This window comes from Delphinus delphis, chromosome 10, assembly GCF_949987515.2.
Source record: "Delphinus delphis chromosome 10, mDelDel1.2, whole genome shotgun sequence".
Classification (NCBI taxonomy): domain Eukaryota; kingdom Metazoa; phylum Chordata; class Mammalia; order Artiodactyla; family Delphinidae; genus Delphinus; species Delphinus delphis.
Window position 1 is genome coordinate 98718445 of NC_082692.2, and position 256970 is coordinate 98975414.

General features: G+C 41.8%; 2 protein-coding genes across 2 annotated transcripts; one reads left to right on the top strand and one right to left on the bottom strand.

Annotated features, from left to right (window-relative positions):
• The first annotated feature begins 37144 nt into the window (after window positions 1-37144).
• SYN2 (synapsin II) lies at window positions 37145-190178 on the top strand. The gene is made up of 13 exons (XM_060023073.1): window positions 37145-37658; window positions 144554-144611; window positions 145886-145977; window positions 148192-148348; window positions 153078-153167; window positions 163007-163069; window positions 163677-163819; window positions 168005-168079; window positions 168509-168611; window positions 169780-169929; window positions 182807-182867; window positions 186480-186711; window positions 189279-190178. The coding sequence occupies exons 1-13, from the start codon at window positions 37270-37272 to the stop codon at window positions 189412-189414; spliced, it is 1749 nt and encodes a 582-aa protein (XP_059879056.1). The 5' UTR covers window positions 37145-37269; the 3' UTR covers window positions 189415-190178.
• Window positions 153043-160956, bottom strand: TIMP4 (TIMP metallopeptidase inhibitor 4). The gene is made up of 5 exons (XM_060023074.1): window positions 160726-160956; window positions 159434-159531; window positions 158907-159021; window positions 156198-156322; window positions 153043-155540 (listed from the first exon to the last, which is right to left on the bottom strand). Exons 1-5 carry the CDS (start codon window positions 160862-160864, stop codon window positions 155343-155345), a joined length of 675 nt encoding a protein of 224 aa, XP_059879057.1. The 5' UTR covers window positions 160865-160956; the 3' UTR covers window positions 153043-155342.
• Window positions 190179-256970: the final 66792 nt, after the last annotated feature.

Here is a 256970-nt window from a genome sequence, read left to right on the forward strand (position 1 = left end):
TGTTATTGAGCTGCATGAGCTGCTTGTAAATTTTGGAAATTAATCCTCTGTCAGTTGCTTCATTTACAAATATTTTCTCCCATTCTGAGGGTTGTCTTTTGGTCTTGTTTATGGTTTCCTTTGCTGTGCAAAAGCTTTGAAGTTTCATTAGGTCCCATTTGTTTATTTTTGTTTCTATTTCCATTTCTCTAGGAGGTGGGTCAAAAAGGATCTTGCTGTGATTTATGTCATAGAGTATTCTGCCTATGTTTTCCTCTAAGAATTTGATAGTTTCTCGCCTTACATTTAGGTCTTTAATCCATTTTCAGCTTATTTTTGTGTATGGTGTTAGGGAGTGATCTAATCTCATACTTTTACATGTACCTGTCCAGTTTTCCCAGCACCACTTATTGAACAGGCTGTCCTTTCTCCACTGTACATTCCTGCCTCCTTTATCAAAGATAAGGTGACCATATGTGCGTGGGTTTATCTCTGGGCTTTCTATCCTGTTCCATTGATCTATCTTTCTGTTTTTGTGCCAGTACCATAGTGTCTTGATTACTGTAGCTTTGTAGTATAGTCTGAAGTCAGGGAGCCTGATTCCTCCAGCTCTGTTTTTCGTTCTCAAGATTGCTTTGGCTATTCGGGGTCTTTTGTGTTTCCATACAAATTGTGAAATTTTTTGTTCTAGTTCTGTGAAAAATGCCAGTGGTAGTTTCATAGGGATTGCATTGAATCTGTAGATTGCTTTGGGTAGTAGAGTCATTTTCACAATGGTGATTCTTCCAATCCAAGAACATGGCATATCTCTCCATCTAGTTGTACCATCTTTAATTTCTTTCATCAGTGTTTTATAATTTTCTGCATACAGGTCTTTTGTCTCCTTAGGTAGGTTTATTCCTAGATATTTTATTCTTTTTGTTGCAATGGTAAATGAGAGTGTTTTCTTGATTTCACTTTCAGACTTTTCATCATTAGTGTATAGGAATGCCAGAGATTTCTGTGCATTAATTTTGTATCCTGCTACTTTAGCAAATTCATGATTAGCTCTAGTAGTTTTCTGGTAGCATCTTTAGGATTCTTTATGTATGGTATCATGTCATCTGCAAACAGTGACAGCTTTACTTCTTCTTTTCCAATTTGGATTCCTTTTATTTCCTTTTCTTCTCTGATTGCTGTGGCTAAAACTTCCAAAACTATGTTGAATAAGAGTGGTGAGAGTGGGCAACCTTGTCTTGTTCCTGATCTTAGTGGAAATGCTTTCAGTTTTTCACCATTGAGGACGATGTTGGCTGTGGGTTTGTCATTCATATATGGTCTTTAAGATAAAACGCTGGGTTTGGGGCTGTGCCTTGGTCTGCCCTCCACTGCCGCCTAGGGGTGGGGAGGGGAAGTGCTGCCTCTCCTGCCTGGTGGTAGCTTCTGGAGAAGACGGTGGATTGCATAGTGTCACCTCTAGAGGGAGCTCAAGCTTGTCTTCCCCGACTCCGAAACTGGGTCTGGATGGAGATGAGAAGATAAAGTGAATCAAAACACAGACCTTGGAGTGAGACAGACCTCCTTTGACTCCAAGCTCTATCACTCACAGCTCCGTGACTTTGCTCAGTCACTCTCTCTCTGAGTTTCATCCTCTGTTAAAATGGGGATAAAATAATGGCTATTTCATACGGGTGTTTTGAATTGAGACAGCAAAAATAACCACCTAAAATAAGGTCTGATCCATTGCAGGTGCTCCACAGATGGCATCTCTAGATTCAAAGCATGTGATTAGTACATACTGCTAGGGGGGTGTAAAGAGATCATTAAAAGCACTGGTTGCAGGGAAAACATCCTTAGATTTTTCTTTCCTTGAAATTTCAGGATTGCACTTCTCTCTCCTATTTTCAGTGAATCCAGGGCTGGGCTGTCTCCTCTGCAGGCAAACTCTGGCCCCTTGGAAGACCTATCCATGTTGGAGAGAGTGGCAAAGAGGGGTGGAGTGGATGACTCAGGACAGCAGCTCTGCACAGAGTCAGATGATCCAGGATCAGAGCGTGGGGCGGGAAAAAGAGAACCAGGGATAGCAGAGTTTTCCTTTTGCACACTCAGTCTGATTTTGGGAGTAGGTGAAAGAGAAGGAGTCTGGGATTGCAGTCAAGAACGAATGTTGTGATCAGTTAGCAGTGTTTGCTGTAGTTGTGGGATAGGAGACTGAGGGCACTTATCCACCTATTTGCCCCTCAGGGGTCTGACAAGTGCTATTCAATCACAGACCAAGGACCAGGGCTGATCTGTGGGCTGTTTGAAACTGGTCAGCAACAAGGTAAGAACTGAAATTGAGAGTAAGTGTTCAAAAAAACTTCGTAGCAATTTGGCAGGGTAATTTTATCAAATCTATTGAATTTATTGAACCTAATAATAAAACAGGCTTTTACTTGCATTTTTTTCCTTACTTTTTTTCTAGTAGTTCACTTTTATTGTATTTTATAAAATTATCTATCCATGACAGATTGGAGGAAGTGGTCCTTCACCAAGGAGACTTTGAGAAGCACTTGCTGAGAGCTTCAGGAAAAAAGGGGGAAAAGAGGTCCTTTCTGTTCCACGCTTATTAGAATAGGAGAAAAGAAGGTAACGAGGAGCAGGTACTGCTGAGATTTCCACAGCTGTCCCTCAGGAACCTGTAGTGGTAAGCAGCTGGTGGAGAGTTCAGAAGTTTGCGGTCTTGGCTGCCTTTGCCTAAGAGAATGATCCAGAAACCGAATGCTCCCATCTGCTGTTTTGCCTTTTGTCCTCCCAAAGGTTGATTGCTTTTGGGAAAACTGAGGCAGCTCAACAAATACGACATAAGTTCTCACAAAAAGTTTTCAAGGTGGAATTGTTGGAGTGCATACGGGCTCCCGTGGAGACTCTGGGAAGAGCATGCACACATGCGAGGGTCTTTGCAGCCCACTTGCGTGGCTGGTCCAGGGATGCATGTATGTCGGGCGAATGACACGGTGCACGTGCAGAGGCTGCCTACTGGCTCAGTCCTGCATCCTTAGAGCTAAGGGTACGTTTACCACCTCTGTTCAACCTAACTGTAGATTTGGGCAATCCGATTTCTGTAGCAGCTGACCACTGTAGGGAATGACAATTCCCAGGAAATCATTTATATGGAAATCATGAAATAAGAAGCCTCTGGTAGGGGAAGGCAGAGAAAAGCCGAAGGCTTAGCAGAGAATTGTAATCATGTAGGCAGCTGATGCACAGGAAGGATGGGTGGGCAGATGACAGCCCTGCCCCTCACCCGGGAGCTCTTTCAACTCACCCAGAAGCAAGAGAATCTTCCCTGCAGCCGAGGCTTTGCACAGTGGCTCCAGAGGCTCCAGTCTCAACGGGTGTGGGACCAGTATTGTAGAGGCCACCTGTTGTGATCCGGAGCCTGGAAGAGAGTCAGATAGATCTGGGTCCAAACCCTGATCACTGCTTACTAACTGTGCCATCTTGACAGTGCCTCACCTTTGAGCCGCACAGTTTCCGCATCTTTAATGTGGGATGGTATTGGAATCCTCTTAGGGTACTCGTGGTCTAAGCCGACAAACACTGAGGGACAGATACTGAGGGCTCACGGGGCATTCCCTGAGCACAGGGGTCCCTAACCCTCAGGCTGCGGATGGGTAACGGTCCACGGCTTCTTAGGAAGCTGGCCGCTCAGCAGGAAGTAAGTGGCGGGCCACTGAGCAAAGCTTCATCTGCCACTCCCCATCTCTTGTATTACCACCTGAACCTTCCCCCCTACCCCGTGGAAAAATTGTCTTCCATGCAACTGGTCCCTGGTGCCAGAGACCGGCACCAGGGACCAGTTGGGGACTGCTGCCCTAGCACATTCTCATCGGTGGGCTCTGAAGAGCTGAGCTGGGTCGAATGTGAGAGGCCATTTGGTCCAGCTAGCTCTCTTATGTTTTCAGGGGGGCACCGAGGCCCAGAGAGGGGCTTGGACTTGCCTGAGACTAATTTGCCAATTACTACCAGGATTGGGTCCAGACCCAGGTTTTTTGACTTGCCAGCTTGCTAAAAAAAAATTCAAAACTGCTTTGTCATCCATGTTCAAAAGTGCTCCAAAGCCAAAAGGGTTTCCTAGTTTTTAGCTTACTTATGTGAGTAGCCCGGGTTCCAGCTCAAGCCTGAGTGGGGATTCATGTCAGAATCCTGGCTCACTGGAAGGCCAGTGCCTCCTGGGAAAGAGGTCATCCTAAGGGGAGAGGGCGCCTAGCATAAGGAGCTTGGCTGGCCAGCAAATTCCGATCTTCAGATGGGGCCATGTGCACGCATGGTGGTTCCCACTTGGCTTTGGCTCAGACACCTGTGTCGAGGTCCTTGCAAAGGAGAGGATTGTAAGTAATCTGTTTTACTAACAATTCTATAACGTTTTCAGCGTGATCCGCACTGATCTGTGACACTTCAAACAGAGGGTAGCAGGAAAGGAGGTGAGAAGCATTCGCTCCACTTGGCTGCTACACACAGGGCAGCTTGACCACCTGGAGGCTTCAGTTGTGGGAGGAGATGGTGTTGTGCAGAAGAGGGGAGATAGGGAGAGAGAGCAGGTGGAAGCCTGTTAGGGTGGAGATGAGTCTATTCAGGTTGTAGTGGACGCGGCTCGTTGTCTATCCAAAACCGTTTCCTCTTTCCAGATGAATTAACATCTCGTTCAAAGAGGCAATGAATCTGGCCCAGATGATGGATTTCTAATAAGTCCATACCCCACTTTCCCAGGTTCCCTTGAAGTTAAGGAATGACCATGTGCCCTAGTTCTGGTCAATGCACCCTAAGGGGCAATCCGCTCTGGATACTTCTGAGAACGTATTCAGGATATAAACATGAGGTGCCCTGGTCCCTTTCCTTTTACTTCCTGCCGGGAATGTGATTTGATGGCTGGAGCTGCAGCAGCCATTTATTTAGACTCTCCATAAATGGTTGAGGCAAAACAAAGGAAAACAAAACACTCTCCTATTTGCTTATACCACAAAGGTCAGGTTTTCTGTCCTTTGGGACAAAAAGCATTCCTAACTTGATAAGTGAACACAAGAAAAGAATACCTGCTGTGGGTTCCCAGGAATGTTTAACTTGAGAGGAAAGCAGGTTCTACAGAGAGCTCTGTTGTTCTGCATGGCGATTTGGGTTCTAGCAGAGTACTTAGGTAATGAGCTCTGAAGGAAGAAAGATAAATAAGAGCCATAGTTATTGGAAAGGAAGCAGCAAAAATGTGATCATTTGTAGATATAATTGTGTATGTGAAAAATTCTAAAGAATCTACACAAAATGATTAAATTAATAAGTGAATTTAGCAAGGTCACTGGATACAAGGTCAATGTACAAAAATCATTTTATTTCTAAATGCTAGCAACAAACAAATCAAAAAGGAAAGAATTTTAAATCTATATATAATGGCATGAAAGACGTCAAATACCTAGGAATAAATTGAATGAAAGATATATAATACCTTAAGCCCTACAAAACATTATTGAGAGAAAGAACATCTTAAAAAAATGAAGGGATATTTCATTCAAAAGACTCTCTACTGTGAAGATGACAATTGTCACCACATTTATTCATAATTTTAATGCAATCCCAACGACAAACAAACAAAATCCCAACACGTATTTTGGTAGAGATTGACAAGCTTGGCAAAGAGCTAATAGCCAAAACAATTTTGAAGAAGAATAAAGCTGTCTTAATTATTATAGCTTTGTGTTACTATCAGATGTGAAGATGCAACAAAAAACTATAGTAATTAGGACAGTGTGGTATTGGCCCAAGGAAAGACAGAGTGACAGAATGGGATAGAGAGGCAATTGTGAATTTCACAATTATGAAGAATAAAAGAAGATAAACACGAAAAGTTACATATTGTATACTTAGATTTATATAAAGTTCAAAACAGGCAAAGTGATTCATGGTATTAAATCAGGATAGTAGTTACCTTGAGGTGGCAGGAAGGGATTGGAACTGAGCAGGAAGTCACTTGGGTATGATCATATTCTGTTTGTTGATCTCTGTTATCCTTCTATAAAATGTTCACAATTTAAAATATTAACGAAGGCCTTCCCTGGTGGCACAGTGGTTGGGAGTCCGCCTGCCAATGCAGGGGACACGGGTTTGTGCCCCGGTCCGGGAGGATCCCACATGCCGCGGAGCGGCTGGGCCGGTGAGCCACGGCCGCTGAGCCTGCACGTCCGGAGCCTGTGCTCCGCAGCGGGAGAGGCCACAACAGTGAGAGGCCCGCGTACCGCAAAAAAAAAAAAAAAAAAAAAAAAATATTAACAAGTGTGGGCTCAGAAATCAGACTGGTTGGCTCTTATTGTCTGTGTCCTTGGAGAAGATACTAATGTCTGTGTCTCAGTTTCTTCACGTGTAAGTTGGAATGAAAAATGGCAAATCAGTTAAGACCCATAAACCCTTCAAAACCGTCTCTGGCAAATGGTAAGTACTCTATCAATACTGGGTACTTTATTCCAATAATAATGATAGTGGAACCCAAGCCTGCCGACAGCTAGGGAAAGAACTGGTGAAGGATCTGTGTTTGGGTTTTGTAGCCAAAATGATAGAAAGTCAAGATGGTCCCTCAAATTATTTGCTTGCGTGCTTGCTGGCTAAATAGTTTCCAAACCAACTTGAATCCGAGCCAACAAAAGAGCTTGAAATCCACCATGGAGTCCATTTATTCCCTAGCTTGTTAGCTAGCTCTGCACTTTGAAGAGGTTTCCTCATTAGCGTGCAAGTTAAAAAAAAAAGAAAGAAAGAAAAAGAAAAAAAGGATTCAGATCCTTTGTTCGCTAATTTGTCAGCTAGCTAAAAGCCTACAATTGAAGACTGCTCCCAGCTTTTTGCTTACACTTGCCCTCCCAAGGCGTTCCTGGTTGTGAGTCGCCAAAGGGCCTGATTCCTGGTGATTCTAGGTCTTTGCTTGCAGACAGGCTGGAAAGCCCTCACCTTGCCTTTCTCCTGGCCATCTGCCTATAACCCTGGTCTCTAATGGAAGGAAAGCTTTTGTCCCCCTGTGAAAGGGTTTTCAGGCTTCAGAGATCAGATAGGGGGGTAGATAATGCTGTATCCTGGAATCACCTTGGTAGAGGACAGAACACCATGGTATGCCCTGCGGTGGAGAGCATAAAATAAGAACCAGCAACGATGCTGCTCTTTAGAACAAAAATCTGCCAGCTGGTTCAAAACATCTCTGGATCCCTTTTTTTTTTTTTAAAGACAGGAAATTAAATGACCACACCTGTAGTTGTTTCTGCATGAAGCCTTTAGAACAGAGGGCTTGTCTTTCCAGATCCCTGGGGCAAATTAAAACAGCAGAAAGCTCTGATGAAAAACTAAAGACAAGGACTCAGAACAACCTCACTCGCTCTGTTACTGGCGCCCTGCAAAGCCGAGTATATTCATCCCTCCTTTGGGGCCCTGCAGGATCGCGGAGCCAGTCCCTTTCCTCGCTGGAGAGCAGGCATTTGGAGAGATGGATATGGGTACGAGGAACAGCTGGGCTCTGTGTCTCCATGGCTTAGTGGAGGTGAATAATTATTACCATGCAGAGTCAGAGAAAGAATATTTCTTTCTTTGTTTAAAGGCCAAAGTAGACAGTGATCTATGAGGTCCAGCTATACAGGGTGAGAAGGAAAATAGAAAGTGGGTAAGAGCTAGGGTGTGGTTTAAACCTTCAGACCACAGCTCTGTCACTTACTAGCTGTGTGAACTTGGGGCTTGTGAACTTGAATCTCCTTGCATATTCAGAGGGTCCAAGAGTACCTATCTGATAGCACGGTGGTGAGGATTAAATGAGATAATGCGTGGAGAGTACCTAGCCTAGAGTCTGGCGCACGGCGGGCCCTCGATAAATGATAGCTTTTATTTGTTATTATTCATGTCAAGTGGTACCACTCATGGCTTCTGAAATTAGTCAGTCTCTTTTGACATCCCTTCTCTATTTGAGTCTTCCAAATGAATTTTGTGGTTGGAATATTTGTCTGTCTCCAGTGGTCTGGCGTTCTAGTTAATCAGGCCATGGACATCTGTCCCTTGGAGATGTTTTGCTGGGATAATTGGTAAGAAATTGAGTTAGGGGCTGCTGCCCTTTTCTCAAGGCTGACAGATCGTGACTCCCATTTCGGCGCCAGGGCAGCCTGGCTTTTGTCTCCATCTTCAAAAAGCTGTCAGTGTGGGTGTGAGGTGAGCTCAGGCCTCAGCAGCTGCTCACGACACTTGGAGGGTTGCCAGCAAGAGAGGGGGTGGCCCACGCCCACGTTTGTCTGCCCGCAGCTGGGAGACTCAAGGCAGGGAGCTCGTGCCTAGACTGTAGGCTGCTCGCACCACTGGCCTGGCCCACTTGGTGCTGACCAATTACAGATTCTGACCCCAGCCTTATGCTACCTTTTTGTGCCATATTTCTAGGGTCCCCCCTATAATAATAATATTAGTAATAATATCAGTTACCATTTTGTATACTCTTCTCACAAGATACTTAGCTTGCATTTGCAGCAACATGGATGGATATCATATGACATCACTTATATGTGGAATCTAAAATAGGACACAAATGAACTTATCTACGAAACAGAAACAGACTCACAGACGTAGAGAACAGACCTGTGGTTGCCAAGGGAGAGGGGGGTGGGGGACGGAAGGACTGGGATACAAACTAGCATATATACGATGGGATTAGCAGATACAAACTAGTATATATAGGATGGATAAACAACAAGGTCCTGCTGTAGAGCACAGGGAAGTATATTCAATATCCTGTGATAAACCATAATGGAAAAGAATATAAAAAAGAATGCATATATGTATAACTGAATCACTTTGCTGTATAGCAGAAATTAACAACGTTGTAAATCAACAACACTTCAATCTTAAAAAAGAAAAAAAATGGCTTGGCCATTTGTTAGCTCTGTGAACTCAAACTATATGACTTACCTGAACCAGTGGTTCTCAAACTTTGCTGTAGAGTAGAATCATCTGGGGAGGTTTTAAAACTTCCAATGCCCAGGCCACACCCCCACTAATTACATCAGAGTCTATGGGGGCAGGACTCGGGCATCAGCATTTTTAGTTGACACCAAAGAACAGCTGCCTGAGGACCAGTGAGCTCACTCTCCAGGCTCGCCCTATCCACTCAGTGCGGTCCTCAGGCTGCGGTGCGGACAGCCCCTGGGCACTTGCTAGCACTCCTGGACCCCAGGCCCCAACCCAGGCCTACTGAATAAGAATCCCCGGGTGATTCTCCTGCCCATTAAAATGCTCAGAAGATGCACTGATCCAAAACTCGCTTTTCTTATCAGTAAAGTAATAGTAACACCCACTGTGTTTCTCAAACTTACCTGCTCACAAGAGTCCTCAGAACACCTGATGAAAATGCAGAATCATTAGGCCTTACCTCAGTGCCACTGGATCAGAATGTCCAGGGCGAGAGTTTGTGAATCTATAATTATACCATGTTCCCTCCCGGTGATTCTTATAACCAGGCACGTTTGGGAAACACTGAGTTTTTGGTTTTTTTAAATTTATTTTTGGCTGCGTCGGGTCTCGATTGTGGCACGCAGGCTCTTCACCGTGGCATGCGAGCTTCACTCTAGTTGTGGCGCGTGGGCTTAGCTGCTCCGCAGCATGTGGAATCTTAGTTCCCCAGCCAGGGATCGAACCGCGTCCCCTGCATTGGAAGGCAGACTGTTAACCACTGGACCACCAGGGAAGTCCCAAGGGAAACACTGAGCTCTAATCCTCAAGGGATTATCGTCAGGATTAAGTGAGAAAATAAAGTTCTTTTTGTTATTGTCATACATCGAGGGTAACTATTATGTGACACGATACTAGCTGTTCTGTGCAAACTCTGAATGAGTGTCTACATTTTACAGAGAAAGAAACAGTTATACTTTTCAGCTATTATGAAAAATTTGTTTCTTGCTTGGTCAAAGTTCACTGGCACCCCCCTCCAGCCCCTAGGTCAGCGTCTTGCACGTGACCTAGGCTGCTTCAGTTTTGTGGCTTCACCATCTCAACCCAAGACCTCTGCATTGACCAGGGTGTGGGCGGAGAGAAGCAAAGAGAACTCACATCAGCTCTTGGGTGCCTAGCCCTGGAAGTGACATATGTCACCTCTGCTGAAGCCTGCCGGCCAGAACTAGCCACGTGGCCCCATATAGTTGCAAGAGTGTAGTCTCCCTGTGCACCCAGAAAGAGGAAAAGGAAAACCAGAACCTGGTGAGCACAAGTAATGTCTATCCCAGGCAGGCTAATAATTTGGTATCCCTTCAAACCATTATTCTTCAAACATTTGCTAAAAGGGTATTTAGAGAAGAGGCTGAATGTTGTTGCGTGTTAAGAATGAAAACAAATGAGTCCTCTTGGCAGTATTTAGTCTCTCTGTTGTCTAAGCAAAACAGCTCTCGATTCAAACTCACATCTCCATTCAGCGGCACAAAGGCCAGAATTAATCTGAACCTCCTTCCTAAAAGGTGAGTTAGGGACCCATAATTATTGGACCATGTTTCTTAGGTGTCTTATCATGTGTCTAAGTGGTTCATCAGAGAATCGTTCCCAACCACTCACAATACTCTCCTTGGAAGGAATTCTAAGGATGGAGCAGTAGAGACGGTTAACTGCCTACCCAACATCCAGTCTCCTTTTCTTCTTTCTGAAGATAGGATATCAGTGAGAGCGAGCTACTTATCCAGTTACAATTTTCCTTCTTTTCCTTAATAACAGGACTCTGTTGGGAGTAACAATGTGCCCACATGAAAAACTATTTCTCAGTCTCCCCTGAAGATAAGAATGGTCAGATGACGGTACTGAAGTGGGACTTCAAGGAAAGCTCTTTCCAGGATGCTGACTGTGCTGAGTCAACAAGGTTACCTCTTATAATCTTACCCTTTCCTACTACTTGGAGTATAGATGTGATGGCTAGAAATGCAGCATCACTCTTGTCACCATGAGGTGATTTTGATGATGGAAGCCATTAGACTTCCATCTGAGCTATCACAACTGCCCTAAACTTGATGACTGAGCTATCGCAACTGCCCTGAACTACCCATTTCCAGACTTCTTTTATGTAAGAGAAAGAGAAGAGAAAATAAAAATGTGTTTAAGCCAGTGGAGTTGGGTCTCTGATATAGCTGGTGTTATAGTCTGTCCTCAGCTCCAGGCTTGTCACAGGGGAAAAGAGGTGGAGAAGGAGAAGTAGAGATAAAAGGTGGCAAGAATGGATAAAGAGGAGACAGGGACCTGTATCCTAGGAACACAAGGGAAGCGTTGGATTGTGAAGGGAAGGGGAAGCAATGGGGGAGGGGAGGAAATTAGAGATGATGGATGTAGGCTGGTTAGGGGTTAGAAGTGCTGATTCAGGCTCAGACAGTGCTGAGGTTAAATCCTGTCTTCATTTATTACTACCTCATGACCTTGGGCTCATAGTAGGTGTTCAATATGATATAATAATAGCATTAACAGTAGAGTTATGTAACACATTTGATCTGATATGTCAGGCTCTCTTCTAGGTGCTTTACATATTTTAACTCCTTGAATCCTCACAACAACCCTGAAAGGTAAATGCTATTATTATCCCCATTTTCTAAATGAGCAAACTGTGGCACAGAGACTGTAAGTCACTTGACCCAGGTCACAGCTGATAAGTGTGAGAGCCATGATTTCAACCATCTCTGCTCAAAACTATGTGCTACTAAGAATTCCTCCACTCAGCAAACTGAGTGGGTCCTCAGAGTCGACTCCTAAATCCTCTTGCTTTAATCCTAAGTGACACATACAAGTGACTGCTCTGTTGACAGACAGCAGAGTTGATGACCTTCTGCTCTGGCATATGCTTGCCCTAGTTCATAATAATGCAGGATTATAGGCTGAGATTTCAGATGTTGTTGAGCTTCCATATTATGACTATAATGACTAATATTGGCATTAATTGAGCATGTACTAAGTGTCTGATACCACCCAAGAAGCTTTCACTTATGTTGTTACGTAGAATTCACAAATTAGTCCTATGAGACAAGTAGTACTATTTCATTTAGCAGATGAAGAATTGGGGACCCAGAGAGCTAAGCAACTTGCTCAAGTTGGGTAGTTAATTGGGGGAACAGCGACTCAGACTCAGGAGTAGCTGAAGGCCCAGCTAGCACACTTCCACTGGGGGACACTCTGCTGGGGGTGACAGGTGGGAAAGGCTGGGCGGAGAGTGTGAGGAAGGAGGGCTGAGGACAGAGGAGGCAGGAGGAGGTGAAGAGGCTCGGACGGTCAGGAAGGGCCTGACGGGACGTTGCTTGAAACATGGGGAATGGGCCTTCTGTGCTGTGCTTCACTAATCTCCACTCGCCTCTCTCTCAGCGTAACTGCAACTGTGAAGTTTCATTTCTAAGCTTCTTGATCTTTAGCAGCAAGTTGGTGTAGAGAAAAATCAGAGGATTTGGAGGATGGATACCTGCTTGCTTTCTTCAGTGTTATCAATCATCTGCTATGTGTCCTTGGAAGTCATTTCACTTCTGATCTTCACTTTTTCCTGAAACAAGGGTAAGATTATCCAGGGCAAGGTGTTGGGAGGATCAAATGAGGCAATGTATTTGGTTTCTAAGCATTGTCTATTTGTTTAATTAAATATTGCACTTATTGGGACTTGCCTGGTGGTGCATTGGTTAAGAATCCGCCTGCCAATGCAGGAGACACGGGTTCGGTTCGATACCTGGTCCGGGAAGATCCCACACACCGCGGAGCAACTAAGCCCGCTAAGCCACCACTCCTGAGCCTGCTCGCCTAGAGCCCGTGCTCTGCGACAAGAAGCCACCGCAATGAGAAGCCCGTGCACTGCAACGAAGAGTAGCCCCCGTTCGCCGCAACTAGAGAAAGCCCACGTGCAGCAACAAAGACCCAGCACAGCCAAAAATAAAATTTAAATTTAAAAAAATTCTCATTCTTTTAAAAAATAATAATAAATAAATATTGCACTTATTATAAATGTAATATTTGTCAATAGTGGAAAAATTAGGAGACACAGAGAAGCAAGAAGAAAAAAGACTGTAGCTATCCCTTGTGGTAGGCACCATCGGCTGGCTAAACCCATGCCAACCGGTCCCTGGGGTCTTCCCAGCTTCCCTTGCAGCTGGGATGGCCATGTGACCCATTTCTGGTCAATGAGATAGAAGTGGAAGGCTTTGGCTTTTCTGGCTCAGAGGAACAGATGGAGCTCGTGCCATCCCTTCTCCCTTTTGAATGTGGGATGTAACGTGTGGTGTTGCAACCATCTTGAGACCATGGAGGAAGGCTGAGGGAACAGTACGGATGCTGACCCTGACAGTGTTGGGCTGCTGGGCCAACGCCAGCAGCTATCCACCTCCATACTTCTTATCTTGTGAGAAGAATAAACCCTTGTTATTTTAAGCCACTGTTAGTTGGGTTTTCTGTAACTTCCATCATAACTATTACATTAATGTACTCTCATCATCCAGGGATCATAAATGATGACATCTCAGTTTGCATCTTTTCAGATCTTTCCCGATGAATATGCAGCAGGAAAATAATTTGAGACATTAAGATGTTTCCTCCTAACACATGCTACCTTGTACCTTGTGTTCTACACCCACCATTTGGGCATTTTTCAGGCACTACCCATGAGGGACAATAAAGTGTTTACAAAAACAAAAAGCCAAATTCTTGGCGACCCCTAGGGTGACTTGAAAACTTACAGCAGGCACAAAATTTGGAAGCCAGAGTACTTTTGGGTCACAAGAGCCAGGATTTTGAGGGAAAACAAAAAGTTTATCTTCAGATTTGCAATAGCCTGACTTAGTATATAAAAGAGCAAACCTGGGAGCCTCAGAGCACTGTGTTTGGAAGATAAGCCCCAGAATGAAGAAGAATGCATGTCTGAAGAAAGAGATAAGAGTTGGAATATCTGGAGAGAACAGGGAACATTGGAAGGATGAGATCAGAGCTGACACCTTACCTCGGTGCTGAGAAGGGGCTCAGAGTTCCGCCCCACACCTGAGACTGGGAGAGGGCCTTAGGGATCCTAAATAAGTTTAGTGAGAACAGGAAAACAGGAGGCACTTGAGCCTCTCTTCCCAGGATGTAAGTCCATTAAAGTCCATGTCAAGCTTGGTACCTTGAGGGGCAAAGCAGCCATTGCTTGGGTGGGGGTGGTGAGGCTGAGGGCACCATTTCAGATGTGGGAAAGAATCTAAGAATGGTCCCCATGGACCCCTGTGAAGGGCACTAAACGGGCTGAGAATAAATTGGGACCAGGTAGACCAGGAGTGCATAGATTTCTCAACTAACAGTCAGGACAAGACCAGAGACATTAGTAGCAGATGCCAGAGCTTCATGATGGGGACCAGAAAAGATGAACTGCAGAGGCCAAGGGAAGAACAGAGGGTAGCATAGGACCAGATGCCACTTCTCTGGATTCCAGGACAATGCATCTGTCCATGGAAGAACTAGAGGAGCAGGAGAGGAGGGAGAAATGGGAAGGATCTTGAACTGACCATCTTAATCAGGAAGTGTCTGAGTTACTTTGAATTGCAAGATTAAGTTTTCTGTAATCAGCAAGAATGTGGGATAGTAGGCAAAGCTAAGTTTACAGAAATAAAGTCTGTGGGGTTTTTTTGGGGGGTGTGGCTCCCAAGTATGTATTCGGTAAATTTCAGCTCACCACCATGCATACATACATTTATAATATATATGCAGTTTTTTCCAATGTGGAAGAGTATTGAACATGCTGTTTTGTCAATTTCTGTTCCTCCAATAGATTGTGAACATTTTTCCATGTCTACAAATATTAATTTGAAATAGTGATACTTAAACTTTTTTTCTGAAAGCTTTGAGAATCTGAAAATAATGATGTACCAAGAAAAATGCATATATGCATCCACACATAATGTCTGTATGTATCTAGGGGCACCTGTTTAAGAACACAAGTTGAAGAATCTCTTGCCTGCAATATAATTTTCAATAACTGAATAGTATACATTATATAGCCACCCTGCGTTATGTTTCATCAACTTCCTATTGTTGCACATTGAGACTCCAGTTTTCCTCTATTATAGATGATCTTTATGATAAATTCCTAGAAGTAGAATTTCTAGTTATGTTAGGAATGTTTCCACTGTAGGTAACAGAATAGTCAAATGACAATGGTTTGTTTTTCTCCCATTATAAAAGATTCAGAGGAAGCAGCCTGGTGCAGACTCAATAATGCCATCGAGGACCCATACTTTTGCTCTATTTCTGCTCTGCTCTGCTTAGCTTTTTGTCTTGTCACCTCATGGTTACAAAATGGCTGCTGCAGTACCATTATTACGTCCCTGTTTAAGACAGGATGGAGAGGGGCAAAGGCAATACTTTTTATCAGGAAAGCCGACTTTTGCTTAAGTCTCAATAGCCAGCACTAGATCACATGTCTGTAGGTCTCTAAGGGAGGCTGAAAAAGTAAATATTCCAATTTTCCAGATGTTTTAGTGGAGGCAGTTAAGGGAAAAGAGTGTTGATGGTTAGTTTTAAGTTAATCAGCATGCCACGCAGGGCCAAAGTTTCTGAATATTTTAAAGGAGTTGATCTACAGAGGCAACATACTTGAAAGGGTTTTATAAACCAACCAAATATTCTGTACAAATATGAGCTGTCTAATTTATTAGAAGTGGTGCTGTGTTGTCTTAGAGGATTGAATATGTAGTATTATTGCTAATCTCCGGGCAGCTGCCTTGCTAATTGGCCACCTCTGTTCAGAAATACGTTGTTAAAAAGCTCTTTTGTTTTTGGAAAGAGCCTTTCCATACCCAGTGACAAAATTACTTGTTTAGACCCTGTTTTGATGCTTCAGTCACCTCCTACTGGGATGTCAGGGAAACAACGTTAGGCATGGGGTCCAAAGACCTGAGTTTATTTCTTAGCTCTGCCATCTGACCACAAGGAAGACATTTCTCCAAGGCCTTGGATTCCTTACTTGTAGGATGTGAGTAATAATTTTTACTCTACAGCATTGCTAGAGGGGCAAGATGAGGTTTTCGGTGAGGAAGTGCTGTGAAGTGGAATATAAATTTTGGTTATCTTTGCTGTTTAGCCCTCATTCTTATGGGCCATTTTCAGACCTGTTGAATCAAGGCCAAAGCCTGTGGTTTGCTGATAAACAAACTCTCCAAGGGGAAAAAAATTAACTTGATTTTTAGTGTTTGGTGATATCCATGGTATAAATACTCTCACCATGGCCAATTTCAAACTATCAGTGGTTTAAAACCAGCTGCAAAATTCCCAGTTATTTAACAAATCCTCTTGTCAGCTGGTACAGGCCAGCTTCAGCACGCAGCTGACCCAGAGCACAGAATCAGCCACCTTGTAGCCAGATGTGCTGGCAGGGCCAGAGTCAGCATCTGGATCCACCTGGCAGGTGTAGTTACCAGTCAGCTCTCATTTTATCTCTCCCCATCTCCAATAGCTCTTTTCACACATACCCCTGGATTTGTGAAAGGTGTCCGTAAACTCCAGAGCGAGTCTACATGCAAGTTGTCTGATGAATTGATTTCGAGTAGTGAATAGTTCTAAGCCCCCAAAGAAAGGATCAGAGTTACACATGGAAAGAAGTTACTGAGAACTAATCCTGTACGTGCCATTTATTTGGTTGACAAGTGACAGAACCCCAAGTCAAACTGATTTAAGAAATGAGGAAAGTTTATCGGCTCACATCAACATGAGGTTCAGGGTTGCTGGCCTCCGGCAAGGCTAAATCCAGGTGCTCAAACAATGTCACCAGGATCTCAGACAGGCTTTCCCCAGGTGGTGGCAAAACAGTCATTAGAAGTTTTAGTTTAGCAATCCTGGTGAAAAGAGCACTTCTTTCCTGACAGAACCTGTCAAACTCCCAGGAATTGCTGATTTGCCCAGTTGGGGTCATGTACTAGTTGCCGCGTCAGCCACAGTTAACCAGAGAAGGTAGAACTCTCCATGGCAGGCCTGAGTCATGGGCTCATTCCTGGAGCTGGAGATGTGGTCTGCTGGTCTAAACCACATGGGCTGGGAATGTTGGAGGGTGTGCTTCCCCAAAAGAACCGTGGAATTCTGTTACCAGAAGAAGCAGGATCTGTGCTTGGCAGATCAAAACAGCAAACGTCCACTACAAATCTTATGTGCTTCCTGTTCTCCTGGGGAGATCTGTGTGGCATGAAAGACAGAATTTCCAAATATAGCTCAGATCTTCCTGGGCTCCATCAGCCTGTGCTTCCCAAGGAGGTCGTATTAACATTAATACTCAAATTTTTTCATTTTGAAAAACTGCTTTTAAAGGCAGCCTCTATGATGTTTCTGAAAGTCCCTCTGGGGTATATACACGTGGCCTCACAAATCCATCTGGGCTATGCTCCAGCAAAGCTGCCCAGCCAGTGCCCCACTGTTCACTGCTATACTCCAGGGCCATAAGGATGAACGGGTGTGGACCCTGCTCCCCGAGCCCCAACCCAGGGAGGAGTTGAGGTGAATAAGCACTGTACAGGGAACAAGTACTATAGACAAGGTATTTTACCTGTCTTTTCTCCTTTAATCCTCTCCCCTACCCTTTGAGGTATGTATTACAACCTGCCCTTGAGGATAAAAATGGTGGCTAAAAGCTACGTCCAGACTAACTCAGCTAGTAAGAGGGGGAGGTGGGATTGGATGATCAGGTCTTTTGATTTTAAGTCTTGCGGTCTTTCTCATTTTCCTATTTATTTCTGGCCAGAATCAAATCTAACTCAATTGGATATCACCTCCAACCCTAAAACATTGCTTCCCTCACAAGAGATGCTCAATTAAAGTTGAATGAATATAATAACCTGTACTTGTTCCTCAGAGGTCACTGGTCTGATGGGGTGAGTTCATTGGTGTAGGGCACGGTTACGGGCTGAGTTGTATCCTCCAAAATTCACGTGTTGAAGTCCTGGCTCCCAGCCCTCAGAAACTGACTGTATTTGGAGATATGATCTTTCAAGAGGTAATTAAATTAAAATCAGGTCGTATGGGTGGGCCCTAGTCCAACGTGACTGGTGTCCTTATAAGACGGGATTAGGATCCAGACATGCACAGAGGGAAGACCAGGTGAGGACAAAGGGAGAAGACAGGCATCTACAAGCCAAGTGGAGAGCCTTCAGGAGAAACCAACCCTTCAGACGCCTTGATCTTGCACTTCTAGCCTCTAGAATTATCAGAAAATACATTTCCATTGTTTAAGGCACCCAGTCTATTGTACTTAGTTATGGCAGCCTAGCAAACTAATACAGCCAGGAATATCTTTGAAGAAGAGAAGTCAGAACTAAACACTCTTGAGATGGGAAATTGTCTAGGTAATAATACATGCACGTGCAAAAGGCATAAATTCTCCCTCCTGCCTCTGCCCCTCCCCCAACCCACCTGGTTTCCCTCCTGGGAGGTGAATGGTTACCAATCTCTCATGTTTCCTCCCAGAGTTACTCATTCTTTCTCCCTTCGCAAACAGACACAACTGTATATCTAAATAATTTTTCTCACCTTATACACGCTGTTCTGCACCTTGTTTTTTTGTTTAATTAAACATTCTAAAGATCCTGCAAGAATGACTTTAACAAAGCATGTTTGGAAAGTCAGAGAAATACCCTGATGAATCACCAGCGTGATTAAAAACTAAAAGCGATGCATTAAAACAGCTTTGCCACCCTGTCAGATATTTTAAGCCCGCTGCCTTCTGCGGAGCAGGGAGACAGGCCCCAGAAGCCTCTGAGGGGGCACTGACTGAATCATTAGCAGCTGGAGAGGAGCCTGGCTGCTCAGGAGGGCAAACCTTTGGTTTCTCGCCCCTGCCTTAGGCCTCCTCTCTGCCCTTCTCTCCCCCATACACAAAGTAGGTCAGCTTGAGAGATGCTTCCCTGAGCAGGTGGGAGAATGTCTGTGCTGAGTGGGAGGCCAGAGCTCTGGGCCCATATTGGGATGCCATCTGTAATTGTAGACACTCAGAGCTGCGAGAGATCTTAAAGATCTAATTCCTTCAGTTTACACATGGGGAAGCTGAGCCCAGAGCAAGAAAAAAAAAAAAAAAGGAACTTTGCTAATTGCTAAGGTCACTAGCTAGGTGGGGACAGAGCAAGAGACAGAATGTCAATGTCCTCCCTCTGACACCAGTGCTCTCTTCATGTTGCCACAATGTCCTGTTGGATCTGTAATCTTTGTCTGGATGTCCAGATTTTACTGTATCTTCTTTGTCATGCCCTATCTCCCCTCTGCCATTAAAAATAAGAGACCAGGGAATTCCCTGGTGGTCCGGTGGCTGGGACTCCGCGCTTACACAGTCTAGGGCCCAGGTTCGATCCCTGGTCGGGGAACTAAGGTCCCACAAGTCTCACAGCCAAAAAGAAAAAGAGACCAGATCCTGAAGCCAGACTGCTTGAGTTTCAATACCGGTTCCAATCACTAGCTGGGTGATATGGGGCAAGTTAATTAGCGTTTTTTTGTGCCTCAATTTCTTCTTGTATCAGATGGAGATTATCAGAGTATCTACCCCTGAGGGTTGTTGACAGGGTGGCCTTGTCGCATGGCTCCCAGAAGCACCATTCACAGCTCAGTCCATAATGTAGATGATATATGAGTGGTACTACCTGGAGTTGTGCAGTGCACAGACTGGGAGGTAGTACACAGGAAGTGGCAGTGATGAGTTAAATGAAATTGTGCTTGTCATTCCTTTAGCATACTAAAAGAAAATTAAATGTTGGCTATTATTACCATCATTGTCATTTTTATTGTCATCATGAAGAACCAATTGTCTTGTCTTTAGAAGCAGAAAGGAATGGGAGAACTGAGGAGAAAAGTCATATTTTCATGTTTCATTTCTATTATGAAGGTAATAGGCATTCGGAACAGAAAACCTGGAAAACACATATAAAAACAAACCAAACAGACTTCCCTGGTGGTGCAGTGGTTAAGAATCCACCTGCCAATGCAGGGGACACAGGTTCAATCCCTGGTCCTGGAAGATCCCACATGCCGCTGAGCAACTAAGCCCATGCGCCACAACTACTGAGCCTGCACTCTAGAGCCCATGAGCCACAACTACTGGAGCCCACATGCCTAGAGCCCGTGCTCTGCAACAAGAGTAGCCACCGCAATAAGCCCGTGCGCCAAAACGAAGAGTAGCCTCCCCTCGCCGCAACTAGAGAAAGCCCGCATGCAGCAACGAAGACCCAACGCAGCCAAACATAAATAAATAAAATAAATTAATTAAAAAAACAAACAAACCAAACAACAAAAATAAAATAATTCCACCAACCAGAAATAACCTCTTTTGACATATGGTGTATGTTCCAGATTGTTTTTTTCCCACCTGTTTTTCACTTACCGATACATTGAGGGAACACTTTCCCATGGCAATAAATGTTCATCTACAATGTCAGCTTCAATGACAGGACAACCTAGCGGTTAAGAACATGGACTCTGGATCTAGGTGGCCTGTGTTCAAATGTCAGCTCTATCACTTACTAGCTCTGTGACTTTGGGCAAGATAATTAACCTCTCTGTGCTTGAGTTTTTCCATCTGTAAAGTGCAGTTAATAATAATATCCACCTTGTGCAGAGTGTTTGTCATATTATTATTTTTAGATCAGTCCATTTTGTGAAAATACTGTAATTTGCAAAGCTGGTCCCCCATTGTTGGCCTTTTAGATGATTTCCAATTTTTCCCTGTCATAGATAATGTGGCCACAATGTTCACAACCATGTATCTTTGGGCATATCTCTGGTTATTTTATTAAATTCCTAGAAATGGATTTGCCGATGCATAGAGGATATACTTGCCAAATTATCCAGAGTTTGTACCAGTTTACATTCTGGCAGCATTGGAAGGATTGAAGAGCAGCGTGAGTCTCTGGGGTCCTGGAAACAAAACGGGGGACTCTGGGGACGCAACTTAGGACTAGGACATGTACTTTAGCTGTCAGTAGACCCATGAAGCTCCCTGGAGATGCCATGTCTGCCCGTGCAGCCTGATACCATGTTTCCCACCTTCATGATTATTTTCCATATCAAAGAACCATATATATCATAATGTTTAATATCAAAAAAGACTTACTTAAAAAATACGTTTACTTTAAAAGAGAACTTTAAATCATGACTATCAATGTAAAACCAGAATCACTCAAGTAGAAAGAAAGTAACTATAAAAATAAATATGACAGAAGCAAAATATTACTAAATTGTAGCTAGACGCTGTTGCCTGGAAAGGCTCTGAGCTACAGGCCCTGTACTTTACTTTGTTGGAGGGGGATTAGCAAATTAGTAGGAGCCAGAGGGGTGTTAAGATTTACTAACACCAAGCTGACACTTTCTCTTTGGTATAGTCAGAAGGATCAAAGGAGCGTTGAAAAGTGATTTTAGTGGGAGTGGAGGGGGACGTGTGATCTTATGTTGAAGGACCTGTGAATTTACCTCCTAAAATTGCCCTATAACCATTTTCTTCAGTTTAGGAAACAGGAGCCAGAATTGCCTCACTGAGGGCCAGCTTCCCAGGTGTGAAAGAACTCTTACTGCACGTGTCCATGTAATCTTCTCAATAACCCCATCAACAGGGTGCTATAAGTAATTATCACCTCCATTTTACAGTGGATGAAACTGATGCATAGGATGGTTAATAACATGTCCACGATCGCTATAGTTAATCGACAGTAAGGCTGGAATTTGGAGCTCAGGTGTTTTGGCTCCAGAGTTTAAACTCCTAAATAATATTTTATACTGGCAATGGATGGTCCTATGACTAGTTATCAGCTGCATCCCTGGTTGCATCTCATTCTCAGAGCTGAAAAGGTATATTTAGACGATGGGACTCACCTTGGACTCCTTTAACCCTGTTTGTAACTGGCTTCTCACTCTGCTAGATTGACCCTGCTTTGACCTTGATTTAACCTTGACCTTTCTTTGTTACCTGGACTGGTGACTGAGACTCTGCAACCTTCTGCTGGCACTGATGGCTGTAGGCCTTCTTGCACCAGGAGTGCTTGGGTCTACCAGTGAGTATTACATTGGCACGAGCTTTGTGGGGACTACAGTGCAGAGGTGAGTGAGTTTGCCAAGGCTTGCAGAGTGAGTTACTGGCAAAGTCTGGACTAGAACCCAGATCTGCTGAGTCCTGCTTGGTCCACCACATCCTGCAACTTTCTTAATTACATAAACAATTTGTCTTCATAACAACCGTCTTACTTGCTTTTCCCAGCAATCTTGAGAGACAGGTAGGTATTGTTGTGAATGATTCACAAATGAGAAAGCTGAGGCTGTGCCCACGTCACATAGCTAATAAGTGGCAGAGCCCGTTCCGTACCTCAGAGGAAATTCTGCTGGAAAGGGGCGTGATTAGGACTAGAACACAGTCCTGTCCGGCTTTAAGTCCAGATCTCTTTCTACAAAATACCCCGTATCCATTTCTGCCTCTTCAGTTTCCCAGGTCCTCTCTCTCATTTCCTAAGACTTTTTTTTTTTTTTTGCGGTACGCGGGCCTCTCACTGTTGTGGCCTCTCCTGTTGCAGAGCACAGGCTCGGGACGCGCAGGCTCAACAGCCATGGCTCACGGGCCCAGCCGCTCTGCGGCATTTTCCCGGACTGGGGCACGAACTCGTGTCCCCTGTATCAGCAGGTGGACTCCCAACCACTGTGCCACCAGGGAAGCCCTCCTAAGACTTTTAATTCTGTCTCTTTTCTCATTGGGATGGTGGTGCTGAGTATGGGTGATTCATACTGAAGTGTGAATGACTATACCTAGGGTCAGATGTTTCTCCGTCTGGGTGTGTCTGCACTTAGAGAGATTGCTCTCAACTGCAGCTGAGGGTTCATTCCTATATTTGTAATCTATTGCTATATAAAAAATTACCCTAAGGCCTGGTGGCTTGATGAAACACCAATCATTTATCATCTCTCGTAAGCTCTGTGAGTCAGGAACCCAGACAGGGCAGAACGGTGAAGTCTCGACTGTTCCACAATGTCTTGGTCCTCTGCTGCAGGACTCAAAGGCAGGGGCAGAAGGAAGACTCATTCACTCACACGCCTGGTGGCTGGGGCCGGCTGTCAGCTGGAACACCCCCTCATGGCCTCTCCATCTGGCCTGAACTTCCTCTCAACATGGTAACTGAGTTCCCGGGGCACATAACCCAAAAGAGAGTCAGACAGAACTCACTGCCTTTTATGATCTAGTCTTGGAGTTCGTGCAGTGTCACTTCTGCCTCATCCCACTGGCTGAGGCAGTGCCAAAGGTCTACCCACTTCTCGATGCAGGAATGTCAGTGTCACATTATAAGAAGAACACGTGGGATGGACGTGTACTGGTGTAGCTGTCTTTGGGAAATACCATCTGGCACAACTTTCTAACAGTGGGATCTCACACACAGGTCAGGTAGGTTTGTGGGAACAGATCTTGGGTGTGGGCTTGGGGGAGGGTCCTCTCCTTGTGGCTCCCATCAGATCCCATTGTTCCCTGGGGTCTCTTTGCTCTAGCTTCCTGCATGTGTAATTCTGCTTTCCTCTGCTCTACCTTTACACTGCAGTTAGTTTGTGATCCATTTTTCTCAAAAGGTTCAGACAGCCCTCACGACTGATAGGCAGGGGCATGATCTTGCCTGACAAGAGGACCTGACATTGAAAATAAATAGGAATAAAAAATGCTGATCTGCTTCTGTGCCATTGGATGAAGCCCAGGCCAACAATGAATAGAAAGTTTCCTGCTTTGGAGCAGGCCTTCCCTGGTCCCCAAGGAGGAATTTAAAGACTGAAGATGGACTGAGCTCCAGGTAAGGGATTGTGTGAATTGCAGGGCGGGGGTTATCAAGATCTGTCCCGCAAAGTGGTGGCAGTTCCAGAATTCCTATATTGGCAGGGGGGTGCTTTATGGACAGCAAACCTGGTTAGCAGAAGGGATTGGAAATTCCACTGGCATAACATTTTATGTATATTTGAGAAAGCGTTAGTTGTCTATTTCAAAGATTTGCGGAGGGGAGCTGTCTTAGTTTGGATTTGACCACAAGCAGACCCTAAGATAAAGATTCAAGAATGGAGAAATGTGGGCTTCTCTGGTGGCGCAGTGGTTAAGAATACGCCTGCCAATGCAGGGGACACGGGTTCAAGCCCTGGTCCGGGAAGATCCCACGTGCCGCGGAGCAACGAAGCCCGTGCACCACAACTACTGAGCCTGCGCTCTAAAGCCCGGGAGCTACAACTCCTGAAGCCCTTGCACCTAGAGCCCGCGCTCGGCAACAAGAGAAGCCACCGCAATGAGAAGCCCGCGCACCACAACGAAGAGTAGTCCCCGCTCGCCGCACCTAGAGAAAGCCTGCACGCAGCAACGAAGACCCAACGCAGCCAATAATAATAAATAAAATAAATAAATTTATTAAAAAAAACTGGTTCTAGAACAAGAAATTTCAGATAAAGTAGACTTTAGAACAAGAAATACTTATAAGGGATAAAAAGGGGCATAATAATAAAAGGGTCAATTCATCAAGAAGGCAACAATCCTAAAGATGTATGCACTTAAAATAGAGCTTCAAGATATGTGAAACAAAAACTCACAGAACTGAAGTCAGTTACAATTCCAGCTGGAGATCTCAACACTCCTCTTTCAGTAGCAGAAAAAATAGGACCCTAGAAAACAGTAAAGTTACAGAATACATAAACAAACCTGAACTCAGCCACTAAGCTGTCACACCCACTCTCTTCTAGCACACGCAAGGTGCCCTTCATGCACTTACTGTATATCAGACATTGCCCTAAGCATTTTTTGTGCATATCCTCTTTGAACCTCAGAAAATCTACGATTGTTCCCTTTTCACAGATGAGAAAATTGATGGTCATAGAATGAAGTTAATTGCCAAAGTCACACAGCTAGGACAAAACAGTTCTGGAACTTGAACACCAAAGCTTGTGTGATTGAGCACCCCACTATACTCCCCCACCCTTGCTTCTAGTTTTAAAGTCCTCAGTTATCAACCTTGTTACTTGTTTTCCCACGTATGCCTTTGATGTCCACAGTGGTGCTTTCAGCTAGTACCAAGAATCTTATTATTATTTTAAAATAATTTTTGTTTGCTCTTTTTTTTTTTTTTGAGCTTGGGTGCTTTAAAAAAAACAAAACTGGGTAATATAGCCAAACGGTACAAAATTTAGAGGTACGAAAGAGCATCCAGGTATTTCCCTGTTACCCAGTCTCTTATTATGATGAAGCTTAGAAGTCATTTGTATTTTCTTTCTTTCATGTCTGTTACCTATTTTCCTATAGAATTATTGGATTTTTTTTTCCTTATTGATACATAGAAGCTTTTAATATATTAAGGGAATTAGTCCTATGCCTGTGGTATGAATTGTTAATATTTTCCCAGTTTGTCTTTTGCCTTTTGAAAATGCAAAGGTTTTTTCCATGGAGAAACATTATGGCAGTTGAATTTGTCAATTTTTATATTTTATGAGTGGGATATGTCATTCTTAGACAGCTATTAATTACCCCAAGTTTATAAAACAAAGTTCCCTACTTTTTCTTCTATTAATGTTATGGGTTTTTGCTGTACATTTTTTGCTGTAATGAGTGAGATATGGCTCCAATTTAAGTTTTTCCCATAATAGCAAACCAGTCATTCCAACAATATTTATTGGATAATCTTGTTCCTCGCTGATTTGAAATGCCGCATTTATTCTATATTAGATCTCTTGACATATTTAGGTTTATTTCTGAGCTTTATGTTATTGATCTATTTGTCTTTCCATGCCCAAGTACCACACTGTTTAAATTACTGCAGCTTAATACCATGTTTTAATATCTGGGAGAGTCAGTCCCTCTCTTTCTGCTCTTCCTTTTCAGAATTCACCTAGCTATTCCTGATTGTTTATTTTTCCATGTGAATTTCAGAACCCATTTGTCTAGTTCGCTCCCCACCCCTGCCACCCCAAAATCTGTTGGTATTTTTTCTATTGGAATTGCATTAAATTTACAGATTAATTTAAGGAGAAATGACATCTTTAGGAGTTGAGTCTTCCTACCCAAGAAAAAGATATACCTTTCTTTTTTTAAGTGTTCTTTGATGTCCCTCAGTAATGTTAATTTTTTTCAAATAGAATTTGCATACATCTTGTTAGGTTTACTGATGGATAATGTATCTTTTTTATTGCTATTATAAATATTTTTTCCCTTCCCTCATATTTCCTAACTGGATATTGTTTTGGCAACAGTTGTAACAACAATACTTCCAACAATATTCCAACATTGTTGGAATAACTGACAACAATACTCCACTCTGGCAGTATTGCCTCAAGTTGTCTTGGGAAACTCCACATCTGACTTGACTTGGGTTCCAGTTGCTGCCATCAGCCTGCAGGCAAGACCCAGACCCCTTGGGATAAAGATGGAGTCTGAGGGTTCTAGCAGGAGGAGTGCCCTATCCATACAGCTAAGCACCTCTAGGATGGGTGCCATGTATACTAAAATAGGTTGATGATGTTATGCATGCCATAAACAACTACAAATCTGTATGAATCCAATGCCTTTTTGTCCTCTATGAGGTGTCCGTCTACACCAGGGCAGAAGATGGCAAAGTAAAGCTTATGTTGCTTCAGTCTGAGACTCTTTGGATAAACTTATCTTTGGTGTCCTGACAGTTGATCAACTTGAGGAAACTGAGGCAGCATTCAGTATTATACTTTTCTTTCTTTTTTTTTTTTTGCGGTATGCGGGCCTCTCACTGTTGTGGCCTCTCCCATTGCGGAGCACAGACTCCGGACACGCAGGCTCAGCGGCCATGGCTCACGGGCCCAGCCACTCCGCGGCATGTGGGATCCTCCCGGACCGGGGCACAGACCCGTGTCCCCTGCATCGGCAGGCGGACTCTCAACCACTGCGCCACCAGGGAAGCCCTAGTATTATACTTTTTAAGATGAGACTCCATTTTTTTCTCAAATCACAAAAGGCGATAGGGTGTCAGGCGTCCTCCCAGAGAAACTGAATCTTGGGCTGGTATTGGAACTCGTCAATATTCGTTAGCATTCTTGACCATCACTAATATTTAATGAGCACCTATTATCTATGTGCCATCTTGTGCTGGGCGTTGAGTACACAGAAATGAATAAAGTCACAAATCCTGCCCTAGAGGAGCCATCCAGTGGGGAAGATAGGCAGAAAATCACTATAATGAATAAGGACAAATATTCAATAGACTTGTGTTCAACATGCCATGGGAATGCAGAGGAGGAGGCTCTGGAATTTATTTGGGATTAGAGGTATTGGCTTTTGAGCTAGGCCTTAAAAGATAAGGAGTAGTTAGCTAGTTTGGCAAGAGTAGCAGATGGTACTAGTGCCCTGTAAGGCTCTACTTGATGGTGGGATGGGCCTGGCTCTTGCACAGGGCAGGATGCCAGGGTGTCGGGGAGGGGTGGTGGTGGTAGTTAATGCTCCCAGGAGCAGTCCTCAACCAATCTGGAATGGAATTTGGTGGAGAAATGCCCTAGTTTCTCACCCACTGAGTGGGACAGCTCCGAGATGTGTTCTACAATATCTACCAGGGTTGCTCAGTGGGATTGGGCCCCAGCTGCTCAAAGGGATAACTTGCTTCCTAATGCACATTTTCCTGGCTTCCTTCCCTTCCTGGGTCCCGCTTGTCCATGTTCCCACTTGTGCTTCCTAGGTCACCTCTTAAGCAAACTATTTGTGCTCAAATCCTAGTCTCAGGGTCTGCCTCTGGGAAACTGACCCCACACAGCGAAGCATGGGCAGAGTGCATTCCTGGAAGAGGAAACAGCATGAGAAAGGCCCAGAGGTATGACAGAGCATGCCTTGTTTGGGGACCAGAAAGAAGTTGAATATGGCTGCAGAGCCATTCAAGGAAGACCAGGAGATGAGCTAGTCAGGTGGTGTGGAGAATCACGGATATCACGTGGCTTCCCCCTTGGTGGAGAAAGGGGTGTGGGATTAGAATGGAATTTTTTAGAAGTCTCCCCTGCCCATCTGGTGGTGGGCAGGGGAACTGTCTGGGGAGCAGGGAGGAAGAAGATCCCTCCTCTCCTCTCCTCTCCTCTCCCCTCCCTGATGCTTTTGCCCGAGGGTTGGGGCTCCCAGCTCCCGCTCTGGGGCTCAGCACACTCCACTCTAGCCAGCCAACACGGGCGAGCCTCCAGCCTTCCGGCTGAGACGGTAGATGCCTCCCCCGCCCGCCGGGCTGAGCGGTCGCCAGGGCTGCAGCTGCCGGGACCAGAGGTGGGCGGGGCGCGGGGCGCGGCCCGCAGCCCGCACGCGCCATTACCGGGCCTGGGATGGCAGTCCGTCCCCAGCGGCGGCACAGACGGAATTTTCCTTTCCGCAGCTGCGCCTTCCCACCGGCTCCACTCTCAATGTGGGGCTCGTCCGAGGCCTCCTACTCCGGCGGTCCTTGATATTCTCATCCAGTTGTTGGCTCCCGTCAATGGAGGAATCGGGATGCGTTCTCAGAGGAGGCTGTGGGGGACCAGGTGCCTTTCCTGTCTGCCTGGATATAGAGACGAGGCGTTTTGGGGTAGCAGATTGTCATAAGCAGTCCTGTGCCTTGTTTTCTTTTCCTTCTGTCTTTCCTTTTATTCTTTCCTTTTTCTTTCTTTTTCCCTTCCTTTCTCCTGCCAGGCCCTGGACTAGGCATTCGGGATTCAGAAATGACTCAGTTGAAATTCCTGCCCTCAGAAAGATCCCAGTCTAAAGAGGGAAACAGAGCACGATGACCCAATAATTACAGCACTATGATTGAGTTATTTATGTATTTCAAATACTTGTTGAATGAAGAAAGAAAGAAAAAATGAATGAATGTTAGGGCATGGAGACAGGAGTTGCAGTCAGGGAGGGCTTCACAGAGATGGTGGTGCCTGAGCTCATCGGGAAGGGCTGGTTATAGTCACTAGCACCATGCTAGGCAGGCCCTTTCTGCGAGAATCCTCGTGACAACACTATGACGTAGACAGCCCTACTTTACGGAGGAAGAAAACCTCAGAGAGATTGGATAAATTGTCTGAGATCATAAAACTGCAAGTGGTACAGACAGGATTCCAAAAGAGCTCTGTCTATTGCAGAGCCTGTGGTTGTTCCACCATGCCACGCTAGAAGGCGTGGGGAAGGGTATCCCAAGCAGACAGAACGGCTTGAGCAAAGGCTTGGGGGCACACTAGGGATGACACGGGGCTGATTTTCTGGAACCCACGGCTGCCACGCTCTCTAAACTCTAGCACTTTCCAAAGCACTCACTATGGCTTGTGAGAAAAGCAAGTGGCAAGTGAGTGTTCAACACTTCCTCCTAGAGCTGGAAATTACAGTTTGCATCTCAGCTCTTCTATGACAGGCTGTATGATCTTGCGAAAGTCCCTTCCCCTCTCTGAGCCTCTGTTTCCTCATTTGTTTAAATGAGCATGTGATTCCTACCTTGTAGAGCTGTTATAAGAATTCAAGGCAACGTGTGAAGCGTTGAATTACAATCAATCTGTTCAAGGTGCCTTTAGGACACCCAGGGCTGGCTTTTGCTGGAGGGGTTGGCTGAATCACCAGGCAAAGGGACTTTTAGATAATTGGATGGGGGATGCCTTCCATTTTCCGAGAAATGAGGGTGCTGGCAGACAGCCTACTGCTAGTCTGCTTCAAATGGACCAGATGCTATTTTGGAGATGAGAAAAGACAGTGGCAGTGTAGGGAGAAGATAAAAACCAAGAAATAGTAGTACTGACCCACTCCTGATCAGGAACAGAAGACAGGCAAGCCAGCCAGGTGTCTTCAGCCCTCGAGAGGGCCTCTAGTGCTGGCAGAGTCCTGAAGATGTGCAGAGTGAAGGGGAGGGGTTGGAGAGAGAGTACTGATGGGCTTTCAGGCTGAATCACACTCATTAAAACGACAGTCAAGTGTTTGACCTTGGATTATGACTCTATTTTTCTCCAATCCCTGGAGCTGGCTGTTTTCAAGAGAAGAAGTGGAGCCGTCTGCTCAGAGCTGGCCCTGGCACCGAGGAACCTTTCCCTGGGGGACAGCCACGCAGGAACTCATACAATGTGTTGGAGGTGGGCAAGGTTCTTCTCAATGTACGGATATTTACGTTAAGGAGTAATGCCATCAATACCTCATGCCATTTCACCAAAAGAGAAGATGTTTTTTTCTTTTTAACCCAGATCCTCAGGTTCTCAGCAGAGATATTATAACCATACCATCTAAATAAAATCTTCACATAGAGTCTGAGTCTATGAATCTCATCCTGACCTCTTCAGAAAATGGGAGACTCAAAAAAAATTGACTGCAGAATATTACATAGCTCTTGAGCTATTAAGTGGTGAGCCAGGGATTCAAATATTAGTCTGTCTGCAAATCAGAACATAAGTTTCATTACATTTCTTTTTTAAAAATAATTGCTATCATGGATATGCGCTTACCATGTGCCAGACACTGTACTGGGCAGTATTTTTACATGATCTCAATATTCTTCAATAACTCTGCAAAGAATGATTAACCCCACTTTACAGATAAATAAACTGAGTCTCATTAATGAAATTGCATGAGGCTGCCTTGCTAATAGGTGGCTGAAGCAGAGGATAAACCTGCATGGGTCTGACACTAAAGATCTAATTGATCCACAGTCTGGGAGTGGTCAGCAGGATGGGGAGTCAAGGGCCGCTCACTTTCTGTAAACAGCTAATTTACTGGCATCTTGTAAATATCTCTTTCTACCACCTGGAAGGCACCTCCCTGAAGAGGAACTGTACCAGAGGTAGAAGGAAGGGGTTGCCTTCTGCACCGACTTGTACGGAGAGCTCAGCTCCTTCCCTGCAGTGGGATTAAATGCTAAGTGGAAGGGATGCTCTTTTATTTATCCATGAAGTGGTGTGCAGATGCTGCTAAAAAGCAACCTCTGATGAATCCTCTGAGCTTCCCAGGCAGGGAAACCCACTCTGTGCTGCTCCTGCGCACATGACAGAAATGTTCCTCTATCACCATGGCAACAGCCAATACACCAGCATCCCACAAGAGGCCAGAGCTGCTCTGTGGGGAGCTGTGGTCCAAGCTTGGTGGGAGTAGGAGTGGGGTGCATGGGGGAGGGGTGTCTCATCAGCTAGATTCTTCTTGCTTGAGGCTAGCTTGTTGCTGGGGCAGGAATGTTTATACGGGATTCCAAGCCTCCTGTGTCTGAAGGAATCTGGGCAAAGGGAGATGGCAGGAAAGCTTGAGGAGGGCCCAGGGGGCATATTACATTTTCCATGGCTTCCAATAAATGTGTTTATTAGGCAAGTTGCTGATGGATGGCACCTTTCTAAGGGGGCTGTCAGTACACCCTAGTGCAGAATTTCATGGGCTTTGCAGACAACGAGACCTGACTTCTAGCTCTGTAACTTTTTGGTTCAAAGATCTCATGTTAGTTGCTGTACCCTCTCTGAAGTCTAATTGCTTCATTGGTAAAAGGGGGATATTTAACACCTCCCTTGTGGGAGATTAAATGACATGACACATGGACAGTTTCTGGCAACTGGTCAGCATCTAATCAGTTGTAGTTATTATGATGTCCCCAATACTGTCAGAGAAGTGGAGACTTGGCAAGGGGACCATCTCTGACTCCCTTAAGTCAGGGGTATTGGAATTAGAAGTCATGCCACCTGTGTTTCTTCTGGGCGCCCCGGCTTCTCTCTCTTCCTAAAGCCGTCTCAGCGTTCAGTGTTTGCCCCTGTGTTCCCTGGCTCAGCCCGGTGACGTCAGGTGCTTATTTCTCCCTGCGGGGCCCTACCCAGAGAATCCCACAACACCAGACCTTGAGGATCGCCCAGCTTAGCTCCCTCTCCCTCATCTTCCAAGCCAGGAAATGGAAGCCTGGAGACAGAAGTGAAGTGTCTTTTCAAGGTCATCCAGAAAGGTAGAAGCCAATAGTTGAAGTGGTTGTTGCATTTATTTTGGGCAGGTATGACTAAGCCTGGGAGTAGCGGCAGAGGTCGACCTCGTGCCTTCTATGAATTCTCTTGGGTGTGTAACGTGGGGATACACATGTATGAGGAGAGTCCTTTTTTTATTTAGTTGTGCTACTGGCAAGTTCTGTGATTCCCCTGGCATCAGAAATATTAATAGCTAACATTTGCACAGTGCTTTATGGCTGATAAAATACACTCATATACTTGATCTTATTTAGCTCTTGAAATAGTCCTTCGAGGTCGTTATGATAATTATCGCCATTCTTTTACAGATCAGGAAACTGAGGCTGAACGTGACTTGTTCAGAGCGACACAGTTACCACTAGGCAGATTTAGGAGTTGAACTTATATTTGTGTGATTCGTAAGTATAGCAAAGTGGCCCAGCTGATGTGCCACATTCGGAGAATTCAAAGCTCAGGACATAGCCGTCTTCTGTGCAGAGTGGAGGAGGAGGGCATCCCCAGGGCTGACGGTCACGAAGGCCCACCTGAATAGAGATGGCAAACCCTCAATTCAACCGGGTTCTCCAAACGGCAGGTAACAAGATAGTATGGGAGCAATAATGATGCCTCTTCCAGGAAAGCTTTGTCGCCTTCAAAGTGTTGTCATATTATCTCATGAGAGGCCCGAGGAAGACCTAATACCCCCAGTTTACATAAGAGGCCCAGGGAGCCGAGCAACTTGTTGAAAATCTGCAAAGCCAACGAGTAATGGAGCCAGGACAAGAACCCACAGTTCCTCAATCCCAAACGCTTTCTACTTCTTTTTAGGGCAGCTGGGTCTGAAGGGGGTCCCTGATCCTGAGGCATGAGCAAGGGCCAAGGTTGGCATGTTCCAGCAAACTTCCTTGTTTGGGAGGAACCAAGACAGTGTGCCGAGGTTCCCCTTTAAGCTTTGTGTTTGAGCTCTGCCTGCAAAAGGCACTTCAATTGCTCCTCCGACCTGTACCCAGCCTGGCTCCCTGTGAGCCTTCTCTGCCGCACTGTTGCTCAAGGGGAAGAGAGAAATCAGAGGGGCGCGGTAAAGCATTTAAATTGGTTCCCAAGTTTAGCAGGATTCTTTCATCTGCAGTCGCCAGGTGGTTACTTGTGTTTACAATTCAGTGGGAAGATAAAGATTACACAAGGAAGGACCTCAAAGAGTCCCAGGCTTCCAGAACTGGAAGAGACTTCCGAGATTCTGATAGTCAGAATCAGAATAGTCCGTCAGGGCTTAGTCAGTCACTGAATGATTAGCACAGGGAGATCAGCTCCGTGCTTTGTGACCACCTAGACAGGGGGGATAGGGAGGGTGGGAGGGAGATATGAGAGGGAGGGGATATGGGGATATATATATATATATATATATATATATATATATATATATAGCTGATTCATTTTGTTATATAGCAGAAACTAAGACACAGTTGTAAAGCAATTATACTCCAATAAAGATGTTAGGAAAAAAAGAAAGAAAGAAAGATGGGAGAGATCCCCCGTCCCCACTTCTTCACTGATTGTTCTGGGAGAAATGCCTTCTACCTGGAGATGGGGAATGGCTGGTTGGTCTCAGAGGGAGATAGGTAGAAAAGGCCCTAACTGCACCAGAATTTTATATTTTATAGCATTTCCCAATCCTGCTCCCTCTTCAATTCCAGAGAAAAGGCAGGATATAAGATAAATGAAGAGGGCTATATTCTCCCTGCATCTGGAACCTAGATCCACAGGTAAGGATACGGGAAAGATTTTCATTACAGCTCATTGAAAACCCAAGCCCATTTATAATACAGTGTCTTTGCATGCTAAAGACACTTCCTGGCAAGGACTCAGTGGAACACGGAGGATATTGTTTTAATCGGCTGTGATTTACATTTGTGCCAACTAACGAAAATCTTCTGATTATATTGAGCTGATTAATAACCACCCATGCCCAATCATAAGAAAATATTCTGTTCTTCCATAAGAGTAATATTCTTATTAAAACCTACCAGAAAATAGTTATAAATTAGTGGAATATTTGATAAATATTTTTAATGGTCTTGTGGGCCTCCATTGTATCAGTGAAGGAATCTATAGGTAAGCAGTTCTCTGGGAACGTTCTGATCTACCACCCAAGACTGGGATACTTCCTGTGTGTTGAATGTTACATCAGGCTTTGCAGATCATGGTGAGAGAAGCAGCAGACAGAATTCCTCACTGTGAGGTGCTTGCCATCTAAAACTATAGCTGGACAGACACCAACAAAATAAACACACACACAAGTACAGCCTCTCGGAACCCCTCTTACAAATATTTGAGTGCATTCTACATGCCAGGTGCTATTCTAAGGCTTAAGGAGTATAGTGATAATACAGGGAGGGTCTTTGCTTTCAAGGAATAGATCTATACCTTCTTATGACTTATCCAATCCAGCTTCCCTGACTTTGCTCTTGCCATCTCCTCCGTCTTGACTGTCTCCCCTACGCTGTCCTGGTTTTCTGAATTCCACCCATTTTACACGGCCTGGGCTCTACTGCTCCTGTGAACTCTCCTCCTACCCCAGAGATCTCTTCTTCCTCTGCCTCCTTTAATCCTCACTGCCTGCTCCACTTTCTGGTCACACACAGGCGCTCTGCCATTGCTAATTATGTGTTCACGTGTTTCTGAGTTGTCTTCTTATGGGCAGAACTTGGATTTTCTTCATCTTGAATCTCCTTTACCCTCCAGTGCCTAGCATGATGCCTTGTGTGTATTAGGTACTCAAGACATGTTTGTTAATTGGTTGATTTTTAAATATTATACGTGCTCTACAAGCTTAATGGTTAGGGGGGAATTAGTGAAATATATATAAAAAAAGACAACCCACTCATTCAAAAAACTTAAGGTGATACAGTGTCTGAAATCCCATCAGTAGAGATTCATGCCTTTGGAAAAGATTCCTCTCATTTTCTAAAAAATACTCAGTTTAATACATCAAACTGAGTTTATTTACTTATTAGTGACATCAGTTTTATTCTCCAATAAACACAAGAACTGAGTTGGGTAAGAGTAGAGCTGGATTCTTAAACAGCAGAGTCCTTGCTATGTATCAGGCACTGTGCTTGGTGTTGGGGTCCAAAGATGACTGAGACACAACCCCATCATTGAAAAGCTTATATTCTAGTCACCAGAATATTTTATTATCATTTCTTCAGGGGCTATGACGAAACCAAGCACAGACATTGAAACAGCCCACCCTGGAGGATTGAGGGGAGGCTTCCTGGAGCAGTCATCAAGGAACATTCCTGCAGGCCTTCTCTGTCTGACTGCTTTCCCTCTTCTCTGATTGTAAACCGTTTCAGATGCCTCAAGACCCATCTCAAATATCACATCTTCTGAGAAGGTATCCCTAAGCCTCACAGGCAGAATGAATCCCTCGCTCTCTGGTGCTCCTAAAACACCTCGCCCATCTTATTGTGGTGATTGTTTCTTTGTCTGTCCTCCCTACTTTCCCCCTCTAGCCCACATAGACGGTGAACTAGCAAACAAGGGACACTTTCCATTCATGTCAGTCTATCCAGCTCTAACCATGCCTGGCACATGGGAGATGGGAGGACCACTGTATAACTATAGTTGACCGAAGACCTCTTGGACATCACTGGGTCTCTGGCTCAGGGCTGGTTTGTGCATCTCCAGTGCCCAAGCTGAGTGCCAGCTGGGACGTAGGAAGCAAGAACTGCCTGCCAACATTAGTGACAAGCTGCTCATTGATTCCATTCAGCCCAATAAATACTTACTGAGAACTAGTTCCAATAAGAATAAGAATCTTGGGCTTCCCTGGTGGCGCAGTGGTTGAGAGTCCGCCTGCCGATGCAGGGGACACGGGTTCGTGCCCCGGTCCGGGAAGATCCCACGTGCCACGGAGCGGCTGGGCCCGTGAGCCATGGCCGCTGGGCCTGCGCGTCCGGAGCTTGTGCTCTGCAACGGGAGAGGCCACAACAGTGAGAGGCCCGCGTACGGCAAAAAAAAAAAAAAAAAAAAGTATAAGAATCTTGCCACCACTACTAGAATGCCTACTGTTTGCCAGGCGCTTTACATACATGCTCTCACTTACTCTGTGTAACGACTTTGAAAAGTGTTATCTCCTTTCACTGGCTCAGGAAAAGAGGCTCAGAGGGCTGATTTGCCCAAGGTCACGTATCACGCAGAGTGGTCTGAATGTAAGGTATATCTGCTGAGTCCTGCTGCAATTCAACATAGGGATTAAAAGTATACCTCCTGAGAGGTGAAAACAAAGGTTCATGGGGCATACGAGATTCAGGGAGTGCCCATGGGAAGGTGGTAATCAGAAAGCCTTCATGGAGGTCGAGGCAGATCTGGCCAATGAACGAACTGGAAAAAACAAACAGAAAGATCTTAAAGAGGTGACCTTCTCGTTACTACATAGGATACACCAATGCCTGTAAGCAAGAACGCAGAAGGGGTGGCAGAGCCTTAGGTATCCCACTCAGGGGTCCTGCATCAGGGGATTTCCAGACTTACACATGTTTCCTCTCTCTTGTGCAAGAGATGGGGGAGAGGAGTAGGTGCTCTGAGGTGAGCCATCCCTAAGGTTCAGGTGCTGAAAGCGCATCCCACACATCCTTCCAAGACAGGTGGAGAGGGTCTGCGTCCCACCCCCTTTCTCCCCAAAGTAGAGGAGACGACCCTTCGCTTCCCCACTAGGTCTTGTCTTGTCACCTTAGGGTAGGGGGGGATGTCTTTTTCTCCCAGCATTGAGGAAGGGATAGTTCTTTTTCATCTCACTATAGGGTGTGTGTGTGTTTGTGTGTGTGTGTGTGTGTGTGTGTGTGTGTGTGCATGTTCGCGCGCGCGAGGGGAATGGCTTCGTTCACACCTCAGGGTGGGGAGGTTGACACCTTTCTTTCCTTCAAAGGGAGTGGGGACAGTTTCCCGGACACGGTTCTTTTCTCTCCCAGTCAAAAAGATGGTAGGGGCTCTGAGCTCTCTTGTCCCTATTCTTGGGGAGCAGGACTAGCTTCCACGCCCTCCCCAGAGAGCCACGCTCAGGTCTCAGGAGGCCTGGTCCTCCCCAGACCGCGTGTCCCCAGCCCCCGAAGGCCCGCTGCTCACAGCCGGCTGCACAGGCTGCGAGTCTGGGGCGGCGCCGGCTCTGCGGCGCGGGGCGGGGCAACATGTGCCCCCGCCCCCGGCTCCGCCCTCTCCCTGGCGCTGAGCCTCGCACCTCCCCGCCCGCCCGGCCCAGTTGGCCGCGGCTGTCTGCGTGGCTTGCGCGCCTCGGACCGAGCCTTTACCGCTTCAGCCGCTTCAGCCGCTTCAGCCGCCTCAGCCGCCTCAGCCACCTCAGCCCCCGCCGCCGCTTCCGTCTCGCCCTCCACGCCTCCCGGCTCCGCCGCCCCGGGCGCCCTCAGCCCTTCAAGCCAGATGATGAACTTCCTGCGGCGCCGACTGTCCGACAGCAGCTTCATCGCCAACCTGCCCAATGGCTACATGACTGACCTGCAGCGGCCGGAGCCCCAGCAGCCGCCGCCGCCGCCGCCCCCCGGCCCGGGCGCGGCCTCGGCCTCGTCTGCGCCCCCGGTCGCCTCGCCGGGCCCCGAGCGGAGGCCGCCGCCCGCCCCGGCGCCCGCGCCGCAGCCCGCGCCGCAGCCGGCCCCGGCGCCGTCGGTGGGCAGCAGCTTCTTCAGCTCGCTCTCCCAGGCGGTGAAGCAAACGGCAGCCTCGGCCGGGCTGGTGGACGCGCCCGCGCCCGCGCCCGCCGCCCCCAGGAAGGCCAAGGTGCTGCTGGTCGTCGACGAGCCGCACACCGACTGGTAGGTGCCCGGCCGGCGCCGCCCGGGGCTCGGGGCCGCTCCGAGGATGCTCCGGCTCCCAGGGAGGTGTCAGAGCAACGAAAAGGAGGGTCTGGGGTCCCGCCGCGAGGAGAGGGGGTCCAGCGAGCGTGTGTGTGTCGAGGGCGGGGGGAGGCACTGGTCAGCCTGGAAAGGTGAAGCCTGTGGTAAAATAGTCCCTCAGTTGACTCAAATCCTCCCAACACACAAATGCTGGAGCTACTTTATCCAACAGGGAAGAGTCTTAAGAAATAGAGTTTTTTTTTTTTTTTGAGGGAGGGGTGGAGGGAACAGACTTTTCTGCCTCAATACATCAAAGCTGACGTGAAAAGGGTCCCAGATCCCCCGAGGGACGTGAAGGCCAACAAGAAAGGTTCTGCCTTATGGGCCCCGGGGCGAATCAGGAATGGAAATGGGTAGTTGGGGGCGGGGAAGCGAGAGGGCGAGGGGGTATTTTTTCACCTGGTCCGATTAAGGCTGGTGGGAGCCAGGTGTACATGGACTTGTTCCCGTGCAGCGTGGTGAACTCGTTTAAGAATAATACAATTCTTGTATCTTCTGCAGCCCCAAATATTCTTGTATTTTCCCAAATCTCCAATTTGTGGATTAAAAAAATATTTTGGGGGGTGGGTATGTGTTTTGGGGTGGAAGTGATGTTACTTTTTCCAGCTGGAAGGATGATGACCGAGGTATTCTGTATCATTAAATATTCTGGATCATTAAAGGGACGCAAATAAAGAGATGTGCCTTAATGCAGAAGATGGGAAACTTAAAAATTTCTTTTTTGTTGTTTTAAGGGATATTCCAAATTGGAATGCTGAAGGCTGAGGGAATATGTGACCTCTGGTCGATAAAAGCATGAATGAGGTCTGTTTAAGACAAATTAGTTAAAAGAGGCTCTGTTTTATGGAGGAGGAAGTTGACCCAGGGGATGGTTAGGGTGGGAGGTGATAGTGGAATTGACTGGTGAAGGGCTTGAAGAAGGGAAGAGGTGAGGAAAAGGGGTTGCTTTTTCTTCTGGAACATGGCAAGATTTTTTTTGTTTTTTGGGTTTTTTTCTCCTTTCCTCACAAGAGTTGGGGTTGGAGACTAGACCTAAGTCTTTCCTCCCAAGAGGGAGGCACAGAGGGACCACAGAGCTATTTATCTCTATTTCCTCTTCTGGCTGCTTCCCTGGTTTTCTCTATCATTTTCTCACTGGGAGACCCAGACGGAGAGAGTGCTGGCGTGGCTGTGATAAAAGTGAAATGTAGATGTGGAGATGCCCTCCTGCTGACTTGTGTAGTTGGCTTTTTCTTAGGACAGCAGAGTAGAAAACCTGAAGTGACCTTTGTAAGGAAATGACACAGACACACACAAGAGTGTACTGGGGAAGGTAAGAGAGTATATGATGGTGCCATTGGCAGTCCCCTAGGAGAATTACTCTAACTCAGTTCAAATCAACAAGTGCTTATTAAATGGGAAGGGAAGGTAGCTAAGCTTTATTGAGCATCTGTTATATGCCAAACCCTGTACTAGGTGCACTAATATATATCTTATTGAATTTTCACCACCAAACTGAGTCTTAGAGAAAGTAAGTAATGTGTTCACAGTCAAATGGTAGAACCAGAATTTGAACTTAGGCCTACTTGACTCCACTTTTGCCACTCCATTATATTATTATGTGTATATATATATATATATATAATATGTTATATCATTATTATTATTATATTATTAGCAATATTAATAATTGGCCCCCTCTAGGGGCTAGGCAGTGTATGGGCCTTACAGAGAACTCACTCAAATTTGGGAGACAAAATGAAAACATGAAACAGTTAACAAAAAGGAATCTAGAATAATTAGTTGAGACTGGTGTTTCAGGCTTTCAGTAAATGGTGTGATTAGAGTTATTGAGAGTAAGGGTCAGAGTTATTGGAGAAAGCTTCACAAAGGATGAGTCTTGAAGAAAGACCAGGAAAAGGAGGGGAGAAATGAGAATGAAATTGGTGCTTCATTTTTTTATGCAAGAATCTTGACCCTCCTGTACGTGGTCCTGATCTCCTTTCCTGTTGAAGGCATTTGTTTTGGGTGTAATTACTAGTTAGGTACCCGCAGGTAGGAAGACACTCATTTGTATGGGTATGTGTTTATAACTGCTTCTGTGGCTTGGGACTTGAAACTCTCCTTGGATAGTATTATTCTCTAGGAAGACTGCCTGCCTGGCACGAACCACAGAACTTGCCTTGCCCAGGAGACTAGACTTCGGATGGAAGAAATAGAAGCCACTTTACTGTAGGCTGACTCCCAACTGTTTTCTGATTTTCTCTAAAGTAATAACATTGATTTATTAAAACTCATAAACCCAGTTTGAGTCTAGTGCTTGACAGCAGTTCTGTGCTTCTGTGTTTCTGTGCTTAATGGCAGTTCTCAGAATTTTGCAGAGTCTGTCTTCTTTTAAGGTGTCTGTATTTGTTAAAAACATCGCAGTTAAGTATTGGTGAGTGGCTTTATTGAAAGGTCTCTATGAGTTAAGGCGCAGATGCCTGTTTATGACAAGCTCAGTGACTTAAAAAGGTGCTTTTTGCTCTAAAGACTGATTTTAATAGATTTGTCTCACAGTTTTACCTACCTAGATAGTATTCTGTGAGCAGGTGTCATACATGCCTGATATTATTTTCCTGGTGCTTGCATAGGAAGTCAGAGTATAGCCTCCGAGTAAAATTTGAGAATATTGGTCCCATTCGAATTATGGAATGCTAAAATACGGAGGGTTATAACAAGTATTTAAATAATTGGAGATTTAAAGGAGGGCTTAAAATAGGCAGCGTCTTAGAGCAGCCTTGATACACAGCAGATTCTTTTGAATTTCTGTAGTGTAATTGTGGGCAATGGAATCTGGGGATCATATCACTGACCAGGTTGATGGGAAAATCGGAGGATGTTCCTCTCTTTCTTTTGCTTGAAATGTGTTTTCATTGGTTGCCTGAGCTCTTTAGGTTAATTGCACATTTGCACATTAACGGATCACTGAAAAATATTTCTGTTCCACTAAAACGTGATGTCAAGCTCATTATATACCTTTTTAGTTAATTATTACTAATATATATATATATATATGCCTGAAAATGCATGTCTTCTTTCAAGGTTCGTACCTAAATTAGAAGTGCAGTTAATATTGCATTTTAACGATGTTTGTGCTTAAACAAGGAACAAGCGTCCATTTGCATATGTTGTTTTTTCTGTGTTTTACCTTCTCACTGGTTATGAGGTAAGTTTTCTCTCAGATTCTCCCCTGCCTCTGTTCCAGTGATTCCAATTCCAGTGATCAAGTGAGCTTTTTCAACCTCGAATGTCTCAATGTTTGAATTTGAAAATCGGTATAACAGGCATTCTAGAGATTATCTAGAGTATCTAGAGATTGCAGATTTGATAAGTCCACAGATGTTTATTGCACACCTCTGTATAGAGTATATATGCTAAGAAAAATGAGACATAGTATCTCTCTTCTAAGATCTTTCCATCTGGCTGGATAGACAAGATAAATACATTTAAAAAAAAGTTTACTAAAAACTTCCCTTTGTATTTGAACTATGGTCCTTGGATCAGCAGAATAGGCATCAACCAGGAGCTTTTTGAACTGCAGATTATCGGGTCCCACCTGATGCCTACTGAATCACACTTTGCATTTGAATAAGATCTCCAGGTGATTCACATGCATATTAAATTTAAGATGCACTGAACTAAAGGGTATGTGATTAGTGCTAAAGATGTGGCAACAACACCAAGTACTATCACTTTTTGAGCAACTGCTATATGTCACATGTGATACCGAGTTCTTTGGAAATATCATTTAATCCCTACCACAACAATGTATTGTACTGTAGACGTTTAAAAGAGGGAGAGATGGATGTGGGCTAGAATGGGAAGGGAATGCTTCATGGAAATAGTGAGATTTGAACTGAGCCTTGAAGAATTTAAATCAAAAGAGATAGGTTGGCTCAGTCCAGACAGTGGATGGTATAAGGAAAGTGCACTGGTAGAAGAGAGGGAGACAACCAAGAGACTCGGTTGATGCATTATCTGGGAAGTGCTGGTTCCCATTCTTTTCTGGTCAGTCTTTGGGCATTTCATTAAGAATAGGGGAAGCGCAGAAGTCTGGACCAGTGCTTGTGTGTAGTTCTAGAAAAGTATTTGAATTGAAACTTGGGGGGAAAGCTCCAGTGAGGTTTGAGGCTTCTCTCTGCCAAATATTTTATCTACATGTCCTGTTTCTAACACAAACATACTGATTACATTGAATTTCATTGTTCATAGCAACAGTAGCTTATAGCTTAGAATTCTAGGTTATTAGAGCTGGAAGATAATCCGGGTTACTTTATAAATGGGGGAAATTTTTTAAATAAATTTATTTTTTTGGCTGCGTTGGGCGTTCATTGCTGCGCGCGGGCTTTCTCTAGTTGCGGTGAGCGGGGGCTACTCTTCATTTCGGTGCACGGACTTCTCATTGCGGTGGCTTCTCATGTTGTGGAGCACAGGCTGTAGGTGTGCGGGCTTCAGTAGTTGTGGCACACAGGCTCAGTAGTTGTGGTGCAGGGGCTTAGTTGCTCCGCAGCATGTGCGATCTTCCAGGATCAGGGCTTGAACCCGTGTCCCCTACATTGGCAGGTGGATTCTTAATGACTGTGCCAGCAGGGAAGTCCCATAAATGGGGGAAATCTTGTTCTGAAGAAGCAAAGTGGCTTGTTCAAATTTATTCAGAACTAGGATCTAGAATTTCAGTCTTCCTTCTAAGCCCAGAGAAATGGAACAATTTGCCCAAGGTCAAATAAGAAGTTAGTGAGAGAATGGAAACCAGAATTCGCGTCTTCTGACTCTTAAGTTACTCTATGAGTAGATTCTTTAAATTTTACCTTTTTTCTCCTTGAAAATTCTGTTTTTGTCTGCTGCTTTTTTTTTTTTTTTTGCTGTACGCGGGCCTCCCACCGTTGTGGCCTCTCCCGTTGCGGAGCACAGGCTCTGGACGCACAGGCTCAGTGGCCATGGCTCACAGGCCCAGCCGCTCCGTGGCATGTGGGATTTTCCCGGACTGGGGCACGAACCCGTGTCCCCTGTATCGGCAGGCGGACTCTCAACCACTGCGCCACCAGGGAAGCCCGTGTCTGCTGCTTTTAAAGAGCCACTGTGGAGTTGTAAGTGCTTAAAAAAGAACCACATGAGCATATTGCACTATATCCCCACTAGCAGTTTCACTGTCTTATTTGTGTTATTGTTGTTTCAGCAAAGGTCATTGTAAAATGGTTGAAGGAGACTCTTAATTAGAGACCTAGTCATCAAACTCCAACGATATAATAAAGTTAGTAGGACTGCGCTACTATGATGACCTTGCTTTCAGGGACCCATTTTTACCTTAGTGTCCCTGTCTGCCTAAGATTGTTTACTGTCTTTCTGTACCCAAGTTGAGGTCTATGGTAACATTAGCCTTTTCAATATCTTGCTAAGCAAAATGTAATGGAGGCCTAATTAGCAAGTTTTCCAGAATTGCCTACTTTCCCTCATATTTACAAAACAGTTTTAACGGGGATATGTTCAGTGCAGTGGAGCATCTAAACACAAGCCAGGTGCTGGGGATATAAGGTTAAGTTGGGCATAGGCCTTGTCCCCTGGGATCTTCCAGTCGAGTAGGGGAGACGACAGACGTTTAAATAGGATTTTAGTACACTATGGTAATTAGTATGCATAGGATGCTGTGGGAGCAGAGAGGAATGAAGATGTTGTGGTTAGAAATGTTTGTACCATTAAAAATGTGCCACTGTGTATTCTTTGATAAACCATTTTGCCTCTTTGGAGTTTGATTTTCTAAACTCTGTCAAATGAGAGGATTGAAACATTCTCTCAGATCCTTTACAGCACTACATTATTTCCATGTTACAGTTTTTGTGCCATTTTCTTTCAAAAGCTTTAGCTCTATGATTTATTCTATGTGGTAATGCTTGTAAATCTTTGGAAGGGGAGGCATAGGTCAGTACATGGCTAAACATGTCCTTGGATGAAAAGCTCATCTTCGAGTACTCTCCATTCAGTACCCCTTTCTTACAGTGTTGCTACCATGTGGTATCCTGAAAAAAAGGGGCTAATCCTATAATGCCCACTGTGTATGTTTCCTACTCAGTCATGGGAATTGTGGACTTGTGGTTGAATTCCTGTCTCCCTGATAGCTCTAAGAACTTTTGTATACATATGTTGAAGTGTTGGCTAACAGCATTTATTTCCTGATCCCTGCCGTGTGCACTGTGTTGTACAGTTTGCACAACATATTCATACCCAATGTCTCATTTTATCTTCATAATGATGAACAAACAGACTCATAAAAGTAGTCGCTTTCCAAATATTAAATAGCTATTAAGCTCTCCAGCTTGCCCTTTTCTGATGTGCATGAACACCCCACGCTTGCTCTTCCTTCCTTTCTGGAGAACAGCTATTGTGCTCTCTGCTTCTTCCCCTCTCTCAGCCTAGGCGCTAAGATGTCTTTTGTTTACTGGAGCCTTTCTCAGATTTTAGAATCTGTTCTTTCCTTTTTCTTTCTGTCTAGGACCATTCTTCCATTCCATTCCTCCCAAGCACAGCTTTAATCCCTTTCCAGGATATATACCTCTCATCTATTTCTCCGCTCAAGGGGTCTAACAACTTTATGCGGTAACTTTAGCCCGATTTAATCCTACAAAAAGAGGCTTGGGCTTTGTGGGGGGGAAATTGAAGTCCCCTTTCTCTATTGTGGACTTGAATCCTTAGAGGGCCCTAATATTACAATAGCACAGCTGAAGACTGTTTTCTTTTACACTTCCAGGTTTCAGTGATATAGAATGAGTTTTTTGTTGTTCTTGTTGGACCCTGTGATGTGACTCAGGGACACATATGGATATAATTCCCTCTGCAGTCCCTGTCACCCCCTGAGGAATAGCCAATGATGAGAATTTAAGTTCTAGAGAGTCCTATGTTTACTAACATTTTGACTGCGGGGCAAAAGGGTAGCAGTGAAAGATTGATCTGCTAATCAGTTAGCAAAGAGCTAATAACTCCAGTGTGTTAGTTTCCATGAAGGCTACAAAGTAAGTGAAATACTTGGAATCAGACAATTATATAATACATGCTTTCACTTTTGAGAACTTGTAGGGAATCTCAAGGAAGACAAAATTAGCATTATCTAGTGGAAAGAGCATCGCAAACATTTAAAATATCTGGGTCAAGCCTCTACTCTGCCGTGTAACTTTGTGTCACCATAGGCAGTTTAACACTTTAAGCCTCTTTTTCTCTTTCAAAAATTAGGGATTTGAGCTAAATCATTTATCTTCAGAGTCCTTTAGAAACCACTTTAGAAGTCAAGTGATTTGTAAAGGTTAGATCGTTTGACGGTATAAAGACTTGTTCAGAGAAGGAAGAAATCACTGTGGGCTGGTGAAGTCAGAAAATATTTCACAGAAGGGGCTAGGTCTGAGCTAGGCTTTCAAGGCTGAGTGAGATTTAGATTGGTGAGGAAGGAGAGAGGCATTTCAGTTAAAAGGAAGAGAAAGAGCAAAATCATAAACAACAGTGAGTAAAATGTGTGCAAGGGAGCTTTAGGCTAGTCAGCACACAGGTTTCAGGGCAGGGAAAAGAGGGAGAGAGGTTTGGATAAGCGGGGTGGGAGAAATGATGGCAATAATATCTAATGTGTCGAGTATACAATGTGCTAGGTAGGTGTTCTAAGTAGATGTATTAACTGATTTACTAAGTTATGAAATAGATTACTGTTATTAACCAAATTTTGCAAATGAAGAAACGCATAGCGAATTCAGGATGTGAATCCAGGTAGTGCAGCTCCGAGACCACGCTCTTATCCACCATGCTCTATAATCACTAGGTAACAGTGTTCCAAATTTCTCCTTGCCACTTAACACCTTGGTGTTTCTTTTCCTCAGCGACACAGACACCTGTTTTACCTCGAGCAGTTTCTTGTTTTTTGTGAACTTGTTTCTTCCTCTATAAAGAGGAGATAAAGTATTTCTCATTCTTATGAGAATCAATTGACATAAACTCTCAAAATGCCTAATGTGACTGGGACCTGGGAAATGTTCAATAAAAGTTCCACCATGACAAGCAGATTTTCATAGCAACTTTGAGGCAACAGCTTACCATGTGAGTCTTTATAGGAGCCTTCAAGTCAAGTAAAGTCATTTGTAGGCAGGTTTCTGTGACACTAAAAGTAATTTTGAAAAATAGGGCAAAGCCTAAATGAATATTCCTTCATTTTGGTTTTGGAGTAGTTTGTTGCACATAGTTTAGAAAACAATGATTACTAATGTTTTGAAACAGTCTTGGGGGAAGATGTTTTTGAGATGGCTTATTTGTAGAAACTGTATACTTTGAGCACTGTCACATCCATTGTCTCATTTAATCCTCCATACGACAGTATTTGTGGGGCAGTAATTAATGTTATTTTCATTTACATATGAAGGAATTAAGATGGGGAGGTTACCCAAGGTCACATACTCAGGAAGTGACAGAGTTAGGACTCCCACCCAGGTCTCTGCCTTTGGATCTTCTGTATTTTGCTGTGGGCTTCCTAGGCTGAGTTGCAGGTGCCATAGAGCTAGATGGTGAGCTAATTTAGTTGGAAGCTTGTATTAAGTGAACAATAATGTTAGTTCTTCCAGCCATTTATTAAACTTTGTTTTCCATGGGTGTTTAGTTTAATGATTTCCCTTTAGTGCTACCTTGGGATTCTCTTGCAGAAACTGCTAGATTTGACACAAAAAGCCAGTGAACAGAGCCATGGAAGGTGGTCACAGGAAGGATGGGACTGGTATTTATCTTCTCTGGCAAGACTGGAACCAGAAGACCTCAAGAAACATCGTGGTGTTTTGGACAGCACAGGAGATTTGGAGTCAGAAGGTCTGGGTTTAATTCAGCCATAGCAAGCTTCTGTTCTTCCCTGAATCTCAGTTTCCTCATCCTTAAAGTTGGAGTAATAAAAGCTGCCCTACTTTCTTCATAGGATTGTTGTGAGGTCAGATTGCAAACTGTAACATACACAACAGATTTAAATATATATGGACTGAAACTGTAGCAACAGGTGGGACTGAGAGTAGATATGAGGAAGAATTCCCCACTTAATTTCCTCTTAAGTTTTGTCATGGGCAGTTTTTCTAGTTAATTAGGAGTAGAAATTTGGGGGAGACAACAGGTTTTTCCCTAGTATCAGGGCTGCTGATTCTAGTTAGAACTGTGGAACTGGTTAATTTTGTTTTTTCACTTTTCTGTGTCTTCTCCCCCCACTGATGCCTTTCACTCTGTGTCCATGGACTCCTGTGACCTGGGACCCATTCCAGAGGTGAACATATTTTCTAAAACAAAATTGGGACATGAGGTCTTGTTTTTCAGTGTAAGAAATAGTCTGAGAGATTTTTAGATGCTGCAATATGGGAATTGGGGGGAAATTTTAGTGGTTGGTGGTTGGAACCTTCTTGAAATCCAGAGGTTCCTGGGAATTGGCCAGATTGTTGTTGGCATCCTTATTTCCTAGCTTTTTATTTTCATCAGGCTGAGTTAATCTTTACTCAGTGTGAGTTGTTAATGGCTGTTGGCAATCCCTTTTCACAGGTTTTTGCATTTTCATAGAAGAAGCTGGAAAACAGAAAATCTTCTCTGACCCTAAGTAATGAATAGTACAGTTTTAGCATTAAGATTGGGGGAAAAAGAGAATCATTCTTTATTGCCCCACACCCACATGAAAAGTCTACTCTTTAAAAGAAAAAACTTGGCAAAGAGGGATGAGATTGGTTTTCCTGTAGCCACCAGATGACTTACTTACACACTCAGATCAGGTTGAAAAATGCACTGAACTGAACTTTCATCCTGGAAGGAAACTGTAGCATGTGTGATTCTGTAATTAGGTCACATGTTTAAGTAAAACTTTATAATTTAGTATATACTTCCACTTGCATGTATCATCTAATTTAATTGTCACCTTAACCTTGTGAGGTAAGTTGGTATAGTTGCCTGTTTTGATTAGGAAACCAAGGCTCAGAGAGAGTGTGGTTTGCTTAGAGTTACTACATGAAATAGGTAGAGCTGTATGTAAAATCTAGATTCTTCTTTCTCTGTACCCTTTTCTCCTTACTCAGTGCCCCTTTTCTCTGTGCAGCTAAACTTTCCAAGCTCTGCGTTAATCAATTATGATCCTTTTGCCTCAAAGCACCAAGAACAGATAAGAAATTGCTTCAGCTGGAAAGTGCCTGTATGGTCTGTGACAGGTGCTGCGTAGGTTGGTTGAAAAATAACTTAAAGATTGTCTCCTTTCCCTATGTGTTTTTTGTTAATGCTTATAATACTCTGATGACTTAGAGTCCTTCTGGTGCCTCTGGTGTATTTCAGACTGATTTTAAGTTGTCAGGAGAGGGGATTTTCACTCCAGAGCTCAATTCCTTTAAAGCTTCTTATTATCCTTTTGTACCTGGAAACTTATTTCTTAGCCAGAGCTCAGGGTGGCATCAGACTTAAGTTCCTACTAAAAAGACTGTTCCCCGCCGATCAATTTTTTTCTGCCTTTTTTTTTTTTTCCCTCACATAGCCGGTCCCTCTCGCTACAGCCCCCTCCCTCTTCCACTTAATTCCAACTATAGTAATTTGCAAGATTCTGGGAGTCAAAGGGCAGTGAGTTTGGGGTAGAGAAAGCATCTGAAGCTCCTGTCCCTTCTGACTGCTCATGTTCCCTGAATATCGTGGAAGCACCCTGCTGCTGTGTCCACTTAGCAGAACCTGTGCCTTTCTCCAGACCCTTCAAGAGCAAAGGTCTGGGTGGTGGCCTTGAGGGAAGAAAGACTTCCCAGAGATTCTTCAATGAGTTGATTTGGTTTTTCCCATAGTTAGAGCTTAAAAACAGGCATAGAGATCAGCCTTTTGTTTTGTTTTGGGTTTTTTGGCCTCACGCATGTGGGATCTTAGTTCCCCGACCAGGGATGGAACCCTGGGCCCTCGGCAGTGAAAGCGCAAAGTCCTAATCACTGGACTGCCAGGGAATTCCCACCTTTGTTTGTTTTTACTGGTCTACTTCCTTTCTCCTTCTTGGGGATTATTTTGAGGTTTCCCATTTATCTCATTAATTCCTTCATGAAGTATTCCATGGGAACTAGTGCTATAGTGCTGAACACAAGAGACGTTGTCCTGTCTTCACAAAGCTTATGGTTTATTTGGGAAGATAGTCAATTAAACAAGCAGTGTAATGAAGTATGATTTATTATTATATCAACATGATTAAACGAAGTTTTAAATAGAACATGTTTGTCTCATAATTTCACCATAGCAATAGAGCAGCTGCTGTCACATTTTTATGTTCTCTTCCAATATTTGTCCAAATGCAGACATATTTTTACATAGTTGTGATTGTTGTCTAGCTATAATTTCATATTTTGTTTTTTCTACTTGTAAATAATGTTTACATATTGTCATATAGTCTTAATAATTATTATATATTTTAATAACTGTTGTACCATGATTTATTCAATTATGTTTCTATTAGAGAACTGCTGAATTCCAATTTTCCAACATTATTACGTAGTACTACCATAGGCATTCTCAGTTTTCAGGAAATGAACTATTTGATCAGAGATTATGATAATACGACTCTTAGCGTAGGACCTCTTGGCTCAAACCTCAATGAAGAGCGCAATTAGTTGCCAGAATTAATGAGAATTGCAGGACACATTGATCACTGACACTTCAAATGCCTTTGGGACACTGGGGCTATGGCTTTCTGAGGGTTGCTTAAAAAAAATTATGATGATATATGTAGCTTTTGATAGATACTGCTATATTGCTTCCTATAAAAGGTTTTTCCAGTTTGCAGTCCATCAGCTATATTCACTTCACTTTTCAGCATGCAGTATTATCTTTTTAAGTGTTGATATGATAGGTATGAAAGCAGTGTTTGGCTATTTTACCATGTATTTCTACGAGTATACATGAGTTGAATGTTTTCCCTAATGTTTGTTTATAAATATAGTATGTGAAATGATTGCTCTGTTTTTTTGGCATTTTATTGGTTGATTTGCTAATTTGACAGTTTGATTTTGAATGGGATATTCATTGTCAATGAAGAGGAATGGATAACTGCGTAGAATGTCTTATTGGGGATTTGCTCTAATTTGACAAAAAACTTCTGTGATTGCGACGTTAAGGGTCAGATTCTTTGAGCTAGAGTCAATACTCCGTGTAGGACTGACACCTGTGGGGTCTGCACTGGGCTGTGAGTTCCTTCAGGGCAAGGGCCATGTTTTACTCTTTGACTCAGCATTTAGCAGCCTGGCCAATGATAGGCCTCAAAAAATTGTTGAAGGAATATGACTTTCTTGGGACAGTCTCCTTCTCTAAATATCATTCTCACATCTTCACCATTTAAAATTCATTCTTTGGTTCTCAATGACTTTCTAATCTTGGAGGCCTCTAGGAATTTATAAGTACCTGTAAAGGATACCTCCTGGAATTTATAAATACTTCTAGGATTTATAAATACCATCAATGCCGTGGTGCTCTCAGGCAACATATCGGAGATTATAACCACAGTACGAGAGCAATACTCTATAGGGGTGGAATAAAAAATAGATACCTGGTGATGGAGGAGTGGAGACGGGGTGAGAGAGATGCTCAGAAGAGTAGTAGGAAGTTGTCAAGAATAAACCTCATCTATTGCAGAGAATCCCAGGAATATGAGAACAGGAATGTAATCTTAGCGGTCGCCTGAGCTTTGGTGTCCTTATGTGTAAATGTGGATGAGAATGCATACTTTCCAGGGTTGTTGTGAGACTTTATTTAAATAAAGTAGGTTATAAAAGTGCTTTGTAAACTCTAAAGTGCTATGTGGATAAAAAAATCATTGTTATCATCACCATCATGTAGGTAACCAAGGAGCAGAGGGATAAAGTTACTTTTATTTTTTGCCAGGAGCTAGATTTAGTCTTCATATTTTGCAGTCAATCTTTATCATTTGAAGATGAAATAGAAGTTTCTAAAGTATTATTTTCCCGCCAAGGAAATAGTGAGGAAGGATGGAGGATGTGGTTGGGTAGCTTTAGGGACTGAATAGACTTTGTTAAGCTTTTTATCACTTTACCAAATGATTAGTTTCTTTCTGCCCAAGTCCTTTTCCTAGAGAATGAAGCACAGCAAAAAGAAGAGTAAAAACAACATGAACATGGCAAAAGCATGGGCTGTGTTCAGAGGCAGTAAGTGATTTGATTGAGGCAGTGGGTTAAGATATGGAGGAATCATGAGCTGATCCTGGAATAGTAGATTAGCATCCAATAAGGACAACCTTGAATGCAAAACTCAGAGGTAGTCAGTGGGGAATAGTGAAGGTTTTGGAACAGGGGAATGATTGATCAATGCTGTGCTTAGTAAGGTTTATCTGGGGACACTGTAGAAGGTGGGGAGGAGGAAGAACTTGTGCAGGGCTGGAGACCAATTTAGAGGCATGTTTTCGTTTTCCATCTATGAGAGACTGGAGGCTTCTAATAGGACCGTGGCCGTGGAAAAGAAGGAGTGGAAACAAGGATGTCAGAGAGTATAGTCCCAGGCTGAAGGAGCTCTGGGACCTTATGACCTTCAGTCTGTTATATCTCTCAGAGGTTTGTTTTCCCTGTAAACTTTTAAAAGTTGAAGTATAAGAGTGCACAAATACTAATAGTTCAATGAGTTTTTACAAAGTATAAAGTATGACCCAAGTCGAGATATACAACATATCCAGCACCTGCTAAGCTTATATCCCCCTTCAGTCATTACTTCTCCTTCCCCAACAGGTAACCGCTATTTTGGCTTCCTTCAATACATGTTAATTTTGCCTGGTTTTGAGCTTTCTATAAATAGAATCAGTACAAACTCTTTTATGTCTGGCTTCTTTTGTTTGACATCATGTTTATGCGATTTTTCTGTTTTCTGGTATGGAGAATTAGTTCATTCTTTTTCAGTGCTCATTTGTATTTCGTTGTATGAATATATCACAATTTATTTATGCATTCTGCTGTTGATGGATGCTCAAGTTGTTCCCAGTTTGGGAACAACTATGAATAATACTGCTATGAACAGTTCCTTTACATGTCTTCTGGTGAATATAAGCTCTTGTTTCCTACCCAGGAGTAGAATCTGCTGGGTTATAGGGCATATGCAAGTTCAGCTTTAGTAGATACTACCAAGTACTTTATAGAGTTTTACAGAGTTTACCAATTTACACTGCTGTTAGCAGAGTTTAGGAGTTCCTCACCAATACTTGTGTCTTAGTTAGGTTGGGCTGCTATAATAAATACCATAGGTTGGGTGGCTTAATGAACAGTTACTTATTTCTAACAGTTCTGGAGACTAAAACTCCCAGATCAGGGTGCCAGCATGATCAAGTTCTGTTGAAAGTCCTCTCCCTCGCTTGTAGATGCCGTCTGTCTTTATCCCCACATGACAGAGAGAGAGAGCGAGCTCTGGTCTCTTCAACTCCTTATGAGAGCACCAGTTCCATCATAGGGGCTCCATCCTTACAAGCTTATCTAAATCTGATTATCTCCCAAACTCCCCACCTCCAAATACCATCACATTAAGGATTAGGGCTTCAACATATGGATTTTGGCAAGGGACAAAAAGATTCAGTCCATAATAACTCAGTATTATAGTATTTTAAATTTCAAAGGCTCTTATGTTATAAGAAACTTGAACAGAGAGGGCTATATCTAGCATAAAGGAAGAAAGGAGCTACATTCTTCCCTCTGTATCCACAGGGGATTGGTTCCAGCCCCCCTGCCCCCCAGCAAAGTCCATGGATGCTCAACTCCCTTGTATAAAATGGTGAAGTATTTACATATAACCTATGCACATCCTTCTGTATACCTTAAATCATCTCTAGATTACATATAATACCTAGCACAATATAAATGCTATGTAAATAGCTGCTGCATGGTAAATTCAAGTTTTGCTTTTTGGAAATTTCTGGAATTTTTTTCCCAAATATTTTTGACCCCCAGTTGGTTGAATCTGCAGATGCAGAATCTCAGATACAGCGGGCTGACTGTACTGGTTATTGAAGGCCTGCCACATACCAGATACTGCCTAGGTGCCTTTTCCTTACATTGTCTCATTTAATGAAGATAATACTCCTGTAAACTGTGTGATCAGTGTTATCACATTGATTTTACAGGCCAGAAAACTGAGACTCACAGGTTCGGCAGCTCATATCTGCTGTCTAGAATGCAATCTAGATCTGCTTGAATCCAAACAATGACATCACATAAAACTGCAGTTTGTCAGCGCGGTGTTTTCGGCTTTTTGGTGGTTAGAGGAGGCTCTTCTTGGGGACCCTGAAGTCCCATCATATAGGTAGCCCCCTTCTGAGACTTAGTACTTAGCTGACGCTGTAAACAGCAGCCTCCCAACCAGGCACCTCCCCCGCCTTGTGCCCTCTCTGCTTCCCCACTGAATCACTCAGCAGCCGGTCATTAAGACTGTCTCAAGGTAGATATTATACTGCCACATCCTCTGCTCCAGCTGGCAGGATGACGGAAAAAGCTCCCATGGAATTTTTAACCCTAGCCAAGCCTCTTATTTCTCTCTCTTACCAGCTTTCTTCCTGTAGCTTTTGTCCCCCTCAAGACTAGGAAGACAGGAATGATATCACAGAAAGAGCTAGAAGGCAGGAGACCTAGGTCCTGACCCTAACACTAAATTGTATGCTTTTGAATATCACATCTACCTGCTCTTGACCTGGGTTTTTTGTGGGTTTTTTTTGCTTTTTTTAATTTGTCAATTTGTAAAGGTTTTTTTTTTCTCTATTATTTATTTATTTTAAAAATTTATTTTATTTGTTTGGCTGCATTGGGTCTACGTTGCTGTGGGGGGGGGGCTTCTCATTGCAGTGGCTTCTCTTGTTGCGGAGCACGGGCTCTAGGCGTGCGGGCTTCAGTAGTTGTGGCTTGTGGGCTCTAGAGCGCAGGCTCAGCAGTTGTGGCACACGGGCTTACTTACTCCTCGGCACATGGGATCTTCCTGGACCAGGGCTCGAACCCATGTCCCCTGTATTGGCAGGTGGATTCTTAACCACTGCGCCACCAGGGAAGCCACAGGTTTTCTAATTTGTAGAAAGAGGGCATTCATTGGACTGGGGTTAGTGGTTACATGGGCCGTCCTTAAGGTTTACTGTGGGAAGACTCAAGCAGAAGATACTTTGAATCCTCTGTATATTATTATAAACAGAGCAGCTCTGGTTTTATTTGTTGTGTATGTATTGAGCTTCCTCCTGAGATTTTAAAGCGAAAGATTATAGACAAGTACATGCTTGAAATACACTAGACTAGGTGATATCTACTAAGTCAATGTATCACTTTGTGAAAACCTTGTGAAAGATTATGAGTGACAAAACTGAAATGAGCAAAATTTTCACCCTTTACATTTAAAAAAAATATGTATACAAGGCTTCATCCTTCCTCTGTGGTCATGCTTTCCTCTGACCACTGTGAGGGAATGGAGGGGGTATAATGAATTTTGCCTAGGGTAGGAGGTTGGGGAAGGATTCACCAAAGAGGAGGCATCTGAGCTGGACTTAAGAGAAGAGTAGAGTTTCACTAGGTGGATTAGGAGATTGGGGAGATAAGGCATTTCAGGTAGAGAAATAAGGCAGGAAGGCATGAAAAAACATTGCTATTTTGGAAATACTGTGTTCTTGGTATAGATATTGTATATGATGGAAGCAGAAGGAGGAAAGCTAGGCGACGAGGCCTCTTTGTAAAGGAACTTGAACATTTGAGGGCTAATGAAGAAGTGTACATATCATTTGAATTAGCCCTGCTTCATTCATTTGGGGCTCCTTTACACTCAGGATCCCTGATCCACACAGCAGTGTTTCTGCATAGGAGCTATGGCAGTGGTGATGCTCACATACTCAGAAGTGACTCTGAATAGAGGGAACCTTGGTGGCCTGGGTCTACATTAATTTCTTCTTCTTAATTGGCTCAGAGTGCTGGATATATATGTGTAATACTTATGTAAAATGAAAGGGTAGAGGGGTGGGGGAGGCTGTGCTGCTGGGCAGTGACTTTCCACACTGTGATAAACTCAGTGGTGTCCTTTCCATTTAAACTCATCATCAGGGGTGGAAGTGGAAGATTGTAATTTTACCTCTTGTGTGAAAAATTAGAGTCAGGCTTATGGCTCCGACTTACCAGCTCTTCTCCATAATGGATCTCCTCATTCTGTCCCTGGAAGCGTATGTTTATTTGTAATGTATTACATTCGTGGTAATTGGAGCAGCGTGGCTTTTCATTCTCCTGTCAAACACTCGTCTCCCTGCCTAGAGAGCCTCAGAGCCTGATAATAATGAGCCTATGAATTGCATTAGGTTAGGAATTAGGTTCCCAGTTAAACATGTATGAAGGGTGTCTCACCCATTTGCCCTCTTTTTTCGTTTGTGCCCTTGAGGTGTCCCTATATCCCATGAGTCCTATCCTGGTTGAGGACAGGTTTCAGATTGGGGCACAGTATCCGCCCAGTTGGGACCAATGTCACCTTCATTCATTTTACAAAATAGTGAGAAGGAGTGAGCTGACATTGACTGAAAAGTTACTATGAGCAGGCACTTCACATACATTACCTCATTGACTCCTTGCACCTTAAAAGAGCTGTTATCACCATTTTACATATGAAAAGATAGTTAAGTAACTTCCCCAAAGTTGCATATAGCTGGAAAGTGGTAAGTGAGGATTTGAATCTTTGTCTGAATTCAAAACTCATATGTTTTGTCCATTTCATGACTCTGAAAGCAGAATAATTGTGCGTATACAGTCATAGCAATTTTGTAGCTCGATGGAAAAATTATACGTGGGGGGCCTTTAGGCATTAGAGCCAGAAAAGTGGCTTTGGAGAATCAACACTAAAGGCTAATCAGAAGAGTAGCCTTATAAAGTATAGAGTGTAAAGAGTTAAAGCAATTCTAGTACTTTCCTCACTTTGGGGATGAAACACATTATTCTGTGGCCAGTGGTAAGTTTAGATAATATCCAGGTGTGAGGCAGAGTAGGAAGCAAGAGAGTGATATGATATGTAGCTGGGGCTCTTTTTAAACACTAAGATATAATTTGCATGCCATAAAATTCACCTTTCTGAAGTGTAAAATTCATTGGTTTTAGTATACTTATGAGATTGCGTAACCATCACCACTATCTAATTCCATGTCTTCATCACTCCAAAAAGAAACCCTATACCCATTAGCAGTCATTCCCCAAACCCCCTTCCCGCAGGCCCAGGCAACTGCTTATCTACTTTGTGTCTCTATGGATTTGCCTATTCTAGACATTGGATATAAATGGAATTATATAACGTGACTTTTTCTTCTTCTGCGTCCAGCTTCTTTCTCTTAACATAATGTTTTCAAGGTTTATCCGCATTGTAGCATGGACATAAGAAAGAACTACATAAATAGCACTTAGTAGTACTTAGTTCTTTTTAATGGAAGTTTATTCCTCTATTCCTTTTTGTAATATTCCATTGTATGGATGTACCATATTTTATTTATCCATTCATCAGTTGATGGATATTTGGGTTTTTTCCACTTCTGTGCTATTATGAATAATGCTGCTATGAACATTTGTGTACAAGTTGTTATGTGAACATGTTTTCAGTTTTCTTGTGTATATACCCCGGAGTAGAATAGAAGTAACTCTATGTTTAACTTTTTGAGGGACTGCCAAACTGTTTTCCAAAGCTGCTGTGCCATTTTATCTTTTATTTTTATTTATTTTTTGCTGTGCCATTTTACATTCCCGCCAGTAATGTATGATGGTTCCATTTTTTAAAAAATAAATTTATTTATTTGTTTATGGCTGCGTTGGGTCTTTGTTGCTGCACGTAGGCTTTCTCTAGTTGCGGTGAGAGGGGGGGCTACTCTTCATTGCGGTGGGCAGGCGTCTCATTGCAGTGCGCTGGCGTCTCATTGCTATGGCTTCTCTTGTTGAAGCATGGGCTCTAGGCGAGTGGGCTTCAGTAGTTGTGGCTCATGGGCTCTAGAGCTTAGGCTCAGTAGCTGCGGCGCACGGGTTAGTTGCTCTGCGGCATGTGGGATCTTCCTGGACCAGGGCTCAGACCCGTGTCCCCTGCATTGGCAGGCAGATTCTTAACCACTGCGCCGCCAGGGACGTCCCGTGATGGTTCCATTTTTTTTCCACATCCTTGACAACATTGTTATTGTACTTTAAAAGATTATTATTCTAGCCATCTTAGTGTATATAAAGTGGTATCTCATTATGTTATTTATTTGTATTTCCCTAATGATTAATGATGCTGAGCATTTTTTCATGTGATTATTGACTGTTTGTGTATGTTATATGGAGAAATGCCTATTGAAATTCTTATTTTTAATTGGGTTAATTGGGTTGGTTTGAGTCTTTTTGTTGGTGAATTGTAAGAGTTTTCTTTATATGTTCTAGTTATAAGTACCTTACCAGAATATGATTTGCAGATATTTTCTCCCACTTAGTGGGTTATCTTTTTACTTTTGATAGTGATTTTTAAAGCACAAGCAACATTTTAAAATTTTGATAAAGTCCACTTTATCTATTTTTTCTGTTGTTGCTTGTGCTTTTGGTATATCATTGCCTAATTCAAAGTCACCTGTTTTCTTCTAAGAGTTTTATAGTTTTATCTCTTACAGTTAGGTCTTTGATTCATTCTGCATTAATTTTTATAAGTATAAATTTTATGGTATAAAGTAGGAGTCCCACTTCATTCTTATACATGTGGATATCTATATTTCCCAGCACATTCATTGAAAAGACTCTTCTCTCCCCATTGAATTGTTTTGGCACCCTTGTTGAAAAATCAGCTCATTATAGAATTATGGATTCATATTTGGATTTTCAGTTCTATTCTGTTGATGACATGGATTCCAGTGATCTACCATCTATCCTTATACCACTACCACAGTCTTCATTACTGTAGCTTTGTAGTAAGCTTCGAAATTGGAAAGCGTGAGTTCTCCAACTTTGTTCTTTTTGTTCTTTTCTAAGATTTTTGGCTATTCTTGGTTCATTGAATTTTCTTATGGATTTTAGGGTCAGTTTGTCAATTTCTTTTATTTATTTTTATTTCTATTTTTTTTGGCTGTGCCATGTGGCTTGTGGGATATTAGTTCCCTGACCAGGGATTGAACCTGGGCCCCGGCAGTGAAAGCACTGAGTCCTAACCACTGCACCACCAGGGAATTCCCTGTTAATTTCTTTTAAAAAGGCAGTGGGGATTTTGATAAGGATTGCATTGAATCTGCAGATTAATTTGAAGAATATTGGCATCTATTAAGTCTTGCAGTCCATGAACACTGCTGTCTTTCTATTTGTTTTGATCTTCTTTAATTTCTTTCAATAATGTTTTGTAGTTTTCAGTAGTCTTCCTTTTAAACATTTGTTACCAATAATTTTATTCTTTTTGATGCTGTTATAAATGGAGTGTTTTCTTAATTTTTTAATTAGTCATTACTAGTATATGGAAATACAACTGATATTTTATATTGACTATGTATCGTGCAACCTTGCCATACTCGTTTATTAGCTCTAATAGAATGTGTGTGTTTATGTGTGTTCTTTGGAATTTTTTATATACAAGATCATGTCATCTACAGATAGCAGTAGTTTTACCTCTTCCTTTCCAATCTGGAAGCCTTTTATTTCTTTTTCTTGCCTAATTGTCCTGGCTAGAATCTCTAGTACAATGCTAAGTAAAAGTGGAGAGAGCAGACATCTTTGTCTTATTCCTTGTCTTTGGGGGAAAACTTTCACCATTAGTATAATGTTAACTGTGGTTTTTTTCATAGATGCCTTTTATCAAGTTGAGGAATTTCCTTTTGATTCCTAGGTTGCTGAGAGTTTTTTATGATGAAAATGTATTGGGTTTTGTTAAATGCTTTGTCTGTGTCTATGGCCATGTGGTTTTTGTCCTTTATTAATATTGTGTATTATATTGATATTTATGTGTTGAACCAACCTTGTATTGCTGGGATAAATCTCACTTAGTCATCATATATAATCCTTTTTTCCCTCTGAGGTGTTTTTTTTTTAAATTGAGGTCTAGTTGATGTACAATATTATGTAAGTTTCAGATATACAACAGAGTGATTCACAATTTTTAAAGCTGTATTCCATTTATAATTATTATAAAATATTGGCTATATATAATTCTTTTTATATATTGCTAGATTTGGTTTGTTAGCATACTGTTTGTAGCTGGAGCTTTTTGCAAAGTGTTTTTAGTAGATCTGACATTATACAGAGAGAAATAGAAGGTGCCTTGCATTTTACCAACTGCTGTGTGCTGCTACCATGCTAAAGGCCTCATGTATGCTCTCTTATTTAAACTTCTAGGTAGTGGTGTCCCTGTCTTGCAGATGAGAAAACAAAGAGGCAAAAAAAAAATTTGTTTTGGTTTAGCACTTATCTTCTCTTAAATAGGGATTGATACTGCAAGGAAAAGAAGTAAGGCAGAGCCAAATAGCCAGATAAAGCAGCGGGTTTTTTGAAGGTGTGTTATAAGTTATAAAGCTAGTTTTATGTGTGTAATAACAGAACTGGACCCGTCATGGGTATAATCATAGGCTAGAGATCTTATATAAGGTGAAGGGCTGGGCATAGAAAGAAATACAAGATTTTCTTGGTTGTATGGCCACCCTTTTTTGATAGCAGATAGGATCAGGCCTTAACCCTTAAATGAAAACTGTCTTTAAGCCTCAGGGTTAAAGAAGACACTTTTCCTGCCCGTAAGTAGTTAGTGTTGTAGTGTGGATGACATGTAAGCTGTACAGTGATGTTCTGGGCCTTTGGCAATGCCCACATTAACCAGGTGGGCATTGGTGTTGGGGGAGCCTGGAATCCTTATTGTATACTTAGTTAATAATAATAAAGTATGGAATGATTAACTATAAAGTATGCCGATTTGGGACACCAGTTGGTGATTTGGGAGATTTGTGCCCGTGTTTGGGGAACACAGATTCCCTGGGTGTTCAACAGCTGGATTACCAAGTATTAGTATTTCATGGGGATTCAGCTTCCGAAGATGATTGGAATTTGATGAGAGATTGCTTGGCAGGTCTGTAGCTGCAGACAGAAAAGGCAGTGAAAGTAGACTTTAGAGTGGAAAAGTTGGAGGTAGGAGGTCTTTGGATTAGCAGATTAATCTAGTTCTGATGAATATGAGAGAAAAATGGTTAACACAAAATTCTGCATAGTGATTACTTCCAGTGGAAGCCAAGGTGAGGCAGGAGGGTATGGTAGAGAGCTTTAATGGTATTGGTAGGTTCTGTTTCTTAAAATGAGTGGTAGATCCATGAGTGTTCTTTTTATTAGTAGGCTTTATAAATTCTTTGTACATCACATTTTAAAATATATCCAATATTTCTTCACAAAAGGGGGAGATGAAAGAAAAACAGGTGGAAGAATAAAGGAAGAGAATCAAGTCCCAGCAAGGAACTAATGCCAGGCAGCCTTTGCTTAATATATGTCGTGTTACAGTGATCTTGCCCATTTAGAGTTATTAGGAGAATATATGTTTCTCTCTTTGCTTCCATGACTTAAAACTAAAAGGTAATTTCCTAGAGCTAAGCTTTGGGAAGAGGAGAAGAAAATGAAGCTTTGAAACAGATTTTGTTTCTGTTTCTCAGGGGAGAAAGTGGTAGGTGTTGGAGTGGGAGCTCATGTGTCCAGGCACCAAACTTGGCAGACAGCTCCCTCAGAGCAGATGGAGTGAGGATTTCACAGCCTGACTGACTGACTCAGACCTGCCTCCCTGCAGGCAGCCACTATTGGGGATGGCTTGAATCTCTGTCAAAAGCTGCAGGATCATGTTATTTCTCCTTCTACTCTAGCAGTGGCAAACTCTAACCTTCCTGGACGAAGAGCTGCCCAGGACTCAGGCAGACCAAGTGTTTGGGCAAGGAGCTGAGTATTGATATCTGACCTCTATTGTTTGCAGGGACAGTGGCTTTGGTGGAATGGACGTTTCTTAGATTGAAGTGTTTAAACAGAGACTGTTAACTCCCCGTGGATGACTCCCCCAATCCATGTTGCTTTAGGGAGGGTTTTTACATTGAATTGGATTGCCTGTGTGTTCTCCAAGCTTCTTTTCTGCCTGGAGATTATGAGAAATGTGAATTGGAAGCTTCTGTATAGTCCATGATTGGTTTAGTGAGGTCAGCATAGGAAAAAACCCTAGGAAAGACTTAGAATTATTGCCTAAGATGTAAACAGCTTTCCGAAAATGACAGATCTTGCTGCCAGTCACGATTTTAGCACCCAGTGTAGATGAACATGTGCTGGATTAGGGCCACAGCCTTTTAGTTGGTGTCCTTGCCTTTAGTCTCTCCCCTGCCAATTTAGACTACAAATGCTGCCAGGCTTTTTTCCCTGAAACCCTACTTTCATCATGGCACTCTTCATTCAGGTAGCTCCAGTAGCTGCCGCTCTGCATCAAGTCTAGGCATGCTGTCTAGCTTTGAAATGTGTTATATCTGGCCTTCTTCTCTAGCTAAAACCTACCTACCTGTCGTATAAGTCTTAGCTCAATTTCTTCCTCTTTCAAGCTAGCATCGATCACCGTCTTCTGTGCTCTATCAACCATATATAGTAATTTCTAAATAATGTAGTGGTAAATTGTTTCATAATGGTTATTTGTATGTTAGTGTTGGACTCTGAGCCCTTTGAAGTTATGGACCATGTTTCCTCCTCTTCCCCATGGTATTTAAGGTGGCGCTGGGCACATGTCAGTACATTTTGTTAAATTATTAAACACTGAAAGTTTTGTAAGTAATAACTAGTATTTGTATATTATTTTAGAGTTTACAAATGCTTTTACATTTATTATCTCACTTAATTCTTCCCGAAATTTTGTGATATTCCCATTTAAAGATGAAGAAATTGACGCTTAAAGAGATGAAGCTCAGCTCAGTGCTCTGTGACAACCTAGATGGGTGGGATGGGGGCGGGGAGGGAGGTCCAGGAGTGAGGGGAGATATGTATACATATAGCTGATTCACTTCATTGTACAGCAGGAAGTAACACAGTACTGTAAAGCAATTATACTCCGAAAAAACAAAAACAAAAAACAAATAAAATCACACATTTAGTATTATTATTGCATTGGTAAAAATACAATCACACTTAGAAAAAAATAAGAAAAATACATTAAAAGAATGTTAAAATAAGCTTTGTTTAGGGATTACAGGTGATTTATTTTCAGCTTTTTCATTTTCATAAATTCTTTAATTATGTATTACTTTTAGAGGGTAAAAAGGTGAACTAAAAGGAATAAAAATAACTTACTGCTAAAAAAACAAAAAAGAGTTGATATAATTTGCCCAAGGTCTCACAGTTGCTAACTGGTAGACAGAACTGGAGTCCAAGTTTTTAGTTCTGTTGAAAATGCCAACTTACCTCAGGTTTTCTTAAAATCCCAGTTTTCTTTAAGGGATTTGTAGACATTGTTATTCAATACCATGGAAATATGCTGGGAGTGCAATGAAAAAGTGCTGTCTTCCTGTGAACTAGATAGTTATAAAAGATGTTATGAATGTTTCACATTCAAATGGATCTGAAGAAAGAAGGTGTAGTGGGTTGAATAGTGTCCCTCATATCTACCCATCACCTTAGAATGTGACCTTTTTTGGAAATAAGGTCTTTGCAGAAGTGATTAGTTAAGGATTTTGAGATGAAATCATCCTAGGTTTAGGGTGGGCTCTAAATTCAATGACTGGTGTCCTTATAAGGAGAAGAGAGGACACAGAGAGGAACAGGGACGAAAAGGCCATGTGAAGTTAGAGGCAGAGATTGGAGCTAGGTAGCTACACACCAGGGACCAGCAAGGATTGCTGATAGCCACTAGAAGCTGGAAGAAGCAAGGAACCGATGGTCCCCTGCAGCTTTCAGAGGGAACATAGCCCTGCCAACACCTTGATTTCAGATTTCTAGCCTCCAAAACTGTGAGAGAATAAATTTTGACTGTTTTAAGCAATGATGTTTGTGCTGATTTGTTACAGCAGCCTTAGGAAACTAATACAGAAGGGAAGAAAAAATGATTACCAAAAGTCTCTTATATACCAGCCTTATTCTAGGTACTACAATATGTTATTTTACTTTATCTGTCAACAGCTTTTTGTAGATAGGGATTATTTATCCATATTTTATTATCAGAAAAATAAGATTCGGAAAGATAAAATAGAAAACTCATGTTTCAAAAATATTCTATCATTCTGTTTTCAGCTATATATCAATACTTTCTTCTGTTGGTTGCCTGAGGAACTTACTTTGTGGTCCTCACAGTGATTGGGCACTGAATTGTGATGGTCTATCCCTACTAGATTGGTTAAAGATGTGAACGGTGGATCAGTCAAAAGAGGGCCGGATGTCTCATATGACCTTTCTAATGGGGCTGAGTTTTAGCCTCTCTCCCCCAACATCTTTACCTACATATTCACTCAGCCTTCATGAAACTTTCCGAGATTCCTCTTTACCTAATAATTTTCTCTCTCTCTCTCTCTTTCTCTCTCTCTTTCATCTGAAACTCCATAACAGTTTATCTACTGAATTTTATTACGCTTATCATAGTCTATATTTTATTATGTGATTTCTGTCTATGTCTTACTATCCCAGGTACATTGTCAGCTTCTTGAGGATGAGGATCTTGTCGTATTCATTTTTATATCTTCTATGTTACGTACTGGGAATCCTTACTTATAACATCTGCTAATTAATTGTTAGTTGGACTTCTGTTTTCCTCTTCTCCCTCTTCTCCAGTTTTCAGGTTCCAGTGCCAACTTCTGGAAGGCAGAGTTCATCTTTGGTTTCTTCCTGTCTTCCTTTTCAGTGACGTTATTATCCTTGTGTACCTCATACCCTCGCTGGGGCTTGTTGTCCGCTGACTCTCATTTAATTCTATTCTGAAGTGTTGCTATGCTGTATTCTAAACACGTTTTTAAGAGGTCTATCATAGCATTTTCACAATGTTATAATCATGTTAGATGCCTGCCTCCCAAACTACAAATTTCTCTAAAAGAAGGGTTTTTCTTGCCCATTCTAATACCCAAAATGCCTAGTTTTTTGCTTCACATTCATTAAATGTTGGTTGAGTGAGTAAATTAATGGTGTTTTACTTCCTAGGATGTCTGTATTTTTCTAGGAAAACTGGTAGCCCGATAGGCCTTCCAAATCCAATTGAATTTGGTGGTAGAATTTTTAAAAATATTAACAAGTATTGAGGTAGACGTCTGGGTTGGGAGCCTTTTGATTCCCCTAATATTCAACCTTATAGGTTACCCTCTATTTTAGATGGTTGGTCCTGCCAGGTATAGATGCGAAGTAGATCATAAGGCCAAGATCATCTTGAAAAGTGATGCTGAAACTCTCCATATGGAGCAGACTTATTTCCAGGAGAGTTTTGTGAAGCTATCTTTTCATGAAAATAGCTTTTAAGAAGCAAAGTACAACATTTTAAGCTTCAGATAATTCAAGGCTTAGAGGAGATTGAGATCCTCTTTTATAGTTTCTTCCTCTAGGGGAGTAGCGTAGCATGAGAGAAAGAACACTGACGTGGGGTTCACAGTGCAAGTTCTGGTCCCAAACATGAGTGTAATTATTTATATGATTATAGTGGACTTCTGTTGTTTTCGCCTTCCAGTGTCCATTTCCCCTTCTTTTAATACCATCGTCCAGACTTTCCTCTGGAGAGCCATCTTCTCCCTAGAACTCAGGTCTTGTACTTTGGGCAGAGCCCACTTCACCCCTGGCTTCAAGGATGGACATGTGATTCATGCCTTGCTAATTAGAGTATTATATTTTTCTGATCATGGAGATTGATTTAGGAATGGGCAGCAATCTCAGTTTGGATCTATTTTTGATCAACTTTTTTTAGAGAAGGTATATATTCTTTTTATATTGGATATGAACCTGGGAAGATGTAAGACTGGGGTCCTCAGGAGAAGTTCTGCCTGGGAATGAAGCCAAAACAGAGATGAAAAGCAACCAGATCCTCTGAACTCCTAAAATCTGTTGAACTCAAAACCTGGACTTTTCATATATGTGAATTAGTAATTTTGTTTTTGCCTAGTTTACTTTTGCAAGTCACCTGAAAAGGTGACTTTAAACAAGCTTTTCAGGACTTTCCTGGTGGCGCAGTGGTTAAGAATCCGCCTGCTAATGCAGGGGACACGGGTTCGACCCCTGGTCCAGGAAGATCCCATATGCCACGGAGCAACTACGCCCGTGTGCCACAACTGCTGAGCCTGTGCTCTAGAGCCCACGAGTCACAACTACTGAAGCCTGCATGACACAACTACTGAAGCCCGCGCGCCTAGAGCCTGCGCTCCACAATAGGAGAAGCCACCGCAGTGAGAAGCCCGTGCACCACAACGAAGAGTAGCCACCGCTCGCCGCAACTAGAGAAAGCCCACACGCAACAACAAAGACCCAACACAGCCAAAACTAAATAAATTTATTAAAAAACAAACAACCTTTTCTGAGCCTTTATTTTAGTATCTTTAAAATGAGCACACTGGGCTCATTAAGAGGTAGATTTACTTCTATGTTGATACCTGTTTGAAATAAACTAGATTTTTTTCCATTGGAATAACCCAGGTTGGTGGTCTGGGTGTTCTTGGTGCTACTAAGTTGTGTTTCCCTGTTGTTAAATCTGACTACTGATATTTCAGTGGATTTATAAAATGATAGCATTGTCACTTATCATGTCTGTAAACTTGACCACATATTTTAGCCTCTTGAGTTTTAGTTTCCTCTTTTAGGGTGCTGATGCTGATAGCTGTCTTGTTCAACTCACAAAATCAAATGGTGGAATGAAATCAGAGGGTCAGAAGAGAAGTATAATTTTGACTATAGAGGATAGGTAGGATTCAGATGAAAAGAGAGGTAAGGCATGAACATGAATGACGTGAGCAAAGGCAAAAAAGAATGAGAATTCTTCTGTAGGTCAAACTTGTTCACATTCCTGGTGGAATATTGTATTTCATTCTGTCTTTCTCACTGCATGAATAATTAGGGTACTGAAAGATTTGAAATAAGATCTTTGTGGGAAAGTAAAGGGTTCCAGAAATATGACTGAAAACTTAGTAACTGTCTATAATTATCTTGCTCTGTCGAAAAAATTCTGAGCAATGGTTTTCCATTCTTTCAAAGGAGAGAACTAGGCGAATTGATATGAGATATTTGGAGTCTAATGAAGACATTTGGTTAAACATTAGAGCCCCTCAAAATAGGAGGACTCTCTTTTTCTTGAGTCATGATCATCTCGTTTTATGGAAATATGTGGAGGCACTGAGGTTTCTAGATGAGCATTTGGCATCCCTTTTAACTATAAGTCTACCTGGTTGTGGTTCTTGTCATGAACTACAGATATTTCTGCTATTGGGGAATAAGAACAATACCTATAAACAAGTTTTCTATATTTTATTGTACTTTATGGCATTAGGTGTGTGGAATTCATGGCACTTTAGAGCTGAAAGAGATAGTAAGAATAATAGAGCAAATGTTTATTGAGTACTAGTTGCGTGCTATCCACTGTGCTAATTTCTTTTCATATATTAAAGATCTTCCTCGACTTATGGTGGGGTTACATCTCGATAAACTTATGGTAAGATGAAAATATTGTAAGCTGAAAATGCATTTAATACACCTAACCTACTAAACATCACAGCCTAGCCTGCCGTAAATGTCCTTAGAACACTTACATTAGCCTACAGTTGGGCAAAATCATCTCACACAAAGCCTATTTTATAATAAAGTGTTGACTATCTCATGTAATTGAATACTATACTGAAAGTGAAAAACAGAATGGTCTCTAGGTACAGAATGGTTGTAAGTGCATCATTTGTTTACTCTCGTGTTCCTGTCGCTGACTGGTTTTGGAAGCTGTGGCTCATTACTGCTGCCCAGCATCGTGGGAGAGCATCCTTCCTACCTGTCGCTAGTCTGGGAAAAGATCAAAATTCAGAATTCGATGTATGGTTTCTACTGAATGTGTATTGTTCTTGCACCATCGTAAAATCAAAAAATTGTCAAAACATCATAATTTGGGAACCATCTGTGACTAATTCTCACAGATACCCTATAAAATAGGTACAATTATCATTCCTATTTTTTAAAAATGAAGTATAGTTGATTTACAATGTTTCAGGTGTATATATCATTCCTATTTTATGAGTGAGGAGATTGAAGATTAACAGGTTAAGAAATGTACCCCCAGGTCATGCAGCTAAGAAGTGGCAGAGCCGGAATAATTAAAAATCTGTAATTGTGTGCCTTAAAGGTTATGTGGTCTGGGGGTTCCCAGCCTGGGCTCCTCGTAATCTAGAGTCACAGTCCCCTTTCCACCCAGTGTCATTCCACTGTACCACTACCAGGGGGCGGTATTTGTGGTGTAACAAAATCTGTGCTAAAAATGAAATCTAGAGGGAGTTTACTACATTTAGTGGTTTTTTTTTTTTAAAATTTTAACTTCAGTGACTGCTTAATGACTGAGATATGATTATAATAAATTAGGACTTTCAGCATTTTAAGATTTTTCTGATGCAATAAAAGAGAGTAAATAAAAAGCAAAATGCATAAATTAATTTTCCCTTTACTGCAAATAAGAGTTTTGTATTTAAAGTGATTTAAAATGAGATGCTAAGAATGAATGAGGAGAAATATATTTCATGTTTTTTTCCTGGGCTAAGTGGCTATGCTGTTTTTCTATTCGAGTGGGTGTGTGTGTGTTTTTTTTTTGTCCTTGGAGGATTACATTACTTAGGGAGACCACCACTAATAACAATCATTTGAGTAATGTTTTACATTTTACAGAGTACTTTCACTTATGTTATTGCCCAAACAACATTAGTCTTTCCATCTTTTGTGTTCCCATAGTCCTCTGCACAGAGCTCTGCACTGTATTGTAACATTTTTTGTGTGTTATTTACTCCCCACCCAACTATAGTCTCCAGAACAGTGTTCCTAGGGAACTGATCTGTGGGCCCTGTGGAGTTAGTACTGCCATGTTGAGTGGAGGGGAGCTCAGAGCTGCCTCCCAGAACGATATAAACTTTGAATCTGTTGGAGTTGAGAAAAAAGTTAAAATCAGTTTGCTTAGAAATAAAAGTGAAGCTTCTATTTATAGCATAGCGTAGCAGGAAAAAAGCGTAGAATTTGTACTCAAAAGATCTGGATTTGAATTCCTTCCCCTATTTACTAGACATTCATTCTCAAAGCACTCTTGTACTTCTCCTCAGTAGTATTTATTGCAGTTGTAATTAAATAATTATTTGTTTATTGATTATATTTTCCACTAGTATACAAATTTAATCAGGAGAGAGACTATCAGTATTCGTCACAATTATAGTCTCTGCACCTAGCACAGCAACTGATACAGTTTAGGTGCTTAATAAATATTTATTGAATGAATAAATCTGGTAAATTGGGACAAGGGGGATTAAAATTGGCTTGACTGAATCTGAGGAGTTGGAAAATTTTTCACTGATGATGTTACATTTAAATTGAGACTTGAAGGGTGAATGGGAGTTGGCTAGGGAAATAATGAGGAAAACGTTCTGAAGGGAAAAAACATCTGGGAAAGGGAAAGAGCCTAGTTAGTTTGAAGAAACACATCCCTGTGTGACTGGAATGCAGGGAGGGGGAGGGTGGTGTGAAATGAAACTGGAGTAAACAGAGGCTAGATCATGCAGAGGCTTATAGGCTTTGTTAAGGCTTTTGCAGTTGATTCTAATAGAAATAGGATGCTATAAGAGTTTTCATAGAGGAGAGCCATGATAGATGTTCCTTTTGAAATGACTGTCCTAGCTGCTATCTAGTGGGGACTGGATTGGAGGAGGGGAAGTGTGGATGCTGGGAAACCATTAAAATGCTTTGAGACGCCCAGGTGAGAGATGATGGTGGCTTGGACAAAGATAGTGCAGTGGAGATGGAAGGAGGTGGAATAATATAAGAAATACTTGCTAGATAAGATTATCAGGTCTTGATGATTAATTGGATGTGAGATGAAGGAGAGGGAGGTAGCAAAGTATGTCTGATAGGTTTCTGATTGGGCACCTGAGTAGATCCGGGAACCATTTACTGAGATGAGGAACACTGGAGGAGCCTGAAGAAACAGATTTTAGGGTGAGAGGATGAGTGTTATTTTAGACGTGTTTTTGACATGTGTTTCAAGTGCCTGCGAGACATCCAAGTAGAGGATGACTATGGGCAGTTAGGTATATGGGTTTGAACTTCAGGAAAGCGTATTGTATTCTGTGACTACAAGGACAGAAAGAACTACCTTATTCTTTTTTTCATGACTGCATGTGTAAATACTAAGGTACCAATTATGTGGCATAATTAACCTAAGGAAAAGGTAAATAATATGGAGAGAGAAGAGTAATTTTTTTTTTTTGCCCAGACCTTTTTTTTTAATTGAAGTATAGTTGATAATACAATGTTGTGTTAGTTTTAGGTATACAGCAAAGTGATTATTATACATATATTTATTCTGTTTCAGATTATTTTCCAATATAGGTTATAACAAGATATTGAATATAGTTCCACCATGAAGGCACCCCACCCGATCTTGTCTGATCTTGGAAGCTCAGCAGGGTTGGGCCTGGTTAGTACTTGGATGGGAGAGAAGAATAATTTATAAATGTGAGTTTCCTTTAAGAGAAAGGGGAAATGAGGTCCAGCTAACAGGTGGTTTTGGTCTTAGATTAGCGGAGGGCCACCTGACTTATTATTTGAACAGAAGGGATAGAGGAGAATGTACAGAGGGATGGAAGATACAGAAAGTTGTGTAGATTGAATGGTGGGAAGTTGAGGATGTATCCATCTGGTGGATTCTATTTTCTTTGTTAAGTAGGAGGCTAGGTCATCTACTGAGAAGGAAGAAGGAAGGGGTGCTATTTGAAGGGAATGAATAAGATTTGAAATCACCGTTGTCTTTTGACCAAACACATGATTTATCGACAGTCAAAGGCCTTGTTGAGGTGCCTTTCTGCAGTGTTGTGTGTTTTGGCATTCCTCAGCAACTTGGGGACATATTTGGAGAAGGTGTGTAATTGAGCTTATCAGGGGTTTTTGAGGTTTTACCAGGTAGAAAAGATGAAAGGCAAAGGAAATATAGGTTATTGAAATACTAGGTCATGGAATCGAGAGGCAGAAGAAGATAGGAAAGGAGCAATGGACTGAGGTAGTGGTTCTCAAACTTTAGTGTGCATCAGAATCATTTGGAGGATTTGTTAAGACATAGATTGCTTTCATTTGTAAAATAGGAAGGTAAGTTCTGATGCCTTTCTCATTTGATTGTTGTAGGATATTAAGGAGGCAGCATGTGAATGTTCTCTAATTAGAAGAGAGCTATTAACATGCTTTTTGCGGTAAGGCATTCAGGTTTAAGGAGGTTCAATAAATTAGCAAGTAACTCTTGGTATAAGAACACTTTAGTTTCCTAGGTACCTGATTACATACAGTTTACACACTTTGTGTATTCCAGCTTTTTTCTTCTGACTTACAGGCAAAATGCCAATTATTTGTCTCTAGTGGATTGAGCATTTTCTGTGATCCCAAATGAAAGATTTAGCCTCTCTGTGCCTTTTTAAAATGAGGCAATCAATATTTGCATTGTTTTTACTTTCCCATGAGGATAGTATGAGATTTCATTATTTTTTTCATTATTTTTTAACTACAGTTTTTTTGCATTCTTTTGAGACTGTTTTTCACATATAATGAAAAGTCTTCATTTTAGTTATAGAATCTGATGATTTATTATAAAGATGATAATGATAGCTAACATTTATTGAGCATTAATTGTGTGCCAGGCATTGTGCCAGTTACACAGTAAATAGGACAGTCTAAGGAAGTGCCTACTTAGTGTTTTAATACAGTATTTCATTGAATCAGCGGTCTTATGAGGGTATAAATTATGTTTCCCCTATTTTACAAATAAGTAAGGCTTAGGTAAGTGATATGCCCAAGTCATGCAGCTTCTAAGTGATAGCTGGGATTCAAATCCAAGGTTGTCCAATTCCATATGCCTGTTCATAATCACTATACTAGAATTGCAGCAATCAACATAGTAGTGTCTACTTTTGGTCATTAAGTCAGCTGGTTTACTAATTTTGCAATTACATGCAGACTTAAGCTCTGGGAGCTTGTGTGTCCATCTTTTTGAGTTCTATGTAAGAAGGGATTGTCAGGGTTTATGAATATGCAGATGAGACTGGAGGCACTTGAAGTTTAGAAATGTTCATGGCCCCATCTTTATCATTCATTTTACAAAAACTTATTGAAGACTTAGGGTATGTCAGGACATTGTGCTAGGTGTATGGTACGTTAAGACAGTCTGAATTCTTACTGGTTTAGCATAACTTTGGGAAATTTAACATTGGGGCTCAAAAGAGAAGCAGAGAGGAATTGTGAGAAGAACATTAGATTGAAGCTTGAGAGATCTGGGTTCAAGTCTAGTACCAGAATGCTATAGATGGCTTGGGTGATATATAGGAAATGGTACAGTACTTCCTGTAAAGTGGCTAAAAGGTGTTGAATGAAAACCATGGTTTGGAACTAATTTTGTTTTGCGTCCTGTGATGTTTTCTGTTACGAAATTCTTCTCTTTTGTTTATTTATATATCCACTGGGCAGCGCATATGTTTGTGCCACACCTCTGCCTGGGTGGTTGATGGATTTGGAAACATGCTTGTGTCCAGAGGATTGGGAGAGCAGATGCCAGCCAGAGGTGGAATCAGTACCCTGGAGAGCTCCAAGCAGGCAGGAGATCCAAGCAACAAATCAATCCTTAGGCTGTCAATGATTATAATTCTCTGCAGGAATCTTAGAATGTTAGCAGATCCTGAAGTTATTCCCTTCATTTAGTGTAGATTCCTTGACAATGATGGCTCCAGTTTGGACTGATTTTGTAGGTTGGTAGACTTGGAAAGATCTTTGGGGTCACCTCATCTAACTTCTTCATTTTAAATATAGAGAAAACAGAGACCCAGAACGAGAATAGCAAAAGGACAAGTGCCTTGTCAAAGACAGCACAGCAAGTCATTAGAAAAGACTGGACAAGAATCCAAGTCTTTTGAGTGACAGGCCAGTGCTTCGTGTGTGATGATGGATCTACCTGTCTTTAAGTGTCTTCTTAATAAAAGCAGTTCAGATTATAAGAATAAAAGAAGTAATAAATCCTACACAATATTTTTAGCAAAAAATTATAGTTTTCTGGATGAACAGGGATTTAAGATGGCCTCATAGGACTGAGGCAAAGGGATATATAGTGTCAGTTTCTTTACATTCTCTTGGTGGCTTTCAGTGGATAATTTTTTTTTTAATTGGAACATAAGCAGAGGGTATTGTGCTGAGAGATGAGTTGCTACATTGTTCTACATCTCTGCAAGAGGCACAAGCTCTGATAATTTCTTCTCCAGAGCTGCTGCTGGGCTTCTCGTTTTGGGTGGTGGTGGTCTGTTCTTCACACTGCTGCAGCCCCAGTAAGTTTTCTTAGTACAGATAAATACCCAAATGGCAGAGCTGAAGGGTCTTACCTTTGGTCTGCCTCCTTTATTTTACGGATTACGTTTAGTTCTGAGCTATTCTTCAACATTAAGTATGTCTCAGAGCTCTGAAACTGTACCTTGAGGCTTGTTCTTGCATTAGCCCACTTGGAAATGCTTTACCAGAGATCTTCTCTGGGCCAGAGGAAATCTACCTTAAATGGGTCAATTGCAGAGAACATCCTTTGAAGCACACTCTGAAACAGCATCTGGCCTTATGTGTTAGGATCTCACTTCTTCAGGCAAAAACTTTCTCAGGTATTCATTCAGCTTCTCCAAGAAAGAAGGTTTTTGGAGGCCAGAAATCTTATTTCTGGGCTGGCTTTCTGCTAGTTTCCTCTTCCATTCTGTTTCTTTATGTTGTTCTTTTTAATGACGATAATTCTTTGCCTTTCACAGGTGTTTCGGTTTTAAAATTGTTGGCCCATCCTTATTTAATCCTCCCACCAATCATATAAGATAGATATTATACACATTTTAGCATTTAGATTTAGCAAACATTTGTGAATGCTAGATACATGCTAGACATTGTGCTAGTTTTTCACATATATCATTTTTAAACATCTCTGTAAAGTGTTATCCGCATTTTAGAGAAGAGAAATAGAATCTTAAAGAGATTAAGTAACTTCTATTCCATTCATTTTTGTTTTTTTATACCTACCACCGATTAGAACTGTCCTTAGCACTTAGGAGAAGTAAAAGACATGTTTGCTGTTCTCCAGAACTCATGTGGGAGTGTCTGAGGGAGTCAAGGTTTGTAAAGACAGTGTAGAACTTAATCAAGTGTTAAGAGTTAATTGTTGGTTATACATCCAAGAAAAAAAATTAAGTTGAACTGTTAGAAGAGGGCAAGAAAAATCAGAGTGGACCAAAGAAATGAATACAATTTTATGAAGAGAAGATAGAACCTAAATTGAGGGATCTGGAGCCATTATAGGTCCCTGATCCATGGATAAGATGATAAAGAGTTAGGAATGTGAAGCTAGCTAGAGAGATTAGTGGGAAGAGAGATTAGAGGCCAGAAAACAAGCTAGGAGATTGTTTTAATCTAGATTACCCATAGGAGCCAGGCCTGGTCATGTCTTTCTACTTCTAAGGGAAAAGAGAATTTTTTTTAATGCAAAGAATCATAGCATTCTTGAAATTCTTAGCTTTGCCCCTGCAGTTTAGCCTTCAAAGAAGTGGTAGGTTAGGGAATTTGGACACATATCCCTCTTCTCTTCCTTTGACCCCAAAATGCTGCTTTGAACTTGCTGCTGGTTCCCATGCCTCTTCTGAAAGATGACCTTTCTGTTTCTCAACATCTTCCATACACATTGTTTCATTTTACTTTTACAGTAGTTGTGCTGCAAAAGGCTTGGCAGATGTTATTCCCATTTGATAAATGAAGAGACCGAGACCAACGTAAATTAAACAATTTGTGCAAGATCACACACTAAAGTACCTTAGAGCTGGGAATAGGATTCTGATGAGTGATAGTTTTTTCTCATTACCTGGTAGAGGTAAACTTAGCTCTCACACTCCCCGTCTACTCTCCATACATCCAATTTAATTATTCCACAATTTGTACTTATATCAGTGATCAGTGTTTATATTATTATAATTACGTAAATATTGTTTTCTGCAGAGCTAGATGATATATTGTACTCTGATTGTAATGCTTACCGTACACCTTTTTTTCTAGAGTTAACAGTATTCTGATGTTTTTTCCTTGAATAAATTTTATAAATCTAAATTTAAAATTTTCATACTGTTTCATCAGAATTCATCATACACCTGTAACTTGGTCCATGTTCCCTAGTAAACAGAGCTTGAGGCGAGCATTAAATGCTGACTGAGAGGTGCAATCCCAGGGCAGCAAGAGTGAGGGTAAGGGGAAATGAGGCAGCAAGAATGGGAAGCAAATGCAAGGTGATGCATTACTGCACTGGCTACTGCTTAACAACAAGCCGTGAAGAGATAACAGCTGGTCATTTGGCAGGTGCACCTACTCACCCACTCAGGACATTTCCATATGGACTGTACTGAAAATTGTTAGAATAGTCCGTTCGAAAGAGGGAGAGATTTTGTCTATTGGCTTTCGTCTGTTTTGTTTCCCATTGTGTATAATTTTCCACATGAAGAATAACCTCCCCTTTCCTGGTTGCATCATCAGATGTGTCTTTGGCAATTTGGAGGGAAGCAAGATCCTACCTTCTGTAGTGTGACACCTTGTCTGAATCTGGAAGTTGTGGGAGGAGTCATAGACTCAGGGAATGTAGCTAGTTGGCCTCAGATATGTGTCTAATACAATCAGTTTCTAACAATATCTGAAAAATCTACTGACACTCTCCTCTCCCGTCCCCTGTCTGGAGATCTCCCTCCCAGAACCCTCTATTCTGTTTCAATCTGTACTATTTGCTACCTAGGCCTATTGCATCTTGGGTTTTTTTTTTTTTTTTTTTTACTGCTCCCCTGGGGAGTAGCTACTGTTTCATGGATCCCACTTTTTTCTTTTTTGCTTTACTTTTATTCCCTTATTCTACAGGAACACATCTTCCAGGAGGTTTTTAAGAAAGAGTGCCTAAGAGATGAATCTTCTGAGAATTGCATGTTCAAAAATGTTGTTATTCTACTCATATATTTGGTTTACAGTTTTCTAGAATACAGAATTCTAGATTGAAAATAGTAATTTTTCCCCAAAATTTAGAAAATTATTGCTCTGTCTTCTGCCATCTCATATTACTTTGAGAAGTTTAATATTGATAGGTTAAGAAGGCAGAATTAAAGAATAAAAAGCTTGATGCTTGAACTTTAGGTTATATAGATTTTTATATCAAACAATTTAAGGATATATTTACATGGAACATTTATAAAAATTAATATGAACAAGTTCTAGAGAACACATTAACAGATTTCAAAAATAGAAATTATAAAGAATGATCTTTGACTACAACATAGAAGTTAATACAAAATGATAAATTTTTAAAATTCCCCATGTATTTTGAAAATTTAAAAGCATACTGTTAGCCTACTGTAGAGCACAGGGTATTCCGCTCAGTATTCTGGAATAACCTAAATGGGAAAAGAATTTGAAAAGAAATAGATACATGTATATGTATAACCGAATCACTTTGCTGTATACCTGAAACTAACACAACATTGTTAATCAACTATACTCCAATATAAAATAAAAAATTTAAAAATAATGTAAAAATTAAAAAAAGAAAAAAAATAGATACATGTATATCTATAGCTGAATCACTTTGCTGTACACCTGAAACTAACACAACATTGTTAATCAACTATACTCCAATATAAAATAAAAAATTTAAAAATAATTTAAAAATTTTAAAAAGAAAAGGAATAGATATATATGTATAGCTGAATCACTTTGCTGTACACCTGAAACTAATACAACATTGTTAATCAACTATACTCCAATATAAAATGAAAATTTTTTAAAAAGCATACTGCTAAATAAGTAACACAAATTTAAAATACCTAGAACTGAATGACAATGAAAACGTTACATAGCAATATTTGAGGGATAAAGCAAAGGTAGAATTTTGAAGAAAATTTAAATTTTAAATACGTAAATTAGGTAAGAAAACTTTAAAGTGAATGCACTAAGTGTCCATTTTATGAAGTTAGGAAATGAAAAGAATAAACTGAAAGGAAAAAAGAAATACAGAGAAAAGCATGGATTCCCATATACACAGAAAAGACCTTCTGGGATTTTGTGATTGTGTTGGCTCTGTGGACCAATTTTGGAGAAATGACATCTTTGCAGTTATGAATCTTCTAGTTCATAAACATGATGTATCCCACCATTTATTTGTTGCTTCTCTAACTTCTCTAAATTTCATTATGTGGTTTTTCAGTGTGGATGCCTTTCACATATCTCATTGCCTTTATCCCTTGGTGTTTGGTGGTTCTTTTGATGCTATTGTAAATGGCATTATTCTTTGAATTTCATTTTTTATTTATTGGTTGCTGGCACCTAGAAACAAGTAAGTTTTTTCAAAAAAAAAAAAAGACAATTAGAATATTTCCATTTTGCAACTGCTAGTGAATTAATGTATCTAGGCATTGACCACCAACAGCTGTTAACATCACAAAAAGAGAGACTGCAGACATTATGAGCTCCTGATAAAAGAACATAAAGGGACCTAACATGAGTCTGATGAAGCCTCTGGATCCAGCTGCCAACTTGCAGAGAACACAGAGGCCCAAGGAACATGTTTATCTTCCTCTCGGAAAATTCTGCCTGTATGTCCAGTGCTCCAAGTTCTTCAACATAGCAGCCACAAGGGGAAAAAAAAACAGATGAAGGAGAAAACCTGTGGATTAAAAGGGATTTAGAAGACATGTAATGTTTTTGTTTTTTTTAATGGGCAACTGTAAACTATAGTGTCTAAGAATGTATACTTGGGTGCAAACATAATGGAGCGATCATTATAAAAGTCAGGATAGAGATTACTTTTAGGGGAAGGAAGGAGTCTAAATTTGGGACAGAGGACTGCGGGAGCTGCTGGGATAGCAGGCAAAATTCTGTTTCTTAACCTGGATGGTGAATACATGAGTGTTTACCTTATAACAACTCATTAAGCAATACATTTTTTGGTGTGACTTTCTGTGCCTTTGTTTTATTTTACAATATACAGTTTAAAGAAAAGAATGTTTTCTGTGGTCTGAACTAATGAACAAGAGGATTAGTGGGCACAGAGGAGAAAAGAAGGGAGCTTTATAAAAAAAATTTTTTTTTTTTTACTACTCTATGCTGAGCTCTGTGCTAGGGCGTTTCACAGATAATATCTTAATATTCAAAACCAACTATCCCTGTTTTACTGAGTGTTATAGAGGTTAAATAACTTACTCATGGTAGTGAGTAGCAGAGTAGAAATTAAAGCCCAAACTTGACCTGGTTCCAAAGTACATATTACTTCTACTTTTCTCATTGACTGATGTTGGCAAGCAGAAGTGTGGGTGGTACACTGATTTCTGTCTAAATGCAGTGTCTGCAGTATCTATCCTTAAATTAGTCACCCTTTTGAAAAGTTGTGTGTTTCATGTATATGAAAAATTTTATGGAAACATGTATGTTAAATTCTCTTTCTCCAACTGATCTATTATGTAGAAAGACCAGTTATATTATTCATTCTAACAGAAAAAAAAAAAGATAGTTCTAAGAAGATAACATAAGTATCATAAGTATCATACAGTGATACCTTTAAATCTCCTGTTTTTAGGGGAATTTTCTAGTGAAACACGAAAAAAAGATATTTGAAATTTGGAATGAGTTTCAAATTTAGATCAGTAGCTGAACAGTACCAGAACAGTCTTAAACATAAAGAAATATATGTATCAGGAGAGATTTTATTTTTAACATTTTGTGTTGATTTTAGCCCTGCACTGTATAAACTTGGATTAGACTTGCCTGTAGACTGACCAGGATTCAAACTTATTTTTCTGGCTGCAGCTTGATTTTAGAAATTTAGTTTTATATTTAATTTATATTTAATTTTGACTTAGATTTATTTCTCTTAGCATTTTATCTGTTTATAACTTTATTTGTACTCTTAGTTTACAGGGAACTGATCTCTTCTACTCTCTCTTTTGTTCTGCTTTTCCATTCCCTTGGCATGCCTTTATTGTTACTATAAGACAATCAGGTAAGATTTTATGGAAATACTTAAAATAAGCATGTAAATTGAGTTGGTTTTTAAATTTTAAAAGCGTGTTAAAACTAAAAACCTAAAAATAATTATATAAATATATTGTTAGTTTTGATCATTTCAGAGCATGATTTCTCAAAGTGTGGTAGTCTGACTACCTACATCAAAAACACCTAGGGTGGACTTCCCTGGTGGCGCAGTGGTTAAGAATCCACCTGCCAATGCAGGGGACACGGGTTCAAGCCCTGGCCCGGGAAGAGCCCACATGCTGCAGAGCAATTAAGCCCGTGCACCACAACTACTGAAACTGTGCTCTAGAGCCAGTGTGCCACAACTACTGAGCCCACGTGCTACAGCTACTGAAGCCAGTGTGTCTAGAGCCTGTGCTCCACAAGAGAAGCCACCGCAATGAGAAGCCCACACACCACAACAGAGAGTAGCCCTGCTCGCCACAACTAGAGAAAGCCCGTGCACAGCAACAAAGACCCAATGCAGCCAAAATTTAAAAAAAAATCTAGGATGCTTATTACTTTGAAAGCATACTCCATAGGTCCCACTCCAGCCCTTCTGAATCAGAATGTCTGCATTTTTAAACAAGTGCACATGTCTAGAATTTGATCCTCATCCTTTTTTCAGTTTCTGCATTTATTTCTTATCCATAATGTCTTTAATGACGTAGATATCAAAAGACCATCTGGAGGTTGATTTAGTAGACCATTTGCATGTTTTTGAAACAATAGATTTGTGACGTAAGTTGGAGATCTTGACAGCATAAATACATTTTCTTTCCAACAAATTAATGATCTCTTTAATGATAGTATATGATTTCTGAAGGATTCCCAAATGTATTATCAAAGACATTAAATTAAAATATTGTTATGCTGTGTGTATATATAGACTAAAAAAGGAATCAAGACTCAGAATTTCTTTTTCCAGAATGAGTGTCAGTTATTCCAGTCATTATTAACCTTTGTATGTTTGTGTGGCTTAAGATAATCTAATTTACTTCTTTTCCGGACAAGCAGTTGTTCCCTTTCTGTTTAAATATGCCAGTGGCAGGAAACTCTCTCCTGAAGCAAACTGTTCCTTGCAATGATGGACAATTTGCCTCTATTATTTCCACTTATTCTAGTATCAGCCCTTCTGATAACAATTAAGCTCTAGCCTATAAAAGTGGACCCAGTGAATAAGTGAAGATAAAAGTATTGGGGAAGGAAATACAAGGACAGTGCTGAAGTAGGAAGAGAGGCATGGGCAGAGAAAAACCCAGAAAGGAGCATGGGTGCTGGAAATCTATCTGATAATTTTACTTTCCCTGACCTATTTAAAAGGTTCTGTTGGAGTGTCATAAGGTGCTGAGAATGGCTTCTGAAAAGAGCACTCACCTTTATCCTTGCCCACCGCCCCCCCTTGTCCCGAGAGGCCCTTCTCATTTCAGTTCCACGCTGGTTCCAAGTACTTTCTCATCTTATAAAACAATCCTCTAATAGTAGCACTTGAGCCCCACATCGCCATCAATTTGGATGAGGGAGCCTTAGTATTTGGCCAAGAGCTGGGTCTCACCACTAAGGCATATATTATATAAATCTACCTACCTGGTTACATGCCTCTCAAGTATTATGTTGCCCAGGTGATTCCTTAAGAAAGCAATTGATTAAACCGTCTGGATGAAAATGCAAGCAGTAAGGTGTTGGTTCATGCATACAAAGCGCTTAGAAGTCAACATTCCCATCCTTACACAAGAAACAGCTGAGCAAAATAAAAATTGGTAACTTTTTTTGGACAGTAAGAAGTCAGTAATAAGTAAGTTTTCTTATCAGAGAACTGAAATCGCTGCCCCAAAATACGGAGAGACAGGTGGATCCAGAAAGTCACAGCTGAGATCCGCTTACTCGGAGCAGGAGCTGCTGGAGTCATGAACCGGTAGGAACACTTCGATGGTAATTGCTGGAGGTTTGAGTGTGGGCTAGCTCGACACTGAGAAACTTCCGGGGCCAGAGTATTAGACATGTCCCACATTTTCATGGGTTTTACATCCAGGAACCTCACCAGGTTCTCACTGTGAGCCAGTGAGAACCCAAGTGCCAAGAAAGACGCTTTAAAAGCATACATTAAAGTTTGAAGCGCCAAGAAAGACCCCATCTTGATTCTAGCAGGAAGAGGAGAAGAGTAGCCATTATGAAATATACCTAGAGCCTTCTCCATAACAAAGGTCTGCTCTCCGGGAGAAAAGACTTTACCAGAGCCTTATGCCACTTGGGAAAGGACATTTCTCTGCCTCCAGCCCCTCGAGTCTTACTGTCTCACCTAAGTGAGGAGAGGGGAAAGAAACTGAGAAATACTTGTGAAGGTCACAGCCCAGAGACACAAGCCCACTAAAAGACTGAGATACAGTCATAAGACTATAGAATGCTTCCTTCTCCCCACATCTTACCACCACATTAACAGGGCTCTGATGTAATAACTGGATTACAGTCAACTGTCTAGACTTAGGTAGTTGGTGATGTTTGTACAACCTTTGAGTACACTGGAACTCTCTGAATTGTACATTTTAAAAGGGTGAATTTTATGGTATGTGAATTATATCTCAATAAGGAAAAAACCAGAGAAATCTGAATAAAGTTTGTACTTTAGTTAATAATAATGAATAAAAGTGATTTATTAATTATAACAAGTGTATCATACTAATGTAAGATGTTAATAGGGGAAACTGGGATTGGGGGTTGTGAGAACTCTCAATCTAAAATTGTCCTAAAAAATAGTTTTAAAAAAGGAAAACAGCTGTTTCAACATCAGAAGTGAAAACAAATTCTCACTTATGAAAACAGGAATAGTTGGAGTCAGTTGTTTTACCAAAAAAAAAAAAAAAAAATTCGGAAAGAGAGAAAAATCTAATCACACTGCAAAGGATGGATTGAATATGTTCACCAAAACTCTTGGAGGCATTGGTAGAAAATCTGGCTGATTCTTATGCAAACTGGGTATCTTATTTGCGTAACTACTGAGTTTTCCAGCCCAAATATTTCCCTCTCTCCTCCCTAACAACATTTGTATACTTATATCAGAATGTTTACAGCATGTAGGATGCGGAAATAAATCAGCTGGAGCCCTGACATCACAGAGTAACATGATAGTTACGTTCAGAAGCACTACATTCTGTTCCAGAACCTCTTCACCAGTTTTGTGAAATTCTGTTTCATGTCTCCCCAGGGAAAAAGGATGGATGCAAATTTTAGCAAGGGAAGAGAAACAGAACAAACCTGTGTCAAGATTTAACTCAAGTCACGTTCAGTGATAAAAAAGGGAATGTTGTTCCTTTATTGTTTTGACTCTGTCTGATCTTACCTTTCCTTGTGAAATTCTTTCCATCCTCCAAGAAACCTCTGTGTCTTCTGTGAAACCTCTGTTTCTCTCTAGTCTGTATTATGTCTCTTTGTTGAGTTGCTCTAACTATAATTGACATCACTACTAAGAGTCTGTCAGAATATATATTATAATTATTGATTATTTGGGATATCACATGTATATATGACATGTTTCCTTTTTCTGAGAATCTGTGGGAGAAGTTCCTTTTAGTTCTTACCGTGAGGTGTAGTGAGGCTACTCCCAACTAACAGATTTGTTTTCATTTAATGATGCTACAAGTCATTGGTTTTCGCTCGTTGCTTTATTTTACAGAAACAGAGTGCCAAGTTTATTGTCCATCACTAGCAACTGTATGTAGGATCTTAGGGCATGCATCTGAATTGTTCTTCCTCTTGGCTTCATTATTTTCCGCTGCTGCAATTTTCCTTGCTTAACACCATCAGTAATTTATTTTTTATTCTTCTCTATTGTATGTATGTTAGGAGGCACTCTTAAATCCTTTGTAAAAGGATTTAAACATTAAAATTACTTGTGGGTGTGTAGTTATAGCTGGTATGATAAGAACAGTAATTAGAAAGTCAGTAGACTTGGGTTCTCATGTGATCTGGGACATTAACTAGTCATTTGCATTTCCTAGCTTCCATTTCCCCACTTGCAATATGAAAGAACTGTCTTATACGATTTCTAAGGTCATTTCCTGATATAAAATAAGCATGTATGTCAGTCTCGTCCCACTATGTGAAAGTCTCTGATGGCAGAAATTGTCTTTCGTCTCTTATATCTTGCAGAGCATTTTACACAGAGCTGAATACCTGTTAGGATATTAATAATTTTTTTTAATTAAACATTTTTCCAGGCACTGTTTCTGTGTGTGGAGTCATTGTTATTTATATTTTCAAGTTGATATCACACTCATTCTTAGTAAAAGATGAGAAGGTACATTTATTTCACGTGACACTAAAGAGTGCAGACTTTTCTATGCTGCAGACATTGTAAACTGTTTACACATATCCTGGGGCCTTCTGTAGGGCCTTGGCAAGTAAGTGGCTGCACTTGTGCCAATATCATTGATGTTCTGTTTGGCCCATTTATCAGCTGAGTTACTGTAACCTCTGTAGTATACTTTGATGTTGTAATATGGGATTGTCAGGCATTCAGGGAGGAGATAGCAAGTATACGAAGGTGTTATCATTGATCAAAGGCAGATAGGAGGACATGTAAGAGAATCGAACTTAAGATTTCTAAGTTCTGGTTCTGGCTCTGCCTCTGATTTTTATTTTTGAAACAATAAAGTTGTTTTTTAAATCTAATCCCAACATTATTGGTCCCAAATCATTTTACACAGAATTTTTTTTTTACCTTCTTTTAACCTTAGGAAAATCACTATACCTCTCAGGTCTTTAGATTCTTCATCTTCACACTGAGGAGCTGGACAAGATGATTCTTGCAGTCCTTTCCAGAGCTAACATTCCAGGGCTTGTATGGCTTAAGTATTTGGTTGAAGATGATAGGCTTTGCTTGGAGCTCCTGATGGGTGATAAAAGTTTCAAGAATCACAGTCACATTCATAGCTTGAACCCAGAGCACTGAGAGAATCAAGATTTTCTCCCAGATAATTTGTAATGATTGCCTCTAGTGCTTTAGGCACTATGAGCAGTATTACCTCCCAGATAGACTCACTTCAGGGCCTTTGCAGCTGTACACAGGAAGGTTTATATCAGGTCACACAGGTCCAGCCTAAGGATCTGATTGCAGTTGGTGCTGTTATATTCAGAGGATTGTTAAAGATTTAGAGGGTATCTATTTAGCTCCTTTGGAAGCTTTATGCTGCTATAAAAGAGACCTCACAGAGCTGATGGAAGGGACATTCCAAGTAGCATCAGTTTCTTCCTCTCTACTGAATCATTTCCATCAGTATATAAAAGCTCTAGACTCATCTTAAACAAACAAAAATTTCCTTGACTCCCATACTCCAATTTCTTTGTTCCTTTCCTAGAAGAAAATCCTTGAACTAATTCTGTCTTCATGTCTTCACCTTTCAAGCATTCTATATATTTTTTTAGAATTTAACTGTATCACGATTTTATTTTATTAAAAAATTTTTTAACATCTTTATTGGAGTATAATTGCTTTATAATGTTGTGTTAGTTTCTGCTGTATAACAAAGTGAATCAGCTATATGTGTACATATAGCCCCGTATCCCCTCCCTCTTGCGCCTCCCTCCCACCCTCCCTATCCCACCTCTCTAGGTGGTCACAAAGCACCGAGCTGATCTCCCTGTGCTATGCAGCTGCCTCCCACTAGCTATCTATTTTACATTTGGTAGTGTATATATGTCTGTGCTACTCTCTCACTTCATCCCAGCTTACCCTTCCCCGTTCCCGTGTCCTCAAGTCCATTCTCTATATCTGCATCTTTATTCATGTCCTGCCCCTAGGTTCATAAGAACCTTTTTTCTTCTTTTTAGATTCCATATATATTTGTTAGCATACGGTATTTGTTTTTCTCTTTCTGACTTACTTCACCCTGTATGACAGACTCTAGGTCCATCCACCTCACTACAAATAACTCAATTTCATTTCTTTTTATGGCTGAGTAATATTCTATTGTACATATGTGCCACATCTTCTTTATCCATTCATCTGTTGATGGACACTTAGGTTGCTTCCATGTCCTGGCTATTGTAAATAGAGCTGCAGTGAACATTGTGGTACATGACTCTTTTTGAATTATGGTTTTCTCTGGGTATATGCTCAGTAGTGGGATTGCTGGGTCATATGGTAGTTCTATTTTCAGTTTTTTAAGGAACCTCCATACTGTTCTCCATCGTGGCTATATTAATTTACATTCCCACCAACAGTGCAAAAGGGTTCCCTTTTCTCCACACCCTCTCTAGCATTTATTGTTTGTAGATTTTTGATGATGGCCATTCTGACCGGTGTGAGGTGATACCTCCTTGTGGTTTTGATATACATTTCTCTAATGATTCGTGATGTTGAGCATCCTTTCATGTGTTTGTTGGCAATCTGTATATCTTCTTTGGAGAAATGTCTGTTTAGGCCTTCAGCCCATTTTTGAGTTGGGTTGTTTGTTTTTTTGATATTGAGCTGCTTGTATATTTTGGAGATTAATCCTTTGTCAGCTGCTTCATTTGCAAATATTTTCTCCCATTCTGAGGGGTGTCTTTTCATCTTGTTTATGGTTTCCTTTGCTGTGCAAAAGCTTTGAAGTTTCATTAGGTCCCATTTGTTTATTTTTATTTCTATTTCTCTAGGAGGGGGGGTCAAAAAGGATCTTGCTGTGATTTATTTATAGAGTGTTCTGCCTATGTTTTCCTCTAAGAGTTTTATAGTGTCTGGCCTTATGTTTAGGTCTTTAATCCATTTTGAGTTTATTTTTGTGTATGGTGTTAGGGAGTGTTCTAATTTCATTCTTTTACATGGAGCTGTCCAGCTTTCCCAGCACCACTTATTGAAGAGGCTGGCTTTTCTCCACTGTATATTCTTGCCTACTTTATCAAAGATAAGGTGACCATATGTGCATGGGTTTATCTCTGGGCTTTCTATCGTGTTCCATTGATCTATATTTCTGTTTTTGTGCCAGTACCGTACTGTCTTGATTACTGTAGGTTTGTAGTATCGTCTAAAGTCAGGGAGCCTGATTCCTCCAGCTCTGTTTTTCTTTCTCAAGATTGCCTTGGCTATTTGGGGTCTTTTGTGTTTCCACACAAATTTTGACATTTTTTGTTCTAGTTCTGTGAAAAATGCCAGTGGTAGTTTGATGGTAGGGATTGCATTGAATCTGTAGACTGCTTTGGGTAGTGTAGTCATTTTCACAATGGTGATTCTACCAATCCAAGAACATGGTATATCTCTTCATCTGTTTGTATCATCTTTAATTTCTTTCATCAGTGTCTTACAGTTTTCTGCATACAGGTCTTTTGTCTCCTTAGGTAGTTTTATTCCTAGGTATTTTATTCTTTTTGTTGCAGTGGTAAATGGCAGTGTTCCCTTAATTTCTCTTTCAGATTCTTCATCATTAGCGTATAGCAATGCAAGAGATTTCTGTGCATTAATTTTTGTATCCTGCTACTTTACCAAATTCATTGATTAGCTCTAGTAGTTTTCTGGTAGCATCTTTAGGATTCTCTATGTATAGTATCATGTCATCTGCAAACAGTGACAGCTTTACTTCTTCTTTTACGATTTGGATTCCTTTTATTTCTTTCTCGTCTGTTTGCTGTGACTAAAACTTCCAGGACTATGTTGAATAATAGTGGTGAGAGTGGACAACCTTGTCTTGTTCCTGATCTTAGTGGAAATGGTTTCGGTTTTTCACTATTGAGAACAATGTTGGCTGTGGGTTTGTCATATATGGCCTTTATTATGTTGAGGTAGGTTCCCTCTGTGCCCACTTTCTGGAGAGTTTTTATTTTAAATGGGTGTTGAATTTTGTCAAAAGCTTTTTCTGCATCTATTGAGATTATCATACGGTTTTTATCCTTCAGTTTGTTAATATGGTGTATCACATTGATTGATTTGCGTATACTGAAGGATCCTTGCATTCCTGGGATAAACCTGACTCAATCATGGTGTATGATCCTTTTGTATCCATTTTGTATGATCCTTACTTTCCCACGTTAGGGAAGTTTTCAACTATAATCTCTTCAAATATTTTCTCAGACCCTTTCTTTTTCTCTTCTTCTTCTGGGAACCCTGTAATTTGAATGTTGGTGTGTTTAATGTTGTCCCAGAGGTCTCTGAGACTGTCCTCAATTCTTTTCATTCTTTTTTCTTTATTCTGCTCTGTGGCAGTTATTTCCACTGTTTTATCTTCCAGGTCACTTATCCGTTCTTCTGCCTCAGTTATTCTGCTATTGATTCCTTCTAGCATATTTTTAATTTCATTTATTGTGTTGTTCATCATTGTTTGTTTGCTCTTTAGTTCTTCTAGGTCCTTGTTAAATGTTTCTTGTATTTTCTCCATTCTATTTCCAACATTTTGGGTCGTCTTTACTATCATTACTCTGAATTCTTTTTCAGGTAGACTGCCTGTTTCCTCTTCATTTGTTTGGTCTGGTGGGTTTTTACTTTGCTCTTTCATCTGCTGCATATTTCCCTGTTTTCTCATTTTATTTAACTTACTGTGTTTGAGGTCTCCTTTTCTCAGGCTGCAAGTTCATATTTCCCATTATTTTTGGTGTCTTCCCCCAGTGGGTGAGGTTGGTTCAGTAGCTTGTATAGGCTTCCTGGTGGAGGGGACTGGTGCCTGTGTTCTGCTGGGTGGGGCTGTATCTTGTCCTTCTGGTGGGCAGGGCCGTGTCCGGTGGTGTGTTTTGGAGTGTCTGTGAAGTTAGTATGACTTTAGGCAGCCTTTCTGCTAATTGGTGGTGTTGTGTTCCTGTCTTGCTAGTTGTTTGGCATGGGGCGTCCAGCACTGGAGCTTGCTGGCCATTGGGTGGAGCTGGGTCTTAGTGTTGAGACGAAGATCTCTGGGAGAGCTCTCACTGATTGATATTACATGGGGCCAGGAGGTTTATGGTGGTCCAGTGTCCTGGACTCAGCCCTCCCACCTTGGAGGCTCAGACCCAACACCCAGCCGGAGCACCAAGACCCTGCCAGCCACACGGCTCAGAAGAAAAGGAAGAAAGAGAAAACAAAAACAAAAAAATGAACAGACAGAACCCTAGCACAAATGGTAAAAGCAAACCTATACAGACAAAATCACACAAAGAAGCATACACATACACACTCACAAAAAGAGAAAAAGGAGAAAAAATATATATATATAAAAAGGAAGAGAGCAACCAAACCAATAAACAAATCCACCAATGATAATAAACACTAAATACAAAACTAAGATAAACGTAAAACCGGAAACAAATTAGACACAGAAAGCAAACCCCAAGTCCACAGTTGCTTCCAAAGTCCACCGCCTCAATTTTGGGAATATTCGTTGTCTATTCAGGTATTCTTTGGATGCAGAGTTTATCAAGTTGATTGTAGGGGTTTAATCTGCTGCTCCTGAGGCTGCACAGAGAAATTTACCTTTCTCTTCTTTGTTCGCACAGCTCCTGGGGTTCAGCTTTGGTTTTGGCCCCATCTCTGCGTGTAGGCCACCCTCAGGAGTCTGTTACTCTCCCAGACAGGAGGGGTTTAAAGCAGCAGCTGATTAGGGCTCTGTTGCTCCCTCAGGCTGGGGAGAGGAAGGGGTAGTCATAATTGGAATGTGGGGGGAGCCTGTGGTGGCAGAGGCTGGCATGATGTTGCAACAGCCTGAGGCGTGCCGTGTGTTTTCCCAGGGAAGTTGTCCGTGGCTCCCAGGACGCTGGCAGTGGCAGGCTGCACAGGCTCCCCTGGGGGGTGTGGATAGTGACCTGTGCTTGCACACAGGATTCTTGGTGGCAACGGCCGCAGAGTTAGCGGTTCATGCCTGTCTCTGGGGTCTGAGCCGATAGCTACGGCTTGCACCTGTCTCTGAAGCTCGTTTAGGCAGTGCTCTACCTTCTCTGGGCACACTGGGAAGGAATCCCCTCTCCTCGTGCATCCCGAAACAAAGGTCTCTTGCCTCTCTGGCAGGTCCAGACTTTTTCCTGGACTCCCTCCCGGCTAGCTGTGGCGCACTAGCCCCCTTCAGGCTGTCTTCACACAGCCAACCCCAGTTCTGTCCCTGGGGTCTGACCTCCAAAGCCCGAGCCTCAGTGCCCAGCCTCCACCCGCCCTGGCAGGTAAGCAGACAAGTGTCTCAGGTTGGTGAGTGCTGGTCTGCACTGCTCCTCTGTGTGGAAATCTCTCTGCTTTGCCCTCTGCACCCCTGTTGCTGCGCTCTCCTCCGTGGCTCTGAGGCTTCCCCCAACCCACCTCCTGTCTCTGCCAGTGAAGGGTCTCCCTAGTGTGTGGAAACTTTTCCTCCTTCACAGCTCCCTCCCAGAGGCGCGGGTCCCGTCCCTATTCTTTTGTCTCTGTTTTTTCTTTTTTCTTTTGCCCTGCCCAGGTAAATGGGGATTTTCTTGCCTTTTGGGAAGTCTGAGGTCTTCTGCCAGCATTCAGTAGGTGTTCTGTAGGAGTTGTTCCACATGTAGATGTATTTTTGATGTACTTATGGGGAGGAAGGTGATCCCCACGTCTTAGTCCTCTGCCATCTTGAAGGTCTCCCCTAAATTTTTTAAATTAAAGTTTGAATGAACCCAAGTGTAATAAGCTTTTTTGGCATGTACTTGATCTCTCTCTCTCTTTATAGAAACATTTGAATTTCCACTTTTCATGTCTGAAAATATCTTTATACTACCCTTGTACTTAATTGATAGTTAGCTGGCTTTAGAATTTTAGATTGGAAGTCATTTTCCCTTAGAACGTTGAAGGCATTGCTCAGTTATTTTCTGGATTCCAGTATTGTTCCTGGAAAGTTCAAAGTCATTTTGATTCCTGATCTTTTGTATGCGATCTGTTCCCACCTTCTTCCCGGAAAGTTTTAAGAATTTTCTCTTCGGCTTGCTCTTCTGAAATTTGTAATGATGAACCTTCATGTGAGAATCTATCTTCATTCGTTGTGCTGGGCTCTCTGGAGCCCTTTCAATGTGGAAAACAAGTCCTTTGATTCTGTGACATTTTCTTGAATTATTTCATTGTTCATTTCCAACCCATATTTTTCTGGTCTCTCTTTCTGGAGCTACTGTTATTTGGATGTTGAACCTTCTGAACCAATCAGCTAATTTCTTCATTTTTTTCTCTTCTCGTTTCCATCTCTGAGGTTTTTTTAATGTATTTTTAGGAAGATTTCCTCAACTTTTCTTCTAACCTTCCTACTTTTTTTTCAGTGATACTATTTTTTTTTTCTCTTTAAAAAACCTCCCTATTTAAACTGTACATTTCAGTGGTTTCTGGTATGTCCACAGAGTTGTGCAGCCATCACCATAATCAATTTTAGAATATTTTTATTACCCCTAAAAGAAACTGTACCCATTAGCAGCCATCCTGTCACCCCTCACCTTCTCAGCTATAGAAAGCCACTAAAGTAGTAACAAGCTCAAGTCACATAACTAGGTGGAGCCAGGACTAGAATACGTGCCTGACATTCCGAAGTTCATGCTTTTCTCATTATGCTGTGCTGCCTTCCAGGGTGAGAAAAAGCAGGCTCGTAAGGAGGCAAATGAAGTAATCCCAGTCTGAGTTGATAAGTGCCTGTGTTACCATAGCTCTTTAATTTTCTCAGTACTGATTTCAAATAGTCTCCTTATCCCATGAGCCATGAAAATGTTAGGCAAAATCCAGTGTTTGGGCATGTAAAATACATTTCTCAGGTTGCTTTTTGAACCTAGAGGTAATTTTTTTTTTTAATCAGACCACGTGTACCAATTTTTTAGTATGATAACATGATCACCATGAGGAGTGAGACTGAAGAAAAAATAATTAAAAGGGAATATTGCTAATAGTGATTACTAGGTGCCAGACACTATGCCAAGTGTTTTACCTGTATTGATTAATCCTCACAACAATCCTATTGGGTAAGTATTATTTCCTGACAAGGCTAAGAAAGGTTTAGTAACTTGTCTAGTATCACATGGTTCCTTAGTAGTAGAGCTGTATTTTGAACCTATATCTGTGTCATTACAAAGTCCTCGAACCTCCCTTTACACTGCTCTGGAAACAAACTGGCATCATCCTTATAGCCCAGGGAGAGAGGAATTCATGTAAGAATAACCTCCAAACCTGGCTACAGATTTCAAACAAAATTGGAATAAGGTGTTTTAGGGTTTTTGCTGTCCTAATTGTGGTGGAAGAAAATTGTTCATCCATAAGAATTTGAAGACCGATAGTTTAGAGGAAAGAATTAAATTGTAAATAGTATGAAGAAAGTAAATAGCATCACCTGTTAGTGTATTTTCACTGATGAGAGGATTTATCATATCTGGATTTTAGAGCATTTTTAGACAACAAACAACAAAGTTTAGTCAAAGGTTAATCTGTACTGTTAGCCTGGTAGTACTTGGCATGTAAATGCTTGATGAATGCTCATTGGATAAACAAGTGAAAAGCTGGCTTTTATTTAAGCACACACAATTGTCTTTTCTAATGCAATGCCATAAGTATGTCCATAATATCAAATCACAGAAAGAACTACTTGAAAGGAAAATGGAATATGTAATATAACCTTCTGTTGGTTTCTGAAGGAATGAGCTATTGTTCCAGATATTTTGCATTTCTACAATAAAAATGTAGCTGAAAGATGATTTGCTTTTTTAGCATTCCTTTAGTGCACATTATCAAATTGTTCATTTTAGACATTTGAGCTTTTAGCTTCTTCCCTTAATTTACCTTTTTTGTTACCGATGCAGATCGCAAATGTACTGAAAGAATACTTGAGAAGAAAATTTAGTAGTGATCCGTCCTTCGTGATAGACCCAAAGAATATGTTCTGTACATTTCTGGGTTAGGAAATGTTCTGCAATTGAATTGATGATTTCTAACTGTGCTCAAAAATTAGAGGGTGAGAATCTGAGATGTACTTTTTCAGTAGCCATCTCACCCATCCTTCTGCCACCAAATATGCCCCTCCCCCACCAATCCCCAGCCTTATACTGTGTCAGAGTGCTTGCCCGACTGTCTAAATGGATTGATTTGTAATTTATTTTCCACCTATCTGTATGCCACTCTTTCTTCAGGGCCCAACACAAGTTTTATTTCCTCTAGCGAGCTTTCCTATAGCTCATGCTGTTCTTTCTTTATATGCTTCCTGGTTTGTCATTAATTTTAGCATTTGTTCTAAGGTGTAGAACTGAAGAACCAATGGGCAGAAACTAAGGAAGGGAGAATTACGCTCCATCTATGTGTCAGGGGTCCCCAAGAGCACCCCCAGGTTTGGTGATTTGCTAGGAGGGAAGATTCCCAGGCCTCAGCATATAGTCATACTCACAGCAAAGACTTATTATAGCAAAAGGATACAAAGCAGTTATCAGCTAAGGGAGAAGGTGCACAGATGAAGACTGGAGGAAAGTATGTGCAAGCTTCCTTGGTGGAGTCACCCAGGATATACTTAATTCCTACAGCACACGTTGTACCAAGTGTGAAATGTTGTCTTCCAAGAGAGCTCGTTAGAGACTCAGTGCCCAAAGGTTTTACTGGGCCTGGTCACATGGGCACCCTCTGCTTAGCACATACATAATCCTAGGCCCCTAGAAGGAAAGTAGGTGTTCAGCGTAAACCACATTGTTTATACTAACAGTTTAGGCACAGTGATCCATTCTTATGAATTCTGAGAATGTCGATATCCTCCTGCAATCCAGGTTCCTAGATGCCAGCCAAGGGCCAACCTTGCAAGCAGGCATTTCTCAGTATAGCAACCTCAGACCTGACCTGCTATGTTAACTCTTTTCTGTATGGTATTAGGAAGACTTCTAAAAAGTGCTGTCAGAAGGTGAAATAGGCTAACTTAGGAGATAAATATTAACTTGTTAATGAAAGGCATTTACAAATAAATTGGATAGAAACCTGCATGAGACATTTTGTAGGAGATATATGCATTGCTGCTCTACAATTCTGGGACTTTTATAGTCCCATAATATATGTTATTTTGTAGGTTCTTTGTTCCATGTGTTAGTCCCTTATTACACTGGAGAATGGCACTGGATTAGAAATCAGAAGACCTGAATTTTGACTGACTTAGTGCTTGACTTACACTTGACTTGTCTCCCTAATTTTTCTTACCTGTCTAGAAAGGACTTGAAGTTTTTGATCTCGAAGGTTCTGCCTAGCTCTCATATCTCTGCCACCTTGAGGGAGTCTGTTGGATTACTTTGATGGTTACACAGTTCTTGATGATACTGAAGTAAATATCTACTTACGTATAATGTCTAACCATTCCTGTTCTTAATTAATGTCTTTTGGACACATCTCCATTTTTCACCTAGAATCCTTGTGACTAAGAGTCTCACCACCTGTGCCATTGGTGCTAACAAATCTTGCAGACTGAAGTTTGAGTTTAGCATCTTACCCCAGGTTGGTGGAACTGGGTCATTGAGGAATGGGAAAATTCAAGGGGAGAGCTAAGGACAATAGAAATGTTTATTTTTTCCCCCAACAATTCTCCCTTAGATTTGGAAAGTTCAGGTTTAGGAAAACACTCAGAAAATACTAGAAGTGCTGTATTTTTCTGGAACTCCTTATGTCCCTATAACTTCTGTTTCTGTGAACTGTCGTGACTCTCCCTGAGCGTAAAGAGCTTATAGGTGGGCTGCTGCTCCCAGTGAAGATGTTTCTTCATCATCTGTTCCACCAGTGGTCTCTGGTTAGGATGGCGCAGAGCCCAGCCATCTGCTAGTTTTAATCTGTGTGGAAACAGGAGCCCATTGGGGGTGAGGAAAACCTAACCCCTCCATCTGCTTAACAGAATTACCGCAACATCTGAATTTTACCCCCATGTGTTGTCAATATTCAACCAAGTAGAAAATGACCAAAGCTAGGGAGCAAGAAATCCGTAGAGGCTGTGTAATGTTTTCCATGGGTTGGAGCGGGGCAGAGGAGAACACTGGGATCGTCCTTTGTCCAGAGATGTCTCTCCTCGCTGATGTAATTCAGAAATCCCATTTATGGCATCCCTATTAGGTAATCATCAGGTTTTAATTAAAACTATTCCTTGATCAGGAGTTTATTTCTGCCCCTTGAGATAATCCGTTGGGTCACCTTGGCTTTTTGTTTGTTTGTTTGGGGGTCTTGTTTATTTGTTTTTGTTTTGTTTTTCTGATCGTGCTGCGAGGCTTGTGGGATCTTAGTTCCCCCACCAGGGACTGAACCTGGGGCCTTGGTAGTGAAAGCGCAGAGTCCTAACCACTGGACCGCCACTGAATTCCCCATTGGGTCACTTTGACTATTATTTATAATGTTAAGGTGAATGCTGCTTCCCTATAATATCTTCTCATTTCTAATTTTCTTAATTATGTCTCTTGATGTCATTCAGACTACTCCATTATTTTGTGAAGGGCCTTTCAAAATTTTAAAGAGTTTTATTCTCTTTTTGTTAATTGCTGTTCTCTTGTACTCTGCAGATGCCTCTGGGAAGTGTAATCCATTAAATCCATATGCAAATTAATCAGATTCTTTCCTCCTGGACAGTGAATCCGATGAGAATCTAGAAGGGATCACAGATTTTAGAGCAATCCTGGGTGAATTGTGTTACAACACAACTGCAGCCTATAGGAAGCCTAAGGGCATGAGGTGTCCAGGGGAATTAGGGGGAAATAGTTGGAGAGTGCTAGAGGGTGTAGAAAGGTAGACCAGGTGTCCTAGCAGTTTCTTGTTACCTGAAGATGAGTGGGGGACAGGAGGAAATCCTGGGCTGGATTCGAGAGTCCTGGATCTTGCCTTGGTTCCTGACAAGTTCTCCTGACAAGTAATTCTGGGCAGTCACTTCTGGTGCTTGGTTTTCTTATCTATAATGTGAGGTAGTTAGATTAGAGAATTTAATAAGCACTAGGTAGCCTGAAAGCACTATAGGCTGTGATTACCAGGAAATAGACTAACTGCATTTAAAGAAAACTTCTGCCTAGACTTGGCCTCCAGGGGACACATATCTTTGACACTAGCGAATGTAATCCCGAACTTTCTTTTGTCCTTTTGACGGGCCCCTTAGTCATTATGGGTTATAAAATCAACAGCTCCTTAAGAGATCTTTACCCAGAACTGATGAAGAAAGGAAGTCTCTGGCTGTGGCCTTCAGAAAGCTTAAGCCATTTTACTGCAAATGTGTTGTTATTTATAAAGGACCATGAGGAAACTCTAGCTTGTCTCTGAATAGCTAGGCAGCACTTGCCAGGTTTGGGGTAGACTTTATGACCACGTAACTGAAACAGGACATACCTAAGGTCCCATGGAAGCGTTAAATACAAACAGTGAGTTCACATGAGTTAGAGGACTCAAAAAGGAAGATGACACAATGGGGCAGAACGAATATTGAATTGAGGGTCTGAGGACTTAAGTTTAAGTCCTGGCTCTGCCACATACTTATCAATAAGTCCTTGAGCTACTGAGTTTACTTCTCTGTGCCTCAGGATCTTCAGCTGTAAAATAAGATAGTTGGGCTATCTTTCAAGTTAACTGCGACTTAGCAACTCAGAAATAAGGGACTAGAGCTGGAAGCCCCTGGACAGAAGGTTTTGTGGGATGACAGCAGGGATAGCAGGATGTTCCTGGCCAAGAGCCTGAAAATGGAGCTTTACTTACAATTGTACTTTGGCCTAGTTGAACTCAAGGAGCTGTATCTGATTGCACCCCTGACCGACTGGCCAGGTAGTGCTTTTCTAACTTTTCCTCCACGGATATCCCAAATGACAGAGGAAGATGAACCTCAAGGTTTTGTGGGAGAGGGGAACAGTATAGCACTGAACAGTTTACTTCAGGTTGAGTGATAGATATATATTTTAAATGTTATATTAAGACAAGTTCAAGTAAAATTTTAAAAATATATTCCATAATATATTTCTTTTTTTTAAAAATATCAACATGTGTTTTAAATTATTTTTAGGGAAAAGAAAATTAAAAACTTATTTCCTCTGTCTCTTCCCCTCATAATCTTGGTAGATAGGTTAAGTTTGGAATAACGATAAACATTAAACTGTCTTTAGTAGTTTATCTTCAGAGGAGACATTGACGAGGACTTTCATTTAAGTTTACATTTTTATATTGAATTTATTACCAGTATATACTCAAAAAAAGTAGGATTTTAAAAAATAACCACCTTTCTGCCCAAAAATCATTGCGTAAAATTGATACTGCAGGAAGAATCTCTGTGCACATTCTGTGGAGATATGTACTTTGGACACATTATTCCAATATAAGGAGCATGGGACTAGGGGAAGGAGATGACAACTTTGCCCTAATCTTCCTTCAGAAATATTTTGACAGTTTAGGCTGAGTGAGTGGTAACTTTTAACGTTAATGTTTCCCACACTGTTTACTGTGATATGTATGGTCAAGTTTGATTATTTCAACTGGGTGGGTATGGAGAGGAAGTATGATTGTTACAGTATTTTTGAGAGGCAGCATGATGTAACAGGACAAGGACTCGGTTTTGGATTTTAAAAAAAAATCTATATGTAAAAACCAAAAGCAAAAAAACTTGAGTTCTGTTTATGTGTTATGAGGTCTTGGCAAGATATCTAACTTCTGTGAACTTCCATGGCTTTATTCAGAGATGATCCCTACCCCCCTTTAGGGTTGTTGTGAAAATTAAGTAAGATATGTATAAGTACCCAGCATAGCACTTAGCACTTAGCGCTTGGCATTTAAATACTTAAATGTTTTTTTTCCTTGCTTCTTTCTTCTTATTGAGGAAACACTTTATTCCTTTCAAAGAGCTTTCATATTCAAGGTCTGTTTTGTGATCCTCACAGCTCAAGTGATCTCATCCTTATTTTATAAGTGAGACCCTACACAGGGAAGGTGACTTATCTGAGATCACTTCCTGTGTAAGCAGAAGAACTAGGACTTGAAGCCATGCCTTTTGATTTGTCACAGGGCTCTTATTTTGTACTTAATTTGGGAGGATTTTTTAAAAACTTAAATTGGATTATGGGTATTATTTATGCTATGTATTTACTTCTGTCAAAATAATGAAACATCAAGATTTAGTGGGAACTTAACAGTGGTCTAGCCTCTATATTTTGCCCATGACTCATCTCTGCTTGCTGATTACTGGAATAGAGGGCTTGACCGTCAAATACAAGGCAGCAGCTTATGGGGAGTTAGGGAAAGGGATTGTTGGGCCAGAATCTGAGGTGACTTCAGAATAATCTTTTACGTTTCTTCATCAGTACCAAAGAACCACTGGAGCTCTGCGAGTAGCTCTATAATATTTTTACTTTTCCCCCATTTTCATTAGTATTCTCACCAGGGGTCTTATGTGACTCTCCTTCTCCAAGGTCTGTTGGCCATCCTGATGACCTTCTCTTCTGCAGGGTCCCTTTGACCTCGAATTTCTCACGTATCCCCTTTGGGCCTCTGCGTCTTCATTAGTAAAGTAAGACCAAAGTAATCTTTAAGTTTCTTTCCAGCTCTAATATTCTATGATGCCACTGTCCAGAAGCTCTGCTGAATGGTGGAACAAGTTATGTATCACATTTCATTGTCATAGAAGCCAAATTGGTTTATTAAACAGGCTCTGGAGAATTAAAACTTCTTAATCCAAGCCCCAGATGTAGTGGGTATATTAGTATTGGTGGTCTTTGTGGGGTTTTATCCAAGGATACTTTGGACATAGGAATGGTGATGTTTGTTGGTGTCAATTGAGAGATGAAAGCTATGAAAAGGTGATTGACTTCATTAGACCCATTTTGACAGTGTGGTTTTATTCTCAAAGCATACCCCAGCATGTGAGTTATTTTTATCTCATGTGGGTTAGAGTCTAGGGCTTGTTCCTATTCCCTAGGAAGGCGGGTAGATAGTTTAATGATGGCTCTGCCTGCCAGGACATTTGGTCTTAATAATAGGCTCAAATTTTCCTTTGTTCCATTGGGAACTTAAATCATTTCAAAGAAACTTAGTAGTAAAAATACTTCGATGTGGGGAACAATAAGTACCTTTAGCCGAAATCCATTTGCTCTCATCATTGACCCTGAGCATATTGTTCTCACTTCCACATCAGTATCTTTTTTTTCTGAGTGTCCTGCCCCTCTTTGCTGATATCCTTACTATATATCCTAACTGTTCTAATAGACCTTTCCAAAAGCCCACTCCCGTTCCCTTCCCCCAACTGCCCTTTCTCCTTTCTCTGAAATTTTATAGGAAGCCTCTGCAATGCCATGTAATGATTTGTTATCTACTGTCTTATATTATTATCTCATTGTTTTATTCGTGTTCATTTTGTCTCCTTAAATTATTTGCTTCTTGAAATCAGGAGCAATCTTTATTCATCTCTGTAATCCTAACATTGCTGAATTGGCCCCAGGGGGGAGAAAAGTATAGAGGAAGGAGTAAAAGACTGTAAAGGAACTTAACATTTATTGAATTGATGCCCAGTACTAGGTATATGTACCTTATAGTTTATTTAAAAATTTTTATATTAGCCTAAAGATTGGAAATATTAGGTCCATTTTACTCCTGAAGAGACTTGGCCTCAGAGAGGTTGAGTAGTAGGAGTCAGAGGTAGTGTGGAGTCAGAGTATTTAGTATTAAATCACTATTCTCTGCCATTCACTTTTTGTGTTGTCATAGTAAGTTACTTAACCTTTCTGAGCTTCAGTTTCAAGATGAGGATGATACCTACCCTACTGGATATTTGTGAACTTTAAGGAGAAAGGTAATGTAGATAAAGAGCCTTTGGATGTATGGCCTGTATACAGTCTATAAAGGAGACATATTTGAAGGTAGAATGAACAGGACTTCCTACTGGATTAGTTGTGGTACATAGGGAGAGAAAAAAACGAAGCATGACTCCCAGGTATCTATCTTGAACTACTGAGAAGATAATGATATAATTTACAGAGAATCTGGCACACTGGAAGAAAAACAATTGTGGAAGGGGAATATTGAGTTTAATGATGAGATCTTGAATAGGCAATTGAATATGCAATTCTAGAGCTCAGAGGAGAGATCTGAGACAAAGATACAGTATAGAATCTGGGAGTTACTAGCATACATGTGATAACTGAAGCCCTTAGGTGGAAGAGAGAGAACAGAATTAGATGACCTAAATTCTGAACAACTTCACCATTTAAAGGTAAGTAGAGTATAACCCAGCAAAGATGACTGAAAAGAAGGCAGCCAGATAGGTTGGAGAATCAGGAAAGTACAGTGTCACTGAAGCCAAGGGGAAAAAAACATTTCAAGCAATTTGTACATGATGTCTTCTCTTTCTCACCTTCCATTTACTCTTCAGCTCAGTACAGTCTGGCTTCTGCACCACCCCCTTCAACTGCACTAAAATGACTCTTTTACAAGGACCAGCACTCCTAACTGGACAAATTTAGTGGGCATTTCGCTCTCCACATTGAACTTGACGTGTCAGCAGCATTCAGCACAGCTGGCCATTCCCTCTTTCTTTCCCCTACCCCAGTGGCTGTTCTTTTGGAGTACCTTTCCTAGTTATTCCCACTCTACCTGATCCCTAAATGTTGGCATTCCTCAGGCTCTGTAAATTCTTTTCTTAGGTTATCTCAACCAATGCTGTAGATTTTATACTATCTTGATCTTATAACTTCCAAATTTTTATCTCTGATAAGACCTGTCCTTTGAGTTTCAATTATCTGCATGACATCTCCACTTACATGTCTTATATTCATGTCCAAAACAGAGCCCTTAAATATTTTCACCTTGAAACCTGTCTCTTCCTCAACACTTTTTTTCCCATCTTAATAAATAATACCACCATCTAATCATTCAAGCTAAAACTTTGGGATGAGCTTTGACTCTTTCTCCCTCATTCTTGACATCTAATCTAACACCAGATCAAATATGTTCTGTCTCCAGAATTTCTCACATCACCTCATTTCACTTTGGTCCAGGTTACTATCAGTTTTCAACTAGACTTTTGAAGTAGCCTCCTATCTACTCTTCCTACTTCCTACTTGTCTTCTTGTGATGCTTTCTCCATACAGCAGGGAAAGAGAACCCTCAAAAATATAAATATGATTGAGCATGTATGAGTTAAAGATGAAATTAATCACTTTCACATTAAAGGGCAGATTTTTTTTTTAAATTAATTTATTTATGGCTGTGTTGGGTCTTCGTTTCTGTGTAAGGGCTTTCTCTAGTTTTGGCAAGCGGGGGCCGCTCTTCATCACCGTGCGCGGGCCTCTCACTATCGCGGCTTCTCTTGTTGCGGAGCACAGGCTCCAGACGTGCAGGCTCAGTAATTGTGGCTCGCGGGCCCAGTTGCTCCGCGGCATGTGGGATCTTCCCAGACCAGGGCTCGAACCCGCGTCCCCTGCATTGGCAGGCGGACTCTCAACCACTGCGCCACCAGGGAAGCCCTAAAGGGCAGATTCTTTTTGGCTCCTTCAGAATCCTACAGCAGGTCAGGGGGTGGCTTGGAAGAGAACCCAGGTGTCCAGAGAACCAGTCCAGAGCACCAGAAGGACATTCTCACTAATCTGATTCCAAGTGACATTTTCTCAAAGTTAAATAAAAAGAAAGTACATGGCTTTTCTGTTTACTCTGTTAATTATAAGACTTCTGCTATTAGATTTGTATTATAAAATTCATTTGTGATCATCAGCTTCTGCCTAGGTCTGAGGGCTCAGCGCCTTTGATGAAGTTGGTTCTTACTACCAGTGGAGTGATAACTTCTTTACTGAGAATCAGTTCAAAAAATATTTTCTCAATACCTTCTCTGTATTAGATTTTAAGTGTACAGAAATGAATAAGGTAGTATATCTGTTCTAAAAGATTTGCAGTCTAGTAAAGGAGATAGGATACATTAAACATTAGCTATAATAGATGCATGTAAAGAGGGCTATAGGAGAAGAGACAGGAATGAATGATTTGGTTCATGGCTAAATGGAGTGAGGAGGACCTAACAGAGGAGTTGATATTTGAACTAGATCATAAAGAATGAATCTGAGTTTGCCGTAACAGGAAGAGGGTATTTAGGAAGAGAAAATGCCCATAGGTGTAAGAATACATCAGAGGATGACTTGGAAATGTGTCATAAAAGTGCACAGTGACTCTAGATCCAGGAGGAAAGAAATTGTGCGCCAGGAGATGGAGACTCTGATGAAACAGGAATAAAGAAAGGTGAAGGGCTTCCCTGGTGGCGCAGTGGTTGAGAGTCCACCTGCCGATGCAGGGGACATGGGTTCGTGCCCCAGTCCGGGAAGATCCCACATGCCACGGAGCGGCTGGACCTGTGAGCCATGGCCGCTGAGCCTCTGCATCCGGAGCCTGTGCTCCGCAACAGGAGAGGCCACAACAGTGAGAGGCCCGTGTACCGCACAAAAAAAAGTATATATATATATATATATATATATATATATATATATATATATATATATATATATATATATATATTTAAGATGGTACAACAAAATAATAATAAGGCTTCAAGGTTCTGTGTTTGTGTTTTAGATACTTCACAAGAGTGGTAGGGAGAGAGCAGATGTCAGTCTGGCCCATAGTAGACTCTTAGTAAACACATGCTGAACTCAACTGAGACATGCAATAGTGATTTGAAAAGTTAAATAATGCAGTACAAGAGTTAAACAGAAAAGACAAACCATCAGTGGAAAAAAAAATGAATTGGATTGAACAGCAGATTAAATACAGCTGTGAAGAAAATTAATGATTTAGAATGTTGATCTAAAGAAATTGCCTAAAATGAAGGACACAGACAAGGAGATGGAAAATATGAAAGGGAAGCTATGTGATATGGAGAATAGAATTAAAGATCTAAAATACATCTAAATTGATGTCCCAGAGATGAAGAGATAAAAGAGAGGCATTATCCGAAAAGATAATAGTAAGAATTTGAGTTGATAAAAAAATCTGTAGAGGAATCACAAAACAGGATTTTTTTAAAATACTTTAAAAAAAAAACCCCAAAATCTTACACCTATACACATTTTAGTGAAACTAGAATACTAAAGAAAAAGAGAATATCTTTGAAACAACCAGAATTTAAGTGATAAAAGAACTACAGTTAGACTTGTAGGCAGCAACGTCTTTACAAATACTTCATTTCTTTCTTTGGGCCATGTAGTAGGATTGCAGTTCTCTATTCCTTGAAGTTAAGTGTAGCATGTGACTTTCTTTGATAAATGAAATATGAATAAAAATGATGTCACTCCCTGAAGGACCTGTATGTGAGTCAGCACTTCCATTTTTCTTGTCTAAGCTATTATGGAAGCATGTGCCAAGACAGAACCTTTAAAAGTCTGAGTCCCTGGGTGACTGTGAGGGATAGGACCTTCTGTAACTTGTGTAGAAAACGTAGTGTGAGCATGAAATAAACTTTTGTTGTGTTAAGCCACAGAGCTTGGGGGATTGTTTATTACTGAAGCAAAACCTAGCCTATCCTACTTGATACAGATAATAGACTTCTCAAAAGTGATAATAAGAGCCAGAAGAACTGAAATGGTATTTCCAAAGTGATGAGAGAATATAACTGACAATTTAGAATTATGTACCAATAGTGACTAATACTTATTTAGAATTTACAATGTGTGAAATGCAGTTATAAGAGCTTTATATTAATTGATTGAATCCTCACGACAACTCTCTGAAGTAAATGCTATTATTATCCTCATTTTACAGATGAGGAAACTGAGAACCAGAGAAGTGAGGTGAATTTCCTTAAGTCTACAATTAGTAACTAACAGAACAGGGATCCAAACTCAGGTAGTCCGTCTTTCAAGAATGAGAATGAACCATCTAGCAGAGCTGTGTTTAAGGAACTTCAGGAATAAAGAAAGCAAAAATCCCAGAAGGAAAGTCTGAGATGTAAAAAAGAGAGGTGAGCAAAGAAATGAATAAACTTTTCTCTGTAAGTCTAAATGAACATTGTAAAAAAATAATGTATAATTATGGAATTTAAAAAAGACAATTAAAGGGACTTCCCTGGTGGCACAGTGGTTAGGACTCCACGCTCCCAATGCACGGGGCCTGGGTTCGATCCTTGGTCAGGGAACTAGATCCCACATGCGTGCCACAACTAAGAGTTCACATGCCACAACTAAGGAGCCAGCAAGCTGCAACTAAGGAGCCTACTTGCCGCAACCAAGACCCAGCACAAACAAATAAATAAATAAATATTTTTTTAAAAAAGACAAAATCCCAGACAACAATAGCATGTCAAACTAAAGGGGAATAGTTGAAGTATTCTAAGGTTGTGTTTCTCTGTGGTATTGCATCACTTGGGAGCTTAGAAATGCAGAATGCAAGGCTTACCTCACACTTAATTGGAATCTGCATTTTAACACTCCCCAAATGATTCATATATACACTAAAGATTGAGAAACACTCTTCCAACATCCATGAATGGTTGGGATGGAGATTATGATATCAATTAACTTCAAATGTACTTAAAGTCAACAATATAATTTCAAGAATAATCACTAAAAAAATAATTAGCATGTATATAACTTCCAAATCAGCACAGGACTCAGAAAACTTGACTCAGAAAATTAACAAATTAAGAAAGAAGGAGGCAGGAAAAGAGAAAAAAAGACGTACAAGGCAAATAAAAAACACAGTTGAGTTGAAACATAACAGTAATTCCAATAAATGTCAGTGGCCAAAATTAACCAGTTAAAAGAGAGAGTTTATCAAGTAGGATTTTAAAATAATTCAACTATATCCTTTTTACAAGAAACACCCAAAACATAAGGTCATGAAAATAAAAATATCAAAAAGATATACCAGTCAAACACTGAAGAATGCTAGGGGAAATAAAAATTTAAAAAAATTTTTTTTAAAAACTGCAATGAGGTATCACCTCACATCCATTAGAGGGCTACTATCAAAACCGAAAACAAAAGTATGCTAGGGGAGCAATAGTACCTCGATAAAACTGTTTAGAAAGTAAAAAAAAGAATGTTAGTGTATCCATATTAATATCAGACAAAACATTTTAAGGCAAAAAGGTTCAACTAAGAAGATTTAATAATACTAAAATGACCTCAAAATAAATAAAGCAAAATTGATAGGATCACAGGGAGAAATGTATAATGCAGTATATTTGTTAGGAGGTTTTAATACATCTTCCTTAATTATTTGAAGGTCAAGCATCAAAAAAGCAGTAAAGATATAGAACACTTGAACAACATATTTGCATGATCTAATAGGCACGTGTAAAGATCCTACACCCAACAATTAGAGAATATATAGTTGACCCTTGAACAACACGGGTTTGAACTGTGCAGGTCCACATACACACAGATTTTTTTCGATAAATACTTACTACAGTACTACACAAGTACTACCGTGGATTGTTGAATCCTCAGATGTGGAACCTCGGATTCGGTTAGGAGGGCTGACCGTGTTATTCACAGTTTCCACTGAGCTGGGGAGTGGACGGATTGGTGCCCGTAACCCCCCACATGGTTCCAGGGTCAACTATACATCCTTCTTAAGCACATATGAAACACTTTTCAAAACAAGACAAAACTTAAAATAACTAAGAAGGAAGAGATTGGTGGTACAGATAAGTGTATTATAGATAAGATTGGCTTCAAAAGATTTTCCTTCTAAATCTTTGATTTATTTTGAGCATTGCTAGCACTAAGTGAGCACAATACATGTAATCACTGTTTCTGAAGCCTTGATCATCTCTGTGAAATTCATCTATATTTTAAATTTTCAAGCCCTGCCATGAATTGAGAGGGAACTGCTTGTGTCTTTGACAACAAAATTGAATTGTATGAGCAATCTGATTTCATCTGTTCATCAGGTTTAAATTAGGAGAATGCCAACTCATGCAGCAGCTGCAGTGTTAGGCAAGGGCTTTGCATCCAGTCACTAGAATGAGAGGAATAGAGATTTTGGAATTCTGGGGCAGAGCCCTTCTTTGAGCATTCTTGACTCCTAAATTTCAACTTCTTTGTGTATGCAAAAGCCTGGTAAAGTAATTTTTGGCCTTTCCAATATACCCCACCCCGTTATAGCCAGAAGTAACCCCCGCCTCCTCTGAGTCACTGCAGTCTTTTATCTATGCACAATGTTTGGCATGAAGTGGTCATCTAACAAGAGTTTGAATGAGTAAATAGAAGGGAAAGAGGGAGAAAGAAGATCCACGCTTTCCAGGGGGTTTGGTCCTAGGTAGCCCAGGAGAGGAAAGAAAACCTGACTTATCAGAAAAGAGCCTTGTCTAAGGCAAATCTGGTGCTCCATGAAGAAGGAAAGCATCAGAAGCTTCGAATGAAACAATCCATGATATTCTCAGAGTCCTTTAGCTGTAGAATTCATATAGCGACACTTGAAATTTTTCTCTCAAGATTTTTGGAGAACACATGGACTCTGTTATAGTACAGGGAAACTTTTCTAGCCTGGCTTGAAGGGAAGCTATGTATTATTTCAGACCTACCTTGCCACCTTAGCAGACATGCTGAACTCATACAATTCCTATGGTAATAGTTTGTTGTGTTAGTTTTCTGTTGCTGCGTAACAACATCCATTTATTAGGTCACAGTTCTGTAGGTCAGTAGTCTGACAGGGTAGCTAGATTCTCTGCATGGACTATTATAAAGTCAAAATCAAGATGTCGGCTGGGCTGAGTTCTCGTCTAGAGAAATCTGCTTCCAGTCTCACTCTTGTTGGCAGAATTCATTTCCTTGCAGCTATAGGACTGAGAGATCCCTGTTTCCTTGCTAGCTGTTAGCCAGGGGCCACTCTCAGGTCCTAGTGTCCAGTTGAATTCCTTAACATGTGGCCTTCTCAGTCTTCTACCCAGCAGTGGCACATCAAATCTTAATTGTGCTTCAAACCTCTGACTTCTTCTACTCCCACCAGCTAGAGAAAACTGTGCTTTTAAAGGGCTCGTGTGATTAGGTTAGTCCCACCTAAATAAACTCCCTCTGTTAAAGTCAGCTGTTCATGGGAATAAAATCCGTCATATTCAACAATCCTGGGGATTATGGCGGGAATGGGGCCATCTTACAATTATGCCTACCGCATTTGTATGTATGGTTTATCTCATTTAGTAGGTCCTAAGAGTCTTGAGGACTCTTAGGAGTCCTTGTACATAACAACAATTAGTAAATACTGATATTTACATCATCAGTGACTAAAAATTCATGTTAGAGGTTATGTATGAGATTTATAATCTTATTCATGTTTAAATCCCTAGTGTCTGACATAGCATATGATTTATACTATAGTTTTAGCAAATATTTAGATGAATTAATGAAAGAATGAATAACTGTATAATTCAGGGCTATGAACACTATTCTGATTATTATGTAGCATGGTATATTTTTCTAAAATCATGTGTAGTTCAGTTTGTAGTTTTAATAAAATGATAGAGTACAGATAGAGTCTCCTAGTTTTTTGGGGTTTTTTTGCGGTACACGGGCCTCTCACTGTTGTGGCCTCTCCTGTTGCGGAGCACAGGCTCCGGACGTGCAGGCTCAGCGGCCATGGCTCACGGGCGCAGCCTTTCCGCGGCATGTGGGATCTTCCCGGACCGGGGCACGAACCCATGTCCCCTGCATTGGCAGGCGGACTCTCAACCACTGCGCCACCAGGGAAGCCCCCCTAGTTATTTTTTAATTGCTGCTTTAAAAGCAGAATTTTGCAAACTGCTTTTGCAAACTGCTTTTTCACATAAATATCTTCTATATTTTTCAAACATACTATTTCACATAACTCTGTGCCTTATCCTTTTTTTTTTAATTAATTAATTTATTTTGGCTGCCTTGGGTCTTCATTGCTGCAGGCAGGCTTTCTCTAGTTTTGGCGAGCGGGGGCTACTCTTAATTGCAGTGCGCAGGCTTCTCATTGTGGTGGCTTCTCTTGTTGCGGAGCACGGGCTCTAAGCACGCAGGGTTCAGTAGTTGTGGCTCGCGGGCTCTAGAGCGCAGGCTCAGTAGTTGTGGCACCCGGCTTAGTTGCTCCGCGGCATGTGGGATCTTCCTGGACCAGGGCTCGAACCCGTGTCTGCTGCACTGGCAGTCAGATCCTTAACCACTGTGCCACCAGGGAAGCCCTGTGCTTTATACATTTTGTTTCCAGATACCCAGCAGAAATATTCCAAGTAAAGAAAGAAATACTTGAAGTTAGGTATCAGAGGGATTAACCATTTCTTCCTGGCATCCAGATGGATGCCAACAGTAGGTTCCAAGACAAGTTTATCTTTGGAATTGAAAGTCTGTTACCCTGGGACTATCTAATGTTAATGTTTTCCTTCCTGCTTGAGTAGCTTTTTAACCTGTAGTTTTGAGTGATGGGTATTTAATGACATTTGCTCGGCCCTTATTGATAATCTGTTCAAAAAATAGATTAGTGGATACTTATCCTGTCAGAGAGCTTGTCTGTGTAATGATGTCACTGTAATCAGACTGGGTAATGTAATTTTCTGCTTAGCTCAGTTGCTAATGGTCATCTAGAGAGGTCATTGCTATTTGAGATGACTCATGTGGAGGCTTCTGGAATACAATACTGTATTTCAAAGAATACCATGTAAGGAGGAACAATATGACGTATTCATCCTCTCTGACTTTTCAGTGCAGGATGGATGTTAACCCAACATTTCCTAAAATCATTTGACTACAGAAGTCCTGCCACTGAACACCCAGTAAATTTCATAGAAAACAGTTTGGGAAAGGCTGGTTTTTTAAAATCTAAGAAACCAACACCAACTGTAAAGAGCATTATAGAGTATTTTCATTACAAGTAGCGTTAGACGTCATTTGGTTGAACTACCACATCCAAGCTGGAGAATCTGAGGCTCTGGAGGGTTGAAGAGACCTACCTAGGACAGTGAGTTGGTGGCAAAGCTTGCATGAAAACTATTCAGATGTTTTGTCTCCCACTTCTGTGCTTCTCTTACTATAATGCAGTTCTTAGCAAACTGATAGGCTCACCTAGCAACTGTGAGCCATAAGACCTTTTTTGCTAAAGATGACCATAACTTTAACATTGACTGGGCTTCAGTTTGGGGGTAGGAGTGAGAAGAGTGCTTTGACTTAAAGAATATACTGGAGTTTTCTTTTTTTTTTTTTAAAGAATGTCACAAAATAGCTCTTTTCAACTCTAGTTCCATTCTTCTTGTGTGCAGAGTCCCTGTTTTAAGTAAAGGTTCTTATCTTCCCTTCTCCCTTCAGGAGTAAAAACTCTTACTAAGTTATCAGGCTCCAGCCATCTTCTTTTCTAACGTCTGTACTATAGGAATGCATGTTACAAGAGGGGACTTGCATTCTCCATACATTAGTGGGTTTTTTTTTTTTTAGTTTTTTTGTTTGTTTGATTGGGTGTTTTTTAAGATACAATCCATTTAAGAGCCAATTCTCCCAGAGCTTTTCCGGACCATCTACTTAAAAGAGAAAGAGGGAGGAAATAGATGGAAAGTGGGGGAGAGAGAGATTATATGGAGAAAACTCAAATACCTATTCCTCATATTGGGCTGTTCAATTGAAAAAATCCATAAAGACCCAGTGAGGTTTGCAGGTTGCTCCTGCTTGTAGCCTGTAATTCCATCCCTAAATACCTATTTCTTATACATGTTGAAGATTTTCCATCCTTGCTTTGTCTTGTCAGAAAGTTTCATTATCAGAAATTAAGGGAGTATTTTATAGGAAGTGGAATAGAGTGGAGGCAGTATTGGAACACGATTGGAGGTCTGGGGACTTGGAGAGGTGTAAGGCAGGAAACAGGCACAGAAGATACAGCTGTCAGAGGCACAGCAGTGAAAAGGACCTGAACTTTGAAGTCACCACACTTCCTGTTTTTGAGCTATGTCATCTTGGATAAGGTATTTAATCTCTCTAGGCTTCTTATCTGATCTCTAAAATGAAGACAGTACTACCTATCTTCAGGCTTATGAAGATTACATAAGTCAAAGTACAAGTGTTTATTATGTTATGTTGTATTATGTTCATCACACCAATTCGAGTTTGCCTTTGGGAAATGAGATTGAGAAATTTTTTTACTTTCTCTTTTTTATTTGAACTTTTTATGATAATTATGTGGTATCAGAAAACCAGTAAAGATATTTTTGCTTTAATGTATTGGTAAAAGGAAATACGTAAGTACCTGACATTTGCTAAGTGGTCAGTTAGTTCTCTTTTCATCTCTCCTTTCCTTCCTTCCCCACTGCCAAACTTCTTGATTTTTTCCCCTGATACCAGCTCTTTTCTCTGTAGGGAAGAGAATAAGACCCAACTCTACAGATAACTCCCCTCAAGGGTTTGAGGTAAAGGTAGGATGAGAGGAGGGAACTCTGCCTATCTGGGCTTTCTGTAAGAGGCCACAGAGTATATAGATTAAGGACTCAAGCTTGGGAGAAATTCAGGTATGCATTTGTATCCTGGCTCCTATCATTTACTAGCTGAGTAAGCTAAGGCAAGTTAATTTGATGAAACTTCTGTTTTTTTTCCTTTTTAAAATGGCAATATTTATAACACTTACCTAATAAGTTGTGGTGTGTATATACTTAGCATAGTACCTGGTACATTATGATGATGCTCAATCAATGTTAGTTGCCATTGTTGTTATTATCATCGTCCCATACAGATCCCCTTCAGGTCCTTAGACAACCCTAAATGAACTTTTAAAGAAATGGCAATTCCTAATCAGTCCTGTAGAATAGCTCAGAGAAAGTGGTTTTCATCTTTTAGGCCATCTTCCTTTTTAGATCTTCCTCTTCTTTATCTTAAATGGGAATTCTGACTCAAAAGCTTTGAATTTGCTTTTGGTGTCAGTATATTGTCCAGTCTACCAGCCTACCAAATGGTCCTATTTAGTGGGCTTTTTTTTTAAGGAAGGGAAATCTGGAACTCTTTACCCATCAGTTCACTGCATTGAGCCATTCATCTCTGAGGATATTGACCACTGTTCCCTGTTGAAGAATCAGACAATCCTTGACATTCACAATGTTGTGCAATCATCGCCACCATCTAACTCCAGAACATTTTGACCACCCCAAAAGGAAACCCTGTACCCACTGAGCATTTGCTTTCCATTTCCCCATTTCCTCACCCTGACAACCATTCATGTGCTTTCTGTTTCTATGGATTTGCTTATTCTGTATACTTAATATAAATGAAATCCTCCAGTGTGGTCTTTTGTGTCTGATTTCTTTCACTTAGCATGTTTTCAAGGTTCATTTGTGTTGTAGTATGTATCAGTACTTCATTCCTTTTAATGGCTGAATAATATTCTACTGTATGGATATACCACATTTTGTTTATTCATTCATTGGTTGATGAACTTTGGAGCTGTTTCCATCTTCTTCCTATGGGAAGTAGTGTTGCTATGAACATTCATGTAAAAGATTTGTTTGAACACCTGTTTTCAATTCTTTTGGGTGTATACCAAGGAGAGGAATTACTGAGTCGTATGGTAACTCTATGTTTAATTTTGCGAGGAACTGCCAAACTGTTTTCCAAAGCGGCAGCACCATTTTACCTTCCCATCAGCAATATATGAGAGTTTCCATTTCTCTACATGCTTGCCAACACTTGTTATTGTCTATCTTTTTTTATTACAGCCATCCTAGTGGGTATGAAGAAATAGCTCATTGTGGTTTTGATTTGCATTCCTCTAATGACGTCGAACATCTTTTCATATGCTTGTTGGCCATGTATACGTGTTCTTTGGAGAAATGTCTATTCAAGTCCTTTGCCCATTTAAAAGAATGGGTTGTCTTTCTGTTGTTTTGTTGTAAAAGTTCTTTGTATAATCTGGTACTAGACCCTTAGCAGGTATATGTTTGCAAATATTCTCTTTCATTCCATGGGTTGTCTTTTCATTTCCTTGATGGTGTCCTTTGATGCACAAAAGTTCTTCATGAAGTCAAATTTATTTTTTCTTTGGTTACTTGTGCTTTTGGTACATATCTAAAAATATTTTGCCTAATCCAACGTCAGGAATATTTATCCCTATGTTTTCTTTTAACAGTTTTATAGTTTTGTATCTTACACTTAAGGCTATGATCCATTTTGAGTTAATTTTGTATACAGTGTGAGATAAGGGTCCAACTTTACTCTTTCACATGTGGATATCCAGCTGTCTCAGCACCATTTATTGAAAAGGCTATTCTTTCCCCCATTGACTAGTCTTGGCACCATTGTCTAAAATCAATTAGCCATACATATTTGGGTTTATTTCTGGACTATCCATTTTACTGCATTGATATGTATGTCTGTCCTTATGTCAGTACCACACTGTCTTGATTACTGTGGCTTTGTAGTAAGTTGGAGTGTGAGTCCTCCAATTTTGTTCTTCTTTTGCAATATTGTTTTAGCTATTTGCGGTACCTTGAAATTCCATATGACTATTTGGATCAGCTTTTGCATTTCTGACAAAAGGCCGTTAGGTTTTCAGTAGGGATTGTGTTGAATCTGTAGAACACTTAGGAGAGTATCGCCATCTTAATATTATGTCTTTCCATTTATTTAGGTCATCTTTAATTTCTTTTAGCAATGTTTTGTAGTTTTCAGAGGTACAAGTCATGCACCTCCTTGGTTAAATTTATTCCTAAGTATTTTATTTTTCTTGATGGCTTTATAAATGGACTTTCCTTAATTTCCTTTTCAGATTGTTCATTGCTAGTGTATAGAAATACAACTGATATTGCATGTTTATCTTATATCATTTGATTTTGCTGAATTCATTTATTATGTCTAACTTTTTGGTGGATTCTTTACAGTTTCTTAAATATAAGATCATATCACCTGTGAATTACTTCCCTCCCTACTTTTTAAAATATATTACCCATTGCAATATATGATTTAACTTCACTGGGAGTATACATTATCCCAGTGTGAGAAACAGTGTAACATATTTCTTTTGTTTTTACAAAAGAAATTTGCAAAGTGCTTTTACATCTAATTTTATTCTTCTAGTAACAAAGTGGCTCATTTTTCTTTTAATAACAAGGTGGTTCATTATTCTTTTAATAATAAGGTGGCTCAAAATAATATCTCATTTTACAGATAAGGACACTGAGGCTCTCTGGCAAGTTTAATGGTTTATTGAAGGCTCACATAAACTTAATTAGACCTGAGGTCTTCTCCCTAGAGATCAAACACTCTTTTGATTGAACTCTAATTCCTTCATATTTTTCCTGTAGTCGTTGGAACTTTTGGGACACAGTAGTTTTCTTATGAACTTGAGAGGCCTTTCTTATGACCTTGACAATTCTGTGGTTAGGGTCAGTATGCAGTAAAACAAAAAATGAAACCAATGTATGTTCACAAAAAAGACTCATACAAGAATGTTCATAGCTTTATTCATAAAGCTCCAAACTGGAAACATCCCATTTAAGGAGACTAAACAAACAAACTCTTATATTCATACACTGAAACAGTACTCAACAACAAAAAGGAAAACATTACTGATGCATAGAGCAACACGAATAATCTTTAAAAGATTATGCTGAGTAAAAAGAAGGCTTACTATCTTATTTCATTTATATGAAGTTCTAGAAGAGACAAACTAATCTATTATGGAAAAAATCATATCACTGATAGCCTCCAGGAGTGTTGGGACAGGAAGAGGGTATGAAGAGGTTTTCTGATGTGACAGTAATATTCTATGTGTTTATAGGGGTTTGGAATACAGAAACGTGTGTTCTTATAAAAGCTCAGCAAATGCATTTAATACTTAGGCATTTCATTGTGTGTAAACTTTATAACAAAAGAAAGAAAAGAATCAAGTATTAAACTTAGTTAATGATATGCATGCTGAAGTATTTAGGAGGAAGTGTACAGATGTTTGAATTTACTTTGACACTGATCAAAAAAATAAAATGGGTTAATGGATAGGCAGAGATATAGACAGCTAGGCAGATATGTCATAAAGCAAGTACAGTATAATGTTAATGGTAGAGTCTAGGTGGTAAGTTCTCTGTAAAATTCTTTCAACTCTCAATTTTGCTATATGTTTGAAATTCTTCATAATAAAAAGTTTAGGGAGGGAAGGAAACCACATTTGGAAATCTGTTAGTTCCTCTTTGAGCCCCCTCTCCTACCCACCTTCTCTTCAGCTTCATAAGATGGACATAATGAGATAAAGAATAGTGAAAGATAAGATGAATGTAGCAGGAATTCACTCACCAGGCTCCAAGCTAGCAAAACAACTTTCTATTAACCCTAACTCCTGTGTCAGCCTGTGACTCCTTCTATGTTGTCACCCAGAGTCTCTCCTCTACATATGCCCCCAAGAAACTTGCCCTTCCAGAGGGCAGACAGCAGAAGCAAGAACTACAATTCTGCAGCCTTTGGAAGGAAAACCACATTCACAAAAAGATAAACAAAATGAAAAGGCAGAGGACTTTGTACCAGATGAAGGAACAAGATAAAACCCCAGAAAAACAACTAAATGAAGTGGAGATAGGCAAACTTCCAGAAAAAGAATTCAGAATAGTGATAGTGAAGATGATCCAGGACCTCAGAAAAAGATGGCGGCAAAGATCGAGACGTTGCAAGAAATGATTAACAAAGACCTAGAAGAATTAAATAACAAGCACCTAGAACAATTAAAGAACAAACAGACAGAGATAAACAATACAATAACTGAAATGAAAAATACAGTAGAAGGAATCAATAGCAGAATAACTGAGGCAGAAGAACGGATAAGTGACCTGGAAGACAGAATGGCGAAATTCAGTGCCGTGGAACAGAATAAAGAAAAAAGATGAAAAGAAATGAAGACAGCCTAACAGACGTCTGGAACAACATTAAACACAACAACATTTGCATTATAGGTGTCCCAGAAGGAGAAGAGAGAGAGAAAGGACCTGAGAAAATATTTGAAGAGATTATAGTTGAAAACTTCCCTAACATGGGAAAGGAAATAGCCATCCAAGTCCAGGAAGCACAGAGAGTCCCAGGCAGGACAAACCCAAGGAGAAACACGCCGAACACATAGCAATCAAATTGACAAAACTGAAAGACAAAGAAAAATTATTGAAAGCAACAAGGGAAAAAACAAACAACATACAAGGGAACTCCCATAAGGTTAACAGCTGATCTCTCAGCAGAAACTCTACAAGCCAGAAGGCAGTGGCACGATATATTTAAAGTGATGAAAGGGAAGAACCTACAACCCAGATTACTCTGCCTGGCAAGGATCTCATTCAGATTTGGCAGAGAAATCAAAAGCCTTACAGACAAGCAAAAGCTAAGAGAATTCAGCACCACCAAACCAGCTCTACAACAAATGCTAAAGGAACTTCTCTAAGTGGGAAACACAAGAGAAGAAAAGAACCTACAAAAACAAATCCATAACAATTAAGAAAATGGTAATAGGAACATACATATTGATAATTACCTTCAATGTGAATGGATTAAATGCTCCAGCCAAAAGATATAGGCTCACTGAATGGACACAAAAACAAGACCCATATATATGCTGTTTACAAGTGACCCGCTTCAGACCTAGGGACACATACAGACTGAAAGTGAGGGGATGGAAAAAGATATTCCATGCAAATGGAAATCAAAAGAAAGCCAGAGTAGCAATACTCATATCAGATAAAATAGACTCGAAAATAAAGAATGTTACAAGAGACAAGGAAAGACACTACATAATGATCAAGGGATCAATCCAAGAAGAAGATATAACAATTATAAATTATATGTACCCAACATAGGAGCACCTCAATACATAAGGCAACTGCTAACAGCTATAAAAGAGGAAATCGACAGTAACACAATAATACTGGGGGACTTTAACACCTCACTTACACCAATGGACAGACCATCCAGACAGAAAATTAATAAGGAAACACAAGCTTTAAATGACACAATAGAGTAGATAGTTTTTTTGGTTTTTTTTTTTTTGCGGTACACAGGCCTCTCACTGTTGTGGCCTGTCCCGTTGCGGAGCACAGGCTCTGGACGCGCAGGCTCAGCGGCCATGGCTCACGGGCTTAGCTGCTCCGCTGCATGTAGGATCTTCCTGGACCGGGGCACGAACCCATGTCCCCTGCATCGGCAGGCGGACTCCCAACCACTGCGCCACCAGGGAAGCCCTAGACCAGATAGTTATAATTGATATTTATAGGACATTCCATCCAAAAACAGCAGATTACACTTTCTTCTCAAGTGCACACAGAACATTCTGCAGGATAGATCACAACTTGGGTCACAAATCAAGCCTCAGTAAATTTAAGAAAATTGAAATCGTATCAAGCATCTTTTCCGACTACAACTCTATGAGATTAGAAATCAATTACAGGGAAAAAAATGTAAAAAACACAAACATATGGAAGCTAAACTATATGCTATTAAATAACCAAGAGATCACTGAAGAATTCAAAGAGGAAATCAAAAAATACCTAGAGACAAATTACAAGAAAAACACGATGATCCGTAACCTATGGGATGCAGCAGAAGCGGTTCTAAGCGGGAAGTTTATAGCAATACAAGCCTACCTTAAGAAACAAGAAAAATCTCAAATAAACCGTCTAACCTTACACCTAAAGGAACTAGAGAAAGAAGAATAAACAAAACCCAAAGTTAGCAGAAGGAAAGAAATCATAAAGATCAGAGCAGAAATAAATGAAATAGAAACAGAAAACAATAGCAAAGATCAATAAAACTAAAAGCTGGTTCTTTAAGAAGATAAACAAAATTGATAAACCTTTAGCCAGACTCATCAAGAAAAAGAGGGAGAGGACTCATAGCAATAAAATTAGAACTGAAAAAGGAGAAGTTACAATGGACACCATAGAAATTCAAAGCATCATAAGAGACTACTACAAGCAACTCTATGCCAATAAAATGGACAACCTGGAAGAAATGGGCAAATTCTTAGAAAAGTACAACCTTCCAACTGAACCAGGAAGACATAGAAAATATGAACAGACCAATCACAAGTAATGAAATTGAAACTATGTTTAAAATTCTTCCAACAGGGCTTCCCTGGTGGTGCAGTGGTTGACAGTCCGCCTGACAGTGCAGGGAACATGGGTTCGTGCCCCGGTCCGGGAAGATCCCACATGCCGCGGAGCGGCTGGGCCCGTGAGCCATGGCCGCTGAGCCTGCGCGTCTGGAGTCTATGCTCCTCAATGGGAGAGGCCACAACAGTGAGAGGCCCGCGTACCACACACACAAAAAAGAAATCTTCCAACAAACAAAAGTCCTGGACCAGATGTTTTCACAGGTGAATTCTATCAAACATTTAGAGAAGAGCTAACACCCATCCTTCTCAAACTCTTCCAACAAATTGCAGAGGAAGGAACACTCCCAAACTCATTATACGAGGCCGCTATCACCCTGACACCAAAAGCAGACAAAGATACTACAAAAAAAGAAAATTACAGACCAGTATCACTGATGAATATAGATGCAAAAATCCTCAACAAAATACGAGCAAACAAAATCCAACAACACATTTAAAGTACCATACACCATATTCAAGTGGGACTTACCCCAGGGATGCAAGGATTCTTCAATATATGCAAATCAATCAATGTGATACACCATACTAACAAATTGAAGAATAAAAACCGTATGATCATCTCAATAGATGATCATATGGTTTTGACATAATTCAATACCCGTTTATGATAAAAACTCTCCAGAAGGTGGGCATAGAAGGAACCTACCTCAACATAATAAAGACCATATATGACAAACCCACAGCAAACATCATTCTCTGTGGTGAAAAACTGAAAGCATTTCCTCCAAGGTCAGGAATAAGACAAGGATGTCCACTCTCGCCACTATTATTCAACATAGTTTTGGAAGTCCTAGCCGCGGCAATCAGAGAAGAAAAAAATAAAAGGAATACAAATTGGAAAAGAAGTAAAACTGTCACTGTTGGCAGATGACATGATACTATACATAGAGAATCCTAAAGAGGCCACCAGAAAACTACTAGAGCTAATCAATGAATTTGGTAAAGTTGCAGAATACAGGATTAATGCACAGAAATCTCTTGCATTCCTATACACTAACAACAAAAGATCAGAAAGAGAAACTAAGGAAACAATCCCATTCACCACTGCAACAAAAAGAATAAAATACCTAGAAATAAACCTACCTAAGGAGCTAAAAGACCTGTACTCAGAAAACTATAAGATATTGATGAAAGAAACCAAAGACGACATAAACAAATGGAGAGATATACCATGTTCTTGGATTGGAAGACTCAAATTGTGAAAATGACTATACTACCCAAAGCAATCTGCAGATTCAATGCAATCCCAGTCAAATTACCCATGGCATTTTTTACAGAACTAGAACAAAAAGTCTTAAAATTTGTATGGAGACACAAAAGACCCCGAATAGCCAAAGCAGTCTTGAGGGAAAAAAACGGAGCTGGAGAAATCAGACTCCCTGACTTCAGACTATACTACAAAGCTACAGTAATGAAGACAATATGGTACTGGCACAAAAATAGAAATATAGATCAATGGAACAGGTTAGAAAGCCCAGAGATAAACCCACACACCTATGGTCAGCTAATCTATGACAAAGGAGGCAGGGATATACAATGGAGAAAAGACAGCCTCTTCAGTAAGTGGTGCTGAGAAAACTGGACAGCTACATGTAAAAGAATGAAATTAGAACACTCCCTAACACCATACACAAAAATAAACTCAAAATGGATTCGAGAACTAAATATAAGACCGGACACTATAAAACTCTTAGAAGAAAGCATAAGAAGAACACTCTTTGACATAAATAACAGCAAGATCTTTTTTGATCCATCTCCTAGAGTAATGGAAATAAAAACAAAAATAAACAAATGGGAGCTAGTGAAACTTAAAAGCTTTTGCAAAGCAAAGGAAACTACAAACAAAACAGAAAGACAACCCTCAGAATGGGAGAAGATATTTGCAAATGAATCAACGGACAAAGGATTAATCTGCAAAATATATAAACAGCTCATGTAGCTCAGTATTAAAAACACAAACAACCCAATCAAAAAATGGGCAGAAGACCTAAATAGACATTTCTCCAAAGAAGACATGCAGATGGCCAAGAAGCACATGAAAGGCTGCTCAACATCACTAATTATTAGAGAAACGCAAATCAAAACTACAATGAGGTATCGCCTCACACCAGTTAGAATGGGCATCATCAGAAAATCTACAAACAACAAATGCTGGAGAGGGTATGGAAAAAAGGGAACCCTTTTGCACTGTTGGTGGGAATGTAAATTGATATAGCCACTATGGAGAACAGTATGGAGGTTCCTTAAAAAACTAAAAGTAGAATTACCATATGACCCAGCAATCCCACTACTAGGCATATACCCAGAGAAAACCATAATTCAAAAAGACACATGCACCCCAGTGTTCATTGCAGCACTATTTACAGTAACCAGGTCATGGAAGCAACCTAAATGCCCATCAACAGACAAATGGACAAGGAAGATGTGTACATATATACAATGGAATATTACTCAGCCATAAAAAGGAACGAAATTGGGTCATTTGTAGAAATGTGAATGGATCTAGAGACTGTCATACAGGGTGAAGTAAGTCAGAAAGAGAAAAACAAATATTGTATATTAACGCATATATGTGAAACCAGAAAAATGATACGGAGCAACTGGTTTGCAGGGCAGAAATAGAGACACAGATGTAGGGAACAAACATATGGGCACCAAGGGGGGAAAGTGGCGAGGGGTGGGGGAGGGGTGGGATGAATTGGGAGATTGGGATTGACATGTATATACTAATATGTATAAAATGGATAACTAATGAGAACCTGTTGTATAAAAAATAAATAAAATTCAAAAAAATAAAATATAGTTATTAAAAAAGTGTAAGCTACACAATAAAGCTGTGAAACAAACAAACAAACAAAAAGAAACTTGCCCTTCAGTCTCCAATTTTATCCCTAATTATTGAATTTATTTCTGTTGGAGGAAAGTCTAATTGCCCTGAAAAGATCTTGCTTTACCATTCCAAGGAAATTTCTAATTTTCATCCGAGCAAAGTCATTTTTGCAGAAAGAACAGTCGATTAGTAGGCAGAAGACTTGTATTCTAGATTAGACTCAGATAAATAACTGGTACAAGGTCAAACAACTGATACATGGCAGAGCCAGAATTTGCATCCAGGAGTGCCTGATTACAGTTTATTGTACCGCTGCTCTTTGGGACCTGAAGGAATGTGTGGTGAAGTTTCAGAAAGCAAGGGCGTATCTCACCCTTTAAATCCTGCTGTATGGACAGCTACCTCCTTTAGAACCTAGCCCTCGAAGTAAAACCAACTTGTGAGGGAAGAAAGCCTGTAGTGAATTTTCAGTGGCAGCCTAGGAACAGTCTCAAACTTCATATCCTTAGACTTTTTCTCCTTTACCTACAAAAAGCACTCCAAGAAAATCAGCTGTGAAAACCATGAATTTTTGTGCCATATGTCAGATGAAACCTTCCAGGGTTCAGGAATCCCCAGTGTTAAAGACCTCTTTAATTCTGCATTTTTAATAACCTGGTCTATGATCCTTCTTAACCAGTTGCTGGGGAAAGATGTGCAAAAGCACCTGAAGTTCCAGTTTACATGGGAGCTTTAATCCTGAGGGCTTCTGGCTTGAGAGTCTTTGATGTTTGCCTCCCTAATTTTACATTAAGGTGAGAGATTATGTTTGGGGAATATTATTTTGCTCCCCAGGATACCACTCTTTTTTCCCTGGCACATAATATAGTAAATAGTACATACTAAGCATTCTGTGAGCTTTTGATGAATTGAGTAATTGTTGGCTTCATCAGAGGAGGGTCTGGACTTGCTCATCTGTATATGCTCATCTCCTAGTACAATATCTACTAGCATAAAATAGATATGTTTAAAGAATTGATTGAATTGAGATTGTTACTTCACTTTGAGAGGACTGCCTGTCCTTTTAGCTACGAATTTCTGAGACAGGAGTGTCTAAATGACCCTAAATGAGTTATTGAGTCGGAATCAGAGGGTTAATGATAGAAATGATGTCAGCACTTTTTGGAGAGGTGGCCTATGTAAATCAAAGACCAGAAATAATGAACCCGTAGCCCCCAGACAGCAAATATTGTGGATCTTCCTGAACTACTAGGAAAAGTAAATGAAAAACTCCTCCTTAATCAGATTTCTGGACTTGAAACTAGGGATTTTTGTGAGGATGTTGTGTTTCCGATTGCCAGCATGGAAAGGGGGAGTGTGGTCAGAGAAAGGTTGGGAGAAGAGGGGAAGAGAGTGGGGACACAGTTGGGAGAGGAAAAAGGGAAAAGGTATCTGGGAAAGCAGAGGGAGAGAAAGATGACTTGAAAGAATAGTGGCTGTGGCCTGACCCTGGTTTGGTGATTGGTTTGGTGATCTGGTGGCAAAGGAATTGTTGCTAGAGAGCCATGTTCTCTTCATGGCCAGGATATCCACTACCTTAGGTTTGACTTTAGTACTTACCATCCTTCTAACCTTTTCTAGATCTTGTGGGACCTTATGATCCAGAGTGAGCTTTACAGCTTTTGTGGAGAAAGAGGGAAGGAGGCATTAAATAACAGCTGTCCTCCTCAGTAAAGATTCTCAGAGGAGTTCCTGACATTTTAGAAAGGGCTCCCTCTTGTTGATTAGAAATGTTACTGTAAACTCCAGAGTCTAGGGCATTCTTGATTGGAGTTTAACCTCAAGGGGATGCAAAAGTCGTTGCAGTTTCAATGTCACCCAGGAATTTTCTATAGAATAAATATATCACATGGGAGTTACATGAAATCAGTGCAGTTAGTTACAACCACATGCCCCTTTCCCCACCTTCGTGGATGTGTAAAAGGACTCACTTAAAATGTACCATCACCATGATTTCTCCTTGCTCACAAGCTTCCAAATACAGCGTCACTGGACCCAGTTTTTATTTGCAGAGAAAACTACAAAGCAGATTCTTTCAGTAATGACTACTGAGTCATTCAGCATATGTTTTTTGAGTGACAGTTTTGCTAGGTGCTTTGGATTCAGTGTTGAGAAAGATGGATTTAGTCTCTAAATTATGTCTTACCAAGGTACAAGCTTTAGGAAAAGGAATATCCTATTTTGTTTAAATCTGGTCTCAAAATCTACAAAGAATTGCTGAAAATTTCTAAAGATACACTGCTCTGGATTTTGTACTATTCAGTGCTGGCTCATATAAGATCTCATCATTCATTGTTTATAAAGGCCCTGGAAGACAGAAACTGTATCCCAGCCCACCCTCCCAAATAACACCAGGAACTGGAATCAACAGCACTCTGGATGGTACGAGTGGCTAGTGCCAGAAGCTGTAATATAACTTGCTAAAAATTCTGCCTTGAGGTCGTAGTTAGAGTTGTCCAGCTTTAAGTCCTCTCCTATTTATCTATGTTTTCTGCCTTTTGCCCTTCTGTAAAATGATAGAACTTCCTGTCCAGAAGTCAGTGGCATCTTCCCCAGAGGCAGGAGTCAGCCTCCCTGGAGTGAGTTGGAAAATAGGGATTCCCAGATCTTCCTATCTTGGCCCTTTGTGCCACATTTTACTTAGTCTTAATTCTGAGTTCCTACTGCTGATGCGTATTAGATGATATGGTAGCTTCAGAGATGAATATGGCATGGACATTGCATTCAGAGAACTTAATCTGGTTAAGGAGATGGGACATATACAGGAAGAGCTAAGTAGATAGCAAGAGCAGCAAGTGTCAGACAAGTGAAGTTTGTGCAGTGAGAGGTAGCATAAAGTAGTAGAGGGAGCCGTGACCTTACAGTTAGAAGACCCAAGTTCAAAGGCTCAGTTTTATGTGCATGAGCAAATGAACCTTTTTGTGCCTTAGTTTACTCAACTATAAAGTGGAGGGAATGATCTTTACCCTGTCTAAATCTCAAGGTTGTAGTAAGGGTCAAGTGAGATACTGTATGAGAAACTTTGGAAAACACAAATTAAAATACAAACACAGGTGGAAAGTGATCTTATCTAATTTTACAGTAGAGGAGACAGGTGTAGACATGAAAAACCTTGCTGAAAGTCTCACATGCTTGCTATGAAACAGCCCTCCATTATTTAAGCACAAAATACAATTTTTTTCATTTTTCTCCCTCCTTCATAGACCTTGTCCACTGCAAGACTTTTAAGTAGCCCGTATGCTGTTGGCACCATATAAAGTGTGTTTTGTTAGAGTGTGAGGAAGTTTAGGGGTCCATATTTTCTCCTAAAGATATTGGTCAAAGGGATACACTGTCACCTTACTCGCTGGGCATGGCAGAGGTTTAACACAGCACTATCCAGTAGAAATACAATGCAAATTGCAAATGTGAGCCTTATGTGAAATTTTAAATCTTCTAGCAACCACAGTAAAAATAAATCAATAAAAGGAAACAGTTGAAATTAATGATATATTTTATTTAATACAATAAGACCAAAATATTCTCATCTCAACATGTGATCAATATAAAACAAATCATTAAAGAGATATTAACATTCTTTTTCATATTAAATCTTTAAAGCTGGAGGTGTATTTTGCCTCACAACACATCTCGGTTTGCCCTAGCCAGCCACATTTCAGGTGCTCAGCAGCCGCATGTGGCTGATAACTACTCTATTGGACAGTGCAGCCTTCTACAGTCCCCATTCTTCCCAGCATTCAGTTCTGGCTGCCTCACCTTCATTCCTGTCCTCATTATTTCCTTTTAATGGATCTGTGTATTCTTCCCTTCCTTGGTCCCTCAAGAAACAAGCTTCTTTTCTAAGTGCCAGGTATCCTTCTTTGTTCAGGTAAGAAAATATGTTCCCTTCTAGCTATTATTTGAAATCAGCTAGTGTTCCTTGAACTGTGCCTTTCTTATTCTGTGAACTTTCAGCTATTTTGAACCAAACTTCCCATCTCACTTTACTTGTTTGTCTGTCTCTTTCAAATTTTGTACTCCTTGAGGAAAAAAGATAGTGTTTTATTCATTTCTGTAATCCCAGTAACCTAGCACAGTTCTGGCCCATAGCAGAAATTTGATAAATTTTAAATAACTTGGCAAATAAATGAGCTTTTCCTGGATACCTCACCAGCTCTCTCTTCCCCCTCAACAGTGAGTTTTCTCTCTAACAATAGTTTTTGTTACAGAACCATATGCTGTGGCACCTATAGGCAATGCTTGTTGTTTGTGGTTTTTATTATTTGCAGGAAAACAAATTTTAAATTTTACACCATATTCCAGTTCTTTCCAGAAGCCCTATCTTTATTCACTTTTCAGGTTACCTGATTTTACCTGCCAGGAAGGCCTTTGCTATCTATTAGCCTTGGCCCTTTAATTGCCTACTTCTTTTTTTTTTAAATTAATTTATTTATTTATGGCTGTGTTGGGTCTTCACTGCTGTGTGCGGGCTTTCTCTAGTTGCGGTGAGCAGGTGCCACTCTTCGTTGCGGTGCGCGGGGTTCTCACTGCGGTGGCTTCTCTTCGTTGCAGAGCACGGGCTCCAGGCGCGCAGGCCTCAGCAGCTGTGGCATGCGGGCCCAGCAGCCGTGGCTCGCGAGCTCCAGGGCGCAGGCTCAGTAGTTGTGGCACACGGGCTTAATTGCTCCGCGGCACGTGGGATCTTCCCGGTCCAGGGCTCGAACCTGTGTCCCCTGCATTGGCAGGCGGATTCCCAACCACTGCGCCACCACGGAAGCCCCTGCCTACTTCTTGATTCCTGATGTTGCTCCCCAGTTCATTTCCTCTCCTTCTTGCCTTCTTCCCTGCCTTTGTGGCCTCTGTCTGGACCTTCCCTTGACCATGAGTTTCTTATGCAACCTCAGCCCCAATTGATGTTAAGGTGGGAGCTCCCTAACAACAGCTTATCATGAAACCACAAATTCATAGACCACTGAAGTTAGAAAGGGTCTTAAAGATTCAAATCCAAGGGTCTTATTTTTTTTAAGTAGTTGAATTTTCTTTTTCAAACAAAGCTTTAGGCAGAACTCATTATATATAAAACTGGTTAAAATGCAGCTGCTTTAGTTGAAATGGGGTTAGGGTTCCCAGAGATAGTCTGGGGTCCACAGAACTCCACTAGTCTAGTTCAACTCCCTCACAATACAAATGGAGAAACAGAGACCCAGAGAAGTAAAACAACTTGCCTAATCCATACAGCAAGCTAGTGACAGGATCTGGACTAGAACCCAGGTTTCATCGCCAGGTCAGTGCTCATTCAGCCACAGTTTACTGTTTAGAGACTCATTTCACAAGGGGAGAAAACAGTAACAATGAGTCTTTTATTATATTCTCCTTGATGAGACCTGACAGGGTCCACCTCTTCTTCTCTGCTAGTAAATGCTAGTAAATGAGGTTGGTCCTCCTCTTGTTACTGTTGTTCTCTAGAACTGAGGCTGGGGTTTGCTTTAGCCTTTGTTCTGTTCCCAGTTTTTATAGTGCCAAAGTTAGGGGAGAGAGCAGATTCAGACAGGTCAGGGTGGCACAGATGTTTCCTGTCCCTTGGCTAGTCTGGCTGTGTCTTTCAGAGGCAGCTGAATGCCATGGCCAGGTGTGTCTTTCAGGGTCTTCCAAGCCCTTGGAGGTGGTGGGTGTTTATAACCGCAATTTCCTGATTAGCTTCTGTTTTTCACAGGCTTCTAGCCACTACCTGAGGGAATACATCTAAGCGTCTCCTCTGGGAGTCATCAGTCATTCAGAGCTTTCTGTAGTCTGGCCATAATCTACCTCTGTATTCTTATTTCCCAGAGTCCCCTTCACGCATCCTACATTTTCTCCCAGAGTACTATGTTTTCTACCCTTCCTCATCATCTTCACCTATTAAAATATTACTCATTTCTCCAGATTAAGCTTAAACACCACTTCAAAAAGCCTTTTTCAAAAACTCCCATGCTTATTCTCTCTCCCTCTATTGTAGTGTTATAACTTTCTAGCCCCATCTCCCATCATTCCCTGCCTCATATTTTATATAGCGCAACTTTGCACCATGTTATTTCTCACTTCCTTACCTTTGCTAATGCTGTCCGGGTGCCCAGAATCCCTGCTTTAATTTTTATTTCACTTTGCCTAGCTAAGTCCGATTTAAATTTAGGATGGGCTCAGGCATCACTTCTTCCAAGATGACTTCCCTGATGCCTCCAAGCTAAGTCAGGCTAGTCACATAATAGAATATACCTATCTGTATCTGGGTACTTACATGCTATATTTTATCTATTTGTACCTGACTCCTAAAGTAGTGTTTAACCAAACAGCAGGGCACCATAGCCTAGCCAAGTTGACACGTAAAAATTTAATCATCACAATAAGTGACCAGTAAATGTTTGCTGAATTGAAGTATGCTTTTGAGCTTCTTATCTGAAGCTCAGAAAAAGAGAACAATCTTACTTCTTTTTCCAGCAGTAATTTGGACTCAATAACCTAAAAATCTTCCACCACTAAACTCCTAACAGCTCTGAATAAAAAGTAACAACATTCTAATGCATAACTGAACTTGCAAGAAAGTAAGGGACTCTCCAGAGGCTGAAAATAAAGACAGACTTGAGTAGTAAGTCTGTAAGATGATGTTGTATCAGGCCTCTTCAGATATCTGTCTTGGTAATCTTGGGACTTGGATTTAAATACCCACACAGGAAGAGAAAATGAAGACTTGAGTCTTCACAAGACAGGCATTAAAGCTGAAACCCACAAGTGAGATGGGACTTTCAGTAACATGGTAGTCAGAAAAAAAAATCTTTTCATTAATACATGGACACAAGAAAGCTGTCTTTCTCAGCCTAGTCTCTGGAAAGAAGAAAGTCTCTCCCTCAGAATTCAGAATGATAGGTCTATCTTCAGGTGGGTTCTGGTGTTTAGATTTCTACTCCCTGTGCGGTCTGAGGTCCTGCAAGCTGATTAATTAACATAAAAAGTATACCCAGCCAGTGATACCCACCCGAGGTGCCTCGCAGAAGAAACCACAAAACCTCTTAAGATTATAAAAGATCTAAAACTATGAGATGATTTTTTAAATCTGTAAAATTAATATATTTAAATGATTAAGAAAAAATAAAGAGATAAAAACATAGATATGTTTTATCTATGGTAGATATGACAAATAGAGTTTTCAGAAATAAAAAAACATAGTCATCAAAATTAAAAAACATAATGGGCTGTTTAAACATGAGATCAGACACTGCTGAAGAGAAAAACGGGTAAACTGGAAGATAAGGCAGAAATGACCCATGATGCCTCTCAAGGAGACAAAGAAAAGAAAACTATGAAAGCAAAATTAAGAGACATGGAGGATAGAATGAGAATACTATCCTCAATACATGTTTAATAATAGTTCTAGAAGGGGAGAATAGAAAGAATGGAAAAAAGACAATACTCAGAGGTAATGGTTGAAATTTTTCCAAAATTGATGAAAGACCTCAATTAGGAAGCACACTGAGTTCCAAAGGATAAATTAAAAGAAGGCCACTTCTAGACATACTGTAGTGAAACTGCATAGCAGCAAAAATTCAAAGTAGGTCTTAACATATATGCACTACCAAATGTAAAATGGATGGCTAGTGGGAAGCTGCTGCATAGCATAGGGAGATCAGCTTGATACTTTGTGACAACCTAGAGGGGTGGGAGGGAGACTCAAGAGAGGGGGATAGGGCTTCCCTGGTGGCGCAGTGGTTGAGAGTCCGCCTGCCGATGCAGGGGACATGGGTTTGTGCCCCGGTCTGGGAAGATCCCACATGACGCGGAGCGGCTGGGCCCGTGAGCCATGGCCGCTGAGCCTGCGCGTCCGGAGCCTGTGCTCCACAACGGGAGAGGCCACAACAGTGAGAGGCCCGCGTACCGCAAAAAAAAAAAAAAAAAAAAAGAGAGAAGGGGATATGGGGATATATGTATACATATGGCTGATTCACTTTGTTATACAGCAGAAACTAACACAACATTGTAAAGCAATTATACTCCAATAAAGAAATTAGATGAATAAATTAATTAAAATTACACAATTTAAAAAAAAAGTAGGTCTTAAGAGCATCCAAAGATAAAAGAGATACCCTACAAGAAATCACAATTAAACCAAGAACAGTGGCAAAATAAACAAAAGAATAATGCCCTCAAAAGCTGAGAGAAAAAAAGAAATCGCACCCAATCTAGAATTTTCCACCTAGGTAAACCTTTATTCAAGAGTGAGGGTCAGGGCTTCTCTGGTGGCTCAGTGGTTGAGAGTCTGCCTGCCGATGCAGTGAACACGGGTTCGTGCCCCGGTCCGGGAGGATCCCACGTGCCGCGGAGCAGCTGGGCCCGTGAGCCTGCGCGTCCAGAGCCTGTGAGCCGCCACGGGAGAGGCCACAACAGTGAGAGACCCGCGTACCGCAAAAAAAAAAAAAAAAAAAAAAAAAAAGTGAGGGTCAAATAGAGACAATTTTAGACAGATAGAGGCGTCAATTTTACATCTCAGAGATCATTTCTGAAAGGACTGCTAAAAACAGATATTCTTCAAGAAGCAGGAAATTGAATCCAAAAGGAAGTAGTGACATGAAAAAAGCAATAGAGACTAGAGAAATTGGTAAACATGTGACTAAATCTAAAACAAACAAAAACAGAAATAACTTGACTGTACAGAATAACAACAAAAATAATGATTAATTTAGGGAGTATAAAAACAAGGTGAAATTAAGACACTGGGCTGTAATATGTGACATGGCAAGGGAGTAAAGAGAAAAGAGGAGTGATCACTCTTAAAACATACTAAAACTTGGGAGGACAGTAGAGCTACTGATTAAATTTATACTTGATAAGTAAAGTGTGCATGTTTAAAAAAAAGTTAATGGTAACCACACCAAGGATAGAAATAAAATGTTTAATAAAGCCCTCACACAAATTTTGTCCCACCAGCTGTCTGAAAATGAAAAAAACAAAAAACAGAAAAACCTGAAAAATAGTAATTTTTCCAGTGACCCCTTGTTATGAACATTACAGTGTAGATTCTTGCATTGGGATGGAAGTTGGGATTTGATGACCTAGTTTGAAGTTTCCTACACTTCAAATGTATGTTAGAGAGACAGACTATTAAGTCTCTAAGCCATTCAAATGAAGATCGCCACATATCAGAATTGTTGACACAAAGGGAGAAGCTACTTTGGGCCTCAGGAGTTCAGCTTTATCTTAGAAAATAATCCCCAAAGTACAAAATCAAGAACCCGGGAAATAAACAACATTCAAGTAGAAATCTGTCTTCGAGAGAGTACTTGTTAAGGTTTCTGTTTCATCATTCCCAAGATTCCAAATTATTAGCTTCACAGGTCTTCAGAGGCCCCTCTCCTGGTTATTGGCAAACCAGGAAGCAAGGAACTGGCTCCATCCTACCTTTCAACCTTATCCTCACTCCCCCTCTGCCATATGCATATCCTATGTTATACCATAACTGCACCACCACTTAGCAGGGCTTTGTGAATTATACTTTCATGCTGCAATACTTCTGTTTAAGCCACTTTTCTTTTTGAAGTGTCCTTTCCACATCACATATTGAAATCCTACTAACTGTTTAACTCCCAGACTGTCAGAACCTAAAAATGCCTTTAGAAACCATGTGGTTAAGGGAGGGGCAAGGTAGGGGAAGGGGATTAAAAGGTACAAATTACTATGTGTAAAATAAATAAGATACAAAGGTGTAATGTACAGCACAGGGAATATAACCAATATCTTATAACTTTAAATAGAGTATAACCTATAAAAATATTGAATCACTATGTTGTACACCTGAAACTAATATAACATTGTAAATCAACTATACTTCAATTTAAAAAAGAAAGAAACCATGTGGTTAAATTTTATCAATTGCATATGAAGAAAATGCAATTCAGATGAATTCCTAAGCTACACAAAATTTCTCTCTATTATTTACCCTATAATCAAAATTTATCACTCCTTTCTTTGTACTGTAACACAAACAGAAAATCATATATGTAGAATGTCTGGGACCTTATCTGTTCTAAGTTACATATTCTAACTCTAAAAGAGCACAAGAAATTTTTTATTTTTAATTGTGGTAAAACACACATAAGGTAAAATTTACCATATTAACCATTTTTAATGTTCAGTAGTGTTAAGTAGTATTCACATTGTTGTGCAGCCAATCTCCAGAACTGTTTTCATCTTGCAAAACTGAATCTCTATGTCCATCAAACAGCAAATCCCCATTGAATTGTAAAGAGATGTTTTATCATGTAAGGTGTGATAAAAGAAATAAAGAAATTTAAAAAGTCTTTATGTCTTAACTAAAAAGAAACTGAAAACTTTAATTTCAAAAGTTGAAGAGTTATTTAGGAGCCTGATGAAGAAAAGATTTTTCTTCTGAAAGCCACTATGGGAAAAAAGAAGAGGATTAATATTTATAGTGGTTGATTATTAGTGAGAAAGCCACCAAACTGTATCTAAAGGTATTGGTTGTCTTTACTGTCCTGTGTGAATATTAAAATATGAATCCCCTTTTAAAATATTTTGAATAATTCCATATTTCAGAAGTAGTGTGAAGTGATGAATAAGATCTGCTCCGGAGTCAGTTTGCATGGTCTCAAATCCTGAATCCACCACTCAGTAGTTGTATGACCTTGAACAAGTTAATTAGTCTCTCTGTGCCTTAGTTATCTTATCTGTAAGATTAGGAGATAATGCTAACTGGCTTGTATGACTGATGTGAGGATTAATTGAATAAGGTGTTTAAAGTCAGCACAGTAACTAGTGCTTACTAAGTACTTGATAAATATTAGCTATTATCAATTTTACTGTAGTTGATATAATTTTGATACCTGAACTCTGGGATAAATAATCTCCTGTACTTCTGTTAACACTATTTTTATTCTTTGTGGCAGAGCTGGGTGAGGTCTATAGCCTTTCCTTCTCCTACCCTCCACCCAGTGCTTTGCATACTGCTGGAAAAAGAGTAGGTACCTACTCTAATGAATCTTTGTTGAATGAATAAATGATGAGAATATTTTTAAAGGTTGATAGAATATATTTCATTATAAAAACTCTGGATAGTAAACTCTATTTCAAAGGAATGTATGGAGACACTAAGGATAAAATTAACCAGGTTTTCAGGCAAATCAGTTTGGGTTGGTTTTTAAAATTATTCTTCGGGCTTGTTGAATGTGAGGACCATGTATCCTCAATGGCTCATTAGAGGTGGTTGAGAAGATAGACAAATTCACTGAGGAGAATAGAGCCAGAGCAGTACCATATATCTTTGTGCTTCGATTCTAAGGCATGAGCTTCAATCCAGATCCACTGTGAGCTCAACTTGGTGTAACGAAAAGAGCACTGTTGAGAAGAGATGAGGGTTACCACCTCATGACCTTGGGCCATTTTTCCCCTTAAGCCTCAGTTTTTTCACCTATAAAAATGAGAGTACAGCATCTAAGATCCATTTTTCCATTCAGAACACATTTGGTACCATGTTGCTAAACTTGGGTGCATCTGGGAGCCTGTGGCATGTGTTCGTCTCCCAACCTGCCAAACTTCAGTTGTTAGTGCCTATTCTGGTGAATAATATCTCCCCCTGAATTGGGACCAGCTGGAAAATTGTAGAATGGAATGTGCTACCTGGGTTTGGATTTGGAAATCCAGAGTGTTGTTGCCTTGAGGACAAGGATGTTTCTGCCCAGCCATGATGGTGAGTAGGCTGATAATACCAGTCATGGCAGTTTGCACTTGGACTGGGAAAAGACGGTCAAGTCTCCTTTGCTAATGAGAGCAGAATGAGGGGAGAGCTCTTTTCTTATTTCCTTCCAGCAATTTGCTGTATGAACCGTGCCCTGGTGATGCAGTATCACAAACAGAATCAATGCATCAGCAAAGTGATAAAAATAAAAAATTTCTTATGCTTCTGTAATGCTTAGCTGTTTATCTTCTTTATCATACTTGATCTCACAAGCACTCCAAATGGAAATCAAATCCTCAATTTCCACATCCTATAATATCATTTAGGGATCTCTGTCTTTGAATTCCACTGTTCTTCGATTTTTGGAAGACTTGCAGTTCTTACTCTAAGGAGGCAGCATGGTAGAATGCACCTGCCTCTGACTAGGTGTTTGACCTTGAACTATCAAGTGTCTCCTCTCTCTGGGCCTCTGTTTCCTTATAAATAAAAGACCTCTAAGCAAAATCTTCCCTCTCAGAAGGCTGAGAGAATATTATGTTATTAACGTCTCATACGAGAGTAAAATCTATAAACACTTCAATAACTGGTATGTTAATTTGTACCTAAAATAGAACATTAAGGCGGAGGATAGTCTCATTGCACATGGAAGTAAATGACCATACTTCTGTCTACATTTATAAATGCCTGACGAGCATTCAGTGAATTCATTTTGTTGAAGTGCTCTCCATTTCGAAGGACTCACACAGGCACATTGTTTAACCCAATGATTTTTACATAAAAAGGGGGAAGAAAAGAATCTAAATGTGTGAATGGGTGCTGTGCTAGATACACATTTATATACCAGATACACATTTATATACGCATTAATTCTTTCAACAAATATTATTGGGCACCTGATATGTACCAGGCATTATAATAGAGCTGGACACGGGATTGACACAGCAGTTATCAGAACAGCAAGGTCTCTCCTCTCAGAGAACTTACATTTTGGTTGGGGAAATGAATAATAAATAGTCAAGGTAATTTTGAAATAAAGATAATATCTATGAAGATTATATAAAGAGAATGATTGGGAGGGGTGGGGACTACCTAGCTCAGGTAGTCAGAAAAAACATCACTGAGGAAGTAATGTTTGAGCTGAGACTCAATTAGTGAGAAGCAGCGGGACATGCAAAGATCCCGGGGAAGGAAGTATCTGGCAGCAAGTGCAAAAGCCCAGCAGAGATGGTGAGTTTAGCATGTTTGAGGAGTATGGTAAAGGCAGCGTCATTTGAATCTAACAAACTTTAGAAATGGGTATTATTCTTATCTTACAGGTGAAAATACAGAGAGGTAAAGAGCCCAAGTTTAGGTAGTAAGTTGGTCACCTGAGATTTAAACCCAGGTTAGTCTAACCCTAAAATCCATGCTCTTTCCACTGTGCCATGCCACTCAGCAATTGATTAAAATGCAAAGTTTCTGAGTTGGCTTGAATAACTGACTCGTTTCTGTGTGACATGGTGGGGAAGGTTCTCTCTCTTCCTTTTGATTCAGGGAGAGTATATCCCACCTGAAAGGAGGTAAATGGCTATTTGTTTTTGGCATTTGAAGAACATATACTATTGTGTATTCTTGTGATACTCTTTTATGTATTGTGGTTCCTCATTCCCTCAAGTCCCAGGTTGAGTGGGTGTCCTCTGCCAGGAATCAAGCAATAGGTCTTTATTAATGGTGCTGTTATGGGGTGAATGTTTGTGTGTCTCCACCCCCCGCCCCCCTACCAATTCATATGTTGAAACTCTAACTCCCAGTGTGATGGTATTTGGAGGTGGGGCCTTTGGGAGGTAATTAGGTTTAGCTGAGGTCATGAGGGTAGTGTCGCAGTGATGGAATTAGTGTCCTTGTAAGAGGAAGAGAGACCAGAGCTCTTTCTCTCTCTCAACCATGTGAGAACACAGCAAGAAGGTGGCAGTCCGCAAGCCAGGAAGAGTCTTACCAGGCCAGCACCTTGATCTGGACTGGTCAGCCTCTAGAACTGTGAGAAATAAATGTCTGCTGTTTAAGCATCCAGTCTGTGGTATTTTGTTATAGCAGTCGAGGAGCTCTATATCTATATGCATCCATCTATTATCTATATATAGATAACACATAGATAATATAGATAACATATAGATAATAGATTATATATTCTTTATATATCTATTTATATAGATATATAGAGGGAGAGCAAGAGAGAGAGATAAGATTATAGTTATATATAGAAAGAGAGAGAGAGAGATTTATCATGAGGAATTGGCTCACGCATTTATAGAGGCTGAGAAGTCCTAAGGTTGGCAAACTGGAGACCCAAGAGAGCCGAAGGTATAGTTCCAGGCCAATTCTGAAGGCCTGAGGACCAGGAATGCTATATCTTTCAGTCTGAGACTAAAGGCAGAAGACTGATGTCTCAGTTCAAAGACAGTCAGACAGAGTAAATTCTCCCTTACTCCACCTTTTTGTTCTAGTCAGACCTTCGGTGGATTGGATGAGGCCCGCTCACATTGGGGAGGGCCATCTGCTTTACTCAGTCTTGATTCAAATGTTAATCTCATCCAGAAACACATTCACAGACACACCCAGAATAATGTTTAGGCAAATATCTGGACACCTGTGGCCCTTTCAGGTTGACACATAAAATGAACTAACCCAGGTGTGCTCTGTATAAGGCAGTGGTGAGCATGACGGTGAGTAGTGGGGGACTCGGAAGGAAGTATAAGACAGTGTGCACCCTCAGAGGGTGATACGGTAGGGAGGAAGAGGCACAAATAAAGAAAATCAGCAGATGATACTAAGCTGAGTCTATTTAAAATGACAAGTGAATAGGTTTCAGACTAAGCTTTCAGAGGAAGGAGAAACCACCACAGAGGGGAGAACAGGGAAGATTTCAAAAGGGAGGCAGAACTTGTTTGGGACCTTTAAAAATGAGGAGAGAGGTGATTTCTTTTTTAAATGTTACTTTAATAAGCTTGAGGATACATGCTAAAATAATTCATAAAATTTGTACCAGAAAAGAAAATGGAAGACTCTCCATCCAATTTTCTTGAGGCTAAAATAACTTTGACAATAATTTGGATAAGAGCAATAAGAAAACAATATCTGTCCCAGTGCACTTAAAAATCTAGATGCATTCATTCTTTGTCACATATTAACTAATAGAATCCAATTAAGTATTAAAAAGCACATTATATGATAAAGTAAGATTAATTCCTGGACCCGAAGTAGAAAATCTATGATCGCTTCACAGATGAACTCTCTCAAACATTTATAGTAGAGATAATACAAGTTCCACAAAATTTCTTACTTCCCATCTCCTTCTGTGAAGCCAAAATTATTACTTTTGACACCAAACCAAAGACCCCATAAGAATAGAAAACCACAAACCAAAATCCCCAGTAAACATAGTTGCAACAGTTCTTAACAGCATTTTAGCAAATTGGATCCCATGATATATAAAAAGGATCATGCATCATGGCCCAGTGGAGTTCATCCCAGGAACTCAAGTTTCATGTAACATTTGAATATCAATCAGTGTGATTTACCACACAAGCAAATTTAGTAAGAAAAACAATGCCTTTGAGATTACCTTTTTCTCCTCCTTCTTCTTCTTTTCCTTCTTCTTCTCCTTCTTCTTCTGTGAGAACTCAGCAAATTTCAAGTTTACCATACAGTATTGTTAACTATCATGCTGTATACATCAGATCTCCAGAACTCATTCATCTTGCATAACTGAAACTTTGGATTCTTTGATCAACATCTCTTCATTTCCCCCTCTTCCAGCCCCTGACAACTACCATTCTATTCTCTGCTTCTGAGTTTGACTATTTTAGATTCCACATATGAGGTCATGCAGTATTTATCATTCTGTGTCTGACTTATTTCACTTAGCATAATGTCTTCCAGGTTGATCCGTGTTGCTACAAATGGCAGTATTTCCCTTTTTTTATGGCTGAACAATATTCCATCGTATGTATATATCACATTTTCTTTAACCATTTGTTTGTCAATGGACATTTAGGTTGTTTCCATAGAAAAGGGTGATTTCTAAATGGACCAATACACAGAAGCAGTAGTTTGACAAGAGATAGTTGGGAAAGAGTGTCTGAATGGCAGTTTGACCTAGTAGTACCATTCAGTGTCTGAATGGTAGCAGGACAGGGCGCCTGCATATGCTTGTTCAGGTTGTTCCCCACACAAGGGCATCTGACTGAGGAGACAAGGCGGGGTGAAATGCAGACCCACACTCTGCTTGCCAAGCCAAGAACCCTGGTGTAGGAGTGTCCACCTGCAGGAAAGAATGCCTTTTTCTAATTCACACAGACTCTGCAGCAGTCTTGCAGGAGGGAAACAGTGGGAGATTAGAATAGAAGGATGGGGTCAGATCATAGAGGACATTTCTCTGTATCTAGAGATGGATGGCTTTGATGGTAGTGGTGATTGTGGGTATGATTTGTGACCTGACACTGGAATTGAACCTGGACATTTGTCAATGCTAGGATCCCTGTTTTTCTGGTATAAAAGAAATCCATATCTTTCAAAAATTATACTTGCTTGATATTTCTCCAAAGCAAACTTTAATACTGACCTACTTGAATATCAAATCAGCCTGATTTAATTTTATAAGCCAGTCATGGAAAGTGAATCTGTCCCATGACTCCAAAGCATTCTGTTCTGTAGCTCCACTGTAATTACAGACAAATGCAGCTAATCTTCCCATCATGTGTTCTCCTGAGTTACAGGATTCTTTTTTATTTCTTCTGTGTTTGATAATCTTGTTATCTTGTGATACTGCATCATTTAATTATTCCCCAAAATAGAGATCTTCAGAAAATCTGCTCAGAAAAAGTGATTTGCTGTTACCAACTGAAGTCACAGCTGGTGTGTTTACTCAGAAATTAGTCATTTTCAGAACTTCGAGATTGCTGTTTTTCTTAAGGGGTCTCATCTGCCATCTAAGTCTGTTGAAGCCCTCCTGCAGATCACTTGAGGAATTTTATGGACTACAGGGAAGGACTAAGTAGGTGTCCTCAGAGATCTACAAGCCCAGGACTCTATCAGACTGAACATGGTTACTCTCTCTGATATTAACCTCCAAATGTCTAGCTGTATTCATTTTAATAACTCCATAAACATTTTCTGAGCATCTGCTGTGTGTTGAAGAGTAAGACAGGCATTGAGGCTACAAAAATGAGTAGAGCCCAGTTCCCATCTAAAATATACGATTTCTAAACTTGATCATCAGAAGTGCTGAAATTTAATTTTACTAGCTCTGCCACCTACTCACTGCTACTTTTAAGCAAGTCACTTATTTTATCCGAGCTTCCTTTTCCTATAAAACCAGAAGCATTGAAATGACGTTCCTGTAAGGCATGAAATATCGTGAGATTAATTTGGATATCTGGGATGAATAATGTGTGTAGTATGTAGTCTCTCAAGTTCTCTTTCCCTCCTTTACACCTTTCTGTGCCCTTTGGATCTTTACCTTTACAGACTGAAGAAGACTCATTATATCAGCCTCTCCTAAAATCAGAGCCTTTTTATTTTGTTCTGTTTTTCTCTGGGCCATTTCTACTTTCATCATGTTATTTGTGTTTAGACAAGTGGACGTGATGTGCTGTATCACAAATATGAAAGTACTATGACTTGTACAAGGTGAGTTCAGAGTGTAAGAAACCCTTTATGTTGAGTTTCCAATAAACTTTCTGATGATAATCAACATTATTTTTCACCTTTCACTCTCAGTCTTTTTGTGTTTTTCTGTTACATCTCACAGGACTAATGTCTTAAGGAAATAATTTTCTTTTATTTCAGGTTCTTTTTTGGATTGTAGTGTAACACTCATGATCCCCTGATAAAATCATTTTCCATTGAATATAATATGTTTTCTTACACTTAGTCACATTAAAACTCCTCTGCCACTTTTCTGCCCACGTCCACATCTTCTTTCACTTTATATCTAATCAACTTGGCATTTTAATCCCTGGAAGTGCTGAATGCCATCTGCAAATTTGGCAATTTCCCCATGCACTCTTTTCCAGATCATTTATATGAATGTTAACTAAGACGCCATGCAGCTTGCTTTCTATCTAAGAAGTAGCAGAGAATTTGATTTAACTACTTAATCACTGAATTAATAATATCAAGGACCAGCCACAGAACGTTGCCTTTATCCAGAAAACTGTTCACTTCTTCCAATTCTTTGTATCTTATTCCTAAACCAGTTATCTATAACAGGCATTTCTCCATGTACTGAAAGCAAGTTTTATGGTTTATGAATTAGATTACAAATCCAAATTTGAGTTAAGAACCCCTTTACCAATATAAGGCCTGCCTATTTTATGTCTCATTTATGGCTTTGTTCCAGAACATCTATATGAGGTGTCTGTCCTATACCACTTTCTATCACTGTCGTTTCCCAGCTAGCTTCTAAATTCCTAGCCCTGAGCAGTCAAATGATCAATTGAGTTGCCTGATGAGTGTTGTACAGTAGCTATTGGTTTGCCATGTATCAGGAAAACAGCAAGTCCTGAAGTCTAATTACTGCACCAGCTTCCCAAATGATCTCAAGCCCTGGTTGGCTCCCTGCCATCTCTTCTGTGTCCCAGACAACGTGGCCTATCAGATCTTAGGCACATCTGATCATGTCACCTCTCTGCTTAAAATCTTTGACAGTGTTTTGGGAGACAGTTGGGAAAACTTGAATATAGACTCAGTAAAGATGTTTTAAATTATTATTAATTATTAAATAATAATAATTATTAAAAAGTCATTTCCCTGGGATAAAGAGAAAGTAAGTTAGAGGTTATCAGGGACTGGGGGGTGGATTTGGGGGGGATGGGCAGTTACTGCCTAACGGCCACAGAGTTTCTGTTCTGGATGATGAAAAAGTTTTGGAAGTAGCGATGTTGGTTGCACAACATTGTGAACGCACTAAATGCCACTGAATTGTACACTTGAAAATGGTTAAAATGGCAAATTTTGTTATATATATTTTGCCACAGTAAACAAAAATTTTAAGGCATTACCAGTTAGAGATATTACTTAAAATTCTACACGAGAAATAACATGATGTCTGGGATTTGCTTTAAAACAATCAAACAACAGTCCTAACAACAACAGTGAGGGTGATAAATGAAAAAGACTGGCAAAATGTTGATTACTGAGGATGGAATTTTTCATAATAAAAAGTTAAAAAAAATTCTTTTGGAAGCTGGCCATTACATCCCAACTACTCAGCCTGACATTTGAAGTTCTTTGACAGGCCATCCCTTCCCTTTCTCAGGAGCCTCAGCCTGCATGCCCTTCCCCCAGTCAGCTGGGCCGCTGCAGCGCTCTGTACTCAGGCAGCCTCTGTGCCTTTCAATTCTGCTCTCTGCTTCTTGTGTGGCAAATTCCTCCTCATTCTTTAAAACTCAGCTGCGTCCTTGGAGCCTTCCCAGGCTCCTCCAGGCAGAGAACTCCCTCCTTTGGGTCCCCACAGTGCCTTGTCCACACCCCTGATACAGTTTATACCCTGTATTATGATCTTTTATTTATGCTTCTGCCCACCACTAACCTGCGAGCTTCATGAAGGTAGAGGAAACTTACTTTTCACTGTACATCTTTCTGAGCTAGATGAAACTTTTGTTGCTGTTGTTTTAGTCGTGTGCATTAAATTCTTTTTTTTAAGGAAAAGATTGAAAGGTGGGAATGTGAACATTAGCTATAAATCTTAAGAGTTGAAAGGGTCCTTAGCAATTACCGACATGCATGTTGGTCTCCCTTTCTAGACTGTGCTTTCTCTACTTGGCACCTACTAATGCATTTTTACATTTCCAGCACCTACCACTGGGTGTTCAGTAAATTGTTGCTGAATTTATTGATAAATCACATCCTTTCTTTCTACAGATGGCAGAAAGCCAACTATCTAGCTTAGGGTATGTGGACACACACTTTTTAGGAGAAATAGTGAATTTTCAGGCATGGTTTGTCAGAGCAGCAAATAAGCACCTGGAGGGCTATCACTGAGCCAGTGGAGTCAGCTCAGTGGGTGAGTGAGCTAGGACTACGGCGTGTCTGCAGTACACATCCTGCCAGGGGGTGGCGGCAGGCGCCCACAAACTCTCTCCAAGACCGGCAGGCCTGATTTACCCTTTGAGTGTAGGGTGGGGAATAGATTCCTCTACTACTTCTAGTTTATTTTCTAATTTCTTGATGCCTTGAGATGCTTGACCAAAAGAATAGGGCCTGAGTTATAGACAATAAGACCCAGAAACTAAGCACCTTGTCTGGACATTTATGTCTAACCCGTGCTAGGCATTTACTAGGTGCATTGTTAGTGCTTTCATCTTCTAGCTTGAGGATTGGATCCCTGTGCGAGCCTCAGGCACCCAGGGAGGATTTACACTCTAGGCTGTTTTTAGGTCCTTTAGTTCCGGTGTGGATGGAGATTGAGAACAGCTTTTCATGTGGGGAAGAAGAGCGAAGAAAGAACATGACACCCTGGGACGTGCGCCTGCAAGAAGGAAGGAGAAGACGGCTGGGGCTGCAGAGACACACTCAGTCCACTCAGTCCTGAGGGTGGCCTCTTCTGGTTTTCCGCATCTGTCCAGCCAGCACCATCACTCCTAACATCTCCAGTCAATAAGCAAGCCCTGATTGTGAATAAGTACACAGTATAGGGAAGTAGTTGGAAATTTATAATATGTTGATTATATTTGTACAAGCTTTAGCTCAGAGCATGTAATATGACAACAGGACATAATCAATATTTAAAATACAAAATGATGGAGAATCCAGGGCTCATTTGGGTAGTCCTTACTCTGAAGTATTGTTGCATAATCCAGTGATCTGAGGCTGGTGTGGGGGAGGGGTATCACAGATTATTAGACAACTGAGTTTGAAAGGTGGTATCAGATGATGATGCTATAAGCCAGATATCAGGAGTAGACAATAAATGGGATGCAAGTTCAAAAGAGGAAGAAGGCATATTGGCTCTGGTCATAGTAAAACAGCAGTAATACCTGGTACATGAATGTTTGTTGCATTTTGCTAATAGTACTTTATATTTGCATAATATTTCAGAGTTTCCAAAATACTTTCATGTCATTTATTCTTTTTTTTTTTCATGTCATTTATTCTTACCTGGCTTCATTAAGTCTTCACAGCAACTTGTGAGTCAGGTATTATTAAATGAGGTAAGATACATAGAATACTTAAGATAGTGGTTAGTATGTAGTGAATGTTTGCTATTATTATTAAAATCATTATTAGCCCTATTTCATACATGACGAAACCGAGGCTCAGAGAGGCTGTTACTTGCCCAAAGTCACACAGCTGAGAAGTGGTAGAACTAGGCCAGAACAGCTCCCCTGGCTCCTAATTCTAGACCTTTCTCCATTTCCCCATGCATAAAGAGGGAGTATTTAAGCTGGGCTTAGCAAGATTGGGCCAAGTTTTGAGGCAGCCTTAGCAGAGAAGTCTCTGATGATGTCTCCTCAGCCTCATGAGCCCTAGTTTGCAAGAGCATGGGAATTCCTGAGGGTGTTCTGTGCCTTAAGTAGGAAGAGTTAAACCTAGAAGCTTCTACTCATTTTAGCAGTAAGGGGAGGTGGTTCATTGCCTGGGCAAGCCATTAAACTCACAAAGATCCTCAGCTGGTAGGCTTGTTAAGAAAGTGTTACAATAGGGGGAAATTGACAACACACGCACCATAGATATTTTTAGTCCGTGCTTCAAGGATGTACATCTTGGTTTCTGTTTAGACTGAGCACCAGGGGGTGAATTTGGATTGATTTGACAAGACTGGCTGTTGGAAAGTCCTTACTGAGCACCTTCTCTGTGCCCAGCTTAAGCAAGGGACTGTGGCGTGGGGGGGGGGGGGTTAACTAAGGGAGGTGAAGTAACTTTCCCAAACTTTCGAACACTGGGGAGAGTGATATAATCTTTTTCTTGGGTGGGGGGCAGTGTGCCGATATCAGTAAAAGCTCTGTCTGTTCCTTACACCAGCAATTCTGCAATAAATTATCCTTCTAATGTACAATGTGGTGACTGTAGTGAATGATACTGTATTGTATACTTGAAATTTGCTTATAAGCGAGTAGATTTAAAGTGTTGTCACCACACACATGCACACAACACACACACACACACACACACACACACACAAGGTAGTAATGTGAGGTGATAGGTGTGGTAATTAATCTGTGCTTATCCCATTTCACAAAGTATACATGTATGAAATCATCATGGTGTACACTTAAAATATTATAATTTTGTTTGTCAATTATAACATAATAAAGCTGGAAAAAATAATTTATCTTATGAATATATTCTTAAATGTAAGCCATTGTAGCTCTGTTTGTAATAGCAAAAACAATCCAAACACTGGAAATCTAAACGCTCACCAGTAATTTTTTTTAAAGATTTATTTATTATTTATTTATTTATTTGTTTGTTTATTTATTTATGGCTGCATTGGGTCTTAGCTGTGCTACGTGCAATCTTTGTTGACGCATGCAGGATCTTTTGTTGCAGCCTGCGGGCTCTTCATTGTGGTGCTCGGGCTTCTCTCTAGTTATGGCGTGCAGGCTCCAGGGGGCATGGGCTCTGTAGTTTGCGGCACGCAGGCTCTCTAGTTGAGGTGCCCAGGCTCGGTTGCCCCGTGGCATGTGGGATCTTAGTTCCCCGGCCAGAGGTCGAACCCGTGTCCCCTGCATTGGAAGGTGGATTCTTTACCACTGGACCACCTGGGAAGTCCCTACACTTGGGGGGTTTTTTTGTTTGTTTGTTTTTAACATCTTTATTGGAGTATAACTGCTTTACAATGGTGTGTTAGTTTATGCTTTATAACAAAGTGAATCAGTTATACATATACGTATATCCCCATATCTCTTCCCTCTTGCGTCTCCCTCCCTCCCACCCTCCCTATCCCACCCCTCTAGATGGTCACAAAGCACCGAGCTGATCTCCCTGTGCTATGCGGCTGCTTCCCACTAGCTATCTATTTTACATTTGGTAGTGTATATATGTCCATGCCACTCTCTCACTTTGTCCCATCTTACCCTTCCCCCTCCCCGTATCCTCAAGTCCATTCTCTAGTAGGTCTGTGTCTTTATTCCCGTCTTGCCCCTAGGTTCTTCATGACCTTTTTTTGTTTGTTTTTTAGATTCCATATATATGTGTTAGCATATGGTATTTGTTTTTCTCTTTCTGACTTACTTCACTCTGTATGACAGACTCTAGGTCCATCCACCTCACTACAAATAACTCAATTTCGTTTCTTTTTATGGCTGAGTAATATTCCATTGTATATATGTGCCACATCTTCTTTATCCATTCATCTGTTGATGGACACTTAGGTTGCTTCCATGTCCTGGCTATTGTAAATAGAGCTGCAGTGAACATTGTGATACATGACTTTTTTTGAATTATGGTTTTCTCAGGGTATATGCCCGGTAGTGGGATTGCTGGGTCGTATGGTAGTTCTATTTTTAGTTTTTTAAGGAACCTCCATATCACCAGTAAATATTGGTTAAATTACTGTATGACCTTCAAATGGAATTTCATGCACCTATTACAAAGAAAGAGGTCTAGGGCTTCCCTGGTGGTGCAGTGGTTGAGAGTCTGCCTGCCGATGCAGGGTACACGGGTCCGTGCCCCGGTCCGGGAAGATCCCACGTGCCGCGGAGCGGCTGGGCCCATGAGCCGTGGCCGCTGAGCCTGCGCGTCCGGAGCCTGTGCTCCGCAATGGCAGAGGCCACAATAGTGAGAGGCCCACGTACCACAAAAAAAAAAAAAAAAAAGAAAGAGGTCTATCAGTATGTGTTGAAAGCATATCACTAAGATGTATTTTTTTAATTGAAGTAGAGCTGACTTACAATATTAGTTTCATGCATACAACATAGTAACATACAACATTTTCATAGGTTATATTCTATACAAAGTTATTATAAAGTAGTAAATGGAAAGATATCCCGTGTGCATGGAGTGGGAAGAATTAATATTTTAAAATGTCTACACTACCCAAAGGACTGGTATATTTTTAAGTGCAATAAAAAATTAAGGTTCAAAAAAGCAGAGTTTATATAGCATGATGCCATATGTTTGAAACATACATGTATGCAGATATATGCACACAATTTCACACACTGGAAGGATATGCTTGCAACTGATAATGGGGAGTATGTGTGAGGAAAGAGAAATGGGAAAGGAAAAATGTATTTTTCATCTTATCCATCTTATTCTTTTGAAGATAGATAGATTTATTGGTTTAACCATGTGACATACTTTTTTTTTTTTAAGCCACTTGCTTGTGGTCACACAACCAAAAAAGTGTCCAGCTAGGATTCCCACGCAGACTGTGATTCCAGAGCCCTGTGATCCAGAACCCCTCTGAATTCCAGCACACTGCTTCCTAACAGTGCTCTCCTGGATCAGGAAGTAATTCTGTCACTTGCTTGTAAGTTACAAAATTTTTCATGAAAATACCTGGGAGAATGTGCTCATTCTCCAGAAGAAGACTCTGCTCCATCGCCTGCCACGTTGGCTCCTTTTCTATAAGACTGTGGCTCAGCCAAGAGAGGTCCATCACCCAGAGCCAGATAACACAAACTAACATTTCCAAGAGGACAGACTGCCTTAAGGAAAAGGCATTAAGATAATTGGAGGGTTGGGGGTGGGCACAAGGCCTGAAAACAGTATCATTAGCCAACTTGGTCAATGGGCGGGTGCAGAAAGTGGCAGATAAATGCAGACAGAATCTATATTTATACTTCAATATCAGTGTTCACAACCCACAAAATAAATGAGTGAATTAAAAACCCTGGCAGCACCTAAGTACCTAGACATAAACTCTTAGTTCTAAGCTTAACTCCTATGAACTTCTCTGTGATTTGAGCATATTATTTAGCTGCTCTGGGTTTCTTTCCCCATTGGTTAAATGGACAGCACTGTCTGTCCTGGCTGCTTCACAGAGTTGTAAGGAACAAATAAGGCAAGAATGTGCTTTGAAAATGCAAGGCATCATACAGAATGAGAGGTTATTGTTAATGCCTCTGAGACTTAGCTCACAGAAGGAGAGCTATTTTGAGACAGGAAGATGGGAGGAAGCATCAGAAAAGCATTGCTGGTAACAGGGTAGGCACACCTCACCAACACAGGGAAGGAACCTCTTAGATCATTTACTCCAGTTCCTTCTGTTTATAGTCGTGGACGAAGACCTACGGAGTCTTCAAGATCTGCAGAGCAGTGATAGTGCCATGCATACGCTATTATTTAAACCCATAAATAAGATGGAACCCTAAAAGGGATGGGATGTGCTACAGGCCCCTTGCCCAAGGGGCTTGCTGAGCTGTGAACGTTGAACAGCGTTCTGGAAGCAAGCTGATGAAGCTTAGTAAGGAATTGGGGCAGAGGTAGGGGGATGGACTTCAGTGCTCCAGCTCCAGGATGGCTGAATGCCCCTGAGGAGCAATTTGAGGGTAGCCAGGGACTTGGATAGGACAAATGACAACTTCCTAGAACAGACTGTTCCAGAACCAGATCGGAAAGGAAATAGCCTGGCCTCGTCCTGGGTAGTTCACAGGAACCGGTGTAGGAAGTATTTGTAGTGGAACTAGCGCTCACAACATCAAGTCCCTTTTGCACAGAAGAGAGAAAATGGGAGAAGACACATGCAATGCAGCATACATGACAAGTCAGTTTTTTTTTTTTTTTTTTTTTGCAGTACACGGGCCTCTCACTGTTGTGGCCTCTCCCATTGCGGAGCACAGGCTCCGGACACGCAGGCTCAGCGGCCATGGCTCACGGGCCCAGCCGCTCTGCGGCATGTGGGATCTTCCCGGACCGGGGCACGAACCCGTGTCCCCTGCATCGGCAGGCGGACTCTCAACCACTGCGCCACCAGGGAAGCCCCAACAAGTCAGTTTTTGTAATGGTGGGAATGAGGATGGCAAGAATGAATAAGCAGAGGGAGACAGTGCTGTGCAGCACCAACGACTCTGGACTCAGACTTGGGTGTGAATATTGGTTCTGTCACTAACTTGCCATATGACCTTGAATGTGCCATTTTTATCCCCTGAGTCTTGGTTTCCTCATCTCGAAAATGAATGCCTTTCTCCCTATCTCATAAGTTGTTATGAGGACTAAATGAAATGTTCTTGAAAGAAATTAGCACATAATTCCTAGAACATGATGCCCGATAAATGTTAGTTTATCCCTTTGTTTTGGAGAGGGACTTTTAGAAAACCTCCAGTGAAACATACTAATTTGAAATTTCAAGCACTGGGAAAGCAAGCCCAACCTAGGTAGCATGTGGAAGGGCCCTTTTTACAGGTGGAGAACCAGCCTATAAAGGCACATAAGAAACTCTTATGAGAGGAAGGGGAGGTGAACAGCAAAGTAGCAATGGCTATAAATATAAGCATAAACAGTCCTCTTACCAGCAGCTGTAATGTGAGGTTCCTCCAGCTCCGTGACAAAACGGGAAGATAATAAGTACAGTGTATCTAGGCTTGACTCATTCTCTTGACTGCCCAGAAACACAGGATAGGTTTTGTGTTCAATTATAGTAGCTTTCCTCAGCCTCTCCCCCTGCCCTCTGCTTTTTTTCTGGTATAATTAACTCTCCTTCATTCATTGATTGTCCTTTAATCCTTGTTTTGTTGGATATATTTGCTTTTTAAATTATTGTCTCAAATCCTTTTTGGAAGTATGGGTATGAAGAGGTAAAATAATAACAGTTTCCTTAGAAACTAAAATTCCAAGGGTGGAAACCAACTAGAAAATCAGAGTGAAAGGCAGGATGGGGGAAGATAAGGAAACTATAGGGATGTATAAAATTGACCTAGTCTTTACCAGGAGTAACATTAGGGAAATTGTTACTTCTAGCCTCCTTTTGGAAAGACCAAGGATGTTATCATAAAATGACAATGCCTGAGAGTGAAAGGCCTCTTGGTTTATTTTATAGAGGGGAGGCCGTGGTTTGACTGGAGGCTGTCTCATGGTGATCCAATAGCAGACTGACCCAGGTCTCTTGACTCTCATTCTGGGATTCTGTCTGCCATGGTCCTCGTCTTTGTGAGAGTGAATTTCTGACCACAAACACCTGTACAGAACTAATTTGTGTGGGTTTTTTTCCCTTTTTTCCAGGGCCAAGTGCTTTCGGGGCAAAAAAGTCCTTGGAGATTATGATATCAAAGTGGAACAGGTAACCAGCCTGGAGCCCAAGGTTGCATCTGCATCATTGTTGGCCCCTCTTGACATTCCAGAATGAACCATTTAGTTCTGCCAAGTGGAGATCGGTGTCCGTCACTAGCTTCTAGGCTCTCCATCTCCTCCCCCAACCCTTTCCAGGACTTTTCTCTCTATGAGACATGGTTCTGAAGGCTGCATCTTTCAACTTCGCTGACTTCTCTTCATGGCTCTGGTGTCTGTAGAGAGGCAAGCAGTGTGGCTCTTGGGGCCCTCTGGGTGCAGGGTTCTCAGGCTGAGGAACACTTTAGAGGAATGTCTTCCTAGGACATGGCCACACCTACATATTGCTGGTGGCATGGTCTTGCTGGGTAGGCACACGTCTGCCATTCAGTTGTGTGGCCTCCAGTGGTGCCTTCTCTGCACGCCTGAGGCTACGCTTCAAAGAGAACTTAGAAAAGCACACCTCCTGGTCTTAATGCAGAGAAGTCCTGAAAGGTCATTTTTTATCTTCTTGTACTGTTTGCTTCATGATAAATAGAGATTAGGTCCATTCGAGTGCATAGGGGGATGTCCAGTTTAAACAATGCATGTATTTTATATGTAATGATAGAAGTTACTCATCATTCCTTACATGGTGTGCTGTGATTGATACAGAGTACTTTTCCTATCCACTGTTGCATTCAGTTCTTAAAATAACTTATTAGATAGGCAAGGTTGATAAAAAAAATTATTCCCATTTTATAGATGGGAGAAACTGTCCACCCAGAGAGAACAAGTAACTTGCCTGAACATCTTATGCAGCTACTTGGGCCGGAACAGAACTAAAAACCCAATTGCCTAAACTAAAACTTAGTGTATTTATGTTGAAATTGATAAAGGGCATGTTTGCCCCAGTTTGCATTTCAGCTCTGTAGAGAGGCAGCACAAAGGATGCTGGGTGGGGAGTCAGAAGGCCTGAGTTATGCTCCTGTCTCTGCCAACAATAAGTTTTGTTTGTCCAGAAAAGTCACTTAGCTGCTCCTTTGGTAAATAAGGATAATTATCTCTGCCCCTCCTGCCTCATAGAGTAGCTGTGAGAGTTAGATGAGATCAGTTTGGGAAAATGCTTTGCAAACGGTAAATAAATGTTTGGTGGAAGGGATGCTGTTGCTGCTATGCGGAGGGCCCCGCAGAATCAGGACTGTGGGCTTACTCCCCTACTGTTATTTTTATTTATTCATTTTTTATCATAGTAAAAAACACATACCATGAAATCTACGCTCTTAATCTCCTCCTGTTATTTTCCAGGCAGAATTTTCAGAGCTCAACCTGGTGGCCCATGCAGATGGGACCTATGCTGTGGATATGCAGGTGCTCCGGAATGGCACAAAGGTTGTCCGGTAAGGTCCTTTCTGTCCTCTGGGTCGCTGTCACTGTCACCACAGTCACCATCTCTGGCTTGCAGTGGGACAGCATTGCTATGTATAGCGTACAGAAGTTAATGATGTGTGCTGTGCGGCAGTGGCAGAGGAAGGTAGAGGAAGCCAGCTCCTGCCTTTAGGGAGGCCATAGTCCACTGGTAGAGAACGCTGCATGGGCTCAGAGCTCTCTGAGCGGTAACTGGATTCCTGTGAGAGGTGTTGCAAGACTCCCGCCCTACCTCAGCCAGTGCAGCTCTGGGCTTTTATCTCTGAATATATTTCCCCTGGAAAACAGGGTTCCATTGCTTTTTAAAAAAAGTTTGGAAACCTCTGTTCTGGTTCAGCCTCCTTTTTTACATTGATTTGCTTAGATTCCCTCAGTAAGTTGGTAGCAGAGCCCTGTGTTCTATGTGAATTCTCTTAACTCCCAGCCCTGTGTTCTTTCTATGTTCCAAATTCCTGGGAACTCATAAGTCTGATAGGAAAGCCTGGGGTGGGAAGGGACATTGTGGGTGGAAGAAAATTTGCAGTTACAAAGCACTTACGTGCCAGGAGGGTGCTGGGTGACTTACAGACATCATCAATTGTAACACAACAGTTCTGTGCGGGAAGTGATGGGGATTCCAGATGAGGGAGAAAGGTTCCCACAGTGTTCTTCTTCCCTGGGGCTCAGCGTGGCTTCGGGTTTTCAGACATCGGGGTATTGCTCCAGGAAGAGTGTTCACTTCACCCTTTTCCCTACCTCAATCTACGCTACCCTGACACTGAGGCTGCCAGTGTCCAACAGGACCTGGGTCCGTGACAGGGAAGGCAGAACTCAGGTGTCTGGAGCCTCAAGTCAGGAAATGTGAGCTCATCCATCCTGGAGACTGAGGAGGACAGAAAAGGAGACGTCTGTCCACATGGGGGTGAGCTCAGGAAGCTCCTTCTAGAGAGAATGGTGGGCTCCTCCGACTGCAAATGCAATGAATCACAGGGACGCATGACACAAGCGGGTGGTGACAGGAAGGCCCATGTCAGGGTGCCGGGAGGGATCTGGCAAAAATAAGGCAGGCCCTTCCAGTCGCAGTGTGGGGAATCAGGAGCTGACCGCAAGCCTAGAGCTCAGTGCGTGTGACTGGGATATAAGGTTTGGTCTCAGGCATACAGCCGGAGCCAGTTTCCCAGAACTAGGGCACAAGGAGGTCAGAGCACATGCCACCTGACTTGATGCTAGCTCCCCTGAGCGACTGAGGAGGGGTCCTTCCACCCCCACTTTAAAAGACTGATCTCTGAGCCCAGGTGGGGCTGGAGCTGTAGGTGGGGATTGGTTGGGTGCCTGGGAAGAGAACCGGGTAGGTCATTACACATGTGTGAAATGGCCAAGGCCTAGAGCCTTGAGGGCAGATGCTGCCACAGAACTGACTCTCCAGGAAGGTGGGGTTCCTCTGGAATCAGGGCATGAAGATGGGGGCCCTGGTCCTGTGGAGCAGCTGGGGCTGGGAGCTCTGCTGGCTAGAGGTGAAATGCAAGGAGCCTTTCCATGCATGGGAACACTCTGTACTCTCAGTGCTTCCTGTAGCCAGTTGCTCAACCTCAGTTCTGCAAAAAATATTTGCACCCCTCCCTAGCATCCGCTTTGGAAGAATAACATGGGGACGTCTGGTATCTGTTCTCAGCCAGCCGGGACCCTTGCTCACCTGGGGACCTGATGAGGGCACTGCCTATTTTAAGGAGCAGCTTTAAAGAGTCAGAGCAGGACGCTGAGATCAGGGATCTACACGGCAGGGCAGTGAAGCCAGCCAAGTGTGTTGTCTTCAGAGTCTGCTGGGACCCCCTTGGGGTACCAACTCTGGAGCCACAGGAGCTTCAGCTCTTGTCATGCACCACAGGGACAGGGAAAATTCTTGTTGACCTAAGGTGTGAGGGTCTAAAGTGTTTCTTCCCTCCTGAGGGCTTTTGCACCTTAGAAAAAGACAGTGCTTAACCCAGAGGAATAAGAGAATTTCAGAAATCTGTTCAAATCTCCTTTGAGAAGTGCCAAACATAATACCTCTTTTCCTAGTCCATGAAAGAATAGTAATGATAAAATGAAGGGCTTGGCTCGGGTAACCCCTAAGACTCCTTCCCTGTCTTGGTCTTTGGAGATGGGAGACAAGAGGATGTATATGACCTGAGGTTCTGGTTGATGGCAGATTTCTACGTTCTTCCCAGGTCCTTCCGACCAGACTTTGTGCTCATCCGGCAGCATGCGTTTGGCATGGCAGAGAATGAGGACTTCCGCCCCCTGATCATTGGCATGCAGTATGCAGGCCTCCCCAGCATCAACTCCCTGGAATCCATTTACAACTTCTGTGACAAGCCGTGGGTGGTGAGTGAGTTACCCTTCCGCCAGGTAAAAGGGTAGGACCCTGGTCCTCTTATCTCCCAGTCCCTAGGAGGACCACTGGTGATCCAGGTGCAGTAGGTGCCAGCTGAGAAGATGTGGGAGGAGCTTCAGCTGGGACACAGGGTAGGGTAGGCTCTCACAGTAGGACTTTGTCATCACGGGCTGGGCCGCCTTTGCTGCAGAGTGGACCTTTGGCCTCACAGCGAAGTCACACCAAAGATTCTGTGAAGACGCCCTTACAGGTCTGTAGGCTCTGCCCTTAGCCATAGGATACAACAATAAAAGTGCCAGTTTCTTGTCTGTGAAAGGTCTAACCATTGGAAAGGCCTGAGGCCAGTGGGGACCAAGGGGATGGTCCATCTCAGAGGGATGTTCGTGTCAGAGTCCTACCAAGTGTTTCAACAACCTTAAAATGAGATTCATCCACACATATATCAGTCAGACACTTACGTGTGCTGGAAGTGCCCTTAGAGATCATCAGCTCTCACCCCTTCAAGTAGAGATGTGAAAATTAAAGAAGGAAGGTAAGGAGTATAAAACCACTTACTATGTGATGCCATGATCTGAGATTTTCCTACATTAACTTCATTTAATCCTCACAATAACCTTACAAGGAAGTTATTATCATTATTATCACTTATTACAGAGAAATTAGACCCAGAAAGGATTAAGTAACTTACCAAAGTTTCAGGGCAAGGATTTCTCTAGATGACAGTCCCTCTCGCATAAATTGGGTTATCACGTGAGGAAGAAGCTGGTCTGGTGTTCTCCTCCTTGGCTAGTCTGGAAGTCTTGGAGGCAGTAGAAACGTTTGAGCAGAGAGAAGAGTGACGCTAGGAGGGAAAGTAGCCTGTGATGGTCCTGGGCTTCTCTGGCCTCCCCTCTGACAGCTGGGGGATCCAGTTCCTATAACTTTGCTGCTCCAGGCTGGTCGTCTTGGAAGGAAACACCTGCCCGTAATCACATCCTCCTCTTCTTGTTTTTCAAAAATCATTTCAGGTCTCACATACTGGCTTGCCAAGGGTCATGGCACTGGTGGCTGATTGTGAAGTTCCCAGACCCCAAGCTCCCAGACTCAGGGAGCTGGAGGGGGTGTTTTTTAACTAAATGGATCCATCACCTCTACTTTTACACCTGAACTCAGTTTTCCTGTTCCACTGGAAGCCAGGGAGACCTGACAGTGTGAGAGAAAGACCAATGAGCAAGGAGTAGAAAGATCTGGGAGCTGCTGTAGTTGCCACTTGTTCAGCCTTTCCCTCTGTCTGGCCTGAGGTTCTGGAGTCCTAAAGTTGTGCAGAAACAGGCTACAGGAATTGTGTGATTTGAATGAGTTGCTAATCACAGAAGAGCACATATGAGGCCTTCACCAGGTTTCCCCTTAGTCACATGACCTTTCCTACTGCACTCATGTCCTAGCCCTTTCCGCCCTCACCCCTTCAATACCTGTTAGAATTTGGCTCCCTCATAGCCACACAGGGCGATTCTGCTATTATCAGCTTTTTTGGGGCACCCTCACTAATCAGCCTTCTGACTAAACCTCTCTGTGCTCTGGTTTGTCTGTAAACTAGGAATAATCATAGTACCTTCCACCAGCTTGTCAGCCTGGTGTTACGGTCCCCTAGTATTGGGGATCTGAAAGAAACTAATTCCCTGCTTTATGTTCCAAAACTGTGCTGGAGGCCAGGGAGGGGCAGATCAGAAAGCCTGTGCCTGGGGCTTTGCCCCTCCTGGGATTTGGGATCTGGTGGGTTCACATTCTCACCCCTTCACAATCCAGCATATTGCCGTTGGCATCGCATGAGAACAGCGGGGCTCCCTGGCAAAACACCAAGTTCTCCCTTCGTTTTCACTAAGCAGCTGCCACGCTGATGGCATTTTATATATCGTTCTCTGTCTGTTAATGGGAATGAACGAATCTGGTGACTGTGAGGGGAGGGTCCCTCTGAGATGATGACTTTGGTGTGTAGTTTCTAAATTTCTTTATTGTGGCTGCTCTTGGTGTGAGGAGAGGCCTCAGCTGGATTGGGAAAGGCTCTACGTTGTCTCTATCACAGTGTCTCTGAGCATATCCACTATCTCATAAATTGGTCAGGGCAGGCACACTGGGATTTTGAAAGCAGAAGTAGACCTACCAATGAAAGTAGCATTCCAGAGAGTGCAAGAATGCCACCATCACATATTGCTGCAAATTTATCTGAAAATCCTGTCACTCTGGGTGTTTTTTAGAGACAGATGCACGTGAGTTGAATTAAAGCATTTTATTTCCAGGAGGGATAAGGATAACATTAAATTCAGACTGATCTTGAAATCCCATTTCATCCAAGAAGTCTTTCCTGATACACTGGATAAGTGGTTATATTGAATGTTATCTTCCTGTTCATTGCCAATACCACCCCCAGCTCCCAAATCCATTCTTTTGTCTAGGCATGGTGGAAATAACCCTTATCAGATATTCCTTTTGTTTAATTGGTGACTGTGTGCTTGTGACTGAATCTAAGTTTCCAAGGAGGCAGGGGTTAGATGCCAAGCCCAGTACTTTGAGCAGAAGGGACTGCAGGGGGTGGAGGAAGGTAGTATGAGCTCCCAGAGGCCCAGCTAGTGCCTGGGAACTGGCTGCCATTTTAGCCTTGGCTGTGCCGGGACTCTGAGAACCTGCCGTGGGCCTTCTTGGCATCGGTGTGGTGTCTGTTTAACAATCCCACATGCTGGGAAGATAGGGCCCCACATGCCTTGGTGCCGTGCCAGGGCGTGGGCTGCAGCAGGACAGAGGTTGTGAGGCAGGGCTGGTATCAGCTCTCCGGGGAGGCTGGAGAGCCTTGGGAGCTCAGGCAGGTGACCAGACACAGAGCAGGAGTCCAGCCAGGCCGAGGTGGGCAGGCAGGACTTAAAGGTCAGATGAGGTGGTGGAGAGAATCAGAGAAGGCAGGAAAGGTCTGAGGGGTGGTCTAGACAGTCAGAGAAGGTTGAAGAACCAGAGAATGGCGACAGCAGGGTACAGTGGAGAATGCACTGGGCAGGAGGAGACCTGGGCGCTGTCCCAGTGCAGCCCCAAGTCCAGGCATGATGTGGGAGCCTGCGCTTTCCTTTGCTTCTATAGCCCCAGTCTCCTCCTTTGTAAAATGAGATGTCTGGCCTAGAGACTCTCTCAAGTCTCTTCCAATAATAAAATCTTTGGGCCTTGAGAGTCCATCAGTCATACTTGCAGCCCTGGAGGAGGCCGTAGAGATCTAGATCTTCACCAACTGCGTGTCACTAAGGGAAGTGACCCGGAAATTCCACTGTTTTTCAGCATTTCAAGAATAACAGATTCTATCTCTACTCACAAAAGGACCACAGCAGATGATCACTTAAACAACAGTTTGATCATAGAGTTTGGGAGGAAATGTAATAAAAAGATGTTCTTTTGTGGTAAAAAGTTTGAGGAACTGATCAAATTCAGTTCTCTCTTTTTATATATGAAGAAAAGGAGGCCCGGAGAGGAGATATCATTTGCCTAAGGACACCTAGCAAGTTCGAGCAGAACAAGAAGAATCAGAAGACTGCAGTTTTCTAACAACCCAGTTCTGGCTTTTATCGTCTCCCCCGAACTGACTCATGCGCTAACATCCCTGATCAAAAACAGAACCCGAGCTTTTGAAAAATGTTCTAGCTTTCCTTTCTCTAATAAATAGAAGGTAGATTTGATCTGGCAGCTTTTCCTACTAGCAGTTCCAGATATCAGTGGCTTAGAGCGTGAACCCAGTAGCACTAGAGAGAAGAAGCTGGATTACCCCTGCTGCCAGCACACTGGGGTGGATGTGGGGAGCTTGTGTGTGAGTGGGCGGAACCAGAAAGCTTCCTGTGGGAAGAGCGTGATCTCTTTAGAGCCTGAAAGGCTGCTGTGAGTAGGGAGAGTTACGGGTTAGGAATAGAGGAGCCTGGCTATGAATCTGGCTCAACTACTGTGTGACCTTGGGCAAGTGACCTCTCTGGGCCTCAGTTTCTTCACTTATAAAGTGTGGGGGGCAGGGGGCACCAAGGGGTGCTACATGTTTGCCAAAGGCAAACCCTGACACTTAAGTCTGTGTACTTCATCTCTTCTCCATGGAGCTGTTCTGGCTTCTCATAGGTGAAGGTCCAGTGAGTTCAGTTCGTAGATGAGTAGTAAGTCCTAGAAGACTGCGTCTGTCTTTCCTGCATTCCATGACTCCATTCTCCCTGCAGGAAAAAGCTACCATTCCTTTGCTTGGCATTTGAACTTCCATGACTGGGCCCCATGTTACCTATCCAGCTTCATCACTTGCCATCTCTAGAGACGAAGGTGTTTAGAGTTAGAGACCCAAATTTCAATCCCAGCTTTACAAGCTCTTTGCAGCTCCGTGACTTTAGGCAAGCTTCCTACCCTCCCTGAGCTTCATATGTAAAATGAAGATGATAAAGAACCTAGTTCATCAATTTGATATGAGGATTAAATGAAATATCATTAAAATTGAGTAGGCACTGAATGAATGTTAGCTCACTCTCTCCCTTCCCCAACTAAAGCATACGTTCCTGGAGAATAGGAATGGGACACCTCTTTTATATCCTCAGAGCGCTTTGCACAAAGTCCTCAGTGAGCAAATACTCAATAAATAATTGTTTGACTGACAAACAAATATTTGTTGGATTGACACTTGGTCTGTCTGTTCCAGAGCTGTTTAGGGAAACTGAAACCTTTGCTTCTCTTTTGCAGTTTGCCCAGCTGGTGGCCGTCTACAAGACACTGGGAGGAGAAAAGTTCCCACTCATTGAGCAAACATACTACCCCAACCACAAAGAAATGGTAGGTGACTGAGTGCGGGCTTCAGTCTCTCTGCTGTTCGCACTCTGAGCTTAGCCACGTGGTGACTGTGGGGCTCTGAAGAGGGCCTCAGCCTCCCAACCCCAGAGACTCTGTTGAGGTTGAACTGCAGACCTGCTTTGTGAAACCAGGGTGGCTGGGTTTTAGCTGACAGCCCCTTGTCTCCAAAACCTGGAGACAGCATAGGAAAGAGCAGAAACAAGGGCATTTTATCGAGCGACAAATCCATGAATCAACAATCAGAAGATCCAGCTGCTTCGGGTCCAAGCCCAGCCCCACAAGTCAGGGATGGTTGCATTCCCTCACTGCATGTCAGTTTCCCAGTGCGAAAGGCAAGTGGGCATAATTATTCCTGGCCAGGACATTTAATATGGTACTTGCATAATTTAAGTGAGATTCTTTAAGTAACAGTCTGTGAAGAATGTGAAGTGCTCTTCAGATGTAAGGTGTTGTTCCTGTTGTTATTCATCAGGCCCTTCCATTCCCTTGGCTTCCTCAAAATTTTGATAAGACTAGGGTTGCACTGTGCCTTCTCTGAGGCCATCCTAGGATGGCAGAAGGAGCAGAAAAATGGAATGGATGGTTGGTACAGAGGCTATTACTAATGTTTTTCTCTCGTGGTGACCTGGGGCTTAACCCCCTTCTTCTTCTCTGGCCCCACGTACTCTGCCTCAGGCCTGCACGGTCAGTTGGTGGTCCTCCCTAACCCACCAGCGGAGACTCTCTGTGCCATAGCTTTCCAAGTCTGGTACTCGGGGACAGAGAGTTCCAGAAGGAATCTCCATTTGCACCATTTCTGTGAATGAGGAGCCTGCTCCTGGCATTTTGTGCGTGGCCCAGCTTATCAGCGAGCCACGCATGGAAGATGAATAACAACCCTGGGCCTCGAAAAGAACTGCCTCCTTCATTTTTGTCAGAGCTTCCCCAGGAGAGGCCCTGGAACCTTAAGCCCTTGTGTTTAATAAATCCTTGAGACTGTCATCAGGGCTTTCCCTTTTAGGACAAGTCAGGAAGCCCTGCAGAGGCTGAGGAACCCTAGGGGTCTGTGCTTGGCGATTTCAGGGAGTCCAAGAGGGGACTGAGCTGAAGACTGAAGGGGCTCTCAAAGCTGGCTTTTTCCTGCTGTAGCGTCTAGCAGGCTGACCACTGAAAAAAACTGCAACATGTGCAAAGTGTATTCCTCATCCTTTTGCCCCAAGGGCCCTTGCGTTACTTTTCTCCCGTCCTCTATCCTGATATTTGCCTTCAAGAGAGGACCCCTAAGGTCTCTCTGAGGTGTCAAAAGCTAAGTGGGAATTTCAACTCTATAAGAGAAAGGCTTTTTTTAGCTTAAAAAAAAGTTTTGAAGTAGGAATGAAAACATTAGTAATCTAGTAGAGAAGGACTTTCTAAAAGAGACAGAGGAGAAGCCTTTTGGACATCAGTTGAGGGCATTAAGTATAGTTAACCTAGACAGACAACCCAAGTCTGTTCTTATCTTGCTAATTGGGCCAGGCCCTCTGCCAGGAATGGTATAGAGGGGATTACAGCACATGGAGGGAGGTTAGGCCATTGTAGGCTTCACACTGGATGGTTCTCTGTCCCCCAAGTCACTCCCCCAAAGCTGGGATTGAAGGATCAGAATGAGGTGAGACAGGAGGAGTAGAGGATACACAGCCAAAGGATGTTGTTCTTTTCATTTCTCCAAATCAGCCTGTTTATGATACTGTCAACCCACCTTCTGGTCTTGTACGTCACAAGGCCACCACACCATCTCATATGTATAATAGTCACCATCTCTCCCCTGTCAGATCAGTTAAGACAAAAAGAAAGCACATTTATCTGGGGAGAAGAAGGAATAGTCCTAGCTTTGGAAAAGAAACTAAGCCAGAATCAATAACAAATACCAGCTCAGCTAAAAGGGTTTGGGAGGCAGGGATGAAGGGCTGAGGACAGGAGAGAAAAGTCATGCTACTTTCCCTAGCCCTTGACAGGTTCTGGACTGGGGTCTTGGACACAAGCTGTAATATGCCCCATCCCTGCCCTAATGCTGGCCAGACCATCCACTTGTTACTTCCCATTGTCTGGCAGTGATGAGGCAGGTGGTGACAGCCAGAGCTCTGAGGGAAGGAAAATGACTTGGTTTTCAGGATTCTTGAAGGTATGTGGTGGTCCCTCCTAGGGCTGGATGATATCAACAAACTCCTTCCTGAGGGGCAGGCGTCCCTGGTACCAGCTGCAGGTGCCATCAACATGCTTCATGCAGACATAGTGCCGGGCCTGGTACCCATAGAGCTTCCGTTCCAATAGCCAGTCTGTCCAGAGGCACTCGTTGGGAGTCGAGATGGTACAGGGCACCATATAGCAGGTGGTGATCTAGAGCCATAGCCACACAACATCAAAGTGAGTAGGGTGTCCTTTTTCCATTATTGCCTTTCAGACTCCTACATGTTCTCCTACAGCCTAACTCAAACGCCCCCTCCGTTATGAAGCCTTTCCTAGTCTCCAGATTTCTCCCTTAGTTCTCCTTCCCCCTGTGCTCTGCATATATAGTATTGCCTCCCTAATGGCATCTCTGGAGTCAGAAAGACCTGAAGGTCCTTACTCTACCACTGACCTTAAGCAAGTCACTTCACTTCCCACAGCATTAATTTCTTCACCTTAAGATGGAAATCTTAAGTCTTCAAAAATTTGTTTTAAAGACTAAATTAAATATTTTAAATAAATTAACCATTACAGGTCCTGGCAAAAAAAGTAGACTCTCTTTAAACGGTAGTGTGTTACCCCAGTCTGCCTAATACGATGGCTGCCTTCCCAGCTAAAATGTAAGTACTCTGAGATCAGGGACTATGGGCCATCTCGCTTTCCCATCCCCAGCTTCATACGATGCCTGGTCCATCGCAGATCTCAAGTATAGTACAGCAGGTGAATAGACCACGCATGCATGAAGGGAGGAATACATGAAAGGTGAGGCTGCACGGCTCAAGACCCTTCCCCCGCCCCCAAAAGACCTTGGAAATGGACATTCCTTACTTGGCAGCCACAGTTCAGATGGTAGTGGTGATTCAGACTTTCTCTCTGCAAAAAGGACAGGTTCTCCCAGGGCTCGATGTAGTTGCACAGATGGATGAAGACTTTCCCATCATTGAGGATCTGACCTTCAAGGGGAGATGGAGGAGAGCCTAGCATGAGGAATCTGCTCATGGAGCTCCAGGAGTCCAGATTCTTGAAGGAGCCCCAAATTACAGCCTCTTCAATATCTTTTGGTGGCAGTGGTGACATGGGACTCAGTGAAGGAACCAGAAATACCTCTATTGTCTTTATATCGAAGCTGTTACCAGATGATGTTTGTATGAGAGAGAACTTTGGAGTGAAGACCTTTACGTTAGCATGGTGTAGACAGAGGGATGTGGGCTTTAAGTCAGAATCTTGGTGGAACCCCCTTCTTTTCTATCATTTACTAGTGTGTGACCTTAAGAAAGTCACATAACTTCTCAGCTGAAAGATGAGAATAATGAGGTTATTGGCAGGATTAAATGAGAGAATGTCTGTGAAGTTCCCAGCACAGTTGTGGGCCCACAGAAGATGTTCAATAGATAGTAGGTCTTTCTTCCTTTTCAACCCTTTCCAACCCGTCCCAATATCTACACAGGCCAGTCTCCTGCCCCAGTGATACCTATCTTGGTGAGTCTTTCCCCTTCCCTTTCTTTACTTATCAAACTCTTTCCTGTCTCCAAAGACCCTTTTTAGTACCATCTCGTCCGCAAAGCCATCCCTGACCGTGCTAGCACACACCTCTCTTAGAACTTCAGTCGCTCAGTCATTTACTGACTGAGCAACTACTATGACCTGGTACCAGGAATCCAGAAATAAATATGACAGGATCTCTGCCCCCAAGGAGCTTAAACACTAGTAAGGAAGACAGATAAGTGGGCAAAAATGACACTGTTGTGTGATTATATACAAGATGCAGTATAAGAACAAAGGAAAGAACAATTATCTCCGTCTGTGGAAGGGCTGGGGGCAAGAAGGGTGTCTAAGAGGACATGATGCTTGCATTGGGCCTTGAAGGGATGGGTAGGAGTTCACCTGCCAGACAAGTGGGGAAGAACTTCTGGATGTTGGGACAGAGGTGCGTAGCCCAGCAGTATACCTACTGCAACCATAAGTAGTTTCATTCAGCTCTAGGAGAAGCGAGGGGCTGGGAACAGTCACTGACAAGTGGCAGGAGGCGAGGCTGGAGAGGTCGGCAGGGTCTGGTCACAGAGGGCATTCGGTATTAGGCAGAAGAGCTTGTGCCTTCTCCTGCAGGCGCCACTGATGACTTTTCAGTACGCTTGTGCTTCGTCACCTAACCCCACCTTCGTTTAGACTTGACCTCTGTGAGGGCAGCCAGCACGTTTGCTGCTTCCCCTGATGCACCACCATACCTAGGAGAGGGCTAGGCAGGCAGAGGGCAGGTGCTCAGGAAGGAGGTGGCCTCGTTGGCTAGTCCTGGGACCTGGAGGGCTCAGGGGCATGCCCCGCCTCTGCCTCTCCCATCCAGAGGCGCCCCGATCAGCACATGCTCAGAGCTGGGGGCCCCTACCAGTGTGGCCTCCAATGCCTATGACTTCTCAGAAGTTTGAACTGTGAGCTCTTTGAGGACTGCGACTTGTTACTGAGTCTCCACTCTCCTGCCCCAGGCCAGGCAGTGAGTAGGTGGTCATTCATTGCTAAGGGGATGGACAGATAGTGGAATTCCTCCTCCTGTCCTCCCCACCTGCTGTTTTTCTTTTCCTGGCCTTCTCTCTAAATATTTTTCATCCTTTAGGGCCGATTCAGATCCCTCTTAGACAATGAAGCTTCCCTAACTGTTTACAACCACACAAATGCCTTTCCCTGAACTGCAAAATAATTCAGTACTGCATTCATTCACTTATGGATTATATTCTTGTGAGGTTCTTTAACTGTTCTATCCCAACCAGTTCAGTATGAGGGATCTGCCTGGGTCCAAGGTCATGGAGAGAGAATCACGTTAGAGTCAAGGCTCCTGTTAGGGCCTGTGCTTTACTGCACCCCCAGAATAGGGCCTCGGATGTGAGTCAGCCACGAGCCAAGAGTGTGACCTGTCCTGGCTGTCTAAAGCTAATACATTTGTAGGCTACAGTGACAATTATGTGTGTATTGCAGGGGGAGTTTGCAAAATGCACAATCCTCCTTTGCTCTGTGTAACTAAGACCTCCCCTGCAGTGTGGTGTCCAGTTTGGGGTCCTGTGCTGGGGAGGGACAGGGACAGGCTATATCCCTTTGACGGTGGCCAGGGCAGGAAGGGGTCTGGGAACCACAACCAGTAGACCTGGAGCTAGAGTGCATGTATCTGTCGTCCTCAGCCCTCTGAAGGGTCATCGTAGAATAGAGGGCAGAGCTGAACCCAAAGAGAGAGTTTCAGAATGGCAGAATTTGGCTCAAGATACCAAAAATCTTATACCAATTAAAGCTGTTTGGAAATGGAACCAGTTATCCTAGGCTGGGAGAGCAACCTGTGAACTAGCAAGCCAGTGGCAGTGAGGACTCTTGCACTGAAAGGGACGTTACCAAGGCTCCTCCCAACCTAGGCTGCCTCTTCGTAACACAGCTCTGTTTTATGCCCAAGAAAGTGCCACCTGGCTCAGCTCACTACCCAGGGTCAGCCCGGGCTCCTCCTTGACTGCCTTCCTTAGGGCAGAGACTCTCAGGGCCGCTTGCTGGTCTTTCACTTACCAGTCAGGAGATACTGCTTCTGGCTGTTAGCTTCTAGTTTCACCCCACAGAGGGAAGAATCAAAAGGTGTATAGATATACTGAATATTGTTGACTTTCTCAAACCCTTTGAACATCTGAAAGCATTTACAAAAGAGCAGTACTGGGTCAGTGAGTGTACTTTATATCTTCACAGGAAAAACTTTTTCTTAATCGAAAAAAATTAAGCGAAAGTCTAGTTCAGGATTTGTTGCACACAGATGGCCCAACTGGGTCTTTCCTCTCTAAAACAATCTAAACCTTGGTTGATTTCAGTGAGAAGGGAGGTGCCTCTAGCAGCCCTATGCACAAGCGCTGAGGGCCTGTCCCGCACTGTGCCTTGGCTCCGGTGGGCCTGTTGCCTACATGTCATCCCCTGCACTTGAGCATCTGTGCCCCAACACCGCAGAGCCAGGCCGCCTCACCTATCGGCCCCACCGCTCCCAGATCACAGACTCCACTCCTCCTAACAGCCCAAGGGGGTGATCGCCCTGGCCTGTCCCCATGTACCTTTATCTGTTTGATTTCATACCGGATCATTTTTTGAGTGTCAGCAGGGTCTGCACTGGCAGGAACTACCTTCTCACTGGAGATTTTGGCCCGGATCGCTGCACAGGAAGAGAAAAGAGGGAACTTTCAGCAACACGTGGGAGTGGTCCATCTGGGATCTAGATGACGTGGCATCACCCTGGAGAACTGTGCAGGGGAATTCTGGGTTTAGGTCTTGGTGGGTTATGGGGAGAATGCTGCATGTGAGGGAAACTCCTCTGCACTTGCTGGAAGTTCCAAAACCCTTGGGCCTGTTGGGTCCTGCACTTTAGCAGCTGGTTTGGGGAGTCTGGTTCTCCACAGCCAGGGTGCAGTGGGGTGGAGGTGCGGCAGGTAGAGGAGGAAGCAGGAGCCACCTGAGGGCAGTTGGTGTGCGGTCATCCACTGCTGTAGTCCAAGGCCTCAGAGAGAGACTGACCGAGTTGATGTTGGTAAATGTTTATGAATTAATAAATGTCCTGACCCTGCACAGAGGTAGTTCATCTCTTGCCACTTGGGTATTAATCAAAAGCTGTTTATGAGTTCCTCCTCTGTGCCTGGCCTAACGTTAGATACTAGACCCACAAACATGATTAAGACAGGGTCCGCACCCTGCAGAACTCTTGGTGTGGTGGAGAACACCCTTAGAAAGACCAACAGCACAGCATGGTAGGAGCACAGAAGTGCTGTGGTGGCACCAAGGAGTCAGGAAGCCTTCAGAGAAGAGGAGACACCTGAGTAAGATCTTGAAGGATGAATAGGAGTTTGCCAGGAATTTAAGGGTTTCAAGGAAGGGCATTCCAGGCAGAGGGACAGAAAGGGCAAAAGCTGTGTGTTGAAGTGAGGGCGTGGTGACAACCTCAGTTATAGGCTTGGACACCCAAGGATGTTTATAATGAAAGCGCAACCCACTGGCCCCTGGCTTTCCCTTCCCCCATCCAGTAGATCAGAATAATCACCGGAGAGTTCCGCAGATTTGTTCAGTGACAACACCCCCCCCGCCCCCCCCCCCCGTAACTGCAGTAGGCAGGGGAGATGGGGTCGCTGCGGAGGCCTTTTATGCAGTCTGTTCCCTCGCAAGTCTCCGGGTCGCGGCGCTTGCAAGGTGGCTGTGGCGCCGGCCCTGCCCGACCCACGGGGCCCCAGCAGGAGGCAACTGGTGCGGGATTGGAGCTCCTCCCCTTCCCTCCAGACTCCAGGTCTGCCGCTGGGCCCCGCCTCGACCCCACACAGCCACCCCCTGCTGTGGACCTCGAGGGCTCCCCCGGACTCACCTAGCGCCGAGTGGCAGACGTGCTGCTGGGGGTGCGCGGGGGCGCAGCTGCACGCCTCTCCCAGCCCCGGCGGCCGAAGCAGCGCCAGCAACCTTAGCAGCAGTGCCCAGCTCGGCGCGGTCCGCGGGCTCCGCGGCATGTCACGGCAGCGCCCTGACTCAGCCTCTGGGGACTGTCGGACCAAGCAGCTCCTCCAGGGCTTCTCCAGAACTCGTCGCGCCCCTCGCCCCTGGTTTTATGAGGTGGACCTAGGGCCAGTCCCGCCCCGATGGGCTCCGCCCTCCTTTGGCTGTAGGCCACCCGCGGCTGCGGGACCAGCGGCCCTCCTGGCCGGCGGGCTCAGTGGCAGGCTCAGCAAGATGAAGAGGGAAGCCAGGAGAGTCTCCTAGCCTCTATTTCCTTGCCTGAGCCTTCTGGAAGTAGAGGGAGGGGTGGGAAAGGGGATGGTGTAAGGATCGAAAGACAGGGCAACAAAGACAAATGCACCGGGACACAGAGACCAAGCGACTGTGATTCAGGCAGAAAGGACAAGAGTGTAGAGAGGCACAAACAGAAAGAGACAGGCGGAGTCAGAGAGAGGCAGACGGAATTACAACAGGCAAAAGAGACAGTGACAGAGAAGGACGGATCTCTTGCTGAGCTGCACGCTGGGAATGAGACAAGCTACTCAGGGCTTCTTTCAGCTGCAGGAAGTGTTTTCAATGCCCTATTTATGAGGCTCCAAAGCAACAGCAAACAGTAATGGAATAGGACAGAGAAAGTTGGGGTGTGTGTGTGTCTTGGCTCTGTCGGCTGGGGGGTGGGGAGAGATGTCCGAGAAAGCAGCCAGTGCTTTAGAAACCCTTTCCCGTGCCCAGAGCTCAGACTCTGCAGATGTCTGAGGACAGTGCTCTTGCTGGGGGCTCAAAGCACGGGGTAGCCCATCACTTAGGGCAAACCTGGGTTCTCAAAGCTCTCTCCAGACCCTAGGCCACCCTGGTTCCTATCTCAGGCCCCTACTCAGCTGAGAGACTACATCTTGTTATAGAGGGTGGGGCAGCTTAGAAAACAAAGAAGCAAGGCACTTGAGGCCACGGACTGGAGTCCTGTCCACTGTTTGACAGAGGGCATAGTTCTCCGACCCTCCAAACAGAAAGAAACCCACGGGATTGTTGTCGTAGCATGTTTCCACACAGCGTTCCACCAGCAGGTCGCAGGCTGGGTACTGATTCTGTCACTAGGTAGCTTGGCAACCTTTGCCTCTCTGGGCCTCACTTCCTTCTCCGTAAAGTAGGATTGAACTACGTGATTTTGCCCCAGTCTCAACTGGCCTCAGCCAGGAATACTGAAATCCTCAGGTCAGGTACTCCCAGTATCTGGTCACACTCAGGATTCCCGTGGGGATCTGACTTTTCGTCAGAGTCAACATTATTTCCTTTGAAAGACATGTTTTCATCTTGATGTGGTGGTGATGTTTGAAAAGAAGGAAACTGAAAGAGAGCTGAGGCCTGACTAAGAAGGATGAGATTTGGTGTCCAGGTTGGTTCTTCACGCAACACCGGATCAAGATAGAGTCTGATGTGTTATTGCTCGGGATCTCGAAAGCATCCAGTCCAGTCTCTTCGCTTGGCAGATGTGAAGACTGAGGCCCAGGGAGGTAAAGGGACTTGCAGAGAGACTGGGATGCAAGTCTCCTAACGTCTAGTCCAGTGCTCTTTCCCCTCCACCACGTTATTTCTTCCATCGCCATTTTGTAACAGCTTGAAATCCTGCCTTTGAAGGGTAGTTCTTCTTTTAAGTTTTCATAGTTCTTCTGTTAAAATACGGCTACCTCAAGGTAATGTTTACTCTCTTAAGGATCTCTTTTGAGTGATAAACGTGTTGAATTCCTATGTCAGCTCTCTTCCAAACCCCGAGCTGGGCAGAGATGGGCCTTCGCATACTAAGTAAGCTGTGTTTGGTGCTGAGTGTGGGGTGTTGGTGAGCAAGGAAGAGAGTGTGAAAGAGGGGAGAAAAGCCAGGTTCAGTGCAGGAAAGCTGGACACATGAAGGATGAAGCGGTAAGTTTTAAAGATGTAGAGAGTACCAAGTCGGAGAGCAGGGTCCTTATGGTTCTGCTACTAATATGCTGTGACCTTAAGCAAGTCACTGTCACCCTATGGGCCTCAGTTTTTTAATTTGCGAGGCAAGTAGGTTGCACTAGTTCTTTAAAGAGCCCTTCCAAGGGTGTTCCCAAGAAAAATATTTGTAAGATTCCACACGTACACTCTGACCAATTCATTCCTTTCTCCTCTGCTTTCAGCTGACTCTGCCCACGTTCCCTGTGGTGGTGAAGATCGGCCATGCTCACTCGGGCATGGGCAAGGTAAGGCTGGGGCTGCTGTGCTCTGGGGTTGAGGCCAAGAAGGGCACTTTTCAGAGAGCCTGGTTGTGGACTGTTCTTCTGCCTCTGTTGCTGATGACTTCTTTTCAAGGAGAAGACCGTTTGGCCCCTCTGAAGCCATGAGTGTTACCCAAACGGTCCTCTTGCAGCAGGCATAGTGCAGGCCACCTGACTGGTCCCTGTGTTCTTTGCAGCAAATGTGGCTCCTGAGCCCTGGGAAGGGAAGCTCAAGAGTAGGGACTTCCGGGGCTTCCCTGGTGGCGCAGTGGTTGAGAGTCCGCCTGCCGATGCAGGGGACACGGGTTTGTGCCCCGTTCTGGGATGATCCCACATGCCGCGGAGCGGCTGGGCCCGTGAGCCATGGCCACTGAGCCTGAGCGTCCGGAGCCTGTGCTCCACAGCGGGAGAGGCCACAACAGTGAGAGGCCCACGTACCGGAAAAAAAAAAAAAAAAAAAAAGAGTAGGGACTTCCTAGGGAGATGTGGCTCTCAGGTCTGCATCTGGATGGAAACATCTTGATGGGTTTGGGGGCTCAGGGCTCTTGTGACTCTCGTGTGTGTGTGTGTGTGTGTGTGCTTTCTCCATTAGGTTAGAGTGGAAAACCACTACGATTTCCAGGACATTGCCAGCGTGGTGGCCCTCACCCAGACCTACGCCACAGCAGAGCCTTTTATTGACGCCAAGTATGACATCCGGGTCCAGAAGATAGGCAACAACTACAAGGCTTACATGTGAGTGGGGGTGGGGTCCCCACAGATGCTCTTCGCTGTCTCCTCAGCTCTGGGGAGACTCTCGGCCTCCAGGTGGTAGCCACCTCGCAGTTTAGCCTCCTCTGGCCCACAAGGCAGAGAACAGAGAGCGGGAGCCATTCCAGTCAAGGGAGTCTTAGCCTGGCTTCCTTTCAAGGCAGAGGAGGGGTTCCTGAACTGAGATGAGAAATAAATGAGTATTTATTTTCATTTTAGCCTCTGAGTGGAATCTGGCATTCTCCTGAGTTATGAGCAGACTGGAGTATCAGCAGCAGCGCATGGGGTTTGTCACTAATGGGCAGCACAGAGGTTTCTGTACACATACACTTGTCACAGATATCTCTGAACACCCGTTACTTTTATCACTATTTAAGAATCATGGTAGTAAGACTTGCCACTGCATTCACACCTGTAAATACATTTGTTATTTATGAAGAAACATATTTTTTACTAATCTGAGATTTGTTTACTGTTTTTGATAACTCTTTTGGTAAATTCTTTTAAATAATTGAGTTCCTTTGTTGTCCTGTGTAGTTTATTTTACATTCACACGTCTTACATATTTTATACATTGAAAGGAATCCATAGGCTTCACTAGGCGGCCAGAGCACAGAAAAAGTTAAGAAACTCCTGACGTAACGATATAGCCCTGCAAACACCACAGAACGTTAAAAGCCTAGTGGTTATGAGAATAGATGACTTCTCCATGTAACTGTGTCCATTTGCCAGAATGGAAAGGTAAACGTTTCCTCCAGTACAATTTAGAAAAAGAAAAGATTTCAAGACTACCTGATCTTCCATAAAATACATAAGAATGCAAATGGCTTACGAGTCCAGTTTTGGAAATATTAACTTCACACTGTAAAAAATGTTAAGGTAGTGTTTTTCTTTACAAAGAGAGAACATTACAATATATGAATTTGATCTTTGCCACTCAGGACTTGAGCAGATGTCAGGGTTGAGCAGCTTCCCTCTCTCACCATCTATTTTCATTTTTCTTCCCTCATCTTTCCTTTTAGTGTGTACACTCCCCACCCCTGGAGTTAGTTAGGAGTCCCTTCCCTGCACTCCCTTCTTGTAACCCTTTGCACACCTCTAGTTGAGCGCTTTTCACACGTTGGGTATTTGTACCACGCTCCTCTGAGCTCTCTAGGGGAACCGGAGTCATCTCTGTGGCCCTGCTTCCTTGTACAGTAGCAGGCGTGTGGTAGGCCCTCAGTAAGTATGCAGGGAAAAGCCCTTATGAAGAACTGAAGCACACAATCTTTTTTACCTTTATTCATCCGATTCCTACTTTATTTAAGTTTATAATTTTTTTTTTTAGTAAATCCTTATTGGAGTATAATTGCTTCACAGTACTGTGTTAGTTTCTGTTGCACAACAAAGCAAATCAGTCATATGCGTACACTTCCCCATATCCTCCTCTTCTTGCGTCTCCCTCCCACCTCCCTATCCCACCCCTCTAGGTGGTCACAAAGCACCGAGCTGATCTCCCTGTGCTATGTGGTTGCTTCCCACTAGCTATCTGTTTTACATTTGATAGTGTATATATGTCCATGCCACTCTCTCACTTCATCCCAGCTTACCCTTCCCCCTCCCCATATCCTCAAGTCCATTCTCTATGTCTGCATCTTTATTCCTGTCCTGCCCCTAGGTTCTTCAGAACCATTTCTTTTTTTTTTTTAGTTTATATGTGTTAGCATACAGTATTTGCTTTTCTCTCTCTGACTTACTTCACTCTGTATGACAGACTGTAGGTCCATCCACCTCACTACAAATAACTCAATTTCGTTTCTTTTTATGATTGAGTAGTATTCTGTTATGTATATGTGCCACATCTTCTTTATCTATTCATCTGTCCATGGACATTTAGGTTGCTTCCATGTCCTGGCTATTGTAAATAGAGCTGCCATGAACATTGTGGTACATGACTCTTTCTGAATTATGGTTTTCTCAGGGTATATGCCCAGTAGTGGGATTGCTGGGTCATAAGGTAATTCTATTTTTAGTTTTTTAAGGAACCTCCATACTGTTTTCCATAATGGCTGTATCAATTTACATTCCCACCAACAGAGCAAGACGGTTCCCTTTTCTCCACACCCTCTCCAGCATTTATTGTTTGTAGATTTTTTGATGATGACCATTTACTTACTTTTTTATTTGCAAGGGACCGTCAGTTATTTGGGGGAATGTTTAGGCCCTCTCAGTTCCTCTTCCCCAAACTTTTGGCCATTCTCTTGCTCTCAGAAGAAGGAACTGACTTGGCCATAGTCAGGATAAGGTTTGAGATTCTTCCCTCCTGCCCCAGCCCTCACCCTAGAGACCTAGAGGCAGCCACGGTCGGTGGAAAGAGTGCGCAGCTCCTGCTCCGCTGTCAGTAGGCAGTAATGTGGGTCCCGCTGTGGAGGTCGGATGACCTGTGAGTCTCCCTAAATGGCTTCTCAGTTTCCCTTCTGCTCCCACGTGCCCCAGGTAGCCTGCATGGATCTGTGCCCTGCATCCCGTTGTTAGAGAAAGGTGTAAAGTATAAGGGACATTATTATTACTCAAAGTTTCTGAGACCCTATTATGTACCGTGGCCTTGTGCTGGGGACATGGAAGTGAGGGACTCTCTGCCCCTGTCCTTGAGGAGTCCATCCTCGCCACAGGAACACACCTGTGAACCACCACTGTTAGAAAGACAGCATTATTTTTACTATGATCTGTCTTTGTGTTTCTATTCATATTTTGCAAGCCACTCAGCTGTCAGTTGTTCACCTTTTCTGAACTAGGTAGTGGGGTGTAGGGAAAAGCGCAGCACAATGAAGGAACGAAGAGTCCTGAGTTTTTATCTTGTATCTACTTTGAGTAGATATACAATGCTGGACAAGTCATCTAACCTTTCTGCGTCTTCATCTCCTTGTCTGTAAAGTGGGGGCAGGAATCGCAGCCTATTCACAACAGGGCGGTTGCAGTGAGGCTCTGGCGAGGGATTTGGGAAGGAAGAACCTTGGAAGGTGGTCAGTACTGTACAAATGTGAGGAGCTGTTACTGCCACATCGGTCGGCTCACTGGGCTGGCTCAGGGCTCTGAAGTACCAGCCATGTGTCTCGGTTTCTCAGTGTCTGAAATCAGATCTCTGCGAGAATACTCCTGAGAACTGCTAAGCAGAGAAGCACATCATCCTGTCTTCAGTCATAGTGAGTGATAAGGACAGCAGGTGAAGGGCTCTGTCAGTAGTTGAGCAGGGCTTTTCTGTCCCCTAGGCCATCCCCTTCCTCTTGACTGTGTCTGAGTGAAGACTAATAATTTAAAAGCCATATTTTTGGTATTTTACAGTTTATTTAAAACTGTATCAGTTGGTCCTCATGACAACCCTGTGTTTACAAAGGGATAAAGGAGGCACAGAGAGTTGAAGCGATTCACCCAAGGTCATCGAGCCAGTCAAGAGCAAATCCAGAACCAGAAACCAGGTCACCTGCCTCCTATTTAGTTCAAGACTAGTTGACTCTAACACATGCTCTTGGAGGGAGGGTGCAGAGGGCACGGAAGAGAAGGGGTTGGGGACCTGACTCGATCAGCTGCGTGTGATAGATGAGGCAGCTTAAGCCTGAAGAGGTTAACTGACTTGTCCAGAGTCATGTTGCTGATACTGTAGGCCCTCAAAATTAACTACTGAATTAATAAGTGAGCTAGTAAGGAAGCCATGGGAGATATTCACAGGAACCCTGAGGGTATTTCCAGCATCAATAGAATTCAGTTTGTATATACCAACTCAGCCTAGATACCAAGTGGGTAGGCTGCTGGGAATACAAGACAAAATATATACCCTCAAGTGATTAATAGACTTGTGGACAGAAGACTTAGCTCAAATAACTAAAGTAAAAAGTAGACGCAGGATTTTAAGTGAGGTGTAGGCAAAGTCCTCTAGGTGTTCTAAAGAGAGCAAGTGCTCATCTGGTTGAAAGGATCAGGGAAGGCTCCGTGGAGCCAGAGCAGTCTGGGTGGGACTCTTGTAGAAAGGAGGAGAGAATTGCAGGCCAGGGTTGGCGGAGGCAGCCAGGCTCTAGGCTCAGCAGACAGGCCCCGGGCTATTTGCGGGAGAAGCAGGTGGGAAAAGTGGCGATGAGCCCTCCTCTTGCTGGCCCGGCTCACTGTCTGTCCTGTCCTGGCGGGACCTTGTTGTAGGAGGACGTCGATCTCAGGGAACTGGAAGACAAACACTGGCTCTGCAATGCTGGAGCAGATCGCCATGTCAGACAGGTAAGTAAGGGGAGGCGTCCGTAAATGAAGAGGTGTAAGAAATGAGCCCTGCCCAAAGGGAGCCTCTGATCAGGCCAGACAGATGGAACACAAAGGCCCAAGCACCCAGTTAACAAGATCAGGCAGGAATGGGTTATGTGCTGAATTGTGTAGATAAAGACTGGACGTGCCATAGAAGGTCCAGGGAAGGAGGAGTTACTGTGGGCTGGCATGGCCAAGAAAGGCCACCTGGAGTAGGTGAGACCTGCCCTGAGCTTGGGAAGGCAGGTAGGATCTGGAAAGCAAAGCAGGAGGGCCCTGTAGACAAGGCAGTGTATTTGATGGGGGTGGAGGGCGGGAGGGATGGGGCGGGGGCTGGGAGAGGTAGAGGCAGCAAGGAGAGCATGGGACTAATGCCCCAGCCTCGGGACACCTTCCCCTCCCCTCCAGGTACAAGCTGTGGGTGGACACCTGCTCTGAGATGTTTGGTGGCCTGGACATCTGTGCTGTCAAAGCTGTGCATGGCAAAGATGGGAAAGACTACATTTTTGAGGTGAGTCTGGCCCACACAGTATCTCAGTAAGAGACAACCCCCTAGGCTGGAAGCCAGGCTTTCGGCTTGAGACCTACATGGGCAGCACGCACTGCATTTATGTTAGAGTCTCCTGAGCCCTGGGAAGGTTTCCAGATGACACAGCCAGGGGGTATGCATAGCAAAAACACACCTGCCAGTGGGAGATGTTATTTCTAACCAGCTAGGCTGACCCACACCATTGGTAAGAGATGCCAGACTTGGGTTCCTGGGTCCTAGCCTGCCACTCCTCTGGGAAGACTTTAGTGGTTTTGCCATTCTTGGTCTCAGGAAGCTGGTCTTGGGAATCATTTGGTCCAGTCTGCTCATTTTGCCAGTGAGACAGCTGAGGCCTAATGCCATGAACATGTGCCCAAGGCTACATAGTGAATCAGTGTCTCAGCCTGGACTAGAACTCAGGTCTCCTGGGTGCAGGAGATTCTTCTTAGCCCTTCTGTGAGCTTTGAGACACTTGACTCAGCCTGAGCCTCCGGCACAATTTTGCTGACTCTTTTCCTGTATTAAAGGGAGAGTCAGTGGCCATATAGTCTTTCACACACATTCCCATCCAGTCTTCCCAGGAGCAGGAGAGGCTCCTTGCCAAGAATTGGTGGTATTTGCAGAGGATTCGTGTCAGGAGCCCAAAGTGGGCTCGGCATCTGCTCCATGGCCTGCTTGGCATGTAACTTCTGGATGGTCATACCTTCCGCCTCTCGGTGGGCCTCAGTTTTCTTAGCCATGAATGAGAGAGTTGGACTCCAGAGTCTATGATCCTGGGCAAGCAGACACTCCCTCAAGGAGGAGAGTATTGATCTGGACCTTGAGGTACAGGAAAAATTGGATTGGTGGTGAGAAGAGAAGGCATCCTCTCTCCTTGCTCTCTCTTTCTCCCCACCACCTTCAGCCACCAGACTGAAGTCTCACTGAGCCCTGGCATGGGTGAAGTCTGGGGGAGGCCCAAGGCAAAGGCTTGCAGGAGAAGGGGATAAAGGCCAATATATGCAAAGGAACATGCTTCTAGCCGAAGACAAAAGCACCAACTTAACCCCAACCTCTCTCTGCTGGCTTAAGTCCTGCTCATTCTGAAAGACTGTACCAGGCCTTGGATGTTTCCAGGCCCTTTCCTAATCTGGGCCACTTCCTCCACCAGGTCATGGACTGTAGTATGCCGCTGATTGGGGAACACCAAGTGGAGGACAGACAGCTCATCACCGAACTGGTCATCAGCAAGATGAACCAGCTGCTGTCCAGGACCCCTATCCTGTCTCCTCAGAGACCCTTAACCACTCAGCAGCCACAGGTAAGCAGGGAGGAGACAGAGGAGAGCCAAGAACCATTGCCAAGCCCACTGCTCTGGACTGGTGGCTCTAGGATGGAGCAGAGGTCAGATACCTAGAGGCCTGCATGGGCTCTGTGTAGTCTTTTCCTTCTCCCTCTCTTTCCCTTCCCTCCCCTTTGGACACCTGATTATCTTCTACCACCCCTTATAGAAACCTTCTCATTAGCAAGCTGCAGGATCAGCTTTAGAACTTTCCAGAGATGGAGTACTGGCTCCCTTCCCTCTGAACTTGAAGACTCCAGGGAACCAGAACCTGTTTCCCCTGGGACTTTTAAACTGGGAGGTATCTGAGGAAGGGCTCGATCAGATCTCTCATTAGCTGTTCACTGCCTGAGAGGTCTGCCGCATTTGTAGAGAAAGAAGGGTGATTCTGAGAAATCTCCTGGTCTGGAGAGAGGGGAGAGTCAGGTCTCTCATTCTGAGCGAGAGTGACAGGGTAGAACTCATATTCGAGTTCTGCTTTCCTTCCTGAGGGAGACGAGGCAGCTTTCTGCAGTTGACTGTGGTGTATGACTCCAGGCAGTCACATTCACAGTGACAGTATTCCAGCTGCAGGTCTGGTGGGAAATCCACACTGAGGTTTCTGTGAAACCTCAGGCCCCGTGGCACCAGAGTGGGCTAAAGACAGTCATCTAGGAGGTAGCTCATTTTTCAAAAGTATCGCCAAACTCTTCTCTCCACCGTATAATAGAGTAGTAAGAACTTGGGACAATGAATCCAAGAACTGAGTCCTAGACTAGCTCTTCCCCTAAACAGCTCTGTGACTCTGGGGGGAAGTTACTACCCTTTCCAGGGCTCAGGTTTTATCCCTGATAATGAAAATCTCTCAGCAATCTTGCTTTCGAGATCCTACTTCAGTTAGGGAGGTGGAATAGAATAGTGATTCAGAATGTGGGCTTTGAAGCGGGAACTATTCAGATTTGAATCCTGGACCCTCCATTTACTGGCTTTGTGACCTTGCACGAGGACCATATCCGTGGCTCAGGAGAGATCTAAACAACAGCCCTTATTTTCTAGGGCTGTTACAAGGATCAGATGACGTGAAGAACCTAACACATGGCACAGCACATGGTAAATGCTCAGTAAAGGCTACCTGTGTTGTTATGTAAGCAGCCTCTGGGTGTGGGTTCCCTACAGCCTTAGGCTTTGAGATCATCACTCCCTTTTCTAAAGATCAGTGCTGGGATTATACTGAAATCAGGAGCCAAGTAATTGGATTCTTGAAATCTTTCAGTAAGAAAGAAGAAAAGGAGGGGGAGAGGGCAAAAAAAAAAACCAAAAAAAAAAAAACAAGATAAAAATGTCTAGATTATTTAGTATAGAAGCAAATTAGCCCACATTTATCTTCTCATCATTTGAACATCACAGAATCATAGCATAGAAACATAGAAACATCTGTGCTCTCTTTGGGTATCCAAGTTGAGAGTGGCCCCATGTGGCGGGGTGTTACCATAGATTAGCTCTTGTGTTTGTTTCACACCTTCTATAGGTGGCTCACGCTCTGGGGGCCTCTGACCAAGTGCAAGAATCTGTTCCTGTGCTTCAGGAATGTAGTCACTAGATAATTAGGTAGGGTAATTAGGAGAACACACTTTAGTTGCTTGTTAGAGATACAAGCCCATTATTTGAATATTGTACTTAACTAGAGGTGATAAAAAGATTTTCCCGGTTAAAATAATATGAGGCCCGCAGTAGATTCTATGATTTTGTAAATCTGATGGGATCAAGGTGTTTGAGTCCTAGTCTTGCCTTTCAGTCCACACTGTCTCAGTGATGGGATTGGCAGATTGATGTTCATTCCTGCTCCAGAGGAAAAGTGACAAGAGCCCCCTTCCCCCCCACTGAGAAATACAGAGAATATCTGGTAGCTGCTTAAACAATTTATGACAGAGTAAGAGAGCCTGTTGCTGCCCAGGCAAGATAAACAAAAATGGGCTGCTCTGGGATCCTGTGAAGGTTGCTTAAGTACTTTTATAAATGCGTGCAACACTGTCTTGGCCTCCTCAAGGGAAATCATCCTGACTTGAATGAAGGCTACGCTGAGAGTCAGGAGACCTGAGTTCAGCCTGTCCTTGCCACTGACTCACCAGGTCAGCTTGGTAGATTTCTATTTCTCTGCCCCAGCATCTTTGCGTGTATAGTGAAGGGTTGAACCAAAAACAAATCGCTAAGATCTCTTCTAACAATAAAATTTAGATTATATGAAAATGATAGAAGTTCAATAACAAAGAAAGAATTTACCAAAAAAAGTGTTTTCACCCAATGAAAGCATTGATTCTTCTTTCATATAAGTCCCTTACTTTGTAAACATTACATATTTCAGCTTAAATATTTTAAAGAGAAATATGTCAGAGTCAAGGCAGGAAACCTGGTAGGGAATGAGCTTCCCTAAATACAGGCACACCTGCAAAACTTCCTTGTAACAAAGCCAGTCTGGCTTCAGGGTAAGTTTTTCTCTGCTGAGCCTTACATTTGAAGTTACAACAGAAACTGTAAAACTGTGGAAAGCACACCACGCTGGGAGTCAAGACACTCAGGAGCTAGTCTCACTCTGCCGTGACATTACATGACCGTGGGTAAGTCAGTTCCCATCTCTAGACCTGTTTCCTCACGTATAAAATGGAATTGGATTAGATGATCTTTAGATCCCTTTCAATTCTAAGGTCACATGAAACCTGGAGTCAGCCCAGCTGCAAAGTCTAAAGGCCCTTAAGTCCTCCACAAGACTACCCTCACTCCTGACAGCAGCAGGAAGTTCAGATAGTTCCCCAAACCACCCTCGGGTTCAGTAATTCTCTGGAAGGACTCACAGAACTTCCTGAAAGCTGTTATACTCACAGGTGTATTATTGGAAAGGATACAGGTCAAATATAAGTGAAAGAAGGATGCATGAGGCAGAGTCTGGGAGGGTTCCAAACACAAGGCTGCTTTTGTCCTTAGGATGCGTTATCCTTTGGCATCCGTATGTGATAAGGCACATGGAGTGTTGCCAACCAGGGAAGCTCACCTGAATTTCAGAGTTTTTGTTGGGGTTTCATTTTGTAGGCTTGCTTGATTGATTGATCACCTCCTTGAACTCAAGTCTCCAACTTTCCCCTCCCTGGAGGTCAGTCTAATACCAAGGGGCCTGAGGGGCCCACCGTGAGTCACTTCATTATCATGCACCATCAGGTGGGCTGAGGGGCCCCCACCTTGAATAACAGAGACACGCCTGTCACTCAGGAAATTCCAAGAGTTTAGAGGCTACTTTCCAAGGGGGGAGGGGGGTGTGAGTAAAGGCCAGATCTGTCTTTGGGCAAGGCCAAATTCTTTACTACATACATAATTTAATTAATTTAGCAAATGTCTCTCAGATACTTTCGAGCCTTATTTGTCTGTGTTTTCACTGACTAGCACAGGCCTACCCCAAAGTATGTGCTTAAAATTAGTTAATAGACTTAGGGCCACAGTGATCAATGCAGTGCCCTCATACCATCCTAGCTCGCTGTGCCCTCGCCATGCTGGTAAGGGCCTTTGCATTAGCTGTGTCTTCTCTCTGAAGTGCTCTTCCCGTATTTTTGCATGGCTGGCTCTTTCATGATTGTATAACATATTTCCTAAACCCTCCAATCCAAAGTTGCCACCTAGTCACTGGCTACCACCCCTCCCTTTTTAAATTTTCTGCACATCACTTGCTGTCGGCTACGATCATTCTCATCTGTGTCTCTTTGTCTCTTCCACTGGAATGTCGGTGCCTCAAGAGTAGGGCTTGTTCACTGCTGTGTCCCTCAGGTGTGGCAGAGTGGCCAGCCCCTGGCAGCCACTGGATGTACCCTGGGTACGCTAAGGAGGGGAGGGGGCATGGTCTGCCCAGGTACAGTCTATCGTGGGTAGAAAAGTTGAACAGCAATAACAAAACTAATCTGTCTGCTTTTTATTATCACCACGTGACAGCAATTCTATATAAACAACAGTGATAAACCACTCCCACCTACCCCTTCCTTGATCTGCCGTTGCAATACACATTTGTTGGACGAGTTCCCGGTTGGAATAAGTGTCTTTAACAGCCCTAGCAGCATATTGGAGTTGGTGTTGGGATTCTATGAACAATTTTAGTAGAGTGCAAATGGAAGAGATGTAAACCAAAGCCTGTTACCTAGGTCCCCGCCAGGACTTTGAATGGCGAGCTGAGCCCTCAGGTGCTGCCACTAACTCACGTTTCACTCCTCACGTCAGGCCCCTCTTGCTGGCCTCTTTCTTCTGTAGCTCAGGCTGCGAGAGCTTCTGGCCTGAGTCACAAGCCCCAGATGCTACCTCTTGCCCAGTATTCTAGGTCAAGACCAGGACAGACTTATGACTAGCCATTTGTCTACCTTTCTCTCTTTCTCCTTCTCTCTCCTTGCCTACAGCTCCCCTATTAAAGCTTTCATTTCTTTGACTCTAAAAGAGAGCCTAAAGGAGGTTAGGGACAGGGGAGGTGAGCAGAGGGCCTCCCTTATCTTGTTGTCAGCCAACTGCCTAGACCAAAGTGGGTTAATTATAGGAAACAGAGAGCAAAGTCATGGGGCTGGGCCCAGGCCACCTGCTGTGCCCAGTTCTGAGGGTGTGAGAGGCGCTAAGTCTCTGAGAGCAGGGAGTGGGTGAGTGGCAAAGCCTTCTCTGGCTGATGACAGCTTGGTCTCAGCCTGGCTGGCCTGCCGGCTTTAGGGCTGCCCTGAGAGTTGGCCATGGCAAAGGACCCTCTACTCTGGAGTGCCTTAGGGATACTGTTCTCAAGGTGGCAGTGACACCTGGTGGCCAGTGGTGGCCAAAGCCTCTAGGCTATTTACCTCCAGAACCTCCTCCCTGTAGGCCTGCTCTCCCCTCTCTGTCACACTCAATGATCCTGGGGTCTGTCCTCTGGAATCTGAGCTGGGCCTTACATCCTGGGGCTCTGGAGAGGTGCTACTCCTGAGACTCGGGGGAACCAGGGAGAGAACTGCAGGTGGACAGAGCTTTCAGGTCATGCCTGCAGAGGTGGTGTCCTAGGGCTCTTCTTCATGCGGCTAGTCTGTTTTCATTTCCTATTACATGGCTCCCTTTTTATTTTCCTGTAAAATCTTCCAGAGCCAAAGGGCTGAATTGCTAATGAAGGGATTTCGGACACCATGGGCTTTCTGTTTGGCTATGGGCTAGACCCATGAGGAGTGATTCTAAGATTCAGCCTTTGGAAACATTAACACACATAATGTGTCCAGGAGGAAGATGAGGCTCCTCCCCGATCTTGAGCTGATCAGAGCACACCTCCAATGTTGCTTCCTGTCTGAGGGTCACAGCATAACAAGGATGAACTCTAACTGGACGGTGCTCAGAGGAGGGAGACCTAGAGGTTGGGGCATTTGGCAGATCTGTTCTATGAGTAAAAGTTAAAGGGGCTGTTGTGAAGCAGCAGTAGTCTCAAGGAGCCCATGACTCAGTATCTTCAGCTCTCCAACAGCTGTCATGGGGCAGAACTGGTGCCAAAGGCAAGCCTACTGGAAGACGTGAGTAAAGTGTCTGATGCTAAGAGAGGAAATGGCTGCTCGGGAAAGCGGTATGTGGCTGCCACGTCACTGCTGATGTCCAAGCCACTTGTCAGGCACATTGTGAAAGGCTGGGCTGGGGGCTAGGGCTGTTGGAACAGGCAACTTTTAAAAATCTCCTTCCAGATCTAAGATGCTGTGATACAGGCCGTGTGCTAGCCACAGACCTGGGAAAGGCAGTGATGAGTGTTCTGAATTGAAGGACTGAGGCCTGATAACCTCTGGCCTCTGCCGGGGCATTATGCAAGTCCTTTTTCACTGGCTCTCTGGTCTAAAGAGATACTCAAAAACCTTTCCAGCCAGGTCTTTCAAGCTACAAAGGGCTCATAAAGATGAAGTCTCTTGAGTACAAGGAGACCAAGATTGAGAAGGGGTTTCATTGGAGTCTAAAGGGCCATGCAGTTAAGGAGGAAACACAACTCAGATCCCAAACACGGGACTAAGAGGGCTTCGTTCAGTTCAGAAAAAGTAAATTTCAAGGAAAGGCCTTCCTGCTTCCCACAGCTGGACTGCTTTAGGGAATTTGTTCCCCTGTGAGGATAAGCTGAAAATGTGAGATTTGAGGCAGGTTCAGATAAAGTCACTAGTGACCAGGTCCCTTAACAGACTATTCAGGGAAACTGACTATTTTGGGGCTGTCTTAACTTTTAAGGGACATCTTTAATCACTTGTAGCTGACATTCTGACCTCGGGTGACCTGGCCCTCTGGGTCCCCATAGGTCTCATGGACCGCGCCACAGGACATTTCTTGTGTCGTTAGGAAATCACTGATTATGGGAGGGCTCCAATCCGATGAGCTCTGCCCTTGGAGCAGCAATTCCCCTCACAAAAGGAGGAGGAGCTCATCCTTGGGTGCCTTTTATACCCTTTCAGAAGAAGGCAGTTGGGCACTGGGGACTGCAGGAGTGATCCCAGAAAGGTCCCAAGGTGCCTGAAAACACGCTGTCCCCTTTGCTCTGGCTGAACCTACAGCCTCCCGACCACATTCCTTCCCGCTGCCTCATTCCCCCTGGGGTCCTGGACCGGGGGAGTGGGGCCTGGGGAGCTGATCAGAATAGCTCTGTGGCGTGTCCGGCGAGGCGCTTGGCCTGGCCTCTTTCCTGGGGCCAGACCCTGAGACCCTTTCTCAATTTCCTGTCTCAGATTTGCTGAGCAAGCACAGGCTTTCCTCCATGGTGGGGCAGCTGGACTCAGGCCAGCAGCTCTCAAGAGTTGAGTCAATGTCTTTCCTTCCTCAGCTTTCCAGCCTGCTGGGACCTCAGATAGGAGCTCCTCTCTCCCAGCTTGTCTGCTGAAAGCCACAGGATGGCAAATTAAAGGTGCCTTTGGCAAAAACCCACAAACCCTCAACCGTGGACTTGGTTTCTCGCCCAGACCCGTGATTTCCTTTCCCGTCAGCTCAAGAGCTGACATTTACTGCTTTTGAAGTGACTTTTCTGCATCTTCAGGGACCTCGCTGGGACAAGTCAGTGATACAAGTCAGAGGGCATGGCATAGCTTAGCCCAGAGTCCACACCCTACCCCGCCCACCCAACAATATCTTCTCCACTGATGCGTGAAATCCTACCATTAAGGCGTCATGCCTTTGGATTGATATTTATTATTACTCAAATAATAGTAATGATGCTCATATCATTACTTTACCTGGCGCTTTATGACTTACAAAGCACAGCCATTATTTTAAGCCTCACAACCTTTACGTGAGACGGTTTGAGCTGGTATTTCTGACTCTGTTTTACATATCAGCAAAGAGAATGCCAATGATTTGTCCAAGGTCACACAGCCTATAAGCAGGAGAGCTGGATCTTCTGGTCCCCAGTTCCAAGGACGCTCTGCAGTAACCTGCACTGGGCCCTTTTGATGCGCCACCAGAGCACACAGATGGTAAGAATGGAGAGAGCTGGCCCTTGTGCTGTGGGGGGGGAACCCTCGCCCTCCTCCTCGTACAGCCCCGTGCTGAACCTCCCAACCTGGAGGCACCCGTGCTTCACCAGCTCTCTCCTACTCCCCTCTCCCTGGCTTCCCTGGTCACTAAGGCCAGTGGCCTCAGCACAGCGGGACCCGAGCCCGGTCGGCTTGGGTGGGGAGCAGCAGCAGCCTCCCCTCAAAGCCTGTGCCTGCAGGACACCTCCCTGCATTCTTGCTGGGCTCGGGACTCCACAGCTAAGGAGGGCTCGTCTCTTACCGCAGACACCTAAAGACCCGAAACGTGTATGCAGGGCTTCGAGGAAGCCCAGAGCCAGAAGAGCCTGTAGAAGTCGCCTGCCTGCGACTGCATGAGCCCATCCACAGCATCTCTGACAGTTCGTCCAGGCCCTGCTTAAACACTAATGCCAGGAGGCTCACTACTACCCACACCAGCCCTTGACCTTGATCAGATTTACATTTGGCTAACCTTGATCTTCTGTTCAGTCCTGGAGGCTTCCCCATTTACCACATTTAATCCTTAGACTTGGCTCATTTGGGAAACTGAGACTCAGAGATTAAGTAACTTGCCCAAAGTCCCATGAGGAAAGATGTCATTTCACACTTCTCACCATCCTGTCTGCTCCATGTACCCATTTTATTCCACTGGTGTCCACCTTAAAAAAGGTGCCCAGAACTGATGATTACAGTGCTCTCCTGTGAGGCTTAGCAGCCCAAAGAGCAGTGGGCCTGTGACCTCCCCTTGCTGGGACACTGGTGCACCTCCAGCGGCATCACATTTTTGGCAGCAGCATTACCAGCTGACACCCTCTGAGCCTGTCGTCTTTCTCTAAGCCCAGGGTTGTTTGGGGGTTTTCCTTATGCTGCCCTAAGGCCATTTATTCTCCTTTTTTGTGTGCAGCTGGGCACAAGCATTGGACCTCACATTCTTACCTGTTTGAGTCAACTCAGCTTCCTGAGGGAAATGCTGCAGCTCAATCTGGCCCTGAGTTCCTGCTGTGGGCTGGCTACAGGCCAGACTTTGGCAGTGACGCCAGAGTGGCCAGACTTCTGTGGAATGCGGCATCCCAGGCGGCTCTTGGTGACTGGAGACAGATTCCATGGTAGCCAAACCCCATAGGGAATAGGCCCCCAGCCCCAGCAGACAGAAGGCTTGTAGGCAGGGCCAGAGAGTCTCAGCCTGGCAAGGGACAGTCCTGGGGAACTCTCCTGGCTCCCATAACCCCTGGGAAGTCTTCAGTCCACAGGCTCCAGGGGGCGGGGGCAGGAGAAGCTCCCTAGGCGCCAGACAGGGGTGGCCAAGGCACATTCCCAGGCTCCAGTGCAAAGGAGGTTTCTGGGAGCTCTTCCGCTGAAGCTTTTGGAAGGGAACTTTTGGGCTCAGTTCATCCTTGGGTGTCTTGTTTGTATATTTCTGAGGCTGAGGAGAGCCGGGACCAGGCTTCATGGTATGACTACCCCTATCAGCTCATGCTGTGAGTTTCCCCATCAGAGCTTAATCTGTGGGATTTTTAAAGTTTTTTCCTGGACTCATAGGTTCTCAGAGTTGGAAGATAAACTGTAGTGTTCATCTAATCTATTTCATATTCCATAAAGGTATATTCCCTACTGTATCTTTGTCAGGTAATTCTCTAGCCTCTGCACGAACATACCCATCTCCCAAGACAGCCTCTTCCACTGTTTTTACTATAGGAAGTTCTTCCTGTAAGTGAAAGTCTACCTGTTGGAGCTTTTGCCCACTGGCCCTTCTTCTAACCTTGTGCCCTATGGTCTTCCATAACCGTCTCTGAAGATAACAGTTCTCTGGGAGGAGAGCATCTTAAGCTGCTCTTGATCAATGTCTGAGGTGAATCATTGGCAGCTGTCAGTGGTACAAAGTGAGGCCCTCGGGGAGGGGACTGGCAAGTGCCCCTAGTGGCTGCACAAACTGTATGAGGGGGTATTCCATTATGAGAGTGAGACCTAAGAAGCAACAAAGCTTCAGAGGAAAAGGCCTCGTCAGCATCACCATTACCATCATCTGTCGTATCTTTTGTAGCACCTGCCAGGAACAGGTACTTATAGATATCTCTCGATAGATGTCTCAATAGATAGATAGGTAGGTAGGTAAGTAGGTAGATAAATAGGTAACCTCACTTTATATCATAGAAACCATTTGAAGAAAGGCAGGTGCAGGAGGGAAAATGACTTGCCTGATGTCACAAAGCTAGTAAGTGGGAGATTTAGATTTAACCCACCGTCTTCCTAACCCCAAAGCCCAAATTCCTCAGTCACTCTGCTGCCCAATCTTAAAGACTTACTATTGGAGACCCAACAGCAGTGTGTGTGTGTATGTGTGTGTGTGTTGGGCGGGGTTGACACCCAGCTTGGGTAAAAAGGCAGCCCTGGTATCCTGTGCGCCCATTACCAAACACCATCCTGCAGACTTCTCTTCCAGTTGGCAGCCAGGCCAAGAGAAAGTAGAGCTCACAATGGGAAAGAACTCTTGGGACTGAAGTATCCCTACCATGACTGGATTACTCAGGCTTGATGTAAGAAAAGGAAACAATTTCTGCTTCTTCGAGACTTGTTTTGACTTTCCCTTCTGCACCTAATATGCAGGCACATGGAGCAGGCCTCATGTTTAATTCGCTAACCTGAGCATTTTCAGAGCTGCTAATCAGAGTTGATATCCAATACAGTGTGGTTTAACATCTATGGTTTAACAACGTTTTTCTCATAAAAGACTTCTACTCTACTCCGTTTTGGACTTCACTGTTGTTGCATGGTTATTTATCTAATAAGCATTTATTAAGGACCTCTTACGTGCTCAGTCCTGTGCTTGATGACATTGGTAAAATGGCGATAGTCTTAAATTTTCCAAAATACTCCCAATTTTAAGTATTTTTACCTTTTTAATAAATAGTTACCATATCAGACCATATATCCCAATTTTTCTTTGGAAAGGAATGGGCACTGTAATTGTTAGGAATTCATGAGAAGATGAAGACTCATAGCCCATGCCCTCAAGGATCTGGCGGCCTCCCTAGCAGCAGCATCCCAGCCTTCAGGATAACAAGACAGTCTATTAAGTGCTATTGTAGGATTTCAGAGAGGAGATCAGAATTGAAAGGGGCAATCAGAGGAGAGATTTCATGGATGAGGTAGAATTTGACTTAGACCTCCAGGATATGTTGGGTTGGATTGGTAGAAAAGGAGAAAAGGTATTTCTGGAGGGTATTTAGCATAAACATTGGAGTGGCCTAAGTTTAGAACATGAGGGAAGTAAGTTTAGAACATGAGGGAGAGAGGCTAGAAGGGCCAGTCCAGCCATGCTGAAGCAAGTTTCTGGTGTCAGCCTGAAGAATGTGGACGTCATCCTGTGGGCAATGGGAAGAGAAGGTCAAACTGCCTGGGCTCACATGCCAGTTGCCTCAGTACGACCCTGGGCAAATTACCTGCCTTAGTTGGCCCTCAGTTTCCTTATCTAAAAATTAGGGATGTTGATACCTCGTAGAGCTGTTGTGAGGTTTAAGGGAAATACTGCATAAAATTGTCCATCATGTTACCCAGCTATGTAGTGTTAGCTATAAATTATTTAGAGCAGTAAACTGATACAATTAGAGAAGGGGTTTAAGAGGATAATAGGTATCCAGAACATCGATTGGAGAAGAGACTGAAGATTTGAGAGACTGTTCTAGTAGTCTAAACAGGAAATGATACAGGCCTGACCAGAGTTGGTCAAGAGGAGATGGTGAATCTTAGATGCCAAGAAGGAAGAACTGATGGGTCTCGATTGCTGACTGGATGGTGTGGGCCCTAGCTGGCTTACTGGGTGTGGGTGTTTCATTGCCGGGGTTCAGACCCACCTCGTGGATCCCATGAAAGTCCCTGGAAGAAAGGAAAGGAAGTGTGGGTGTTCTTGCTGTGATCTGTGAGAGGTCGGGATTGTAGATAGAATGGGCACCCTCTGATGCAGTGGCACCAGGACCTTTCAAAGGCCCCCTGCCTCCTATCTGAGATCCTGTTAGTAGAACTGTGACAGCAGTGCTGTCATTAACAGACCATAATACTGGAGAGGGTAGCGCTTCTGCTCTCCCAGTAGTGGAGCTGAAAACGGGCCTGAAGGCCAGATCGGAGGCCCATGGGAATGGGGAACAATTTTAATGTGGGAGTAGGGCTAGGGGGCCTGTCACAAGGGAGAGGAGCAGTGAAAGAGGAAGTGGGGTGTGCTGAAGACACACTGAGCCTCTCACAGCCTTGCCTCCGAATCTCCCTCCTTTTTTTTTTTTTTTTTTTGCAGTACACAGGCCTCTCAGTGTTGTGGCCTCTCCCGTCGCGGAGCACAGGCTCCGGACGCGCAGGCTCAGCGGCCATGGCTCATGGGCCCAGCCGCTCCGCGGCATGTAGGATCTTCCCGGGCCAGGGCACGAACCCGTGTCCCCTGCATCGGCAGGCGGACTCTCAACCACCGCGCCACCAGGGAAGCCCCCGAATCTCCCTCTTTGGCATCACCATCTGCACACTCGGCAGCCCCCAGGCTTCATGGAGCGTTTCCCCCTTGCCAAATTCAAGCCCCAAATGCTCACTGCCTTTGGTACAAGTGTTAGACAAACTGAAGTCACATGCATCTTTGATCCCGTTGGGGCATAATCAGAATCACAGCTGGGAGGAGAGGAAGCCTGGGAGGAGAGCCATGTTGTTGGGTAAAATGCAATTATGCTGTTAGAGAGGGAAAAACAGCTTGGCCTTGAGCACTTTTACAAACATTAACATCTTACTCCTTCCCTCTGGTTAAGGAGGGTCCTGGGACACAAAAGACTGCCCCCTCCTTCAAGTCCCTCCCTGTGGGAGTTCCAGCCCAGCCCAAAGAGTGGCTCTGACCTCTAGGTCAGCCCCAGGGCTGATCCCACCCCAGAGTTAACTCCACAGGAGAAGTGAGCCAAGTCTAGGCTAGCCACCTGGTGCAGCCCCCGCTGGCACTCCAGCCACTCTCGGGAGTTTGGTGTTGATCCTTCCTCAGGAAGCTGGGCCTGTGAGTGCCAGGGGAGCTGGGCCTTGGGCAGCCCCCAGAGAAGAAAGCAGATGCTGTTGGAAGTCTCAAAGCTTCTAGAAAGAGTGTCTACAAGGGAGTGAAATGAAAAGAGGGTAAGGAGGTGTCAGACACTCCTGTCAGAGTGGTTCTAAGCCCCAGGCTGCGTACACTTGGGCCCCGGCAATAACCCAGAGGCTGAGAGTCCCTTTGAGGCGTTTCCGGAACAGCAGAAGCCCCTGGGCCAGATCCCGCTGGATCCCACCGGATCCCTCTGCAGCCTTGCCACAGAGCCACAGGGTTTCTCTTTGGAATCTGCTTGGAGTTTTGTTTGTATCTCTTTTGCATTTTTGTCTTCCAGAGTGGAACACTTAAGGATCCGGACTCGAGCAAGACCCCACCTCAGCGGCCAGCCCCCCAAGGTTGTTTACAGTATATTCTCGACTGTAATGGCATTGCAGTAGGGCCAAAACAAGTCCAAGCTTCTTAAAGCGATTGGTAGTTTTCAAAGCAGAAATTTTAAGCCAAAAACAAACAAGGAAAGAAAGGAAAGCGGGGAGGGGAGCAACAGACCCTCCCATTGGTGCCATTTCTGCGTTTTTTCAAGGCTGACTGGACTGTGTTTTTCCTATGCAGTGTCAGTGCCTCTGTCTGGTTGTTTACCTGTTCCTGTTCGTGCTTGTAATGCTCACTTATGTCTCTCTGTATACCTTGTGATTCCAGGGCTGTTTGTCAACAGTGTACAAAAGAATTGTGCCTCTCCCAAGTTCAGTGTGACTAGCTTCTGGGTGGTTTGATAGTATATTTTAATTACATAATGTGGGGTGAAATAGGACTGGGTGGGGGGGTGGACAGGGGAGAAACAAAGACCACAAAAATAAAACCCAACTCCCCTCCTTCTCCCCCCAGACTCAGATAAACTGCCCCCCACCCCCTGCTTACCTCCGTGAGTGTGCTTGGGATCTTCAATGAACTGTGCTTTTTGCTTCCTTTCTGCATGACTAGGGTAAATAGATAGAAGTTTAAGAGATTTTCGAGGTCTTATTTCCGTAGCTTCATCCGTTGAATCTGAAGGCATCCATCTTTTTCTCCATTTGCTAAAGTTTGGTGCATTTGAGTTTATGTGAATAAGCTGGCCGTGCCTGTAGAGCTCTTGTGTTTTCAGTGATGACGTGAAATATAAAGAATAAGCTATTTCCAGGAGCGTGTTCTGTATTTGACATCCCAGTATACCCTTCGTTTTATTATTAACTAATTAGCTATGAGATTAGACACACAAAAAAAAATGGGGCCGCTGATGTGCAATATCAAAGTGAACTTGTGAGTATTCTCCCTGTGTTCATCTTAGTCCCTGTAAGTTGTTTCTACTTTGCCGTTTCTGAATTGGCCATCTGTGCGCTTCTGTGGAACTGAGGCTGCTTCGTTTTCCCCAAAGCTTACTGTGTACAGAGATAATTCTTTAGCAATTTGGGACGTAGAAGGCAGGGAGCTACTGAGAAGTCTGGGAAGGATTCAACCGTTCTTCTCTTGGCCTCTCCTGAGGCATCACGACATGGGAGCGAATCGAAACTGTGCCGTTTCCCTCGAGTGGGTACACTGCCTCCAGAGCTCTGAGGTGGGCACCTGCTTTCGCTGTCAGCTGTTCCAAAAGCCCTCCAGAGTCCAGGGAATGAAGAGCTTTATCTTTCCTGAGAGGGACTGTCTCAGATTTTAGCTTGTGTGTTTGGGGCCGTGGTTCCACAGCGGTGGCTCTTAAAGAGCCCTCACCCGTTTGTCCTCTTTCCTCCGCCATGCAGCTCCTGGGCAGGGATGAGGCAGTTACTAGACCAGGCCTCGGGTCAGTGCCTCATCTTGCCATGTCCTGGCCAGACCAGGATCGGGCATCCAGTGGCCTCCTCTAGCACCGTGGGCTGTGGGAGTTCACGCCAGCAGTTTGCCTTTTAGAAGAAGTGCTTCTAGCTCTACTTTTGCATTCCCTCTCACTTCTGTACTGACATGTCACCTTTCTGGATTGCCAGGTTTGAGGAATAACTGGTGTTGGTGGTGTGTAACATGATTTCTGTGTCAAGGGGCACATGCCCTGGTTTCTGTCTTGATTGCTGGCAAATTCTGAGCTACAGGGAAATGCACTGAGTGTGAATGTTCTTGTCCGCGATTCCTCCCTTAGACGATGTAGATGCCGATGGTAGTCGATCTGTTGTAAATATATACATATATATGCAGTTAAGCACTTCCAGGTGGGTTGCATAAGAATCAGGTCCTTAAATACCTCCCAGTCTGATGAAATGATAGAAAGGAATAAAGAAACATTTCCCAGAATGGAGGAATACATTTTATTTTTTTAATTTATTTTTGTCCAAGCGGTGAGCTGACGGTGGTGTTGCTTCTTTGCATGTGATCCGTGTGAACATTCAGGTGCTTTTCATGTGACATTTGTGAGCCACAAATACGAAGTTGCCGTTTGAATTTAGTCAGGCTCCAGGGTGGTGGTGTCAGCCACGGTCTATCAGGTGAGGGAGAAAGGGACTAGGGCTCCCTCCCAGGGCCAAACACAAGCAGACAGCACACCCTGACTGTCCTGTGCCCTCAGGCAGCATGCTGAGGACAACTCTGTGGCCTGGGGCATCCGTGTCACAGTATAGGATTGCCGTTCAGGTGTTTTGTACCCATTTCTTTTCTGATGTTGTCGCCTTTTTTTGTACCAATCCAGCGGGGAGACCCTCAGCCAATGCTGGAAGTGTGATTGAAGTACCTCTCTTTTGTGACTCCTGTACAGCTTAATGTGCAATAAAGGAAAAGTTATATCTGTCTTCAGTGTTAAGTTGTAAAGTTTCTGGCTATTCAAGCATCTCTGTGCAGTTGGGAAAGCACTCAGGTTTCTGGTACAAGAGGCTGAGCTATCAACCTGCAGTACTTTACAAGAAAATGCTGATACAAATGATGTCAAACTTTGGAAGAGGCAAAAACTGGTTAATATGAAATGCGCTGCTAATCTACCATCTTCACTAGTTTTCTGATTTGAACTTAGAACTTCTTCAACATGCAAAATTTCATTCATTCACTTATTTACTTATTTATGTGTAACTCACCCTGGTATTAATTGGTCATTGATGGTAAAGTGGAGTCCATGCCGTGTAGAGGGGAAACTGACTTACAATCATGGATGTACTATGGTATAGACATACAGTTCTGCCTCTCCAGAGGGTACAGGTGTCCTGGTGTTTCTAGAAAACTAAGTTACAGTACAACTCTTAGCTGTCGTTGAGTTTCTGTAAGCCAGCTCCTTCCAGCGGGCACGTGAACGTGGACTCTGGGATTGAGACTGAGAAATGAGATCTCCAGGTCACCACATGGTTTTCTGTCTCATGTTGGGAGAAGGGGATCCTGGTCCTTTTGGGGGGGGCCTCTTCTTTGCCAAATGGTGCTCACAACATCTCCAGGGAGAGAATGGGACTTGGATTTCTGGAGAATTTCACCACATACACCTGGGAGGGACTGGAGCCCCTGAGGATGGTACTAAGAGGCAACTGGACACGAAAGGTCCCAGTCATGGGCATGACTTAATGCTGAAAGGAAGCCCTGCTGGGGGTACAGCAATCAGACATGCAGGCGTGGAGCAGGACAGACTAAGGCCGACTCCAAAATAACAATGTGGAACTTGAGACCTCCTAGCACACCGTGGGCCAGGTTGGCCTGTACCTGAGGAACCTCTGGGGGAGAGGGGTGGTCCCTGTGGTCTGGGGGCCTTCCGTAAGAGATCTCACCTCTGATGGGGGCCGCTCATCCCATGGCTTCTTCCCCATGCTCCGACTTCTGTTGTGACTGAGCCGCTGTGAGTGTGAGGAGGAGCGTGTAGCGGCGACGTCTGAGGGTAACCGGGGGCCTGCTCTGGAGCCCTTCAGAGCCTCGGATGGCTTCTTGTCATAGAGCTTATCCTTTGGTAATTAAATAGCCACACCCTTTGGGACATAGATTCTAATAAGGAAACCCTCTGATACGGGTAAATTATGAAGTTTTTCTTGTACTGAACCTAGGGGGCCCTGGGCAACCCCAAGGAATGCCACCCCCAGGCAAGGTGCTACGTCCACGCCGGCTCCCCCCTGGACCGTCGCTGCCACCTTCCTCTTCTTCCTCCTCCTCCTCTTCTTCCTCCTCGGGCGGCCCCACCACCCACGGAGATGCACCCTCCAGCGGCAGCTCCCTGGCAGAGGTCCAGCCACCCCCGGCTGCTCCACCACAGAAGCCCCAGCCTCACCCACAGCTCAAGTAAGAGACGACTCAGCAGCTCCTCCCTCCCCTCTTCCTGCCCCTCCTCTCAGGCCTTGGGCTCCAGAGCTGCTAGGAAGCACCTTCAATCAGACCTCCTCCTAAAGATATTTTTGTGGGGTTTTTCGGGGGTTGGGTTTTGGTGGGTTTTTTTTGTGGGGGGCATGGTTGGGTTGATTGGGGAGGGCAAGAAAGAGGGAAGTGAAAGTCTTAAGGTCTAGCTAGAAGCTCAAACCCTCCCCTTTCTTCCTGGGGAGTGGCAATAAAGCAGTTACTACCCCCTCTCCCATTCTTATATGAGCTTTGGGTTTGGGTTTTTTTTTTTTTTAATCCTCCCTCCCACTCTTTTTTCCATTCCTTTTCTCTGTGTGTATATGTGTCTTTCTCTTTCTAAAAAAAAAAAAAAAAAAAAAATTTTTAATTCTCTTTTCTGCCTCTGACTCACAGTTTAGGGTGTGCCAATCAGCAAGGCTGCCCAGAAGGAAAAGGGGGAAGTAGTTAAATCCATTTCAGCTTTTTACCTTCAGCTTTGTCAGAAGGAGGTTGGTTTCTGGTGTGGTCATCAGAGGAGAGGCCCACATAGAGACCCTGAGGAACTCCATCCTCTTGGGTTCGCTCATTCCCAACAGTAACCCTAGAAACCCCTGTCACGCTATCCTGCTTCAGAGGACAGAACTGAGGGCCCCTAGAAAACAGTATAGCTGCATTTGGTAGGGACAGCACCTGGGTGCTCAGCTCCACCCTCCCTCCCCCAGAACCAGAGACGGCTCTCTTCAAGGTCCCCAACCACAGACCTCTGTCATGACTGTCAGCACAGACAGCCACGGCCCGGGGGATCGGAAGCGTTCCGTGAGTGCATCTCAGTAAAGAGATGAAACTCTCAGGGACGGAGAACAGGGAGCTGTCGAGTTTGGGGCTCAGATGAGCCACTCAGAGATCATCTCTAGTCACTGCACAGATGAGAAAACACTGCTGAGAGAGATCTGATGTTGTCAAAATCCTTCTACTAGTTAGCGGCAGAGCCAGGGTGATGGCTCGGGTGGTCCGGATGACCACTTCCGTTGGGTCTTCCAGTCCTGTATGATGGGAGGGCCATCCCCCGGCCTTGCTCCGCAGCTCTGGCCGAGGGTACATTTCATGTCTCGCCTGCCTCACACCTTCCCCTCAACCCCGTCGTTTTCTGCAGCTGACTTTTTAATCTCTCCTACCTTCTCTTGAGCCAACTCTGGCCCCAGTCTGAGGGCAGATCTGTGGGCTGTCACCACCTTTGGGCTGAAGCTGTTGAATCGAGCCAGCCTCTGATGACAAGCGGGAGGCTTGTACCTGTGCCCCCGGCCTGTGCATGCAGAGGAGTCGCCGCTCCCAGAGGCCAGCATGTTGGGGCTCATCCCAGGCAGGCCCAGTGAAAGGCAGGGCACCTGTTCAGCCACTGCGGGAGAAGAGACAGGCTCACGCCCCTGCAGAAGGGAGTTTCTGGGGCTGTGTCCGAGTTCAGGGGAGGGCTGGGAGCGCTGAGATACTGGGAGAGGAGTTCTGGAGCCAGGAACCAGCAGGAAGGAGACAAGCAGAAGTCAAGAAGGAGAGAAGACGGCCATGGAGACGCCAGACCACGTGTCCTCTCCTGCAGTGTTGGCTTGGCCTCCCCTCCACCTTCTTGCCTTCACAGTTTTTCTCTCTGACTCACTAGTGTCTCAAGGGAAAAATTGGTCCCTAAAATGTGTGCAGTTTGGGTTTTTTCATTAGAAAACTACCCAGTAACCTTGTGTAGGCCTGATGTGTATCTCTGTTGCCCCGGACACCCTGAAACTCACACACCTCATATTAGGCTCCTCTGAGGAAGGCTGCAAGGGCGATGACGCCCATTGTAAGGACGGTAAATGGAGTTGTTAGAGTTCCTGCCAAGTCAAAAGGTTCTTCTGGAATCAGAGAAAAAAGCAAAAAAGAAAGAGCTGAAAAGGCCTAGCGATCATTTTACCAGACATCTACATAACACAATTAAGAAACCGAACAAGAAACCGAGTCTCAGAGAGGCACGTGGCTTCCTAAGGTCAAGAGTGAGTGAGAGGCGGGACCAAGGCTTTGACCCAGGTCTTCTGATGCTGGCTGCACTACTGGACAGTTGATGAGAAAGAGAGCACAAGAGTCCACTGGCCCCTGGTTGCTACGTTTCATCCAAGGGGAAGGGTGTGAGATTCCTGGATTAGTTCTTGCCAAGTTGGGGCCCTGAAATTTAGCCTGTGGGCCCTTTAGCATTAAGTGAAAGGAAGAGCCTTGAGCCACCCCTTCTTCCTCTTTCCCTTCTCCTTCTTCTCTTCTCTCTTTCCCCCTTCTCCCTCTCTCCCACGCTGCCTCCATCCTTTCCTGTTTGAGCAGCACTGCAGGTAAAGAAAAGAGCACAGAGACCTCCCAGGGGCCTGCTAGCATGCCCCATGCTGGCTTTCTCCTCTGCCACCCAGTCTCCCTGGGGTGGGAGTGGGCGTTCCGGTCGTGTATCCTCGTGTCACCGTCCTTCCCTGCCTCACTGGGAACACCACCCTCTCACATTCTCTCTGGTTTTTATCTTCAAGCAAGTCGCAGTCCCTGACAAATGCCTTCAGCTTCTCTGAGTCCTCCTTCTTCCGGTCTTCAGCCAATGAGGATGAAGCCAAGGCAGAGACCATCCGGAGCTTGAGGAAGTCCTTTGCCAGCCTCTTTTCAGATTAGCTCTCCAGACACACAGGGGCACCCAGCCCAACCGGGAAAGGAATCCAAGACATTTGCCGACAACAGTCAGCCACACTTGGTGGTGATGTCCCATGACCTTAACGTGTGTGGCCCCCTCCTCTGCTCTGTTGCGCTCAGTGATGTGCTGCAGCTCAGAAAGGACCAGGTGAAGGTCTCAGAGCAGGCGCCTACCCAGCGAGGGGCACCTGACGTCAGAGAGGATAGAGCTGCTTCCCTGTGGTCGTGAGAGCTTCCTCTGAGATCCTCGTTCGCTGTGACTTTAGTGGCCTTATTGTGATAGCACCATCATGTCTTATTCTTCCTTTGAAACCAGGATTCCCTTCACTGAGGACACCTGGTTGCTTAACCGAGCTCAGATGCAGTGCTAAGCATGCCCCCCTGTAGTCAGTGCTACCTGTTTGGGGAGAATATACTTACCCCAGAATAACTCTCGGCTCTAAGTGTTAGGGACTCACCCACACCTGGATCCCTTGTCACACCTGTTTAGCTGTTGAAAACACACCTGCCCAGCACACAAGATTCCTCGATTGCTATGGTAGTGAAGCACCTGTAGTCTGCTGACCAGAGAGATCAAGAACCTACAGTCCCCCTGCCACCTCCGGCGTTGTTCTCCTGTGTGGGGTGCAGTGATCTTGAGCTTCTCCAAAACCGTGCTGTAGAGAATGCATGCCAGTATGCCAAGTTTTGTGTTCCTCTCCAAGTAAATGTTAAGACCTTTGGTGTAATAAAAGCAGCAGCATTAACCAGCATTTGATTCAGCCGTGAGGTCTCCCCGAGACCCCCCTTTTGACTGAGAGAGTGTACGTGAGGCACGTGCGTGTGTGTGCGCGTGAGTATAGGGAAGAGAAAAACCCAGGAGGGTGAAGCTGTTTGTGTTGGTGTGTGTGTGACTGTCTTTGCAACGGTTGAGAATACGGCTGTCCTTTAGATGCCCCCCAGGCTGCGCTTCCTGACACCTCCCCAGTAACTCAGCAGTTCTACCAGTTGTACTGAATGTGGAGCCTTTCTAATAAGCATAGCATCTTGGCTTCCGTAGTGGCCCAGTTGGAGCTACTTGTCTGGCCCATCAGTCTCCTCGGCTAAAACCCACACGGAGGCGCCCATGAGGCAGGATGGGCCTGCTCTCGTGAGTGGGGTCCGCCAATCTCCCGGCATCCTGAAGGAGTTTGTGATAGAGGGCGGGTTTCGAGGGGTTTCACTGTGGCTTCTTTGGGACTCAGGAGTATGTTCCCAAAAAGCCACAAATGCTGTGAGAATGCATACCACATCTGCATTGATACTAACATCTTATCTAAATAATTCCTACACGTGTTCCCATCCTACTAACAACTCGACAAAATAACACCCATCCTAATGCCGCTGTCTTGCTAATGCCTCACAAGTAGTAGGTGCTGAGAAGTCAGAGAATGAAGTTCCCTGGTGCCAGGGTCTCCTTTCTAACTCAGCTCATGCTTCCAGGGTTTGAGGATGTAGACTTGTGCCTTCTTCCTACGCTTAGAAAACAGCAAGTAGAACCTCCATTGAGTGACACCTGGTGGGGGCAGCCCTTATCCCACCACAGTGCACATAACTAGGGAACAAACAACTAAAAAAACAAAAGTGGGGCAGGCAGGTAATACCTGTGCTCAAGGGAATTGATCTCTATGGTTCCTTCCATTTCCAACCAAGAGTCTACCACTTATAGTCACTTCTATCCCCCAGTTCCAAGTATGTTTTAATAAGATGAATTCATTTCATCTAAAAGCATTTATTGAGCATTTAACATGAGCATGAACATTGTGACGGATTCAAGGAAATATTTACTAATATTTCCATAGTGCATACTAAGTTCCAGGCACAGTCCTAAGTGATCCATATATATGAGTTCATTTATTCCTCACAACAACCCTACATTATAGGCACTATTATTGTCTTTTTATTATTTTACAAATGAGGAAATGGAAGCAAATCAAGAGTCAATAACTTGCCCAAGGTCACCCAACTGGTATGTGGTGGAGCTGGGATTTGAACCCAAGCAGCGGAGCCCCATGGCCTTGCCTACTTTGCTATATTACTTTTACTTAATCTAGCAGAGGCAACAAGACAATTTTATTAAACTGTACATAATGTGATAACAAAATTAGAGATGTACACAAAAATTCTTCACATCCATACGCACCTCCTTCCTTCGCCTTTTCTCTATCCCTTGGCCCCAGGGAAATGAGGGGTGGGAGAACGTTAGGGTACTTGTTACCAGTGTTGACCCCTTGTCCTAGAACTATGAGTAACATACACAGCGTATCTTATTCTGATCCAATATAACTCTGGTTCTTGAAAAATTACTCATTCTTCCACACGTGACGTCAGACCAAAAGCCACAAGTGGCTTATTTAGAAAATGAGTCAGCCTGGAACTGCTGGGGTGTCAAAAGGGGGAGGCAGTTTCCTAGTCCAAAGGACACATGGATTCTATCCAACCCTTAGTAATGGGGTGGAGCCAGAGGTGGGGGAGTTCCATTCAGAAACAGCACTCTTGGTATATAAAAAGATGGCCCCAGAGACTGGGAAATTTGCTACTCCCAACAATCAATAAATAGCTGCTGCATACCATGATAAAAAATTTTCTAAAGCTGGGATCTCCAAAGGTTGGAGAGAGTCCTCTATAGATCTTGAAACCTTTGGTCTGTCAGCCACTTCTGACCACTGTGCAACCATCACTGCAGCTGATGGGGATTCCCTACCCACATCCTCACCCCAGATGAATAGAGATAGACACTTTATCCCTGCCATCATCGAATCCGCATCTCCTTGGGTCAAAATGAATTCAGTTTGCTTATCATTTATCTGCTCATAACTCTTTATTGTATACTTACTAAGCTCAGTAAATTCTTGGGGACGAATATAAAAATGAATTAAGCAAGGATTCTGACCTCACAAAGTTTACAGCCAGTAGGGGAGGTAGCATATAAACAGATTTAAAGTAGAAAGTGCTGAGTGTCATAAGGCAAATGCAGTCAAAATGCTAGTTTGGAAAGATGTGAAGCTTGATAGGATTGGTGAGGATGTGAGAAACAGAACTCGTACACATTGCAAGTGGGAACGTTTGTCAGTACTGGCATTTCAGTGGACAATTTGGCAGTACCTAATACACATACCCTATGCCTCAGCAATTCCATTTCTAGACGTTCATTCTGGAGAATCTCTTGTACAAGCACTCAAGGAGGCAACTAAAAGAATGTTAGTCACAGCATTGTTAGTGAAACATGGAAACAACCACTGTCTCTTGTGGAGGAATTAAAACATAAATTGGTTTATTCATACATTGGAGTACTACATAAGAGTTAAAGAAATAAGCAAAAGCATTTGAGGAATTCAGATAAGATACGGAAGCTAAAATGGAAAAGATAAGCCAAGTAAGTGTACAATGGACAACAGCCGTACCTGTGGTTGGCGTGGAGCATCCTTCTAGCTGGGCGGTCAGAGAAGGTGGCATCCAGTGGGGAGCGGTGAGCAGCCCACAGGATCGGGAGGCCTGCCAGCTTCAGGGAATGGGGTGAGTGCACAGAATTCAGTCACTGAATTTTTCAGCTGGAAGTTTCATCTAGTTCTATCCTCTTCATTTTACAGATGAGAAAACCCAGATCACTCAAGGAGCTTGCCAAGGTCAGGAAGGAAGTTAGTAATAGAAGCAAATGAGGCTTAGTCCCAGGTGTCTGATGGGCAGGCCTTTCGAGACACTGTCCTTGGTGAGATAAGTGAATGGCTTTCAGTTCCAGGGGCCCCCAGGGAGGGCGGAGCTCATGGGAACATTTCCCAGAGGCTGGGAAGAAATGGGAGAGTCAGTGTTGGGCAGCAGCAGGAGTTCTGAGTTTAAATGCCTGCTTTGCTAATTGTTAGCTAATTGACTTTGATTATAAGTTCTTTAGCTTTTCTGTGTCTCGAGACACAGAATGAGAACAATACTATCTGAGGAGGTTAAGAGTTAAATTAACTACTTCATCTAAAGTCTGTTTCTAACAGTGGTTGGCATGTGAGAGGATCACAAGATATCCCCTCCGTCTCAAAAAGACAACAGCAGTGCAAGCTCCAAACCCCCTTGGCCGGGACTCCTCCGAGAGCGAGAGCGAGAGCGGCTACACAAATGCCAATCATGCCTTTCTTTCTGTCCTGTAACCAGGTGGGCCTCAAGGGCAATTTCAGCCCATCTGATTCCTTTTCCTAGGGCTATGGCTCTTTCAGGTTGAGTTGGTTAAACTGAGTTGAGGGTAGACACCTGGGGAGGCAATTGCTGCTGCCTAAACAGCCTACTAGCAATGAACATAAACACACACACACACACACACACACACGCACACACACACACGCCAAAAACCACTGCAGCTACAGAAATGATGACACAAACCCCATATGACTCTAACGGACTAATTTTTAAACACTCGTACCATATGATCATTCCTACGGTGCTGTGGTTTCCTTCAACCAATTCCTTTGGGAGGCTAAACATTTATTCCAACAAACCTGCTGCTTATGTTCAGCAAATAATTGCCCTCAGATCTGTAGCCCTCAAATTTGAATTTCTATAACTCTTGGAAGATCAAGAGTTCTTTACCTTGGGATCTAGAAATTCCCATGCAAACTGTTCTGTGCATTGTGCATTTTGGCAGGTCCTCAACACACACACACACAGAAGATTAAGAATCATTGCTTTAGAGAGTGAATTTTGATTTTTAAAAAACACTTAAAATTCTTTTGGAGTCAGCTCTAATGATTAAGCTAGATAATATGTAAGGTTCAAAACACAGTGTGACTATAAATTAATGAGATAATTTTGTGTGGCTTGTAAGCTGGTTCTGAAGGAAATTAATCCCAGAAAAGGAGTCTCATATGTTCTGAGTAGTTTCTCTTTGAAATAAATGTCAAGCCCCATCAAGATTATTGATTCTGAAAGAGAGAAGATACATTTCAACAGGCAAATTCTGTTGTTTGTTTAACATAATTTTCTTACTGTCTAATTCTCAAGTCACAGACTGCACTCAGAATAATGTTCTCCTTTTCAAATAATTGTCGTCATTCTCCCTTACATTTGTGTAGTATTTTGCGGTTTATATAGCACCTCGTAATTTAAAGGCACTTTCCAGTTTATAAAGCACTGATTCATCTCTCAATTAGTCGGATTCTGACAATAGCCCCCTGAGCCTAACTAACCCTCATTATAAGTGACTTCTGAGTGTCTGAGCTTTGGGCTCTTGCTTGAATAGTACTCTTCTTCCTACAAATCTCCTTGGACTTCAAAGCCTGTTGGTTGTAAACATGTGGGAAAATAATGCAATTCTTCATTCCCTCTGGTAGACCCTCCTCTTATTCAACACCCTCTCACTGTCTGAGAACTTGCTTTCCATCTTGGCTATTGATATAGTCACACACACACACAAACACGCACACACACACACGCATATGTGTGCTTGTCCACTGGTCTGTATTTTCAGGAGTCTTTTCTTCTCTTGTTTCATGGTCTGTACTCCCCAGCATGTCACTTTGTCAGGGAAATACTGGAGAGACAGGGCAGGAGGGAACACCAGAGAGCTGTTTCAGGGACCCCAACCCACATGTAAACAAATGCTCCCCAGGGCACACCAACTCCCTGGGCATTTTCATCCTCCTGCCTATGCACACACATCTCTTTTGATAAGAATTCCCACCCTTCAGCTAACTCCTCTAGGCAGCTCACAGCAGAAAGCCACAGCCATCCCAGTGGATCAGGTTAAGTGGCAGCCTAACCAGCCCTAGTTGCTCTAGATCCAGTTCTTGGGGAAGAGAAATTAGCCCTATCAGATTACTGATGGGACAACCAGGTTTGGACCTCTTGGATCCATTCTGGAGCCCGTCAGTAGTGATAGAGAATTGCAAGAGTAGGCCCCGAGGATCCCTGTGGGCAGCTCAGACAAGCCAGACCTGTCAACACTCTGAAGACCCTCAAACCATCCCAGAGGCCTGAGTGGCTTGGCATGTGGACGGGAATGACATTTGGGCTGCTTATTTGTCTGTGGAGTCTCACCGGGCTAATACAATACAACATTTGGGATCTAAAGATACTTTTAATTTGAATATTTGATACCAAAACAGTGAATGTCTCGATATAATATTACTAGGAAGAGGTCAGTAGATTATTTCTTCTTAAAGACTTCTTATTCCTTTATTCTGTCCCCACAGCAATTATTCCGGATTAGGGCGTTTATTCACACCTTATTGTGACAGCTCCCTAATTGGGCTTCCTAGCTTCAATCTCTTGCGCATTTCTGCCAATTTTCTTTTTAAAAATCTCTGATCATCAAAAATCTTTCAGTGGATCTCCAGGCTTAGGGAGTAGAGCCCAAACTTTTTACCTTGGTATTTAAGGCCCCCTAGAGCCTAGCCTCACTTTACCAGGGAGGCAGTATGTCTAATGGTTAGGTATTTGGGCTTTGGGGTCAGACAAACCTGGTTCTACCGCTTGTTAGCTGTGACCTTGGGCAAATGACTATATACTTCTCTAAACCTTAGTTTCCTTACTAGCAACTATTGTAATACTTCATACGTTCCTTGCGAGAATTAAATGAGAGAATGCATGGGAAGTGCTGTGTGCAGGTACCTCAAATATACACAGATGATCCTAATAAATTTTGTTTATCATCATTACTTTCCAACCTTAACTTTCCCTATTTAGTTGCAGCTAAGCCAATGTGAAATTCACTGTCCTTGCTTGTTTTCTTGCTCCACACGTATGCTCACTTTATCATTTTCAGCTGTCCTCAGTCCCTTAAAAATTCCTCCTTAAATTCATTACCCATTCAAATTATGCATAACCTTCAAGGCCCTGCTGAAATATCACCTAGTTCTTGAAGCACTTTCTGCCCATCTTGGTAGTCCCCCATGATTTCTCTTTCTCCTCTAAACTCTTACATAAATTTTTTGCAAGTTCACACAATTCTATTAAAATGTGTACATCTATTTTGTCTCTTTGTTCTTTTTCTAATCCTGAACTCTTGTTGATGACTTTTATACTGAATTACTTTCTTCAGCTTTTTTTCCTACCGCAGTCCATGTTTTGGGCTATTCTGAACCCCCCATTTTTTCCCCCAACATTTTATTATGAAAAACTTTATAACTACACAGAAAGTTGAAGTAACTGGCAGTGAACATCCATATACTCACTACCTATATTCTACAATTAACATTGTATTATGCTTGCTTTATCCCATATCTATCCATCCCTCTATGCATTCAACAATGCATGAGATTCAAAAAAATCTTATGTTTTTAGTGCATTTCACAGTAAGTAGCAGACATCAGTGCACTTCACAAATCATGATACAGGTTAGTTCCATCTGGTAAGGACTTTGAGGATGATTTAATTTATCCACTGATTTTATAGATGAAAAAACTAAAAGCCCTAAGATACTAAGCAATTAGTCTAACATTGGTCAATTGATCAACAGACATATACTGATCATCTACAATGTGCCTGGTATTCTGCTAGGGAATATAGTGATGAATGAAACAGATAAAGGCTTTGCCATCGTGGAGCTTGCAGCTTCATGGGGAAGGTAGGTGTTGAACAGGTTGTTACAAATGGTTAGCTAAGGAAGTATACGGGGATCCAACTAGGTGGTGGGTTAGCAAAAGGATTCCGAGAGGAGTCATTACTTACTGTTCTTATCTTCAGACCCTCACTGTTACTGATTTCCAAAGGTTTTCACGTATAATAATGCTGTACTCTTTTTTTTTCCTATATGAATAAGTGGCTATAGTGTAAAATTATTCTAAAAATAAGAGACACCTCACAAATTCCTCCAGAAGAGATCAGATGCTATAGGCTGTTGAAAGTGAAGCCTCCGTGGAAGAAAAGACTCTCAGGACCATGGAGATGTCAGCCTGAGCCCACTCAGTAAAGCTACGAAGTAGAAACATTGGCCTCTCGGGAGCTACGGCAGAGATGCTCAGGTCAGACTGCAGGAAGCATATGAACCCAGGCAAAGGAATCTTAGACCCTCAGGAAGGCCCATATAGGGTGGGATCAAAGAATTACAGATATAAGGATTTCAGAGTGGCCTCCTGAGCTGGACTTGGTACCTATTTCTAGAGCTGTAACTTCCTAGTAGACTATGTGTGAGTGAAACATGACTTTTCCTTAGGAAACTTCTAGAAGTTCCTCTCCTATTGAATGGTTTATGGATTTCAGTTTCTCTTCCATGTTTGTTCTGTTGGGATCTATTTTACTGTTCTAAGGTAAAGAAATGGGTCCATGGTTGGTCTCAAGACAAGGGAGTAGGTCAGAGATTTATCAAGGCTTGGTGTCTCATCTTTAGACTTCTGAAGCCAGTTTGGCCCTAAGCTAAGTTCATAGATTAACTGAGGACATTCCCAACAGGATCCTTTTCCCTAAAACTGCCATTTCAAAGGACATCATTATATCTGGAGGGACTTGTTTTCTTGTTTCTTTTTTGAAATTTATCTTATATTTTTAAGTAGAGCTTTTGTAGATAACTCTAAAAACTTGCTGAGTGAATGGTTGTCGTCAACAGGGAGGACCATGAGTACTTTGTATTATCATTCCCCATTATTATTTATTAGTGTCCCTTTACCCCAGGGTCATCTCTGAATTCCTTGCATGGAACGCCCAGTGTCTAAAAAAAACAGTTTATCTCTGGTCTAGTCCAACCCTGCTCTCTAGTCTACAACATCTCTGATGATTGTTCACCCAGCCTGTCTTCAAATATAAGATTTTAGACTTCCTGTTTAGCTGAATCTGAGCTAAGGTCATATTATAACCATCATCAAAATGAAGAAGTAGGGCTTCCCTGGTGGTGCAGTGGTCGAGAGTCCGCCTGCCGATGCAGGGGACACGGGTTCGTGCCTCGATCCGGGAAGATCCCACATGCCGCGGAGCGGCTGGGCCCGTGAGCCATGGCCGCTGAGCCTGCACATCTGGAGCCTGTGCTCCGCAACGGGAGAGGCCACAACAGCGAGAGGCCCGCGTACCACAAAAAAAAAAAAAGAAGTAAAAGCTGCTTAAATCAAGATCCCCCTGGGATGCACAGGTCAGGAACTGTCAACCAACAGTCAGGGTGCATGTGGGCCAAATAACTCAGAGTGACAAGAGGTGGCTGCAATGTCCACCTCTGGGTCAGAGCCAACTGCCTCCAGCCCAGGGAAGGCAGGCAAGAGGAGTCCCACAAGAGGGTACCTTGGAAAATGGGGTTGGGCTCTTTGGCAGTATTTTATTCCTTACAGTTGTTTTAAACCTCGGGGCCACTGGCTGTTGGAATTATCAGTTTAATTAAAACATTTACCCTAAGTGACAGGATCAATCTAATGAAAGGTTGCAAAGACTAAGCGTAGAGAAGATTAAAAATGTGTTTCATATTGTTTTTTCACTAACGCCCTCTCAGGTCTCTCTCTTCTGTTACGAAGTTCAAGGCTTCAATAGATGGGATCTTCCAGGATCACAAAGTACGTGTATTTTTCCTTCCGGAAAAGGGAGCTTCTTAACAACCAATAAGCATTTAGAGATGGCAGTGTGGCAAGAGGGATTCCTCATGCCAGGTTCCACAACCAAATGAACTGAGGAAAAGTACTGTGTGACAAGTAATCATGGATAAGCACAAATGGGAAGCTTGACTTCCTACTGGTGGTTGTTCAGAGCCTCTTGGTGTACCCACAGGAGGGCCAAGCCAGAGTTCCCACTTCTGCCCCTGAGTTAGGTGTTACGGTCTAGCAAACAACTGACAAACCCTCGAAGCCCAGGCTTGTGAGAGAGAAGGGCGGAGAGAAAGGCATAACTCTATATGAAAGGAAGTGATTCATTTTAAATATACCGTATTTAAATACAGTATTAAATCTAGCATAGGATTCCACACTCTACTGTGAGGAAGGGTGTGGCTGCTAGAAACCAAACTGGGAAGAAACAAAGCAACCAAAGTTGGATTTCGGTAGACACATACCAGCCCAAGAGTAAAATGCTAGCAAGGTGCCAGCTGGATGGCATAATTATCAAAGAGTGCAAAACAGAGCAGTGTTTCTGAGAAAAACACCTGGTGAACCCTCAGAGCATAGAACTCAGGAGATCAAACAGAACCCTGAAACACAACACAAAACCTAGCATCAATATCTTTGCTTCGGGGTTTCCCTGGCGGTGCAGTGGTTAAGAATCCGCCTGCCAATGCAGCAGACGTGGGTTCGAGCCCTGGTCGGGGAGGATCCCACATGCTGCAGAGCAACTAAGCCAGTGCGCCACAACTGCTGAAGCTCGCACACCTAGAGCCCGTGCTCCGCAGCAAGGGAAGCGACCACAATGAGAAGACCGCGCACCACAACAAAGAGCAGCCCCTGCTCGCCACAACTAGAGAAAGCCTGTGTGCAGCAACGAAAACCCAACGCAGCCAAAAATAAATAAATTAAAAATTAAAAAAAATCTCTTTGCTTCTTCTGAATTGTGCTGTTAGTGGCAGCATTCTTCCAAATACAGATGGTTGGTTATTGAATGGTAGAAGCAAGGCGCTGGCATGGATGGTTTCAGGTTGTCATTGTATGAATAAGAGTCAGTTGGGTCCTTGCTGCATAGTTCCTGGAGGAACTTGCTGGAGGTAAACCATACGTGCGATTTCTGTCCCCAACAGAACACAACGTGAAGTGTCTTGAGTGGGATGAAGTGACACTGGGTGGTGGTCCTGAAAGTGGGGGGCTCTGGTTGGCAACGGTCAGAATTGTGTTCCGTTTCCTGCACTTTTGCTACTTCCACTTTTTTCTAAACTCACCTCATTCAAGAAGCTTTCTACTTGCTGGCAGTCAGTCTAAATGTGAGGCACAGAACGAGGACATTTGCTTTCTGTTTGGGAGCTGTAAAATCTTTCAGAGAGAAACATTCACTAAAAAAAAAAAAAAAAAATTAAATCTAATTCACATGTACATATAGAATAATTGAATCTTAAAATTGGAAGGAATTTCAGAGGGCACCTAATCTTGGCATGGAGCAGTGCATGAGGCTTGCAAAGTACAAACAGATAAAGATAGAGACAGAGATATAGACTAGAGATATCCCAGTCCCCGGGCTACCATCTTATTTAATGGCAAACACCAAAGGCACACCCACTAAAGTCAGGGTGAATACAATCACCATTATTATTTAACCTGGTATTGGAAGTGTTAGTCAATGCTGTTAGATAAGAGAAACCAACCAAAGGCATAACAGTTGGCAAAGAAGCATAAAATTATCTCTTTAGGGAGAAACCAAGAGACTTGGTGGAAAGCTACAAATATTTAGAGAATTTAGTTAGGAAGCAGGAAATTAGGTCTTTTCCCCCCACTTATTTACCATGCCACATTTCTGTTTACTCTTTGTTTTATTCCATTAGTCTATTTTTTAATTTGTAGACCAGTGTCACACCATTTTAATTACTATAACTTTACAATATGTTTTGATGGTGTTAGGAAAATCCCAGCATTTTCTTCCTTTTCAAAGTCATCTCAATTATTTTCTCTTGCATTTTTTCTTGTTCAGAATGAAACTTAGAGCCAAATGGTCAAGTTCCATTAAATGTCTTTTGACGTTGTGGTTGGGAAGGCCTTGAATTTGCATATTTATTTGTGGGAGAACTGACATCTCTATGATATAAAACTTCCCACTGTGTAGCATACACTGTCCCTCTGAGCAAGGCCTTCCCTGACCACCCTATTTTAAATTGCATCTCCTCTTTTTCTTTAATTTTATTAAAGTATAGTTGCTTTACGATGTCATGTTAATTTCTTCTGTACAGCAAAGTGACTCAGTTATATATATATATACTTTTTCATATTTTTTTCCATTATGGTTTGTCACAGGATATTGAATGTAGATCCCTGTGCTATACAGTAGAACCTTGTTGTTTATGCATCCTATAATAGTTTGCCTTGGCTAATCCCAAACTCCCATTCCATCCCTCCCCTACCACCTCCCCCATGGCAACCACAAGTCTGTTCTCTATATCTGTGAGTCTGTTTTTTCGTAGTTACATTGATTTGTATTGTATTTTAGATTCCACATATAAGTGATATCATATGGTATATGTCTTTCTCTTTCTGACTTACTTCACTTAGTATGATAATCTCTAGGTCCATCCATGTTGCTGCCAAAGGCATTATTTCATTCTTTTTGATGGTTGAGTAATATTCCAATGTGTGTGTGTGTGTGTGTGTGTGTGTGTGTGTGCGTGCATGTGTATTTACATATATATGTATACACACAAACATATATACCACATCTTCTTTATCCATTCATCTGTTGATGGACATTTAGGTTGTTTCCATGTCTTGGCTATTGTAAGTAGTGCTGCTATGAACATAGGTGCATCCCATCTTTTACCTCCTTAGCTAGGTTTATTCATAGGTTTTTTTCCTAGGTATTTTATCATAAATCTCTGGAGGTCTGTTTCTGAACTCTCTATTATGTTTTATCGGCATATCCTTTTGTAAATACCACATTGTGTGAATTATTGTAGCTTTGTAGTGAACCTTGTTATCAAGTAGCTTTGCCCTGCAACATTCTTCTTCAGAATTATCTCTCCTATCCTTCACCTTGTCAATTTCCACAAAAAGCCTTCTTTTTAATTAGAGTTGTATCAATTGTGGAAGAATTGGTATGTTTACAACATTGAACCTACTGATCCATGAATGTGGTGTATCCCTCTGTTTATTTAGGTCTTCTCTAATTCCTCTAAGTAATGTTTTGTATTTTTCTGTGTAGTCTTCCACATATTTTGCTAGTTTTTTTTTTCCTGGATATTTGATTTTTTTTCATATTATAAATAAATATATATATTATATTTATAAATATATATTAAAATAATCATTTAAAATTTTGTGTTCTCTAATTTTTTATTTCTAGTGTATGAAAATACAGTGGATATTTTTGTATTGTATGTTGATCTGATATCTAGCAATTTAATGGTTTGTCTGTAGATTCTTTTGGATTCTGCATGTGCAATCATGTCATCTGTGGATGATGATAGTTTTATTTCTTTTATTCCAATCCTTGTATCTTTTTTTTCTTTCTGGCCTTATTATGCAGCTAGGGCTTCCAGTATAATGTTGGCTGATGTGATAGCAGATATTTTTGTCTTGTTCCTGATTTAAAGAGGAAAGCTTTCAATATTTCTCCAGTAAATATATTTTATATTTATATATTAAATATATTTGCTGTGTCTTTTCTTATTTGTTTGGTTGGTTAATTTTTACTCTTTATCAGATTATCAGGGTTCCCTTATATTCCTAGTTTATTAAGAGTTTCTTTTTTTTTCTTTTTTTTTTCTTTTGTGGTACGTGGGCCTCTCACTGTTGCGACCTCTCCCGTTGCGGAGCACAGGCTCTGGACGTGCAGGCTCAGCGGCCATGGCTCACAGGCCCAGCCGCTCTGCGGCACGTGGGATCCTCCTGGACTGGGGCACGAACCCATGTCCCCTGCATCGGCAGGCAGACTCTCAACCACTGCACCACCAGGGAAGCCCTCTTTTTTTTAACGAAGAGTGGATGTTGAATTTTATCAAATGCTTTTTCTCCATCTAGTAAGATGATCATATGAGTTTTCTTCTTTATTCTGTTAATGTGTGAATTACATCATTTGACTGTCAAATTTTAAATCAACCTTGTATTCCTGGAATAAACCAGACTTGGTCAAAATGGATTGATTATCCTTTCTATATATCAATGGATTTGCTTTGCTAATATTTTGCGTAGATCTTTTTTCTGTATTTATGAGAGAGATTGATCTGGAATTTTCTTTATTCATGATGTCCTTGCCAAGTTTTGTTGTCATAATTATACTGACCTCATAAAATGAGTTGGAAAATGATCTTTTTATTTTCTCTGTAAAAGTTTTTCATTGGAGTAATATTATTTCTTCCTTAAATACTTGAAAATTCACTGATGAAGTCATCTGAGCCTGAAATTTTCTTTAGGAGAAAGTTTCAAATTATAATTTAGTTTCTTTAGTAGATATAGGACAAGTCATATTTTCTATATCTTTTTGTGTCAGTACTGGTAGTATGTGTTTTTCTAGGAGTTTGTCCATTTTACTTAAAATTTCAAACTTATTGGCATAAAGTTTTTCATGATTCTTTTATCTGCAGTACCATGTATTTATGTACCTTTTTTCTTTCCAAATATTGATAATTCTACTTTGTCTAATATTATTAGAGCTACAACAACTGTTTTTTGTTATCATTAGTATATTAGTTTGATAAGGCTACCATAACAGAATACCACAGACTGGGTGGCTTAAACAACAGAAACTTAACTTTCTCACAGTTCTGGAGGCAGGAAGTCCAAGATGAAGGTGTCAGCAGGTTTTTTTCTCCTGAGGCCTCTCTCCTCGGCTTGTAGATGACTGCCTTCTTGCTGTACCCTCCCATGGCCTTTTCTCTGTGAATGCACATCCCTGGTATCTCTTGTAATCCCAGTCTCCTCTTCTTTTAAGGCAGTGGCCCCCAACCTTTTTGGCACCAGGGACAAGTTTCGTGGAAGACAGTTTTTCCACGGGTGGGGTGGGGGAGGGGAGAAGGTTCAGGCGGTAACGCAAGCAATGGGGAGCGATGGGGAGCGGCAGATGAAGCTTCGCTCACCACGCCAGCCACTCACCTTCTGCTGTGCTGTCCGGTTCCTAACAGCCCCTGGACCAGTATCAGCCCCCAGGGGTTGGAGACCCCTGTTTTAAGGACACCAGCAGTTTGGATTAGGGCTAACCCTTATGGCCTCATTTTAACTCTTGTAAAGCCCTGTCTGCAAATACAGTCACATTCTGAGGTAGTGGGGGGTAGGACTCTACCATACGAATTTGAGGGGACACAATTCAGTCTGTAACAGCATAGCCTGTCTTTTCCTGCTTACTTGCAACTTTTCTGTGTCCTTATAATGAAGGTGAATATTGTATAGGCAATACATAAGTAGATTATTTTTAATTTACTTAGACAGTCTCTCTTTTAAAGGGAGTTGTTAGTCTATTTACGTTCATGTAAGTGCAGTATATTTGGGTTCAAATCTACCATCTAATTTTTTTTTCCTATTTGTTGAATATGTTCTTTATCCTTTTTAACCTCCTTTCATGTTTTCTTTTGGATTAATTAAATTTTTTATTATTTTATCCCCTCTCTTAGTTTGTATTTATTCAATTTTTAATTTTTTTCATTGTTACTTTAGAGATTACAACACACATTTGTTAACAGCTCTATTCTAAGAGATGTAATTTCATACCATGCAATTCACCTACTTGAAATGTCCAACTAAACATTATTTAGTATATTCACAGGTTTGTGTAACTATCACTGCAGTCTAAGTTTGAAACATTCTCATCATCCCCAGAAGAAACCCTGTATCATTAGCAGTCACTCCCCACTATCTGCTCAGCCCTAGGAAACCACTAATCTGGTCTGTGAGTGGATTTTTTTTTTTCTTCCTATTTATTCTTTATACATGTATATCTTTCTGTCATTACATAAAATTTTGCATGTGAGGAATTTATGGATTTGTTTCACATTTATTTCACTGTCTTAATCTATATAGGTCAATAATAAAAGGGGTTTTATCAAGAAATGGTTTTCTACTATATGTAAAATAGGTAACTAATAAGAACCTACCTACTGTATAGCACAGGGAACTCTACTCAATACTCTGTAATGACCTATATGGGAAAAGAATCTAAAAAAGAGTGGATATATGTATATGTATAACTGATTCACTTTGCTGTACACCTGAAGCTAATACAACATTGTTAATCAACTATACTCCAATAAAATTTTGTAAAAAAAGAAATGGTTTTTCTAGATAAATTTAAAATATAAAGAAGATCTTAGAACATTTAAGACACTAAAGAGAACGCTATCATACACTTTAGGGGCATCCAGTTATCTATAATTGGCATTACTAACTGCAAATCATTGAGCATAGGGCCTAAACAGTGCTTTGACATAATTGAAATACATTAGATATTTGCTGAATGAATGATAAACATACCATATAAAAATAGGGCAGTCATCCTAAAACTTAATAGTACATTAGAATCATCTAGATTCCAGGGATACAGAGATTTAAAATTCAGTAGGTCTGTATAGATAGAATGTGATCAAGGAATCTGGTTTTCACAACCACTCCTCTAAAGATTCTACTGGTAGCCAGCTTTGGAAACTACTCTTTTAGGGAAGTCTTAGGAGTTTGAATTTTACATACTGAATTTTAAAAACCCACAACTAAGTTTCTACTCATATCTCTGTTCCTTTATAATAATTTTTTATTCATTTTTTTAATTTTTAAATTTATTTATTTTTGGCTATGTTGGGTCTTCGTTTTTTGCACGTGGGCTGTCTCTAGTTGTGGCAAGCGGGGGCTACTGTTTATTGCAGTGCGCATGCTTCCATTGCTGTGGCTTCTTTTGTTGCAGAGCGCAGGCTCTAGGTGTGTGGGCTTCAGCAGTTGTGGCACGTGGGCTCAGTACCTATGGCTCGCAGGCTCTAGATCACAGGCTCAGTAGTTGTGGCACACGGGCTTAGTTGCTCCACGGCATGTGGGATCTTCCCGGACCAGGGATTGAACCTGTGTCCCCAGCACTGGCAGGCAGATTCTTAACCACTGCACCACCAGGGAAGTCCCAGTTCCTTTATAGTAATAATCAGAATTTATATAGTGTTCTGTATGTATTTTGCAAAGGACTTTTATGTAATTCTGTCATTTGATCCTCATAAAGTCCTATGTTATACATGTTATGAATTAAGTGTAAAGTAAATAGGAAAGAAAAACTAATATTTATTGTATTCCTTCCAAATACTGTGCTAAGTGATTTATCTTAAATAATCTCATTTAATATTTTACAACAGCCCTTCATAAATTATTCTTGCCCTGTAAACAAGAAATTGAGGCTCAAAGACCTTATGTTACTTGCCAAAGGACATGTAACTATTAAGTACCAAATTGGAATTTAAGGCAGTAAAGTGGTTGGGAGTTTAGGTTCCGGGATCAATAGACTTGAGTTCAGTTCCTGGCTTTGTCAATTCTAAGCTGTGCATACTTGGGCAAAGTTACTTAACCTTTACAATCCTGAGTTTCCTCATCTGTAAATGGGTAATAAATATAACAATACCGACTTCACAGATTAATTTATTATGAAGATTCAATAAAGTAAAGCATGAAAAGAGCTTAGCACACTGCCAGGCACCTGGTAAACCCTCATAAATGCTAGCTATTATCATTATTATTACTGTCATTATTATTATTATTAGATCTTACTCCAAAGCCCACACTTGCTCCATCATGCCAATATCTGCACAAAAGAATGTGATAAAGAAAAAAATATATAGTACCCATTGGTTCATTATCTATTAATTATACCTCTAATGTCCTAAGTTATATAACTTCCTAAGTTACATATTCAGTAAGAATTTCATAAATATACTTCACATATTGTTACAAATTTATAATTAGTAGGATCTGAGCTAACATGTTTAATGCTTTGTCGTACACAGTTGTATGTAGGTTTCATGGTGAGTGTCCTGCCCTGATCCATGATCCCACCAGCTGAATCCACATTATTTCTGTAAGATTTTGGAAGGCTAGAACTAAGTTTTGTCCCTTTATAAAACTTTGAAATCATAAAAGGAAGTGATCACAGTTTGTTTTGTCCGATAATTATCTGTATACCTATCTGTCTTAAAGGTATATGAGGGCAAGGCCACATCTAATTGAACTTTGTGTTTCCTCGGCATATCGTAAAAAGTTGCATTGCTTTAAGTCACTATGACTGTTAACTGAATATTAGTATTATAATCGGCTTTTTAAAAACTTTTAGAAATAAACTTTCTTGAGGTATAAAACTACTCATTTTTAAAAGATACAGTTTGATGAGGTTTGGCAAATGTATACACTCATGTAACCCTGCCCCCAGTCAGGATAGAGAACATTTCTGTCACCCCAAAAGCTCCCTCGTGCCCTTTGCAGTCAATTCCTGGTACTTCAACACCCGCCCACCCCCGGGCTATAGGCAATCACTGATCTGATTTCTAACACTAAAGATTCGTTTTACCTGTTCTACAATTTCATTAAATGGAATCACGTAGCAGATACTCTTTTGTGTCTGGCTTCCTTTGCTTAGCATAATGGTTTTGAAATCATCTGTGTTGCATATACCAGTAGTTCATTCCTTTGTATTGCTGAGTGGTAGTTCATTATATACAATTGGTTTATCCATTTATCTGTTGATGGACATTTGAGCTGTTTATAGTTTGGGGGTATTGTAAAGGAAAATGCCATAAGCATCCATTTGCAAGTCTGTGTGTTTTGGTTTTACTTTTCTTGAGGAGTATCTAGGAATGAAATTTCTGGGTCAGATGGTAAGGATACATTAACTTTATAGAAGACTGACAAATAGTTTTCCAAAGTGGTTGAACTATATTACACTCCAGCCAGTAATATATAGCAGTCCAAGGTGTTCTATCCTTGCCAAAACTTGATAGTATGTCTTTTTAATTTTAGCCGTTCCAGAGTGTATAGTGGTATCTCATTGTGGTTTTAACTTGCATTTCCCTAATGCCTCATGATATTAAGCATCTCTTCATGTGCTGATTGGTTATTTGTATATCCTTTTTTGTGAAGTTTTTATTCAAATCTTTTATCCATTTAAAAATAATTAGTTTCTTTGTCTTCATAATATGTATAACTTCTTTATATTTTCTGGATACAAGTCTTGTGAGTTATACGTATTATGAATATTTTCTTCTATTCTGTGGCTTTTTTCCTTTTCTTGGTGGTATTCTATTTTTTTTTTTTTTTTTTTTTTTTTTTTTGCGATACGCAGGCCTGTCACTGTTGTGGCCTCTCCCGTTGCGGAGCACAGGCTCCAGATGCGCAGGCTCAGTGGCCGTGGCTCATGGGCCCAGCCGCTCCGCGGCATGTGGGATCTTCCCGGACCGGGGCACGAACCCGTGTCCCCTGCATCGGCAGGCGGACTCTCAACCACTGCGCCACCAGGGAAGCCCTTGGTGGTATTCTTTTAAGAGCAGATTGCAATTTTGATGAAGTCAAATTTACGTTTATTTTTCTCTTATGGCTAGTTCTTTCTGCATCTTATATAAGAGATCTTTGCTTATCCTAAGGTTATGAAGATTTTCCTCCGAATGTTTTTCTAGAGTTTTACAATTTTTGATTTTACACATAGATCTATGATCCATTTCAAGCTAGCTTTGCGAGATGAAGGTTGAGGCTCATTTTTTTCCTCAGAGATATCCAGTTGTTCCAGCACCATTGGTTGAAAAAAACATTTTTATCCCCTTTGAATTACCTTGAAATTTTTTGTTGAAAATTATATATGTACATCTATGAACACACATACATATATATATTTTATTGCACTTTGCTTTATTGTGCTTTGCAGACACTGTTTGTTTGTTTGTTTTTACAAATGGAAGGTTTGTGGCAGCCCTGCATCGAGCAAGTCTATTGGAGCCATTTTTCCAATAGTATTTGCTCACTTCGTGTATGTGTCATATTGTGGTAATCCTTGAAATATTTATAACCCACCACCAGCAAAAAAAGATTACAACTCACTGAAGGCTCAGATGATGGTTAGCATTTTCTAGCAGTGAAGTATTTTTAAAATAAGATATGTACATTGTTTTTTGTAGACATAATGCTATTATACACCTAACAGACTATAGCATGGTATAAACATAACTTCAATTTTTTAATTTTTATTTTTTTAAGAACCATTGTTATTTTATTTATTTATTTACTTACTTACTTACTTGTTTATTTTGGCTGCACAGGGCCTTAGTGCACAGCACACGGGATCTTTTAGTTGCGGCACGTGAGATCTTTTTAAATTGTGGCATGCGGGCTTCTTAGTTGCGGCATGCGGGATCTAGCTCCCTGACCAGGGATTGAACCCAGGCCCTGTGCATTAGGAGCGTGGAGTCTTACCCACTGGACCACCAGGGAAGTCCCTCAACATAACTTTTATATGCACTGGGAAACCAAAAAATTTTTGTGACCCGTTTTATTGCAGTATTCACTTTTTGGTGGTCTGGAACCAAACCGACAATATCTCCAAGGTCTGCCCGTAGATATAATGGAATATTATTCAGCCACAGAAAGAAATGGAGTTCTGATACTCCATTTCATCCATTTCAACATGGATGAACCTTGAAAACATTGTGAAAAAAGCCATATACAAAAGGACAAATATTGTATGATCCCCCTTATATGAAATAACTGGAATAAGCAAATTCATAGAGATCAAAAGTAGAATAGAGGCAACCATTGGCTGAGGGGTGGGTGATGGGGAGGGTTTTTTTGTATTGAAGTATAGTTGATTTACAATATTTTGTTAGTTTCAGGTGTATAGCAAAGTGATTCAGTTATCCATATTCTTTTCAGATTATTTTCCATTATAGGTTATTACAAGATATTGAATATAGTTCTCTGTACGATAGAGTAAATCCTTCTTGCTTATCTATTTTATGTATAGTAGTTTGTATTTGTTAATCCCATACTCCTAATTTATCCCTCCCCCATCCCTTTCCCTTTTGGTAACCATAAGTTTGTTTTCTATGTCTGTGAGTCTATTTCTGTTTTGTACATAGATTCAATTGTATTATATTTTAGATTCCACATGTAAGTGATATCATATAATATTTGTATTTCTCTGTCTGACTTACTTCACTTAGTATGATATTTTCTATGTCCATCCATGTTGCTGCAATTGGCAATATTTCATTCTTTTTTATGGCTGAGTAATAATCCATTGTATTAATATATACCACATCTCCTTAAGCCAAACATCTGTTGATGGGTACTTGGGTTGTTTCCATGTCTTATAGTTCTGCTTTGAACCTTGGGGTGCATGTATCTTTTCAAATTAGATTTTTCGTCTTTTCTGGATAATATGGCCAGGAGTGGGATTGCTAGATCATATGGTAGCTCTATTTTTAGTTTTTTAAGGACCCTCCATACTGTTTTCCAAAGTGGTTGCACCAACTTACATTCCCACCAACAGTGTAGGAGGGTTCCCTTTTCTCCACACCCTCACCAACATTTGTTATTTGTAGACTTTTTGATGATGGCCATTCTGACTGGTGTGAGGTGATACCTCATTGTGGTTTTGATTCGCATTTCTCTAACGATTAGCGATGTTGAACATCTTATCATGTGCCTGTTGGTCATCTGTATGTCTTCTTTGGTGAGCTGTCCATTTAGGTCTTCTGCCCATTTTTTGATTGGGTGTTTGGTTTTTTTTATATTGAATTGTATGAGCTGTTTGTATATTTTGGAAATTAAGCCCTTGTCAGTCGCATCATTTGCAAGTATTTTCTCTGATTCTGTAGGTTGTTTTTTTGTTTTGTTGATGGTTTCTTTTGCTGTGCAAAAGCTTTTAAGTTTGATTAGGTCCCATCTGTTTATTTTTGCTTTTATTTCTTTTGCCCTGGGAGACTGATCTAAGAAAATATTGCTCTGATTTATGTCCGAGAATGTTTTCCCTATGTTCTCTTCTAGGAGTTTTATGGTGTCGTATCTTAGTATTTAGGTCTTTAAACCATTTTGAGTTTATTTTTGTATATGGTGTGAGGAACTGGGCTAATTTCATTGGTTTACATGTAGCTGTCCAACTTTCGCAACACCACTTACTAAAAAGACCATCTTTTCTCCATTGTATTTTCTTGCCTCCTTTGTTGTAGATTGACCATAGGTATGTGGGTTTATTTCTGGGCTCTCTATTCTGTTCTGTTGATCTACATGTCTGTTTTTGTGCCAGCACCATGCTATTTTGATTACTGTAGCTGTGTAGTATTGAGTGAAGTCTGAGAGTGTTATGCCAGGGAGTTATTATTTCATGGGCATGGAGTTTCTGTTTTAGATGATGAAAATATTTTGGAAATAGACAAATTTGTTTTATATATATATACACACACACTATATATATATACATATATATTGTATATATCTCTATAGGCACAATAAAATTCAAAAATGATATTCCATTCCTCCTCCTGCTTTTGTATACTTTTAAAATTCTATGCATTATAAACACTCAATACATTGTTGTTAGTTTTCCTTCAAATAGTAAATTATCTTTAAAAGAAATAAAAAAGAAAAAAGTCTTTTATATTTACCCACACATTTATTATGTCTGAGACTCATCATTCCTTATCTAGATCCAGATTTCCCTCTGATATCATTACCCTTCATCCTGAAGAACTTCCTTTATAATTTTTTGCAGCACTGCAGGGAGATCAGCTCAGTGCTTTCTGTCCACCTAGAGGGGTGGGATAGGGAGGATGGGAGGGAGACACAAGAGGGAGGAGATATGGGGACATATGTATATGTATAGCTGATTCACTTGGTTATAAGGCAGAAACTAACACACCATTGTAAAGCAATCATACTCCAATAAAGATGTTTAAGAAAAAACAAAAGCCACTGAACTGTGATGATAGGCTGAAAAAAAAAAGAATTTTTTGCAGTGCTGGTCTGCTGCTGCTGAATTCTCCCAGGGTTTGTTTGCCTGATAATGTCATTATTTCACCTTTTTTTTTTTTTGCAGTACACAGGCCTCTCACTGTTGTGGCCTCTCCCGTTGCGGAGCACAGGCTCCGGATGCGCAGGCTCAGCAGCCATGGCTCACGGGCCCAGCCACTCCGCGGCATGTGGGATCTTCCCGGACCGGGGCACGAACCCACATCCCCTGCATTGGCAGGCGGACTCTCAACCACTGCGCCACCAGGGAAGCCCTCACCTTTATTTTTTAAGGATACTTTTTAAGGGTGTTTTCTGTTTTGTTTTTTTTTCTTTCAGCATTTAAAAATCATCTAGTTTGCATGGTTTCTGAAGAGAAGTCAGAAGTCATTATTATCTTTGTTTCCTCTATATTAGAATGTGTCTTTTTTCCTCTGTCTGCTTTTAAGATTTTCTCTTTATAACTTGTTTTCAGCAATTTGATTATGATGTGCCTTAACGTAGTTTCCTTTGTATTTATTTTACTTGGGATTCATTGAATGTCTTTGATTTTTGGACTCATAGGTTAGTTTTGTTTTGTTTTTAATTTGAGGGAAAATTGGCCTTTATTTCTCCATATTTTGTTTTCTGCCTCCCCTCCTTCTTGGACTTTAATTACCTTCATGTTTGACCACTTAATATTGTCACACAAGTCACAAAGGCTCTGTCCATCTTTTTCCTGATCTTCTTTTCTTCTGTATTTAGTTTACATAGTTTCTATAGCTATGGCTTCAAGTTCCCTGATCTTCCTTCACATTTTTAAAGCACTGTTAATTTCATCCAGTGAGTTTTTCATTTCAGATATTGTATTTTTCAGCTCTAGAATGTTTATGCAGTCCTTTTAGGTATCTTTAATTTCACTGCTCACTGTGTTCATGTTTTTATTCAAACCCTTGTACATTTACATTAGCTTTCAAAGTTCTTGTCTGTCCACCATCTCTGTCATTTTTTGGACTGTCTTTATTGACTAAGTTTTACTATGGCCACAGATCACATTTCCTGTTTATTTACAAGTCGAACAAATTTTTATTGGGTACTGGACCTTGGGATGTTTTGTGTTGATTGTTTGGATTTTGTTATCTTCCTTCAAAGAGTATTATGGGCTTCTGGCAGGAAGTTAAAATACTTGGAGATGAGTTTGGTCTTTTCAAGCCTTGGTTTTTAAGTTTTGTTATGTATGTATAGAATAGTCTTAATCTATAGTTAGTTTAGCCCTATTTCTAAGGCATGGTCTTTCTGGGGTCTCTACTGAATGATCTAGGTGCTTAAAGAGGTCTACATTTGAATGTCTCCTAACGTTGTGTGACCTGTATGAACTGTGTTCCCTGCTGGTTATGTTTTCCCCAGTAATTGTCATAGTTGTTATTAGCCCTGCCTTGTGGTCTCATTCTATGCATGCTCAATTTAGTATTCAGGCTCATACAACTTCTGGAGCTTTTTCTCAGTGTAGCTCCCACCTCACTATTGCTCTACCCCATGAACTTCAGCCTCCCCAGGCTCCTAGAACTCCAACCTCTGTCTCCTCACTTAGCAAGACCTATCGATACATGTTCTGCCTACATTCCCCCTCCCTACACTGTAGTCCAGAAAGTACATTGGCGGAAACCTGGGGTGAGCGTAGGAGTTACCTCTTTTGTTTGTCTTCTGCCAAGGATCACAGTCCTGTGCTCTCTGTTGTCTAATGTCTGAAAAACAGTCTCATAAATTTTGCTCAGTTTTCTAGTTGTTTAGTGGGAGGGCAAGTCTGGTACTAGTTATTCCATCATGGCTGGAACCAGAACTATGAACTGTTTTTTAGTCTCATGGAACAATGATAGCTTATAGCTGTGTTCCTGCCCAAGGTTAAGTAGGAATGAATGAAATACAGTAAAAATAAATCACCATTCATGTAATCAGATCTCCTATAGACTGGAGAAACTTTAACTTCTCACTTTAAACAAGACTACTTTAAGTTATATTGCCAGTTTAATTTAAGGTCCATTCTTCCTCCCAGGCATACTGTAGAAATTATCCCTTCACAATGGGCCTTTAGTTGATCTTTAACAACAATAGAATTCTACCTCCAGTGACATTAGCTGTCTTCTGTGATTCCCTTCAACATACAATTAGGAAGACTTGAGTATATTCCAAATGTGTCGTAAATCACTGAGGTGCAAATAATAAGCTCCAGTTTGCTCCAAGGTTATTGTAATTAAGTCACCCAACGATATTTTTGAGGTCAAGTATACTAATATTTGTATATGATTTCATAGAGAAAATAAAGTCTTTCTTTATAAGATGTAAGATATAAAAATGTAAGATCCTGCTTTTGAGATGATGGCCGGTTTCCTCGATTTAGTTAGCAGAGAGGTTGCCAGGGTATAATGTGTTATGCTTTTCACGCTGTGAAAACACAGCAATCAGTGCGTGTGCTAGAAATGCCGTATAAGCCAGAAGGCTTGTCTGAGGACAAAGAATGATGAGGGGAAGAGAGAGGCAGAGAACGGATACGATTTTGATGCATTTAAGATTAGAAGACTCGTAGGATCTCTAAGAGATATCAGCACTTCCATCCATGTTCATTACAGCACCCTTCACAATAGCCAAGATATAGAAACAATATAAATGTCCTTCGACTGATGAGTAGATAAAGAAAATATGGCGTATGCATATAATGAAATATTATTCAGCCCCCCAAAAGAAGGAAAGTCTGCAATATGAGGCAACATGGATGGACCTTGAGGACATCATGCTAAGTGAAATAAGCCAGTCGCAGAAAGACGAATACTGCATGATTCCACTTATATGAAGTATTTAAAATAGTCAAATTCGTAGAATCAAAGAGTACAATGGTGGTTGCAAGGGGCGGGGAGATGGAGGAAATGGGGAGTTACTAATCAATGGATTAAACAAGAGGAATAAGTTCTAGATATCTGTACAGCCTCATACCTGGAGTCAACAATACTATATTGTACGCTGAAAAATTTGTTAAGCGGGTAGATCTCATGTTAAGTTTTTTTACTATGGTGACAATTTTTTTTTTTTTTAAATAGCGGACTCCTAATTGTTTTCATGGTATAAAGGTCCTACAGAAATTTTTTTTTAAGATTTTTTTTTCATGTGGACCATTTTTAAAGTCTTTATTGAATTTGTTACAATATTGCTTCTGTTTCATGTTTTCTGGGGTTTTTTGGCACAAGGCATGTGGGACCTTAGCTCCCCAACCAGGGATCAAACAAGCACCCCCTGCATTGGAAGGCGAAGTCTTAACCACTGGACCAGGGAAGTCCCCAGGAATGTTAAAAAGAATTCAAGGTTAAAAAAAAATTGAAGTCCAGTTCTTTAACGACTTTCAGGTTTTTAGCACATGCCTGGTTCTTTGAGTTTATGAATGGAAAAAGATGGCATGTATCCACTGGCTTAATCTAAGGTGTCAACAGTCCCTCTCTGAAGCTATTGAAATAAGAGGAGTGCCCACAATTACTAAAGATCTTCCGGTGATAAAAGAGAAATTGCATAAACTTCTGGCTCCATGCATCAGAATGATTCAGCATTTCATAAAAAAAAAAAAATGTACTTCCATTGACTTTCCAGTTAGGTTAATTTTCAGGAATACTTTCTCCTCACATTTGGCTGAGTCAGTTGAAAGGCAACAACCGCTCACTCCCTCCCCCGGCTACAGGCATAGCTTCTGAAAGCTGGTTAGGTATCTGCTGTTACCATGTCTTCTTTATATGTTAGAAAAGAGGCTGGCTGAATGGCTGAGCTAGAGCAGAATTCTACCTGTTGGCAGAAAGTTTTCCCAAGCCACGTTAGCAAGGGCAAGATGACTGATGAGGCAAAGAGCATGCTCCAAACTTAACAATTCACCTGAAGGAAAGAATTCACCTAAACGAATCTGTACCTGGTCTCTTGCTTATCAAGTGTACTCCCTAGGGGACCTGATCAAGGAAGAAAAGAAATAGGATATAGAGCTGCTGCCACAGATCTTCACTAGGAACATCTACGTAATAAAGCCTTTGTTGAAGCCATGCCTGTTAACCTTTAATCGCCACGTCCATGCAAATAGTAAAAACTTGGCTACGCTCATCCTTCAGAGAAGGGGGTGGAGTCTGAATAGCTGTAAGCAGTCATGTTTTTAAACCATTAACTATTCTGGAAGGAAATTACTCTGAAATCTGTTTTTCCTTTTTAAACAAAATGTAAGGAATTCTATTTTCTTGAAGATCTACTCATTATAAATATCAGTCACAGTGATGGGCCGTCAGGCATAGTGAGATGCTAGGACGAGTTTTCACTATGACACTAATTCCAGACACCTGTGCCCTTTAAGTTGGATTTTTTTTTTTTCTCCCTCATGTCATTTTTCTTTAGCTCCTCCCTCACAGATACATTGTTAGTGGTCACAACTTCCCGTTATTAAGACATTTTAAATTCTTCTTTTAATGTGTTATTTCTCATTGGATATGGGCATAGACCACGTATTGCCAAGTCTCTTGTGCAGAGACTCCTGTGAATAAAGTTCATTATCTGTGGTGCATAGACTTGTTGACATCTAGTGTAGGACCCCAAATCCCCTTCCCCCCAGGTCAGGACTGTTTCCCCCAGCAGCCGACAGTATTGGCTACTTAAAACTCACAGCTGAGTTTCTCTTTGGGCATCGCCCTCAGCCCCAGGGAGCTGCTTCACCCAAGGTTATGCTGTCTTCCCAGGTGCCGCTTATATCCAGTGACCAGTTCAGGTGATTGTACAAAGGCCCAGCCTTCCTGCTTTGACTTGAGCCAACTTGGAAAGGCCATCCCAGCTCCAGAAATTTCCCGCGGGATTGGCTGAGGCCTTCGTTGTAACTGCATCACAGCTCGACTTCTCCTCCTGCCCAGTCCTGCTTCCCTCGCTCCCTTCCAGGTGTCGCTCCTGAGAGAATTCCCACTGACCCTCCTGCAGGCAAATCTCCATCTCTGGGTCTGTGTCCCAGGGAACCCCCAATAAGACAGACAGTAGTGATCTGGGCTGACCGCAGCCTGGCCAGTGTCCTTCACAGTAAGGGGACATGCACGTATGCCTCAGGATAGGACCTCTCTCTTGCCTCCCTTCAGCTCCCACTTCTTAACTTCCATATTTTCTATAGAATTCCTTCCTTGTGTGGAGATTTTGAAGTTGACTAGTTGAGGTTATAAAAATTAGGCTTCCAAAGATAGATTATAGGCTAACATTTATTCAGTTAACCACCTTTATTGAAGCGGCTTCATGCCTTTGCTTACAGACTATGAAGTATCAAGGATTTTTTAATGTTATTTTATTTCTTCGATGTTAGAAATATTTATTTTGATCATCCTCCGTGTTTTCTTTATTCTTCTAAACCAGAGTTTATTGTCCAAAAGAAAAGAATATTTATGAACACATATTTTCCTACTGTGGCCTTCTTCAAATTCCCTAGCTCTCATATTCCTGCTGTTAAAATGTAGACAAGTATTATATACCTTCATTCTTTTCTTTGATTTAAGGTCTTCATCCTGCTATTATTTCTTTATTTTTTGGCTGCGTTGGGTCTTTGTTGCTGTGCGTGGGCTTTCTCGAGTTGCGGTGAGAGGGGGTTGGGGTTACTCTTTGTTGCAGTGCACGGGCTTTTCACTGCGGTGGCTTCTCTTGTTGCAGAGCATGGGCTCTAGGCGCCTGGGCTTCAGGAGTTGTGGCTCCCAGGCTCTAGAGTGCAGGCTCAGTAGTTGTGGCGCACGGGCTTAGTTGCTCCGCGGCATGTGGGATCTTCCCAGACCAGGGCTTGAACCGTGCCCCCTGCATTGGCAGGTGGATTCTTAACCACTGCACCACCAAGGAAGCCCCATCCTGCTATTTTGACAGTTTGCTCTGATAATCTCCCCACCCCATTAATTTTTTTAATTGAGCTATAATCGACAGTCCTACACCATTAATTCTACTTGGAAGTTTCTAGTTATAAACTATTTAAATAGCCTGGTTAACCAAGTTGAATGCAGGGATTGGAAAAGCCATTGAAAAAATCCTAAGCATGCTACTATGGTACAAATTTTCATTTAATTAAATCATGTATAAACAAAAAATGTGTAACTGATCAAAACCACCATCCTCTAAACTGATGTCACCTATTTACAGACTAATAGACACAGAAGGGACCTCAGAGATCATCTAATCCAAGCACCTCATTCTACGGACAAAGCCCAGAGAGAAGAAACGAATTCCCCAGGGTGAGGCGACAAACACTGAAATCTGAAGTTAGATCCCTTGACTATTGATTCAGAAATCTTACTGCTCTACCACATAACCAATGAATTCCTTTGACTTTCTCTCCAACTCCCTCCATGAACCCAGAGCATTTTCTTGAGTCAATACTTTGGAGACCACAGTTATTTTAACTTCATCGCCCTTTCAACCTCAAGCGGGTTTCTGGCATTCCTGCTTCCTAATTCGGTTATGCAATCCGTCAGCATAACTTAACCAACACGAATTAACTTGGGTAATTTGGCACTTTCATCAATATCAGGGTTTTTTAATTTTTTTGAATATTTGAATTTTATTTTATTTATTTTTTTATACAGCAGGTGCTTATTAGTTATCTATTTTATACATATTAGTGTATACATGTCAATCCCAATCTCCCAATTCATCCCACCACCACCACCCCTCTGCCGCTTTCCCCCCTTGGTGTCCATACGTTTGTTCTCTACATCTGTGTCTCTACTTCTGCCCTGCAAACCGGTTCATCTGTACCATTTTTCTAGGCTCCACATATATGCGTTAATATATGATATTTGTTTTTCTCTTTCTGACTTCACTCTGTATGACAATCTCTAGATCCACCCACTTTTTTTTTAAAGAATAACTTTAGGGCTTCCCTGGTGGCGCAGTGGCTGAGAGTCCGCCTGCTGATGCAGGGGACGTGGGTTCGTGCCCCGGTCTGGGAAGATCCCACATGCCGCGGAGCGGCTGGACCCGTGAGCCACGGCCGCTGAGCCTGTGCTCCGCAACGGGAGAGGCCACAACAGTGAGAGGCCCACGTACCGCAAAAAAAAAAAAAAAAAAGAAGAAAAAAGAATAACCTTATAAGACCTTTTTATAAGCTCTACTTGAACCCAGTGTACTAAAATAATCAGAAAATATCAGGTTCCTTTTACAAAGTGCCTTACATACTATGCTTCTTTGTGTGAATTTTAGCCTCACTTGTGGTAGGATGAAACTCTTATTCTGATCAAAAAGTACATGCAAATTGGTTCACACCCCATACACCTAGGCTGCACCTGAAATAAATTGGTTAGCTAAATGAGTAAGAAACGAACAACCAATTATACGAATATTCATTGTGGAAAGGCAGGGTGAGCTTTCAACTTGAATAAGAGTCTTAGAATTACTCTAGAAAGATAAGAGTGGTGCCAAGTGGAGGGAGCAGGGACTCTGATTTAATTTCGCAAATATTTTCCTTTCATATCTCTGGTCTTTGTCAATCTCTGTAGAGTCACCAAGACAGACAGGCAATTGATAGTTTCTTGCAGTAAATCATTTTGCTTAGAAATCCTGCATAGCAGGTATTGCCTGACTTAGCTGGAAATGATAAACTAGCAATGTTGTTATTCGAGTTAGAAGGACCTGAAGGAGCATAAAGCTACCTGCTCTGCTGTCATGGTATCTCTTCAAAAGAGTGATAAAGAACTTCAGTTTTGGGTGGGAGGTGGTTTGCAACGTTTTTGGTTTTTTTTTTTTTTTTTTGCCTTCAGCATGACACGAAGAACTAGAACTCTCCAGAGCCTTCAATTTGAGTTAACCTACCCAGTAAAGAAGCCGAACCCAGTCTTGACCTTATCTATAACTTCATCCTCTAGCAACATCTCCAAAGATATCACAGATCTACAAAGGTTTCAGTTATAGAAATATTTCCCAGTTCCCTGGCTTCTCGTGAAGTTTTCTCACAAGCCTGGCGTGGGTGGATCTGCTCTTGCTTCTTTTTTAAAAAAAATTTATTATTTTTTAAATTTATTTTTGGCTGCGTTGGGTCTTCGTCGCTGTGCGCGGGCTTTCTCTAGTTGTGGTGAGTGGGGGCTACTCTTTGTTGAGGTGTACATGCTTCTCATTGCGGTGGCTTCTCTTGTTGCAGAGCACAGGCTCTAGGCACGTGGGCTTCAGTAGTTGCAGCACACGGACTTCAGTAGTTGTGGCGCACAGGCTCTAGAGCACAGGCTCAGTAGTTGTGGTGCACGGGGCTCTAGAGCACAGGCTCAGTAGTTGTGGTGCACGGGCTTAGTTGCTCCGCGGCATGTGGGATCTTCCCCGACCAGGGCTTGAACCCTTTCCCCTGCAATGGCAGGCGGATTCTTAACCACTGCGCCACCAGGGAGGCCCCTGATCTTGCTTCTTATATCTGTGTGAAGTGAATGGACCACACCAGAATGAACCACGTCCTTGCCACAGGCTTGGTAGGTGCTGATACCTGATGGCAGTGCCTCAAGCTGCTTTTCTAGAGCCAGGTGTTCTCATTTAGAAATCCTTGACTCTCCTTCTGCACCGTCACCACCACCACCATCACCACCACCATGAAACCACCAATCTCCTGGCATTCTTTACTGGGGCACTTAGATTCAGGCTGAGACCTGCTTCCTTACAAAAGACTTGTTTCCTTCCTATATGACATATCCCAGGTAGCAATCACATTTCATAATGCTTTTCTCCTTTTGTTCTCAGATGTTCTAAGTCGGCTGGCTGCAGTGCATGTTAACATTAGAACACCTGGGGCAGAGCTGGCTCCCAGATCAACAGGAGAGACTTGCCAACAAGCTTGCTTAGGGTTTCTCTGCAGTGGAAATTTTAGGACTGAGGCCTGTTTGGAAATACCAGAGATAACTTGAGAAAAAAAAAAGTGTCAGTGCTTCCTATTAGAACAAGACAGAAAACCGCACAGATCGTTTTGAAGAAGCCAAGCTTTTGACTGGACGTAAGAGGAAATGGTGTAGAAGAGCCCCCTTCTCGCTGAGCGTACTTTGGCTTGTTTCCTTGGTCATAATTGGAAAAAGCTTTGTTGCTCTCCTGCCGACGTGCTCACTGCATAACTTGGGTTCCGGTATCAATGTGAGGAAAGGGAAAAAGCACTGAATGCATGTAGAAAAGGAAGTCCTTCCCTCTATCTTTTCAACCACTAAGTATGTTGATTCATTAAAGTCCAAACTTTTGCTGGCACCAGCTTGACCTCCAGTGCCCTACCTTGGCTTCTCGTGATCACCTCCATAAAATCTACAGGTGAGTCAGCTGAAATGGGAAGGAGTAAAGAGGTGTGTTTCTGGCTCCTCCACTCAAGACTGTGAGCAATGAAGGACTGCAAACAAAGTCTTTCAACCTGAAACTCTCAAGGGTAGGGTGTGGGAAAGCGTGCAGCCCAGTGCATGTTCAGCAGGTTGGACATGTGTACTTTCCTTCCCTTTAATAATTAGAAAGGAATTAACTCTCCCCGCTGTGCTGCAGTGCAGCTTCTGATGCTCCTTGTGGAAAATGCCACCAGGACAGCGCCAAGCTTCAAAAGCCTTGTGTTTGCTGGCCAGGGATAAAGAGTTCTGTCCTTCCCTGCACTGATGTTTTCCCCTAGTTTCTCATGTTCTAAAACGTTTAGTAATTCAATTTGGCTTCTCTGGTTGGTTTTGTAGAAAGATTTTTGTCACACGTTGAAGTCAAGCACCTGCACACATGTTGGGTGATGGTCCGTTGGCAGCCAAGAGCGCAGTCAGAAAAGCCCTCTGCCTGCACGCAGAGCCTGATCTTTCCTGCAGCTCTTCGTGTCCCTCATGGCTAGGAGTTATCTGCAGGCCAACAGAGAAGACAACATCGCTCCTCTCATAGCTCCGTGGAATGTTGCTGGGTAAGAAATAAGAATTATTTATTCAAAGCCCGGGGAGTCTGACGGTCTGCCTCTCAGGAAGGACCAGCAAATATTTTGCAGGAATCCTGGATTATTTTCCTTGATGTGAGGCTTAAAAGTCTAGAAAAACATTATGAAATGTGATTTCTATCTACTTGGCAGTGAGGGAAGGTATGATATTAGATTTAAACACACACACACTCTCTCTCTCTCTCTCTCTCTCTCTCTCTGGGGAGACAGGTTTTAACCTGTATCTTGGAACCCCTGGTTAAATCCCAGGAGACAAAAGAAGAGAGACAGTATGGAGTGGGGTTTCAGCACATGGACTTGAGTCAGGCTGGTCAGGTTCACATCCTGGCTCCATTACTTACCAAGTAGGAGACTTTGGGCAAGTTGCTTCATCTCTTTGTGCTTTGGTTACCCCATCTGCAAAACGGGGACCAGAGCAGTCCCTACCTCATAGAGCCATTATGAGGTTTAGATTAATATTTGTAAAGTGCTTAAAGTGTGTCTGGCACATAGTAAGCTCTAGATAGGTGTTTGTTAAATAGATGAAAAAAGATGTGTGTGACGACTGTGTTAGTCAGCTCAGGGCACCATAAATATAGCACAGAATGGGCGGCTTAACAGAAATGTATCGTCTCCCAGTTCTGGAGGCTGGAAGTCCAAGATCAAGATGACCTCAGGGCTGGTTCCTTGTGAGGGCCACGATGGAAAGATCTGTTCCTGGCCTCTCTCCCTGGCTTGTAAATGGCCATCTTCTCCCTATGTCTTCACACCGTCTTCCTTCTGTGCCTGTCTGTGTCCAAATTTACCCTTCTTATAAGGACATCCGTGATACTGGATTAAGGCCCATTCTAATGACCTCGTTTTAACTTCATCAGCTCTGTAGAGGTGCTGTCATCAAATATGGTCACAGTCTGAAGTGCTGGGAGTTAGGACTTCAATATATGCACTAGGGGATGACACACAATTCAGCCCATAGAAACAACAGCTTCAACAGGGGCTCCTCATCTCCAGAGGAACCACGTGGAGTTGAAGCAGCCACATGTAACAGCAACTGCCAAACCACGTGGGAGGGCGGGTCTCTTATCTACATGTTTTCCTTTAAGCCTGTTGTATTCATCTATCAAACTCTTATTTAAAGCTGTGCTTACAGCCTCTGCCTTGCCTCAAGACTTAAGCCCATACTATTTGTTCAGAGTAGCACATTTCTTAAATGTCATTTGGCTTATTTAATTGGTCCAGAGTCCATTTTTGAGTTCTGTTGTATCTCCCTAGTTCCAGTATCCTTCATTAACATCTATCAATATTTATTAACTTTGATGGTGTGCTCATAATCCTTCATCTCTCCAGAGTAGGAGACTTAATCCTTTAAGACTGCTTGCATACACTCAACACTTCTTCTGAATAATTTAAAAATTTTGTTTCCAATTTTCTTTTTTTAATATTTATTTGGCCGCACTGGGTCTTAGTTGCAGCATGCAGGGTCTTTAGTTGCGGCATGCAGGCTCTTAGTTGTGGCATGCAGCATCTAGTTCCCAGATCAGGGATCGAACCCAGCCCCCCTGCATTGGAAGCATGGAGTCTTAACCACTAGACCACCAGGGAAGTCCCTCCAATTCTTCTTTGTGACATGCCTTCATGGGTGAAATACACAACACTCCATACAATGCCATACATGCAAGGACTTTAGCTTATGAAGGACTGCATTTCTGTTAGTGTCCACCAGATCAGAAAATACCTAATGTTCTAAATGGGGAAGGGAAACCAGAGAAATATCCCAGGATTAATCAATTTTAGAAACAGTAGTGAAGATAAAATCCAGGTATAACTTAGGATAACTTGAAAGGAAATTTTAAAAAATTAATAATCCCCTAAACCTGGGATGCAGTTCACTAGGTTTTGAGCTTCTTAAGAGCAGTACCATTGTCTTATACTGCTCTTTTTCTCTCTCTTTTTTTTTAAAGCCTCCATGGTGACTAACGTAATTCCAGACATACATAAGTGCTCAGTGAATATTTGTGCAATAAAAAAACTTGATTGAGGCTAGGCTTAAAACAGACAAATTTAGAGTTTATCTATAGGAAACTTAGGAAACTCATTACAAGTCAAAGGCAGTACAAGTGGAAAATATAAACAGACTCATAAAAAGAGTTCAGAAGTGGAGGCTTCTTTCTTAAGATATTGTTTACTCTAAGGGAAAATATCCAAAATAGCCTCATACAAGTGAGGAACTATCTACTTGATTTGAGATAATAATTTAACCCTCCTGCCTTAAACACAAGAAGAGAGAACAAAACATCATGGACCTTAGGAGGACATTCATCTAGACCAAATCCCTCAATTTACAGATGTACAGAGACTTAGCGATATTAATTAACTTGTCCAAGGTCATACAGTTAACTGGAAACTAACCTGATTTCCATACGTTATGCTTCTTGACTTTCTCCTGATTATTTATTTAGTAAATAAATAATGTAAAATATATACTTCAGTTTCCTGATGTATACAATTAAGGGAGAGGGAAAGGAACTGCTAGAAATAGAAAGCATGCCCAACAGCCAAAAGGTGGAAGCACCTCGAGTGTCCATCGACAAGAGAACGGAGAAACCAAATGTGGTCCATACACACAATGGAACATTATTCATCCTGAAAAAAGGAAGGAGATTCTGACATTTGCTGCAACGTGGACATTAAGTTAAGTGAAATAAGTCAGTCGCAAAGCAACAAATTCTGTTAAGACTCCACTTACAGAATCCCTAGAATCATCAGATTCATAGAAACAGAAAATAGAACAGTGGTTGCCAGGGACTGAGGGGAGGGGGAAATGGGGAGTTTTTTTCAAGGGGCGTAGTTTCAGTTTTGCCAGATGAAGATGTTCTGGAGGTTGGTTGCACATCAGTGTGAACATACATGATGCTACTGAACTGGACACTTGGAAATGGTTAAGAGGGTAAATTTTGTGTCTTTTTTTTTTTTACCACATTTAAAAGAAACAAACAAATAAAAAGGAAAGATGAGACAAGCACAAAATGAACCATCTTTTAAAGTTTCGTCTTTGTTCTGTTGGAGAAGCTAGTGAGCAGGGATATATGGCAAAAAAAGGAAAACAAAATTCCTAGGGAAGGTGGAAGAGAAATGATTACAAGCATTATGGAATGATCAGCTCTTTATTTCACCGAAGTCCAACTTGGCAGAAGGGATTTTTTTTGAACTATGTGTTTCTATTATGACGGGGTACACATGGATTGTGAAGGTGAACCCCTGAAAAGAAATTCTCCTCTGAAAAGCATTTCGATAAATGCCACATATATCCTTCTAAATTACCAGAAGACGTTCAGGCACTGTGGTCAACTCATAGCTGGCCTTACAGTTGACAAGGAGATTCCCTAGTCATTCTGAACGCAGTAATACGAAGATTTGTGGCTCCCTGTATGTCTTTTTAATGATAGCTCATCTTTTATTCTCTAGCAAGAGACCCAAATATCTGCATGTCAGGCTTCATCCTAATGAATGGACTTTCTGTTCTCACTCACCGTGAGTTGTGAGGGTGAAAGATCAGATAATGTTCACTGTTTTTCATTGCACTTGGCTTAAGAGTTCCCTCCCGCCATTTTTCCTTTTATTGCTCGTTCCTTGAAGCGTCATGCCAAATAAAGCAAGAACCTCTCCCATAGCATATTTAAAGCCACCCCCATGTTCCTAGCACCATCAGACAAGAAAAAAGTGGTAATTGCCAATAAACCAGTGAAGCCACACTGCCATGCCAGCTAGCATGGTGCCTAATAGCTAGAATGTCTTCAAAAGGCAAATCCAGTTCTGTAACTAGAGGAGATGCACTAACACTCCGGATAATCCAATAAAGCTTCCAGTAACTCTGCTTTTTTCCTGCTCTCATTTAATTTTTGTCCTTTGCTTATCATTTGGAAAGATGACTCACGTTTGCTATTGGGCTGTTACCTTTGACGATTCAAATTCATTGTAGACTGGAGGCATACTGCACACTTTCCAATAGCATGGAATTCCTTTTCCAGGGAACATGTTATGGCAAATCCTAGAGACCATAAACCTAAGAAAGTCTTATTTATAAACCAGTTACCTCCTTTCGTCTCCTAAAAAGGTGTCTCTTTTTCTTTTAAACGCACTTTTAAAAAGAAAGAAATACCATAGTCTTCCCAAGGGCCAAAATCTTATTTAGCCTCTCTCAAATATTTCTTTTCTTTTTAAAGATTTTTTTTTATGTAGACCATTTTTTTAAAGTTTTTATTGAATTTGGGACAATATTGCTTCTGTTTTATGTTTTGCTTTTCTGGCCACAAGTCGTGTGGGATCTTAGCTCCCCGACCAGGGATCGAACCCGCACCCCCTGCATTGGAAGGTGAAGTCTTAACCACTGGACCGCCAGGGAAGTCCTTCAAATATTTCCTTATCCACTTGAATTCCAGTTTTTTTTGAAAGGATTAAGCAAAGCCTGGCTATTAGGGGCCAGGAAAGAAAGATGCCTCTCCTAGGATCCCTCTAAACCTAATTAACTTAACAGTTTGGCTAGGGATAGACCCTAAATCAATTTAATTAATTTTCTTTTGCCAAAACCAGTGTTTTGAAAGGAGGAGTAAAACAGAAAGATTTTTAAATGTCAGGCATTAAAATGTCAACGTTTGCACTATATTTTATACTTGTTGTCATCATCACATTGAAAAATACTTATTAAGCTAATGAGACTGGATGGTGTCACGGTATGCAGTGTATAAAGAGAACTACCTAGAGACAATTCCCATGTTGCTGGGTGGGAAGGGAAGCTGAGACCAAGGCACTACATGAAGAATATAGATTTGTTCCAGTGGGTAAGGAATTATGAAGATTAAGAAAGATCGTTTTTTTTTCTTTGTTTCCGTAATTAAATTTATTAAAAAGCAAAATAATCATACAACTATGGAAATAAAAAGTATTTAATTTTATAGATCAGAAAACTGTGTAGGAGAAAGGCAAAGCGACTGACCCAAATCTACAGAAAATTAAAGACATACTCAGGATTACAACCTAGGTTTCCTAAATCCAAACTTAATATTCTCTTCATTGCACTATTTTGCCATAACGTTTCTGAAAATGCATTAATAAGTTGTTTATAGATGCTATCTCAGCAAAAATTCAAACATTTTAAGGTTAGACGCTACAGGATTCGTTTACGAGGAGATCAGAAAAAGATCAGAGGCAAGCCAAGAGCATGTCTGGGAAAAAGTTACAAGAGTCAAGTGGGAATGAGGGAGGGATGGAACTGGGCGATGGAACACCTGCGCTCTGCTTCCCATTAGCTCTGGGACCCGGCATCAGAGACTTAACATCTTGCTTCCCTCGTGGAGAGGGCAAAAGAGTTGAGCTGAATTTCCTGAGGTGTTCTTTCCTGCTCTCATGTGTTGCAATTTCATTATTTAATGGGGACCAAACCATAGGTAGCTGTGGAAAGAGAATCCTATATTGTTATGGAAGAATTGTAAGCTTCCCACAGGGTCACACGTGAAAAGGTAATAGTCCAGAGACAAGAAAGATGCTCTCTTTCACTAAAGACCTCAGGAACTCAGAAAACCAGGAAGTATTTTTGTTTGCTTCCATCTCCGTTACTTTACCACATAGGAGGATTTGATTTGGGACTTTATTCAGTTAGATGTTAGAACTATATGAGGTAGATTTTTTGTTGTTGTCTCTAGATCCATATCTATGTATGTATATGTACCTATTAAAAACTTTAGGAGTTATTGGTAAGGGAAGCGTTTCCTTTTCTTTTTTTTAACTGATTTGGTTAGATTCTCCCCCCTCTCTTAAATAGCAAATTTGGGGTAGTAGGTGAGTTTAGGAAAATGTTCCTCTGGTAGACTGAGTGCCCCTCATTCTCGAATCTCCTAGGGGAATACTGTCATCTGAGAGGGTACTCATTCTTGCGCTATCCTCAGTTCAACCAAAAAAAAAACAAACAGGTCACACCTGATTTCTGTAATGTTTAAAAATTCAGCTACCAGGTTGTCCAGTTGAGACCAAATTGATCACTAAAATAAATGTAACAAACTCCTGACCCAGGTTTAGAAACCGCAGGGTACAAACCTTTTTTTTTCTTGATGTGGTAAACAACACAGTCAAACTTGTGCATGTGATTATTAAAGAGTTGCAGTCATAACTCATTTCAGCAAAAAGCCAAGCTAACTTAAGACAGATTTAAATAAAGTCATGCACTTTGCACAGCCCACTTCCTCAGGCCTGAGATAAGAGCAAGGCATATCTAGTCATACCATCTAAATATTTGGACACAACCTACAAGTTTCTGTGAAATGTCTGTGTGTTTGGGGTTATGTCATTTGTATGTTTTGTCTACATGGCACTGAATATCTAGATGTTTGGAAACATCCAGATCATAGACTCGAAAACTTTCGTTTTGATGGGATATTTGGCATTATAACCAAGAAGCATTTCCAATCAATCACATTGACATCATCAGCCTTTGAAAAAGCATATGCTTCGTTTTACTTCAGATTGACACGAGAGAGTAAAAAACTCCCAAACCATAACATTTTAACTCAGTTTTGCATGTTGGCTTCCATTTGCCATAAACTATAAAGCAATTAAGATGCCTCTCAAGTTTTTAGAGCATTCTTACTCCTTGTCTGCTTGCCTGTCTTTTCTTTTTTACATTTAAAATTTGATCTTTGCCTTATTGGAACTATGAAGAAATCTAAATCTGAATAGCCCTTTTTATAATACACAGTCACTGTTTGTACTTGCAAAATTGGATTAAGAAATCACTGGTGTTCTTACACATGTCTTTTTGGCAAAGAAAATTCGACGTATTTCTGCCTAGCCGTGAAATTTCCACCAACCAGAATGAGTGACTTGGTACCGCCCACACGCTTCTCCTTGGTGTCCCCACTTCCCTAGGGAAATATCAGCTTGAAACCCATGTAACATATAGAACCTCCTCTTGCGCCCTGCTCTGTTACACCTGTCCTGGAGGTGAAATAATTCCCCAGCTGTACCATATTATGAGGTCAAGCGCCTAATCTGTAAAAATCAAATAAACATCTTTTCTATGTTTCCCCCTTTCCATCCTGTACCCCAAATTAAAGACAACAACTTCCTATTTGATCAGAACCCCTCTCTTCGTGCTTCCTTTTCTTATGCTTAGGCATCAAACTCCACTTGGGTCCTAATTACTCTCGAGCACGAGCATATTATAAAGCATGTAAATGACTAAAGGTTCCTTCTTGAGTTTGGAGAATACCTGAATTATTCAAAACCCAAACCTTTCTTTTTCTCTCCCTTTCAATACCAACACACACACACACACACACACACACACACACCACCCCACACTCACAGCTTTAAACAATTAACGTAAGAAACAAAGTTTTATCATCAGTATAACGATCACCTTTTTTACTTGGCAGCTCCCCTTAGCTTTACCTATATGCTAAGCTTTACCTATATCCTAGTACTATCGAAAAAGGAAATGCAAAATAGATTGTTAATCATCATACTGAGCAGAAATCTGGAGCTTTAAAATGTTTTTTTTTATCTAAACAATACATGTATATAAATCAAATAGTATTACAAAGTTTATTACAAACAAACAAAAAACCCCCAAAAACTACAGTTCACTTGTCACACCACCATCTCTGAGTTCTGCTTCTCAGAACTTCTCAGTCTTTCACCTCTTTCTTCAGCTATTCCTCTGTTTCTTCTGATATTTCCCCCCATATTTCTTTTTTTTTTTTTTCGGTACGCGGGCCTCTCACTGTTGTGGCCTCTCCCATTGCGGAGCACAGGCTCCGGACGCGCAGGCCCAGAAGCCATGGCTCACGGGCCCAGCCGCTCCGCGGCATGTGGGATCTTCCCGGACCGGGGCACGAACCCGTGTCCCCTGCATCGGCAGGCGGACTCTCAACCACTGCGCCACTAGGGAAGCCCTCCCCCCATATTTCTAAATGATTTGCTTATGCTGCCTTTTCTTTATCAGTCAACTTGGGCATTAGCTCACTTGCAACTATGGAGGCTGTGAATTTAGTGCTCTTACACACCCGTCTGCCCACGTCCATCCCTTTCCTTCACTCCCTTTTTTTTCATTTTTCTCAGTACAGTTTTATCACAATTTTTGGACAAATGAACATTCTGTGTCCCCATGTATTTTTTCCAGGTAAATATTGTTCACAAGTGAGCCAAGTAGTATACCATTACATTCCTTTTCTTGTACAAAGTTATTTTCCCCTAGAGTTACTAATTGCCTTTTTTTTTACTACCACTAATTCTTCCCAGACTCTCTAAAAGAACTGTAAACTCCTTTCAACGCAGTCAGGTAATCTATTGATATCATTTTGGGGGATAGGGGGGATATCTTTCTGGAATCTCTCCGTCCTCCTGCTCCAGGTAGGATTAGTGGTTCTTTTGGTCTCCTGTGAACTTGCCAACCTTGCCTTTACCATTATCCCGGGAATTACCCTTCCTTTCCCCCATGGTGGCTCCCAGTCTTCTGGATTTTTTGTCTTCTTTGTAATTGTTTCACTCCATTCCTTTGTTGGAGTTACATCATCTATTAACTTCCTAAGAAAAGGTGAGTGCGAGGCAAGTTTAACAACTTTTTATTTGTAAATGACTTCAAGATTATGTAAATCTATTTTAATTTTCCCCAGATTCTCCTATTTGTAACATTTTGCCCCATTTGCACACACACACACACAAGTGTGATATGTATACATATAATAAAAATATTTTTTCTGAACCATTTAAAACTTAAGTTTTACACATGATATGGCCCTTTATCCCTAAATACTTCAATATATATTTCATAAGAATAAAGATATTATCTTATATATTCATAGTTTTATTATCAACTTTGGTGAATTTAACATTGATACAATACTTTAATCTATCATTCATATTCCAATAGATCAATTGTGTCAGTTGATCCAAAGATGTTTTTGTATTATTTTTTTCCCTCCAGTACAGGATCCAGCCTAGGATCAGGCATTGCATTTAGTAGTCATGTCCCTTTAGTCTCCTTTAATCTGGAACATTTCCGCAGCCAATCTTTATCGTTTGTGATGCTTTGTTTGTTTTTTAAAGAGTAAAGTCCCCCTCCCTTTTATTTTAAGTAGAATGGTCCACATTTTGGTTTCCCAGTGTTTCTTCGTGGTGAGATTCAAGTTATGCATTCCTGGTCAGAATACAACAAAAGCGATGCTGTGCTTTCCAAGTCGTAACATCTGGAGACACCCAATGTCCGTCCACTTCTCATTGATAGTGTTAATTTTGGTCACCTGGTCCAGGTGCTATTCAGTTTTTCCCCCACTGGATAGTTTTTTTGTTTTTGCTTGTGACAAGAAATCTGCAGGAAGACACTTTAAGGCCATGCTAATATCCTCTTCATCATCGAAATTTCCCCCTAGATTTCCCATCCATTGATGACTCTTGCCTGAAACAATCTTTACTTTGATAGTTGCAAATGATGATTTAACTCCTGCATTTAGCAGCCAGCACTCAGCATTCCACCAAGAGCAAGAGCCCTCTCTTCTCTCCCCATCTATCCATCCATCCTTCTGTCTACCTACCCACCATCTATCTATCTGTCTATCTATCTATCTATCTATCATCAGTTACCTATCCTATCATCTCTTAATCCTTGGTATGGATTGACTCATGGATTTCTTCCCTCCCCTCCATGGTTTATAATTCATTACTGTCCCTACTCTCTTTCTAGAATTCCTATTCTTCAAATTCTGCCATGATCTTCTAATTTTCTTATCTTTTTTCTCCTATTTTTCACCTCTTGATCTTTTAATTCTACCTTCTGGGACAGTTTCTTAACTTTATCTCCTAATTCTTATGTGGAATATTTTCAATTCTAGCTATCATTTCAAGAGCTTTTTCTTGTTTCTGATTGTTCTTATTTCATAGACGCAATGTATACTCTTTTGCCGTTTGGAATATTATTGAACCTGTTTTCTACTCCCTATGTTGTTTCTGTTTCTTTTCCCTGAGCTCCTTTTTTTCCAGATTATTTGTTTTGGGTTTTTTTTTGTTTTTTTTTTTAATTACTGGTGCGCCTTTCGTGCTGGAGGTACTCCTCACGTGTTTAGTGATCTTTGACAGAGTATGTTTAAGAATGAGACACGAGCAGGGTTGGCTGCCTGGTGGGCTTCACTGTGATGTGATTTGGTAGGGCACATTTGTTTCTTGAGATGCCCCTAAATCTCAGTGCCTATAGATTTCTTTTTCTCTTGAGGTAGTTTCTCCGGGGGCATATCATCCACTCTTTACCTCGGGGGAAAGTGTGTTGGGGGAAGGGGGGAGGATGGGGAGTTGGAGGGATGATTGGCGAGATGATTGGAGGGAAGAGGACAATATAAGCTTAGATGCTGGAGAACAAAGAAGGAGCTTTTGCTCAGTGCTCCCCCACACCCTCCATTATGCCTACAGTCCCTGTGTCTCTTTCTCTCTCTTTCAATTTCTTCGAAGAACAAATCTCCATTCTTGTGCAGGGTAAGAGAGGAGTAGTCACTTAACTGGGTGGAGTAATCGAGGAGATGTGGGGAATTAGGTGTTCTTGATACAGACTTTCAACCAGTCCTCAATCCTCCCCATCCCAAGTTCACCTGATGCCTCCAATTCCTGAACTTTCTACGGTTCCATAGAATGAACTTTCTTCTCATTGCCCTCTGCCATCTGTAGACTTAGGTTTTAGCTCTCTCCACTCTACTAAGTCAATTATCACAGGTCCTTCTACTTTCCATCTTTTAGAAATTTGTGGAATCCTCTATCCATTGTTGTCTCCTCTCCCATTCCCTTGTGCTGTAGAATTTATGCCATTTCAAGTTCCTATTCTGTCATTTTGAAGATGCTTCAAAGGGGAACAGACTAAAGATATGGATTTGATCCACCTTGTTAACTGGAATGCAAACAAAATTTTGAATCGGGATAAGAGAAACAAAGTCCAAGATTACAATCAACATTCTAGCTACCTTCACTTAATCCTTTCCAGTTCAAGTGGAAATGGCTTCTGGGTATGAGTTCTGTGCACGTAAGTTTGTTCTGTGATCAAGGGGAAAGACATGATCCTAAAGGATTAGTGTAGGGGAGAAATGTGATGTAGCTACTCAGGGAAGGGCATCAAGAAAAACTATTTACATCATATTTCTTTACATAATAGGTAAAATTGTATTTCATATGCATTGACCCACATACCTTCACAGGACGGATCTAGAAAAATGGAACCACTTTAAGAAGACCCAGTAATGGAGATTATCATATGGATATGATACAAATGACCTACACTTCACCATTTAAAATGACAATTCAAATATAATATGGAATACAAGGATAGATTGAATATAAAGTTAAATCAGAAAACAAGACTTAACTTTTGCATGTTCAAAACTAATGTTCAACACCTATTATGTGCCAGGCACAATATTAGATGCTTACTTCCTAGATTTTCTTGCTACATTATCATTAACATCCTCATCAGGAGAAAATGAGTTTTTGGCAGAAATGCAGACAAACCCAGGTTACAGTGATGAAATAGGGAAACTGTGGTTGACTCTATATAGTAAAAAACAAAACAAAACAAAACTGGAGAGTGACTATAAAATATAATCTGCCTAGGGTGCAGGTTGACTTATCACAGCAGGATTCATTCAGTAAAATATGACCTAGGTATTTAAGGAAACTATATTTTATAATCCCATGACTAACTGGAAATTAAGCACTTTGACTGAATCAATAGTTTATTTATAAATATTCGTACGTGTGTGTGTGTGTGTGTGTGTGTGTGTGTGTGTGTGTGTGTGAAACCACAGCCAGTTTTCAGGTAAAGTTTATCTTCTCAGTGATGTAGTGTAGGAAAAAGAAGATCCATTGGATGGTCTACTAGATCAACAGGAAGAAAATCCATATATTGTTTAGGATTTTCAACTTGATACTGCATTAAAACTTTACTGAGTTTTAGTTGAATTATGTAATAAAGGAAGAAAGGAATATTTTTCCTGCACAATTTCTTCACAGAATATTTTGTTGGTGAGGGGTAGAGGGAAAGGGGATTGTGGAACCCTCCGCAATGCCTAGTTGAATAAAAAAAGGAGGTCATGGGGCTTCCCTGGTGGCGCAGTGGTTGAGAGTCCGCCTACTGATGCAGGGGACACGAGTTCGTGCCCCGGTCCGGGAAGATCCCACATGCCGCGGAGCAGCTGGGCCAGTGAGCCATGGCCGCTGAGCCTGCGCATCCAGAGCCTGTGCTCCGCAACGGGAGAGGCCACAACAGTGAGAGGCCCGCGTACCACAAAAAAAAAAAAAAAAGGAGGTCATGATATGTACCATCATATCCACTCTGTTTAAAATGAGGGCACTATTCATATATTTATAGAGAGGGTCTAGAAGTATTTACATGGTTAAAAGAGTTTATATCAAACTTTCAGGCTACGTCAGGCCAACTGGTGACCATCATTGTTCCCCACATTTCAAGCCTGGGCAACATATGGGTCAAGATAAATGCTAATATGCGTCTAATGGGAGTGAAAGTTGGTACAACCTTTTGCAAAGCATTGTAGAGCTTCACGTCAGAAAAATGCAAAATGAAACAGTGTACATCAGATTGGAAACAGTTTTAAAATCTTGCTGTACTAAGTGTTGGCAAGCAGGTGGGAAAGTTGATACTGTGTATGCTTGATAGATACAGCATAAATCTAAAGGATCATTTTGAAAAGCATTTTGGCAATGGCTAATAAAGTTGAAAATAGTCATTCTCTGTGACTCAGACACTGCAGCTTTTTATTTTATTTCACCTCTTTTTTTTTTTTTTTTTTTTTTTTTTTGCAGTACGCGGGTCTCTCACTGTTGTGGCCTCTTCCGTTGCGGAGCATAGGCTCCGGATGCACAGGCTCAGCGGCCATGGTCCACGGGCCCAGCCTCTCCGCGGCATGTGGGATCCTCTCGGACCGGGCACGAATCCGTGTCCCCTGCATCGGCAGGCGGACTCTCAACCACTGCGCCACCAGGGAAGCCCTATTTCAACTCTTGATTGACTTAATTATATCATCAAGTAGACTTTCTAGAAATGGTTTATCTCCAGAATCTTTGCCTATCAGAGGCGATCTATTCCCTGTATGTTGCTTGTGTTTATCTGTTGCCTGATGACACTTGGGTACAGAGTTTTTCAGTCACAAGTCCCTTACGACGCAAAACATTCAGATGTTGCTTCACTGTTTTCAGATGTTCCTGTGAAGAAGGCTCAAGGCAGCCTGATTCCTTTTCCTGTGTAGGTAAGATCTCCCTGACTCCAGACCTTGTTATCTGGGTAATATTTGAATCCTCCCCTCAGAACATGAGTTTAAGGGCTCATATTAATGGGTTGTGGTTATGTTCTGTCCTGTGAGAGTGGGAAGGGGCTTGAGAGGGTTGGGACTTGGAACGAACAGATGAAGTCATGGAGCTTTATCACCACCCTTCCTAATGAGTCCTGTATAAAGAGGTCATTTTATTGAGTTTGTGGGGAGATGGGCTGTCCGTGTAGACAAAGGGTTGAGACAGTGAGGTTCTCTTGAGTTTCAGTATGCTTCCCTGTTTTAGGATCATCAAGCTAGTGTATTTAGGGTGAAAGCATTGGGTGTTTTAACTTTTAGTTTGGTGTGGCCTAATATTCCTCCCTCCCACCCACCATCCAGAGACTTTATTTCCTACTTAAAACAAAACAAAACAAAACAAAAACGTGTTTCACTTTCTATGTGGCCGCAGGGAAAAAGAGGCAAATCCTATGAGTTTTTCTAAATTAGGCTCATGAACTATTTATCTAAGGTCAGAAGGAGGAGCTTTTAGTTAGAAGTTCTCTACATTTTGTTATCTTTATTCCCAGTCTTTATACCAAACCTCACTGAGGTTTCCCAGAATTTTCTCTGACTACTGATCATCCCACTGCATTTCTCTCCTGAGAGAGAAAGTCAAGCGTCTATTCCCTGTATCTCCTTTTAACTTGGCAAAATTTGTGTTCTATCTGATGATGTTGCTTGAAGTTTGTAGAATGAGATGGAGACCCTTGCATGGGGTCTTCGTAAGTTGTATATTCCTTGCTCTTGTACATTTGGCTTAACTTAGGAGAGGAAAATTCTTTTGTGATGTCACATTTTAACTACCATCTAAAATTCTTTCCAAGTTCATATTGTACACATCTTCCCTGTTGTGAATGTGGTTGAGTTAAGTACAGAAGATTATTTGCATTGAAATTTTCTATGGGAAATCAGGTCTTCAAAATTTTACTTGAGTGTCTTCACCTGGTCTTCTTTAAAAAATCTTTTGTGGTCATTATTGCTATTTTTACATACTTATTCCTACAAGCAACCTACAGCCCAGAAGAAGATGGAAGAAAGGATCTTTTAAGCAAAATACATTAGACTATTTTTAAGTCTTGAGGAAAGGAGTAACTACAATAACAGCATACTTAGAGCAGACAGTTCTATTTAGGTTAGTGAGTAGCATTAGCTTAAAGATTCTTTATCCACTATTAGTTTACCTTTAATATAAATACATAGAGCATGAAGAAATGTAATAACTTCCAAGATATTCATAAATTAGGTTTTCAGAGAATGACTTTTGTCAGATTTTTTTAAAATAAATTTATTTATTTATGGCTGCGTTGGGTCTTCGTTGCTGCGCACAGGCTTTCTCTAGTTGCAGCGAGCAGGGGCTACTCTTCATCGTGGTGCGCGGGCTTCTAATTGTGGTGGCTTGTCTTTGTTGCGGAGCATGACCTCTAGGTGCACGGGCTTCAGTAGTTGTGGCACCCGGGCTCAGTAGTTGTGGCTCTCAGGCTCTAAGCGCAGGCTCAGTAGTTGTGACACACGGACTAAGTTGCTCCGCGGTATGTGGGATCTTCCTGGACCAGGGCTTGAAACTGTGTCCACTGCACTGACAGGCAGATTCTTAACCACTGCACCATCAGGGAAGTCCCTGTCAGATTTTTTAACAAGTATATCTTCTACTTAGATACACCCAACTTATGCCACACATTAAAAGGTCAGTTGGGCATGTATATTAATAGTCTAACACTAAAATTCAATAGGAAAATCAGAAAATGGCATTAACAAGCCATCTAAGGGAAAAAAGTACATATAGTCATTAAAAATGTTCACCTCAGTATTTATCAAATACGTTCAAATTAAAAGAAGATACCATTATTTGCTCATCAAATTCACAAAGATAAAGATTTTATTCTAACTGTTGAGAAGAGTGTAATGAGATACTCTGATATAAATAAAAATGAATGCAATCTTGATGGAATGTAATATGAAAATTCTTAGAAAGAAATATTTGAGGATTTTGCACTTAGATCTAGACATTCTGTTGCCAGGAAACCACCCCAAGGAAATGACCTGAGGAGAATATAGGTATTTATGTACAAGAACATTTATTGCACTGTTACTAATAAGAGGAAAAAAATTGAACACAACCTAATGTCAAGTACTAGGAAAGTGCGTGAGTAAATTTTACTACTTTAGGTATAATAATATTTAATCATTAAAATTGTGTTCTGGAAGAATTTTAGCAGCACGGGAAAAGTACAAAGTATACTGTTGAGCGAAAGAAGCAGACTATTCTACTTATGTTAAATCATGATATATTATACACAAGAAATGAATCTGGAAAGAAATACATCAGAATATCCTCAGTGTTCTAAGAATAATATAATTCAAACATGCTTTTAAAACAAACAAAATATAAATTATTATAGATACTTAGTTTTTTGGGGTTTTTTTTAGATACTTAGTTTTTAAATAAACATTTCAAGCACCACACACACACACACAAAAGAATATCCTCAGTGAAACTACCTGGGTAATGGGATGATAGGCGATATTTATTTTTCTTTAAATTTCATTATATTTTCCAAATGTTCTTTAATGAGCACACATTATTTTACAATAAAGTAGATTTAAAAATATGTATTATATTTATATATGCCGTATATAATATCTATATATCCACAATGTGTCCCTGGCAGGATAGGGACATATACATCCTTAAAAATGTAATATAAGGGCTTTCATGATATGTTCTCTACTTACTTTACTAATTTTATTGTTTACTCTTTGCAGATCTTTCCCTTCATTTCAGTCATGCTGAAACCTCTTGCTAAATCTCCCTGAACGTGCCATGTTTATCTACAGATGCTGGATTTTTTTGTTGTTTTTCCTGGAATGCCCTGGGCTTGATTTCAGAAGCAGAGACATTCATTCCTTTGGAGAAAAGACTTGTAAGAACAAGACAGGGCCTAAGGTGGGGAGGGTCTGGGGTATCAGGCAAAACACTAAGACAGGAACTCAGGCACAGGGGAACAGGGAGGAACCCCAGTTATCAGAATCAGGATGCCAAGAAACACATTAAATTAGTAACTAGAGCTACTTGATGCTGAGTCCTCTGCTGCTGGGCTAAAACCCTCCAATTCCCACTCCTAAGGATACGGGAGATGGCTATATTTTGTCTAAAAACAAAATCAAATTCTAAAGCTAAATTTAAAAATGACTTGCAATTAGGGAATTCCCTGGTGGTCCAGTGGTTAGGATTTGGCGCTTTCACTGCCAGGGCCGGGTTCAATCCCTTGTCAGGGAACCAAGATCCTGAAAGCTGTGCAGTGCAGAAAAAAAAACACTTGCAATTATTGTTTTCATCATTTATCTTCATGAGAAAGCATGATGGAGAATTTAGTATATCCTGAATCCTTACTGAATAATCATCTACTTCAACCTCTGGCAAGCTTTGTCTAAATTCAAGCTTCCCAAACTTTTTCGTATTGTGGAGCACATGGAAAATAGCATTTATATGGCACACAGGGCTAACTCCAAGAGGACACTTGTGGAGAAAGATGGTCAACCTTAGGTCTCTGAGGGCCACAGGCCCTGCCCAGCTTCCCTTAGGGCTGAAACGATCACTATCTCTGCACACCCGAAACACATTCCCTGCACACCAGCTCTGATCGACATCATTTAGCCAGAGGTACATCTATTTTGTTTAGAAATGTCCCTGGGAAAAGACATTCTACCCCTCTTTCAGAGGTAAATTTTTCCTTTGGCTATCAGATTTCCCTGTTTGAATAGCAGCCAGAGATCCCTTATTTCAGACCCCATGCTAATCTAGGCCACCACGATCATTTAGGGACTTTATTTTAGGTGTACACTCATGAGTGCATTCTTTAAAGAAGCCATTTCCTATCACACTTTCTTCTTCTGTAAACCACCCTCCATAACGCATACCTTACTCAGTGACCAGGCTCTGACTTGTACTTTCACAGATTGCTTAATAAGTATCTTTTCTATCAGGGGACAGCAAAACTCTACAAGTAGATACTGAAGTAAATCAGTTAGCATTCAGCCAACAGTTATGTTTCTTGCGTTGCGTGTGGGATTTGGGGAGAGAACAAAAACAAGAGAAGACATGATGGGTTTGTGTAGACCACTATTTTCTGGTGTTTTATTATTCATTAAAAACAGACTTATTTCCATTTTTCTTATTCTCTGCTATAAGTCCTTTCACTGCTAAAGGACTAGGCCTGAAAGTGTCCTGCTTGATTTTGCGGATCATATTTCAAAGGAACAATGGATATGGTCAAAGGCATTACATAGAAGCACTGACAGACGGCTTATTTTTTAAGGGAATAATTTAAATGATATCCACTACAAACTACTTGGGTTTAATTTCTTTCCACCAAGAAGAGGAGAAGAATGATCTTTTGACTTTTTAAACATGCCAATCAATAACTAAACTAGTTCCTACCATGAGTGGTTATAGGGAGTGGTATTCTAGATTGTAGATTCATTGTTTTTTTCTGTCTCTGTGTAGCAGTGTCTATATGTAATGTCTGTATAAGCATGTCTTTTTTGCCTCATACCAAATGCTTCCTTAAAATGATGTGTACATCTCTTGCCCTGGAAAGTACTAGCTACTGCCCCTTCCTTAGTTCCTGTTTTCTTTACAAATAGTACTTAGTCCTGAGACTTCTCTGGTGGTCCAGCTGTTAAGACTCCAATGCTCCCAATGCAGGGGGCCGAGGTTTGATCCCTGGTCAGGGAACTAGATCCCCCATGCCACAACTAAGAGCCCACGTGCCAAAACTAAAAGAGATCCCTCCCGCGGCAACAAAGATCCCACGTGCTGCAACTAAGAGCCGCTGTAGCCAAATAAATAAATAAATATTTTTTAAAAATACTTAGTCCTAATAGTGATAGTGGCAGCCTTAGAAGAGTTTCAAAAAGAGGAGTTTGGCAAACAACTTACTCTATGCACCTTGAAGGACATCTAGACCTAGGACAGACCGAGCTTTCTCATCATAACTTTTCAGCACCAATGAGTGATAAATGGGATTTGTTTTTTTTCCAGTGCGTATAAACTGTGTTCTTTGCCATAGGTTTATAGAACAGGATGTGTAGGCAGGCTTTTATGAAGCTGTTTTCGTTCATCTTAGTCAACATGCTTGCAGTTTGGGTACCTGCCAACAGATTAGAGGTGGGGCCTTGTTTTGGCTTAATAGGGCACTTGGCTAGGTTTTCCTAGCCCTCTGGATGGCTGAAAGCAGGGACAGCCCACAGCCTAGTCAGCCATGTTGCTCTTATTTTAAAAATAGCTCAGTTATACCCAGCAACTGCAATCCCAGGTGTTTAGCCAAGAAAAATGAAAACATATGTCTACATAAAAACTTGTGTACGATGTTCATACCGACATTATTCACAGTAGCCTAAAAAGGAAAGCAGTCCAAATGTCCATCAACTGATGGATGGGCAACAAAGTGTGGTGTGTCCATACAGTAGAACTGTATCAAGAGCAATCCAGAGCCATGTAGTGTACTGATACATACTACAACACAGACGTGCTCCAAAACATTATGCTTAGTGAAACAAGATAATCCCGAAACACCATGATTCCATATATATGAAATGCCCAGAACAGGTAAATCCATAGAGACAGTAGATTAGGTTGCCATGGACTCGGGGAGGGGGACAAGAGAAAAAGGGGAATGACTGTTGATGGGTATGCGTTTCTTTTTGGGGTGATGAAAATATTTTAAAACTGATTGTGGTGATGTTTTCACAACTCTGTGAATATACTGAGACCTACAGAACTGTACACTTTAAATAGATGAATCATACAGTATATGAATTATGTCTCAATAAAACTGTTATTAGAATAATAGCTCAGTTATAACTCTCCACCCCTTATGTGTGGGTGGGGAATAGTGACTTCCTTCCAAAGAGGGCAGTGTAGAAAGAGGGAAAAAGGAATCACTTCACAGTGGAGAAACCCGACAAACACTAACCCAGCCAGAGATCAAGGTGGACATGATATGACGAGAATGGCAACAGGTAAACCTCTATGGTCTTCCTCCCCAAAATCCATAATCCTAGTCTAAACAGGAGAAAAACATCAAACACAATTCCCAGCTGAGGGACATTCTACAGAATACCTGACCAGGACTCCTCAAAACTGTCAAAGTCATTGCAAACCAGGAAAGTCTGAGAAACTGTCACAGCCAAGAGGACCCAAAGGAGGCATGACGACTACATGTAATAGGATCCTGGAACAGAAAAAGGACGTTAGGAAAAACTAAGGGAATATGAATAAAGCATGGACTTTAATAATAATATGTATTTTGTGACAAAGTACCCTGCTAATGTAAAATGTTAATATCAGAGGAAACTGGGCGTTACCTAACTTCCCCTTGCCTCGGTTTCCTGATCTCTAAAGTGAGGATAATCACAGTACCCACCTTATTGGTTTGGGGGATTTAAATGATTTAAACCATTTTATATACAATGCTTGAACAGTGCCTGTCAAATAGTAAGTGATCAATAAATGTTAGCTATTATGATTACTATAGTCACTCACGCTTTCTTTCAGATATTTTATTTTAAAATGAGAGAGAGAGATTAAGAAAGAAAATGGACCTAGTGCAATTTATAAGGCTGACTTTTATAAGAGGTTCAGAAATGCTGCCTTTTACAGTGATCATTAAGTAAATACATGCCTGTTTCAGCGGGAGGTGATCTGGAATGGAATACGTAGGTACATTTTTCTCCTTAAACCATGCATGTGTTAGATGGAACAGAAAGGAAGTGAAATTAAAAATATATATTTCCAAGGGGGAAAACATAAAGTCAGGACATTCTTTTGAATTCAGAATTAGTGGGGGACAAACAACTGAGAAATTTACTGTTTGCTCTCACAGAGCCTCATGCTAGAAGTAAATAGGAAAATTTAATTAATTTTAATTATAGTTTTTTTCACTATCACTCATCTTTATCCGGTGGCCAGCCACAGGAGTAGTAAAATCTCAGTGGGAAACTGCACCAGGGAACTCCAAATATAGAAGCAGCAAGGAACTCTAAATACAATTAGTCCCCAAATTAAAAACACCCAGCTTACAAATATTGCATATAGACATAAAAGGTCAATCATAACATACCCAGTTAAACATACCCAGTTTAACATACCCAGTTAAATTTGAATTTCAGATAAATACCAAATAGTTTTTTAATATACATATATCTCAAAAATTGCATGGGACATACTTATACTAAATAATTATTTGCTGTTTATCTGAAATTTAAATTTAACTGAGTGTCCTGTATTTTTATTTACTAAATCCAGCAACCCTACCCAACGATAATTTTGCTTTTCAATGTTTATGATAGTTTCTTTCTAAAATTATCCTAAAACGCTTGGAAGAAATTAACAGGAGCCCCTTAGAATATCTCATACATTTCCTAAGTGGTAATACTGTAAGCTGTAGTGAGAATGCTTTCTTTCTGTCAAAGATCACTGACTCATAGAAACAAAAATTAGAAGTTACAACAGCTATATCTTTGCAGAAGTATATATTTATCAAGGCACCAGCTTTCTCATCTAAATTCAAGAAAGAAAATGTTTTAAATAATAATGTAGAGGTTTTTACGAGAAAAACAGAGAAAATCTTAGTGAATGAAAGAGAAACAGGGAGAACAGCAGAATAGAGACAGAGGGAGGCATGCAGACAGATGCAGAAAGAAAAAGACAAACATGGAAGACAGAGGAGGGAACAAAAGGGGGAGGGAGAAGGAAATACAGGAAGCGAGGCACGTGGGCTCTGAGACGTGCATTAGTGGAGACACAGCACTGTTCAGAGGCCACAGTCTTCATGTTTGGGGTGCAGTGGTCCTAACAGCTGGATCAACAGCTCCCTAAGGACCAGATGCAATTGAGCTGAAGGTTGGATGAGTAGGTGTCCCCTACCCTGCTGCCAAAGAATCCTGTGCTTTCAACTGAGATTACACTTTTGCAAAGGAAGGAAGGAGGGAGGGAGGGAGGGAGGGGGAAGAAAAGGGAGAAAAAAGGAAGAATTCTTCCTGGGGAGGGAGGAATGGAAGGAAGGAGAAAGAAAAGGTACCCAACTTTCTCCTTAGTTTTTTTTTTTTTTAACTTTTTAAAAAATTGAAGTATAATTGATTTATAATGTTGTGTTAATTTCTTCTATACAGCAAAGTGATTCAGTTATACATATATATGAATTCTTTTTCATACTCTTTTCCATTGTGGTTTATCACAGGCTATTGAATATAGTTCCCTGTGTTATACAGTAGGACCTTGTTGTTTATCCATTTTCTTTATAATAGTTTGCCTCTGCTAATCTCAAACTTCCAATCCATCCCTCCCCCACCCAGCCCCCTTGGCAACCACAAGTCTGTTCTCTATGTCTGTGAGTCTGTTTCTGTTTCATAGATAAGTTCATTTGTGTCATATTTGAGATTCCACATATAAGTGATATCATATGGTACGTCTAGCTCTATGTAATTTTTTTGTCTACCTCAGCAAAAGAGAGACCTTTTTTTAAAACATGGACAATCTTGAGTTTGACTTGGGAATTAAATCTGTCTCTGTCTTTCTGTGTGTCTCTCTGTCTCATACACACAGATACACACACACACGCACACACACACACAAGCATGCACACACATCCCACGATTTCATTCTGCTTGTTTGACCCTGACTCAGTTCAGCTTCCTTTCAGTATCCTTGAACCTGGCTTAGGCGGCAGAAGTGAGAAAGAGCTGAGTCACCAAAGATAAAGTATAATTCAAGTAATCCATGTATAAATCATAAAGATTTAGCTGTACATTAAGTTGTTACCAGGCCTAAAGACTCAGACGTTGAGAAAAGAGTTTGACTTGCTATAGTTTGGATCATTCAAAGAATGAAAAATGGTATGATAGCATTTTATTACTAAGGATGGGGTGCATAAATCTTTTTTTTTTTTTTTTTTTTTTTTTGCTGTAAGCGGGCCTCTCACTGTTGTAGCCTCTCCCGTTGCGGAGCACAGGTTCCGAACGCGCAGGCTCAGTGGCCATGGCTCACGGGCCCAGCCGCTCCGCGGCACGTGGGGTCTTCCCGGACCGGGGCACGAACCCGTGTCCCCTGCATCGACAGGCGGACTCCCAACCACTGCGCCACCAGGGAAGCCCAATCTTTTTAAGAAAACAGAGATATGGAAATTTTAGAGGAAAATTTCCTTATGTATCATTGAAATCAGAAATAAATGTGGTCCTGGTTAAAGCATAGACATATCAAAACTCTTTCTTATATGTGCCCTAGTTCTCTAAAGAGAAAATGCCTAATATCAAGAAGCAAGGATGGTGAGAGTAGTCTTTGGGGTTGTTTAATTTAGAAAGAAGCCTGGACAATAGCCAATAAATTTCTTGGCTTTAAATAAGACCCTGGTGACATGTTTCATTTTGATTTCTGAGATTAATTAATTATGGGAAAAATCTTAGAATTTATTTAAAGGGTCACATGGGAAAACATCCACTAGTAGAGGGGTTTGGTCTGAGATTGAGGAGTTCCAAGATAGGATGACTGGCATGTGCAAAACCACTAAGAAACAAATAACACCTAATGTTCTGGTTATCCAAACTAGAAAAGAGAGATTATTTTTGATACCATTGTAGAGATGGTTAGAACCTTTACAAGCTTTTTTGGGAAAGAACTTGGTGTACAGTGAGAATGGGAAACTTTTCTGAATTGTTCAGCATTTTGTCTCAAGTGCCTAGCACAATGCTTGGCATATATACACACACACACACACACACACACACACACACACGTATATATATTTTATATATAATAAAACAATGGTTTGCCTGATCAAACCTTCAAATGGAAGAGTGCAAATTCAAGAGCAGCTTCAAATTCTGATAAATGGAAGATTAATAAAAAGGTTCAATGAAGAAAGAAATACAGATCATTTTACTGGATTGGAAATGATTTTAGCAATTTAGGTTCCTTAAGCATTTGCCAAGATTATGGCAAAAAGGACTGCAAAAATAAGAGCAGCAGAAACGTCAGACTCTAACCACAACACTTCTGTTGAACTTTGAAATGCAAAGGTGAAGATTCATTTTGGGTCTCTCCTCTATCTATATCTGAGAAGAATTCCACATATTTCATTTGCTTTTCAATTTTTGTTGTAAACTACAGACTATTTGAGAGATTTTTCTACCATGAAATATACTCCAAAAAATGTGTTTTTTAAAAAAGGAAGAATATAAAATCCAAGCAAAAGATCTCATCTAGAGACTTCAATTTTAGCTTGTCTTCTCCTCAATCCTCTTTCCTCATTAGTCTGAGGTTTTCTGCAAAGATAATAAAAATATGACAAAGTCACATGTCTAGTCACATACTTATTCTTCTTTCTCAACTTCCCTCTTTATCTCATGCCTCTCCTGCACTGGAATTCTTTTACAACTTCTGATTATTTTTAAACAGTTGTACTAATAGTTCATCCCCCAAAGTTTTATTAATAGTTTGTTCCATATATTAGTTACTTCTGTCAAAAAAAACCTTTAGCCATCATTTAATTCTTTTTATTTTACTACCAAATGTCCCATGCTTAATCTGCCTGTAACTCCAGTCTGCAGCTTTCCACATACATTGCTTCACATTTTCCTATGAAAAAGATCATTTTTTTTAGAATTGCCATTCTATAAATGTTATTTTTCTTACAAAAAATTCTGCTGAAGCTATATCCACCCCCACCAAGAGCATCTGTTTAGGTAAACAAATCCTCAAATACACAATGTTTTCTGTTTGGTACAATTAGCAGTTTGGAGGAAAATAATTAATCAAGTAACTTTTAAAACTTGTAAATAGCTATAGTTTAATTCAAAATCATCAAGTTTTCAGTTAAGCACTGAGTTATATTCTGCAATATCTATTCTTCCATGTAAAAACTGTTCAGTATAATAAAACTCTGAACAAATACCTTATTACTAATAATTACTATCCCACAAATTCTATCATGTTCATGCCAAGAATAAAACTTTCACTTTTGTGTATAGCAGTAAGTGGAAAAGTGGGCTTTAATTCTTTTCTCTAATTTAGGAAGACTATTTATTCAGTAGCTACATTTTTTTGGCGCTGCCTGGGGATACAGGTGCAGTTCCTTTCTAGATTTCACATTGTCTGCAATGTTCCATGTCTTGATCCAAAATATACTTTATGTTCCACAAATGAGAGGAAGAGCTTGGAGGCCTGGATTATTTTTACAAAAGTAAATTTGTAAAAAGTGATTTACTTTAGAAAACTCAGTGTTGTACATATTTTATTCACATTTTCATGATCAATGGGATACTCTTCCACCTCTTTCTCCATACTGGGCTAAATATAAAAGTAATACATGAATTTCTGAAAAGTTCAGAAAATGTCAGGAAAAGAAAAATCACCAGTATTCCATACCCCAGAGATAAGACCATTTAACAATTTGGGGTATTTGTCTTCAGGTTATTAGTCGATTTTAAATTTTATGAAAGTTTTGCATCTGCTTTTTAAATAATATATTGCATGCCCTTTGTTTACAACTTTCTAAGATGGGAAAACAGTTTTATTAGCTACTATTTCTCCTCAAAAAAGTCCTGGAGGACTTCCCTGGGCGCAGTGGTTGAGAGTCCGCCTGCCGAAGCAGGGGACACGGGTTCGTGCCCCGGTCCGGGAAGATCCCACATGCCGCGGAGCGGCTGGGCCCGTGAGCCATGGCCGCTGAGCCTGCGCGTCCGGAGCCTGTGCTCCGCAACGGGAGAGGCCACAACAGTGAGAGGCCTGCGTACCGAAAGAAAAAAAAAAAAAAAAGTCCTGGATTTAATTATGTGAAATGGGGAGGAGGGTTCAGAAATAAAAATATCTGTTGTGACCTAACAGAGGGAAGACCACCAAAGGGAGTTATCCTAAAGACAACATATGCAAATTGATGAGCCCTAAATACATAAACACAGAGCTTACAGTGCTTTGAATCCCTGCAGATGGAAGTTGCTTAAATAAATTTCACTCTGTGAGCCCTTCTAATCCTTTCCAGTTTTGGGTTTGTTTTTGTTTTTGTCTGAACGGTTACTTATGAGCTTGGAAGTGTTCAGTAAAGTATTAGGTTATAAGAAATGTTCTTTGGTATCAGTATCCTAGGTTTAAATAATGAGTGATAATTATTAAATATTTTCCAAATAACTTTTTAGTTTGAATAAATCATGGCAAATAAATTCTTTCCCTCAAAATATAGTAACCAAGTAATAGTGATCAAAGTCCAAGATATTTTATCCTATGATGTGTTTAGGGTTCATAAGCTATTTATTATGTTTCAATATTTAACTAATCACTTCTGAAGACAAACATTTACTTCCTTTCAAAATTGAATGAACAAACATGAAGTCTTGTTTAAGATTTAAATTGGGTGACCTGAAGCTTGTTATTTCTTTCTAAGACAGTACATTTAGGGTGGGTGCTGAGCTAACTTGTTTATGACTTCCATTGGCATGCAAAATAGAATGTTCGGGGGTTTGTTTAGTTTGGTTTTTGACAATCAATTCCCTGCACTGATGGTCTGGTCTTAGAATTTTTCATCACAATTTTCAAAATTCAAGTTATTAAAATGACAGCACGTGTCACCCTTGCTCTTTTTGTTCACTAAACATTAGCTAATCCTTTAAACTGGAAATTTTTTGCAAAGATCCAGAAACACAGACAAGGGGACTATCTGTTGCCAAATATGATGGGATACATTGTAATCATATTTTCATAAGTAACTTATAAATCTGTACTGCAATTTCCTAATACATATTACTTGATTTCTCAGGCAATTAGCTTCAGAAATTACATTCTCTCCCACAATGCAAAAAAATAATGTCACAAAGGTGAATTCTAAGATACATATTGACAATAAAGGGCCGTAAGCACACAGTGGGCAAAAGTCCTAGCAAACTTGAAAAATATTTAACTGAACAATAATGGAGCAATGCCAAATGCTAAAAGTCACCAGAGATAATTTTAATTGTTGTAGATATAATGGTGTTCAATGACAGCTGTTTGGGAACAAAAAGGTTATTTCCTGCAAATTTCAGTAAGTTTTCTCCTAAAATAAACTCTCATTGATTGTTAAAATTACCAATTGTCCTTAATGGCAAATGGACACCCAAATTGGCTAACTTTGAATATGGAGTCACTGCTACATGTTGATTTGTAAACACTATCTGGAGGAAAAATTAAAAAGACATAATGTAGCCCAGTGTTATTTCTCCCTATGGAGATATTACAGGACTCTTATGTAAGAGAAGTAGTTGAAAAAAATATCTAAAGCAAAAAGCACTTACGAACTGAATGTTGCAACTTTCCCAGTAAACACAGCTTCCTCTCTCCTTTCCCCTTGTCTTTTTTTGGAAATGACAAGAATAAGCTTTTTGAAAAACTGAATTTTGCTAAATTATAAATTAAAAATAGTAATTATTTAACAAAAGAGATTTAACATATTAGTCAATAAAAATGTATTTTGTGAGCTGGCCTAACAGTACTAGAATAAGCTACTTTAAATGCTGTGCTTATTTATACAAGTCTATTTCTGAGTTTATTTGACATGAGGTTATAATTTTATACACTATACTTAATGGTCCAATGCTACTTTTGTCTTTATAAATTTTTAAAGTTTAACATCTACTTAAGTAAAAGTAATGTGGGGAAATATAAGGAGGGCACAGTTCTTTTTCTTAAATCTAGAGATATAGTCATTCAGTTCATTTATTATTAATTCATTTTATTTTGCTTCATTTTTCTAATTAAGAAAATGAATATGTATTCATTATTTTTTTAATTGGAAAGTTCAGAAAAAGATAAAGAATAACAATCACCTTGAACGCCTCCCACTACCCAGCCATAACCACTGTTAAAACATACACTTATTTTTCTCTAGGCATTTTTCTACACATGTGTATGTAAATATTTTTTTAAACAAGATGTATGTAGCATTTTGGGTTTTTATTTTAAAGATTTTAGTTATCAGTTTAACAATGATGAGAAAAGAACTGAAAAATTTAAAAAGAACCCCCATTGTCCTTAGGTACCATTAGAATTACCATTATTATTAGATATTTAAGAATTTTTTTCTTTTATTTCATTCTGTTTCTGCATCGTGGGATCCACAGCATTCAATTATAGCTTATTATGGCTTGTTATGTAGTATTCTAGTATATTCTACTTAAGTATTCCTTTCAAGAATACTTTGTTTTGAACAAAATACTTATGTGTGGTCTTATATATCAAAATAATGCATTAAATCTATGTTCTTAAAAGATGGAAAAGTTAAGAGGAAATTCCTATGAGGTTTAGTTTTCTCAAACATGAAATTAAACATGGAAGTAATTGAATATAATCACTAATGTTTGCCAACCAAAAGTTTTAGAACTTAGGCATTTTGTTTCACTCACTTAAGATACATTTAAAAATGTATTCTACATTGAATTTAAACAGAATAGATCCGTATGTTCTGACATGAAAGGCCTTATTGAGTAAAAAATTCACAGAACAATGCATTTCAAATAATTTTCGCTAAACAATTATAAAAGTGTGTGTGCTAAAGTCCATATGTACTTCTATATTTATGAAAATGCAAAAAATGCCTCCAATCTGGGAAGGGAAGTGGAAGTGGGGAGGAAGTAAGAGGGAACTTTTACAGTTTATTCTAGATATTTCTGTATTCCCTTCAACAAAAATCCTGCATTACTGCTGTAATTATTTTTAAATGGAAGAAATTAGAGTGACCTAACATCCTTTCACCATTTATACTGGCCCTTCAGTGCTCTGAATTCTAGTCACTTCCGTAACCAGCTATCTCTCCTAAGAAAGTTGAAAGCTCCTAGAGGAGATACATGCATGGTACTTTGCATTTTCCCCACAGCCCTGGCACTAGCGCCTTGCACAGGAAGTCCTAGTGTGTCTGTCTTGAATGTATAAAATAATGACCTAGACTATGATTTTTAAAATTTTTATTTTATATTGGAGGATAGTTGATTAACAATGTTGTGTTAGTTTCAGGTATACAGCAGAGTGATTCAGTTATACATATACATGTATCTGTTCTTTTTCAAATTCTTTTCCCATTTAGGTGATTACAGAGTATTGAACAGAGTTCCCTGTGCTAAGCAGTAGGCCCTTGTGGGTTATCTATTTTAAATACAGCAGTGTGTACATGTAAATCGCAAACTCCCAATCTATCCTTCCCCCACCACCATTCCCTCCTGGTAACCATAAGTTCGTTCTCTAAGATTTAGAAGCCACCAGCGCAGCAAAACTATGATCTTTTGGAGAGGAGTCTACCAAGAGCTCTGGTGGGTCTCGGTAGGCAATTCACTGTAAGTCCTTTGTAAACTGAACACATTGAATTTTATTGCCCTTTCTAGTATAATTACTAGAAGCTCAGTTTAAATAAAGTTTAACCACACATGGCATATTTTTTTTGAAAATAAGATCTGGGAGAAATGAAAGTAGTGAATTCTAGTACCACAGCAGGATCACCTAGGAGCTCTACAATGGGCACCAATTTTTCTGTTACGAAAGAAAGAACTCTGGGCATTCCACAGGAGCACAGCAGCTGATGGCAGGAAACAAGATGCTGGATTTTATAGTGTGAACATAGGAAGGAAGGTGTAAATGGGGCCTATCCCTGACTGTTAGTATTGATCTTAAACCTAGATAGATAGGGCCGAGTTTGATATAGTGACTACAGTTGCGAATTGTAGTGAAATAAGAAATTCAGTCTACTTCATCATGAATTATATTAATTATATTAATGGATTCCAAAGTGAGAAAAATCTGGATGGACACTTATTGCAGGTGATTTCTTTCGTAAAACATACTGATATAGTACCAAATAGCTTCAGTTATTCAAGCTGAGAGCCTCTTTCCAGATATGTTTGTTTGTTTGTTTGTTTGTTTGTTTTCCCCAGATCTGTTCTGATCTAGCCACAGAAATAGAAGTCTGGCTAGAAATGCATCAACCCCTTCATTCTGGAGACTTCCGCTTCTTTCTTTTCACTAGCTCTTTCTCCTCAGCTTATCATCATGTGCAAACCTCTGTCACCTTAAAAAACAGAAATAAAAACCACCTTGTTTAGACTCAGCTTCTCCTTTGTAAAATCAACCCTCTTCCCTTCACAAACATCTCAAAAGAGCCGTCTACATTCATTATCTCCACTTTTTCACCACCACTGGTAACCAGCAGTAGCTGAGAGGCTAGACCCCGGAGTTAGGTAGAGCTGAGTTACCTTTCATCTGTTGCAGGCTAGTTGTATGACTCTGGTCAAGGCCTTTCAGTGCCTCCATGTACTCATCTGTAATATGAGGATGATGCATTAATACCTCAGAGAGCTGTGGTGAAGGTTAAACAGCACGATACCTTACAATACCAGGCACATAGTAGTTGCTCAGTAAATGTTCCTGACCGACACGGGCTTCTACCTCCCTCTCCTCTTTCACCCAAGTCACCAGGCCCATCTTAACTGACATCTCTGTGCCCTCTGAGTACTGTCTGCTCCTTCCTTTGACCTTCATTGTACCAGGCAGTTCTCAATTTTCTTTTTTCCACCTCTCCAGCTGCTCCTTCTCAGATTCCCTCTATCCCTTAACAAGCTCATGTTCTGCAGAGATTTCTCAGAGATTTCTCCTCAGCCTCCTCTTCTTGTTCTCCCTGGCAGTCCTTTCACATCAAAGGCTTCATTGGCTAGTGTACGCTGACAACTCCACGTTGTATTTCCATTTGAGATTCCCTTCCGAAGTTACAGGAGTGGGGAGCCTATCGTCCATGGACATCTTCACTTGGATACCCGCCCCCACCAACAAACACCGAAAACTCAGCATGTCCCAAACGCACCCCATCAATTGCTCAAGTTGGAGCAAATCTTTTTTTTAAAAGGTCTTGTACTCTACCTTCTAAATGTTTTTGTACGGCTGCATCATACTCATCCTTCAAGATTAAGGTCAGGTATTACATCTATGGGGAGCCTTCCCATTTACTACTCCCCTCTCCAACCTGAGTTAGATTCCTCCCCTCTCTATGTACCCCCCAGCACTATATAACACCTCTTTCATTGCACTTACCGTTGTGTTCTAATTTTCTTTAGCTTGTCTGCCTCCTCTACAGGACAGTGAGCTCCCTAAAAGCAGAATTTTTGTCTTTCAGCTAACACAGTGTATTTGACAGTGAACCTACACCAGCCTCCCCTCCCCCTGCTCCGTTCAGCTTGGTTAATTCTTCTGCTATCTCAGGCACACTGTAAAACAGCCTAGAATTTAGCAAAATGATGGGGAGAAGCTCGATGACATTACAGCTTACAAACTGGTAAATCTGTTCCTAGATAAGTAAGAGTTAACTATATACTAAAGTTCAAGGGAGCCTTGCCAAGTCAATAAATTACTTGGTGTTTACTGAATACCAACTGTTTTCCCCATATACTGAATATGTTTACTATTTCCATTGCTTACATTTCTTACTGAGGGTAATTGAAATTTTTTTTTTTTATTTTCGTAAGACGGAAGAGATTCTTTCGGTAAGAAATCATCTTAAATGATGGCCCTCAAATACTTGAAGAGGTAATTCTATCTTGATTGGGACTTGGACTCTGTAATTCACACGACAGAGAAAACATTAAAAATCTGGCCTCATATTTGAGTTCTAACACAATTTTCAGTTTATTACTACTGACCTGTTCATTATAGCAATGGTTTCCAAATTTTAATGTGCGTAAGAAGTACACCTGCGCCAGGGAAGGAGAGAAAGAACCAAGACCGGGAATGATGATGAGAATTTGGCATTATTTGAAATCTTTCCACTGTTAAAAAGTTAATTAATTTATTTATTTTTGGCTGTGTTGGGTCTTCATTGGTGCCTGTGGGCTTTCTCCACTTGCAGCGAGCAGGGGCTACTCTTAGTTGCGGTGCGCAGGCTTCTTATTGCAGTGGCTTCTCTTGTTGCGGAGCACGAGTTCTGGGCGCGCGGGCTTCAGTAGTTGTGGCACGCGGGCTCAGTAGTTGTGGCTCGCGGGCTCTAGAGCGCAGGCTCAGTAGTTGTGGTGCACAGGCTTAGTTGCTCCGCCGCATATGGGATCTTCCCGGACCAGGGCTTGAACCTGTGTCCCCTGCATTGGCAGGCAGGTTCTTAACCACTGCACCACCAGGCAAGTCCTGAAATCTTTACACTTTTTTTAAGAAAATTTTGTTCACGTACAATTTGTGTAGATAAAAATAAAACTTAAAATATCATCCACGAGCTCAACCAGGTGAAATCTTGGATTCCACCTTTTTAGGATTGGAAACAAACAAAGAAGCACAAAACAGAAACATTAAGTGTTTGATGTGCAGCCAGATTTGAGAACCGCTGGTTATCTATTTTCTATATGGAAACACTTTGAGTAATCATGGGAGTTAGCAGTAAATACTCTTTCATAAACTAACAAACTGGCAAAGTAGACAAAAAATTGCTGACGAAAATTAGCAGCTACAAATACTTAACACTAAAATAATTGTTAGTTTGCCAGAGTTGTGGGATTTATTTTAGAAGTAGTCACTAATTATATCACATTTTTTACATCAGCTTCTCTTCTTTCTCTAATGGTAGAATTAAGGACCTATTAAATTCTATGGTTATTTGTCGAAGTGTCTAATCTTTAGGTATCACAAATAAACAAAATTGCTCTTATTCATTGATTCATTTACTGATATTTATTGAGTACCTACTATATGCCAAGCACATAAGTACTTTGCATGTAAAGTACCAGGATTTGGGGGTTCTTCCTGTTTGGAATAGAATGTTATTTTGAACATAATAATAATTCAATAAATGTGTGTTGACTCACTGATTAAATTTAGTGTAGAAAATACTATTATTTGAGCTCTTTTGAAATCTATACAAGAATGCCGTCAGAAAAGTTGCATTGTTAGAACAAGTAAGTATCAGGAAATCCTCTTAGTAGTGGTGGTGTCAAACATAAAAACTGTATTGGAGGACCATAATGTAAAGTTGAACAATACACCAATTCCTTTTTAAACAAAAAAGGCAAGTTTAAAGGAACTGTATGACAACATTTAAACTAGAAATGTACTTCTTAAGCTTAATCAGAGAAGTTTCAACCCAATGTGCAAAGAGAGGGCCAAAGAGTGTTCTCGTCTGGAAAATAATCCACTATAGTATTAGAGTAAAATGAAGTGCTTGACTTTTTTTTTTAATTTTATCAATTATTTTATTGACGTATAGTTGATTTACAATGTTGTATTAATTTCTGCTGTACAGCAAAGAGATTTGGTTACACACATATATATACATTCTTTTAAAAATACTCTTTTCCATTATGATTTATCATAGGATATTGAATATAGATTTCTGTGCTATACAGTAGGACATTGTTGTTTATCCATTTTATATATAAAAGCTTACATCTGCTAATCCCAACCTCCCACTCCATCCCTCCCCCAACCCCCTCCCCCTTGGCAACCACAGGTCTGTTCTCTATGTCTGAGAGTCTGTTTCTGTTTCATAGATAGGTTCATTTGTGCCATATTTTAGATTCCACATATAAGTGATATCATATGGTATTTGTCTTTCTTTTTCTGACTTATGAAATGCTTGACTTTTAATCCAAGATAGCAAACTAAGCACATATATTTACCAACTGTCCCTACTCCAAAAGCCCAGGCAAATGGTTAAGGCCACTGTTAGTCTATAAGTCACCTTTGTGTGAATTAGCAGAAAGACACCTCTTCTTTCAGGTAGAATGAGTGCATGGCTAGGACTTCAGACCCTCTCTGTCCACTTGGCTAGCCCTTTGGGGCAGAGTTATAACCTGCACAGCAGTCTGCTGCAGCCCTGGAAGGAGAGAATGACAAAATGAGGTAGGTGGCTGGAGAAAAGAAAAAAACATGCTGGTTGCTATTTGGTAAGGGAAGCATATAAATAATCATCTTTTTCTCCATTTTTTTAGTTGAGATATAATCCACATACTGTAAAAATTCACCCTTTTAAATGTACAATTCAGTAGGTTTTAGTATATTTAACAAAGTTGTGCAACTGTCAGCACTGTCTAACGGGAACATTTCATCACCCCCCAAAGAAACTGTACTCATTAATAATCATTCCCGATTTTCTCCCCACAACCCCAATCCCCTGGCAACTTCTAATCATCTTTCTGTCACTATGGACTTGCCTATTCTGGACGTTTCACATAAATGGAATCATGCAATATGAGGTCTTCTGTGACTGACTTTTCACTTAGCATAATGCTTTTGAGGCTTATACTTGTTGTAGTATTATCAGCACATCATTCCTTTTAATGGCTTAATAATATTCCATTGTATAGATAGACCACATTCTGTTTATGCATTCATCAATGGATAGACGTTTAGATGGTTTCCACTTTTTGGCTACTATGAACAGTACTCCTATGAATATTGGTATACAAGTGGCTTGACTTTTTACAAGAAGCTTATATCACTTGTATAACTTTTTAAATAATTAAAAAGAAAAAAGTCACAATTTACATAAAAGTCCAAGGCTGTGATTTCTTTTTTTTTTTTGCCGTATGCGGGCCTCTCACTGTGTTGCGGAGCACAGGCTCCGGACGTGCAGGCTCAGTGGCCATGGCTCACGGGACCAGCCGCTCTGCAGCATGTGGGATCTTCCTGGACCGGGGCACGAACCCGTGTTCCCTGCATTGGCAGGCGGACTCTCAACCACTGCGCCACCAGGGAAGTCCCTGTGATTTCTTTTTATTTTCTATTTTGTTTTTGTTTTTCCTCTTAGATTTAAGTATCCTTCCATTATTTGGTTGTACTGACTTTTGTTGCCCCTGTATTACAATTGTTATTAATTTTGTGGTTTGTAAATGTTTTATTTGTTTTATACAACATTGCCTCTTTAAACATGCTACATGATACATAGATTTAAAAATTGGGGGTGGGGGAATGTCTAGTGATATTTTAGGATTAAATATAATAATTGAAAAATTATAGTGAGACTTTTGTTCTGTAGAACCAGACTAAACTAAACTAAATGCTAATAATTTGATTTCTGTCATTAATAAATTATGCAAATCATCTAGGTCACTGCAATTCCGTTTGGCAGGAAAACAGTTAAAGACGTCAACTAAATTTATCTTTTTAAAGCCCTGTACATGGAAGAATCAACTTCTTACTACCACAGGAATAAAATAATTTTTAAAAAATTCTGCATCCTAGGTGAAGGTATGCAGAAATTGACCTAAAAGAATTGATCTACTGAAATTTTACTGTGAGAATAAATGGATAATTATAGGAGATCAAAATCAGAAAAATACTTTGGGGAGGAAAAAATATCCATGTATCCATGTTACAGTGGTAGGAAGAGTGGCTGCCAGACATAATGTCAATAAGCAAAGCCCCTTGGTAAAGCATACACACCTCCCAACTCTCTCCGTACCTCCTCCCACTAGTGTACAGAAGTTTCTAAACATATAAATACAATTCATGATCAACCTACCCGTTACTTATTTAAAACGCAGTAAAATGCAAAACAGAAGGAAGAAGTCTACACCGGGCCAAAGTGTCATCCCCAGAAACTGGCTCCAAATTTCCTGTCTTGGATGCATGAAAAATGCTCCTTTAGGTGTCAGTGCCAGGGCTGGCCAGCTAGAGACTGGCGAGAGAGCTGTGGGGATGGCCAGGGCAGCAAGAAGTCTGTTGCTATCTTAGTTCGCATCCTTCTACCTTAAGGCATTTCAGAAATAGGCACCTGCGTTCCTGAAAACCTCTTCTGTAAAAAGCAATAAAGGAAATTATATTAC

Excerpts from the sequence above, each read along its gene's own strand:
- SYN2 (XM_060023073.1), top strand. The coding sequence starts at position 37,270 with ATGATGAACTTCCTGCGGCGCCGACTGTCCGACAGCAGCTTCATCGCC. Across the intron at positions 148,349-153,077 it reads TCTGTGACAAGCCGTGGGTG|TTTGCCCAGCTGGTGGCCGT; the intron begins GTGAGTGAGTTA and ends TCTCTTTTGCAG. Across the intron at positions 169,930-182,806 it reads TAACCACTCAGCAGCCACAG|AGTGGAACACTTAAGGATCC; the intron begins GTAAGCAGGGAG and ends TTTGTCTTCCAG.
- TIMP4 (XM_060023074.1), bottom strand. The coding sequence starts at position 160,864 with ATGCCGCGGAGCCCGCGGACCGCGCCGAGCTGGGCACTGCTGCTAAGG. Across the intron at positions 156,323-158,906 it reads GAAGCAGTATCTCCTGACTG|GTCAGATCCTCAATGATGGG; the intron begins GTAAGTGAAAGA and ends CTCCCCTTGAAG. Across the intron at positions 155,541-156,197 it reads ATCTGAACTGTGGCTGCCAA|ATCACCACCTGCTATATGGT; the intron begins GTAAGGAATGTC and ends CTATGGCTCTAG.